The sequence below is a fragment of the Pinus tabuliformis genome, chromosome 2_2 (assembly GCF_031772625.1).
Source record: "Pinus tabuliformis cultivar Carrire ecotype Pingquan chromosome 2_2, CPIR1, whole genome shotgun sequence".
NCBI lineage: Eukaryota > Viridiplantae > Streptophyta > Pinopsida > Pinales > Pinaceae > Pinus > Pinus tabuliformis.
The window spans coordinates 654,326,640-654,614,997 of record NC_142300.1 but is presented as its reverse complement, the minus strand read 5'-3'; the positions used below and the strand labels follow the sequence as shown (position 1 = coordinate 654,614,997).

Sequence of the window (288,358 nt, the reverse complement as noted above, 5' to 3'; positions counted from 1 at the left end):
CTTTGGGTAGCCTGAAAGAGGTAGGCCTCCCTCGGTAAAACAAATGTTTTGGCAGAGGTGAGAAGCAGGGGTAACCTTGAAATCGTACTTTATACTTGGGGGCATGAAAACCTTTTGGAGTGCAAGCAAAGAGCAGTTATTTATCTGTTTTTGGGATTAGCCATTTCCTAACTTGCATAAAGAAAGGATATGGAGCAAAGCTTTAAAGATGAAGCTCCAGTAAAAAATAGAATCTTGAGGAGACATTCTTATCTTATGACTGGTATAAACGAGCAGTTTTAGCACACAGTTCATGCTCGCTAAAAAATAAACGCAAGATCCGAGCAGTTTTAGCGCATAGTTCATGCTCGTTAAAAAATAAACATAAGATCGAGCAAGTGTTTCAATCCGTGTTTAAGCTCGTTAAAAAATGAACCACCCGGTAAATAACCACTGTGATCGTAAATTTATCAGCCGTAAAAGCCTTGGTCGTGTTTGCACCGTCACCTCCACTTTTCATTTGGCCGATCATTCATATCCATTTGATTGTTTACCCATTTTGAGGAACAGCTGCGAAGAGTGATTTCACCTAGCCATCCTTATGACATTTCCGTGATTGGAAAATTCCAACTTGTACCTGGAATCAGCTGCCAACCTTGTTTATCACTCGTTCCTCAAAAGACGAGTCTTCTTTGAGCTCTTTTCAACTGACTCGTAAAATATGAAAAGATTGCCGAGTTTTGGCCTTCTAGCTCGTTAAAGGGACCGGAAGAGCTATCCCTCCTCTAGATTTTAATCTTTTTGGACCTGAGGGATTATTGCACAAAAAGATCGAGCGCTTGTTTAGTTCAACTCGTTAAAACTATCGAAAATTCATCCCTTCTGTATTGTTTTATACTTTTTCGGACTTAAGGGATTAGATGACGAAAAAGGAACTTTGGAGTTAAATTTACGTACCTTTTCAAACTCTCTAAAATTGAAAAGGACCGAGTTATCTTTGTCGCTAGACTTGTTAAATGCATTAAATAGCGACAAACTTGTCTTTAGACGAGAACGAGTTTCACTATCGCTAGGCTCGTTAAAACATAGCGATGGGCTTGCCCGAAGGGCAGGTTATAGAACAAGCATATGTTATCCTCCTCAAGCTTGACAAAAATAAAGAGGTATTGGTCAGCAATGACTGGGGAATAATTGGGAGAAACTCAAAGAAACTTTGATGGTAGCAAGTCTCTCTTGAACATGACACTTTTCCTCCGTACCACAATCGGGTTGGGTTGTTTCATTCACCGGTCACATCACCATGGTCTCGCCATACCATCCATATTTGGGGTAATGCTACCGATCCATCGCATCAGTGTCGCCATATGTTCAAGAGAAGTCGTTCAGAAAAGTCAACCGTGTCCCATCCACTGCCATACATTATCCTTCATCCTTTCATGACTGCCACCCTGAATCATATGTCACAGATCATTTTCACCTCCATCAAAATCATTAGCTCCATTCCGTGTCATTGATGTGGGATTCATCAAGGCCCTCCTTTGACGGATCGCTTCTTGTCGACATCAGCTCATTATCCAAGAAGTTGATCTAGGGACACCCCCTTCAGTACTTTGAAGCTTGCATGCCTCAATGGCAAGTTTCTCACTTCCGGCGACAGGTATACATCAATGACCTTCGACCGAAAGATTTTGCGTGGTGTTCGACGCCGAGTCCTTTATTCACACCACGTGAATTGTACTGCAGTACCTTGAGGGTCATTATCATTATCGGTGATTCCTCTCGCGCTTGTTAACAGTTTACATCATTGACTGGTAATCAAGCGATGTCTTTCCATGTTCGACTTCAGAGAAATTCTCATATGGATCGACTTGTACTTAGAGTGAAGATCGGACGAGATTGAAGACCCCAGATCTAGTTTCATCCATCCGAGCTGCGATATATATTCAGGAAATAAAGACATTGACATGTACATCATTGCAGCAGATAATCATCCTATCCAAAGGATGATAATTTCATCAAAAATTATCAGTCTACCATCAGACGATTGTCTGTTCTATGTACAGGAAAATGAATTTATAAAGCTGAGCATGGGAATGCCCGCCTCAGCTAGATCATGAAAGCAGTATGAAAAATAATGTACTATATTGTATCTTATTACAGGTCTCCTCCCAACATTGGATGAACTTCGGATCCTCCTGATAAAGCATTTCACCCGATAAACGGCCTCATACTTTAGGGGGCAACTGTTATAGACATTTTTGTGCCTTACAGCATTGAGCATGAAATGTCCATAATCTAAGGGATCCAAAGTCCCTAAACATGTTGTTCCTACCCCTAGAGGAACAAGGCTAACAAACCACATCAATTCACAGAAGTTCTCCACCAGAAACTGCTAAAAAACAAGTCAATTCAGGATCATTTCAGTGGCTCCATTAGCTGTCTGCGATGAATGTCAAAGCCAACACTGGCTACCTGCGCTAAATGTCAAAGGCAACACTGGCTACCTGCGCTGAGCGAGAGTGGACATGTGGCAAGTTCATTTCTCAAGGTGTCAGAACCCAGGAAGCTTCCAAAATGACACTTGCCTCAGGGAATTCGACTGGTGATGAGTAAGAGGTACCAAATCTCCAAGTGGAAGCAAGAACCTCCAAGTGGAATCAAGAACTGACAGAGGGAGAGGACACTAGTCAGATCTCAAGCTGACTCATCCTCTCTCCAAACATCTATATATGGATATCTCCCCCATGAGATCTGGAGGCTGGAATTTTGTTATTGCAAAGAATTGTTGTTGGTTTGAGACTAGAGCTATTGGGTGATTTGCTTTGAAGGAGGTGAAGAAGAGATTCTTTTTGCTGGGAAGGTGATGCTGGATTGGGCCTCACTTGGTTGTATCTCTTCCTAAACTTTACTTCTTCATCAATAAAGCCATTTGAGTTTCTTCTATATGCATGTATATCAATGATGTTTTGTTGTATTTGCATATTTAGTTTATTCTAATCCTAAACTAGTTATGAATGTATGCTTTTTGTAGTTTCCCTCTCTTGTGATTTTGCAGGAACTTGGTGTAGCTGGGCCAGTGAAGGAACAAGCAGCGGGAAGCAAGCAGAAGGGAGTGAGATCGGATCTACAAACTAGCGGAAGACATCGGTTAGTTACATCCTTCTCCTCTATTTACATTTCGTAAAGAAGAATACTCAGATAGTTTTTTCTTGTTTGTTGCTGAGGTACTATCACTCCTTAGAGTGGGATAGGGGCATTCCGTATTGGATACTTTTCCCAACAACAACAACCTTCCTTGTTACTGCGTTCCAAAGCTTATAACCATTTAAACCATCCATATACCCAATAAAGATGCACTTTTCATATTTACTATCCAACTTTTTTCTTTTCTCCTTTGGAACATGTACATATGCATCACATCCAAATACCCTCACATGTGAAAGAGAGGGTTTCTTGCTAGTCCATACCTCTTGTGGAGTATTATCCTACAACGATAATGAAGTTGATCTGTTGACCAAGTAACATGATGTCTCCATTGCCTCTACCCAGAATTCCTGTCCTAAACCAGTACCACTAAGCATGCTTCTTGCCCTTTCCATCAACGTCTTATTCATTCTTTCTGCAACTCCATTTTTCTCAGGTGTGTATGGAGTAGTCTTCTATTTTGATATACCACACTTCTTAAAGAATTCTTCAAATTCCTTGCTGCAAAGCTCTCCACCGTTATCTGTCCTCAACACCTTTATCTTCTTCTCTGTCTGGTTTTCCACCAGAGCCTTATATTCTTTAAACCTGTCAAAGACTTCAGATTTCGCATTGAGGAAATATCTCCATGTATTCCTTGAGATGTCATCTATAAATGATACATAGTACATAGACTTACCCAGTGATGGAACCTTCACAGGTCCAAACACATCACTGTGCAAAATCTCTAATATTTGTTTAACCCTCTTACCACCAAAGGGGAAACTCACCCGATTTTGCTTCCCATATACAAAATTTTCATAGAAATCAAAATCTAGAGAGCTATTAGTCATACCTTATATAATACCTTTACCATGAAGTATTTGAAGGCCCTTCTCTCCAATATGTCCAAGCCTTTGATGCCATAGCATGGTCTTTTCTCCAGAGACCATTAGATTTTCTGCTCCACTTTCAGGAACCATAGAGTTGTTGCACCCATCAATAATAGTGCTACCTTGCAGCTTGTACAGAGTTCCAATCAAAACTCCCTACATCAATACCAGTGCTCCCTGAACCATCTTACAGGTAAATTTCTCGAACATTGTTTTTACACCTACATCATCAAGCTTGCTTACAGAAATCAAATTTCTAGCCAATGCAGGAATATGCAAAACACCTGGAAGTGTTCTAACCCTTCTAGCTTGCAACTTCAACTTTACTTTCCCACAACCAACGATTCTATCCTTCCTATCATCCCCTAAGAAGACATCACCACCATCATATTTCTCATACTCATAGGACCACTCTCTATGGGGAGTGAAGTGAAAGGATGTGCCTAGGTCAATCAACCATGCCTCATGATCTACATCTATACTTGAAGAAGCCAAGTATACATCCCCACCTTCATCTGAGGTGGTTTTTGCCTCTACAAAAGGAGCATCATCAGATCCCTTTCCTTTGTCAGGAGATTTAGATTTACAATCCCTTTTGTAGTGCCCTTCCTTTCCGTATTTCCAGCACACCTTTACAGGTTTTCCTGGAGATTTAGATCTCCCACTCGATGACTTATTTTTGTTTCTGTTCTTGGACGACCGTCCTCATACAGACAAGGCATCACCATTCTGGCTCTCCATATTTTTCCATCTCATCTCCTCCGTCAGCAAGGATGAGACTATTTCATCAAAATGCAAGGCATGCCCATTACAACCTATTGCAATGACCAGACTATCCCACGAAATTTTAATATCAACAGATAATAACTGACTTACCACAGTATTAAATGCGTTCAGATGCTCTATCATTGAGTCTCCATCTTTCATTCTTTGGTTATACAACGTTTTCCGTAGGAAACGTCTATTCATCATGTTAACACTCAGGTTGTTCCCTTTGACTCCTAAGGGAATACGGCCGAGGTAACCACTAACCAATCTTTGGGTCACAAGTTCTAGCCTACCTATAACCAGAGAGGGCTCTCTCTTTATGATTTAACTTTGTTTGTATAATCTTTTAGGCTAGCTATGATGCTCAAGGTTTTGTTTTAAATTTGCTGGATGATGATTTCAGTCAGAACAGATATATTTTTGTAGGGTGATCTAGGCCATTGGGCATGGAGTCAATGATGTTTAATTGCTTGATATGTCTGCGTTGAAATGCAACTAAGGATCTTTCAGTAAGCTGATATGGGGAACAATGGGAATATTACTTAGGAGCATTGAAGAATTCCTGTATAACATTCATATTTATATAACTGATACAAACATGAGCAATTAAGAATTCATGTCCATGATTAATTCTGAAGAAAACATTTTCAACGACAGAGATTGAGCACAGGGTGAAATCAAACATTTCCTGTACTATTCTTTTTCTCTATTGTTAGATTGGTGAAACATGCATATGATTCAAAAAAACACAAGAAGATAATACATAGTTTAAGAAAACTTATTGTTCCATTAGACAGCATAGGAATTTTGTAACAGCACACAGAGCATCATTGAGACATCAAGCATTCAGGAGATAATGAGCTTTTCCAGCCTTTTTCATTAGATCATCTGAAAATATACAATATATTGCCTTAGATAGAAAATCACCAACCCCAAATACGTTGCCAGGGGAGGTATATATACAAAATTTAGATCAGAAAATATCTGGCTGATGAATTAATGGCTCATAAATATTGTGCCAACTCCTGGAGAATTGTAGCTTAGAGAATAAATGTTGTAATAAGTGTTCAGTGTATTAGCTGTCCAAAATTGTCAGAGAGTTTTGACTTTGTGACATATTGAGTGAGCTGGAGCCGTATTGCCCAAAATCTGCGCATTTCCTTTGTCTTGGCTTGCTGTCGTAGTCTTCACGCTGAGTCATCTTTTTTGGCCGCCTTGCATGCTGTCCAGATTCTGTTCTTTGACTTTGGCTGAGCTGAAGCTGACTAGGACTGACCAACTGAGATTACTGAGGCAGAATTTGCAGCATTGCCTACCACCAATCTTCTTTGGGCAGTTGGTGTCTTCGTATTTTTACCAAGGTTTCATCTGCCTCTGTATACCTATAAAAATTTGGTGGAACCTCAAATAAGTGATTAATCTCATGTTCAATGTAAAATAGATTTTCAAGCTTGTCATAGAGGCTCTGCCCTGTTGGAGGCCCTGTTTCTTCAGAAGTACTGGCGGATGCTGTGATCTGATTTTCAATAAAATTTGTCATCCTGGTAGCATATTGCTCATGGGGGAGCAGTCTTCCCGTGCTGGTCAGCAGGCTGGGCAATCCCTTCTCTTGCAGTGCTCCCATTTTGAGCTTGTATTCATCCACCTCAGCCTGCATTTCATGACATTTTCTCTCTACAGTTTGTACAAAATTTCTGAGGGTCAGCACCTTTTTAGCTGTGAGGACAGCATCTGTTCTGTTGATGATGTTCAGGGCTGCCAGCTCCTCCTTGGTCTGATTGTTAAGGAAATTTATCATCCTGTTGGCCTGCTCAGGCCTGTTCCCTAGTGCTGTTCTGGCTTTCTGGCTCTCAATTTGTGCTTGGCCAATTAATTCCATTTGTTCATGCACTGTTTTGATTGACTTCCATTGTCTGGTAAGGGAGTGGTCAATCCGAGCCCACAAAATCCTTTTTATTTCTGCCAGAGTATTTTCAAGTTTCAGTTCTTTCTCTAAGGCCTTTATTTTGTCTTTGAGGGCCTTAATTTCTCTGGTCTGCTCTGCTACAGTCATCTTTGATTTGTCATATTTAGCTTCCAGCTCTGCCAATTTTTCCTTGGCTTGCTTGATCTCGGTCGCCTGAAGCTCCAGCTCTTTGATAACTTTTGTCAATTCATCCATGTTTAAGCTGGACTCAGGAGCTGTTGTTGTTGCTGCTGCCGCTTCCGTCGTTGCTGTAGTCGTTGCAGGGGTTACTGCTGCCTCTGTAGTTGTGGCAGTGGTTGAGGTAGTTTGAGGAGGTTGGGAGGTTGATTCTCCCTGTTTGTCTAGCAGTGCCCCTTCTAGCTCTTTCTCCAGATCAATAACTCTTTGATTCAGCTGCATTATTAGGTCCAATTGATCTTCAGACTCCTTTTCCTTTTGCAATTCTGTTGTTTGAGGGTGCTCAGTGGGAAGCAATTTCAGTCTTTTCTTCAATGCAGCAATATCATCTTCTTTCTTTTTCATAAGGGCCCTCACACCCTTAGGATCCTTAGGATCATGTCCTAAGTCCACAATGATGTCCTCCAGTGTTTTGATCCTGTTGTCCTTGGCCGTGGAGGACATTCTCTCCAAATCTAGCTGAGTATTGGTGTTCTTCAGTGATTCTTTCAATTCATGGGCCATTGTGGCCCTGTCTACCAGTGTGGCATAGACCATTTCCCCCGTTTGCTTATGCAGCTCTATCTGATCCATGGGGTGAATGTCCTTTGCCATGACTTCTAGCTTTGTTTTTACAAAATCTGCAGCTGAGTGAGGCTGCGGTACCTTGGGTTTAAAATTGCTGAGGATTATCTTTTCCTCTTGGATATCATGCACTGACATCAGCCTCTCTTGTTTAGTTGGTGTTGCTTTGAGGAATTGTTTGTATACCTCCACTCTCAACAGCTCATTTTGTGCTTTTATCTCTTTGAAGGAAGCCTTGGTGCTGGAAGGCTTCTTGCTCTGCTGAGTGGAGGAGGACACCTCCATGCCAAGCTATACTCCTTGCTCTTGTTGAAAAGAGCTTGTGGTTGTTTGCTGACTGTCTCCTCCTTCTTTCCTTGGGCTCTCAGGGATTTCCTCGCTGATTTCTTCTATGACCGGAGAATCAACCCTTTGTCTTTTGGCTTCGGGTTGCTGGGAGGATCCACTAGCAGGTGTGGACTCTTCTCGGTCCCGTTTCTTGCCCCTTTCCTCATGTGCAGGGGTCTGCAAGGCAGGCACTGTTGGTGCCTCTGTTTGTGGTGGAGGGGTTTGCTCTTGTTGCTGCCCAATTGAGGAGGCAGGCTTTTCTCTCACTACCTCTTCTTCAGCACCCATTATTCCCTTGCCCTTTTCTGTGCCTGATGCTGATGTAGATGGCCCCTGGGTGACTGGTGCAGTTGTAGTAGTGGAGGTACCTTCTCCAATTGGATGCGGCTGCTTGAAAATTACCTGCTGCACAGAATCTAAGTCAAGAGTTTTTTCCAAATCCTTGACATTTCTTTGCATTATTTCTTCTTGAGTTAGTTCCTCAATTAATGTGTCTTGCAACCATTCTTGTTGGTTGGCATACTGCTCAATTTGTGGAATTTTACAGTGCTTATACCCTAGCAGCCTGTACTTGACTCTTCTAGCACTGATGAAGCCTTCAGGGTCATAAGGGACCCACCAGAAGCTTCTTGACAGCTTGTATTTATCTTTGAGAATTTGATCAGCCTCTTGCCAACCCTCTTTCTTATTCATGATAAAGGGGCCCAGGTGGTCTTTGAACTTGAGGTGGGCTTTCTTCTTGGCACTATGAAAGTGGGTGAGGTCAGAGTTAATAAGCTGCCTATAGTACTCCAGGGCAAACAGTCTCATTGGTACATATCTTGGGAGCCTATATGGACAGAGCTCGCAGCCATAGATTCTGATGACTGTATGATTTTGGTATAGGTACCAATCACCTATTTTATAGTTCTTGGACAGCTGTAGAGTTTTCTGGATTTCAAATGACAGTCTGGGAGGAGGGGATCTCATCAATAGGCAAGAGACCGTTAGAAAAATTGGTCAATAAATTCACAGTATGAATATGGTGAATCTTGGAGTTGGTGGAAAACTGATGACCAGAAGATGACAGACCTCCTTTCTCCCTTAGAATCCAACTTCTTGATAGGGCATTGAAAGGCCTCAGACTGATAATACATGAACAAGTGGTAGATATATGATGAATATTTGAACACACCCTCCCTGTCCACTTTCAAGAGTTGGTCATGTATTTTGTTGGCTATAAATTTAGCAAAGTTATATTTGTAGGCGGGAGGTTGGCCTGGGCTGTAAGCAGCTAATAACACTAGCACTGTCTCATCAACATGCTCACTAGTTTTATAGCCCAACACATAGGAAATCATGTCAACCAGAAGTTGGCCTACATCAGTGAAATGGACATGCAAGAAAGGAGGTGGCCCTGTGGGCTGGCGGTCAGCTCTCATAAATGTCTTGGTGACCTTCTCAATGTCAGCAGTGGAAAGTTTGGCACCTGCATCCAGTAGATAGTTCATGGAGAAGGGAAACAGCAGCTGAGTTTGCTTGAAGTTGAGCATTTGGTTGATGGAGTCAGGATTGATGTGGAAGAGTATGCTCCCAGATGGAGACTTGACAGTTCTCTGAGTTGGATCATAATTCTCAGCACATAAGCGGATGATTTCTGGAAAAATGTTAACAGATGGGAGGAAATAGTGAGGCAGATTGGATTCCCATATCCCATATGTGTCATTGTTGCTCAAATAGTTGTCCCTCAATTGCTGGAAGGTCTGTAAATGGTTCCTGTCACCCACAAGGTCTTGGATGAGGTAATCTCTGTCAGCAAGAGGCATGGCCTCAAGCTCCTTGTTAGGTGGATTTATGGGAGCAACACTGAGAGCTGAGGGTGCAGCCATTGTATAGCCTTCAGGTGTTATCTTTAGAATGCAGTTTCTGAGTGTAACAGTGTGAATATAATAGCTTGTAAGGCTTTTAGAAGTCAGGTGGCAGACTGAATGCAGATGAGGCCAGATATATCTTTAAAAAGGAGCAACTAGGATAAGCAGACTTGACTCTGATTTGCTCTGGTGAATTCACAGGAATTCTGGACAGTGAGGACAAATTGCAGAGGGGGGGCAGGATTATAACCTGGTGTAATGAAGTTTTTGAATTATATGCTCGGCAAAAGGGAACAATGCCGGGCAGTTGGAGGGTAAATCAGAAATTAGGCCCGAGAATGACTGTTCAACAGTGAATTTTGAACAAGGGGGCACTGTGGATTATTTTGGGCCAACATTTACTGAACGACAGCATTTAATTTAGGAATTATCAGGTAATTAGTGGAGAAATTTGCAGAGAAATGGCAAGAACACGGGCAAACGGGTAAATTTCGGCAAATACCTGGATAATTAGCGCCGAGAGCTGCCGGGTTGATCGATGGGTGAAGAATGTAGCTGAATTGGTGAGTGGCGGCGTCCCAAGCTTTGAATTCGTAATATGGAGGCAATTTTGGAGTAAACGAGCAAAACGGCTCCCTCTCTTTTCCAGCGAAAATGACAAAAAACGGTCCATTTTCGTGTTTATAACGGCAAATTCGGCGCATATGGCTTTTTGGCGCTTTTCCGCGATGACGTCAGCATGACGTCATCAGCGGGCTCGGGTATGGACGGTGACGTGGATGCTGACACGGATGCCAGTGTGACGGGACACGGTGGAGGGATGCGGAGGTGGCAAGGCGGCGTGGAGGGCGACGTGGCACGGTGGCGGGGGCCTTGGACATGACGTCACCGTGACATAGGGCTGACGCGACAGGGGGCGGCAGATTGCAGTAGGGCGGTTTCCGGTTTCCCCGCACCGCCTTTGGGGAAAGGTGGTATTGGGGAGAGGGGCTCCGAACAACCCCAGTGGCCGCCGCGTGTCCTGCGTACGGGAGCAAAACCACCCGCTCCCCGGACGCTAAACCACGGCAGATCCACAGCTCAGATTGCCCGCCCACCTTTGGATTGGGGGCAGCGGAAGATCAGCGGCTGGCGGGCGCCCCGACCCGGCGTGCAAGTTTGGGTTGGGACCCGCCAGATAATAAAATAATATTTAAATGCAGCGGGTTCAAAACTTTGGTTTTGGAGGGTTTAATGGGTTTAAAATGAATAAGGGTTAATACGACGGGGTTCAACAAACATTTAAACATTAGGTTTGACCGCGAGGGGTGGGTTTTCAAAGGTTTTTCGGGTGAATAGTGGGTAAGGGTTTAGTTGTAGGCTATTAATCTAACCAGGGGTTAGATTAATTCCAAAGTAAGGGTTGACTAGAGTCCCTGATGGACTAATGTCTCCCATGAGAATGCTAGTTAGCTATAATGCTAAAAGGGGGGGGGGATATTTACATATTTTTTGGGTTTTTTGCATAAAATGCTATAATAATAGGGGGAGGGGAGCACTTAGGGAGCTATATAGTAAGTTTAGAAATTAATATGGATTTAGGACGTGAAAGAGGAAATGAGAGCTAAGCTTAATGAGTAAACTTAGATTTAGAAGCAGATGAGAGTGAAGAATGATTTTACACAAGAAATGTGGCTTCTTTTCGGAGAAGGAGGTCACAACTTGACATGAAATTCACAAATGAGAAATGTAAGGAGGACTGTTTAGGCAGATCCTACAGTGCTCAAGGGGATGTTAGTAAGAAACTTTTGAAGGGAATGAGGGAAGTTAGTGATGGTTTGGTAGTTTGCCAAATAGGCCATTGCTCTTGCCTTTCTCCTATTGGTGAGATCAGATATGATTTTCCCTATGTCATGTGCTTAGATCTTGTTTTCTGCAACCTTCAACTGCCTACCCTGCCTAATATGCCTAACATTCTTTCTTCCTTTGGATGGGTGCACTTAGCCTTGCAAACCCTGATAATCCTCTTTTCTTTTTGCTGCCCTCCTATCTAAGTCTACCCTTATGTCTTCCAAGGGCCCAGATTAAGCAGTTGGGCTCCTTCCTTTCTCTATCCAACTAGTCATCTGCCAAGCTTGAACTGTTTGAGCAGGTACTTCCTCTCTAGTCTAAAACATGCAATTTAAAACATGGTATGGCCCAGCTTGAACTGTTGGACCATCCATCAAGATAGCAGTGGCATTTTAGCTTAGCCACTTTCATGGTCTTTATTTGGGGTTCATCTCATTTATTTTTTCTTTTGACCAGTTCATTTTCTTGCCTTTTGATTATTCTTTTAAGGCATACCCTCTTTACATTTTTTAACTGTCTGTTTCTTTCACAAAAATGGAACCTTTGTATCATGGAAGATGAACATTTTTGGCATTTCCACTGTCAATCATGAGAAATGAAAACCTATTGGTATAGGAGGCTAACACATCAGAGACTTAGATTGGTACAAAGTCCCTAACTTGACCCAAAAATCCTTAGTCGTAGCTTCACCTAATACATTTAGAAATACTGAATCTAAGACACACAATCATATTGTTCTCTTTGCCTTTTGGTCCAACTTCTTCCATTCTTCATCGAACACTCCTGTTGGTTTAGTACCCAGATCTACCATGATCCATTGATCTTTATCTGCCAACAAATCCTCAATATTGAGTTTCCATAACTCAAAACTCTGACCATTAAATTCCTCAATCTCTATCTTTCCACTACTCACCATCTTCTTTCACCACCAGAATCGATCCCACAGATCTCCCACTGAACAGGGTCTACCACAGGCCTATTACATGGAATTTGCATCTACGGATAAACACATCTTCCCTAGGTGGGTGACTACACCTAAAACAATGGAATGAAAGTAGTTTAACCTTTTCTTATAGAAGATAGATAAGATGGAGGAACTTACTTGTTTCCTTTCACTTCCTAAATCTCTTTTGAATCACTCTCGTCGCTCCCACTTGAACTAAATCCACTCAAAAGGTACATGCATCAAGAGAAATAGAAACAAGAAATGATCAAAGCATACATGAACTAACAACTATAGAACAATGGAATCGAATACATTAAAAAACATAATCATCAAAAATATGAATAATCATATCCGTGCCACTCCTCCAGCTTTAGTTCAACCTTCACCACATCAAAAGCTCAACACTCTAGCAGCATAACATTGCTTATAAACTCAATCCTCAAACCAATAGAATTTCCTTACAAACTTTAGATTATAGCCCCTTGATCACTATGATGAGTGCTCAATTTATAGGAAATGGAGGTGGTTTTGTCATAAATGAGGGTATTGAATGGCTTTCCAACCTTGGAGTTAGTTTCCATGGAGCAAGGGATGAGAGGATATGAGGTTAATGGATCCTTATCCTATCCAATTTCGAGCTTATAGGAGGGGATAAGAGATGGGAACCTTCTAGAGTCATATAGAATGAAGGAGTATTCCCAAAACACTATGCAAATTTCACTCAATCTCGCCCAACATAGGCTAAAGAGGGCCTAAGTGCACTGCAGTGCAAGCCATAGTGGGCCTACCTACTCTATATCACACTATCTCAAGGCATAGGCTGTGCTAGTATCCCAAGAAGGCTTTTCAGGAGGGCTTCAAGCCATGAAACTTTCATAGAAGGAGGCATTCAATGAGTTGACTTCTCTAGGGCATGTAACAACTGAATTAGGGTTTGATGAGCCCTAAAAGTACTGATATGAATGTTGAGAGTGATGTGCCCAAATGAACCTAACAGTTTCACCCTAAAGCATGAATTCGAAAATGATAATTTCAAGTGATATGCTTTAAAATGTGACGGAGAGGAATTGAAGCAAACGGTGACCTGCATCGATTACAATACATAACATCATGATATTTTAGATTTTTCATGAATTGCTGAGGGAATTCATATTTATACTCAGCATATAAACTTTCATTACATGTACATAGATAGTCGTCTACAGATATAGACCCATGATGGGATGACCATTAGTGTAAAGCCATCGTACTGATGATTTAATACTCTCCTGAAACCGCAACGCAGAAGGATGAAACTAGATCTGGGGTCTTCTATCTCATTCAATCATTTGCTCAAGTACGAGTCTAACCATGTGAATATGTGATCTGAAGTCGAACATGGGAAGACGTCGTCTGATTACCAGCCAATGATGTAAGTCGTTAACAGACGTGAGAGAGATCATCGCTAATGATAATGATTCTCAAGGTACTATAGTACATTCTGTATGGTGTGAATAAATGTTTTGATGTCGAACACCATACAAATTTTTTCGGTTGAAGGCAAATGATGTCAACCTATCGTCGGAAGCGAGAAACTTGCCATTGATGTATGCAAGCCCCAAGGTACTGAAAGGGTGTTTCTAAGTCAATTTCTTGGATAATGTGGTGATGTCGATAAGAAGCAACTCGTCATAGGAGGTCCTTGATGCATCCCACATCAATGATAGGAAACGAGTGTAATGATTTTAGAGATGGAATTGACTGATGACACAAGGTTCAGTAATGGTGATCATGAAAATGAAGGTTTATGAGTATTGCAAAGGATGAGTTTTATTGAATGACTTCTCTTGAACATGTCGACGACACTGAATGAATTGGTAGCATTTACCCAAAACCAAAGTGATGGATGGTGTGATAGACCATAGGTATGATAACCATCAAGTAGATAACCCAACCCAAATGGTCACTGAGATGAAGTGAAAGTGTCATGTTCAAGAGCGACTTGCTACCATAAAGTGATTTATAACTTTTCCCATTTTCCCCAGTCATTGCTGACTAGTACCTCTTTATTTTTTAATAAGCATGGGGAGGATAACATATGCTTGTAGTATAATTCCACCCTTCAGGTGAATCCATCGTTATGTGATGTTTTAACGAGCCTAGTGTAGGTGAAACTTGGTCTTGTCATGATGTACAAGTTTGTCACTATTTGATGTTTTAATTAGTTTAATGACAATGAGAACCCGGTCCTTTTCATGTTTAAAGAGTTTGAAAAGGGACAAAAACAAAACTCCACAAGTTCTTTTTCATAAGTTTGTTTCTCAAGTCCAAAAAAGCGTAAAACAATAGAAGAGAGAACCTATTGACCACGTTCGATCAACATATTCCTTCTTCGTAAATAATCTATGCCAGTCCGAAAAAGTGTTAAACTTATATTGAGTAGATGTCATTCCAATTCGTTAATGAGCTGATAAGGACAAGCACTCGAAAATATTTTCATATTTTGAGTTTAAAAAGAGCTTAAAGAGGACTCCACTTAGAGGAACGAGTGGTGTCTAGGATAGCAACTGATTTTGGTGATGTTGGAACTTCTCAAAACATGTTGATTTACATGAAGAAGCTGGCTAATAAGACTACTCATTGCAATTGTTCCTCAAAAAGGGTAAAACAACCAAGTGAAAGTGTATGATCAACCAAGCAGATAGTGACGATGGAAGGAGAAAAACCAAGGTTCATCTGACGGGAGAGGTTGATAGAATGGTAATCACGAGGGTTAAAATGGAGATGAGTTCATTTTTACACAAGCTTGAACCATAGGAAACTATGCTTGGATTTATTTTCATGTTTACACAAGCTTGAAACGAAAAACTATGCTTGGATTCAGTTTCATTTTTATACAAGCTTGAAATGAAAAACTATGCTTGAGATTCACTAGGTTCATTTTTACACAAGCTTGAACCATGAAAAAACTATGCTTGAGAGTGGTTTACATGCCCCCAGCATGATGACTCGATTCTAGGTGCATGCCCCCCAAGTTTCATTACATTCACCTAAGTAAACTACTCGCGGCTATCAGGTAGATGGAATGAAGGTTCATTTATGAGATCAAGTGAAAGACTCAACTTTTTACGAGATCTAATCAAAGACTCAAATTGGAACTTTGCTCCAAGGGACCTTGTTTCATTTTTTTAATGAGCTTGACACAAGACAAGGAACTTTGCTTATATTCCTTGTTTCATTTTTTAACGAGCTTGACACAAGACAAGGAACTATGCTCTGGGACTTGTTTCATTTTTTTAATGAGGTTGACATAGTAAAAGAAATATCCTCATATTCCTTGTTTCATTTTTAATGAGGTTGACACAAGACTAGGAACTATCCTCATACCATTTGTTTCATTTTTTAATGAGGTTGAAACAAGAACAAGAACTATCTCATACCCTTTGTTTCATTTTTTAACGAGGTTGACACAAGACCAGGAACTCTCCTCATACCCTTTGTTTCATTTCTTAACGAGGTTGACATAAGACCAGGAACTACCCTCATTTTCCTTGTTCACAACCCATTAGAGGTCATGAACTCCAAGAGGTTCTCATCAAATGGGAGAACAATGCTCTGGAAGGGAAATGTAGCAAGGAATCCATTAGAGAGATATGGTTCCAATGCCCCTAGTACATAATGCACAACATCACGAAATTGATCGTGAGTTAATGTAGGCATGGAACGGGTTGCCACATAATTGACCCTTGGTGGGAGAGATACCATTGGGACAAAAGGACCATTTAGGGAAGATGGTTGACTGGAAGCCATATTTGGACCGGGAAATGAACGCTGGTCAATGGTGACAATTATGCCTTCATGCAGGAAACACATCACTCAAAAGAGTGTTGAAACAATAGCTCACATGTCATAAACATAGTTGTGCCCAAGAAGTATATTGTAATCTAAAGGACCTGGGACTACCATCATATTGAGATAAACAATTTTTCCTCCCAAACTAATAGGAAACTGAGGAAGGATCCCTAATGGTTGATTGGTTCCTCTATTAAAATCCAACAGATTCGGGGTAACAAGCACAAGTGGCAGCACACCAAGTGCTTGCCAAGCAGTGGAGGAAAGGATATGCACAAACGCACCTTCATCTATAATAGTTCCAGATACAATCATATTATCAACTTGTACTATGATCTGGAAAGGCACATAAGAAGGAAGACGACATCCTGCTAGTCGATTCCAATAAAATGAAGTGACAAGACTACTTGGAGGGGGTATTGTAAGAAAGGGATAACTACCCCCTTGAGTTACGAGAACAAGAGGATTTTCCTCCTGGCTTGATGGAACAAGAGGGTTTCCTCCAAACTAATTGGAATCTGAAGAAACAAAAACAACATGAGTGGTGTCATACTCACTCTCTATAGGAAAGGTACAATTAACTGAAGGTGAAATCGGGTCAACTATTTCCTTGACCTGTAATTGGTCAGGTATAGACTCATGGGATTCACATTCAGAGAGAGTGGGTTTGACTAGTGGTTGATTTGGGTCCGTCAATTCATCAATCAGTGAAGGATTAAGGGAGAGTCTCCTGTAACCAGATGGAAGTTGCTGCAGAGAAGCAGGATGGTTATCTAACACTTTTTTGGCTTCATCCAGATAGGGACAAAGGTGAATGGGGTGATTCCCTTCACATAACATACAGGGAAACTTAACTTTACCCTTCTTTCCATGAACTTTAATACCCCTAGTTGATGGTGTGTCCCCAGCATGATCTCCAGAAGTTGATGACACAGAATGATGTGAACGAGAAGACCATTCTTCTAAGATTTTAGGAATACTAGAACAATTTCAAAGAAGATGGTCTCTCATAAAAAGTTTGCAAGTATATCGAAGTTTGTGAGGCTTATCGGATGATTTCTCATCAGAAGTTGCATTCAGAGAGATGGTTACTTGGTTGCCCCCTACTGAATTTGCTGCTACCTCTTCTTCTTCTTCTTCCCTTTCTTCTTCTTCTTAGCCACCTGGTTACTAGTGCCAATACTTTCACCAAGCAAAGAGGAAGAAGGGGAGGAAGAAACAACCGATGAAGAAGGCAAAGGGTAAACTTTAGGATCAACTAGAGGTTGATTTTGTCCAGGTGGAGGAGTACTCGATTGTGGAGAAATCATGACATTTTTAATAAAGGAGGTTGAAAACAAACATACAGGCAAGCCAATGGTAAATCCCAGAAGGGATAATGTAGCCATATATGGAGCACCAATATTTCCGAAAGGAGGAAAAGGACTAGGATTCCCATCAAAAGGAATTCCTTGATCGGTGGACTCCAGAGTTGTTGCCATATGTCTCAACCTAATATCAACTAAGGAATGACATGGAGGATGTTATCCACAGTCAATTAATTTTATTTTAATCAAAATAACATAACAAACAAAAAGAGGGATAATCTAGGAAAAAGGATTACCAAGTAACTGTGAACTGTAATATACTGCCTTAGAAAACCAAGGACTTAACATACATGCAGGAAATCTCCATGAATGTTGTGTTCGGTGGATCATAGTGTAGAAGGCAACCGACTCGGTTACCTATGGATGGATAGAAACCTAATGTAGTCCTCCCTTATATACCCAAAAGTACGTGGAGGCCCAAACCATATTAGCATTGTCTAATGTGAAACCGCATAGTGAGAGCATTCCTTTATACTTTTCATACTATAACATCACCCTATATACCCGAAATTACATCGACGAGCTACGATATACTTATGTACGTGGAATGAGGTAACACTCAGAATGTATCGCAGACAATTAACGATAGATGCTATGTTTTACGATGCTGGAACACGTCCCTATCTTAGAACCTCTAAATGTTATTCATTAGGTGACAATGCTCCATTAGGTTAATTGAGATAACTTTAAAGTTGATCTTGATTAATAATTTTCCTTGCACGGTTCAACACGTGATGTCTTTGAAATTCCTAGAATGCAACTATAATGAGAAACATTCTTTTCATTTGATTTTGAACAATGAAAACCTTAACTACAAGGGATAGAGCAATCAGAATGTTTAATCAAAGAGCAAAGAGCACATCTAATGCAATTTCCCTAAACTATTCCTATAAGCACACACAAAACCTCTAATTGCATAATGCAAGTTTTTCTTTTCAATTCCCTTAATGTTGAGATGAACAAAAGGAAACTAATGCACATACAATCAATCAATCTTTTTGCAAGAAACGAAGACTTTATGACAGTTCCTTTTTAAAAGAAATGAAGATTTTATGACACTTTCTTTTCAGAAAAGAGTAATCGACTATGAGCTAACTTTGACAATGAATTGATAATGATAAAGAAATCATTTAAGAAACACTAAAAAATCAAGGCCAAAGTAGGGCTAGGAAGAAAAATACAAGTTGATTTCAGAACCACAAGCATCATTGATCTTTTAGCAAACAACAAGAGAAGCAACTTTGGAAAAATCGGACCAAAGATGGGTTTTTTAGCCTAAGAGGAATCAACGCAGACTATAGAGGGAGACAATGCACTATATTGCACTGTATCTAAGGCAGGGACTACTCTGCAACACACTGTCTCAAGACAAACACTAAGCTAGTGCCAGAGAGTCAATTCAAGGGACATTCAAGCACAATTTTTGACTAAAAACACTTCAAGAAGACTGAAATAAGATCAATAAAGCTAAGAAGAGTCTACTAGGGTGTGAGATGATGAGGGTAATCCACCAAGAATGACAGTCGTTCCCCAGTATGGTGACCAATTTGTTACATGGAATTTGCATCTACAGATAAACAAATCTTCCTTAGGTGGGTGACTACACCTAGAACAATGGAATGAAAGTAGTTTAACCTTTTCTTATAGAAGATAGATGAGATGGAGGAACTTTCTTGTTTCCTTTCACTTCCTAAATCTCTTTTGAATTGCTCCTGTCGCTCCCACTTGAACTAAATCTGCTCAAAAGGTACCTGCATTAAGACAAAAATAAACAAGAAACGATCAAAGCATACATGAACTATCAACTATAGAACAATGGAATCAAATACATTGAAACACATAATGATCACAAATATGAACAATCATATGAGAAAAGGAATAAGCTCTTTATTAATGTAGAAGAAAGAATATCACCCAATACAGTTCGATTCTATGCCATTCCTCTAGCTTTAGTTCAACCCTCACCACATCAAAAGCTCAACACTCTAGCAGCATAACATTGCTTAACATAAACTCAATCCTCAAACCAATAGAATTTCCTTACAAACTTCAGATTCTAGCCCCTTGATCACTATGATGAGTGCTCAATTTATAGGAAATGGAGGTGTTTTGTCATAAATGAGGTTATTGAATGGCTTTCCAATCTTGGAGTTAGTTTCCATGGAGCAAGGGATGAGAGGATAAGAGGTTAATGGATCCTTAGCCTATCCAATTTCAAGCTCATAGGAGGGGATAAGAGATGGGAACCTTCTAGAGTCATCTAGAATGAAGGAATATGTCCATAACCCTATGAAAATTTCACTCAATCTCGCCTAGTACAGGCTAAAGAGGGCCTAAGTGCACTGCAGTGCAGGCCATAGTGGGCCTACCTACTCTGCAGCGTACTGTCTCAAGGCATAGGCTATGCTGGTATCCCAAGGAGGCTTTTCAAGAGGGCTTCAGGCCATGAAACTTTCATAGAAGGAGGCATTCAATGAGTTGACTTATTTAGGGCATGTAACAACTGAATTAGGGTTTGATGAGCCCTAAAAGTAATGATCTTAATTTTGGGAGTGATGTGCCCAAATAGACCTGTAATAAGGCCCGAGCGAAACCCCTCTGCAACAAAGGTGTCCCCTTGAAGCCAAAACAACTTTAATACCAAATGTAGGTTTTAACCCCATACAGAAATTACTTGCATACGAATTCTAAAACACAAAAAATAAAAAATGTGAGAGAATAACACATAAAACACATATACACAAAGATTTTCCCTTGGATCCTAAAATCGGGACTACGAGATTGATTTTTCATTATGTTCCTTTCAATGTTACAATACATATTTATACATGTTGAAGCATCCAATACCATGGAAAGAATATAACACAACTCAACACTATCAACTATGATAATACAAGTAACATGTACTTATAACATCATATAGATTTAGCAGAATTGGTGTAGCATCAAGAATATGTAGCATCAAATGTGGATTATCAAGAATAGGACGTATGAAATGTGGTATCAAAACTAATTGTGACATATAGAGACACAAAGATATAGCCAAAACCTTGTATATACTTACGTTGTACTGCAAAAACATATGTCAGAGATGATAATCAAAATTCAATGTAAACACTAATCATACATACCTTGTTGTAGGAGACTTATCCTTGACTATTGGTGTGTTGTCCTTACTGCAGTGATCCTTGACTGCATGCTTTTTCTTGCATTCTAGGAGATCGATATTGAATCTGTTGTATCTATGTAATTTAGGATCTCTAGGGTCAGAAATTTCGTCCTATTGTAGCCTCCAAGTCCTCTTTCCAACCCCACAGGCTGATCAATATTGGATTCTTTAAGAAATAGTTATGCCTAATCTCCCATGATGACCTAATTATAAACGGTTCAACAGAGAGAACTTATACGAAGTTCCACGTGTCACGATTGCGACCTTAGACCCAAAAAACAATACCCAAAAACTACATTCTATCCTATTTCTATCACTATTTACGAATTTTGAATCCAATGGTCAGAGAGAAAGTTATGAGAATTTTACCAACGTCACTAGTTTGACATGGAATTCGGGGGCCTGCAAAACCCCAACTGCCTCAGATCATATCTCTGAAAATATAGAGAACCAAGATATGAAATTTGGTCATGTGGTTCACCAATATTTCAACTCAAATGGGTTTTAATTTCAGATTCTGAAGCTTCACAAAAAAATAGTTATAGCGAGAATTACACAATGATATGTTTGAAGCCACAAAATCCCTACTAGAGGAGGATATGAGAGTCACTATTTATATGAATGTCTTGAGTTGAGAGTGTCCTCAATAAGCAAACGTTGGAGGGATTTTAGGAGCAAAAAAATATATATTAATTATTGACTATTCAATGACCACAACCAATTATGAGTGTCATGCCACAACCCCATAGGGTTTTAGCCCTGTAACTGGGGTTACTAACTTCAAATAGGAATATCTCTCAAACTATGAAGAATTATGTGGCATGCCATATATCAATGGAAACATATCGACGAGTATAATCGAAGATACTTAAATCATTATAGAGTAATTTTTCAATTCAAAATTCCCATTCAAGATCGGGGTAGCCCCCAGTGATGCTTGGGTTGACATCAATCACAACCACTGATCAACATGTCATATGTGATATACTTTTGGACTATGTGTGAAAGTGTCACACTGTGATATCCTACTGGATATCCATGTTGAGTAAGAACTATGCCAGTAGCATAGTCGAAGGCATATGTCTCAATATCAATTAGTTGTTGTAGGTCTGGTAATGTGAGCACCGGTGCAGAGCAGAGGTGATGCTTCAACTTAGCAAGCACCTTATGTTGGGATTCATACCAACATAACTTTGTTTTTCTCTTCCCTTCGTGATTTGATTCAAAGGCCAAGTGATATGAGAGAAACCCAACATGAACCTGTGGTAGAAATTGGCAAGACCTAGGAAGTTGCGGAGCTCTGTGAGAGTGGTTGGGGCTAGCCAAAATCCTGAATAACTTGTATCTTGGATGGGTCAACATGAACACCCCACTCATCAATGATGTACCCTAAATATTGAACTTGGGTAATGCCAAAAGTGCAGTTTCTCCAAATTGGTACATAACTTATGTTGTCACGGGGTTTGGAGGACATGTCTAATATGGTGTAGGTTCTCTTCCCAACTTTAGCAGAAGATCAGGATGTCATCCAAATACACTACCATGAATGAGTTGGTGAAGGGATTAAAGATGGCATACATCAACCTCATGAAGGTTTCATGGGCATTTGTCAACCGGAAAGGCATGACCAGTTGTTCAAAAAGGTTCTCCTTGGATTTGAAGGCAGTCTTCTACACATCAGAGGGTTTGATTGGTACCTGATGATAACCATACTTCAAGTCAATATTATTGAAATATGTGCCCCCTTTGAGCTGCTCCAGAAGGTCATCAATACGTGGGATTGGATACCTATTTTGGACAGTGGTCTTATTTAGCACCCAATAGTCAATATAGAACCTTTATGTTCTGTCCTTCTTCTCTACCAACACGATTGAGCTCTCACAGGGTGATGAACTCGCCATGATGTGCCCTTTCTGCAACAACTCCTAAATCTGCCTTTTGATTTTGTCATTCTATAGAACAGAGCGATGGTAGATCATTCCATTGGGTAATGGAATTCCCGTGTTCAGATTGATGGAGTGCTTGACCTGATAGTGCAAGGGTACCCTTGTGGGTGAGGTGAAGATGTCCCTATACTCCTCCATGACCTTGTCCATTTGTTGTTGCAGTGCAGAGGAGGCTTTTGTGGAGGTTGTGGATGTGGCCAGAATCTTCTTCTTTCCCTAAGGGTGAATCATAAGGAAGACAAATTTCATGTTCTGGGAAATGATCTTATTGCATTTCTTCGTAGAGATCAAATGGATGGCGGTAGGAGGTGCTACCTCTAGTATCTTGTACAAATTATTTCCCAAAGTAATAATCACAGTGTGAGGCCTAGAATCATACACTACATGACGCTTCCAGAAGTATGGTTGGCCCAATAATACATCGTAAACTTCAAGAGGAGGAACATCACACAATACCTCATTTGTGAAGGGCTTGATGTTGTAAGGAAGGTGACACTGCCAGATGACACAAATATCTCGTCCTTGGTGAAGCCACCCGATGGTATATGGTTGCATGTGTGGTGTGGTCTGTAGGTCCAACCACTTCATGACCTCTGCTGAAATGAGTTTCTTTTGGCTCCCACTATTGAAAATGAACTACAATAGTGAACCCTTCACCCACATCTATGAGTGGAAGAGATGTTCCCCCTCCTCAAGATCTTCGGGCTCAATCTGTTGGAACTTGGTGGTTGCCACAGTGGCATTGGGCTCCACATTAATAATCCACTTCCCTTTGTCATTCCCCTTGTTGGGTTCTGATTCAGAGTCAGAACATGCATTTGACTCTGAATACTTCAACTCGGCGACCAATGACTACTTGGCGTGACACTCACTTGTCTTGTGAATGGGGCTCTTATGGAACCCACACCATTTTCCTTTGTCCTTATTTGTCTTTGTAGTGTTTTTCTTTACATGCATTTTTGGCGGGTTGTCTTGGGTCACCCCGCCTTGGCCTTTTTCTTTGTTCTATGGTGTGGGAGAATATTTCCCTTACTTCAGATTCACATATCCAAAATCTCGCTTATTCTATTTAAATTTTTTCTCAATCTTGGCAGCATATCAATAGGAAATGCCAAGAAATGAGATGCCTTGAAACTCCATCTCACCCTAAATATACTTGTGTAGACAGTCGCGGTACTTGAGTACCAAATGCCACTCATAATCCTTGATAACCAACTTTGTGGGAAGGGTATGAAAAATATTTGTGAACTTCGACATGTCTTGGTCTCTTCCCTACTGCAGTGTGGTCCACTTTATGTATTTATCTTCATAGCTCTCAATAAGGTAATACTTCTCCATGATGGAATCTCGGAAATAATTCCAAGAGGGTGCAACTTAAAATAGTGAGAGTTCCCCCTCATCCTTCTTGTCACAGTGGGTTTCCCACTAATTCTTGACATGGGGGGTAGCTTTGAGGAGTGAAAAAGTAATCTTTTCCCTATTGGAAAAATCATGAACCAAAAAATATCCTTCTAACATATTTAACCGTTTATCTACGGCATCTACATCTATCTAGCCTTCAAATATGGGGATGTCAAAGTCGACTTGTACCTTAAAGGAATTGGAACCTCCAGAGTGGTTGTTTGATGAAGATGTGTTGCCTATGGGTAGCCGCCAAAGGATTTGGGCAAAATTGTCCATCATCATGTTCCTTTGTCTCTCGAGGGCTTCTTTGAGCAATATTTTGAAAGGATCTCCTACTCCCTGATCTTTCTTTTCTTTCGCCATGGGAGGCCATTCGGGTTTGCAAGGATCGTATTGAAATGATTCAACAAGTTAGAGCCCTAGCTCCTTATACCCTGACCTCATTTGGGACATGCAAATAAAAACAAGGGAAGACTGCTCTGATACCACTGATCCAGACTTATGAAAAAATGCAACAAAATACATATATAAACATAAACATAGAGATGCAGCAGAAATAAATTATCATTTCATTAATATCAAAGAACTATAATATGCTTACATACATAATGGAAATAAACTAGCTCGAGTGATGGTAGTTTATCTCTGAGAAGAGATGTGGCAACTACTGATCCATATTACAAACTTGAAGGTTTATGGAAATTTTGCAAGTAAATTTTGATGTCTTTTAGGCAATTGATCAATTTGAAAAAGTACATAAATTTATGTTTTTTAAACTCAGATTGCAGCATAAAAATAGAGACAAATATACCATACATAGCAACATAAGATAGAAAAATGATAAAGGAGTTCAGCCCTCCTCGACTACGTCTCCTAGTCCATCTTCCATTGTTGGGCCTTTTTCATTAAGTGCTCAAATCTGTGATTCATGGATTTCATAATGTAAAAAAAAAATGTCTCCAATGGATTCACAAAACCCAAAAACCCCGACTTGGGTTCTTTCTGGGCTCAATTTGGCCAAAAACTAAGAAAGTTATGCTCTAGAGAAGTTTTGTTGCTAACTCCTTTACAAATTGGAACCTCTCTAATATTCCTATGACCCTTATCATGGAATAATCTAGCCACAAGGGGCCATACGGCTAGGGGTCGGGGTTAACTCCCTGCCCCCGCCAACATAGCCCTTAATCGTCAGGCCACAATTCTGTTGGTTCCATATATCATGGGTTTGGCCCCCGATTTTCTGCACCCATCGCTTTGACACCTTTCTTGGTTCGCCCATGGTTCTTTGCATCAACAAATGACCTAGGGTCAAGCCATACCGAAGACCCGTCTGCATTTGACTCTAGTTCTCGACTATGATAGTCATGTGGCATGTCATGTAACTTTGGGTTGGGTTCTGACCCAGCTCCCAAACTGTTAATGCCTACAACCTCCATCCACCAATCATATGATTGTTGTGTGACCTTGATATATGGCTAAGCCTCGAGCCCTCAGTTGCTCCGTCATGGTTCTATGGGCATGGAATGACTGAGGGCCAGGGGCTTAGCCCTGGCCCCTTCCCCCATTCATGTAATGTAAAAACTTTAAATATAAATTTGCAACAATGGTTAATAAGAACCACATTAGTAGAGATGGTAGACCACAGATTTTGTAGGCCTAATATTGGGGGTTCGATCCTGCCCCAGCCTCTGGCCAACCTTCCAAAAAATTTCTTCACTCTCGAGGTGCCACATGGAACCCTACCATTGGTCCACCAAAGCAAACCATCAACCAATCAAATTTCTCCAACATGCACCAATAAAATAAGGCCACTTGTGAGTCTTTCATTGGCCCAAGGGTGCACAATGAACCTGTTAAGTCATCGTAAGGACTGCCCAGTCAGCATTTATGTACTTCAACCTTCTAAAATTTTAGTTGTTTAGGAAAACGATCAGAACGCGATATCTGGAGCATACGATATCAGTTTTGAGTGATTCAAGTTGTGTTGTATTCAGGATGGAAAGATCTACATTTTGGCACTAGTTTTGAGCACTTTTTAACGCTTTCATTTTTGTACACTTCACTGATCCACTCAATCAACTACATGCCTCTGAACTATGTTACAATGAGACCCAAGGCATTTTTATTATTGAACATCAAAAGGAATCCTTAAACAACTAAAAACCTAACCCTAAGAGATGGAACGCTAATAGTTTGTGGGCCCCATTGGGGTTAGTTGGCAACCAACTTCTCAAGGTCGTAACTTGGTCATATGATCCTTGTTTTCCGCATACAATACCTCATTATAAATATCTCTTTGAATGCTATAATATTTGTGGCAGGCCCCTATTTATTGTATGGACCTATTGTAGATCTCATAAAAACGTCGTTTATGGGGTCAAAACAACTTTGAAAGTTCAGGACTCAAAAAACTACTAAAAATAGTAAATTGTGCTATAAATAAGGAAACTAATGAAACTAACTAGAGTTCCTAGTGGAATAGGTGAGTGGCCACCAATATCCACCTGGATCAAATACCCCTTAATTCAATTTCCTTTCCTTTCAAGAAAAATTCTTGAAAATTATAAGTTATCATCCCCAAAGATTGTAACCATTTGACTCCTAGTACAACATCAACACCACCCATTGGAATGGAAAGCATTGGAATATTCAATACATATTCACCATGGTTAGTGTTGGGTGTGTTCTTTACCCATTTTCTACACATTCTTTCCCCAACTTTGACCTTTCTGTCCTCCAAGCCTATGTCTTTACATGATCAAATTCCCTGTTTTCTTACCTTTTTAATCTATTTTACTGTCATGTTACTTTGTCATATTTTACCGAATAATACGAGGCTTTATTCCTTTTTGTGACTAACTGGGAGAGTATTGAAGAAGTATTTTGGGAAGCTCTTCTTCTCAGGTGATGGATCGTGAGGACAAAGCTATGAAGCAGACAGGCAGCGCGGATTAACTGCAAAAAAGGTTAGAATGGTTTGTTGTTACACCCTGGATGCTGTTACAGGTTGTTGTTACACATTAGATGCTGTTACAGGTTGTTGTTACACATTGGATGTAGTTAAAGGATGTTGTTACACCACGCGTTGATACAAGAATTCATCATCACACATAAAGTGTTGTCGCCAATGATATTGCGACATCCCAAACCGCCATTCACTCAATGTTGTTACGCCAAAGCTGGAAAATGTGGGTACTATTCCACATAACAGTTGTCAGCAGTAGGGATTGTTTATTTTTAAAGCAACAAGACTCAAGCAGTTGTAGTCATAATTGATATATATTTGTATCTAGCAATAGGTTGTAACTACTTTTATTTTTTATCAGCATGAGAATCGTGAGATTCTCATGACTGATCTGTTTCTAATTTCGGGATGTAATAACTATAAAGGAACTCAATTTTTCATGTACGAGGATACGACATATAGAAAAGCAATGTTACTTTACTTCTGTAATTATGAGTCTATTTTTAATATCAATCATCACAATGATGTTGTTACTATTCTTCAACTGATCCGTCAATCACTTTTGTATTATTCGTATGCCCTGCTGAGGAGTAAGGGCCCTCCTCTTTGGCAAGGATTGCAGTGATAGAGGTAGTGTACATTCTAGATTAGTTAATTGATTTATGGTTTCTCTTTGTTGATGCACAAATCATGGGTTACATTTTTTGTTGTTTCCATTTATATTATCTTGTTACACTGAGTTAATCAACCGAATGGTAGTAACCGGCTGGAGAAGATATTAGTTCATGTGTGGCACGCCCTTGTTTTGATAGCTGCGAAGTGTGATTTAATTCTATAGAGTATTTTTATGTCTAAATGCATGGTTTGATTCAATAATTTAGATCAATGACATCCTTTACTATTTTCTGAATTTTTCTTATTCTTGGTTGGAGTATATCAGCATAGATAGTGCGAACTCCATTGAAATAGTAAGACCTACCTAGGGATGACAACTAAATGTTGCAGTCTCAGTCAATTATGATTGATTAAAACAACACTACGTTTTGGTGTCGTTATCAGGGATGAAATTTGACGATACAGTCAGCCAAGTTGCTTGTTTGATATAGAGTGTTCCTAGTCCACAGTTGTTGGGCGGTAAAACGAGATGTAAGAACCTACGCATTGCTCTAACATACATGGGCGGGCTCACCATTGTGATTACTATGACACTTAGGAAATTTTTATGTTTTGATTAGCATGTCTTCAACTCTTTAGTTGTTGGGTGGTAAGATGAAAGGTAAGAACCTGTGCATCACTCTAATAAACCTGGGCAGGCTCACCACTGTCAAAGACTGAGACACTTAGGGTGTGATTTAACACACATAGGGTCCATGTGTGAAGTTGTACGAATTGTAGAGATACTGAAATCATCCCCACTCTAATAAGTCACTTGAACGATGGGTCATAAAAAGGAAAGGAAGGGTGAAGATTTGGTAAGGAAGACATTTATCCAAGAACTAATCTCCAAGGCAGAAAAAGAACAATCCAACTGTCAAAGGAATGCAAGGAAAATAGGGCCACAGAAAGCTGTTACTCCCATAACGAAAGTAGAAACCTTTAATTCCTACATCTTGAGACTGTATCATTCCAAAGCTAGTGCCCATACCCCCAAGACCAAGGATTCAATTCATGAGAAAGAAGGGGAAGCTAGTAGCTATAATTTAAGGACCGAGGGGCAAGGGGAAATTGAGGTGGAACATCGGACACCTGAGACAGAAAAGAATCTGTTGGTTTATCAATATCCAGATATAGGTAGTGTGGTGAAATAGCCAGCCCCAGGGGTATCTGAGGCACTAATCACATCTACAAGGCCATCACAAAAACATTTTGAAGGACATCTGCTATAGCAAGGGTTAGAAGAATTAATCATGGGGGAAAACAATGACAACAATGCTAAAACAGATGCTACTATCACCACCTATGAGTTCCCAATCGGGAATATCAGAGGTGAAGCTTCTATGAAAAATATTCCTCTATCATCCTTACCATCCTTCCAAGGGATGACTATGGAAGATCTAGGCACCTTTCAATTTTAGTTTGATGTCTTATGTAGAATTTATGATTATACAACAAATGCTCAGAAATTAAAACTATTTCCTGCTACTTTAAAAGGGGCAGCCTTGAGATGGTTCATGGGATTGGGCTCCGCTTCTATTCAAACATGGAATTATATGAAGGAGATGTTCTTATCGAAGTACCAGGACTATTGTATGACCAAGGACTTAAGGGAGGAGATATTTAGAATGAAAGGAGGATGAAAGCCTAGAAGACTATGTGGAACTATTCCACTATAATCTGCAGAGGTCTAAACATAGCGATTTAGAATAGGAAATCTTAAAGACTATATTTATCAAAGGAATGAGGGATGAATGCCTAGAAACCCTAAACCTATTAGGAAAAGGGGATATATTGCAAGAGCCATTCATTGAAATTGTAAAGCTCTGCCTAAGATGCTCTCGAGGATCATCCAAAGGGAGGAGTATAATTCAGGATGCCTCTGCCTGCATACAAAAATATGCAAGTGGAGGAGTAACCAGAGCAGAGATCAAGAATTTGTTTGAAAATTTCAAGATCGATATCCTCAGTACCCTCTCTACCCAAATAATGATATCGCAGATCAAGAAGACACAAGTAGAAGCTGACACACCTCTGGCTATGTTCTGTCCGACTTGTTGGAAGAAACATCCTTTCAGGGAATTTGAATTGAATAGAATCAGCCATTCTAAATTCAACGAGCTGGAGCATTCGACAGGGAAATGTCTGAAGCTTCCTAGACTAAAGGTAATACTCAAATAATCAAGTGAGGAGGTGTAGTCCTCTTATTTCATCACACCAAGGAGGTCGTGGCAACCGCGACCTCAAGGTATGTCTCAAGACTTTTCCTCTTTCAATTCGTGGAACAATGAATATAATACCCATCAATATCCATGGCAATATTCTACCCATCATTCAGCACAGTTTCCTTCACCATGGAACCAATGGTCTCCATATCCTCTTGTTCAATATCCTCAATCCCAACCGTATCCTTGGAATTAGAATTGGAGAGGAAATGCACAAGATTCAGATCTTCCTGGACTACCCATGCAACAACAGCTACAGTTACCTCCTTTCCAAGCCCCTGCTCCTCCACCACCTGTGCGACCCCAAATACATGTGTAACCTAACCCAAACCTAAACAATAAAGCAACTTAGGGCATAGAGTCTTTCACTACCTTCTAGACCTACCTTATTACACTCGTGGGACTTAATGAAATACAATTGTGATTGTTCAAGATAGTCACTCCCATATCATTACAGAGGAGGACTGTGAACCATCCAGAGGAGATGTCAGAGGCTCTGAGGCGACTATTGTGCCTAAAATAGCTGATATAGAGGACGATGTTACATCTGTAACTGTTGGGTTGTGTTATATTCTTTCCACGACTAGCCCATGCAGTTAATCGGGGGTTAAAAGGGGGGCAAAGCCCCCCCTTCATTGCGTCGATTGCGTAGTGGGGGGAGTAACAGGGGGTTTGAGGGGTGCAGGTAACCCCACTTTATGGGGTCCGGGGTAGCGCCCCAGAAAATTTTTGTTTTCGAACCTATGTTAGGTTGGGCGGACCCATCTATGGTTTTGTGCATGATTTTCGCACATGTTTTTGGATGCGATGGTTCTCAGTCCATGGTATTGGACGCGATGGTATTCGGTCCATGGTATTGGATGCTTTGGCATGTATAAAAATGTATTATAACATTGAAAGGAACATAATGAAAAATTAATCTGGTAGTCCCAGTTTTGGGATCCAAGGGAAAATCTCTGTGTATATGTGTTTTATGTGTTATACTCTCGCATTGTTTATTTTCTGTGTTTTTAGAATTCGTATGCAGGTAATTCCTATACAGGGTTAAAACCCACATTTGGTATCAAAGTTGTTTTGGCTTCAAGGGGATGCCTTTGTTGCTAAGGGGTTTCACTCGGGCCTGTGGTAGACCCTATTCAGTGGGAGATCTGTGAAATCTATTTTGGTGGTGAAAGAAGATGGCGAGCAATGGAAAGATAGAGATCAAGAAATTTAATGGTCAGAGCTTTGAGTTGTGGAAACTCAAGATGGAGGATCTGTTGGTGGATAAAGATCAGTGGATTGTGGTAGATTTAGGTACTAAACCAATGGGAGTGTTCGATGAATAATGGAAGAAGTTGGATTGGAAGGCAAAAAGCACAATACGATTGTGTGTCTCAGATTCAGTATTGTTGAATGTATCAGGGAAAGCTACGGCGAAGGCTTTGTGGGACAAACTAGGGACTTTGTACCAATCTAAGTCTCTAGTGAATAAAATGCTCCTACGGAAAAAGTTGTATAACCTGAGGATGAAAGATGGAGACTCAGTGACAGAGCATCTGAACGCATTTAATACTGTGGTAAGTCAGTTAGCATCTGTTGATATTAAAATTTCAGATGAAGATAAGTGCATCAGTTTTTTGTGTTCTCTACTAGATTCATGGGATATTCTGGTTATTGCAATAGGTAGTAATGCAACTACCATGCAGTTTGATGAAATAGCCTCATCCTTGATAACGGAGGAGATGAGACGGAAAAATATGGAGAGCCAAAATGGTGATGACTTGTCTGTACGAGGACGGTCCCAGAACAAAAACAAAAATAAGTCATCGAGTGGGAGATCTAAATCTAGAGGGAGATCTAAATCTCCAGGAAAACCTGTAAAGTTGTTGTGCTGGAAATGCAGAAAGGAAGGGCACTATAAAAGGGATTGTAAATATAAAGCTCCTGATAAAGGAAAGGGATTTGATGATGCTCCTTCTGCAAAGGTGAAAACCACCTCAGATAAAGGTGGGGATGTGTACTTGGCTTCTTCAAGTACGCATGTAGATCATGAGGCATGGTTGATTGACTCAGGTGCATCGTTTCACTTCACTCCCCATAGAGAGTGGTTCTGCAAGTATGAGAAATACGATGGCGGTGATGTATTCTTAGGGGGATGATAGGAAGGCTAGAATCATTGATCGCAAAAAAGTAAAGTTGAAGTTTCAAGGTGGAAGGGTTAGAACACTTCCAGGTGTTCTGCATATTCCTGCACTGGCCAGAAATTTGATTTCTATAAGCAAGTTGGATGATGCAGGTGTAAAAACAGTGTTCGAGAAGGATACCTGCAAGATGGTTTGGGGAGCACTGGTATTGATGTGGGGAGTTCAGATTGGAACTCTGTACAAGCTGCAAGGCAGCACGATTGTTGATGGGTGCAATAGTTCTGTGGTTCCTGAAAGTGGAGCAGAAAATCTAGTGGTCTCTGGAGAGAAGACCATGCTATGGCATCAAAGGCTTGGACATATTGGAGAGAAAGGCCTTCAAATACTTCATGGTAAAGGTATGGTAGAAGGTATGAGTAATAGTTCTCTGTATTTTGATTTCTGTCAAAATTGTGTATATGGGAAGCAGAATCAGGTGAGTTTCCCCTCTGGTGGTAAGAGGGCTAAATTTATATTAGAGCTTGTGCATAGTGATGTGTTTAGACCTGTGAAGGTTCCATCACTGGGTAAGTCTATGTACTATGTATAATTTATAGATGACTTCTCAAGGAATACATGGATATATTTCTTTAAGAAGAAATCTGAAATCTTTGACAGGTTTAAAGAATTCAAGGCTTTGGTGGAAAACCAGACAAAGAAGAAGATAAAGGTGCTGAGGACAGATAACGGTGGAGAGTTTTGCAGCAAGGAATTTGAAGAATTCTATAAGAAGTGTGGTATAGCACGGCAAAAGCCTACTCCATATACACCTCATCAAAATGGAGTTGCAGAAAGAATGAACAAGACATTGATGGAAAGGGCAAGAAGCATGCTCAGTGGTGCCGAGTTAGGACAGGAATTCTGGGTAGAGGCGGTGGAGATAGCATGTTACCTGGTCAACAGATCACCTTCATCAGCGTTGGAGGATAAAACTCCAAAAGAGGTATGGACTGGTAAGAAACCCTCTCTTTCACATCTGAGGGTATTTGGATGTGATGCATATGTAAATGTTCCAAAGGATAAATGAACCAAGTTGGATAGTAAATCTAAAAAGTGCATCTTTATTGGGTATAAGGATGGTTTAAAGGGTTATAAACTTTGGAACCTAGTAACAAGGAAAGTTGTTTATAGCCGAGATGTGGTGTTCAGAGAGGTGAAAGATGTTATTAAACATGAAGTCCAACCAAAGGAACCTGAGAAGATAGAGTTTGATCTAAAGGAGGAAGAATCAGACTCTACAGCAAAGGAGGAATTAGAAGATGAAAAGCCACAAACTCCGGGTGTGAGAAGATTAGTTCGAGAAAGAAGGCAGCTTTCTATTCAAATTTTTCTTTATCTATTACTGATGATGATCCCAAAACTGTAAAGGAAGCAGTAGATTTAGAGGATGGAAAACTCTAGAAAAAGGCCATGGTTGATGAAATGGCATCTTTGCACAAAAATGAGGCTTGGGATCTGGTGGAGTTGCCAGTTGGAAGGAAACCCATTGGCAACAAATGGGTGTTCAAGAAGAAGACAAATGCAGAAGGAAAGGTGGAGAAATACAAAGCTCAGTTGGTAGAAAAAGGTTATTCCTAGGTGTTGGGAATTGATTTTGGTGATATTTTTTCTCTTGTTGCCAAGGTAACTTCTATTAGATTACTTTTATCTGTTGCTACTGATTTTGATTTTGAGGCAGAACATATGGATGTGAAGACAAAATTTCTTCATGGGGATCTGGAAGAGGAGATCTACATGAAACAACCTAAAGGCTTTGTGGTGAAGGGTAAGAAAGAACTGGTATGCAAGTTAAAGAAGTCTATGTATGGGTTAAAACAATCACCAAGGATGTGGTATCAGAAATTTGATACATTTATACGGGGACTTGGCTTCACAAGAAGCAAAGAAGATCACTGTGTGTATTTTAAATTAATTGGTGACCATGTTATTTATCTGGTCTTATATGTGGATGATATGTTGTTGGTTGGAAATGACAAAGAAATTATCCAGGATTTGAAGACCCATTTGTCCCCCAAATTCGACATGAAAGATCTTGGTGCTGCAAACTATATCTTGGGCATGAAAATTAAAAGAGAATGAACAAAGAAGAAGCTCTGGTTAAACCAAAGGAAGTATGTCGAGACAATATTGCAGAGGTTTAATATGCAAGATAGTAAACCGGTGAAGGTTCCTATTCCTGTAGGTGTAAAGTTATCTGCTGAACAGTGTCCCAAGACACAAGAAGAGGAAGAGGATATGTCCCGTCTTCCATATGCAAGTGTAGTCAGTAGCCTAATGTATGTGATGGTCTATACTAGACCAGAAATTGCACATGCAGTGGGAGTATTGAGCAGGTTTATGTCAAAACCAGGGAGGAGCACTGGACAGCAGTGAAACGGGTTTTCAAGTATTTTTGTGGCACTAGTGATTATGGTTTGTGCTACCAAGGAAGACCAAGATTGGTCAGAGTGTTGGATATTTGTGGCTTTGTTGATGCAGACTGGGCTAGAGATCTAGATCAGAGAAGATCTACAAGTGGGTATGTGTTTAGCCTATTTGGAGGTGCAGTCAGTTGGATGAGTAAGAAACAATCTGTAGTGGCACTATCAACTACAGAGACAGAATACATGGCAGCCACTCATGCAAGCAAGGAAGCAGTTTGGTTGCAGAAATTGTGTTCAAATATGGGGTTAGTACAGGAAGCTATAAGGATAGACTGTGACAGCTAAAGTGAAATTTTCTTGGCAAAGAACCTTGCATATCATTCAAAGACAAAGCACATTGATGTTCAGTATCACTTTGTGAGGGATATGATAGAAGATAAAAAGGTATTACTGGTAAAGGTGGACACTTTGAAGAATACTGCAGATGCATTGACAAAATCTGTGAGCTCTGAGAAGTTCTCTTGGTGTAGAGAAACAATGGGCATTGTAGGGCTGGATAAATGACTAATCTCTATTATGGCCCCCTGTGGAAAGAAAACAACAAGTGGGAGAATGTTGGGTTGTGTTATCTTCTTTCCACAACTAGCCCATGTAGTTAACAGGGGGTTAGAAGGGGGGCAGAGCCCCCCCTTCGTTGCACCAATTGCATAGCAATGCAGTCACATGAGGTTTAAGGGGTGCAGGTAACCCCACTTTATGGGGTATGGGGTAGCACCCCAAAAAATTTTGGTTTTGGAACCTATGTTAGGTTGGGCGGACTCACCTATGGTTTTGTGCATGATTTTCGCACATGTTTTTTAATGCGATGATTTTCGTTCCATGGTATTGGATGCTTAGGCATGTATAAATATGTATTATAACATTGAAAGGAAAATGATGAAAAATCAAGCTAATAGTCCCAGTTTTGGGATCCATTGAAAAATCTCTATGTATATGTGTTTTATGTGTTATGCTCTTGCATTGTTTATTTTCTGTGTTTCTAGAATTCATATGCAGGTAATTCCTGTACGGGGTTAAAACCTACAGTAAGAGACGACCTACAAAGAACCATTATTGTTGTAGCAGCCAACTTGAGGAAGGCTACTACACCTGTAACAAAAGATTCGACTGTTGTAATGCAAGACCCCCAGTATCCTCATAGGTTGGCCAAACCTAGGATGGCTTCACAGCCCAAATCTAATTTTCTTAGGGAGCTACAAAATTTGCATGTACGAATTCCTTTGTTGCAATCCCTTAAAGAAGTACCTATTTATGCTAAGACAATGAGAGATTTGTGCATCAAGAAACTTGGGAGGAAGCCTAAAGACCCTGCCACCATACATGTGATGGGGAAATTATCTAAATTAATGTATGCTCAGCCTCTCCTAACTAAGTACAATGATCCAGGAAACTCTATAGTCGCTGTCTACATTAATGATTAGCCCATAGCCAACACATTGATCGATCTTAGGGCTGCCATTAATGTAATGAAAAAGGACCTCTTTATCACTCTCAGGCTACATGGACTCGAACATACTCCTACTTTGCTTGAATTATCAAACAGGTCCCATGCTAAACCCAAGGGGATGTTAGAGGATATAGTGATTACAACAGCTCCCTAGAGGTATCTAGTTGATTTTCTTATCTTATAGCCCAAATCTAATTTTGGGGGGCATCCTCTGATCTTAGGGAGACCTTGGTTGGCCACTGCGGATGCATTTATAGGCTACAGGACGGGATCTATGGTGATATCGAATGGCCAGGAAATATAGAACCTTAATATTTATCCCCCAAAACCAAATATGGATGTGTACAACCCTTGGTGGGATGAGTTTGAGCTTAAGTTAGATCTTTCCCTGCCACTCCTCACTCTAGGGAAAGCCCAACATTTCAAAAATGAGACAAAAGATGATGTCATTAACAGTTTTATTAGTAACTCACTTTATCTCGCTTCTGTTAAGAATGCAAATGAGGAAGAAGAGGTGGAAGATATAGATTTTGAACAAATGAGAACCGCTCCGAATATTGATAGCAGTCCAATTGAGATCAAATCTGGAAAGTTTTTGAACGTTAATCCTAACCTAACTGTTGAGAAAAACCAACGACTATTACAGTTGTTACAGAAATATAAAAATGAATTTGCATGGGACTATATGAATATGAAATGGATCCACCCTAACCTATGCACTCACCGTATTTATTTGAAGGATGGCTACAAACTAGTCAGACAGCCATAGCGCCACATGAACCCTGCACTAAAGGAGTAGTGAAAGAAGAACTACAACAGCTCCCGAGTGCTAATTTTATTTATCCAATATCTGATAGTCAGTGGGTGTCACCGCTTGTCATCATTCCTAAAATTAATGGAAAGTGGAGAGTCTATGTTGATTACAGAGAACTCAATAAGGCCACTTAGAAGGACCATTTTCCCTTACCATTTATAGATTAAGTCCTTGATACCCTTTTCGAAAAGAAATTATTTTCATTTTTGGATGAATTTAGTGGCTACAATCAAATACAGATTGCCCTAGAAGACCAGGATAAAATGACCTTTACTTGTCCTTGGGGAACCTACACATACAGAGTACTTCCTTTTGGACTTTGTAATGCACCAACAACCTTTCAAAGGGAAATATTGGGAATTTTTTCTGACTTGTTGAATGACTGCCTAGAAATCTTCATGGACGATTTTACACCTTATGGAGATGCTTTTGAAACAACATTAATCAACCTGGAAAAAGTGTTCGAACGGTGCGTACAGACTAATGTTGCTTTGAGCACAGAGAAATTTCACATGATGATGACTGAAGGGATCGTGCTTGGACACTACATTTATATTGACAAAATTAAGGTAGACCCTGAAAAAATAGAGATAATTCTAAAAATTCGAACCCCCAAAACATAAAAGGAGGTACGTATTTTTTTGGGGCATGCAGGGTATTACAGGATATTTATAGAAAAAAATTCAAAAATTGTGTCGCCATTATTTTCCTTGCTCATGAAGGATGTTGATTTCTTGTGGACAAGGATATGTGAGTAGGCCTTCTTAAAGCTGAAATGTTGTGTATCAGCAGCTCCAGTCTTGCGAGGACCTAATTGGGAACTACCATTTCACGTAGCTATGGATGCATCAGATATTGTTGTAGGTGTTGTTTTGGGCCAACTAGAGGATAAGAAACCTTGTGCTATTTACTACATAAACAAAAATCTAACCTCGACTGAGCTCAACTACATAGTGACCGAGAAGGAGTTCTTAGCATTCGTGCATGCCATCAATAAATTCTGACATTACATCACGGGTATCAAGTATTTGTACACACTGAACATTCTGCCATTCATTTTTTAATGAATAAGGAAATTACCAATGGTAGGATTACACGTTGGTCATTTGTATTACAATAATTTGATATCACTATAGTAGATAAGCCTGGAAAAGATAATGTAGTAGCTGACTTTCTTTCTAGGCTAACTATTGATGACAGTTGCACTCCCACTGAGGATTCTTTCCCTGATGAATATCTTTTTGCTATTTCTACTTACTCACCTTGGTATGCAGATATAGCCAATTATCTTGCTACAGGGAAGTTTCCACAATATTTGTCCTCCAAGGAGAAAAGAAAAATCATACAGCAAAGTGCTACATATACCTGGATAGATGGGAACCTCTATCACACTGGACCAGATTTCTAGATCAGATGTTGTGTTAGAGAAGATGAGGTCTTTGATATCCTTAAAGCCTGTCATGAGGAACCTTGTGGAGGACACTTCGCAGACAAACGGACATGATACAAAGTCCTTTCAACAGGGTATTATTGGCCAACAATATTTCAAGATGCCAAGAAGTTTGTGAAGGGATGTGATAGTTGTCAAAGGATGGGCCAATCACTACAATCGGATGAGATGTCGTTACAACCCCAAATCATCTTAGAACCATTTGAGAAGTGGGCTCTAGATTTTGTGGGACCAATTAATCCTTCATCTAGACAAAGATCCTACATCTTGGTCTGCACTGACTATGTCACAAAATGGGTTGAGGTGAAGGCACTAACCAGAGCCACGAAGCAAGATGTCTCAGAATTTTTTGTTTGAATACATATTTGTCTGTTTTGGCATACCCAGGGAGATAGTCACAGATGAAGGGCCCCAGTTCACATCTCATAAGATCCAGGAGTTGGTCGAGAAATATAAAATCCATCACAAAATCACAACACCTTATCATCCACAAGAAAATGGCCAAGTGGAAAGCACTAACAAAGTCATTGAGGGGATCCTTACTAAGACTGTGGCCAGTCACCAAAGAAATTGGGCTGACAAACTTCCAGAAGTGTTATGGGCATACAGGACTACATGGAGGAACACCACTGGATTCTCACCATATGAAATTGTGTATGGCAAGAACCCTTTAATCCCTTTTGAGTTCGAAATCAAGACACTAAGGATAGCATTGCAGGTTAATTTGGATTTGGCTACAGCACAAAGGCAGAGATTGAACCAGCTCAATGAATTGGAGGAGAAACAGTTAGTTGTTATCCAGCAAACATAAATTATCTAGCAGCAGAGAGCTAAGTGGCATGACAGATTCATAAAGAAGAAGAATTTCCAGAAAGGAGATTGGGCTCTCTTATGTGACTCAAGGTTTAAAAACTTCAAGGGTAAGCTTTGCACCAAATGGCTAGGTCCCTATGAAGTAGATGTAGTCTTTGACAATGGGACTGTAAATTTGGTGACCATTGACAGTGTGAGGACACCATTGCTTGCAAATGGGCATCATCTTCGGTTATATCACAAACCTACTTCAAGGGATTCATTTGTCAACATTGTCACAAATTTGGATCTACAGATTACAGGAATAGTGGAAAGACCCCTGTGCTACAAAAATTTTAATTTTTCCAATAAGTGTAACAGATGAAAATCAACTTCAGTTGCCCGTTGTTACACCTGTAAAAATAATAATAATAATAACAATCTGGATGTGAAAACCTTTCCAGGCACAGGCAAACACTTTTTCTAGCAATTGAAAACCACTTGGTGGCCACTGTTACACACTCTATAACATCATTTATTATTTCAAAGTATATCTTAAGATAAGTGTTGTTACATGACCTTTTCTTTTTTATCCTTTCTAAATCCTCGTAAACCCAAGTAAATTTTCCTTATTATTTTTTTCTGTCCCCCACCACCAATGGGATTTAGATAAATATCAGAGAGTAAACTGAATAATTCCCGATCTGGAATCTCTTTTGGGACAATACCTTCTGGTTGGGACAATATTTGATCTGCTATGCCTATAGAAATTAAAATAATATATATCAGTTGTCTTGGTTGTTACACTTGTAACAGCCGACGACTTTTCAGGAATAAACGAGATATTTTATTGTAATAAGTTGCAGAAAATCACCATGATCCTCGTCATCAGAATTAAGTTCACACATCTCACTGTCGGATCTTGGTTCACGCATCGTGCCGCCCATTACTTCGCCCCATGTCACATATGTATGTCATTAAAAGGTAATATTGAATCCATTTTATTTTGTAATTATGGCAACTTAACATGACTTTTGACGGCTGAGGACGGCTGTCATATTTAAGTCGAGAGTGGGGGGAACGAATCATATAATGACATGGTTGTTGCATGATTTGTGATTATTTGAAAAATCCTACAATTAAGGCATGATGAATTAGTATTTATTGTTACTTAATGTTGATCATACCAAAAAGGGTAAGTGTACCATCGACGAGACCTCCCATGACTCACCATTAAAGAAAAATTCATTGTGCAATACGAACCATGAGTGCCAAATCCTAATCTGAAATCCTCACTTGCGCCACCCTGCCACCCTACCATTTACCCCTGCTGGAAGCACTGAATCCCCATTCAGAGTGCTCAGAGAAGAGGAAGATAACAGTGTAGGCTGAAACAACTAGGTTGTGTGTCGACTACCCCAGAGCACCTAAAGGGAAGGAGAAGCAGGTGGAATAACACTTAGTTTACATAACAATGGGAGGAGCAGAAATATGGCATGATCCAGGGTCCATAGAAGCCTTGGAGGATTTCCCAGAAGCATGCCAAGTTTTCAAGGATGTAGGCTTATTTGAATTATTACGGAGGTTGGAAGGATCAGACAGCGTGTTTCCATGGAATTTGCAAAGAATTTGGAAAGAAACCAGATAGAGGTCAGAGGGTTGAAGTTGGAGGTCACAGAAGAGATGATTTCTAGAGTAATAAGATTTCCAGTGGAAGGGAAGACGTGGTTCAACCAGAAGGTCAATTACCCCTCATTGAAAGGGGATTTCCTCCAAGAAGAAGAGTCATTGGTAAAGAAAGGAAGGGGAATTGATAGACTATCACTCCCCTAGCCATGGACGGATGTTTCCCTCTATCTCATCAAGTACATTACTTGTGAGGGAAGGGCAACAATTGTGTTTAATTATCACTTTCCACTGTTGAACCACCTCCGACATCAGTAGCTGATCAACCTTCCTTATTGTTGGGCAACATTAGGCATATGGTTGTGGCTGTGAAAATAGTTGCGCATCCAGAAACGTGTGTCACCAACCATGGCCTTATCAAACTCATTGTGTTGGATGCTTTGAGCCAATAAGGCAAGAATTGGGAAGAATTCATGAGGAAAAGGCCCAGGACCACCCGCAAAAGGAAAACTAAGACGTCTGAGCAAGCTCCATAGGTGACAAAGGAGCAACCCCAACCCTCAATAGTAAGGGTTAGCAAGAGGCTGCTTGATAAAGCAATTGGTGACAGAAGGCCAAAGCAGTGGATAAGGGTTAGCGAGAACCCAGAGTCCCCGTCCATTTCAAGAAAGAACAAAGAAGTAGTAGAGCAGAAGGATGAGGAGCAGGCTTAGCTAGAAGGACTTTCTTCACCTAGTAAGAGAGAAATCCAATCTTTGCCGTCAAAAATTGAAATTCTAGAGAAAGAAAATAGAGAATTGAGGGAACAGCTAACAGAAGGAAAGGTAGAGCCAAGAGTCCCAAGGCTAGGTACTTTGGAAGAGGCCATGGACAAGGACAGAAGGGGAGATGTCTCGGGCACTCTGTGTGTAGCCTGTGCTGAGAAGTTGGTGGCATCGAGATTTAAAGTCTGTGCAGTAGATACCACCTCGAGGGAGACTTGGACTGAAATCTGGGAAGCTGTTACATAAGAACCTATTGAGGACATTGTTGTTACAAAGGAACCAGCAATCGAGACGGCACAATCCACAGGAAGTGATCGGGTAATGGATACACAGGAGCCCTTGGCTGACATTGTTGTTTCATTAGAATTAGTAGTGGAGAAGGAAGTCAACCACAGAAGCAAGAGGAAGCTAATATCGATGAGCCTATGGCAAACATTGTTGTTACACAAGAACTAGCAGTGAAGACAGAAGTCGATCCGGAGAAAAACAATATGCAGAAGTCTATGGATCACACTGCTGCTACACAAGAACCAGCAGTGAGAATGGACACTGACCAGGAAGATAAAGAAACTGTGACAAAATCCACTAACGAAGCTACTGTTACACAAGAACCAGTAGCTGAGGTGGAACAGTTTCACCCTCAGGAGGCTGCTACACCCTCAATTGATAGTGCATGTGGAAGAACACCGGGTCTTGATGAAGGATGGTGTTCTGAGAAATTGTTGTTGTTTCCAACACTACAAAAGTGGAAGCAGCTGGTGTTGTCTCTATAGGAGGGAGTGATCTCACTCAAAGTACATAAAATAATGATGGATTCCTTGAGAGAAAAATGGTTAAAAGAAGAATGGGAAAGAGAAGAGGAAGCACGGAGGCACAAAAAAGTTATAAAGAAGAAGGATGAACAATTGTATCAGCTGAATCAACAGGTCTTGGACCTAATGGATGATAAGACCAAACTCCGTGACCTTGCTCTAAACCTGCTAGCATGCAGGCAGTTGTCCCCGTCATACCCAGTGTTCCTTTGGGAACGTTATTACTTATTTCAATTAAAGGAAGTTTTTGAAGGTAGGTCCTATATGGGTTCTTCAACCCATACATTTTTGGAAATTTTTCGCTCCTGTGACTTTGATGACCAGAGCTTGTTGTGCAAGCTGTTCTTGCACAATATCATGTGTGAATATGTTAGCACGAAGATGGTGGTGAGTGTCCTATCCTACATGGGGGATTTACAGTTGTGGGCCTTCCTTTCATTCATGAGGAATCAGATTGAGTATAAATTGGCCAAGAAATTAGTAGAATCCAATGAGGAGAGAACAACATTTTGGGTCAAAGTTGAACCAGGGATGGATTATGATTGACGTGAGTTTAAACTATTCCTAAGCACTCTAGAAATTAGAGAGAAATCGACCACCTATAGGAAAAGGATCGTGAGGATCTACCTCAACCTGTATACAAAGATGAAAAGTCGAGCATTAGTAGGATGTCTCAAGTACACTGAGGCCTGTAGTGCTGAAATACAAGAAGGGAATCCTTTTGAGTATAGGAACTTTTTGGCTACTGTTACACGGGTGTCGGAATATGCTCGGATTATATAAACACTAGGGGCATTATGGATTGGCCTCAGATTCAAATTTCCTTTGATATGGTTGCCAGTGGAGGAGTATTAGCCGGATTACCACCTATGTGACTACAAAGAGGAATCTTGGCCACGTTAGTTGATATCCATTCAAGGGTTTAGAGCTCCAAGTGAAGACACTGTTGGTGCCTACAATTTCACAGAATTGCATTAGAGATACAGTAGAAGGAGCTGAGATTATGCATGGGGACATGTAGTTGCTTTAGTCACGGAGAGATGTTGGGTGTGGTTTTTTACCCATTTTTTGCACATTATTTCCCCTTTTTTGACCTTTCTATCCTCTAGGCCTATGACTTTACATGATAAAATTCCCCGTTTTCTTACCTTTTTAACCTATTCTACTGTCATGTTAATTTGTTGTATTTTACCAAATAATACAAGGCTTTATTCCTTTTAGTGGCTAACTGGGAGAGTATTGAAGAATTATTCTGGGAAGCTATTCTTTTCAAGTGATGGCTTGCAAGAAAAAAGCTATGAAGCATACATGCAATGTGGATTAACTGCGAAAAAGGGTAGAATGGTTCACTGTTACACCCTGGATGTTGTTACAGGTTGTTGTTACACATTGGATGTGGTTACAGGTTGTTGTTACACATTGAATGCTATTACACCACGCGCTGATACAAGAATTTGTCGTCACACCAAAAGTGTTGTCGCTAATGATGCTGCAACATCTTGAACCGCCATCCACTCAATGTTGTTACGCCAAAGCTGGCAAATTTTGGTACTATTCCACATAATAGTTGTCGGTAGTAGGGATTGTTTATTATTAAAGCAACAAGACTCAAGAAGTTTCAATCATAATTGATGTATATTTGTATTTAGCAATAGGTTGTAACTACTTTTATTTTTTATCAGCATGAGAATCATGAGATTCTCATGACTGGTCTATTTCTAATTTTGGGATGTAATAACTATAAAGGAACTCAATTTTTCATGTATGAGGATACGGCATATAGAAAAGCATTGTTACTCTGCTTCTGTAATTCTGAGTTTATTTTTAATATCAATCAACACAATGATGTTGTTATTATTCTTCAACTGATCTGTTAATCACTTTTTTGTTATTCTTGCACCCTGTTGAGGAGGAAGGGCCCTCTTCTTTGGCAAGGATTGCAGTGATAGAGGTAGTGTACATTCTAGTTTAGTTAATTGATTTATGGTTTCTCATTGTTGTTGTACAAATCGTGGGTTACATTTGTTGTTGTTTCCATTTATATTATGTTGTTACATTGAGTTAATCAACAAAATGGTAGTAACCAGTTGGAGTATATATTAGTTCCTATGTGGCGCGCCCTTGATTTGATAGCTGCGAAGTGTGATTTAGATATGTAGAGTGTTTTTATGTCTACATGTATGATTTGATTAAGCAATTTAGATCAGCGACATCCTTTACTGTTTTTTGCATTTTTCTCATTCTTGGCTGGAGTGTATCGGCACAGAAAATGCAAACTCCATTAAAACAGCAAGACCTACCCTGGTTTGACAATTAAATGTTGCAGTATCAGTCAATTATGATTGATTAAAACAACACTACAGTTAGCTTGATATTATGGCACTTTCTAGAGCAATTTATAGTTCCTCCACTTGCAAGCATCACTTGACACTCTGGTGCTGGATATAGAAAGCAATTCAATTCCTTTACTATCTTACAATGAATAAATTATGGGTACTATGTGAATCAATCAACACTATTACCTTTTTATTACTGATATATCCTTCTATCTGTGGAGTTTGAGTAGTAATTCCCACCAATGCATTACAAGATATGATTAGATTCATTTCTTCTTTTTCAGAGGTTTGTTCTTGGTGTATATCCTCTTATTTTGATGTTTCTTGTTCCTTTTCTTCCTCCTCTTCACAATCTATGTAAAATAATTTCTTCTCAACACACTTATGACCTTTAGTGTATTTTCTATCACAACTATAACAAAACCCTTTTTATCTTTTTTCCTCCATTTTTTTTGGTATCAACCTTGCAGGTTGTGGGAGGCTAGGAGTAGCACCACTTACATCTTTATAATTGTGAGTGGTATACTTGCTTGTTGCCATAACTTTGCTTTCAAATTTTCTTGCCAACCTGAATCTCGTATCAAATGAATTAGGTTCCCAAAGGCAGACCTCATGTTGGATGTTATCCTTTAAAGTCCCTATGAAGACCATCGTGTGCTCCTATGGAATATCAGTTACCCTGATATTTAATTTTTGGAAGTCCTCAATGAGCTCTGCCATTGATCCCTTTTGTTTTAGATCTATCAATTGGCTAAAGAAGGTGTTTCTCTTTGTATCCTCATAATGTTCTATCATTTCCTCTGTAAAAATTGACCAAGTGGCAAGTGGTTTATGTCAACAAAGTCATTGATACCATACAAATTGATTGGGTTCTAAATATAATGATGCAATGCGTACATTTTGTGATTGTTTCACATCATCTAGATCAAAATATTGCTCCATCTGCAGTATCCATGTTACTGAAACCTTGTCATCAAACTTCCTCATATCGATCTTTGGAATTTGGTTGGTATTCAACCCAAAGTTAGAGTCTATAAAATCATGATCAACATTCCTTTTTTTCTCATCATGATTTTCATGGAATACCTTGTCGCCACTAGGAAGAATTTCTTGTAGCAACTTTGCCAAACCTTCCTTCAAACCTTCCATGACTACTTTTAAACCATTCATGTCACTTTTTATTTTTTCTTTTAAACCATCCATGTAACCTTTTATTTATGTTTTTAAACCATCAATGTCCCATTTTAAGCCATCCATGTCCTCTTTTAGTTCATCTTTGGTTTCTCTTTGTGAGAGAAAAAATTGTTGCACTTGGTCCTGTAATTTTGATATATCATGTTACAATTATTCCTCTTCATGCAACATACTTTCTGAGGACTTAGTGGGTTTAGAATTCTTTTATTTGGAAGGCATTTTAAAACCAAATAATGATATCTATGCTTCAATATGCCCTTGGAATCACTTCAAACTTATTTTTCAAATGGAAGTTTTGCAATTTAAAAAACAAATACACACATTTTTATTTCTTTTAGGAGCTCACGATTGAAATGGTTGTATCTTTGTAATTTCATCTCTCCAAGGTCTAAAATTTCGTCTTGTGGTAGCCCTCTTAGTATTCTTTCCAATGCCATAATTTAGGCCGAGATTGTATTCCTCAAGATAAAGTGATGTTTGATCTCCCATGATGACCTGGTTATGGATTGTTCAGTAGAGAGAACTTATATGGAATTCCACGTGTCATTGTTTCAACCTTCAGCCCTAAAAATAATATATATATAAAAAAAAAAAAACCAATATTTGTTCATTTTCAGTCACTTTTTACAAAATTCAAATCTGATGCTCGTATAGAAAGTTATGATGATTTTCCCTAGGTCAGTTATTTGAGACAGAATTCTGGAGCATGCAAAATCATTAATTATTTGGACCTTATCTCATAAAATATATTGAACCAAGAGCTACAATTTTTACATGAAATTCACCAAGATTTCTTCTCTATGTGATCAAAATTTTAGCTTATGAAGCACCATATAAAAAAAGTTATAACGAAAATTCCAAGATGACTTGTTTGAAGTAGCAAAACCCAAGAATCCAAAGCTCTGATAGAAAATGCTATTCAATCAAATCAAAAAATAGAAAAAAAGATAGATCAACGACTTGAAAATTAGCCTCCTTGAGGGGGAAATCTCCTTTACATCACATAAATGATCAATTCTTGGATGCTACAAATGACAGGACCTCCTTGGTATATATAGGAGTCTAAGGGGTCACAATATAATCAGAACCTACATAACAATAATAATGTAAGGGATTAACGATAATAATGGTGGGCTTCTATGGGGCACAATAATAACAATATGGGGTCTACATGGGCACAACAATAACAATAAGGGGGTTTCACTAATAATAACAATACGGAGGCTACACTAGTATTATAGGGACCTAACATACTCCCTACAAAATTTATCTTTGGGTAGGATTACTCCTAGGTTATCTCCCTGGCTAGTGGAGGCTTTGAGACATAAGGGCTTCAGTTTAGACTTTGCTCCAAAATATATCTCTCCTATTTTAGAGCCAGATCCAAAGAATATAGGATCCAAACCTAAAATTAGTAAGAAAATCATTATGTGCAAAAAATATAGGATAAAAATGATGCTTGGGCTAGATGTTAAGATGGACAGGTTTTAAGGATTAATGAGCCAATCCTTCATTGGAAGGTTTATTAGAAAAAAGGCCGAGGGGGATTCATTGTGATAGTGGTTAGATACGGGGTGGTGTAAAATCAAGTCATATATCCCTTGATTCCACTTGTTGGTTAGCGGTTGGTTTTGCTTTGAATTCAATTGAGTGGAGGATGTTTTCCTAATTCATGATCAAGACTAGTTATAAGGTCCTTCAAGTCAGATGTTAACATGTTAGAATTTAGGACTTGATCCTTATAGAGAACCCATGATTATTAAACACATCTAGACTCTCCTACCAATATTTCCAATTGATTTATGGATTCATGATATGTTAAGAGAAATTGGGAGTCATTTTAGGTGTTTACGATTGTGGTATATGAGAATATTTGGTCCACATTTGATAAGAAAGAGGTTATGGTATTTATTGAAGTGGGTATTAAAGATGATTTTCCAGTTGAATTGAGATTATTAGGGATAATTTAGTACCAACCCAACCTCCATATTGTTAGAAATAAATTTCATTGTTTGAATTTTTACAAGGTCGGTCATTTATGGAAGGATTGTAGTGATCATTTTTGTTACTAGCAACCTAAGAAGAAAGTGTGGAAAAGGAAGGAAGCAATCTCTAGGATTCAAACTCATTTGAATTATGAATTAGTAAAAGAAGGACTAGTGAAGAACTAGATGGGTGGTGAGGTTCTAATTCTATATCCTTAGCAAATAGGATATTTATATAATGATCAACTTGTGAATGAGGATTCTTCCTTAGTGTGTATTTCAGGTGAAATAGGAAAAGGTATGAATTCTCTTAATAATTCCTCAAACCTCTATGTCAAACCTTTAGAAAAGTTTTCTCAATCTAATAGTTTATCTTGGAGGATGGGTTTGAGTTCCCTTGTTCATACTTCCTCTTATCCTTTGGATTTGGGCCAATTACATGTTTTATTTGAAGGGATAGTCGACTCTTGGAAATTGTTAAGGGCATCCATCCATGACTTGGTTGAACATTAAATAGGTGACAAATAGACGGACAAATTATGTGTTTCCCCCTATAAGTGACATTTTGATAAAGTCTAATTTGGAGGATTATTATGGGGGGGTTAAGGGAGGTATAGCGTGAACATATTCAAAACCCTTTCGAGTTAAAAAAAGTTCAATATCTCAAAAGATAAATCAAAGGCATCTATACAACTAAAGGAATAGAAACAATTAACCATCAAAGGGGAACTTAGAGGAGATAACCCATCAAAGATGGTTACATCATGATCATCCTATCCTTTAATGTTATAGAATTAATGGGTTTTCTCAATATATTAGCCCTCAAAAGGATGCCCTTTATCAATAAGTCGAATGTGCTCTAGTTACAAGAAATAGTGTGTCATGGGGAAGAGCCATAGAAATTTTGTTTATGTTAAAGGATTGGAATTTATTTTTCATTGATGCGTAGGGGTTTTCGAGGGGTCTAGATTCTAGTTGGAATAATAGTCTAGATATTAAAAATACAGTGTGCCTCTTTGAAAATGTTTTAATAGAAATAAGGGGGAAATATTTGGATGAGTTGTTCAATCTAGTGAATCTGATTGCCCCTTACAATGATAGGGTTCACTATGGACTTCTCTAAGGGAGTAGTAGGATTTATTAGGGAAAAATATAATATTGGTGGAAGATTTAATTTTGAATAACCCTAGTTAAGTATAGGGTGAAGTGGCAAGGAAAAATCCGCTAGAAAACTTATTTTCCTAGTTCTTCAAAGACAAATTTGGTGGATGTGTAGCCCCACAAAGCGGTTCCAACATGAAAAATTTCACGATGAGGAAAGGTTGGCATCTCAAAAGGACTTGATTGGTTTTTAATTGCTTACAAATTCTTAGAGGATGTGAGTAGATATAAGTGCAAGGTTGAGTTGGAAGGACTCTCTATCATTTGTTTATCCTTTTACAATTAGAGTGCTTTAATCAAATGTCTCTAATTCCCCTTAAATTAATCACAGTTGGTTAGATGAAGAAAGCTTTAGAAAGTTAGGTCTAAATAATTGGGCTCTTATATCCAGAATGACCCCTAAAACGTTTTTCAGCATTCGCATTTTTACCAAGTCATAACCATCCTCACTACCATGAGCCCTTTCTATTCTCAAACCCTATTGTCGATGGTTTGATTCTCCTTGTTGCAATGAATCTGATGATCCTTTTAATATTTCAATTATTAAAATTTGTTTTAAGCCATTTTAATGTACTTAGTATTACTTCACAATTAATTTTTATATACACTTTTTCAATTTGTGTTTAAACCTAAAAACTATTATACACCTTATTAATATATCTTAAACACCTTCATCATACACATTAATATATCTTAAACACCTTAATCGTACACATTATTATGATCTTAATTTAAATACTATTCAACCCCTATTTTAACTTTATACAATTTTCACCTTTATTATAATAATCTTTTTTAATCATCTTAATCATACACATTATTATGATCCTAATTTAAATACTATTCAACCTCTATTTTAACTTTATACAATTTTCACACATATTACCATGATCATTTTTCCCAAATATTACATCCAACCTTAACATCCCATTGCTATTATATAATTTTTAAAAAAAATAGGGGAGGAAATTTAACAATTTGACAAATGAACCGTTTTCTAATATATTCTGCGTTCGTATCAATATATTCTCCTTTCTTATCAGTACCACGAAACTTAAACAAAAATGTTGCTGTGATGCACCTCGTCTGATATTAATATGTTGGGTTAAGTTTGATAATGTCACTCAGTATTTAAACATGGCCCTCACAGATATCATCTTACTAAACCTCTGATAGTTAAGTTATACATATTAAAAATGAAAATCAGTAAGTTTATAAGATTTAAATGTTTGTTTAATCTTGTGAATCTTTTATTCTTATCTTTATCTTTAAAATTTGCAAAAAAATTTAAAATATTAAACTTTAAAGCAGAAACCTTTATTCTTCATCATATCGGAAGTTACAAATTTGGAAAAGGTTATAAAATAAAAACTAAAATTCATTAAAATATTTCTCCGACATACAAGTGATAAAATGGTTGGCTGGATGCATGCCACGTGAACCATGAGAATCACATCGGTTAGCATTAAGATTTATGTTACGAGTGCTTAGTAACCCTAGATAGACACCAATCGTTTATCACAAATCTTCTCAACCGTCTTATATTTCCCAACCCAATATCATCTCTAGCCATCAATCTTCTGTTATATCAACCCTTGGATCTATTTTTCTTCATGTTTGGTATGGAAGCATGGTGAGGAAAACCCTGTATCATCTATATCAAAATAAACTACGAAGTAGTGATTGAAGGGTTCATTACCATCGAGGACTGACAGCAAACCATGGACTGAGATTGCATAAATAGTGTCATAGTAATAGGGTCTATGCCCCTTCTCATTAAATAGTGTCATAGTAATTGTTCAGAGTGTGTTGATCGTTATTACAATTCTGTGCATAAATGGGTACTTCATGTTGTGTCTTGACCATAAATTTATTTCAGTCCCAATAAAGTAGAACCAATGATTGTCACCTGTGGAGGATTATGCCTTGGTTTGAATGATGTGATTCTACAAATAACTCACATTAATGCTACAAATAACTCAGCATGATATCGAGTGGGGATATCGAAATCATATTTTGATATGAAAAATATTGGAATATAATACTGAAATTATTTATCAAGCACAATTCGTAGATCGGTAATACTCCCCGTGAGCTTAGGGCTATGAGCAGAACAATCGCCTACGGAAATGTGTAGAGAGGGAAATCTGGCACATGTTCCATAATCATTATGACTTTTAACACGGTCAGATCTAATGCTAATGTTGTAAAAGATTGTATTAGAGATTATTATTCCATCTATGCTATGATGCTAACATGTCTCTCAAAGCCTTGTGGGAATGTTTGGGATCGATAGATAATTCAGAAACAAGATAAAATCGTATTTAAATCATATTTATAGTGACTGCAACGGAGGAGAAGGCATTAGAGCCGAGCAGAGATACTATTTCTATGATCTCTAACTCAAATTCCTTAGGGTTCAGCCTTCTTTAGCACATGTATGTAAATATTATATAATTTATTACTCTTTCTTATATTTTTTTTTCTGTTTTATTATTTTTAACTTGTTTTATAATTTTTGTACAAATATCTTATATAACAAGGGCCACATATTAGCTAATACCTGCTATGACCTTTAGCTTAATAAAATTTAATTAAATTTAAAAATAAAAACATAAAATTTCATCACTAAATAAAACCACTAATAAAATAGTGTATTGTTAAAACCATTAATAAAAATTAAAAAATATGATTGACATTTGATTTCTTGTTACTAAGTATTTGTTTTCTAGATTTGTTAGATAAACTGATATTCTCAAGAAAACGCGCGCTTTGCTCCCACCGCCTGCAAACATTAGGTCTGAACCGATCTTCGGCCACTCGGGATGGCCCCTATGGAGGCTACGCCGGAGGAGGAAGCTCACCAACACGCCTTCTCTGCCTTGATCAAGTCCTTGCCTCCTCAGTGAGCTCGCCCTTCAGTCTCAAAGTTCGTGAAAAAACTTGATGGGTTACAGGAAGTTTCTCTCCCTCCAACTTTGCCCAAAATGGCTGCTCTTGCCTTGGTAGAAAAAGGACTTATTGGGCAATTTACAAGACTTTGGCCCTCTCCAAAAATAGTCCAGAGATGGGTGGAAAAGAATTGGATAGACAAAATACAAGGGAAAATCTCTATCAGATTTTGTGAAAGGGGTATTTTACATTTCATTTTGAGACAAAGGAAGACAAGGATTTAATCTTCCGTAATGGGCCTTATTTCATGGATTCTAGAGGTTTATATTTAAACAAATGGACTCCAAATTTTGACCCGGAGCTTGATATTCCTAATGCGGTCTCTATTTGGGTCCAGCTTCCCCACCTCCCCTTGCATTGTCGGGGAGACAAATCTGTGTGTGCTATTGGGAACGCTGTTGGAAAATACATTGATCGAAGTGAACCGAAAGATAACATGTAGGCCTGTGCCCGTATCTGTGTAGAAGTTGATTTGGGTAAAGGCCTGCCAGAAGCCATCAAGCTCAAGGTTGATGACTGGACGCACATTCAGCAGCTTGACTATGAACAGATCCCCTTCAAGTGCAAGGTATGTCATAAGTACGATCACTTTGCTAATCATTGCACTAAACTTTCTAATGTAGAAAACAATTCACAAGAAGAGCGATGGGAAACCGTTAAAAAGAAAAAGACAACCCCTAATCCTAAACCATCCCATGAAGCAAGTCCTTCCTCTCGACCTCCCCCAATTTCCCCTCCCTCTTCTCCCCTGCCTTCATTTCCTCCCCCTTCTTCCCCACAACCTCCCCTATCTTCTGATCGCCAGCTGGATCCCCTTACCTCTTCTCCCTCTTCCAATCCCTTTCACATCCTCTCTCTTCCCAAGGAATCCCCTCCTTTGATTCAATCTGATCCTACCTCTTCTCCCCTTTTCCAGGGAATTTCCTCTTCCCTCTCATCTGATCCTCCCCCTCTTAGAATCACCAGAAGCAATTCCAAGGAGCATGGATCCATTTTAGACAATCAAAAGAAGCCCATAAGAAAGTCTGCCAAATAGCACAAGGATGAAAATGCGCAAAAAGACATAGCATTGGGGCTCCAGAACCCCATTGAATATATATTCAAGGACCAATAGACAAAGACATAGCAAACAAAGACAAGGGAGGGAGAGCAACTCCTCACACCTATCACCTAAAATGATTAAAATCCTCTCATGGAACAACAGGGGACTAGGGCACCCCTCCAAATCAAATGCCTTAAAGGATCTTATTAACCAAGAGAAACCAACCATTGTTTTACTCCAAGAAACAAAGCAGAGACAGCCAGAGATGAACAAGATTCCGAAGGAGCCTCAGGAGGAATTGCAGCACAGGGATGAGAACGCGCAAAAGGACATAGCAATGGGAACGCAGACACCCATAGAAACCTATATCCTAGGACAGCATGACAAAGAAGCAATCAACAAGGACCAAGGGGGGCGAGCACCTCCCCGCACACCACATATCCAATGATGAAAATATTATCTTGGAACATCAGGGGACTTGGGCACCCCTCTAAGGTAGCAGCCCTAAGGGATCTTATCATTTCTGAGAAGCCAGGAATTATTATGTTACAAGAAACAAAACAAAACCACAAGGAAATGAGTAAAGTCATTGAGCAACAGAGACAGTATAGACAAAGCATTAGTGAGGCAAGAGGAGCTTCAGGAGGAATAGCAACAATTTGGAATCAAGGTATATGGAACTGTATTTCGGAAACAATAAATCAACACTGGATCAAAACAACTCTGGAAAATAAAGCAGATCAGCAAGCCATTATCATCTACAACATCTATGTGCCGAATCACTACAGAGATAAGGATAGTTGTTGGCATGATCTAAAAGACAGTCTGGACGCAGAAGAGAACACTAACATTATTCTAGGAGGTGACTTTAATTTAATCCTCCACACCAATGAGAAAAGGGGAGGCAGTTTTACACCTGATCCATATAGAATACAGTTGGAAAATATCATTCGGGAGCATGATCTTATGGATGTCCCTCCAAAATACCGTAGATACACCTGGAACAACCGCAGGATGGGTGCTGGTAACATCATGGAGCGGTTGGACAGAATTCTCATCAATATTACACTTCTCTCTGCTTTCTCCATCGAATATGCTAACATTCTAACGTGCTCTGCCTCCGACCACTTCCCAATAACTAACGCTGGAAAATCATAAGCCACTTGGGCCCATCCCATTCAGATACAGTTCTCTCTGGAATGATATACCAGCAGTTGCAGGAATTGTATACAGCGCTTGGATCCAACATGTGGAAGGCTCTCTCAGTTTCATTTGGACAACAAAACTACGAAAAACAAAACAAGCCATCAAAGAATGGGCTAAAACAAAGTATCAAGAACTAGAGAAGGTAAAAAAATAAATTAAGAACAATCTGGAGAGTATCCAAAGAGCAATAGAGGGAAATGACCTTTCCCAAGAGAACAAACAGTAGGAAAATGAACTCTACTTACAGCTATACCAAGTTAACAGAGAAGAGGAAACAAAATGGAGGCTCAAGTCGAGACAATTATGGTTACAAGGGGGTGACAAGAACTCAGCTTTTTTTCACAAGCAAACGACAGCCAAAAATAAAAGGATAGCTCCATCCTAGATGCAGAAGGTGATAGACAAAGCACTCAAGAAGCCATTCGAAGAGCTGCTACAGATCACTATCGGGACCTGCTAACTGAAACAAAGGAAGCATAGAATTATACAGATTTATTGCGACATCTCCCAACAAGGATAAGTAGGGAAATGAATTACATTTTAAGCAAGGAGATAGATGAGGAGGAAATCAGGAGATCAATCTGGACTCTTCAACCTGATAAAGCCCCAGGACCGAATGGATTTCCCATCTGCTTTTATCGAGCATTCTGGGGAATTATTAAAAAGGACTTGACAAAAATGCTCAATTGGATCCAACGAAAAGGCAAAATAGGAGGATATACCAATGCTACTCATTTAGCACTCATCCCCAAAGAAAATAGGCCATCTTCCTTTGCTCATTTCAGGCCCATATCACTCTGTAACTCCTCCTATAAAATCTTGACAAAAATCATTGCTACCCACCTAAAGCCTTTGCTCCCTTCTCTCATTTCCGAAAATCAAGGGGGATTCTTAGCCAACAGACAAATAACTGATTCCATTTTACTTGTGCAAGAAGCCATCCATTCGAGTCAAACCAGAAATGAGAAAGGGTTTATCCTCAAGCTTGATTTGGCCAATGCATTTGACAGAGTGAGACACTCCTTCCTCTTGGCAGCTTTGAAAAAGATTGGATTTGATGACCACTTTCTCAACCTCATTCGAGCCTGCATTTTGGGGCCATGGATCTCCCCTCTTGTAAATGGAAAACCTAGAGAAGCTTTCCAATCCTCCAGAGGCCTCCGACAAGGTTGCCCCCTCTCACCTTATCTCTTCATTCTAATGGTTGAATCCTTTAGCAAAGCGTTGGACTTCAGCCGGAGGGTTGGCTTAATCATAGGAATAAAATTTGGGGACGGGGTCAAGAACATAAATCATTCACAATTTTCTGATGACACCCTGTTGATTGGAGGGGCCTCCACCACAATAGCCAAGCGCTGCAAATCTCTCCTTGAAAATTACATGAGCTACTCTGGCGAAATGGTAAATAATTTGAAAAGCTACATATATGGCTGGAACACAATAGTACAGGTGCTTCACAATATCACCAACATCTTTGGAGTCACATGTAAGTATGATTGGATTCATTTCTCTTACTTGGGCATGCCTGTAAGTGCTGGACCTTTGAGAGCAGAAGTCTGGGACACAGTAGTCGACAAAATGAAAATAAAAGTGTAGCAGTGGGGATCTATTTGGCTCAACCCAACTGGTTGCCTCACTCTTCTTAAGTCAGGTATTTCTTCTTTCCCCCTATATCGTTTTTCTCTTCTTCAAGCTCTCGCCTCCTTCCACAACAAAATGGAAATCGTCCTTCGTCAATTCCTATGGCATGGGGGGAAAAATGATAAAAAGAAATTCAACTTGATTAATTGGAAGCAGGTGATCCAACCCCAAGACCGAGGAGGTCTTGGAATTAGATCTCCTAAATTTCTCAATTTAGCCTTTGGGGGAAAAATTGTCTGGAGAATCATTACTGGACTCCCAGCATGGTGAAAAAAAGTTTTGGAAATTAAATACCTCAATTTTCCTAGACAACAGCTTCTTGATCGAGATATTCCCAAAAGATAATCCTCCAAAATTTGGCGATTATGCAAGAGAGAAATTCCACTAATTGCTCAAAATACTTCAAAAATCCCCAAGGGAGGTGCAAGCATCAATATTGGAGCAAACAAAATCATGGGTCAGCAGCCAATAAACAGACATGGGGGAGTCCACCCTATCCTTTCCTTTTTTGAAAGAACAGGCATTCATTACCTGGACCAGATCTCCCAATGGGATCCTCACACCCTTCTTTGGTCAGGTTGGGCCTTCCCAACCATACCCAATAGTCTTAACGCAAGTCTTTTTGTCCTTCAATCCCATTTGCACAGTATAGCCCCTATCAAAAAGAACAATCTTGATGGGTTTCGTTGGGACCCATCTGGATCCTCTTACACCATCCAAGCTGCTCACCATTATATTTGCAACATCAGCTACCCCATGCCAAGTTGGCACCACTGGAAGGTGGTTTGGAAATCCGAGGCAATTCCAAAAATCAAGTTTTTTCTCTGGACCCTCCTCAAAGGGAAAGTCCTCACCGCCGAAAATTTGCAAAAGACGGGAATTAATGGCCCCTCTCGTTGTTCTAACTGCTTAGCTGCTGAAGAATCAATGCATCATATCTTTATTGAATGCCCTTTTTCCATTAACTGCTGGAGGAACTTGTCTCATAACAATCAAATCCCATGGAAAACCCAAAACACCATAGGAGAAATTCTTTACAAATGGAAAAAAAACTGCCCCTGGAAGCACAGGAAAAATAACACAGTGAAGAGAGTCTGGGACATTCTTCCCCACAATATGCTATGGAATATTTGGCTGGCACGAAATCGGAATGTTTTTAAGGATAAGGACTCGACTGTTAGAAGCCTTTGCACCAAGGCAAGGAGTCTTGCCCTTGAGATCATCTCCGTTAAGAATCCAAGAAGTATAAATTTCAGTGAACTCAACATAGAAGAACGCATTTTCATTGGACACCTATTAGACCAAAACACCAGCAATTCAAAAAGGCAACGTTGCTAGCAACAGAAACAACAATGTTTCCCTTAACTGGAAGATCAGGCTAAAAGAGGAAGAATTTGCAAGTTGGCTTAAAAACAGAAATAGGCATTATCTCTGTTTCAATGGGGCCTCAAAGTTGAATCCTGGGGCAACAGGGGCAAGAGGAGTTATTTTTAATGCTAATGGGGATAACATACTCTCATACGAGTGGGGTCTTGGCCACACTTCCAATAACAGAGCAGAAGCCCTGGCCCTTTACCAAGGTCTTATCCAACTTGGGAAGCTTGGTATAGACACAGTCACGATATTGGGAGACTCGGCGATAGTCGTCAGTGCAATGGTTTAGAACATGGATCTTCCCAATGCTCTCCTTCAGCAGATTATCAAATGGTGCCAAATTTTAGGACACACCATGAAAGATGTGCGCTACTATCATGTTTTTTGATCGATCAATAAAATTGCTGATAGTCAAGCCAACAAAGCTTGTGCCAGATCACTCGACTACCTTATCTGCAATGGTGTGGAATCATTTCAGCATATACCATAATGAAGAGACCTCCTGGATCCGAACAACATCTCAGCTCATCCAATATACCTTTGGTTTTTGTTGTTCCTTTTTCCCAAAGGAACAACAGAAAAGGAATAGCAGAAAAAACGGAACAGCAGAAAAAGAACAACAGAAAAACAAAACAACAAAAAAAACGAAACAGCAGAAAATGAACAACATAAAAGAAAAATGTAGCTCCAACAAGTTCGTCAAGCTTGAAGCAAGTCGGTGCCAATGACAAACCTGAAGAGTCCACTACTCGACACATCAGCCACAGAAATATAGATTGATATGCTTTGTAAATGCTGTTATTTACTACTGCAGTTTGTTAAGATTTACCTTTGGTCTTTGGTTTTTAGAAGCCCAAAAGGCAAGATTAAGGAGGAATTTTGTTTAAGCTGTAACTCCTTCTTCCCTAGCTCTTCTTGGCACCTCAGCATGTATTTTAGGAGCTCAGTCTCCCTCTTTTTTTCAGATTTATAATAACATCCGAATTTGTCAAAAAAAAAAAATATGATTAATTAATATTATTTGTATTAACATATATGCACTTTAATATATGTGTGTGTTTTTTATTCTTTATTAATATATATAATTTTTTATAATTAAAATGATTAAAATACGTTTTTAATATAAAATAAGTCATATTAAATTGAAAACGTAAGAAAAAATTAAAAGTCATGAAAATGGAAAGAAATAAAAATGAGAAAATTAAATAAAAAAGAAATAAAACAAAAAACAAAAAATTAGTAACTAATGGAAATGGAAGTTACTAAAAAACCCATAATAAGACCTCAACCAATCACCTTACAAATAAATAAAATTAAACAATAAAAAATAGTAAAAATTAAATTCTTAATGTTAAACTATGGATAAACTACATAAATTTTTTGTTAAAGACAAACTAATATGAGAAAAACTGAACCACGAAATTCATTTGTTCATTTGTTGACCCACGACAACAAATTAAATAGAGAGACATCATTCAAACCACTAGAAAGAAACAATTAATTTTGACCAAAGGAAACGAAGGTTATTCTATTCGTTTTTTTTAGTTTCCTTGACTATGTGTTTGATTTTTTAAAAGTTTTATAATATAATATTATATATTGACCTATTCAACTTAAAAATAATAATAATATAAAATATTTAAATTATAATATAATAATATATTGGCATACTCTCTAACACAATGTTTAACTTTTAATTAAAATATTTTATTTTCCTATGGCTATCTAACACAATGTTTAACTTTTAATTAAAATATTTTATTTTCCTAATGGCTATCTTTGGAACTCTGTGCTATTTAAATAAGGTGACAAATTATTTTTTTCACCTTTGTCACATTACATGGTTCCAAACTTAGACCAACAACTTATGATGCGATAAATGCGAAAGATATTATCATAATCATTATGGATCACAAAAATCTAAAATTAAGCATTTTAAATATTTTCAAGAACCAAAAGATGTAATTTTCTTAATCTACTACTTATAAGAAAGAAAGATATGAGAAGCATTGTCAATTTATTTTCAACTTCCTCCTTGGCCTTATCTAAGGAGTTCAGCTTCCTCCTTGGCCTTATCTAAGGAGAAAATTATTGACAATGTCGAAATATTCCAAAGTGTTTCCTATCCTGAAATGTGACTATGGTTGACATCATAGTTACCAAGGCCAAAAATTACGAAAATTCGTATCGATAAGAATGTTGTATTATTCCTTGAAATTCGATTTGGTAGGATAAATAGATAATTATTAAATATTATTTAAAATATTGGTACGGACGGATTTTTTATTTAATAGTTAACTAGAACATCATATTATTCCTTGAAATTCGATTTGGTAGGATAAATAGATAATTATTAAATATTATTTAAAATATTGGTACAGACAGATTTTTCATTTAATAGTTAATTAGCAATTGTACCAGATGTTGCAAAGGAAACACCCTAAGGCAATGGCATAGGAACTAGTATTACAGAAGATGCAACGAGAGTACTCTATAGGGAGATGGGAGATAGGGGCACCCTACCTACCTAAGTAAATATCTGAACTAAATGTGAGGTCATCATAATGGTGGCCAATTACAAGAGGGGTGGAATTTACGACGAGGCACTGACTTTTAATTGTGATATGCAAAAAACATGTACCAAACCTAACCATTTCACATTCACCATTGTTCTCTCCACAGGTGCTAATTTAGTAGATCAAGAACATGGCAAAGGAGTCCACCATGACATAATTTCTAGTGGACTAGAGTGTAATGTCATTGTGGGGAGTGCTGTTGTAAATATGTATTCTAAATTTGGTTTCATAGAGAATGCACAAGTATTTCACAAAAGGCCTAAATGAAATGTAGTATCTTGGAATATTACGATATTAGGGTATGTAGAGGATGAGAACGTAGATGAGGCCATGAAACTTTTTCTTCAAATGGTTTCACGGACTGCAATACCTGTTGGATATGTGCATAACAGGTATCTTGATAAGGCTATGGAAATATTTTTGCAGATGCCCCAAAAAAGCCCATAGGAGTGCTTTTGTATATATGTATTCTAAATTTGGTTGCATAGAGAATGCACAAGTATTTCACAAAATGCCTGAACAAAATGTAGTATCTTGGAATGTTACAATATTAGGGTATGTAGAGGATGGGAACATAGATGAGGCCATGAAAAATTTTCTTCAAATGGTTTCACGGACTGCAATACTTGTTGGATATGTGCATAAGGGGTATCTTGATAAGGCTATGGAAATATTTTTGCACATGCCCCAAAAAAGCCCACAGGAGTGTTCTTGTAAATATGTATTCTAAATTTGGTTGCATAGAGAATGCACAAGTATTTCACAAAATGCCTGAACGAAATGTAGTATCTTGGAATGTTACGATATTAGGGTATGTAGAGGATGGGAATGTAGATGAGGCCATGAAACTTTTTCTTCAAATGGTTTCACGGACTGCAATACTTGTTGGATATGTGCATAAGGGGTATCTTGATAAGGCTATGGAAATATTTTTGCAGATGCCCCAAAAAAGCCCACAAGAGTGCTCTTGTAAATATGTATTCTAAATTTGGTTGCATAGAGAATGCACAAGTATTTCACAAAATGCTTGAATGAAATGTAGTATCTTGGAATTTTATGATATTAGGGTATGTAGAGGATGGGAACGTAGATGAGGCCATGAAACTTTTTCTTCAAATGGTTTCACGGACTGCAATACTTGTTGGATATGTGCACAAGGGGTATCTTGATAAGGCTATGGAAATATTTTTGCAGATGCCCCAAAAAAGACCACTTTCATAGAATTCATTGATTGCAAGGTACGCTCAACATAGACATTTTAGAGAAGACCATAAGCTCTTTGATGAAATTCCTGAATGAAAGGTGATATCATGGAATTCAATGATTGCAGAATATACATAGGGGGCATTTTGATGAAGCTCTGAGGCTCTTACCATCTATGCAATTATCAAGAGTGAAGCCAAACTCCATCACCTTCATGAGTATTCTACCAACTTGTTGCCATTTTCCACTTTCACAACATGGTGATAAGGTTGATGCATATATTATTAAGAATGGAATTTAATCTAATATATTTGTAGGAAGCTCCTTGATGAATGATATTATGGAATTCAATGATTGCACAGTATACATAGGGGGCATTTTGATGAAGCTCTAGGCTCTTACCACTTATGCAATTATTAGGAGTAAAACCAAACTCCATCACCTTCATGAGTATTCTACCAACTTGTTGCCATTTTCCACTTTCACAACATGGTGATAAGGTTGATGCATATAATATTAAGAATTTGTAGGAAGCTCTTTGATGAATGATATCAAGGAATTCAATGATTGCACAATATACACAGCGGGCATTTTGATGAAGCTCTGAGGCTCTTACCACCTATGCAATTATCAGGAGGAAAGCCAAACTCCATCAACTTCATGAGTATTCTACCAACGTGTTGCCATTTTCCACTTTCACAACATGGTGATAAGGTTGATGCATATAATATTATGAATGGAATTTAATCTGATATATTTGAGAAAATGCCTAGACAAAACGTGGTATCATGGAGTTTCTTGATTTCAAGGTATGTGCAAAAAGGGTATTTTAATGTGTCTCTCAAACTCTTCAAACAAATGAAATTGGCATGTGTGAAACCAGCCTTTGTCACCTTTGCAAGTGTTCTTGCAGCATTTTCCAACATTGCAGTTCTAAAACGCAGCAAGGAAGTCCATGAAAACATAATACGAAGTGGATTTCAATCAAATATACGAAGTGGATTTCAATCAAACATATTTGTGGAAAATTCACTAGTAAACATGCATGCCAAAATGTGGGACTTTAGAAAATGCACATAAAATGTTCAGTGAAATTCTAAATGGGATGTTTGTCTCTTGGACTTCTATTATTGTAAAATATATTATTCACGGATTTGGCAAAAAATCCCTTCAACTATTTGAACAGATGCAACACTTTGGCATAAAACCCAACAATAAATCTGTCATTTTGTCAAAGATATTCCCAGGGATACTCTGTGACAATCGGTTGTCATTCAACGTGAAGTAGCATAGTTGAGGGCATTTTCTGAGAGTTAGGGGACGTGGCCACTTAAGTGAGTTACACTCAATGTAGAAACTTACCAACTCGACCAGACGACCAACTTTTGCTGGTATGGTGCTGGTTAACCACATGGGCTCCCCTGCATTTTTATGTTGATTACGAATTCCGAAATCTTACGGATAAAGGCAAAATCAATGTTGAATTCTGAAATATTTTGGGAATCCGCAATCTACATAAATTCGGGCTTGGGAATCTGCAATATACATTTATTCGGACTCGAAGAAAATCTCAGTTTTCATTGCCGGATGGAAGAAAGACAATACAGGAGTCACCAACGATTAAGTATGAGAAGACTGAAGTCATGAATGCTCATGTAATGTAGTTTGTGTGTGAGGTGTAAAGTTGCTTTGGAAAATGAGATTCAAACACAGAAATAGCGGCGTGGAGAGGGCACGATAGACATTACAAATGCTTCAAGAAGTCATTAAAGATACCTTCAGTAAAGACGTTGCTTATAAGCAGCAATAGATTTACATTATAAAGACTTACAAAAGTCTTTAAAGATATGAAGTCGTTTGTGTAAACTTTCAAGTTGTTTCCGAGTAAAAGGATGTGAAGTTGTTTGGCCAAAACATAGAAGCCGCATCAGAGAGTAATCGTCGAGGGGTACGCAGGGTAAAAAAATTGTCGTGTTGACCGGGTATATCGCCGTATTGACCAACAATATTACCTTTGTTGGTGTTCTATTTGCATGTGGCCATGCGGGTTTAGCAGACCATCGTTGGAAATACTTCTATTCCATGAATCAATATTACAATATCATCCACGCAGTAGAGCATTATTTTTGTATTGTTGATCGTCGTGTTGGTCACCTTTACGAGGCAAAATTTTTTTTCAGCAACATGCCATTATAACCCGATGCAGTTGTATAGGGTCTTTTCTCAATGCATGCAGAATCCATAACAATATAGAGATTGGTAGACATGCAGCAAACTGGATTTTTGGGTCTAACCCCCAAAAAAATTGCACATTGTATGTTCTTGTCAAACATATATGCAAAGTCTACCCAGTGGGATGAAGTAGAAAAAGTTAAAAAAAAAAAATTATGAAAAACCAGAAGGTGGAAACAATACCAGGGAATAGCTGGATTGAGATGAATAACAAGGTATATTAATTCCAAGTAGGAGACGGAATACACTCACCAACACCAGAGACATGTTATGCGCCCAACCCAAACTTCTTGCTGCATTATGTGGACGAGGAGTAGAAGAAGCATGTTTTAAATTTAAGGCGTATGTGAGTTGGGGGTAATCAAACAACAAACTAAAATCTCAACCCAAGACTGAATTTAAGTGAGACACATCAATAATAAAATCAATGTGAGGGATTAGACAGCCTAACTGTCTAAGGATGGGAAATGGTTGATGGCATCCGAAAAACTTCGCAGCAGTATGGGCAGATCGCGGGGGAAAATCAACGTCTTAGAATGGTTTGCTATGAAATGTCACTTATTTTGAATAATTGTGAATATTTTCTGCAAATTTCAAAATTTCAAGTACCTCATAACATAAAAGTTGAGAGTCTGATACAAATGTCTATATTTCCCTATTCTACAAACATGCTGCTATGAATAAATAAAATCCATATATATATATATATATCCCTATGCTACAAAGATGCTGCTGTGAATAAATAAAATCTATATATATATATTTATATATTTATTGAACATGTTTTTACTTTTTGTCATGTTGTGGAACAATACCTTGAGCTTCTCCATATTAAAGGCTGGCGAAATGATTCGGCGCCGGTAAGACCACTGTTTCCATTAACCATAAACACACTTCTTCCGAGCACAACTGACAACATTTTCTGGTCCAGAGGAGACTTTCCATAGTCATTCACGTGTTTGGAAGATAGAAGCTGTCAGATCAATTCTGCATCGGTCAGAATAATTCTCAGTTCATAACCAAATCAGATCACAAACTTCTCACCTGCAAAAAGTAATTGAATTTCAAATCTATAATTGCAACAAACAAATAAAGAAACAATCCATGAGCAGCATATGCCATAAAAATTACTTGTGACAGTACAATATCTCCTACACCACTCAACCATATAAGGGAAAGCTCTCTTTCTGAAATCGTGATGAACAAAGGCCACGTCTATGCGCGACTCCTTCTGTATCGTGCTCGCAATATCCGATAGATTGCGGATCATAAATCGTGGTCCAGAGCCTTTGAATCACTGTTTTTTCTGCACTCCATGGAGAGCCCGTGGAGAGCCCGTGGCATCCACAAGTATTTGTGGAAGAAATGTAGCAGAAAAGGGGGAGGAAGAAACGTAGCAGAAAAGGGGATATTCCAGCAACAAATAGTGTGGACAACAGACCATTGATACCATCTCCCGTGACATCCAAGAGGAAATGTGAGATTATCTCCACTTGCGTGTTTATCGCCTATGAACACAAGTGTAGGCGATCGTTTGTACTCTAAAAATTAGTTGGAGACCGAATCGAGGAAAGATTTTGATGAATCCACCCTGCAAGCCTCGGAGCAGGGCCCGGACACAGCATAGGCCGAGAAATTATAGCTGCATCAAAGACTGAAACATCATGTCCAGGCACTCATGGCTATATGGCACACACAGACCTTTACCCATACGGCGCAAGACCCTAACACCAAACCCGACGATCCCTCACAGCAATCCCACAAGCATGGAATTTCACTCTAAAACAGTACAACCATTTTTTTGCACACTGAGAGTTTATCGTCTATGGTCTATCCGAGGATGCCCGACGAACAATGGTAACTATCACATAACGAATTGTAACAGATTCATCCCTGTTATTTCAATCAGACGGTAGTCACTATTTCCATCGTCTAAATCAAATGCCGAAAAAGTTACAGGTGGCATGGGAGGGGAGTTTGTTTCATATGGAAGGCATAATTACTTAAATATCAGTAGTTTTTTCATTCAATAAACTGCGAATGCCAATATTTACTCAGTAACGGATAATCATAGAGTCCACTCATAAGGAAGGAAAACAAAAGAGCATAGTGAAATTAGAAAGTTTACTATTTTCTAATTTCATTTTTCTAATTTAGTAACTGAAAACTACAGTAAAAACTATTTTTCGTCAACGTTTCAAGTCTTAACAGGGATATGATGGATCCCTGTTATCTGTCTTAATGATGGATCTTTGTTGGGACTGTAGGATCCTGTTGGGATTTGAAACGTTGAAGAAAAATGGTTTTTACAGTGAGTTCTGGGGTTACTAAATTAGAAGATATAAACCACAGATGTCTAAAATCCACAATAATTTCATTTTTGTTTTTAAAAGTCTAAAAAACCTAGAAAACAAAAAAAGAAAAAAATCCATGAATATTTTAATTTGTAATAAATGTTAATTTAAAAAAAGTCACTAATATGTGATTGTACATGTTTTTTAAACATATTTGTATTTATCAGAAAGATTTGATACTTCTTTTGGAATTAAAAAAATTTGATTCGAACTTTTATCGTATCATATCGAATTCAAATTCGAATTTGAACTTGGTAACCATGATTGGCATACAAATTTGTCAGGATTAAAAGTACAAAATGTTGTGGAACAATAAAACCTTAAAACAATTAAATAATCATAAAACATCACACAGGATTAACATTCAAAAGTTGTAATGTTCTTTAGCACTTGCTATCTATTTCCAGTATCCGTTCAGACAACTTTTCAACACTGATGGTAACAAAAAATATAAATTGGATGTTGAAAGCTTCAAAAGTCTCTACAGGTAATTGGAGGAAAAGGTAGCATGCCAAAGAGAAATAATACCCAACATTACATCCACAATCATAAGGTGTAGGTCGGACATGAAAAGAAAGCATGGGTTAACTAGAATTAATATATGGTTCTTGTTCTTGAGGCCCCATAAGTTGGGTCAAATAGGCATTACTAAATGGCTTGCAAATATTACTTTTGGTTCTAGAAACAAGATAATTTGTATTAACCCACATACCACTTTCTCTCGTTACAATTTGAGCCAAATGAGACAAATACAATGTCTAATGCTAAAATTTTCAGATTTTAGGTTTTATATTGGAGAAATTATCAAGACCATTAGAAATAATCTTCATTCTATAACTATTTTGGAGGAGATACAACAGTCTGATTCGCTTTCAATGGAAGGCATAACTAAATCTACGTAAATATACATCCTTTTGAATCCTAATGGAGATGAAATCAGGCTCTCAAACCTCATTATATGACGTTAGAATTGAAAGCATGGCAACGCCGTTATTTTCATAATCGTTAGAATTGAAAGCATGGCAACGCCATTATAGTCATAACCATTAGAATTGAAAGCGTGGAATTCCTCTCTTCTAATTTATCTAACAAAGTCATGGAGGGATTTGAAGAGGACAAGTACTTGTTCTTAAGCGTGAAAAAGCTAGATTTCAGGGGACAACAATTCATTGGACACTTAGTTACCCCAATGGAAGCCTCCCAAGGGTCATTAACTACATGGAAATCCAGCATTGTCAACCACCAAAGGGAAGTTTGAGGCATAGTATCAAGGGAACATCAAGAGAAGAGTCAAACCCATAATAGTTTTTAGAAAAGAAACAAAAAATCCTAGTTTGACTATTCTTTGATTTGAATATTTTTGCAAAAGAAAAAGAATTGATTTGAGTATTTCCTGCAACAACAAAAAAAGGGTCAATATTTCTATACTTCAAATTTTCTCGGACCTAAGATTACTGATGGGGTTCACTGCTATAAGACTGCTTATAAGTGAAGAGGAAGCCTACTACTCTCAAAGTAAAGAAAATAAAGCTTTCATGTGCAACTTGTACGGATACTACGAAGGAAAAGAACAATAACCATAGGTTGACATGTTTTCCTTTTGCAAAAATGTATAATATGGGCCATTGAAGTTCACAACAAATACACATAAGGAATAGATGATGGATAGAAAAAATTTAGATATATGGGGATGCAAAAGGAATAATTGACTAGGTAAGCGACCATACTAATTTCAATTCCCCCATACTTGCAAACTGGATGTCCTGTATCGGAACCTGATAAGGACTTTTAAACATATCCACTTCCAACACATATACAGAGAGCAGAATTGGACAAGAGACCTCCTATCTAAAAGAGGTATTTTGAAGGAGACAAGTAATTTTTTTCCCAGTCTTAAAGAAGGGTATAATGATAAATGAAGGTAGCATCAACTACTCTTAAGAGACACTTAAATACAAACCTAAAAATGAAGGAGCTTTTATATAAAATAGACATTGAAGCCTTCATTTTTTTAAATGTAATGGCATTAAGCTACAACTAAATTATATAGTCACTTATAGCATAACAAGACATAGGAAAGTATGGGCATAGGAAAAATATAAGAAATATAACAGGATGATATTATGAATTGCAAGTTGAATTATGTACTATCCTTACATTTTTAATACAAAGATAGAGTTCTTCTTTCTGAAGAAGAAAAAATAAATAAATAATAAAAATGAAAATTCTAGTTATTCTGTAGAAAGATCGCAATGAAAAATAGTCATCGCCATTGTGAATGTGACAACCCTCTTATTTCATTCGTGTGCCAGCCTGGGAGCCATGGATGGTTGAGACAATATGATTTTAAACACATAAAATTAAATTTTTGGTGATGGATAACTGAAGGAGTGGACAACTAAGGATCCATTGTGTGAGGGAGAATGACTTGCATGACTCGAGAAGCCACGCACCAACCTGAGTTAAAACTTTGAACCTCTGTCGTAGGCTAATAAACCAATCCCCTGAGAATGTAATGAGATGAGATTAGGCACTATGGGCACAAGATCGTGCGTAGGACTGTGTTTGTGCCCATCACCATCCCCTCACAGATCGAGGATAGATTTTGGCCTCAAAGGAATACACAACAAGATGCTAGGGACTAAAGAGGGAGAGAGACAATGAATTGTGGATGAAGGGGACAACATAAACATTACATAGCAAAAAGGGAAAAAAAGACATAGTGAAGAGGTTCTTGGACTCTCTTTGTTTTTTGTCATTCTATATTTGTTAGCTCTCCTTCGAACATGGAGGGAATCGTTGGATAATAATAATGGAGTGTGTGAAGTTGATGGAGCCATGAAAAAGAAGAGAGAACAATGCTAAAGTTGATTTCCAAGCCTTGTGCATGAATGAGAACTTTGTGATTTTTGGTGATATTCCCTGGGGTTTTGTGCTTGAGGCCACTGGAATGGTAGTCTAAGATTATATGGTTAGCAAGAGGTTCACTATATGATTAAATCACTGAGGTGTTTGTTGTATTACTAATAAACAACCTGGACAAGGTAATCTGAGTCACTGTGGTGCTTGTTAAGGAGCTAATAAACCATCGAGACAATGTTGTGACCTCTATGGTGATTTCTATGAAAAGACAATTGACAAACCACCTGAACAGTGGATTATGACTCCTAAACTAAGAAATACCCCATCTAGGCCTTGGATGAATCATTGTGAATGAATCAAGGAGAATGAATGGGTCACTATGGTGCTTATTATTAGAGGGAAATTGTTAAACCACATAGATAGTGGACTCCATTATCTAAGAGTTTAACCAAGCCTTTGGTGTAATTTCCTTGAGCAAGCATCCCCTCAACTTTGGATCCAGCTTAGGGGTGGTCAACTGCAAGAATGTTTTGGTGTAGTTGGCCTATGGTTGGGTGGAATGTGGAAGTCTTTCCTTCAATTTCCAATCATTCTAACATATTCAAATAAGTTTATTGTAGTTATATAATTAAGTTATGAATTGTGATGTTTCATGAATTGCATATGCATGGTATGAACTCTTGTGCACCTGTGAATGTTATTGAATGCATACTATGGTGAAGCTCATAGTTGTACTCATGATTAACAAGCTATCTATTATGTGTATGGTTGTGTTGAATGTTTGATCGTTGATAAATGCTAAGTTCACGGTAGATGTAATAAACCATGTATTATGTTGTTGATAAATGCTAAGTTCACGGTAGATGTGATAAACCATGTAATATTTTCACTCTCTTACTTGATAGTAATGATTATGAATAATAGCTCATCCTATTTAATTTGTAATGTTTAGAAGATAGATTGTAGTTATCTTTGAGTATTTATGCAAACTAGTGCATTTCATGTTAGTTAATTGGTCAATCGACTACCTCTGAGTATGTTTAACCAGTGTGCAAAAGGTTAGCAGGACTAGATTGCTTAGCATATTTCTCGTTGTACAACATGCAACCTATATGAATTTGGTGTTTGGGGCCACACCCCTCTTATTTATGAACCTGGTGTATTTTTTTTATTGGAACCCCTGCTCATTACCATTCATGACATGGTATTTCGAGGGTCAAGGTTCAAGCCATTGAGCCATAACTCACTAGAAACTAGAATTTTAGAGTTACCCCTCTCGTTATATACACTCACTGAAAATCAAGGTGGAAGACGTGGATGCCTCAGAAAATAACACCCATGGTGCTAGGTGCATGGAAATCACTCCCCTTTTTGTTTTGTGAACGCATCTGAAACTTAGGCATTTTTCTTACTAGTCATCAAGCTAGCAAGCAGTATGGCTAGAGTGCCTTTGTGTGCGGTGGATTTCAATACCAATAGGATGGTACTCATACCCTGGTCTAAACAGTCCGAGCATATGGAATGTTGTATAGTGTTTTTTGTGGAGGCCAATAGTTGAGCCCCTGTCCATCACTTTCCTAGTCCAATGGACCTTGTCTTGTGGACCTAAAACCATAACATAAACCTTGTGAAGGTGGGTTGGAAAATTGCAGGAACATTACCTAGAAAAATGATACCATCAGACCATCGAAATCATTTTGTTAAGCCACAGCGAAAAGGACTAACCCAACATGTCATCAATGAGCGATCCCTTTTGAGCCATCACATTACGGAGGAGTTGCATGGGAGAGGAGCACAACCAATGGAACCTAGCCCAATTGACATGGGTCAAGGTAAGCTAGCTAGGCTTGCAAGCATTTGGGCCACCAGGGTAACAAGAATTTCATGCAGAAAGAGTGGAGTTGAGAGCGTTTGTTCCAATATGACGTGGACGAATGGGCTCCACTTCGAGCAGTGAGTCTCAACCATCAACTAGTCTTGTGCTAGAATTTCAAAGCACTAAGGTGAGCCAACCCATAGTAACATGAGGCCTTATGGAGCCCATGATGATGGTGTGGTAGTGCCACTTGGACCAAGTAGAGGCCACGTGGGTGCCACTCAACACCCTAGTGATGACATAGCCCTTTTCAATAGGCATAACTTTTGATCTGGAACTTGGATTGAGATAAAAAATTATATCACCAGAAATCTCTTAATGAGTTGAACACAATGGTAGTATAAGCTTTAAGTTCTAAAGACTTTGAAAATGAGGTTTTTGTAACCTCATCTTCATGGCAAACCTTGGAGATCGGGTAAAACAAGTAACACTCCCACAACCCAAGACAGTAGGAGGGGGTGGAAAGTGGTTATAGAGTAGTACAGAGCTAAGGTTCAACACCATACCTAAGAGGACTCACATGCATCGAATAGAATTTAAATTAACAAGGATGAGTAAATCTTATTGTTGTATAACTGATTATTTAAACTAATAAATGATATGGATATAAACTTTTATGGAATGCTTAAATGTTTTTTTTCCTAGAATATGTCATTGACATGTGTTGTGATTGTGTGAAAATCTTTAGATTAGCATGCTTGGTGTTGACATGCCAAGGTTGTATTTAATATGTATATACTTGATTTACGTAAAAATTGTGTGTGTGTCACAACACATCAGAAGATGCAATTTACAATAGGAAAAAGAGGAATGAGAAATAGAATGGTACAGTACAACATGGATCGAAACCATTATAATCAGGAAGAAGAGTTAACTGGAAAGAGGTCAGAAGAAAATTCCCCATGTTGGATGGATAACCTCATGAGCTTAAGAGCTAAATTGAGGAGCTATAAGGCAGACTGATCCGGATCTTGGGGGAGGCCCCCAAGATCTAAAAAAATGAAATGGATCTTGGGGGAGAGCCCCCCAAGATCTGAAAAACTAAAATGCCAGAAGAAAAGAGGAGAATACACAATAGAAAAACCACAAAGAATTTTATTTTTTTTATTAAAGCATATAACAATTTTAAATGCTACATTGTGGTGGAAAATCTTTCCTTTTATAAAATGTGACTTGTTACTTATAGCCTTTTTTTGTTACAATACCATAGGTAAATTCCATGGGTGGGTAAATACAATGGGTGAATGAATACCATGGGTTGATGTCACAGACAATACCACGGCAAAATAAATGGGTGAATGAATACCATGGGTGGATGCCACTTACAATACCATGGGTAAATTCCATGAGTGGATGAATACCATGGGTAAATTCTATGGGCAGATGAATGCCACGGGTAGATGCCATTTTCCATTCGGATCATTCCTCATTCCTTAAGAAGAAATGGTCCCTATTGCATGAATTTCCCTCTTGAGAAGTCTGTGTTGAATATGAAGAGCGACTAAAGAGAAGGGTTTTGTGTGGTTAACCCATGACCGTGATAAATGAAGATTCGAGGATAGAGATACCATGTAACTCTTGTGACCAACTGTGATACTGACAGTTTGCAGCCTAGCGAATGGACTTCGATGAAGTATGGTCTTGTGGATGACCCACAACCATGACAAACAAAGAACGAGGATAAAGATACCTTGTAATGCTTGTGACCAACTGTGATACTGACATTGTACTACCTAGAAAATGGAATTCGATGAAGTGTGGATTTGTGGATGAACGATAACCATGACAAACAAAGATCTGAGGATAGAGATACCATGTAATGCTTGTGACCAATTGTGATACTAACAGTGTGTGGCCTAGCAAATAGAATTCGGTGACAAAGATTTTGTGTGGTTGACCCATAACCGTGATGTTGATTGTTGATGAAGTAGCAGGTGCCTACATAGCCTGGGGTGGGAGGGCACATCTCCAAACAACCCAAGGTAGATGTTGCAATGCTAAAACTAATGAATGTGAAGCAGGTACCTACAAATGCGGGGTGGGAGGGCACGTCTCCAAAGGGAACTCACTCTGAATGTTGCTTCAAATTTAAAATGTACATAAATTGGTCAATATAACTCAAAATATTTATTATAACATTTTTTTAGAAACAGAATGACCATTATGCATCTTCCCATGTGTTTTAAATCCCTATTTGGACACTCTGGAATCTCATATTTGCGTTGCAACTATTCTGCTGTCAGAAAAGTTCTGAAAAAATAGTTGATTTTAAATCAACGATATCTCCCTCATCCGAACTTTGATTCGGCCAATTGTTTTTTTGAAATTGGGTGATTTTTCGAGAGGAGCTCAAATATACAATTGTTTTTCTAAAATTTGGTACAAAAACTACAAAAAAAAAGATAGGAGAGTCGTTGTCCATGAATTGTAGTCAGAAAAATTTATGCAACATAGCCGATTTTAAATCAACGATATCTCCCTCATCCGGACTCTGATCCGGTCGTTTTTTTTGGATTTGGGTATTTTTACTCAAAGAATCCAGGTTTTTTATTTTTTTATTTTGTAAATTTTGTACCTAAATTTTTATATCTGATCTGCAAATGCATCGCCCAAAAAACAGCCTACAAAAAAAATGATAAAAAGAAAATTCTTCCCACTTTGCCCAAGAAGGTGCTTTGTGGAGGTCGTAGCACGTGCATGAAGAGTGTTGAATATTTCTTCAAAAAATTGAAACTAAAATATGCATCGAACCATCATTCTTATGGAGTCGTAACCTTAATCTAATACCATTGATACAAATCTTGGGGGGAGACCCAAGATCTAAAAAATTGAAATGGATATTAGGGGGAGAGGACCCCAAGATCTGAAAAATTGAAATGCCAGAAGAAAAGAGGATAATACACAATAAAAAAACCACAAATAATTTTTTATTAAAACAGATAATAATTGTAAAGGCTACATTGTGGTGGACAAATTTTCCTTTTACAAAATGCGACTTGTTACTTATAGCATTTTTTTTTTACAATACCACAAGTAAATTCCATGGGTGGGTAAATACAATGGGTAAATGAATACCATGGGTTAATGTCACATACAATGACATGGGTTAATGAATACCATGGGTGGATGCCACTTACAATACCATGGGTAAATTCCATGGGTGGATGAATACCATGGGTAGATGCCATTTTCCATTCGAATCACAAACAATGGAAATATTTTCAGAGCCCAAGAAAAACAAGTATAGATGAATGCAATGATCTTGCAGATCTTATTAGATATGTAAATACAAAAGAAACATGAGGTTGCTGCTAGTTATCTAGACAAGCATAAATCCAAGCAAAGTCCATCTAAAATCTAGAAGCTTGGGTTGAAAATCAATAGGACATAAGGTAGCAAGACAATGAAGAGGCATAGGAAAGCAAGTGAATACATAGTAAGAGGAAAAACTCCTCTCAGTACTCTAGAAAGAGAGACAAACAATCATGATCAACTATACATTTTCATGACATTTCCACAACTAGGATAAGAAGATACCACCAACAACTAGGAGTGAGAAGAGAAAATTGTTGGAAGAATTCATGAAAGCAAATCCTCCTAACTTTGATGTAGAAATTAAAAAAAGTGAAGAAGAAGAAACTTGGTTTTTGGGATTGAAGATGTACTTCAAAGTCCATGACTATTTTGAGAACATGAAGACTAGGGTGGCTATTTTTAACTTAAAAGGTAAAGTTGATATATGGTGGGAAGATCTGAAAATGCCAAAGGAATTAGAGAAAAAGAGCTAACATAAAGAATAATTGAGAAATATTTCTAGTAAAAGTACTTGTCTGAGGTAATATGACAACAAAATCATATAATTTCACGAGCATATGATGGGACAACTCACCTTGGGCACCTACACCAACAGATTTTTCAAACTGTTGAGGTATGTGCCAGGTATCAAGGATGAAAAGGTGGAGATTCAAAGGTATCTCATTGGGTTACTGTAGGCCTACCAAGATAGAACTGAATTTGATGAACCATGACACTAGAGGGCGCCATTAGAAAGGCCAAGTATTGTTATGATCAATCCAAGCATATGGATAAATTCCAAGAATATTGGAGAAAGAAAGACAAAAATAGCTTCAAGGGGAAAGGACCAAAATCCTCAAGATACAAGAAAATAGGGAAAAATGTCAAGCTTGATACACTTGCTAAAGGTGATTTCCAACAAAAATTCACTACTGCCTGTAGAGACAAAGCTGCCAAATCAGCAAGAGAAGAGACATTTGAACCCAAAAATAGGTCATTATAGTGTGGGGGATGTGTAGAGAACCACATGTTGAAGGATCATCCTTACCAACATCAGTAAAACAAGAAATTACACAATGTACAAGAAGAAACAATGGTGAATAGTGTGGCTTAAAGCATACCTCAAATTTATGTGGCATTAGGCAACTAGAGATCAAATAATCAAGCCTTGGTGATCAAAATGGAAGGTGTGGTTTCCAACTAGCCTATTTCAGTATTATTGATCCACATTAAAATTTTAGTTTTGTTAGCCCCGCAATGGAAAAGAGATGTTATTTTCAAAATAAATTGCATGCCAAATCATGCTTGGTCCAACTAGCCACAAGGCTCAAAAAGAGGGCAACAGTGTAACCTACCTCCTCCCACATTTACCCACTTTCACTAGTTTCCCGAGGTAAACATGAGCTAGGGGTCACTATGATAAGATTCAACCTCCTATATGACCTTAAGGAAATGGAGTTGACAACTTAAGACTTTACTGACCTCCCTCAAGTGCTACAAGACCTACAGGAGTTACCCAACCACTCCAAGTGTCCAACCCCTTAGTTAAATCTCTTTTTCACTAATCTAGAGCCTCAGTCGCTCCCTTGCCAAGGCCTCCATGTGACTGTAGCACTCCGGTCACACTCATAATCTTGCTTCCCAACGACTGTGAAATTTTCTAGTCATTTCTATGTCTACAACCCCGAATTCTAAGCCACTTTTTTCAAGGCTAAAACTCAGGCCCCTGCCCAAAACTCAATGAGACTTCCAAAAATGATGAATAACATAGAAGCAAATATTCCAAACCAAAACTTGAACCAGGACTTGACCAAGCCCTTCCCAACTAAGATTGGAATTCCATCGAATGCATGATGAACATGCAGCCTACAAGTCCTGAATGCATATCCGAACATAAGAATCTGAAACTTATATGAGGTTTAACAAGAAGGGATAATTCCCTCTCATAGTGTTTTTCATAACATCAGTTAGGTCATGCATTCATTATTCGTTCATTTACTAATCAAAACATTATGAGATTCATGGCTAAGATCTATTATAAAAACATGCGTATAACCATCATATAACCAAATAATTAACAATGATATAACAGACATTAAAGCCACATAATAACAAGTATAATTACTCATCAATCTCAATAGAAACTTATCCTTTATTAACCATATGCAAAAGTCAACCAAGTCAAAAACTGCCATGTACCACCCATCCATAGATTGGATTGAACCAAATCTTTCTTTTAGTGAATTGCCCCCATGCCATATTCCAAGCATGAATGTGAGATCTCGTGGGATAAACCAATCCATAAACACCCAAGGGAATCCATAGGTTAAACCACCTCTACCCTCACCATACCTGTCAAGATCACAAAACCAAATCGATCTTGGATGCCTTGGAATTCCTTCACCATCCCTTGACGAATTTGCTTCTCTCCACCCACCTATTGAGGGATTCCCGGAGAAAACCATCTTCACCCCAAACCCTTGGGATTTTCCTAAGACCACCTCATCTGGATCCAAAACCTTTTGGTAATCCAAAGGTCAACCAAGAATGAATCCCATCACACCATGGCTATTCAAAAATTGCAAGGCAAGGCTATAATTCACTATCAAAACTCGACAGAACCCATGCCAATGATAGAAAAAGAACCAAATACCAAAATGCACATACCATGAACGTCAAAACCAGTTAGGAAATCACACATGCAACATGTTACATATAAGTATTCCCATTAAAGCAGCTTCATCCAACCTTTCCTTTCTTGATCCTTTCTTTCCTTCTCCTTCCTTGTCCTTCATTTGCTTTCCTTTCCCTTCCTTTCTCCTCTTGGTGCTCTTCTCCTCTCTGAAATCAATTCCAAAAGTCAACTGAAAAAAGCCATGAATTGATGCTCTAATGTCTTTTTATTATTGATATCTCTTATTTCTTCAATTTTCCTCTATTTTCCTTCAATTTCCTCCTCACATGCAACCTGTGACCTTTCACCTTCATTTTCTCTTATTTCCATTATTTTCATATATAAAATGCCAACTAAAAAACTCTTTTCCTTTTCAATTCCTTTGCTAATTTCCCCTTAGCCATAATACACAACAAGTGATGCCCACTAGGATATTTTGCCCAACATTCAGCTTGGAATACATGTCTTGCTACCTTTTTCTTATTTTGTCTTTATTAACTTTATTATATAAACATTTAACCTGGGCTTGTTACAGACCCCGCCCCATTATGGGAACATCATCCTTGGTGTTCTATGACACCTATAACTAGCAAGATCGTTGAAAAGAAAAACATATTGCTTATGGAGCTTTATAACTTAGCTCGTTACAGTATTTACAATGAACAACATGCTAAAAAGCATAACCATCGTGACAATCATGACAACATAACAACCATATCGCTTATTGGAGCTTTACAACACATCTCATTAAATTATTTACAATAACAACCATACAAAAATATGTACAATACCAAAACTCATTTTCCTCCACCAGAAAATAATCAAGGATACAAAGTCTGCATCTGATCATCCATCTTCCATGTAGCTTCATTGGGCCCAAAGTGCTTCCACTGCACTTTAACATGCTCGATTGCTCAGTTCTAGAGCATGAGTTGTTTCCATAGCAATATGCACTGAGTTTCTGACTGGAAGTATCCTTCTAGTTCCACCTATAATACATACCAATAAAATCACATGATCAACATTCTTTACATATCTTTTAAGCAATGAAACACGGAAAACATTATGAACTTTCACTGTCAGAGGCAGTGCAATTTTGTAGGCCACTGGACCAATCATCTCAAGGATCTTAAAAGGCCTGCAATATCATTGTGCCAACTTGGCACATGATTTGATCCTCAAGGATCTCTTCTTGGCCTTGACACGCAAATACACATGCTCCCTAACCTGAAACTCCTTAAATGCCCTATGTTGATCTACATAACTCTTCTACCTATCTTGTGCTACCTTTAGATTCTTCTTTATAACTTGCATTTCCTATTCCATCTCTTCCAACATGTCTAGTCCAATAAGTACCTTGTTCACTAGATCACTCCAACTGATAGGAGTACTAAAACTTTTCTCATAGAGTGCCTCAAACGGACCCATCCTCAATGAATCTTGATACCCCTTGTTGTCATCAAACTAAACTAGTGGAAGATACTCCTCCCACCTCCTTTGTTGATGCATGACATGCATCCTCAGGATATCCTCTAGAATCTTGTTGACCCTCTTTGTTTTTCCATCTGTTTATGGATGATAATTGGTATTGAAGGCCAACTCTATCCCAAAACCTGCAAACAAGTCCTTCCAAAACTTGGAAGTGAACTTAGCATCCTTGTCCAACACAAAATTCTTTGGAACATTATGTAATCTCATGATCTCCCTTATGAAGACATGTGCCACCTCACTAGCTGAATAAGTATTCTTCACTGGAATGAAGTCAGCTACGTTGCTTAGTCTATCAACCACAACCATGATAGAATCATGTTCCCTTGATTTCCTCGGAAGACCTATAATGAAATCCATGGAAATTACCTCCCATTTCTTTTCTGGAATCAAAATAGGCTAAAGCAACCCACCTGGATGGTTCCACTTTTCTTTCACCTACTGACAGTTGCAAACATCTAGCCACAAACTATGCCACTTCCTTCTTCAGATTCAGTCAATAGTAGAACTTCTTCATTTTTATCAACATCTTTTGATATCCTTGGCGACCTGAATATGGCTTGACATGAAACTCCCTCAAGATAAGATTCTTCAGATCACTGTCATCTAGCATGTAGATCCTATCCCTGAATCTCACCAATCCATATGTTGTGAGATGATAGTCCACATCATGATCAGCTTTACCATGTCGTAACTTATGCCTATGCTCCATGTATCTATCATCCTTTTTTCTTACTTGTAAGATCTAATCCTGTAAATTTTCCCCATATGAACTCATAGCTGCCACATGGTTCATCTGCACTCTCTTGTTGAGAGCATTTGCAACCTTGTACTCCTTTCTCTTAATGTATATGATCTCGAATTCAAACTCACTAAGGGTATCCAACCATCTAACTTGTCTGGAATTCAGATTTAGTTGGCCAAACAGATACCTCAACTCGATGTGATCACTCATCAATACAAACCTCCTTCCAAGAAGATAATGCCTCCACATCTTCAAGTCATGAATAATAGTTTCTAACTCAAGGTCATGAGTCACATAGTTCTGCTCATGCTCATTCAGTTTCCTGGACTCATATCACACCACTTGTCCCTCCTACATCAAGACTCCACCAAGTCCTAGTTTAGAAACATCTCTACACACCACAAACTCTTTTTCTGGATCCGCAATCTTAAGGACTAGAGTGTTTGTCAACAACTTCTCAAAATTGACTGCACATTCCTCTGTCCATTCAAATTTCTTACCTTTTCTTTGCAATGATGTAATACAATATGCAATGCGTGAGAAGTTCTTGATGAACCTCCTATAGTAAACTGTCAACCCAATGAATGATCTAACTTCATCCAAATTTTTAGGAGCTTCCCACTTGTTACAGATCCATTTGGACACATCACTCCCATCATCCAGATCATTGTTTTAGGGCTCATCAAACCCTAATTTCAATTTCTACATGCCCTAAACAAGTCAACCTTTTGAATGCCTCCTTCCCTAACAGTTTCATGGCTTGAAGACATCCTGAAATGACTCCTTGAAGGACCAGCGCAAGTAGGCCCATGTAATAGTGCTTTGCAAAGAACTTAGGCCCATGCAAGGGTGCTTTGCAAAGCACTTAGGCCCACTTTGACCTGCGTTGGGTGAGATTGAACGAAATTTGCATAGGTTTTGGGAATATTCCTTGGTTCTAGATCATTCTAGAAGGCTACCACCTCTTATCCCCTCCTATGAGCTTGAAATTGGATAGGCTAAGGATCCATTAACCTCCTATCCTCTCATCCCTTCCTCCATGGAAACTAACTCTAATTTTGGAAGGCCATTCAATACCCTCATTTATGACAAAACCTCCTCCATCTTCCTATAAATTGACCACTCATCTAAGTGATCAAGGGCTGGAATTTGATGAATTGTAAGGAGATAATGTTAGTTTGAGATTTGAGACTATTGTAAGTGTTGTTATGCTATCAGAATGTCATGCTTATGATGTGATGTGGATGGAACCAAAGCTGGAGGAGTGACTTCGAATCAGAATTGATGGTTGTAATTCCTTCTTCTATTCAATAAAGTATTTGAACCTTTTCCCCATATGTTTTTATTGTTATATGATGCTTATATGTGTGAATGTATCTGATTCCATTTACTTGTATTCAATATATCTTTTGCTTTGATCGGTTCTTTGTCTTATGTTTGTGTTTACAGGTACTTCTCAAACGTGTTAAGTACGGGAAGGAGTGACGAGATCGATACAAAGGAGACAAGAGGAAAGCAGAACTACAAGTAGGTATTCTCATCTTCTTTGTCTTATCTATTGCTTATAGGAAAAGGCTAAAGTGCTTTAAACTGTTGTTCTAGACATGGCTACTTATCTAGGGAATTAGTATTTATCTGTAGATAAAAAATTCTCCAAAACAAATTGGCGACTCCACTGGGGAATGATCACCATTCCAAGTAGCTTCTCCACATCCTGGGACACTCTAGCAGACCTTACTTCCTTTCATTGATTGTATTTTAGCCTTGTTGAAGTGTTATTTGGTCAAAAATTGAGGCTGGATGACTCTTGAGTGGCCTCTCAGGAATCAGTGCAGGCTTGGTTAGGGGACAGTTCTCTGCAAAGCACCCTTGAGTGAGAGACAATGCTCTGCAGTGCAGTTAGGCCCTATTTGACCTGCATTGATCCACCTTAGGGAAAATTTTCACCTTTGGATTGGGTTTTTTCTCCAAATTTCCTTCTGCTTATGCTTGCTGAAAGATCAATGATTGTAGTATGTCCCTGAAATCAACTTGTATTTCCTCTTTCTAGCCCTACTTTGACTTGATTGATTAATGTTTCTTAAATGATTTCTTTGACATTATTGATTCATCGTCAAAATTAGATTATAGTCGATTAATATTTGTTCGAAAGAAAGTGTCGTAAAAGTCTTATTTTCCTTCGAAACTGAACTATCCTAAAGTCTTTGTTCTTATAAAAAGATTTATTGATTGTATGTGCATTAGTTTCCTTTTTGTTCATCATAACATTAAGGGATTCGAAAATAAAAACTTTGATCATTCATATTGTAGTTTGTGAATGCTTGAAAGGAATAGCTAGGGAAATTGCATTAGATGTGCTCTTTGCTCTTTGTCAAAGATTTGATTGCTCTATCCCTACTAGCTAAGGCTTTCATTGTTCAATTGAATGAAAATAATTCTTATCATATTACTTACATTTTAGGAATTGCAAACATACATCACGTGGTGAACCTTGAAAGGAAAATTCTAAAGAAGATCAACTTAAAATTTATCTGAATTTACCTAATGGAGTATTGTCACCTAACGAAAAACATTTAGTGGTTCTAGGCTAGAGATGTGTTCCGACATCGTAAAACAAAGCAATTGTTGCTAACTTATCTGCAATACATCCCAAGTGTGATACCTCATTCCACTTACGTGAGTATATCGTAGCTCGTCCACGTACCTTCGGGTATATAGGGCGGTGTTACAATATGTAAAGTATATGGGGTGCTCTCACTGTGAAGTTTTGCATTAGACAGCGCTTATACGAAGTGGGCCTCCACATACTTTTGGGTATATATGGGAGGAAAACACTAGGTTTCTATCCATCCTTAGGTAACCGAGTCGGCCGCCTTCTACACTATGATACACTGAACACAACATTTGGGGATATTGCCTACCCATACTTCTCGGATCGCCGGGAGGTATTCTGCAATTCAAAGTTGCTTGATAAACCTTTTTCCTAGATTATCCCTTTTTGGTTTTGTTATGTTACTTTGATTAAAATAAAATTAATTGACCGTGAATAACATCCTCCACACTCGCTCCTTAGTTGGTCATAGGTTAAGACATATGGAACAAAATCCAGAGTCCACCAATCAAGGAATTCCATTTGATGGGAATCCTAGTCCTTTTCCTCCTTTTGGAAATATTGGTGTTCCTTATCTGGCTACATTGTCCCTTCCAAGAATTACAATTGGTTTGCCAGTATGGTTGTTTTTAACCTCCTTGGTTCAAAATGCCGTGATTTCTCTGCAATTGAGTACACCTCCAACTGGAAAAAATCAACCTCCAATTGATCCTAAAGTTGACCCTTTGCCTTCTTCCTCCCCTTCTTCCTCTTCACCTGGTGAAAGTATTGGTACTAGTAACCAAGTGGTTAAGAAGAAGAAGAAGAATCAAATTCAGCAGAGGGGCAACCAAGCAACCATTGCTTTGAATGCAACATCTGATGAGAAACCATCTGTCAAGCCTCACAAAGTTCGATATCCATGAAAATTTTGTGCGGGAGACCATCTTCTTCGAAATTGTTTTGGTATTCCTCAAATCTTAGAAAAATGGTCTTCCCGTTCACATCATCCTCTTTCATCAACTTCCAGAGATCATGTTAGTGACACACCATCAACTAGTGGTAGTAAATTTCATGGAAAGAAGGGCAAAGTTAAGTTTCCCTGTAGGTTATGTGAAGGGAATCACCCCATTCATCTTTGTCCCTATCTAGATGAAGCCCAAAAAGTGTTGGATAACCGTCCTGCTTCACTGCAATGACTTCCATCTCGTTACAAGAGACTCTCCCTTAATCCTTCATTAGTTGATGAATTGACTGACCCAAATCAACTATCAATCAAAACCACTCTCTCTTAATGTGAATCCCATGAGTCTATACCTAACCCATCACAGGTCGAGGAAACAGTTGACCCGATTTCACCTTCAGCTAATTGTACCTTTCCCGTAGAGAGTGAATATCATACTACTCAGGTTTTTTTTGTTTCTTAAAATGCCAATGAGCTTGGAGGAAACCCTCCTATTCCATCAAGACAGGATGAAAATCCTCCTATTCTCATAACACAAGGAGATAGCACTCTTGTTTCTACAGTACCCCCTCCAAGTAGTATGGTCACTTCCTTTGATTGGAATCGATTGGTAGGATGTCGTCTTCCTTCTTATGTGCCTTTCTAGATCATAGTACACGTTTGTAATATGATTGTACCGAGCACTATTATAGATGAAGGGGCATCAATGAGTATCCTTTCCTCCACTGCTTGGCAAGTGCTCGGTTCGCCGCCACTTGTGCTTGTTACCCATAATCTGTTGGATTTTAACAGAGGAACCAGTCAAGCATTAAGGATCCTTCCTAAGTTGCTTATTACTTTGGGAGGAAAAATCATTTATCTGAATGTGATGGTAGTCCCAGGCCCTTTACATTACAATTTACTTATCGGGCACGACTATGTTTATGACATGGGTGCTATTGTTTCAACACTCTTTCGAGTAATGTGTTTCCCACATGAAGGCAGAATTGTCACCATTGACCAACTTTCATTTCCCGGTCCAAATATGGCTTCCAGTCAACCATCTTCCCTAAATGGTCCTTTTGTACTAATGGTATCTGTTGGAAATAATACTGAGAGGGGGGGGTGAATCAGTATTATTAGATCAATAAAACTTTTTCAATGCTCAGAAACATATACGCTACTTCAGTTAAGTGAACCAGCGTGTACACGCTACTGTGTCTAAAGCAAACAGCGTATAACCAGAAAACTTATAATTCAGTTAGTTTATCTTCAGTTAAGTGCATCAGGACATTATTCACCATATTAAGAGTAAACAGATGCAGTATAACAGAACAGATCATCACACAAAAGCCACACACATGAACACCATGATATAAGGTGGAAACCCAATGTGGGTGAAAACCACCTGCTGCAAGTCGTCACTATCTTTCTTTAATAAGAACTTCAGTTTACAATCTTTTGTACTGGTGCAGCCTTATACCAGTACGCAAGCTACAACCTGCAGAAGGCTTCAACCTTCTCTCGTTCTCCAAACTTCCTTGGAAGGGAGCTCCAACCCCCTTTGCTCTTGTACTAGCTAAAGATACTAGTACGTAGGTGCTGGCCTACAATCTTCTTTCCTTTAGGTACCACTTTTCATCAATTTTCAGACTGGATATTCCTGAAGCACAACATTACAATCTGAAGACCATGATTCATTCACAAATCATTGAAGCATAAAACAACCAATACTAGCATCATCAATCTATGAATCACTGAACCACTGAAACCCTGTCAACACTTGTCACCAGAACACAGAGCAGACTACAGAACTCTGTAATATCAATCAGATCCAACTGCAAACCCAAAAATCAAGCTTCAAAAGATATACGCTACTTCAATGAGAGCAACCCGCGTATACACGCGGTTTTACCGAAGACAACCTGCGTACAGATCTAAAAATAAATTCTCTCAACTTGCAGCTGTACCAGACATCAGTTAGACCCAGAACAGAACATTGCGTCAGTATGCAGATCTAGAAATACGCGTAAACAACCATAATAGTGCTTTTCAAACCATTTGATCCTGATCTCTCCTTAGATCTTGTTCTTCATCAACCGGTGAGATCTCTCCTTAGCTCAGATCAAGCAATGCATCATCAACCCATAACCTGCATACTGGATCTAATACTTCCTCAGATGTTTCAAGACATTTCAGATGCCTTTGCCTAATGATCTTCTTCTCCTTATATAGCCTTAGGCCTTGTTCAATACCACTGGCCAAAACCATAGAAATCCAGAACCATCAACTTCAAAACTAGGGATCGACACGTTCATCGAGACACCATGGTCCAAAACCATAGGCACAACTTCCAAGGAATAACCGCCACGGACCAAATATAAGTTTTCCACATACACGCTCTTTTACTGAAGCCAACCTGCGTTTACACGCGACTTGGGCTTAATGAACCTGCGTATATGAATTTTCTCTTCTTCTTATAGTCTGATCATCAATTCCTTGCTGTTGACCTTCTGCACTATGATTTGTCATCAGTGTGGTTTGCCATCAAGGAAAACACTTGTCTCATAATGCCAACAATATCCCCCTTTGGACTTGATGGCAACCCCAAGATCCTTAGAATCATTCTCCCCCTTTGTCATCAAGGGCAAAGGGTTGTGCTCCCCCTGAGTACATGCTGATATCTCTGCTCTGCTGTGCTGAACATGCTCCCCCTGACTGTAGGCAAGATCTGCAAAAGATGTTCTTCAAACGAACCAAGACTTATACATCATAAAGGACCTTCCTATCACCAAAAGACTCAATGCATGCATCCATACTCCCAACCAAGAGGGGATACATCAGAAATTTACATATAATAACCAATAACATTACATCATTCATCCCAGGCATAGTGGGGAAATCATAGGCCGTTACATGACCTTGACACCATAAAAGAGATATCACAAGAGAGATACATGACATAGAGACAACAAATCTAGACCAAGACTTATGAAAGACACCAGCAGTATCTGATAAACATCTTTTATATCAGCAGCCAAGATTTCCTTCTGAGCTCCTTCTCCTGAAATTAACAACAGTTGTGAACTAGGACCAAAAGCATCTAAATGCCAACAATGCTTTATGAGACTTTAAGCTGCTCCCCCTGAACCTGTGCCTGTTGTACTCCCTGAAACTGTGCCTGAAGAATTCTGGCATACCCATCTCAGACCTTCTACAACCAGAGTCTGCCCTTACTGTTCAGAACTCCATATACGCGACTTCTCCTGCATAAAACAACGTATGTACGCGGATAGGATTTCTGCAACACGCGTACACCATACACGCGACTTTCCCCGCATAAATCAGCGTATGTACGCGGATATCCCTTACGCAACTCGCGTGTACCAACTTTTCTGTAGAACAGACAAGCTTCAACAGCAGGATGAAGCATTAATTACTCCCAGCTTTTGTCTGAGATACTGAAAAGTTTCCCTGGGCAATGGTTTTGTGAGAATATCAGCAACTTGTTCCTTAGAAGGAACATACTCCAACTTGACCTTCTGCTCAAGCACTTGTTCCCGAAGGAAGTGATACTTGATTGGTATGTGCTTGGTCTTTGAGTGCATGACTGGATTCTTTGAAATGCTGATTGCACTTGTATTATCACATAAGATAGAAACTGGTGGAGTGCAAGTGATTTGGAAATCTTGCAAGGTCTGCATCATCCAAAGAAGTTGAGTGCAACAAGATGCCGCAGCCACATATTCTGCTTCAGCTGTAGATAAGGCAATCGAACTTTGTTTCTTGCTGAACCAAGATACTAATCTGGAACCCATGAAGAAAGCCCCACCACTTGTGCTTTTCCTATCATCCACACTTCCGGCCCAATCTGCATCTGTGTAAGCATGAAGAGTGAGATCTGTATCTCTAGGATACCATAAGCCATAGTTTTGGGTCCCTTGAAGATACTTGAAGATTCTTTTGACTGCCTGAAGATGAGTTTCCTTTGGGTTGGCTTGAAATCTTCCAACAATTCATACTGCATGCATAATATCTGGTCGGGTACCTGTCAAATAAAGCAAACTCCCAATCATGGATCTATAAGTTGGTTGATGAACTGCTGTTGATTCATCATTTGCACTGAGGCTGCATCCTGTAACCATGGGTGTACATACTGGCTTTGAATCTTCCATGCCATACTTCTTCAAGATCTGCTTGAGGTACTTGGTTTGAGACAAGAAAATACCTCCTTCATTTTGTTGAATTTGCAATCCAAGAAAGTATGTCAATTCTCCAAGCAATGACATTTCAAATTCTTTCTGCATAACCAAGGCAAAGTTCTGACTCATAGCCTCTTCATTGCTGCCAAAGATAATATCATCTACATACACAACAATTATTAGTAATTTGTTATTTTCAACTTTCATATAGAGATTGCTATCTGCTGATCCTTTTGAAAAACCTTGTTGGTGAAGATATTTTTCCAACCGATAGTACCAAGCCCTTGGAGCTTGTTTGAGGCCATAGAGAGCCTTTTTCAATCTGCATACAAGGTTTGGATCATTCCCAAGAATGAAACCATCTGGCTGCTCAATATATACTTCTTCTTCTAAGTCTCCATTCAGAAAGGCTGATTTTACGTCCATTTGGAATACCTTGAAGTTTTGAAAGCTTGAGAGAGCAAGGAACATTCGGATGGCCTCAAGTCTTGCAACGGGAGCAAAGGTCTCTTCAAAATCTATTCCTTCTTGCTGCGCATACCCTTTACAAACAAGTCTGGCCTTGTTTCTAATTACTTCTCCATTTTCATTCAATTTATTTTTGAAGACCCATTTAGTCCCTATGACATTTTTATCTTTTGGTCTAGGAACCAATTCCCAAGTATTGTTCTTTTCGATCTGCTCAAGTTCTTCATCCATTTCTTTGACCCAGCATTCATCTTTGCATGCCTCTTTCACATTTTGTGGTTCAGTGGAAGAGAGTAATGCCAAATATCTTGAAGCTTCTACAATTCTTCTTCTTGTTTGTATTCCTGCTTCTTTCTGCCCCACAATCTGAGATTCTGGATGATTCTTTTGAACATATCTGGATGGAGTCTTTTCTTCTATTCTTGTCTGCTCCTCTGGTTCTTCTTCTTCTTGAGTTTCTTCTTCTTCATCATTCTGCCTTTGAGAATAGCCTTCATCTTCTTCAATGTCTTCATGATGAACTTGCCTAGGAATATATCCCTTCTCATCAACCACTACATCAATGCTGTCAACAATTCTGCCAAGTCTTTTATTGTAGCACTTGTATGCTTTGGTATGTGGAGAATAACCAAGAAGAATGCCTTCATCTGCTCTTGGTTCAAGTTTGCCAAGTTGCTCATCAGTATTCTTAATATAACATTTGCTCCCAAAGATTTTGAAGTTGTTCACCGAAGGAGTCTTAACACACCAGAGCTCATGAGGAGTTTGAGTGCTATTTACTCGGACATTTGTTTTGTTGAGAATAATAACCGCAGCATGTGCAGCTTCACCCCAGAAAGTTGCGGGAGTACCTGACTCATCAAGCATAGCACAAGCCATTTGTTGGATTGTTCTGTTCATTCTTTCCACAACTCCATTTTGCTGAGGAGTTCTAGCTGTAGAGAATTCTCTCCTTATCCCATGTTCTTCACAGAAATCGAAAAATTCATTCGAGATAAACTCCCCACCTCTGTCGGATCTGAGGCACTTAATTTTGTGTCCTGATTCATTTTCAGCCAAGGCTTTGAAGGATTTGAATTTTTCGAATGCTTCATCTTTGTGCTTCATGAGTCCTAACCAGACAAACCTGGAGAAATCGTCAATGAATAATATCAAATATTCTTCTCCTCGAGGTGTTCTTTTTCTGAATGGACCACATGTATCTGTATGTACTATCTCAAGAGGCATGCTAGCTGATCCTTCCTTCTCAGGAAAATTAGTTCTGGTTTGCTTTCCAAACTGACAAGATTTGCATATAGTATTGTCTGGAATTTTGATATCTGGAAGACCGCGAACTACCTGATATTTGCATGCTTTTCTTATTTGTGAAAAGCTTAGATGCCCCAACCTCCTATGCCATAGCCAGTGTTCATCATCCTTGCTCAAATAGCATTGTTGTGGTCTTTCTTCAAATATGTATAGATTATTTGGAGTCCTTCTGCCTTTGATCATTGTTTTACCTGTATCAAGATCACGAACACAACATCCATTTGATCTAAATATTACCTCTGTTCCTTGATCGCACATCTGACTGACACTCAGAAGATTATGCTTCAATCCATCAACATACAAAACATTTCCTGCTTTGACCTTCTCTTTTAATGGAGCAACACCTTTTCCTTTTATGGCTGCAGAGATATCGTTTCCAAAAGAAACTTTCTTCCCCTTTTCTAATGCGGTATATGACTCAAGCTTTTCTTTGTCCCCTGTCATATGCTTCGAACATCCGCTGTCAATGTACCATAGACTTTCTTGACCTTCTGCATAAAAGGCTATCCCACATCTTTCTGGTTGTGGTTCCTTTATTCTCCATGTTCTGACATTTGAGGTTTGCTCCTTCTGAATTGTCTTCCGGAACCTGCTCTTGCATTCAGAGTCTTCATGACCAAAGTTATTACAAATAGAGCATTCAACTTCATTTTCAAGAACCGAAAAGTTGTTATAAGTCCTTTTCATGGTTCCAGTCATTCTCCCTTGCTTTTGAGCTTCTCTAGTCATGATTGTCTTGTAGGCAACACATTGAGCTGCTTTGTGACCGAAGTTATGGCAAGAAAAGCATTGGCCATTAAAGAAACTTCTGTGATAATCAGATCTATCATCCAACCGATTGTAGCTTCTATTCATTCTTGGAGCAAATTGGGAAGATTTTACCTGTGGCTGATTGTAGCTTCTGTTTGTCCTTAAAGCAGTTTGTCCCCAAATTTCTTGATGGTCTTTATTTGTTCTTGAGGTAAACTGTCCCTGATTCACCTGATGACTTTTATTTGGCCTTTGCTCGCTTCTCCTTGCTGCATCAAGATAACTTTTAGAGGTAGAGGCTTGAGAAGTTTCTCCATTATAGCCCAGACCTGTCTTGTTTAGTGGAGACCGCTGCACATTGATAATCTCATCCAAAGTTTCAGATCCTTTGACAAACTTAAGATTAATAGCTTTTGTTTTCTCAATCTCTTTTCTAAGACCAAAAATTTCACCTTCTAGTTTTTCAAGATGTTTTTCCTTTTCATCAATTTGAAATTGTAGAGTATCAATGATCATATTATTTTCTTCTATACATCTCTTGAGTCTAGTAATTTCATCATAAAGGTTATCCACATCTATAGCATCCATATAATCATCATCTTCAAATGCCATTAACAACTTATATTCATTACCTCGTTCATCTTCATCACTGTTCGATAGACCATCACTATCTTCATGGGTGTAGTAGCTTTTCTTATTTGCACTCTGTTTCTTGTTCCATCTAGCAGGTTCCTTTCCTTTATCCTTATAAGGACATTTTGCAGCATAATGACCTACTCTTCCACAAGTAAAGCATTTAAAAGGTAACTTACCTTTGAACCTTCCAGAACCCCTTTGAAGATTTCTGACAAAATTTGATTCTTCTTCCTCTTCTTCTGGGACGTGGCTTGCTTCATAATAATCTTCTTTGCCTGATGCCTTGAAAGCAACTTCTCTTCTGTCTGATGGACCTCCCTTTCTCATTTCATAAGCAGTTAGAATTCCATGTAGCTGAGACATAGTAAGAATTCGTAGATTTTCCTTTTCTTCTATTGCAGATACTTTAGATTCAAACTTGGGGGATAATGATCTTAGAACCTTTTCAACCACTATAGCCTCTTTTATTTCTTCACCCAAATTTTTCATACAATTAACAATCTCATCTACCCGAAGAAAATAGTTAGCCACACTTTCATCATTATACATCTTGAGAGTCTCATACTGAATCCTGAGAGTTTGAAGTTTAGCACGCTTTACCTGATCATCTCCTTCATAGCTCGTGACAATTTTGTCCCATATCTCTTTTGCGGATTTGTAGTGCATTACCTTCATGAATTCCGTTTGGGATATACATCCTAATAGGGTACTGACTGCTTTCGCATTTGTTTCATACTTCTTTTTCTCAGCTGCATCTGTAGGAGTAGCTGAAGGAAAAGCGTAGCCTGTTTCTACGATGTCCCAAACTTCTGTACCAAGAGATTGAAGATAGGCAGTAACACTTACCTTCCAATAATTGAAGTTTGTCCCATCAAAAGCCGGTGGCCTGATTGATGCTTCTCTCTCGTAGTTGCTCATGATGAACGATCTACCTTCAAGCGATCAAGCTTCTCTGAAGGACCTGCTCTGATACCAATTGTTGGAAATAATACTGAGAGGGGGGGGTGAATCAGTATTATTAGATCAATAAAACTTTTTCAATGCTCAGAAACATATATGCTACTTCAGTTAAGTGAACCAGCGTGTACACGCTACTGTGTCTAAAGCAAACAGCATATAACCAGAAAACTTATAATTCAGTTAGTTTATCTTCAGTTAAGTGCATCAGGACATTATTCACCATATTAAGAGTAAACAGATGCAGTATAACAGAATAGATCATCACACAAAAGCCACACACATGAACACCATGATATAAGGTGGAAACCCAATGTGGGTGAAAACCACCTGCTGCAAGTCGTCACTATCTTTCTTTAATAAGAACTTCAGTTTACAATATTTTGTACTGGTGCAGCCTTATACCAGTATGCAGGCTACAACCTGCAGAAGGCTTCAACCTTCTCTCGTTCTCCAAACTTCCTTGGAAGGGAGCTCCAATCCCCTTTGCTCTTGTACTAGCTAAGATACTAGTACGTAGGTGCTGGCCTACAATCTTCTTTCCTTTAGGTACCACTTTTCATCAATTTTCAGACTGGATATTCCTGAAACACAACATTACAATCTGAAGACCATGATTCATTCACAAATCATTGAAGCATAAAACAACCAATACTAGCATCATCAATCTATGAATCACTGAACCACTGAAACCCTGTCAACACCTGTCACCAGAACACAGAACAGACTACAGAACTCTGTAATATCAGTCAGATCCAACTGCAAACCCAAAAATCAAGCTTCAAAAGATATACGCTACTTCAATGAGAGCAACCCGCGTATACACGCGGTTTTACCGAAGACAACCTGCGTACATATCTAAAAATAAATTCTCTCAACTTGCAGCTGTACCAGACATCAGTTAGACCCAGAACAGAACATTGCGTTAGTATGCAGATATAGAAATACGCGTAAACAACCATAATAGTGCTTTTCAAACCATTTGATCCCGATCTCTCCTTAGATCTTGTTCTTCATCAACCGGTGAGATCTCTCCTTAGCTCAGATCAAGCAATGCATCATCAACCCATAACCTGCATACTGGATCTAATACTTCCTCAGATGTTTCAAGACATTTCAGATGCCTTTGCCTAATGATCTTCTTCTCCTTATATAGCCTTAGGCCTTGCTCAATACCACGGGCCAAAACCATAGAAATCCAAAACCATCAACTTCAAAACTAGGGATCGACACGTCCGTCGAGACACCATGGTCCAAAACCATAGGCACAACTTCCAAGGAATAACCGCCATGGACCAAATATAAGTTTTCCACATACACGCTCTTTTACTGAAGCCAACCTGCGTGTACACGCGACTTGGGCTTAATGAACCTGCGTATATGAATTTTCTCTTCTTCTTATAGTCTGATCATCAATTCCTTGCTGCTGACCTTCTGCACTATGATTTGTCATCAGTGTGGTTTGCCATCAAGGACAACATTTGTCTCATAATGCCAACTTGTAGGATGTCGTCTTCCTTCTTATGTGCCTTTCTAGATCATAGTACAGGTTCGTAATATGATTGTACCGAGCACTATTATAGATGAAGGGGCATCAATGAGTATCCTTTCCTCCACTGCTTGGCAAGTGCTCGGTTCGCCGCCACTTGTGCTTGTTACCCATAATCTGTTGGATTTTAACAGAGGAACCAGTCAAGCATTAAGGATCCTTCCTAAGTTGCTTATTACTTTGGGAATAAAAATCATTTATCTGAATGTGATGGTAGTCCCAGGCCCTTTACATTACAATTTACTTATCGGGCACGACTATGTTTATGACATGGGTGCTATTGTTTCAACACTCTTTCGAGTAATGTGTTTCCCACATGAAGGCAGAATTGTCACCATTGACCAACTTTCATTTCCCGGTCCAAATATGGCTTCCAGTCAACCATCTTCCCTAAATGGTCCTTTTGTACCAATGGTATCATCCCCGCCACGGGTTAATTATGTGGCAACCCGTTCCATGCCTACATCAACTGACAATCAATTCCATGATGTTGTACATTATGTACTGGGGGCATTGGAACCAGATATCTCCTTCCAAAGCATTTTTCTCCCATTTGATGAGAACCTCTTGGAAGTCATGACCTCTTATAGGTTGTGAAACAAGGAATATGAGGATAGTTTTTTTACTGTGTCAACCTCATTAAAAAATGAAACAACTCCCATGAGGATAGTTCCTTGTCTTGTGTCAACCTCGTTAAAAAATGAAACCAAGGATATGAGGATAGTTCCTTGTCTTGTGTCAACCTCGTTAAAAAAAGAAACCAAGGATATGAGGATAGTTCCTTGTCATGTGTCAACCTCGTTACACTACAACAAAACCAGCGATTTGCGCCAGATTTTAGTGCATTTTTTTTGTAATTGTGATGAGCAACCTGGCGCTAAATCTGGTTCTATTGTACAATTTTTAAAGCGTCCTTTTTTGCACCTGATTTTGCATCCTTTTTCACGCTAGATTTTGCATCATTTTTTACACCAAACTATGCATCATTTTTTGCGTCAAATTTTGAACCAAGATTTGCATCTTATTTTATGACAGGTTTTGCTTCTAGTTTTGTGTCATTTTTTGCATCTATTTTTCATTCTCTTTTGCTTCCTATTTTGTGTCATTCTTTGCTTCCATTTTTGCACCATCATTTGCATCAAGTTTACACTGTATTTTGAATCCAATTTAACGTCTTTTTATGCATACATTTTGTGTCAGTTTTTGCATCTAGTCTTACGCCAGGTTTTGTATCTAGTCTTACACTAGTTTTTGCTTCTATTTTTGCACCAGCTTTGGTGCCTATCTTTGCACCATGTGTTGAATTTGATTTAGCACCAAATTTTGCATCCATTTTTGTGCCCATTTTTGCATCTTTTTTTGGACCATTTTTTACATCCACATTTACGTTTGATTTGTCTCCATTTTTCCCATCTCATTTTGCACCATATTTTGCGTCATTTGTTTCATCCAATTTTGCATCATTTTTAACACCATCTCTTGCATCTAATGTTACATCATTTTGAGCATCCAAATTTGCATTTATATTTGCATCTTATGTTGAGTCATGTGTTGTGTCCACCTTTGCATCTTATTTTGTGTCTAATGGTACATTCAATTTAGAGCCATTTTTTACGTCTACTTTTGTATTTGTTTTTGCACCAAGTTTTGCATCCAATTTTAAGCTATTTTATGCCCCTTTTTGCACCATTTTTTTGTGTCTACTTGTGTCGAATGTTGCACCATTATTTACACCGACTTTTTCATCCAATTTCGCATTTTTTTGGTGTCTAGTTTTACATCGTTTTCACCATCCAAATTTGCATCTTTTTTTGCCTCATTTTGTGTCCACATTTGCATATAATTTTGTGTCTGAGTTCGAGCCTAAATTTGCATGTGATTAGGAATCATTTTTTACATCCAATATGACATCCTTGGTTTCACCTTTTTTCAGCCCCATTTTGCATCTTGTTTTTATGTCTTTTCTTACATCTTTTTTTTTTTCCTTTTTTTCACCCAAGTTTTCATCCCAAATTTACACCATTATTTGCATCATCATTTGGCATATTAATTTGTAACATTTTTTGCTTCTTTTTAACGCTCAACTTTGCATCTTATTTTACATCTAGTTGTTGTCTTTTTTTGCATCTAATTTGGTGCCCATTTATGTGTCCTTGTTTTTGCCCAATTTGATATCCTTTTGTATGCCATGTTTTGTTCCCTTCTTTGTGTCAACTATTGCACAATTTTTCACTTCTAATTTAAAACACTTTGTATGTCAATTGTTTGCATTTTGTATTAATTCCTAGTTTAACATCCAATTTTACTTTCAATTTTGCATCCATGGTTACATCCACATTTGACTTCTTATATAGAGTATATTTTTCTTTACATATATGACCCCCTTTATAGATTCATAGTGAAATATATGATAGTTTCTAAATATCATTAAAGCAGATATCACAATTCAAAATCATTTGTAAAGAAATTTAAGAGAAATTGACAACATCCATCCAAAAAAAAAACAATGTGTCATTAACAATTTTCAAAACATGTATAAAATAGCAACATAATACTAATAAAATCAGTATTATTTTTAATCAAAACAAGTAAAATTCAAATATGATTAACAAATCAAAATATTTCATGAATATCGTTATTCTACGATAAATTAACAACATACATAAATCAAACTCATCGTATGATTACAAAATCAAAATGTCTCATTGATATAGGGTAAATTCACAAAACCCATCTAAACATAGCAATGTCATTCTACACAATAATTTCTTCATAAAAAACAATGCATGTGCATGCCTAGCTACCACCACCAAGATCATCCTCATGATCATCTTGACCATCCTCATTACTCTGATCCACATCATCACCAACACCGCAACTATCATCATCATCTCCTCCTTCACCACCATCATCCTCATCCTCATCCTCATCATCTCCTGATATATGTTGAACATAATTTCGATCATCGTCTTGGCAATCATTACCTATAGCATTCTGACAAAAAAAATCAATATTACATGTTAGTATTAATTACATAACACAACGCATGTTTTTGTTATACAATGTTAACCATAAAATGAGGTAAGATATAATATCTAATAGTACTAAAAAATAAAATGAAAATATGGTTTAAAAGTATATTGGAAATCCAACTAAGATTACATACCATAGAGTCCATCCAAACAACAAATTCAACCCATCTCTTTTGCTACAGCACCTCCTTTTCCAAATGATTTGGAGGTCTTCCATATTTTAGTTCCTATCAATCAGTAAATAGGGAGAAATTAGATAACAATGACTTTCTTCTAGTACAAAATTTATTAAAAAAATATCACATGTTTAATATACTTACAAAGGTTGTTATCAGTGCTTTTAAACCTTTCTGGCCACTACGATGAGTGACTTTTGTCTTGGTTAACCTCACCTTGGATGCCTTGTCCTTAAACATAAACCAATTCAATTTATTTTCACACAAATACATGTCTAAGATACTTATAAGTATTAATACATTCTAAATAATGTTTAATGAAAAATTCAATACCTGAATGCTCTCATTGCCAGCTTTTCTTTGTGCATCCAACTTCTCATATGATTTTACAAGTTCTTTCCATACTTTAAAAGGTATGTCAATAGGTCTTTGTTTCAGTCTTTGATCTTGAGGCATTTTTTTAATTTTTCTTGTTTGGTTAAAAAAACCGAACAAGTAATTCACATCAATGGCATGGGGACTCTATGGATATGTGTAAAAAAATGGCTATAAAGAAAACATCCAAAAAACATATGAGCTCTCCCTTTGATGGTCACTTGGGGCATATGGCTGGAAAGGAACAACTCCATTTTCGAAAATCAAGGACAATCCTTTCTCAAAGTCCTTCCTAATATTTGCTCCAAATGTCTTAAAATGAAAAACAAAATTCAAACGTCATCCTTAAACATCTCCCTTAAATATAACGTTGGACCATAAATTCTTCACTTTTATTGTTATCGGCTCTGGAATGATTTTTCTATATGCAATTATATAATGAAATATGTGTGCACTAATGAAAAAACATTGAGTTTCATTTTTCATAATCACAAACAATGAAAAAAGAATCACACGTAATTAGCATCATTTTGGAAATTTTATATTTATTAAAAATCTTTAACATGTTTTCCTCCCATATCTCATAAAAAGGTGTGAAATTTTTTATATACTCTCCAATAAGCACTACAACAAAACTAGTGATTTGGAGGTTTTACACTAACGTTTTCAACATCGAGCTTACTAGGGCTTGCACCACCGGGGTTATTAGTAAGAATCTCATGAGGTTTGCATAGCCATGATTATTAGAATCAAAATAGTAGGATTTTCAATAAAAAAAACAGTTCATAGAGCTTTCCTGCTGGGGAGAAAATCACAAGTTCAACTTCTGCAGTGCAGAGCACCGACAGCTCGTAAGCTTTCTTCAGCAATCCACCTACGTTTGGAAAACGTAGCCTGCTTGCTGGCGATGTTCTCAATCCTCTTCCTCTGCATCTTTCCCCTCACTATTCTTGTATGTCCTCTTTCGTTTTTCCCTCCAAACAAACCCTCTCAAATTGAGAAAGCAGAACAACTCACTCGATGAGAATCCGAATCCAATTATCGCTTCTAACAATAAACCAATACGATACCAGAAGTGATTACACAAAACCTCATTGACTCTTCATTTGTTTGGAAAAGAGCCAAGCATATACTTCTGACGAGGGTTTCCATCTCAAGTCTGGCTCGCAGGACGTCGCTTAGTCAATTGCGAGAAAAGTTTTCCACCTGCTTGTCACATACGGTTTGTCACACTATATATTAAAATAAGGTTGATCATACTAACAATAAAGTTGTATAGTTTAAAAGGAGGGCTCTCCTGACTGGATTTGGTTGGTTTATAGAAAAGATTGCTGGAATGTGTAATGTGAATGCTCTGCTAACTGTTTTTTAAGCATTTGGAAGTATTAAAACCCCCTAGGATAATTAATGTAAGACCTGTTAATTAATGTGTAAAGATGGCTATTGTCCTTGGGCTACCTTAGTTGTTCGTGTTTAGTGATCTGTGGTATTATGACTCCTCAAGTCACTATTAAACCATGAGAACCATGCCTAGGCAGACTAGTGTGACATTGTGGATGAGAACCAAAACTAGACTCCTATAACCTCCTTTTTCATCCTTTAAATTGCAGAATTAACTGACTGTTCTAGTAATCGTTCTTGAGCACCTGAAGATGTGCACCCTAAATAATAAGAATAATATCCTATAACATATGAATAGTCCATCCTATGCACGTAGGATATGCACATGAGGTCCAATAAAATCACTAACCAGAATACCAGGTGTTATTAAAGCCTCTACAGGTTGATATATATGAATGTTACAGTGTGCAGTAGTATGATTCAATTCCATACGAAAATACAAAACATCTGATAGGATTTCCTTATACCTCATAGGCAAACAACCATTGTCCCTTCTATAGATGAGCAGAATAAGTGCTTCGTTCTCTACGCTAAATAAAGACAAAGTATAGTACTTATTGCTGACAAAATAGGATTTGAATCGCGGTTCAATTGCTTGACATTCAGCTGGTCACAGAATTGTAGAGTGCATAATCATAAGTGATGTTGCGAGCCTCATTGCTCAAAGTCTAAGGGTCTTGCGAGCCATAATCACAGCCATGTATGGCATATCTTGTGATTATGGCATTTTATGAGGTCAATTCTTGTGAAGACATTTCAGTTTATAATAAATTTTGAACCTCAACGGAGTTTTGGCAAGACCTGGCTGAGCTAGGACATCAACAACACAGCTGATATGAATGACATAATCTAGCCTCAAGAGGGAGCCTCTTTTGTTTCATCACTCTAACAATCTATGAAGTGGTGGCAAGCATAACAACTTCCCCTTGAATATGACACCTAAACTGAGTACAAATCCTAAATGATGCAGCCCTTGGTGCATGTCTCTCAAAGTATCGATATTTCAAATGTTGAAAGCTCTTGTGCCCATTTGATATGCATTCAATTGCAGTTCCCCTGAAGAAAGAATCTTATAAAGGTGAGGCCATGGCCAATATGTTAGCCATATCCATTGGAGTTTCCATTGCTTGACAACTTTAGTGTGATCAGTCCCACCATGATTCACATGGGCTTCTACTCAACACTGACTGTTGCTATTGTAAGAGTCTTCAAGCTCGTTGAACCCATAGTATTGATGAGTGTATTCTTTGGGTCTCTAGTTTTCAAATTCTGCCTATGTTTTCCTCTCAGTATCATTATTTCAAATGCTGAAAGCTCTAATTCCCATTGCTGTGTATTTGATTGTGGTTTCCCTGAAGAAAGAAGCTTATAATGGTGAGCCCGAGGCCAATATGTTGGCCATATCCATTGGAGTTACTATTTCAGCTTATGGGGAGGCCAAGATGAATGCACGGGAGGTGATTCTCCAGTTAAGTGCAGTTGCATGTGAGACTACCCAATTGGTTCTCATACAAATTCCACGAACATCAAAAGGGATTAAGTTGAATCCCATCACATCTTTGTTGCTCCTTGTTGCCTTGTTTTTCTCAGCACCCCCTGGGCCTTAGTAGAATACCCATTTCTGATAATCAGGGTCTCTTCCTTTGATTTGGATTACATGACATTTCTGCTTGTGCCTTGGCTCTTAATCTTGCAGTGTTTCTTCTGATAGGAAAGACTTCAGCCTTGACTATGAATGTTGCTGGTCTTGTCAAGGACTGGCTACTCATAACATAATCTTTTTCTGTAATAAATGAAAAGGTTACAGTCATAAACTTGAGTGGGTGTGGACTGGCTTTTCTGGCTATCTGTTACTATAATCATTTGAAACTTCAAGCTCTCAAGTCCAATGACAACCAACCAAAGTACCTCAGCAGTGCAGCTGATGCCAATGATGAAGGAGAAGGTTTGATAATGACGAGTGGGAGATTCTCAATCAGAGATTCAGAACCAGTAGAGAAAAATCAAACTCAAGCTTCAGGATTAGGTATTTAGATCATTAATATTGTCTTCTGCTAGAGATTACTGTTCTTGGATTGGCTCCTCTATGCCTATATCTATTTGCAGGGAACAGGCCAGTCATTCACAGTGAAGAAGATAATGACAAGATTAGTGTATAATGATGGACAGGATGGTGCCATGGTGCCAACCTAAATCTCAAGTAAGGAGACATATGTTCATCAATTTGTCAAGAAGCATGTCCTACAATTCAATTGCTCTAAGCCTATCACTTCTTCCACCTGTCAAATAAAACGTTTCCTGTTTGTTTAGTTGACTATGGTTCTAATAAATATACTATTGATTGATGTAAAAAGACAAAACAAAACAAAAAATATGGAAAGTTGTGATCCCATTTTCTAACTACAAATTGGAATCGGATTACCATAGTGACCACCTCTGCTTATTGGAATCAAAAAGGGGGTGGGTTAACCCAATACGATACCAGAAGTGATTACACAAAACCTCATTGACTCTTCATTTGTTTGGAAAAGAGCCAAGCATATACTTCTGACGAGGGTTTCCATCTCAAGTCTAGCTCGTAGGACGTCGCTTAGTCAATTGCGACAAAAGTTTTCCACCTGCCTGTCACATACGGTTTGTCACACTATATATTAAAATAAGGTTGATCATACTAACAATAAGGTTGTATAGTTTAAAAGGAGGGCTCTCCTGACTGCATTTGGTTGGTTTATAGAAAAGATTGCTGGAATGTGTAATGTGAATGCTCTGCTAACTGTTTTTTAAGCATTTGGAAGTATTAAAACCCCCTAGGATAATTAATGTAAGACCTGTTAATTAATGTGTAAAGATGGCTATTGTCCTTGGGCTACCTTAGTTGTTCGTGTTTAGTGATATGTGGTATTATGACTCCTCAAGTCACTATTAAACCATGAGAACCATGCCCAGGCAGACTAGTGTGACATTGTGGATGAGAACCAAAACTAGACTCCTATAACCTCCTTTTTCATCCTTTAAATTGCAGAATTAACTGACTGTTCTAGTAATCGTTCTTGAGCACCTGAAGATGTGCACCCTAAATAATAAGAATAATACCCTGTAACATATGAATAGTCCATCCTGTGCATGTAGGATATGCACATGACGTCCAATAAAATCACTAACCAAAATACCAGGTGTTATTAAAGCCTCTACAGGTTGGTATATATGAATGTTACAGTGTGCAGGAGTATGATTCAATTCCATACGAAAATATAAAACATCTGATAGGATTTCCTTATACCTCATAGGCAAACAACCATTGTCCCTTCTATAGATGAGCAGAATAAGTGCTTGGTTCTCTACACTAAATAAAGACAAAGTATAGTACTTATTGCTGACAAAATAGGATTTAAATCGCGGTTTAATTGCTTGACATTCAGCTGGTCACAGAATTGTAGAGTGCATAATCATAAGTGATGTTGCGAGCCTCATTGCTCAAAGTCTAAGGGTCTTGCGAGCCATAATCACAGCCATGTATGGCATATCTTGTGATTATGGCATTTTATGAGGTCAATTCTTGTGAAGACATTTCAGTTTATAATAAATTTTGAACCTCAACAGAGTTTTGGCAAGACCTGGCTGAGCTAGGACATCAAGAGCACAGCTGATATGAATGACATAATCTAGCCTCAAGAGGGAGCCTCTTTTGTTTCATCACTCTAACAATTGTTGGCATTATGTTTTCTGGTATGACTGTATGTTACAGATGTTGTACTTGATGGCAACTCCAGTGGTAAGGCTCTCAGTTTGATGAAAATTAAGAAGGACGCAGGCAATCGGTTCAGAAAGTGCGCCCCCGCAGGTATACCATGCAGAAACCGCGTCCAGGGACGCCGGCCGGCCATTCAGGGGGTGCGTCCACCCAGTGCACACATTTCAAGGCAAAGAAAAGCACGTGGGGGTTTCTTGTGTGGTATCTAGCCGACGGTTTTGTGTTTCTATGGTGTCGGCTCGTGGTATTGTTCCATGTTTTGGGGAGAAGCTTGCCTATATAAAGCAAAAGGAGTTCATTTGGATTGAGCAATGGTCTTGGGTTGAATATCTTAATTGGTGAGATCTAGTCCAGATCTAAAAAGGCGAATCTTCTAATGGACTGAGATCTCTATGGCGCATGAACAGATCGATAGATCTGACTGTTTGGGTTTGTTCTGAAGTCTTCATATCATTTATATCTGAAGGGTCGCATGTTCAGTGAAGGGAAAGTGCGCCGGGACGCAGGTACTGTAAAGGGCAAGTGCGCCGAGACGCAGTACAGTAGAGAGAGACCTGCGTGGGGACGCAGGGCGATCAAGGTTCAGGTGCGTCTCTGAAGCAGAAGGACGCGGCGCGATAGTGTTTTCAGGTGCGTCTCTGTAGCGAAAGACGCGGCGCGATAGTATCCTCGGGTGCGTCCCTGAAGCAACAGAACGCAGAGCAGTCAAAGGAACAGTGCGTGGGCACGCAGCGAAGCAGAAGGATATATGCGGGTGGACGCAGAGTAGCAGAAGGTTAACAGCGTCTGGTCGCGGGCCACAGAAAGGAAAACTGCGTCTCTGTTTTAAGATGTTCTGTTGATTGAATTTCTCTATTGATAAGGTGTTATGGGTTAGTTCTGTTGTTGCTGATCTGATATCTGTAATGATCTATATCTGTTATGTACTTGTTGATCATCTGATGCTTTATGAAAAGAAGTAGGGGGTTGTAGCTCCCTTCCAGGAGTAGACTGGAAAACAAGAGAGAGAGAGAGTTGCAGCTCTCTGCAGGTTGCAGCTTGCGTACTGGTAAAGGACTGCACCAGTACAAAATCATTGTAAAAGAAGTTTCTAAATTGAAAGAAGATAGAGACATATTGCAGCAGGTGGTTTTCACCCACATTGGGTTTCCACCTTACATCTTGTGTTCTTTGGTGTGACTATCTGTTTTTTTCATGCTCATTATTTTATGGTACTGACATGCTATAATAATTCAAAGATCAAATAAGGAAGATTTATTAAATTGCTAGATAATACTGATTCACCCCCCCTCTCAGTATTATTTCCAACAATTGGTATCAGAGCAGGTCCTTCAGAGAAGCTTGATCGCTTGAAGGTAGATCGTTCATCATGAGCAACTACGAGAGAGAAGCATCAATCAGGCCACTGATTTTTGATGGGACAAACTTCAATTATTGGAAGGTAAGAGTTACTGCATATCTTCAATCTCTTGGTACAGAAGTTTGGGACATTGTAGAAACAGGCTATGCTTTTCCTTCAGCTACTCCTACAGATCCAACTGAGAAAAAGAAGTATGAAACAAATGCAAAAGCAGTCAGTACTCTATTAGGAAGTATATCCCAAACAGAATTCATGAAGGTCATGCACTTCAAATCAGCAAAAGAGATATGGGACAAAATGATCACTAGCTATGAAGGAGATGAACAGGTAAAACAAGCTAAACTTCAAACTCTCAGGATTCAATATGAGACTCTCAAGATGTATAATGATGAAAGTGTGGCTAATTATTTTCTTCGGGTAGATGAGATTGTTAATTGTATGAAAAATTTGGGTGAAGAAATAAAAGAGACTATAGTAGTTCAAAAGATTCTAAGATCATTATCCCCCAAGTTTGAATCTAAAGTATCTGCAATAGAAGAAAAGGAAAATCTCCGTGTTCTCACTATGTCTCAGCTACATGGAATTCTAACTGCTTATGAAATGAGAAAGGGAGGTCCATCAGACAGAAGGGAAGCTGCTTTTAAGGCATCAGGCAAAGAAGATTACTATGAAGCAAGCCATGTTCCAGAAGAAGAGGAAGAAGAATCAAATTTTGTCAGAAGTCTTCAAAGGGGTTCTGGAAGGTTCAGAGGTAAGCTACCTTTCAAATGCTTTGCTTGTGGAAGAGTAGGTCATTATGCTGCAAAATGTCCTTATAAGGATAAAGGAAAAGAACCTGCTAGATGGAACAAGAAACAAAGTGCAAATAAGAAAAGCTACTACACCCATGAAGATAGTGATGGCTTATCAAACAGTGATGAAGATGAACAAGGTAATAAATATAAGCTGTTAATGGCATTTGAAGATGATGATTATGAGGATGCTGTAGATGTGGATAATCTCTATGATGAAATTACTAGACTCAAGAGATGCATAGAAGAAAAGAATGTGATCATTGATACTTTGCAATTTCAAATTGATGAAAAGGAAAAACATCTTGAAAAACTAGAAGGTGAAATTGTTGGTCTCAGAAAAGAAATAGAGAAAACAAAAGCTATTAATCTTAAGTTTGTCAAAGGATCTGAAACTTTGGATGAGATTATCAATGTGCAGCGGTCTCCTCTAAACAAGACAGGTTTGGGCTATAATGGAGAAACCTCTCAAGCATCCACCTCAAAAAGTTATCTTGATGCAGCAAGAAGAAATGAGCAGAAGAACAATGAAGATAATCAGGTAAAGCAGGGACGAATTACAAACAGAAACTATCAAGGACAATCCATCTTAAGGGTGAACAAAAGCTACAACCAGCCACAGGTAAAATCTTCTCAGTTTGGTTCAAGAATAGATGAAAATAGAAATTACAATCAGTTGGCTGGTAGATTCAATAACCGCAGAAGCTTCTTCAATGGACAATGCTTTTCTTGCCATAACTTTGGTCACAAAGCAGCTCAATGTGTTGCATATAAAACAATCATGACTAGGGAAGCTCAAAAACAAAGAAGTATGACAGGGATTACAAAAAGGACCTATAACAACTTTTCGGTTCTTGAAAATGAAGTTGAATGTTCTATTTGCAATAATTTTGGTCATGAAGACTCTGAATGCAGGAGCAGGTTTCAGGAGAAAAAGGAACAAGCCACAAGCACCAAAACATGGAGAATAAAGGAACCTCAAACAGAAAGATGTGGGATAGCATTTTATGCAGAAGGACAGGAAAATCTATGGTACATTGACAGTGGATGTTCGAAACATATGACAGGTGATAAAGAAAAACTTGAATCTTATTCTACTTTAGAAAAGGGAAAGAAAGTTTCTTTTGGAAATGATACTCCTGCAACTATAAAAGGAAAAGGTATTGCTCCTTTAAAAGAAAAGGTCAAGCTGGAAATGTTTTGTATGTTGATGGATTGAAGCATAATCTACTAAGTGTCAGCCAGATGTGTGATCAAAAAACCGAGGTTATTTTCAGATCGAATGGATGTCTTGTTCGTGATCTTGATACAGGTAAAACAGTACTCAAAGGCAAAAGAACTCCAAATAATCTGTACATATTTGAAGAAGGACAACAACAATGCTATCTTAGCAAGGATGAAGAGCACTGGTTATGGCATCGAAGGTTGGGACATCTAAGCTTCTCACAAATAAGGAAAGCATGCAAATATCAGGCAGTTCGCGATCTTCCAGATATCAAAATTCCTGACAACACCATATGCAGATCATGTCAGTTTGGAAAACAAACCAGGACTAACTTTCCAGAGAAAGAAGGATCAGCTAGCATGCCTCTTGAGCTAGTACATACAGATACATGTGGCCCATTCAGGAAAAGAACACCTAGAGGAGAGGAATACTTGATATTATTTATTGACGATTTCTCCAGGTTTGTCTGGTTAGGACTTATGAAGCACAAAGATGAAGCATTCGAAAAATTCAAGACCTTCAAAGCCTTGGTTGAAAATGAATCAGGTCACAAAATTAAGTGCCTCAGATCCGACAGAGGTGGGGAATTTACTTCAAATGAATTTTTCGATTTCTGTGATGAACATGGGATAAGGAGAGAATTCTCTACAGCTAGAACTCCTCAGCAAAATGGAGTTGTTGAAAGAATGAACAGAACAATCCAACAAATGGCTCGTGCTATGCTTGATGAATCAGGAACTCCCGCAACTTTCTGGGGTGAAGCTGCACATGCTGCGGTTATTATTCTCAACAAGACAAATGTCCGGGTGAACAGCACTCAAACTCCTCATGAGCTCTGGAGTGGTAAAACTCCTTCGGTAAAGCACTTCAAAATCTTTGGGAGCAAATGCTATATCAAGAATACTGATGAGCAGCTTGGAAAACTTGAACCTAGAGCAGATGAAGGCATTCTTCTTGGCTATTCTCCACATAGCAAAGCATACAAATGCTACAATAAAAGACTTGGCAGAATTGTTGACAGCATTGATGTAGTGGTTGATGAGAAGGGATATATTCCTAGGCAAGTACATCATGAAGATATAGAAGAAGATGAAGGCTACCCTCAAAGACAGAATAATGAAGAAGAAGAACCCCAAGGAGAACTTCAAGAAGAACCAGAGGAGCAGACAAGAATAGAAGAGAAAACTCCATCCAGATATGTTCAGAAGAATCATCCAGAATCTCAGATTGTGGGGCAGAAAGAAGCAGGTGTACAAACAAGAAGAACAGTTGCAGAAGCCTCAAGCTATTTGGCATTACTCTCCTCTACTGAACCACAAAATGTGAAAGAAGCATGCAAAGATGAATGTTGGGTGAAAGCAATGGATGAAGAACTTGAGCAAATCGAAAAGAACAACACTTGGGAGCTGGTTCCTAGACCAAAGGATAAGAATGTTATCGGAACAAAATGGGTCTTCAAAAATAAATTGAATGAAAATGGAGAAGTAATTAGAAACAAAGCCAGACTTGTTTGTAAAGGGTATGCGCAGCAAGAAGGAATAGACTTTGAAGAAACTTTTGCTCCTGTTGCAAGACTTGAGGCCATCCGAATGTTCCTTGCTCTCTCAAGTTTTCAAAACTTCAAAGTATTTCAAATGGACGTGAAATCAGCCTTTCTGAATGGAGACTTGGAAGAAGAAGTGTACATTGAACAGCCAGATGGGTTCATTCTTGGAAATGATCCAAATCTTGTATGCCGATTGAAAAAGGCTCTCTATGGTCTCAAACAAGCTCCAAGGGCTTGGTACTACCGGTTGGACAAATATCTTCATCAACAAGGTTTCTCAAAAGGTTCAGCAGATAGCAATCTGTATATAAAAGTTGAAAATGACAAATTGCTAATACTTGTTGTGTATGTAGATGACATTATTTTTGGCAGCAATGAAGAAGCTATGAGTCAAAGCTTTGCCTCGGTCATGCAGAAAGAATTTGAAATGTCCTTGCTAGGAGAACTGACATATTTCCTTGGTTTGCAAATCCAACAAAAGGAAGGAGGAATCTTTTTATCTCAAACCAAGTATCTCAAGCAGATTTTGAAGAAATATGGCATGGAAGATGCAAAACCAGTATGTACACCCATGGTCACAGGATGTAGTCTCAGTGCAAATGATGAATCTGCAGCAGTACATCAACCAACCTACAGATCTATGATTGGAAGTTTACTATATTTGACAGGTACCCGACCAGACATCATGCATGCAGTTGGAATAGTTGGAAGATTTCAGGCAAATTCGAAGGAGACTCATCTTCAGGCAGTAAAGAGAATTTTCAAATATCTTCAAGGAACTCAAAATTATGGCTTATGGTATCCTAGAGATACAGATCTTACTCTTCATGCTTATACAGATGCAGATTGGGCCGGAAGCGTGGATGACAGGAAAAGCACAAGTGGTGGTGCGTTCTTTATGGGTTCCAGACTGGTATCTTGGTTCAGCAAGAAACAGAGTTCGATTGCCTTGTCTACAGCTGAAGCGGAATATGTTGCTGCTGCATCTTGTTGCACTCAACTCCTTTGGATGATGCAGACTTTGCAGGATTTTCAAATCACTTGTACACCACCTATCCCCATCTTATGTGATAACACAAGTGCAATCAGCATCTCAAAGAATCCGGTCATGCATTCAAAAACCAAGCACATACCAATCAAGTACCATTTTCTTCGGGAACAAGTGCTTGAACAGAAAGTCAAGTTGGAGTATGTTCCTTCCAAGGAACAAGTTGCTGATATTCTTACCAAACCATTGCCCAGGGACATGTTTGAATACCTCAGGCAAAAGCTGGGGGTTGTTGATGCATCATCTTGTTGAACCTCTTCTTATTGGTGGTACAGGCTCAGGGGGAGCACATAATGCATTGTTGGCATTATGGAGAAGGAGATCTTGGAAATAGCTGCAATATGTCTCAATCTCTTTCATGGTGGTGCGTTGCTGCAGATCTGGTTCATATTCAGGGGGAGCATGCGCTTAGGGGGAGCATACCCTTTGCTCTTGATGTCAAAGGGGGAGAATGAAGCTAAAGTTTGTGAGGTTGCCATCAAGTCCAAAGGGGGAGATTGTTGGCATTATGTTTTCTGGTATGACTGTATGTTACAGATGTTGTACTTGATGGCAACTCCAGTGGTAAGGCTCTCAGTTTGATGAAAATTAAGAAGGACGCAGGCAATCGGTTCAGAAAGTGCGCCCCCGCAGGTATACCATGCAGAAACCGTGTCCAGGGACGCCGGCCGGCCATTCAGGGGGTGCGTCCACCCAGTGCACACATTTCAAGGCAAAGAAAAGCACGTGGGGGTTTCTTGTGTGGTATCTAGCCGACGGTTTTGTGTTTCTATGGTGTCGGCTCGTGATATTGTTCCATGTTTTGGGGAGAAGCTTGCCTATATAAAGCAAAGGAGTTCATTTGGATTGAGCAATGGTCTTGGGTTGAATATCTTAATTGGTGAGATCTAGTCCAGATCTAAAAAGGCGAATCTTCTAATGGACTGAGATCTCTATGGCGCATGAACAGATCGATAGATCTGACTGTTTGGGTTTGTTCTGAAGTCTTCATATCATTTATATCTGAAGGGTCGCAGGTTCAGTGAAGGGAAAGTGCGTCGGGACGCAGGTACTGTAAAGGGCAAGTGCGCCGAGACGCAGTACAGTAGAGAGAGACCTGCGTGGGGATGCAGGGCGATCAAGGTTCAGGTGCGTCTCTGAAGCAGAAGGACGCGGCGCGATAGTGTTTTCAGGTGCGTCTCTGTAGCGAAAGACGCGGCGCGATAGTATCCTCGGGTGCGTCCCTGAAGCAACAGAACGCAGAGCAGTAAAAGGAACAGTGCGTGGGCACGCAGCGAAGCAGAAGGATATCTGCGGGTGGACGCAGAGTAGCAGAAGGTTAACAGCGTCTGGTCGCAGGCCACAGAAAGGAAAACTGCGTCTCTGTTTTAAGATGTTCTGTTGATTGAATTTCTCTATTGATAAGGTGTTCTGGGTTAGTTCTGTTGTTGCTGATCTGATATCTGTAGTGATCTATATCTGTTATGTACTTGTTGATCATCTGATGCTTTATGAAAAGAAGTAGGGGGTTGTAGCTCCCTTCCAGGAGTAGACTGGAAAACAAGAGAGAGAGAGAGTTGCAGCTCTCTGCAGGTTGCAGCCTGCGTACTGGTAAAGGACTGCACCAGTACAAAATCATTGTAAAAGAAGTTTCTAAATTGAAAGAAGATAGAGACATATTGCAGCAGGTGGTTTTCACCCACATTGGGTTTCCACCTTACATCTTGTGTTCTTTGGTGTGACTATCTGTTTTTTTCATGCTCATTATTTTATGGTACTGACATGCTATAATAATTCAAAGATCAAATAAGGAAGATTTATTAAATTGCTAGATAATACTGATTCACCCTCCCTCTCAGTATTATTTCCAACAACAATCTATGAAGTGGTGGAAAGCATAACAACTTCCCCTTGAATATGACACCTAAACTGAGTACAAATCCTAAATGATGCAGCCCTTGGTGCATGTCTCTCAAAGTATCAATATTTCAAATGTTGAAAGCTCTTGTGCCCATTTGATATGCATTCGATTGCAGTTCCCCTGAAGAAAGAATCTTATAAAGGTGAGGCCATGGCCAATATGTTAGCCATATCCTTTGGAGTTGCCATTGCTTGACAACTTTAGTGTTATCAGTCCCACCATGATTCACATGGGCTTCTACTCAACACTGGCTATTGCTATTGTAAGAGTCTTCAAGCTCGTTGAACCCATAGTATTGATAAGTGTATTCTTTGGGTCTCTGGTTTTCAAATTCTGCCTATGTTTTCCTCTCAGTATCATTATTTCAAATGCTGAAAGCTCTAATTCCCATTGTTGTGTATTTGATTGTGGTTTCCCTGGAGAAAGAAGCTTATAATGGTGAGCCCGAGGCCAATATGTTGGCCATATCCATTGGAGTTACTATTTCAGCTTATGGGGAGGCCAAGATGAATGCATGGGAGGTGATTCTCCAGTTAAGTGTAGTTGCATGTGAGACTACCCAATTGGTTCTCATACAAATTCCACGAACATCAAAAGGGATTAAGTTGAATCCCATCACATCTTTGTTGCTCCTTGTTGCCTTGTTTTTCTCAGCACCCCCTGGGCCTTAGTAGAATACCCATTTCTGATAATCAGGGTCTCTTCCTTTGATTTGGATTACATGACATTTCTGCTTGTGCCTTGGCTCTTAATCTTGCAGTGTTTCTTCTGATAGGAAAGACTTCAGCCTTGACTATGAATGTTGTTGGTCTTGTCAAGGACTGGCTGCTCATAACATAATCTTTGTCTGTAATAAATGAAAAGGTTACAGTCATAAACTTGAGTGGGTGTGGACTGGCTTTTCTGGCTGTCTGTTACTATAATCATTTGAAACTTCAAGCTCTCAAGTCCAATGACAACCAACCAAAGTACCTCAGCAGTGCAGCTGATGCCAATGATGAAGGAGAAGGTTTGATAATGACGAGTGGGAGATTCTCAATCAGAGATTCAGAACCAGTAGAGAAAAATCAAACTCAAGCTTCAAGATTAGGTATTTAGATCATTAATATTGTCTTGTGCTAGAGATTACTGTTCTTGGATTGGCTCCTCTATGCCCAGATCTATTTGCAGGGAATAGGTGTTACACTAAAAAATGTCACCTTGACTAATTAAAAAATGAAACAAGGAGTTTTGAGCATAGTTCCTTGTCTTGTGTCAAGCTCGTTAAAAAATGAAACAAGGAGTGCGAACTTCTGGAGCATAGTTCCTTGTCTTGTGTCAAGCTCGTTAAAAAATGAAACAAGGAGTCTTGAGCATAGTTCCTTGTCTTGTGTCAAGTTCGTTAAAAAATGAAACAAGGGTAGGTTAAGTAGGTAGATTGTAGAGCATAGTTCCTTGTCTTGTGTCAAGCTCGTTAAAAAATGAATCAAGGTTTTTAGAGTAAAGTTTTTTAGATTGTAGAGAGTAGTTATGAGCATAGTTCCTTATCTTGTGTCAAGCTCGTTTAAAAAATGAAACAAGGGTTTTGAGGATAGTTCTTTTCCTGTGTCAACCTCACTAAAAAAATGAAACAGCTCCCACAAGTCTTTCCAAGATCTTGAAAGTAAAGCTTCATTCCATCCACCTCATTGAATGCAATAAAGCTTGGGGGGCATGTACCTTGATTTGCGTCATTATGCTGGGGGCATGCGAACTTATAACAAGCATAGTTTTTCATTTCAAGCTTGCGTAAACATGAAACCGAATCCGAGCATAGTTCCTGTGTCAAGCTCGTTAAGAAATGAAACAAATCCTCCTCTACTTGAGTCGAGAGATTGACTAGATCTCATAGATGTTAGGTTGTATGTTTAGGTTAGTTATTTCATTTTTTCATAATTTTATTACAATTTTAGGTCGAGTCTTTCAAATGATCTCGTAACTCAACCTTCATTTCATCCAAATGAAGCTGGGGGGCATGCGCTCTAGCAGTTACGCTTAGGGGGCATCAAGCACAGTTTTCTCTCTGTTTCAAGCTTGTGAAAAAATGAAACTACTTTGAAGCATAGTTTTTCTCTGTTTCAAGCTTTTGTAAAAATGAAACCTATCTCGAGTCAATTTCAGTTATTTTCAAGACTCGTTAAACTCATGAAAATCCCGAGATTATTTTGCTATTTTTCATTCTCGTAAAACAAATGAAAATGCCGAGTTCTTTCCGTCTTTTCCTGCTCGTAAATTAAATTGAAAGTCGGCCATATGAGTACATTTTTATCCCTTTTTCGAACTCATTAAAATTTACGAAAAAGTGAAAACCATGAGTACATTTTTATCATTTTTTCGAACTCGTTAAAACTTACGAAAAAGTGAAACCTCAGAGTCATCTTTTAAGCCCTTTTCTGACTCCTAAAACATGAAAAGATTGCCGAGCGTTTCTTTTACACTCGTTAAAACGGAATTAAAAGACGGTCCCATTTTAGCTCTTTTCTGGCCGTAAAATCAAGAAAAGATTGCCGGGTTTTTGTCGTTTCAAACTCGATAAGGAAATAAAACGACGTGTCCTTGATCACTTTTTACTTTTCAGATCGACGACACTATCATGAAAGTACTCCTTGGTCGCAAGATCAAGCGGTTCCCCCAGGTATTATTTTATACCTTTTCGGGCTTGAGGGACACAAATTTACGAAAAAGTTCAACGTGGAGTTTCCTTTAGTTTTTTCAGACTCTCTAAAATTGAAAAACGCCGAGTTTCTCCTATACTGGGCTCGTTAAAATTTTACAGTAGAGGACATGTTCAATTACAAACAGGAACGAACCACTCCTTCCTAGGGTTCGAATTTAAACTAGGTAGGACTCGTCCGAAGGATGAGCTTATAATCAAGCATATGTTATCCTCCTCAAGCTTGTTAAAAATAAAGAGGTACTTGCCAGAAATGGTGGGGGAAAAGAGAGAAGAATGAGCCTATTTGTTACCTTTTGTCTCAAAAGAAACTTTATTACCACTCTTGGACACGACACTTTTCATTCACCTGGGTTGGGAAATCTTTTACCTCACAGTCAATCAAACCACTTTTTGAAAGTCTTCAACTGGGTTCCGGGGATTAACTTTGAGTTATTAAGCACCAAACCATCTGTCGTGTCGTTATGTGTTCAAGAGGTCTGCAAACAAAACTTTCATCTGCAAAATACTTGTCATCCATTTGACTATCCCTGAGTCAGTCCTTACAGCAACATTTCTTCAACTTGAACAATGATTTCGTGTTGCAGGCTTGCCTGCAACGAGTCACTTTCTATCGAAATCGACACATTATCTAGAAAGATGACTTAGGAATCGACAGTACCTTGAAGTCTGCATGCATCACTGGCAGGTTTCTCGCCTTTGACGACAGTTTACATCATTGACTTTCGATCAAAGGATTCCGTGAAGTGTTCGACATCAAAACATCTATTCACATTTCACGGGTTGTGCTTGGTACTTTGAGAACCATTGACATTACTGGTGGTCTCTCTCACGCTTGTTAACAGTTCACATCATCGACTGGTAATCAAGTGGTTTCTAACATGTTCGACATCAAATCATTTAATCACATGGTTAGAATCGTACCAATTCGGGAAGTAGAAGTGAAGACCCTGGATCTAGTTTCTACCATCCAGGCTGCGAGGAGTTTTGTATTCATTGTCTATGTAGACTAATCATAAACAGATGGCTGCGTCCATACTGTGTCTACAAAAGTCTATAAAAATGATGTACTGCAAGATCATTCCTGTATCAGAATAGTTAGTCCATTAGTTAAAGTTTTGAATCTGAGTATGGGAATGCCTACCTCAGTGATGATATAATCTTATACATGTATTTTGTGTTGAAAATTGCAGGTTCCAACCAGGTCATCCACAAGACAATCCTTGAAATGATAAAGCGCTTCACCCTTCCTAGAATTACAAAACCCTAATCTATTCCAGGCTTCGCACTTTAGGGGGCAATCTGTTACACTAAAAAATGTCACCTTGACTACTTACAGTTAGTATGGCTCAAATCAATAGTCATGCTACCCCTTTTAGGCAAGTCTCATGCCTCTGTTATCCATCTCAAACTCAAAGAAGAGAGAAAGTCTTGTAAAAACTATGTTTATCTCTGGGGTCGCAGGTTCTCTCTAGCCTTACCTGCGGGGACGCTGACCATGTTCACAAAAGCTGCGTCCATGGACGCTCTGTATGTTAAGGGACATGTGCGTCCTTCTGTAAAAGGCAAAATGCGCGAGTTTCATCTTAAAAAAGTTACTTGTGGTTACTTCTAGAACATTCTAGAGGTCGGTTTGATGAAATGGATGCGCCTCCAGTTGGTTCATGTATCTCTATTAAGAGGGAACTTATCCCATCAATAAGGGAGCTATCCCACCCATAGAGGGGGATGATCCCATTGATAGTGGACCTGAATAACCTCTTTACAGCACTATAAATAAAGACATTGAGCCAGAGGGAGGAGAGGTTGGAGCTATACATTTTCTTTGGGTAAATGTTGCAGGATTTAGGTCTTCCATTAGAGTCTTTGTGAGGAGAGATTGTCTTTACTTGATTCTACTTGGAAGTGGGTGAGCTTTGTCAAAGTAGAGGAAAACCCTTGATGGACCCTGGGAGGAACTTGCACAACACCAAGGCCAGGTTGTAAGAGTTTCTTTGTTTCGTTATTAATACAAACTGGTTTATTTTTCTCAATAGCTTGTGTTAATGAGTTATTTCATGTGTTCCTTGGTCTGCATGTTGGATATATGTTTTATTATATGAAATACAAGTGCTCGGTAATTGTTTGATTGTTTGTGGTTGCAGGAATTGACTTGAAGGAGGAGCTCATCCGGATCGCCAAGAACGGACTTCAACAACAGCGTTTTGGAATAAGGTAAGCCTAAACACTTGTAGTTTTCATGTTGTAAAAGGTGTATTTAGAGAAAGATCACTCCATTTTGTCTTGTTTGTCATTAGAATGTCTTAGACTTCTAGGAAGGTCAGCCGTGTCCGCACCCTTGACTGATTCCGTGTGACAACAGGCCAGTCATTCACAGTGAAGAAGATAATGACAAGATTAGTGTATAATGATGGACAGGATGGTGCCATGGTGCCAACCTAAATCTCAAGTAAGGAGACATATGTTCATCAATTTGTCAAGAAGCATGGCCTACAATTCAATTGCTCTAAGTCTATCACTTCTTCCACCTGTCAAATAAATTGTTTCCTATTTGTTCAGTTGACTATGGTTCTAATAAATATACTCTTGTTTGATGTAAAAAGACAAAACAAAACAAAAAATATGGAAAGTTGTGACCCCATTTTCTAACTACAAATTGAAATCGGATTACCATAGTGACCACCTCTGCTTATTGGAATCAAAAAGGGGGTGGGTTAACCCAATACGATACCAGAAGTGATTACACAAAACCTCATTGACTCTTCATTTGTTTGGAAAAGAGCCAAGCATATACTTCTGACGAGGGTTTCCGTCTCAAGTCTGGCTCGCAGGACGTCGCTCAGTCAATTGCGAGAAAAGTTTTCCACCTGCCTGTCACATACGGTTTGTCACACTATATATTAAAATAAGGTTGATCATACTAACAATAAGGTTGTATAGTTTAAAAGGAGGGTTCTCCTGACTACATTTGGTTGGTTTATAGAAAAGATTGCTGGAATGTGTAATGTGAATGCTCTGCTAACTGTTTTTTAAGAATTTGGAAGTATTAAAACCCCCTAGGATAATTAATGTAAGACCTGTTAATTAATGTGTAAAGATGGCTATTGTCCTTGGGCTACCTTAGATGTTCGTGTTTAGTGATCTGTGGTATTATGACTCCTCAAGTCACTATTAAACCATGAGAACCATGCCCAGGCAGACTAGTGTGACATTGTGGATGAGAACCAAAATTAGACTCCTATAACCTCCTTTTTTATCCTTTAAATTGCAGAATTAACTAATTGTTCTAGTAATCGTTCTTGAGCACCTGAATATGTGCACCCTAAATAATAAGAATAATACCCTGTAACATATGAATATTCCATCCTATGCATGTAGGATATGCACATGAGGTCCAATAAAATCACTAACCAAAATACCAGGTGTTATTAAAGCCTCTACAGGTTGATATCTATGAATGTTACAGTGTGCAGGAGTATGATTCAATTCCATACGAAAATACAAAACATCTGATAGGATTTCCTTATACCTCATAGGCAAACAACCATTGTCCCTTCTATAGATGAGCAGAATAAGTGCTTGGTTCTCTACACTAAATAAAGACAAAGTATAGTACTTATCGCTGACAAAATAGGATTTAAATCGCGGTTCAATTGCTTGACATTCAGCTGGTCACAGAATTGTAGAGTGCATAATCATAAGTGATGTTGCGAGCCTCATTGCTCAAAGTCTAAGGGTCTTGCGAGCCATAATCACAGCCATGTATGGCATATCTTGTGATTATGGCATTTTATGAGGTCAATTCTTGTGAAGACATTTCAGTTTATAATAAATTTTGAACCTCAACAGAGTTTTGGCAAGACCTGGCTAAGCTAGGACATCAACAACACAGCTGATATGAATGACATAATCTAGCCTCAAGAGGGAGCCTCTTTTGTTTCATCACTCTAACAATCTATGAAGTGGTGGAAAGCATAACAAATTCCCCTTGAATATGACACCTAAACTGAGTACAAATCCTAAATGATGCAGCCCTTGGTGCATGTCTCTCAAAGTATCGATATTTCAAATGTTGAAAGCTCTTGTGCCCATTTGATATGCATTCGATTGCAGTTCCCCTGAAGAAAGAATCTTATAAAGGTGAGGCCATGGCCAATATGTTAGCCATATCCATTGGATTTGCCATTGCTTGACAACTTTAGTGTGATCAGTCCCACCATGATTCACATGGGCTTCTACTCAACACTGGCTGTTGCTATTGTAAGAGTCTTCAAGCTCGTTGAACCCATAGTATTGATAAGTGTATTCTTTGGGTCTCTGGTTTTCAAATTCTGCCTATGTTTTCCTCTCAGTATCATTATTTCAAATGCTGAAAGCTCTAATTCCCATTGCTGTTTATTTGATTGTGGTTTCCTTGAAGAAAGAAGCTTATAATGGTGAGCCCGAGGCCAATATGTTGGCCATATCCATTGGAGTTACTATTTCAGCTTATGGGGAGGCCAAGATGAATGCATGGGAGGTGATTCTCCAGTTAAGTGCAGTTGCATGTGATACTACCCAATTGGTTCTCATACAAATTCCACGAACATCAAAAGGGATTAAGTTGAATCCCATCACATCTTTGTTGCTCCTTGTTGCCTTGTTTTTCTCAGCACCCCCTGGGCCTTAGTAGAATACCCATTTCTGATAATCAGGGTCTCTTCCTTTGATTTGGATTACATGACATTTCTGCTTGTGCCTTGGCTCTTAATCTTGCAGTGTTTCTTCTAATAGGAAAGACTTCAGCCTTGACTATGAATGTTGCTGGTCTTGTCAAGGACTGGTTGCTCATAACATAATCTTTGTCTGTAATAAATGAAAAGGTTACAGTCATAAACTTGAGTGGGTGTGGACTGGCTTTTCTGGCTGTCTGTTACTATAATCATTTGAAACTTCAAGCTCTCAAGTCCAATGACAACCAACCAAAGTACCTCAGCAGTGCAGCTGATGCCAATGATGAAGGAGAAGGTTTGATAATGACGAGTGGGAGATTCTCAATCAGAGATTTAGAACCAGTAGAGAAAAATCAAACTCAAGCTTCAGGATTAGGTATTTAGATCATTAATATTGTCGTGTGCTAGAGATTACTGTTCTTGGATTGGCTCCTCTATGCCCAGATCTATTTGCAGGGAACAGGCCAGTCATTCACAGTGAAGAAGATAATGACAAGATTAGTGTATAATGATGGACAGGATGGTGCCATGGTGCCAACCTAAATCTCAAGTAAGGAGACATCTGTTCATCAATTTGTCAAGAAGCATGGCCTACAATTCAATTGCTCTAAGCCTATCACTTCTTCCACCTGTCAAATAAATTGTTCCCTGTTTGTTTAGTTGACTATGGTTCTAATAAATATACTATTGTTTGATGTAAAAAGACAAAACAAAACAAAAAATATGGAAAGTTGTGACCCCATTTTCTAACTACAAATTTAAATCGGATTACCATAGTGACCACCTCTGCTTATTGGAATCAAAAAGGGGGTGGGTTATGCACAATCCTCCGTATCATTTGCTATTATAGAAGATAATTAAAGCCACCCTAAACTCAAGTCTTAACTATGCTAATAGGGTGTTTGGGGAGGGGGATCCCTTACCAACCCACTATAATCTGCACAAAAGCATCCTAAGAACATATGCAAAATCAACCCTTCAATGAAATGATCCAAGAATATAGGTACTCAAACATTGATTTTATCAAAGAAAAATACAAGACAGAAAGAAAAGATCATAACAAGGATTAGAAGAGTCTAAGAACAGTGCTCACTGTCTACAGAGCCAAGACGAATGCAGAAGAGTTCTTCCTTCAGTTCCCCATCTGAGAAATCAGTTGCATGCCAGACCCAAGTTTTATCACTACCTGCGTGCTCCTGAAGTGACATTGGGGAATGAACTGCAAGGCAAAAAAAAAAAAAAAAACAATATAATCCATATAATAAGGATCAACACAAATTCTCGGCACAGAAAGCCTCTTAAAACTTGGACGTAAGATAAGCTATTACAATCTCAGGGGGGAAATTACACAAAAAAAAACAAACAAACAAATTTACATACTTAAATGGTTTGCACATATTTTCAATGTCTTGGATTGCCTCATGACCAGCCGAACCTTTGTAGTATCCTTATGCTTAAGAAACTTTACTGTTCCTACACCACACTCCTTCCATTGATTCCCATCCTTGTCAAACCTGTACAGCTTCGCCTTCCTGCAGGGTCAAACATATAAAAAAGAATGGGAATATTAATAAACAATGAAACTGCATTAGGATCATTTTAAGAGCCCATGGCATCCATTAGAAGTAACGTCCGCAATATCCCACCATATCAAATGCATTCAAAGATAAATTACCAACGACCTATTAAAAACACAGGAGATATTCCTTAACATTACCGAAAAGGATCCCACAAAAAAGCTCAATAATAACATCAAACATGTAAGAATACAAATCATCAACTATTTAATAACAAAAGAATGCTCATCCCATACATCCCCATAAAGTACAGAAATGATCAACAGCCTGTTCAAAACATCATAGAAAGTCAACGAAAACAGTTGACAGAAGACCAAAACAGACATATGCCTGAATCATACCACCTCACAACATAAAAAGACAAATCACCCTAATGCCAATAACCAAAAGACAGATTATCAAATAGGCCCAATTCAGTATTCAATGGCTAATCCAAAAACCAAAAAATACGAAACCCCGTATGCTTAACAATAACAAATGACCATCACACCCCCCACTAAACCAGAATAACAGAGAAACCATCATAGATTCTTCAAAGACATTGAAAAAATGATGGCCTATAGTTCAACAAAATATAAAAAGACTCGTCAAAATACAAAACCCCCAATGATAACAAATAAACCATCAAATGCATCCCCGAAAAAATCTTCATCGGCAGCCTATCAACATAGGAAAACAATTATTATAGACCATAATGAGATCAAAAAATGTTGATCAAAATATCAATGGGACATCAAAACAACAAGAAACTCACAAAATACACAGACAAGCAAAACCCTAATTACCCGATAAAACAAACCATAGCCCGCTAAATGCATCTACCATAGAGTTTCTTCAGCACCCCATTGAAATGACAAATCTGATCATCATCAACAGGCGAACAAAACATCGAGAACCCGATAAAAACAGATCTTACTAAAAAGGAGAAAAATTAGAAGTAAATAACTGCCCAAATGCATCTTCCTTATAGTGAAGGTCCCATTTATGTGCACAGGAAAAGGGCCACCGAAGAGGCCATGAAAACAACTTTCAACTGAGAAAACAAAATCTTGAAATAGCCATGGATTAAGAAATTTACATGTCAAGAAGGACATCCTCCTCTTCTTCGCCCGTGGTGACAGTAACCTCCTCAAGCTTAACAATGGGTGCAACCTGAGCTCCAATGTCCTCTTCCTTTCCGGCATCATCCTCGTTCTCTCTCGAATCGTCATCTACTGCCCATGTAAGAACAGGATCCTCCTGAGTTCCAGCCATCCCAATACCAAATAGTGCACAGAGGGAGGGCTCGAATGAGATCGATGGATCCAAAATATGCCAGAAACTCGCCCAATATCAGACACGAATGCGAAACCCCGAGGATTTTGGACAAAGGATTTAACTGTGCAAAAATGCTTCGAAGGCAAAGGGAAAAGAGGTCGACAGAGAGAAAACTCTCTATATAATGGTTTTTGAGGTCGATGGAGAGAAAACACTTTATATAAGGGTTTTGAAGAGGGAAGGCCGGTAGCTGTTAAAGATTGAGAGTAAAAGTAGCATTGTTAAAGATAATATAATAAATTATTACAGGGATGGTTGGGGGGTTTCAAAGGGAGAGAAGGCCATGGAATAACCCCTAAATCATCTCCAACATGAGAGGCCTACTTCATTCATGTTGTCATGTTGGGACCAGAGGTTGTTGTGCATTTTTTGTTTTCGCAATTTTGAACTCTTTCCTCGGTGATATATTATTGTGTTTATTGTAATAATAATGGGATGGGGTTGAGGGGTTTGTAAATGAGATAAATATGGAAAAGTAATTAGAAATATTGGTTTTAAATTATTATAATAAGTATTGTTGTGGTTGATCCATGATAAGTTGTAGGGTAGTTGGTTTGTATGGGGTTTAGTTGTTACGAGGTCTTAAGTTCAAATGTCATGGGGAGGGGTTGAGAATGGAAGTCATTTTGGGGGCATCAAAACTATTCTAAGGGGCATCTTCCACTGATCTTTACACAATCCTCGATGTTGAGGATGAAAATAATATGAATATGCCAAGCTCACTCTACAGCCTAGTATGGTTACAGCCATGTTTGTCCATCATTCCAAGGGGCATCTTCCACTGAGCTTTACACAATCCTCAATGTTGATGATGAAAATAATATGAATATGCCAAGCTCACTCTACAACCTAGTATGGTTACAGCGATGTTTGTCCATCATCAAAGTTGAAATTTTGCTAGTGTCGGCCAAAATAAATTTTAAAAATTAAAAATTAAAAATAAAAATACAAAACATTTAAATAATGTTTGCTCATAAAAAATAATTGCCAATGAAGAAATTGGATCCCTCTCCGCTCATATTATATCTATATTTAAGATGGGTCTATGCTAGTGGATAACACAAAAATCACAAAGTGAAGAAGAGTTTAATTTCAAGTCAAAGCAAAACTTTGGGACTAGCGCAATTCATCTAACTTCTATTGAAATGCGGTATTTATACGTGTAATGTGATATATATATATATATATATATATATATATATATATATATATATATATATATATATATATATATATATATAGTGTAATTGCTATTATGTTGTTAAATGGTTGTTTAATTAATGTTGGTTATTCGATGGCAAGATGGTTTTGTAACTCTTAATGATGTAATTGTTCATCTTCTTGGTTGTAGTGTGCCATGTTGTTGACATACAAATATTGTAATGGAGCCAAAAAAAAATGACAGTAAAGCATAGTTGGAAGTTATAAGTTTATCCTCCTGGAAAAGCAAAATTGTGGAGTTAAAGAACCACTTCTAGGAAATCAATTTCCATCACATCCATAGGGAGCTAAATACAACTGTAGATTCTCTCTAAAAAAGAATTATTTGTCTGGAGACAGGTTACATATATTATGATGAATTAGTTGGCAACCCAGTTCAAAGTTCTCATTCGATGCCCATATACTAATATGGATCAGCTTTAAGTCAAATTTTCAATTAGTTATCAACTAGCTTACTATAAATTTCAAGTGAGTCTACATTCAGCTTTCAATTAGCCTCAAATACAATGTCTTTCTTTTTCTCTTGACAGGGGCCTCTTCATGGTTGTATAATACACTTTCGGGAATTTTTTGTTACAGGCTAATGTCATTTCTAGTCACTGTCTTCGTTTTTCTCATAGTAGGGCCCTCTTCGTGGTTGTATAATACACTTTCTACAATTTTTGGTTGCATGCTATTGTCATTTCTAGTCAGTCTTATAATTTGCAGAAGAAAAAAAAATTGTAAAACCTTGGTTTTACAACAACTTCTTTTTCTCTTCTTCTGGGTCGTGATGCCTTGTCTTCTGGAAACCCATTGTAATGACAGAAGTTACAATCTTTTTGTCAATGTTTGTGATTTTTTTCTTCCTCGTGAATAACAAAAGGGTCCTTTTTTTCTATAGTAATAAGAAGAAGAAGAATAAGAAGAAAGATATTGTAATGGTTATGTCATGGTTGGCATTCCTAAATATAAGCAGATATAGGATAAGCATGCATGCATATTAGAACTTGGTGCGCATGGATGGAATTCAATGTGCCAAATGATGTAGATGTTTCACAAGCATGGGTTGTGACATTTCAACCCTAGTTATCGATAGTGATGAGAGGCCACCAAGGACAATACCCCTTGGACCCTATGATAAGTGTTGCACATTTTGGTGTTAGGAGTGGAAGGGCAAGCTTGGTTCGAGGAGGTTGGTTATGGGATGTTTTTTGGTGCACATGAGGTTGTGCATCAACTACCATGGCTACACTTGAATTAGTGGGTATTTACAAAAATAAAGTGGGAGAGTTAAGTTTTGTGAACAAAAGTAGCCTATGGGTGATATTTGCATTGATCACTTGTGTTAGGAACCTTTTTAGGCAAGTTAACTAATACTTGGAAGGTGTGAACCATGTAATTGAAATAATTCAATAGTGTCCTCCTTCCTTCAAATGAAGCAACAAAGCCAAGAACGTGACTATCAAATAAATATTAGCCCCCTATTGAGCCCTTGTTGCACATTTACAAATTGCTCAGACATTGATGTCATGGTGTTTCACACTAAGTATATCTAAGATTACATGTGATAGTATATGCCTCATTTTAGTACTAACAACTTCATTAGTTTTGTTCTTATATATTAAATACTTTTTTTATTTGTGGTTGTTATGTATGTGATGTTTATAATAATTACAAAACTAACTATGTGAAAGCATCCCTAACATAAATTTTCATTTGGCACTAATAATATTTTCCTTACAACCCCCTTCCTTCATTGGCGGTGGGAAGGAAGCTGATCCTTCCTTCCCCCCACACCCCCCTTCCTTCCTTTGGAAAGAGAGGTAAGAGCAAGAGTTGGAAAGATGTCGGAAAGAATGCCTACCTTTGGTAGTTGTGTTGTCGTATCGAGAGAAAGAAAGTCAGTTACCTATCGTCCTCCCTTCGGTAGATGAATGCCTACCTTTGGTCGTTACCTTCGGTAGGAGAGAAAGAAAGTCGGTTACCTACGCTTCGCTTCGGTTGCTGTATCGAGAGAAAGAAAGTCAGTTACCTACGCTTTGCTTCGGTTCGGTAGGAGAGAAAGTTGGTATGAGTACTTTGGGTGTTTTTGGTTGTTCTTTTTTTTCGAACAACTGTTACTTGTTTGAAGAAAGAAGTCTATCTTACTCTGAAAGAGGTAAGGGTCGGCACCGCAGGAGAACGGAACGCTCTCCGGAGGAGCCATCAAAGGTACGAGTTCAAGAAAAAAGATAAGCGGTAAGCGATCATAGGGCGAGGATAGGGGAAGGCACGCTTGAGGGCCGTCCAGGCGAGGGTGGGGTACGTGTAGGGAGAGGGGGGAAAGGACAGGGGAATAAGAGAAAGGAGAAAAGAAAAAAGAATAAGAGAGAGGAAATAAGGGAAAGGAGAAAGCAATCGACATTAAATTCAACAACTAAAAAGAGGCTCTTTAAGCCATGGCTAGCTCTCAGAGAATTTCATTCTCTTCGAGCTCTATACATATTATACGCGTCTAGACATATGATACTCGCATCTCTACGTTTCACTTCTTTACTCTCTTCTCTACCGAGATAAAGATCTATATCTAGTATAACTTAGCCATTCCAATAGCCAATAGTCTTTAGTCCTATTTAGTACCCTTCTAATATTCCCCTTGGCATAGTAGGTAGACATTGATTCCTTGTCCATGCATGAAGTTCCATAGCAAGAGATTAGACCCACTTCACCATTGACCTTAGCATATGGAAGGATATGGTTTCCATTAGCAGTGTCTCGCTTTTATGGATCTTTTTATACATTTGCGTAGGATTATCTCATAAAAGCTCACCTTTCTCTCCCATGAGGATTTTCCTCATAGAAGATTGCCTTTCTATCCCGCACAACTTTTATGTTTTTCTCAATGGATATTTATCTCCAATCCATCCAACTTATCTAGAATTAAATCGAGAAGCTTTACCATGAAAGGATTATCCTTTCCCATTCACTAATGTGATTTGGCAAGAATCTCATCTCTTGGTGTCTCACTTTTCCAAGTGATTAATTTATTAATAATGTATTTACTTTTTATATTACACATCATACCTAACTTTTCTCAGCTTAGGTTTGCAAAGTTTGACACACAAGGGAGGGGTGTTACATTTTGGATCCCTCTCTTTCTTTAAGATCCCTCCAACTGCAGCTAGAGTTCTTAGATGACTGTAAGGAGGAAGCCCCTATTGGAAAGGGACAGACAGTTTGAAGGTGTCTATCTTGTTGGTAATTCCTATATCGAAAAGTTGTATTTTCATAGTCCAGGGGTTGGGAATACACAATTCCCATCCACTTGAGCTAAATTTTATCTCGCAAAACTTCATTGGGATCTACCTAAACACATATGCAAACATAGGTGAAAATTCCTTTCAAAAGTCTTTCCCTGTCTACTTTGACGAATCTTCCAATAAAATTGCCCACTTTTTCTAAGAGATCTAGATGGGTAAAGTGAATGGGAAAACTGGGAATCTTACCCATACTAGAGTAGTCATCGACAACATAGTGAGAGGATTAAAGTTGGGAAACCATGGCTTCACTAGAAGACCAACTCATCCCCAAAACCATGGACCTTGTTCAAGGATTTTTTTCTTATCCTCAAGACATTTGAAGATCACCACAAAAAAACATGGGTCTACATCCACCCAAACCAGCGTTCATCCAATCCTATCATAATCGAACAGAAAAACGCTACTTTTTCAATAAAAAATGGGGAATAAAAGTATCACCCAAGGATAATGACCATCGCATCAAGCGCTCAATCATAAGGGAGGAGCAATAATTTGACAATCACACGTCCTTGATTTCTGTTGATTTAACTCTGAACACTCACGTAATATTCTCTTGCTTGGCGAATTAAACACCACTGCATGGAATGGACGAGGATTGAGCCGAACCCTGGATGAAGCCCACTTCATTCTCATCTAAACATAAAACTATATATACGTCAAAGCTATTACAATAGATTCTGACTGTCAACACCTCGAGGTTCTGTTTATATGTGGCTACCTTTTATGGTTACTATTGAATGTGTGATTGGCAATAGTAATGGCAACTTAGGGCTGCCAAATTTCCTTTGATTCCCTCACTACATCCTAACGCAAATAGTTGTTCAATGCCTTGGTTGTCTTTCAAAACTGGTAGGCAGCGTCTTCTTTGATATTTCTCGATGGTTTTAATTCCACTACAATCACAACTTTCATTTACATAAACTTCGTGTTTTCGCACGAGCGACGATTGTTCCAAGGTGAAATGTCACTTGGATGGTTTCAATGTTGTTGACCCATCATAACTAACTAACGGATATGCCCATTACAATTTTATACCACCCCATTATCAATATCAATTATGCATGGGAACCAATTAAAGCAACTTTTCACATTAATTTTATATGAGCATGAGAACATGTGTTAACAAGCAGCCCATAAAGCCTCATTTTGAATACCATAGTCACTTAGAAGGAATTCCTCTTGTAGTAGCAACCTCCCTTCTAAACTTTTCTAGTGCTAACATTAGAACCACCATTACAACAAGATATATTTCTAGTGTTGACAACACCATTATAGTAAGATACCTCAAGAGAGACAGAAAATTTAAAAAGTATGATAGTAATACGTATCTAGAAGATGGTATTGAAACTAGTAATTGTTCACGAATCCATAAGATTGTAAGGTCATTCTCATTATCATAATCATTGTCATCATCATCACCATCATCCTTGTCATTGTTATTGCCATCATTACATTATCATCATAATCACCATTCATGCCATCATCATCATCATTATGGACATTGTTTGCAATTGTTCATAATTGTAGATGTTGTAAGAAATATCATCAACCCAAAAAATGTGATCAGTGCTAGAAAAGGGTTGTTTAGGACACATTGATATACATAAGAGAAATAACAACTCTATTTTTGACAGATGATCGATGATGATCATCATCACCACCATTATCATTGTCATTGTCATTTTTATCATCCCCATCATCATCATTAATGTAATTTCTATCGACATTGTTGTAATCATGCATCATCATCATTCATGCCATTATTGTTTTTGATGATGACCTAGATGAAAATGATGATCATGACACCAAAGATAATGCTTATGATTATGACAATGACAACATCTAAAATTGGGAAGATTCGCCAACGTCATTAGCATCGTCATCATCATAATCATTGCCATCATCATCATTTTCATTGTAACCACTATCGTCTTTATCATCATAATCACAATTCATGTCATCGCCATCATCTTCATTTTCATCATTGTCAATATTATTGACATTGTCATCAATTGTTCATAATTGTCAATGCCATAAGGAATATCATCAATGCAGAAAATATGATGAGTGTTGGAAAAGGGATGCAAAAGCGAACATAGAAATGGGGGCAACAATAGAAATAAAATTGGATGAAAAGTGGATACAACATAAGTAGATGCACAACAACATGAAAAACCTGACACAAAAGTGGATGCAAAAGTAGATGTAGTTGTCAATGCAAACTTGGATGCAAACATGAAGGCAAAAGTGGAAGCAAACATGGGTCCAATGGTAGGTGTAAAACTTGGCACAAATTGTGGTGAAACAAATGTGGATGCAACAACGGAAACAAAAGTATATGCAAAAATGGATGAAACAAAAGTGGATGCAATAGGGGATGCAAACATGGAAGCAAATGTGGTTGCAATGGTAGGCGCAAGATATGGTGCAACAAAAGTGGATGTAACAATAGACAAAAAATATGCAAAATAAGATGCAAAAATGGATGTAAAAGTGGAAGCAAACATTGATGCAACAGGAAAAAAAAAATTGGATGCAAAAAATGGATATAATGTAAGTAGATGCAAAAGTAGATGCAAAACGAGATGCAAAACCCAATGCATAAACCTGACATAAAAGTGGATGCAAAAATAGATGCAATATTTGATGCAAAAGAGGATGTGAACATGGATGCAAAATTGGAAGCAAACGTGGATACAACAGTGAGTGCAAAACATGGTGCAAATTGTGGCATAACAAAAGTGGATGTAATGATAGATGCAAAAAAAGAATCAAAGTATGATGCAAATGAATGTTAGAAAATTATGTATTACGGAGCAATGGAACACATAAAATATTGCAGAAATATAAACACAGAAAACGCACAAAACAAGAGAGACACAGATATACGTGGTTCACCCAGTTTGGGCTACGTCCACCCCGAACAGCCAGTCCTTCCTTTCTATTATCCAGCAAAATAAAGAGATACAACCTACAGCAAAACCGCTGTAATATCCTCTGTTTTCTCTCACAGTCTCACCTCTATGTTTCTCACTCACCGAATACACATCTATCTCACAGCCTCAAATACAATGCCCTCATATAAAGAGAGGGGTTGCCTTCTAGGGAAAAAAACCCTAAACTAAACATAAGTTCTACCGTCAAATCATCCACCTAATGAACTGCCCAGATTGACTAGAAATTACTATACTTTTACAAGGCAATTTTACAGCTGTTTTTAGCTTCGGGGGCGCTGCCCCCGAAACCCCCCGCCAGGGGGGGGCTCCCAAAAGTCGCTGCCGCCCCCCCTGGACCCCCCACGGCAGCGATTATTTTACGGGCGGCGTTGCCGCCCCATTTTGAACTGGGGTCCAATATGCCGGTACTATAGAAGATAATCAGGCTCCACACCCAACAATGAAGATGTAAAAAGGGATGCAAAAAGTGAAATTTAAAATGGGTGCAACAGTGGATGCAAAAATTGTGTGCAAAAGTAGATGCAATAGAAGTCGATGCAAAAATAGATGCAAAACGAGACACAAAACCCGATGCAAATCCCGGTCCAAAATTGGATACAAAAAGGGATGAAAAAATAGATGTAGTAGTTGATGAAAACCTAGACGCAAATGAGGATGCAAACGTGGATGCAAAATTATAATCAAAAGTGGGTGCAAAAGGAGGTGCCAAACTAGGCGCTAATTGTGGCACAAAAATATTAGATGCAATAGTGGGTACAATAATAGATGCAAAAGAGGATGTAAATATGGATGCCAAACAAGAGGGCAAAGTGGATGCAACAAAAGTAGATGCAAAATTTTATGCAAAACTAGACACAAAACACGATGTAAAACTTGGCGCAAAAGGGATGCACAAATGGATGAAAAAATGGATGCAAAAAATGATTTAAAAAAGGATGCAAAAAAGGATGCGAAAGTTGATGCAAGTGTAGGTGCAAAAAGTGGATGTAAATGAGGATGCAAAAGTATGTCAAACAAAATTAGGTGCCAAACTTGATGCAAAACCTGGAACAAAACCTAGTGTAAAGGATGACACAAAACTTGGCATAAAATTTGGTGCAAAACGTGGTGCAAAACCTATTGCAATACCTGGTGCTAAACTTGGTGTAAGATTTGGTGCAAAACTTGATGCAAATTTTGTGTCAAGTTTTGCACTATATTTGATAAATGGATGCAAATAGCACCAAAAATGGGCTCTAGATGCAAAAAAAGAAGTAAAAAGGGACGTTAATCGCTGGTTTTGTTGTAGTATTAAAAAATGAAACCAAGGATATGAGGATAGTTCTTGGTCTTGTGTCAACCTCATTAAAAAATGAAACAAGGAGTATGAGCAAAGTTCCTTGTCTTGTGTCAAGCTCGCTAAAAAATGAAACAAGGAGTCTGAGCATAATTCCTTGCCTTGTGTCAATATCATTAAAAAATGAAACAAGGTCCACTGGAGCAAAGTTCCAAGTCGAGTCTTTGATTAGATCTCGTAAAATCCCAGTCGAGTCTTTCACTTGATCTCGTAAAAGAAACTTCATTCCATCCACCTGATAGCCATGAGTAGTCTACTTAGGTGAATGTAATGAATCTTGGGGAGCATGTACCTAGTGGTAAAGTTAAGTTTCCCTGTAGGTTACGTGAAGGGAATCACCCCATTCACCTTTGTCCCTATCTGGACGAAGCCAGGAAGGTGTTGGATAACCGTCCTACTTCACCGTAGTGACTTCCATCTACTTACAGGAGAACCTCCTTTTCATCATGTTGGGGGCATGTATACCAATTTCAAGCATAATTCTTCATTTCAAGCTTGTGTAAAAATGAAATTGAATCCAAGCATAGTTTTTCGTTTCAAGATTTTGTAAACATGAAACTAAATCCAAGCATAGTTCCCTATGGTTCAAGCTTGTGTAAAAATGAACCCATATCCATTTTAACTCTCATGATTTCCATTCTATCAACCTCTTCCATCAGATGAGCCTTGGTTTTTCCTCCCTCCATCGTCACTATCTGCTTGCTTGATCATACTCTTTCACTTGGTTGTTTTACCCTTTTTGAGGAACAGTTGCAATGAGTGGTCTTATTAGCCAGCCTCTTCACATAAATCGACATGTTTTTAGAAGTTCCAACATCACCGAAACCAGTTGCTACCCTAGACACCACTCGTTCCTCAAAGTGGAGTCCTCTTTAAGCTCTTCTCGGACTCCCGAAATATGAAAAGACTGTCGAGCACTTGTCCTTTTCAGCTCGTTAATAGATTGGAAATGACATCTACTCAGTATAAGTTTAACCCTTTTCCAGACTGAGATAAATTATTTACGAAAAAGGAATATGTTGATAGAACATGATCAATAGGTTCTCTCTCGTATTGTTTTATGCTTTTTCTGGCTTGAGCGACAAATCTACAAAAACAACTTGTGGAGTTTTCTTTTTGTCCCTTTTCAAACTCTCTAAACATGAAAAGGACCGAGTTATCTTTGTTGTTAAACTTGTTAAAACATCAAATAGCGACAAACTTGTCCATCTAGACAAGATCAATTTTCACCTTCGCTAGGCTCGTTAAAACATCACATAGCGATGGATTCACGCGAAGGGTGGAATTATACAACAAGCATATGTTATCCTCCTCAAGCTTGATAAAAAATAAAGAGGTAATGGTCAACAATGACTAAGGAAAATTGGAAAAGGAGAAAATCACTTTATGGTAGCAGGTCGCTCTTGACGGTCACTTGCTTGACGGTTATCATACCTATGGTCTATCACACCATCCATTACTTTGGTTTTGGATCAATGCGGCTAATTCATTCAGTGTCGCCAATATGTTCAAGAGAAGTTATTCAGTTAAAATTCATCCTTTGCAATACCATAAACCTTCATTTTCATGACTGTCATTCCTGAACCTTGTGTCATCAATCAAATTCCATCTCCAAAATCATTACACTTGTTTTGTGTCATTGATGTGGGATACATCAAGGCCCTCCTGCGAAGAGTCGCTTCTTGTCAACATCAACACATTATCCAAGAAGTTGACCTAGAAATACGCTTCCAGTACCTTGAGGCTTGCATACATCAATGGCAGGTTTCTTGCTTCTGACGATAGGTTGAACTCAATGTCCTTCGACAGAAAGACTTTATATGGTGTTTGACATCAAATCATCCATTCACACCATGCAGAATGTATTGCAGTACCCTGAGGATCATTATCATTATCGGTGATTTCTCTTGCGTCTATTAACGGCTCACATCATTGGCTGGTAATCAGACGGTGTCTTTCCATGTTCGACTTCAAATCACATATTCACATGGTTAGACTTGTACTTTAGCAAACTATTAAATGAGATAGAAGACCCCAGATCTAGTTTCATCCATCCAGGTTGCGATTTTAGGAAATGTACCAAATCATCCATTTAACGGCTTTACATTGATAGCCATTTGATCATGGGTCTATATCTGTAGACAAATATCTATGTACTTGTAATGAAAGTTTATATGTTGAGCATGGGGATGCCTTCCCTCAGTGATTCATAAAAAAAAATCAAAATATCATGATATATGCATTGTAATTGATGCAGGTCACCATCCACTTCGGAACATCCTCATCACATCGTAAAGCATATCACTCGACATTATTATTTTCGACTTCATGCTTTAGGGGGCAGCTGTTACAGATCCATTTGGGCACATCACTCCCATCATCCAGATCAGTGTTTTAGGGCTCATCAAACCCTAATTTCAGTTGCTACATGCCCTAAACAAGTCAACTTTTTGAATGCCTCCTTCCCTGATAGTTTCATGGCTTGAAGACATCCTGAAATGACTCCTTGAAGGACCAACATAGGTAGGCCTATGTAAGGGTGCTTTGCAAGAACACTTAGGCCCATGCAAGGGTGCTCTGCAGAGCACTTAGGCCCACTTTGACCTGCGTTGGGCGAGATTGAGTGAAATTTGCATAGGGTTCTAGGAATATTCCTTGGTTCTAGATCATTCTAGAAGGATCCCACCTCTTATCCCCTCCTATGAGCTCAAAATTGGATAGGCTAAGGATCCATTAACCTCCTATCCTCTCATCCATTCCTCCATGGAAACTAACTCTAAGTTTGGAAGGCCATTCAATACCCTCATTTATGACAAAACCTCCTCCATATTCCTATAAATTGACCACTCATCTAAGTGATCAAGGGCTGGAATTTGATGAATTGTAAGGAGATAATGTTAGTTTGAGATTTGAGACTATTGCAAGTGTCTTTATGCTGCCAAAAGGTCATGCTTATGATGTCATGCTTCAAATTAGACTTGATGGTTGTAATTCCTTCTTTTATTCAATAAAGTTAAATTTGAACCTTTTTCCCATATGTTTATATTGTTATATGATTCTTATATGTGTGAATGTATCTGATTCCATTTACTTGTATTCAATATATATTTTGCTTTGATCGGTTCCTTGTCTTAAGTTTGTGTTTGCAGGTACTTCTCAAGCATGTTAAGTACAAGAAGGAGCAACGAGATCGATACAGGAGACAAGAGGAAAGCATAACTACAAGTTGGTCTTCTCATCTTCTTTGTCTTATCTATTGCTCATAGGAAAAGGATAAAGTTCTTTAAATTGTTGTTCTAGATATGGCTACTTATCTAGGGAATTAGTATTTATCCATAGATACCAAATTCTCAAATACACCACTCCATGATATCTTTTATCTTTTCTAGATCCACTGTTATGCCTTCCTTGGAAACAATAAGCTTGTCATACAATTTATGCTCTCTTAGAAATCTTAACACCACTGTTAAGTGTTCGACATGTTCTTCCTCATTCTTAGAATATATCAATATATCATCAATGAACATAATAAAAAACTTGTCCAGATAAGGATGTAACACACTATTCATCAAGAACATAAAAGTAACTAGGACATTAGTCAAACAAAATGGAACTACAACAAACTCATAATTCTCATACTTGGTCCTGAAAGTAGTATTTTATATGTCCTCTTCTTTGATGTGTCCCTAATGATATCCCGATCTCAAGTTAATCTTCGAGAACATTGTTTCTCCCTTCAAGTGGTCAAACAAGTAATCATTCCTTGGCAATGGATACATGTTCTTGATCATCACCTTGTTCAGTTATCTGTAATCAATGCATAGCATGAGAGTACCATCCTTCTTCTTCACGAACAATATTGGTTCACCACAAGGAGATACACTTAGCCTAATATATCCCTTATCAAGCATTTCCTTCCGCTGCAACTTCAAATCTACTAACTTTGGTGTACTCATCCTGTTAGGTGCCTTAGATGAGAGTGCTACCCCTAGTACCAACTCAATAGAAAATTATACTTCCCTGTGAGGAGGAAACTATGGAATCTTTGTTGGAAATACATCCTGAAACTACTGCAAGACTGGATACCTCTTGAATATATCTCCATCCTCAATATCCTTACCCTTGTCACTGGAAATATGAACTGCAAACATCACACACCCTTTTCTGCAACTGCGCTTAGCCTGCATAGTTGTGACCATGCTCACTGATGCAGGCTTCCTTTTTCCCTACAAGATTCTCTTTTCCCCATTATCATCCAAGCACTAAATTGAATTCTCATAAAAATCCACCTTAGTCCTATCAAGATACAACCAAGCCATACCCAAAAGCATACTATATGATCTCAATGGCAGTACATTTTGATGTGTTGTTGTAGGCATACCATTCAGCTCAAATGCGCAAGCTCTTACCCAATGTTGAACTCTCTTCTTAGTACCTATATCCAATTACACCAGCTAAAACTTTCCATGCACTTGTTTTCTCAAGCCACACTTATCGACAGGTCAGTATTAACATAACTATAATTAGATCCTGGATCAATCAAAATAGAAACAACTAGACCACAGAGCTTACCTTCCATCTCAATAATGGACACTTGATGATCTGCATGCTTGTTGTCCACAGCTACATAAATATGAGGAATGCTATGACCAACATCCCCGACTGTCTGTGCCTCCTGAGCATTATAGATCTGAGGCCTTCCACCCTGGTACAATGGACAATCCTTCTTGCAATTATCTTTTCCACATATCCAACACTACAATAGTCCCCTGCCATCACCTCTATTTTGTTTCACTCTAGGCTGTAACCCATGTCCCTTCTTCACTGCATTAAACTTCTTGTAAGGAGCAACATTTTCTTTCTCACCTACATCCTGAGTTATTCCTCACTTCGGTGGCCACTTCCCTTTAAATTTATCATTCCCCTTCAAATCACGCTTAGGCTCAGCATTACGCTTTGATTACTCATAGTAATGCTTCAACTTTTGGATGGCCTCCTTCAATGATCTAAGCTCATCAAACTCAATCTGGTCTCTATATGCTGTTGAAAACCCATTAACGAATCTCTGAATATTAGCCTTCTCATCCTTAAGGTAAGGAACATACCTCAACAACTCCAGGAATTTGCTAGTATACTCATCATCTGTCATAGAACCCATCTAGAGATGATAAAACTCCTTAGCTTTTTCATCACAATATCTCTCAGATAATTACTTCTTCTTAAAGATTCTCTCAAACTCATCCCAAACCAACTCTTCTTCTCAAATTCCCTTAACATTCTTCACATCTTCCAACCAAATATTTTATTTCCCTTTGAGACTGAAGGTGGCTATCTTAGCTTTCATTTTCTTTGAATAGTTATGTAATATGAAGAATTTCTTTATTCCAAGCAACCATGCCTTTGCATCTATTAACTTCTTCATTTCTCCATCGAATGTAGGAGGTTTACCTACTTGAACTCCTCTGGATATTAATTACTCCTTCTATAAGGATGAAAACAGTGATGATTGTGATGATGTCTCCTGGATGAGGAACTAGAATGACGTCCATACATACCATTCCTCCTGTCAGATGTATCCAGTGATCTGCCACCCACTATGTCCCCTCTATCCAACATGTATCTGAATCTAGACATGCTACCATAGGCTCAAGTAGTTTTATCTTCTTGTTCTTGATTGATCCTTAACTATCCTTATCTCTCTAATTATGACAAGCTCTAAAGAATCAATGCATTATCTTCTACCTGCTTTTCCTGAGCCCTTGCAAGTATTTCCTAAGCCTCAACCAACCTATCATTGTCTGCCTTACAACTTCTGATCTCTTCCCTCAATCTCCTCAATGTATTTGTTATACCAGGAGAATATTCACCTCCTTGATGCCCAACTAATTTGTACGGAGAGTCACGGGAACTATAGTCTAGCATTTTTCTCGTCATCTTTGATTCTCTTCATCCTGCAAGTAGGTCAAGTCAAGTAAACCAAATAGATACCAAAATCAAAAGCATACCTTAGTGATATTCAGGGGAGGCTTATCTCATCTGCAAAATCAATCCACATTAGCAGGATACATATATAATCATAATCATATCAATATAATAACATCATGAATGACCATACCAATTGTATAACACGACCCATGCATGACAACCATAACCTTGACAACATAAGATTTTACCCAAAGAGAGTGCAATCCACTCTTATACCACCCTGTAACCAGCCTCCTCCCATATTTACCCACTTTTACCAGTTTTCCTGGGGTAAACATGAGTTGGGGACACTATGATAAGTCTCAACCTCCTATATGACCTTAAGGAAATGGAATCTATAACTTAATACTTTACTGACCTCCTTCTGGTGCTACAGGACCTCCAGGAGATACCCTACCCCTTCAAGTGTCCAACCCCTGAGCTAACTCTCTTTTCCATTGATTTAGAGCCTTAGTCACTCCCTTCCCAAGGCCTCCATATGACTATAGCCCTCCAATCACACTCATAAGCTTTATTCCCAATCAATGTGGACTTTTCCATTCATTTCTATGCCTATAACCCCAAATTCTGAGCCACTTTTTTAGGGTTAGAACTTAGACCCTTGCTTAGAACTCAATGAGACTTCTAGAAATGATGAACAACATAGAAACAAATCTTCCAAACCAAAACTTGAACCAGGACTTGACCGGACCCTTTCCAAATAGGAATGGATTTCTGTCAAACACATGATGAACATGCAACCTACAAGTCATGAATGCATATCTGAACATAGGAATTTGAAACTTGACTGAGGTTTAACAACATGGACTAATGCCCTCTCAGAGTGGTTGACATAACATCAATTAGATCATGCATTCATTATTTATTCATTTACTAATTAAAACATGATGAGAGCCCTGAATAATATATGTCATAAAGCCATGCTTATAACCATCATATAACCAGATAATTAATAATGGTAGAACAACAATTAAAGCCAAATAATAACAAGTATAATTACTCATCAATGACAATAGAAACTTATCCCTTATTAACCATATGCAAAAGCTAACCAAGTCATGGACTTCCACATACCACCCAACCATAGATTGGGTTGAACCAAATTTTTCTTTCAACCAATCACCCTCATGCCATATTCCAAGCATGAATGTCAAATCTTGTGGGATAAACCAATCCATAAACAACCAAGAGACTCCAGAGGTTAAACCACCTATACCCTCACCATAATGTGATCTCACCTAAACCGATGTTGAGATCACAAAACCAAATCGAGCTTGGATTCCTCAAAATTCCTTCACCATCCCTTGAGGAATTTTCCTATCTCCACCCACCTATTGAGGGCTTCCCGGAGAAAACTGTCTCCGCCCAAAACCCTTACCTAGATCCAAAAGCCTTCTGAAAATCCAAATCTCAACTAAGAATGAATCCCATCACACCATGGCTATCCAAAAATGGGAAGGCAAGGCTAAATCCATTTTCATAACCTAGCAAAACCCATGCGAATGACACAAAAATAACCAAATACCAACATGCACATACAATGAATGTCAAAACTAGCTAGGAAATCATACATGCAACATATTATCTACAAGTATTCCCTCTAAAGTCGCTTGATCCAACTATTCCTTGCTTGATCATTTCTTTCCTTGTCCTTCATTTCTCCTCTTCGTGCTCTTCTCCTCTTTGAAACCAATTCCAAACCTCAACTAAAAAAAAGGCCCTAGTTGATGCTTTGATGTGTTTTTATTATTGATGTCTCTAATTTCTTCATTTTTCCTCTATTTTCCTTATATTTCCTCCTCAAATGTAACATGTGACCTTTCACCTTCCTTTTCTGATCCTATTTCCATTATTTTCATAAAAATGCCAAATAACGCATCTTTTCCTTTTCAATGCCTTTGCCATTTCCTTTGCCAATTTCCCCTTATCCATAATACATAACAAGTTATTCACACTAGGATATTATGCCCAACATTCAGCTTGGAATACATGTCCCATGACCTTGGTCTTATTTTTCCTTTATTAACTTTATTACATGAACTTTTAACCGGGGGGTTGTTAGAAATAGATTGGGTAGAATCATGCCACATGGAGCTAGGTGGCATACCCACAATAGCTACCCTCAATGTACTGTTGTTGGGATCATATGATGTTTTTATTGGTATGGAATAGTTGGAAGCCCATGAAAACAAGGTGGACTGCTATAATAATTTTCTAGTGCCTCGATGATGAAGTCAAGGAAAAGATATTGCAATGGGTGATAAAATCAATATTGATTAGACAAATATTTGTGTTACAAGTGAAGAAATGTAGCAGGAAGGGGTTTTCCCTCCATATGATCCATGTGACTAGTGTAATAGAGAACAATGAGCTCAAAATGGAATACCACCCCATTCTTAGGAAATACAACAATTTATTTCTAGAATAACTGTCAATATTGCCACCCAAGAGGGAAATTCACTTCTTCATTAAGTTGATTATCGATTTTGTCCCAATTTCTAAGGCCCCATATCACATGACAATGTCGAAGCTGGTAGAATTAAAGCTACAGCTGAAAGAAATGTCGAGTAATGGATATATTAGACCCAACATGTCGCCCTGGGGAACCCCAACATTTTTTACGAATAAAAAGGATGGCATGTTGTAGTCATGCATTGACTATCAAAAGTTAAATGAATATATGGTGAAAAATAAATCCTCACTGCCCAGTATTGATGACATATTTGATCAATTGAGGGGTGTTGCAGTGTTTTCCAAAATAGATTTAATATTTAGTTGTCATCAAGTCATAATTAAAGACAGACATTCACAAGACAACATTTAGGATGAGATACAAGCCCTATGAGTTTGTGGTGGTGCCATTCAAGTTCACAAATGCCCCAACCACATTTATGTACATGATTATCAACATCCTTAGCCAGTATTTGGACAAATTTGTGCTGCTTTTTATGGATGATATCTTGGTTTACTAAAAAACCAGAGAAGAACATGAAGAGCACATAAAGGTATTGTTGTAGTTGTTGCGATAACACAAATTTCATGTCAAACTTAGCAAATGTGATTACTTCCATTCACAAATACAATATTTGGGACATATCACATAAAAGGAAGGAGTAGTTGTGAATCCTAAAAATATCAAGGCCATAATGGAGTGGCCCACTCCCTGAAATGTCATAGAGGTTAGACCCTTCATGGGATTGGCCAGATATTGTCGATGATTTATTGAATATTTTTCAAATATTGGACATCCAATCATAGCTTTACAAAAGAAAGGGTCAAATTTCAAGGGAAATTAGAGTGCGCAACTAGTTTTGAGCATCTCAATAAATTCTCATACATGCACCTATTCTAAGAATTGCAAACCTAAAGAAAGAATTCCTAGTTTACAGGACTATGTGGAGTCCTATTGAAAGCACATGTAATTTTCTATGAATCAAGAAAATTAATTGAGCAAGAGAAGAACTATGTCACTCGTGACTTGGAGCTAGCAACAATCATCCATGCACTAAATATGTGGAGACACTACTTGTTTGGGAGGAGGTTTTTGTTGATGCCAAATCATGGAGGGTTGAGATACTTGTTTGATTAGCCAAAATTAAATGTTATAAAAGTGTTATGGTTGACTCTAATTAGTGAATTTTATTTTTAGATCAAGCATATTTAGGGAAAGGAAAACTAAGTCGAAAATGCACTTACTAGAAGTTTGCAAGTGGATCACTTGGCATCCATGAGCACTTGTGAAACTGACACCAACTAAAGGATCAAAGAGGCTTCGCAACATGTTGATAATTTCTAGTATGTGAAGGAATGCTTACAATAAAAACTATAGGGGACAATGAGAAAGAATTAAAATATCACTACCAATGGTATGTTGATGTTCAAAGATAGATGGTATGTGCCTTGTGTGACCAACTTGAAGAAGCTCATAATCGTCGAGTTTCATAAAATACCTTATTAAGGTCATCTCGGTTATAAAAAAAAATGATAACAGGCATAAATAAATTGTATTATTGGCCAAGAATGAAGGAAGATATAGTTGAATATATTACCAAGTACCTCAAATTCCAACAAGTCAAAGTATAATACAAGCACCCAATAGGATTGTTACAACCAATCCCAATCCCTGAGGGGAAGTGGGAAGTCATATACATGGACTTCATCACAAGGTTGTCAAAGACACCAAAACAACATGATGTCATTATGGTAGTGGTGGAAAAGTTGAGTAAGGAAACTCACTTTATAGTTGTTAAGTCCACACACAAAACCATTAACATAGCTCATATTTTTATGAAAGAAATATTTAGATTGCATTCCATACCCAAGAAGATCAGTTCAAATCAGGATGCCAAGTTCACATCAAATTTTTGGAAGGCTTTGTTTTTTGGCTTTTGTACTCAGTTAGATTTTAGTACATCATATCATTCTTGGACAGATGGCCAACTAAAAGGGTAAATGGAAATCTAGAGGACATGATGAGGATGTATGTAATACATCATCCAAATGGGTAGGAAGAATTGTTTATCGTTAATTGAATTTGCATGCAATAATGGGTATTAGGAGTAATTGAATATGAGTCCTTTTGAGGCATTGTATGGAAGAAAATGCAGTGCTCCCATTAGTTGGGACGACCTAATGAACATATTAGTTCTTAGACCTGACATTCTGAGGGGAATGGAGGAACAAGTGCTTAATATAAGGTAGAAATTGAAAGAAGACCAGCATTGGAAAAATAGATATGCATACCAAAAGAAAAAGAAAAAATAATTCCATGTGGGAGAGCATGTATATATTTGCATTAGACCAAGGAAGAGCTCACTAAAAGTGGGGTCTTGTGTTAAATTAGCACCCACATTTTGTGGACCATTTCAGATTTGGAAAGAGTGGGACCAGTGGCCCATAGATTACCAATTCCACCTACAGTGAAAAACATGATGTATTTCACATTTATTTTCTTAAAAAGTATTTACGTGACATTAATCACGTGGTTGATTTTTCTATTATACAGGTGGAATTCGAGCGATAATTCCAACCTAAACCACTATGCATCCTAGACTGGCACATACCACACTTTAAAATCGAGTAGTAGAGTAGGTAAAGGTGAAATTGAAGCACTTTGGACTTAATAAAGCAACCTAGGAAGTTGAAAACCAAATAAGGGAATTCTACCCTTTTTTTGTTTAATGTATAGACTGACATAAAGAGTTGTAAATATAATGCTTTATTTTTACTTTTTAAATTTTGTTTATAGAACACTAAGCATGGTGTTCCCTTAAGGGGATGGGTTTGTAACATCCCTTGTATTTCACCCCCATAATTATAAATAAAATTGTATAGTGCTAACATGGGAACCATAATTGGCTGAGATTATAATCTTAAACACACGAAATTAAATTTTTGGTGATAGTTGACTGAAGGAGTGGACAAATATGGATCCATTTTCTAAGGGAGAATGAATTTTGTATCTTGTGAAGTCATACATCATCCTGAATTAAAATTATGAGCCACTATTATAGGCCAATCAACCAACCCCCTTGATAGGATGTAATGAGATAGGATTGGGCAGTGTGGGAAAAGGACCATGCCTATCCCCATCCCCCTCATGGATCAAGGACAGGCCACAACCTCGTATCAATGCACAGAAAGAGGTTGAGGATTAGAGGGGGACATATGGTCAACAGTGGATGATGGGAATAGAAAAAACATTACACAACAAAAAAGGGAAAAAAATACACATAGCAATGGGGTTCTTAGACTCTTTGTTTTCTCTCATTTTGTACTAGTTAGCTCTCTCTAGAACATGGAGAGAATCATTGGTTGATGAAATTGCAGTGTGTCAATTTGATGGACACATGAATAAGAATACCCAATAGTGTTGGAGTTCATTTTTCATCCCTATGCATGAATGTGAAATCTGTAATTTTGGGTGATATTCCCTATGATTTTGTGTTTGAGGCCACTGCATTGGTAATCTAATCCTGTGTGGCCAATGAGAGGTTCAATGGATGAATGTTTGGTGTATATTTGATAAACCACCTAGACATGGAAATTTGATTCCTTGTTGATATGGATTTATCCAAGAATGAAATGAAATATGGACAAACAAAAACATAGAGCTACAATGAAAATAGAAATTTAATTCATTAATAACAAAATACTGGAAATTGTTACATGTGGAATGGAAATAAACTAGTTTGGGCAATGGCTTATCTCTGAAAAGAGATGTGGTGAATACATGCCTTCTGAACAATGTTAAAATGAGGCTCGAAGACCTATTTATTATCTATAACAATGAAAAATCCTAAACATCCAAAAACCCAACCCTAGGAGATGAAGCGCCAAATATTTTTGGGCCCCGTTGGGGTAAATTGGTACATCAACTTACCGGGGTCATAACTTTGGCATATGACCTATGCTTGACATGTACAATACCTCGTTATAAATCTCTATCCAAGCACTACAAATTTCAACTAAAAACTCCTATCATGGGCTATAAGTTTGCCCATTTTCCAAAATAACATCGTTTAGTGCCTCAAAACGGCTACAAAAGTTTAGGAATCGAAAAACTACCAAAAATAGTAAATTGTGCTACAATTAAGGAAACTAAAAGAAACAATGGTGGGGTTCGAAGTGGAATAGGTGGGTGGCCACCAATATCCACCTAGATCATTCCTCCCTCTGAGGAAGCGATGGTCCCCATTGCATGGAGTGCCCCCATGAGATGAGGAAAATTTTGTTGAACATGGTCCCTGGCGAGACACCTGCCTTGGTGCAAGATTTGGCCAGCTTTGACAACCCGATGTAGTTGAATATTTTGTTGGAAAGTGGAATTGATATGTGTGTCCATGATCTAATCAGATATTTCCTATTACATGTAGTCAAGTTTGATCTTTGTTGGTGTCAGTTGTTCGGCAATGTCTGAGTTATCTAGCATTGGTGGAAAGTATGGTTGAAGGCAGTCCACATTAAACATTGCGTGCAGGTGAAGGAATGGGGGAATGTTGAGCTTGAAAGCATTGTCTCCTATAGCCTTGGTGATTTGTAAGGCCCATATTGGAGTGGGTAGAGCTTCTGATGGGATCCGGAAAGAGTTGAGAATAGTAATCAGTGTTGCAACTAGGGGCCGAATGAGCCAATCCGGAACATGATTGGTGTTGCCATTTTTGTTTTAATGTTCAAGTGGAAATGTTCCAGATATGTAGACCACTTCTGATGGTGATCATTCTGCAATTTTCCTTGTGTCTATATAAAATGAGGAGTTTAGTCATCTATGTGTATGATCAACTCCTTCCGCATAATGTAATGTTTCCATTGCTAACAAGTTTGCATGATAGAATACATCTGTTTATCATAGGTGTTGTAATTATGAATTGTATCGAAAAGTGTCTGTTGGGTCCCTATAATACTAGTGATTACCCCATTACTATTGTAGTTATACCCCTTATTTATATTTTTGTGCCCCTATTACCCCCATATTGTTATTTCTGTGCCCCATAGAATCCCTCTATTGTTATTTTTGTGGCTTTATATTATTATTGTTAGGTCGGTTGAATTATATTGTGACTCCTTAGACTCCTATATATAGAAAGGAGGTTTTGTCATTTGAATCATCAAAGAATTGTTCATTTATGTAATGTAAAGGAGGTTGCCCCCTCGAAGAGGCTGAATTCTAAGGCGTTGATCTATCTTTTATATCTTTCCTTGAGCTGGTTCATAACATTTGGTATCAGAGCTTTGGATTCTAGGGTTTTGCTGCTCCAAACAGGTCATCGTGGAATTTTCGCTATAAATTTTTTTCTGTGACGTTTCAGAAGTCGCAAAAAAAACCCATTTGAGAAGAAATTGTGCTGAACATTGGGTCTGAATTTCAGAGCTTTTCACGCGATATTTGTGGAGATATGATCTAAGAAAGTTGGTCTTTTGCAGACTCCTGAATTACATTTAAAACAGGTGACTTGGGGAAAATCGTCATAACTTTCTCTCTGGGGATCAGATTGAAATTTTGTAAGAAGGTACAGAAAGAGTACGGACTGTAGTTTCTTGCATGAATTTTTTATATCCATAGGTTAAAACAGTGACTCGTGGCACGTCGTACAAGTTTGCTCTACTGAACTAGTCTATAATCAAGTCACTGTGGGAGATTTCACATAACTCTTCCTTGGAGAAACCAATTTGGGTCAGACTTGTGGCATTGGAAAGAGGATGCAGAAGGATACTACAGATTGTAATTTCAGAACTGGATGATCCGAAATTTCAGAGATACATCAGATTCAATATCAGGCTTCTACAAAGTGAAACAAGGTGTGTAGTTTTTTTTTTTTTTTTTTTTTTTTTTGCGTAAGCTTGGTTTGAAGAAATTCAAAGGGCATAGTAAGGCATTATTATCGGTAACTGATGCCCCGAGGAAAGAAAATGCAAACACCTAGTAAGGAACCTGAAAGCTTTAGCATGACTCATGAAGAAGAGGAAGAAATTGAGCATATGGTTGCATAAATGCTAGAGGCTGGTATAATTCAACCGAGCCAAAGTTCTTTCTTTGCTCCAGTAGTATTGGTGCACAAGAAGTATGGATCATGGCGCATGTGTCCGATTATAGGGAGCTCAACAAGCTCACTATTAAAGATAAGTTCCCCATTCCTGTCATTGATGAATTACTGGATGAATTGCATGGATCAATTTACTTCACCAAGTTGGATCTTCGTTCGAGATATCATCAAATCATAATGAAGATTGAAGACATTCCGAAAACAACATTTAGAACTCATGAGGGTCATTATGAATTTTTGGTCATGCCTTTTGGCCTTACCAATGCACCTTCAACATTTCAAGGTTTGATGAATTCAATTTTCAAACCATTCCTTAGAAAATTTGTGTTCGTATTTTTTGATGATATACTAATCTATAGCAAGTCTTGGAAGGATCATGTTGAACATGTTGACAGGGTGCTACAACTATTGGAGGAGAAACAATTATATGCAAAAAAATCCAAATGTTTCTTTGGAGTCCAGGAGGTGGAATATTTGGGTCATATTGTATCTCATGAAGGATTTAAGGTAGACCCCAACAAAATTAAAGCCATTAAGGAATGGAAAATCCCCACATCCATAAAGCATCTTCGAGGATTTCTTGGGTTGACAGGGTATTATCGCAAGTTTGTTAAGAATTATGGGAGAATAGCAGCACCTCTAACAACATTATTGAAGAAAGATGCATTTTCATGGACTCCAGAAGCAACAAAGGCCTTTGAACATCTTAAAGAGGCAATGTGCCAAGCACCGGTCTTAGCTACACCGGACTTCACAAAAACCTTTATTGTGGAATGTGATGCTTCAGGAAATGGAATGGGTGCTATTATAATGCAAGATGAAAGACCCATTGCTTTTGAAAGTCGTCCAATCAAGGGAAAGTTTTTAAGCAAAGCTAACTATGAGAAGGAAATGTTGGCAATACTTCATGCACTTAAGAAATGGCGACCCTACCTAATGGGAAGACACTTCAAGGTAAAACCGGATCATGATAGCCTTAAATACCTTTTAGAACAAAGATTATCCTCTGAAGAGAAACAAAAGTGGGTCACAAAGATGTTGGGTTATGACTTTGAAATCATATACAAAAAAGGGAAGCAAAATGTGGTGGCAGATGCACTCTCAAGAAAGGATGAGGATGTGGAAGCATTGTTGTGCGCCATTTCTATTATCCAACCAGATTGGATAAATGAAGCAAGGGAGGAATGGAAGAATGACGAAGAAGTGTGGGCACTTATTCGAAAGCTACAACAAGATTCCAGTACATCTGATACATTTAGCTGGCAAAATGATTCGTTATGGTACAAAGATCGCTTATACCTCTGTAAGAATTCCCAGCTAAAACAAAAGATTCTTATGGAATTTCACACTTCTCCCTTAGGAGGGCACTCAGGATTTTTAAAAACTTACCACAGGGTTAAGAAGGAATTTTTTTGGGATGGCCTTAAATCAGATATTCAAAAGTTTGTGGTGGAATGTTTGGTTTGCCAACAAAATAAAGTTGAAACAATTAAGAAACCGGGTCTATTACAACCTTTATCCATTCCAAGCCAACGTTGGGAGGAGGTTTCAATGGATTTTATCACAGGTTTACCCAAGTCTGAGGGAAATAGTGTCATCATGGTGGTAGTTGACAGACTTACCAAGTATGCACACTTTTGTGCATTATCACATCCATTTAAATCCAGTACAGTTTCTACTGCATTTATGGAAACAATTCAAAAGCTACATGGAAACCCAAAGATTATTGTAAGTGACAGAGATCCCATTTTCATTGGAAATTTTTGGACAAAATTATTTTCTTGTCTTGGTACTCAGTTAGCTCATAGCTCATCTTATCATCCTCAATCTGATGGGCAAACTAAGATAGTAAACAAATGTTTGGAAGGATATCTTCGTTGCTTTGTATCTGATAAACAGACACAATGGGTCAAATGGTTGCCTCTGGCTGAATGGTGGTATAACACTTCCTTCCATACAGCAACAAAAATTACCCCATTTATGGCACTTTATGGGTATCAACCACCATCCATCACATCATATTTAAGAGAAAATTCTAAGGTTCAGGTAGTGGAACATCACATCAAACATCAACAACAAGTCCTCCAACTCTTAAAGGATAACCTCGTGTTGGCACAAAATAGAATGAAACAACAGGAAGATAAACATCGCAGTGAAAGAAGTTTTGATGTAGGGGATTGGGTATTCCTACGGCTACAACCATATAAAAAAATTTCCCTAAAGCAAGCTAAGAATGATAATAAATTATCACCAAAGTATTATGGTCCATACAAGGTGTTGCAAAAGATTGGTACTATGGCATACAAATTGGAGCTTCCTGCAGCTTCTCGATTGCACCCAGTTTTCCATGTTTCATGTTTAAAGAAGGTTATAGGCAACAAGCTCCCAGTTCAAACAATATTGCCAGAACTTGACGAGGAAGGAAAAATTATATTGGAACCGGAAGTAGTCACAGAAACAAGAACTGGACAGCTACGAAATCGATCAATTTCAGAGTATCTTATCAAGTGGAAGAACTTATCCGCTGAAGATTCCACATGGGAGGATGAGAATTTTATTCAGAAGTATCCAGAATTACTCAAGCGTTGAGGACAACACTTTTTTGAAGGAGAGGGGCATGTTGGGTCCTATAATACTAGTGATTACCCCATTACTATTGTATTTATACCCCTTATTTATATTTTTGTGCCCCTATTACCCCCATATTGTTATTTCTGTGCCCCATAGAATCCCTCTATTGTTATTTTTGTGGCTTTATATGATTATTGTTAGGTCGGCTGGATTATATTGTGACTCCTTAGACTCCTATATATAGAAAGGATGTTTTGTCATTTGAATCATCAAAGAATTGTTCATTTATTTAATGTAAAGGAGGTTGCCCCCTCGAAGAGGCTGAATTCTAAGGCGTTGATCTATCTTTCCTATCTTTTCTTGAGCTAGTTTCATAACAGTGTCTCACTATGATAGGCCACTGGATGCCCTTGATGGGTGGGAACTACACCAACAACATCGTCTAAGGCGTTTGTCTCAATTTCAAATGGTTGTTGTAGGTATGGAAATGTGAGTATAGGTGTAGAGAAAAGGTGGTGCTTCAACTCAATGAACACCTTTTGTTGGGAGTTGGAACAGGAAAAAATTTCTTTCGCTTTGCCCTTGGTAACTTGACTCAAAGGCCAAGTGATATAGGAGAATCCCAATGCAAACCTCCAATAAAAATTGGCAAGGCCTAAAAAGTTTTGAATCTTTATAAGAGTTGTTAGTGCTGGACAATCCCGAATGACTTGGATCTTAGCCAGATCCACATGCACTCCTTACTCATATATGATGTAATCTATATATTGGACTTGGCTCATGCCAAAGGTGCATTTCTCTAAGTTGGCACATAGTTTTTGTTGTCACAGGGTTTGAAGGACATGTTGAATGTGTTGCAAGTGCTCTTCCTAACTCTTGTTGAATATGAGGATGTCATCCAGATAAGAAAAAATGAATGAGTTGGTGAAGCGACACAATATGTCATTCAACAACCTCATAAAAGTTGCAGGGGAATTTGTCAACCTGAAAGGCATGACCAACCATTCAAAAAGGCCTTCCTTGGATTTGAAGGTGGTCTTCCATACATTTGTGGGATCTATTGGAACTCGATGATAGTCAGACTTCAAAAGATCTTGCTGAAATACTTGGCCCCCTTGAGTTAGTCCATAAGGTCATAAATCTTTGGGATTGGATACATGTTCTTGACAACAATTTTTTTTAGTGTTTTATGATCAATTCAAAACTTCCAAGTCCCATCCTTATTTTGTAAAAGCACAATCGATCTCCCATAAGGTGAGGAACTTGGTTGAATGTGCCCTTTTTGCAGAAACCCTTGGATCTGCCACTTGATCTCCTCATTTTTTAGAATGGAGGAGTAGTATAGTGGCCTATTTGCTAGAGGTGCTCGGGGAGTTAGATCAATCGAATTCTTGACTTGACAATGCAACGGTACCCCCATGGATGTGGAGAATATGTCCCCATATTCTTCCACGACCTTATCCACCTACTTTGGCTACGTGGAGGAACCCTTCCTAGGGGTCATGGATGTGGCCATGATCTTCCCATTACTTTGGGATTGAATCAAAAAGAAAATAAATTTCCCAATCTAGGAGATGATCTTACTACTTACTTAGCAGAGATCAAAGAGATGGAGGTAGGCAAGGCTACCTCTGGTATCATGTATAATGTATTTCCCACAGTAATAATAAAAGTGTGAGGCCTAGACTCATACACAACATGACGTTTCCACAAGTATGGTTGGGCTAATAATACATCACAAACTTCAAGAGGAGAAATGTCACATAATACCTCGTCTATGAAGGGTTCGATGTTGTAGGGAAGGCAACAGTCTTGGCGAATGTGGAGATCTCATCCTTAGTGGAGCCAGCTGATGGCGTATGGTTGCGGGTGTGGTGTGGTCGGCAGGCCTAGATGCTTAACAAATTTTGCTGAGATGAGGTTATTTTGGATCTTATTGTTGACAATGAACTATAACACCAAACCCTTCACCAACATTTGTGAGTGGAGGAGGTGCTCCCCTTCCTATGGGTCTTCGGGCTTAATCTTCTCGACCTTAGTGGTTGTAATGGTGGCACTAGGCTCTGCATCAATAATCTTCTTCTCTTTTCCATTCCCCTTGTTTGGGTCTAACTTAGAGTTGAAATGTGCATCTGAATCTGAATCCTTTAGCTCGACCACTAGTGACCACTTCGCACAACACTCTCTTGTGTTGTGAGTGGGTCTCTTGCGAAACTCACACCACTTCCCTATGTCCTTCTTTGTCTTCGTGGTGTTATTATTTTCTTGTGACTTCAATGGGATGTCCTTGGTGACACCACCTTAGCATTTTCCTTTGTTCTATGGTTTGGGTTCTCCTTTAACTTGCATTGGATTCATAGATCCAAAGTATTTCTTCTTATGTTTAAATTTATGCTCGATCTTAATAGTGTATCAATATGCGGCACCCAGAGAGGAAATGTTCAGGAACTCCATCTCATCCTGGATGTATTTGTGTAGACAACTGCAGTACTTGAGTACCATATGCCACTCATAATCCTTGATACCCAACTTCATGCGAAGGGTATGAAATATATTTGTGAACTATGGCGTGTCTTGGTCCCTTCCCTGTCAAAGTGTGGTCCATTTTATGTATTTATATTCATATCTCCCAAATGGGTAATATTTTTCCTTGATGTCATCTATGAAGGAATTCCAAGTGGGTGCAACTGAAAATAGTGAGGGTTCCCTCTCATCCTTCTGCTCGTAGTAGGTTTCTCACCAGTCCTTGATGTGGGGGGCGACTTTGAGGAGCGCAAAATTAAACTTTTCTTTGTTAGAGAAAATCATGAACTGAAAATTATCCTTCTAACATATTTAACCATTTATCTACGACATCTACATATATTTGACCTTAGAATATAGGAATGTCAAATTTAACTTGTACCTTGAAGGGGGCGACACCTCCGAAGTGACTTCTAGATGAAGATGCATCACCTGTTTCCATCCACCAAATGATTTGGGCAAAGTTTCCCATCATCTCGTTCCTAATTTTCAGCTTGAGGGATTCTTCAAGCAGTAGTTTAATAAGATCTCCTACTCCCTCGACTTTCTTTTCTTCCCCATGGGTAGTTGTCAGTGTCAGCGGGGACAGTCTTGTAAGAGATCAACCAATTCAAGTCCCAAATCCTTATATCCCAACCTCATTGGGCACATGCACTAAAAAACAGAGAAAGATCAAACTGCTCTGATACCACTGATCTAGATTTATGTAGGAACAAAATAAAATACATACATAAGAAAAAACATAAAGCTACAATGAAAATAGAAATTTAATTCATTAATAACAAAGTATTGAAAATTGTTAGTTGCATAATGCAAATAAACTAGTTTATACGATGATAGTTGATCTCTGAGAAGAAATGTGGTGGCTACATGGCTTTTGAATTATGTTACAATGAGGCTCGGGGGCCTATTTATTATTGAGAACAATGAAAAACCCTAAACATCCGAAAACCTAACCCTAGGAGATGAAGTGTCAAAAGTCTATGGGCCCTATTGGGGTAAATTGGTACATCACTTTCCCAAGGTCGTAAATTTGGCATACAATCTCAGTTTGACACGTACAATACCTCGTTAGAAATGTCTATTTGAGGACTACAACTTTCAGCTATAAACCTATACTAAAAGCTTTGAGTTTGCATGTTTTCCAAAAAAACATCGTTTAGGGCCTCAAAACAGCTCCAAAAGTTCAGGACCCGAAAAATGCCAAAAAATAGTAAATTGTACTACAATTAAGGAAACTAAAAAAAATAGTGGTGGGGATCCAAATGGAATAGGCGTGTGGCTACCAATATCCAATTCTATCAAATGTGGCATTTTATATGTAATTGATAAACCGCCTAGATAATGGACTACACACCCTTGTAGTGCTTACTATGAAAAGACAGCTAACAAACCACCTAAATGGTGGATTCCAACTCCTATATTGAGCAACACCCCATTTGGAAATTGGGTAAATCCATGTGAATAATCTCAAGAGAATGAGTAGTTTGTTTTGGAGCTAACTATTAGAGGCCAATTAATAAACCACCTAGACAGTGGACTCCACCTTTTGAGAGTTTAACCAAGCATCTGGTGTAATTTCCTTGAATAAAATCCCCCTCGAACTTTGGATGCAATTTGAAGTGATTATTTTCAATAATTTTGTGGTGTAGTTGGCCTATGGTTGGATGTATAATAGAAGTCACACCTTCAACTTCTAGGTATTCTAACATATTTGGATAAGTTTATAGTAGTTATATAATTAATTTATGAACTATGATGTTTCATGAATTGCATATTTCTAGTATGAGTTCTTCTATACCTCTTAATGTAATTGAATGTCTGAATGGTGAAGTTCACAGTTGCGCTCATGGTTGAAAAAATATCTTTATATATATGGTTATGTTGAATCTTTGGTATGTCTTGATATATGCTAAGTTTATGGTAGATGTGAGAAACTATGTTTTTTGTTCTCTCTCCTACTTGATAGTAATGGTTATAAATAATAGCTCGACCTATAAAGTGGGTTTTTAATGACTAAAAGATATATTGTAGCTCTCCTTGATAATTTATGTGTTATGAAACCAGCTCACAAAAATATACAAAAGAAAGATCAACGCCTTAGAAATCAACCTCTTCAAGGGATCAACCTCCTTTACATTACACAAATGAACAATTCTTGGATGATACAAATGACCAAAATCTCCTTTCTATATATAGGAGTCTAAGGGGTCACAATATAATCAAATACGACATAACAATAATAATATAAGGGCACAACAATAACAATAGTGGGCTTCTATGGGGCACAATAATAACATTATGGGGACAATAGGGCACAATAATAACAATAGGGGCTACAATGACAATAGTAATGGGGGAATCACTAGTATTATAGGGACCTAACATGCCCCTTCCCTTAAAAAAAGTTTTGTCCTCGACGCTTGAGTAGTTCTAGATGATTTTGTATAAAATTCTCATCCTCCCATGTGGAACCTTCAGCAGGTAAGTTCTTCCACTTGACAAGATACTCCGAAATTGATCGATTTCGTAGCAGTCGAGTTCTTGTTTTTGTGACTGCTTCAGGTTCCAATATGATTTTTCCTTCCTCGTCAATTTCTAAAAATATTGTTTGAATTGGGAGCTTGTCACTAATAACCTTCTTTAAGCATGAAACATGGAAAACTGGGTGCACTCGAGAAGCTTCAGGAAGCTCCAATTTGTATTCCATAGTGCCAATCTTTTGCAACACCTTGTACAATCCATAATACTTTAGTGATAATTTAATATCCTTCTTAGCTTTCTTGAGGGACATTTGTTTATATGATTGTAGCTGTAGAAATACACAGTCACCTATATCAAAACTTCTTTAGCTGCGATGTTGATCTCCCTGTTGTTTCATTCTATTCTATGCCAAAGTTAGGTTATCCTTTAAGAGTTGGAGAACTTGTTGTTGATGCTCAATGTGATCTTCCACTGCTTGAACCTTTGAATTTTCTCTTAAATATGATGTGATGGGCGGTGGGTGATATCCATAAAGTGCCATAAATGGGGTCATTTTTGCTGCAGTATGGAAGGAAGTGTTATACCACCATTCATCCAAAGGAAACCATTTGACCCATTGTGTATGTTTATCAGATACAAAGCAACGAAGATATCCTTCCAAACATGTGTTTACTATCTCAGTTTCCCATCAAATTGAGGACGATAATATGAGCTATGAGCTAACTGAGTACAAAGACAAGAAAATAATTATGTCCAAAAATTTCCTGTGAAAATGGGATCTTTGTCGCTTACAATAATATTTTGGTTTCCATGTAGCTTTTGAATTGTTTGCATAAATGCAGTAGAAACTGTACTAGCTTTAAATGGATGAGATAATGCACAAAAGTGTGCATACTTGGTAAGTCTATCAACTACCACCATGATGACACTATTTCCTTTGGACTTGGGTAAACCTATGATAAAATCCATTGAAACCTCCTCCCAACGTTGACTTGGAATGGATAAAGGTCGTAATAGACCTGGGGTCTTAATTGTTTCAACTTTATTTTGTTGGCAAACCAAAGATTGAACCACAAAATTTTGAATATCAAATTTAAGGCCATCCCAAAAAAATTCCTTCTTAACCCTATGGTAAGTTTTTAAAAATCTCGAGTGCCCTCCTAAGGGAGAGGCATGCAATTCCATAGGAATGTTTTGTTTGAGTTGGGAATTCTGACATAGGTATAAGTGATATTTGTACCATAACAAATCATTTTTCCAGCTAAATGTATCAGATGTACTGGGATCTTGTTGTAGCTTTTGAATGAGTGCCCACACTTCTTTGTCATTCTTCCATTCATCCCTTGCTCCGTTTATCCAATCTCGTTGGATAATAGAAATGGCACAAAGAAATTCATCCACATCCTCATCCTTTCTTGAGAGTGCATCTGCCACAACATTTTGCTTCCCTTTTTTGTATATGATTTCAAAGTCATAACCCAACATCTTTGTGACCAATTTTTGCTACTCTTCTAAAAATATTATTTTTTCTAAAAATTATTTAAGGCTATCATGATCCGTTTTTACCTTGAAGTGTCTTCCCATTAGGCAAGGTCGCCATTTCTTAAGTGCATGTAGTATTGCCAACATTTCCTTCTCATAAATAGCTTTGTGTAAATACTTTCCTTTGATTGGATGACTTTAGAAAGCAATGGGTCTTTCTTCTTCCATTAAAATAGCACCAATTCCATTTCTTGAGGCATCACATTCCACAATAAAGGTTTTTGTGAAGTCTGGCGTAGCTAAGACCGGTGCTTGTCACATTGCCTCTTTAAGATGTTCAAAGGCCTTTGTTTCTTCTGGAGTCCATAAAAATGCATCTTTCTTCAATAATGTTGTTAGAGGTGCTACTATTCTCCCATAATTCTTAACAAACTTGCAATAATACCCTGTCAACCCGAGAAATCCTTGCAGATGCTTTATGGATGTGGGGATTTTCCATTCCTTAATGGTTTTAATTTTTCTAGGGTCTACCTTAACACCTTCATGAGATACAATATGGCCCAGATATTCCACCTCTTGTACTCAAAAGAAACATTTGGAGCTTTTTTCATATAATTGTTTCTCTTCCAATAGTTTGAGCACCCTATCAACATGTTGAACATGATCCTTCCAAGACTTGCTATAGATTAGTATATCATCAAAAAATACTAACACAAATTTTCTAAGGAAGGATTTGAAATGGGATTCATCAAACCTTGAAATGTAGAAGGTGCATGGGTAAGGCAAAAAGGCATGACCAAAAATTCATAATGACCCTCATGAATTCTAAATGTTGTTTTTGGAATGTCTTCAGCCTTCATTCTAATTTGATGATATCCTAAAAGAAGATCCAACTTGGTGAAGTAAATTGATCTATGCAATTAATCCAATAGTTCATCAATGATGGGAATGGGAAATTTATCTTTAATAGTGAGCTTGTTGAGCTCCCTATAATCTGGACACATGCGACATGATCCATCCTTCTTATGCACCAATACTACTGGAGCAGAGGAAGAACTTTGACTAGGTTGAATTATACCATCCTCTAGCATTTCTGTAACCATAAGTTCAATTTCACTCTTTTGGTCATAGGGATATCTGTAAGGCCTGATGTTTGGAGGAACAATTCCTAGAACCAAATGAATTCCTACCAATTCATTACAAGATAGTTTGAGGAGTGGTAATTCCTACCAATGAATTACAAGATATAGTTGGCTTCATTTCTTCTTTCTCTAGGGTTTTTTTCATGGTGTATATCCTCTTCTTTTGACATTTCTTGTTCCTTTTCTTCCTCCTCTTCACAATCTATGTAAAATAATTTCTTCTTAGCACACTTATGACCTTTAGTGTATTTGCTATCACAACTGTAACAAAGCCATTTTGCTCTTTTTTCTTTCAATCGTTGGGGTGTCAACCTTGTAGGTTGTGGAAGGCTAGGGGAAACAACACTTCCATACTTATAGTTGTGAGTGGCAGGCTTCCTTTTTGCCATAATTTTGCTTTCCATTTTCTTGCCAACCTGAACGCCTTCTCCAATGAGTCAGGTTCCCAAAGACAAACCTCATGTTGGATGTTATCCTATAAAGTCCCTATGAACACATCAATCCTATGCTCCTCTGGAATATATTTTACCCTTATATTCAATTTTTGGAAGTCCTCAATGTGCTCCATCATTGAACCCTTTTGTTTGAGGTTTATCAAATGGCTAAAAAAATTGTTTCTTTTTGTATCCTCATAATGTGCTATCATTTCTTCTGTAAAAATTTCCCAAGTGATAATTCTTTTACGAGAGAAAAGCCATTGATACTATACAAACTGATTTGGTTCCAAATATAAAGTTGCAATGCGTACCTTTTGTGTGTTTTGCACATTATGGAGAACGGAAAATTGCTCCATCTCTAGTATCCATGTTGCGGGATCCTTGCCATCAAACTTCCTCATATCGATATTTGGAGCATGGTGGGTCTTCAATCCAATGTTAGAGTCTATGAGATCATGATTAACATTTATTTTGTTCTCATCATGAGTTTCCTTTACTACCCTTTCACCATTAATAAGAATTTCTTGTAGCAATTTAGTCAAATCTATCTTCAAATCTTCCATGTTGCCTTTCAGTTTTTCTTCTATACCATCCATCTTAGTGTCCATGCCATTCATATTAGCTTCCATGCCATCCATCTTAGCTTCCATGCCATCCATCTTAACTTGCATTCCATTCATATTAGCTTCCACGCCATTCATCTTAGCTTCCGCGCCTTTCTTTAAACCATCAATCTTAGCTTTTCTTAGCTTTTGTGAGAGTGAAATTTGTTGCACTTGGTCTCGTAATTTTGATATATCATGTTGCATTTCTTCCTCTTCTTCATGAGTCTTGCTAGAGCTTTCAGGTTTCTTACTAGGTGTTTCCATTTTCTTACTTTGAGGCATCAATTAATGATAATTATGCTTCACTATTCCCTTTGAACTTCAAACTAATTTTTCAACCCAAACTTATGTAAAATTTAAAAAGATTACACACCTTTTTTCACTTTGTAGAAGCTTGATATTTAATCTACTTTATATCTATAATTTTGGATCTCCAAGGCCTAAAATTTCTTCTTGTGGTAGCCCTCTGAATCCTCTTTCCAATGCCACCAGTTTAATCAAAATTGGATTTTCCAAGAAAGAGTTATGCCCAATCTCCTAAGATGGCCTAATTATATAATTTTTTAGTACAGAGAAATTGTACGATGTGCCACGTGTCACTGTTTCGACCTTCAGATCTGAAAAATATACACAAAAAACTAAATTCCGTCCTCTTTCTGTAACTTCTTACGAAATTTTAATTTTATTCTTAGAGAGAACATTATGACGATTTTACCAAGGTCACCTGTTTGGAATGTAATTCAAGAGTCTGCAAAAACCTTGACTTCCTCAGATCATATCTCTGAAAATATAGTGAGACAATATCTAAAATTCAGACTTGAGGTTCAGAACAATTTAGGCTCAAATGGGTTTTGTTTAGCTTCTGAAACGTCACAGAAAAAATTTATAGCGAAAATGCCACGATGAACTGCTTGGAGCAGCGAAACCCTAGAATCCAAAGCTCTTATACCAAATGTTATGAAATCAACTCACAAAAAGATAGAAAAGAAAGATCAACGCCTTCGAAATCAGCCTCTTCGAGGGGGAAGCCTCCTTTACATTACACAAATGAACAATTCTTGGATGATACAAATGACCAAAACCTCCTTTCTATATATAGGAGTCTAAGGGGTCACAATATAATCAAAGCCGACATAACAATAATAATATAAAGGCACAACAATAACAAAAGTGGACTTCTATGGGGCACAATAATAACAATATGGGGACAATAGGGCAGAACAATAACAATAAGGGCTACAATGACAATAGTAATGGGGGAATCACTAATATTATAGGGACCTAACATTATGCAAACAAGTGGCTTTCATGTTAGTTAATTAGTCAATTAACTACCTTTGAATATGTTTCACTAGCATGCAAAAGGTCAACAAAATTTGATTGGTTAGCATATTTCTCCTTATATAACATAGAAACCTATATGAAATTTGACTTTGGGGCATTCCCCTCTCTTATTTTTGAACCTAGTGTATTTTTAGGTCTCCTACTCATTAATATTCATGGCACGATATTTTAAGGGTCAAGGTTAAGGCCCCAGGCCATAGCTCCCAGGAAACTAGCATTTTAGATTCACCCCTCGTTATATACACTCATTGAAAATAAATATGTATGACATGGGTGCCTGAGACCACAACCCCCAAGGATTTGGCCATGGGGAAGTTATGTTAGAAATAATGAAAACCATGACACTACTGAAAGGGGGGCTGAATCAGTAGTGTACAAATCTTGACAACTTATAATTTTCAGCAACACAATTCAATCATGTAAAACACCACATCATAACCATTATCATACACATGTGCAAGATATATATGAGACATCAATCTTCCTTTTATTTGCTTGTTAAATACAAGTTGCAGTTTGATTACATTACTTGTAGGTTTATAAGCTATTACTTAAAGGAAAGGATTTTTTCCCCTACTCGTTTATTAGTTTTCACTGAAAGTGACTATTTCCCCTACTTGTTTATCAACTACTGCTAAAAGGGAATATTACCCTTTTCCATTTATCAGCCACTACTAAAAGGCAATATTAGCCCTACTCGTTTATTAGTTACTACAGAAATGCACTGCTCAGCCTGCTTTTTTATCAGCATCACTAAAAGGGACTGCTAGACATGCTCATTTATCGGCCTCTACTGAAAGGGGCTCTTTTCTTTTGAATGAAAGCTACCACTTGTTAGTCCTATTGATCCATCTTTCATCCATTTTCAAAATAGAACTAATAGAACACTTCTCTTTCAATAAACAAGTAAATTACTCACCTCAACTACTCACTAAAACCACCATACAAAACATCATCAACAATCCTTGATTACTGATAAACACCAACTATAGAAATAGTCATTGATCACTGATCAAATCACCAACCATACATACTAACAGCATCAATCCTTACCATAAAATCACCTTTGATTAAAACACAAATCACTAATTCATTCTCTACCTTCTCAAACACCTTTGAGACACCAAGATTGGTCTTTGATTCACCTTTGATGCATACCCACATTATGCATCTCGTTACACCAAAAACCTTCCTCTCTCTTGTTCACAACCAACACGATTGCACTCTTCCACACACAACTTTCCATCTTACAAGTTCAATTATTTTTATAAATAATTTTGAACTAATATTTTTGGATTGGAACTTTGTTCTCTTACAATTCAATGCTTACATGTATCTTCTATTTTTTTCCTTTGTCATGTTCAACTTTGTCTTATGAATATGTTTTTCAAGTTATCAAACATTGATTTGTTGTTTCTCTAAGAAAAATTGAGTTAATTTGTTGTTTTCCTCAATTTTAGTAAGTTACATGTTTTAGCAAAGGCTCTTCTAAAACTAGCTAAACTCCAAGTTCGGATTAATTGTCAAAACTTCCTCTAATCTAGTTCATGCCACCAATCCATTCTTGGTGTACTTGTGTAAATGCCAATTTTAAATTTGTTGACTCATCCATGCCAAAGACTAAAGGATTTAACTAACAATGTTTCCAAATCATTCACCAAATATGGCATATGCTACCAAATTTATCTTTTTTACTCATCCACGTGAAATATGGTGAATAACACCAAACTAGCTATCGACTCATTCATGAACAAGTCAAAAGGATTTAACCAATAGTGTTGTCGACTCATCCACCATAGGCCCTATTTATGCTATAGCCCCAAGGTCTTGACTTATAATGAAAACTCCTTCATGCTCCTGCTCACCAAAACACAGAATTGCCACAAAAACCATGACCTAGTTGTGTTCTTTGTCACCTAACAGAACATCACTTATCGACAACTTTTTTGTCTCCCAGGCTCATTACCCCAAACATTTTCCTTTGTGTGTCTTTATTTTTCCACAAGGCTTGAGCCTTTTGGTTTTTCTTTTTCTTTTCTTCCATGATTTTTTCTTCCATGCAAGTCCTTTTATACCTTTGCAACTAGCCCCAACTCCCTAGCTACTGGCTCTAACACCTACATGCACTACTCAATTTCTTCTAGTTCCTAGCTCCTGATTCCTCTACCCTTATTATCTCAATCCATTCTAAACTATGTGCATCTATGTTTCTTCTAGTTCTTAGCTTCTAGTTCTTAGCTTCTAGCGCTTAGCTTCCAACTCTTAGCTTCCCAACTCCTCATCCTCTGTGCACCTTTTGTTTCTTCTAGGGATGGACCTTTTGAGGTACTCCCCGCCGAGATTATGTGTTATGTAAGGGCTCCAATGTGAGCTAAACACTTTCTGCCTATGTTTTGTTTGCTCCACATATTCTCATTCCTTTATAAGATCAGCTCTACCAACTTCCTTTTCCTCTTTTAGAAAATTTTCAAACTAAAACATGCTCCAAGGAGCCTTCCAACAACTTTAGCTCTAAATTATTTGACTTTCGGGTCCTCTATTTTGATTGGCTCTAACTTTCAATCTAGGAGGCCATTCTTGATCTTCCAAATACCAGTAGAAGTATCTTTCTAAACTCTTTTCATCTAAGTGGGCCACAACAACATTCGAGATGATTTTTTATACAAGAAATGGCTCCAAAGTATTTTCATTTTAACAAATTAGCTCCACCATTATGGTTCACCATTTTTCTTTTAAACATCTAAGCTTTACAACACCTAGTCTTATATATTTTTTCCATTGCACTACCTTTGATCTAGATACACCACCATTGACACCTCTTATAAATTTTTTTCCTTTGCCATCAATTACAACATCATCAATGCTTTTCCTTTGCAATAAATAACAACATATTTCCAACAATATCCCCCTTTGGCATTAATGGAAACACTATGATCAAACAAAACAAAATCATAATGAAACAAGCAAAGATAAATGTACTCTTTGTCTTTTCCTCCTTTGGATGCTACTCCTTGTTAAAATATGCAACTGCGGTCAAATTCCACTTTGGATAGATCACTTAATGGGGATAATGTCTTCATTGAATTCCTCTTTTCAAGAAGATCAAAATCGACTTAAAGATCACTCAAATCCGATAAGGGAAAGTGTATTTATGAATACAAACCCACATGTGCATATTTGATAAGGTCTGTCCTAAAGCAAAGTGGACCCTCTTGGAAGGCTATAAATACAAGTGACCTCTACCTCATTTGGATACAATCATGAGACACTCTTCTATCATGTTTTTTGGCTCGCACAGGTCTGAGGCTTGTCCATGGAAGAATAGGTTCACTTTGAGGTGAAATTATAGGGTTCGAAGCTCACATTTCAGATCTAGGGTTTTAGACCATAGTCATAGGCACAACACAAGAAATTTTCGACTATAGTCACTCCCTCAGAGGCTCATGAGTGAAACTAGAGACTTCCAGTCACATGTACATCTCATTGTGCATGTAACTGAGGGTTAGGGTTTCAAAATCACAGTCACTCACATGATAGGGTTAAGGGATCGACTTAGCTGCTACACTTGCTCACATAACATCTTGAAGAGTGTGACTAAGGCTCTAAGATATAACTAGGAAAATATGAACATAATTTCTTGCTTACAGTACTTCATAGAGTGGCCAAGAAGCCATAGTCACTCGGATGACTTCTCCTTCGTGTGACGAGGGCTCAAATGATGGAATCTCAGTTGTCAGAAGATTTCGCTCGTGACAACAGGGTTCGATAGTTGACTGTAGAAAGTGACAATTCTTTACAGACTTCAGAATCAGATTTTTAGTAGAAATGTTGTTGGGTTCATTTCATGGATGTTTTCATTGTTTTTGTTGGTTAGTTGCATAGATGAAGATATGGATCATTATACTCTATTTTTTTGAATCATTTGATGACAATCTAAGAAGAAGAAGAAGTTGAAAGGGTTTTCCCCATAGTGGGTTTTTCCCTAGTCTCTGACGAATCCTGGTGTCTTTTTGTGTGAATGATTTCCTCATGTTGTTCCTTTATGTTTCACTGCATGTATGATGATGATATTGTTCTTTCTACATATTTGCATATGTTGTTGAATAATGATGTAAATCTAAATAATATTACGATGTTATGGGGTGAATGTAATTTGTTAATGAAGAAAGGAAATTATCAAAGAAAAGAACAATATATCCCTATGAAAAAATTAACACTCCTTTTGTGTATTGTTTCTTTGATATACTATTGTTGGTGGACTTCTCCTTATTTTGTTTAATCAGCAATACCTCTCCTCTTTTGACATCAATGGAAAAGATAACAACATGCTTCCCCTGCCAACAATCTCCCTCAACCTTTCTAATCCTGTGGACCTTTCAACTTCTTCTTCTTATGTTGAAAACCTCAAGTATCTTTGATATGATCCAAGCCACTTCATTTCTATCATGTGAAAAATATTTAGGAGAGGAGTACTTAATCCCAATCTCTGCCTCAAGTATTCAAAAGGATATATTACTAAAACAACACATGCTTGTACAACTGGGCCATAATAAAATTAAATCTTGTTGGTCTAAGTCTCAACTAGGCTTACATTCATAATAATGCCTCCTCCTGGACACATACACCTATCCTCTAGCAATAATAACAACATATCCTACACATTACTAACACCATCAAATTTCCAATTGATGAATTATAACAAAGTGAAACACTTAGAAGTGCGTATTTGACAAGCATAGAAGGACTTTCACAAATGTATGTCTAGATCAAAAACTTGGCCTCGACTCTTACTTGATAGAATTTTAATGGTAGCAGACTCACCATATAAATTTTACTCAACATGAACATTAACAAAATTCAAATAAGGACTCTTTTACCAACACTTGGACTTACAATCTCATATTGACAACATGAACACCACACTCTAACAAAAATTAATGACAGTTAATACCAATTGATAATACCTTTGATACCAAGTGTTAAATTGATGCCATTGATACCAATTGTTGAGCACTTGATAACTGAGTGTTCTCCTCCTATGATCATGCTCTTTTCACCAATATGCATTCTCTCCAAAAATATGATGCTTGATACCAATTCCTAATTGAAAAAATATGAAAGCATAAATAATCAAACCATATGTCTGCAACTCAAAACTTCAATCACTAAAGTAATATTACAATTCATAAAACACCATTAACTTTTGTCTTCCATTCTTGTCCTTAACCAACAAAAAAATGATACCAATTTTTAATGGAATAAATTGATACTCGAATTTCAACTTGAGTATGCTCCCCTTGTGGTTATGCTTCCTCTTTGACATCAGGAATATGTAACCATTCTTGCACTAGACATGGAAACTTCAACAATAAATCATCATCATTGTTCTTTCATCACTATACATACTTAGCCTGTCAATATGATTTGTTAACAACATTAAATCAACCACAAGAACACAATACCAATCTTATTCCAAAAATTTATAAACTCAAGAAAAGAAAAATGGCATACTTCCCTTATTCTTCAAATTCAATATTATGCATGTTCCTTTCTTCTCCTTTCATTTGACATCTCTGGCTTATTTTGAAGCCAGCCTATTCTTATCAATGGAGAGGAACAATGGATCTACTCCCCTTGATTAAATTATCTCCCTTTTTCTTCCATACCTGGGTATGCTGAGTTTAGTCAACACCATGAGTTGGTTGTTTGTGCTAGTCTGGTATTCTTTCCTAACTGAGTGACTTCCTACCAACCCATTGATTATTCCTCTTAGTAGAACCAATTAAAGCTAATTATAAAAATTACCTCTTACTCTTCTTTCTCATTGTTTGTGCTTGCTTTCTGCAATGAAGAACTAGTAGAGTTGTTACTCCTTTTGTCTGATTGGAGTCTCTCTATTTTGTAGGTTATATGGGAGACATCCACCACAAGAATTTTTGGCTCTGATCTATTAATTATTTGTTGATAATCTTCAAATCCAAAGCCTAGTTCTTGTTTCCTCCATCAACCATTCATTTTTTCTCTCTTCTGAGTGCTGAAATAACTCCTATGCAATCTTCTGTGTTGCCTTTCCACATGATTCTTTCCTTTGTTTGAATTATTCTAGAAATGAGGTGAATTCTTTCCAATTTCACATGCAGGTGCTTTGTGCCCATAATTATTACACCTGTAGCATTCAATGTGATTTAGAAAAGGAGAAAACAAATTATTCTTACCAAATATTCTGTTGATCCAATTTCTGGACTAATACTTGCTCTCTTGGTGCTATTGGACCACTAATAATATTGCCTTTAAGGGGATAAGGCTCTTTTTTCATGGTTGTTCAAATTTTTCTAAGGAACTCATGGTTGTTGCTGAAATAGATCATTCCACATATGTTTTTACACCTTCTTTTCCCTCTCTGGACACTTAGAGGCAAAGTGCCTTGTGTTACCACCAAAAACACATATCAGGGGCAACAGACCTTTGACTTGGTTCTGAGAAGTCCTTTTGTCTCCTTAGTGTTGCGTTGACTTCTCAATGTTGTCATATATTTCTTTAATTGAGCTAGTGGGTCCCTTTAATGTCATTGTTGAGTCTTTGTCTTCTTCAAATATTGTCTTGACCTAAGGGGAGCAATGGCTGGTTTGAATCTCTTCAACACATCAAAATTATAAAACATGGTCAACTTCTCCTTTAATGTTATATTCTCCACTTCCAACTCTATATTGATGGCTATAAGATTCTTGATCTCCTCAAGGGATGATATGAGCTTCCTTTTCAAATAGATATTTTCTTCAAGATATTCCAAATCAATAGAGGAGCCACTAGATTCACCACTAGTGTCTACTTCACTCACATCTTGTTCAAGAGTTTGTTCCCTTTACTCTAGGGATTATTTTGTTGACACATGAGATGTACTGTCTTCTTCTCTACAACTATATGAGAAACTTTCACTTTCATCAGTGCTTGAAATTTAACAACTTGAAGATAAATGGCCTATTGTTCTACAATAACAATAAAACATCAACTTACTTATAGATTGTGTATCCTATAAAACCTCTATGTGTTGATCAGAAACTCGACCTCTTGATATAGGAGAATCATCCTTTGATTCATGATCTTAAATACTCTTCAAATATTTGGCTACTCCATCCCCCGAGGAAAATCTTTTGACATCACATACAACTTGTATGCCTACGAGCCCCAAGAGTTAGATCAATCGGTCAAATCAGTGCCTCGCCAATCGGGAGGTCACAGGGTCAATTCCCGAAAGCTCTTGGGGTCAGGTCAGCATAGGCCGAGGGGTGTGCTCCCCTTCGGGGTATGAGCTACCCAGTTCTTACCGTGGACGTAGCGGCTGCCCATTGACCATGGGTATCCGTGAACCACATGTGAAAAAAAAAAAAAAAAAACTTGTATGCCTACTGCAACTCATTCCATTACTTTTTGGAAATCTCACAATAGATTACTTTCCCAATATCTAACTTAGACAAATCTCTCAATATTTCATCCTTGGATTTTCCATTAGCTTCATCATCTATTACTTCATTCTCTACAAACAAACACACATCCAAAGCAAGATCTTGCAAGTATATTCTCATTCTTACCTTCCAAGTTGTATAATTTGACTCATTCAAAAATGGAATTCCATCTAAGGTAATCCATTCTTGGTTCTCCATGATCCATGATATTTTTTCCAAGTGTTAAATTGATCCTATAGGAACCTATTCACTTTGATACCAATTGTTAGAAAAAATAGAAACCATGACACTACTAAGAGAGGGGGGGGGGGTGAATCCATAATGTGACCAAATTATACAACCCTTGACAATTTATACTTTTCAACCACTTTAGAAACTACTCATGTAATTAGCAACACAATTCAATCATGTAAAATACAACATCATAACCATTGGCATACACATGTAAAACATATATATGAAACATCAACCTTCATTTTATTTCTTTGGCAAATTCAAGCTACAATTTGATTACATAATTTCCCCACAAGATACTAGTTTTAGGCTTATCATCTGCTACTGAAAGGAACTTCTATCCCTACTCATTTATCAGTCTTCACTGAAAGGGGTTGTTTCCCCTACTCGTTTATTAGTTTTCACTGAAAGGGATTGTTTTCCCTACTTGTTTATCAGCTACTACTGAAAGGAATCTTTCCCCTACTCATTTATCAACTACTATTGAAAGGGATTGTTGCCACTTCTCATTTATCAACCATTGTTGAAATGCACCTTTGCCCCTGCTTGTTTATCAACCACTATTGAAAGGGACTATTGGACCTACTCATTTATCATCTTCTGCTAAAAGGGACTCTTGCCCCTAGAATGCAAGCTACCACTTGTTGGTCCTGCTCATCCATTTTCAAACTATAACCAATAGACCACTTCTCTTTTCAAAAAAAAAAAAAACTTGCCTCAACTACTCACCAAAACCACCATAAAAAACACCTTCAGCAATCCTTGATTACTGATAAACATCAAATATACAAAAAATCATTGATCACTAATCAAATCACCAACCATACATACCAGCAACATTAATCCTTACCATAAAATCACCTTTGACCAAAACACCAATCACAAATTCATTCTTTGTCTTCTCAAACACCTTTTAGACACCAAGTTTGGTCTCTGATTCACTTTTGATGCATACCCACACTATGTATCTCGTTGCACCAACAATCTTGCTCTGTCTTGTTCACATCCAACACGGTTGCACTCTTACACACACAACTACCCATCTTATAAATTCAATTATGCTTATATATAATTTTGGGCTGATATTTTTGGATTGGAAATTTATTTCTCTTACACTTGAATACTTGCATGAATCTTCTAATTTTTACTTTTTTCATGTTCGGTTAAGTATTCTAAACCTTCTGTTAAAGTTATCAAACACTTCTATGTTGTTTCTCTAAGAAAAATTGAGCTAATCTGTTATTTTCCTCAATTCTTGTGGGTTACAAGTTTTAACAAAGGTTCTTCTAAAACTGGCTAAACTCCAAGTTTATCTTAACTGCCAAATTTGCCTCTAATCTAGTTCATGTCGCCATTCCACTGATGGTGTATTTAGCATAAATTCCACTTTTTAAATCTACCAACTCATCCATGCCAAAGCGTGAAGGCTTCAACCAATAGTATATCCAACTCGTTCACCAAATATGGCATATACCTCCAAATTTATGATGTCGACTCATCCATAGGAAATATGGCGAATAACACCAAAATTAGTTGTCAACTCATTCATGCACAAGCCCAAAGGTTTTAACCAACATTTTTGTTGACTTATCCATTATGGTCCCTATTTATGCTATAGCCCCAAGGGCTTAACTAATACTGAAAAATCCTCTACACTCTTGGTCACCAAAACACGCAAAAATGTCGCAAAAACCATGACCTAGGTATGATCTCTATCTTTTGACAGAAAGTCACTTATTAGCAATTTTTCCATCTCTCAAGCCCGTTATCCCAAAAAAATTCCTTTGTGTGCCTTTTTTATTGCTCCGGGGTCGATACTGTTGGAAACCTAATCCTCTAAGGGTTAGTGTGAAAGCCGAATAGACAAAGGAAGTCCAAGAGACCTTGGGATGTGGAACACAATGGTCACACCATGTACTATAAATGTATATCATTTGTTAATAAAAAATGTACTCTCATGTTTTATCTTTCATACTCTTTCTGCCATGTGTGTGTTTAACATGGTATCAGAGCCATGTGGTGTGGCCTATGTATTTTTCTTCCTCACAGTTTATACCTTAGGTAGAAAAGGAAAAAAAAAATGCCATGTTGTTATTCCCTGCGCAACTGATCTGAGTTGCTGGTCTGAGCTACCCTTGAATAGCGCTGGCCTGGTCTTCATTACCTGTAACGCTCCATGCATCCCTGATGCTCCTGAGCACTTTGCCTTCCTACGGCCTTCCCATTACCCATTGAAGGAATAGTTACATCCTTTCTGCGTACTGGTGTCAGAGCTTGAGGCGAATACCTCCCTTGATCGAAATATGTGTTTTATGCCTATCAGTTATGCCCTATATGCTTGTCAGAACTGAGCGTTCTATTCCTCATTCTGCGCCTGCCCGTAGGGACCTTAATGCCCCTTCCTACCTACTCAGACATGCATGGACTTGCTACAAATGTGGAAGAGGAGAAACTTCATTGACTGCCTGCGTCGGATGGTGGTATCCGAGGGCAGAATTCAACATCTATTGAAGTACTTGGACTGCTCTCCTCCTTGTGGGTTCTGACAGAGATTCCCAAAATCCATTATCCATTTCACTGCGTTGAACGGTTGAATTGGGTTATTCTATGCACTGCTTCTTCAATTCCATCATATGTTGTTGTTGGGCATTCTCAATCTACTCATAGATCTCTCCAAACTTCAAAATCGTCTGCGCCAATTCTCTCACGGGGCTCTTAGAGGACGATGGTAACATTCCCCCCCCCCCCCCCCCCCCCGACAACAAATTTAAACCCCTGTCAGGTTGCTTAGAAGGCAAGGGAGGCGGCATTCCCTAGAGCAAGACGCCTTTTGTTGTCTATGTAGATCTCTTTGCACTTACAACAAAACCAGATTCGGGGTTTAGAATCGGTATTTGGACATGCGAAGTAGGGTTCCCATATTTCCTACTACTAAAAAAAATCTGGCTGCGCTCTCTTTGAGTGGATTTCAGAAGCACTCTGACTCCAATATCTGATATCTTTGCTGATCCTATAGCGGAAACTGATGCAGGTTTATATGTCTGTATAGCCTCATCAACCAGACCCATGCCAAACCCAACATTGAGAATGTGCCCACTGTCACCTCAGCTACACACCGCCCTCACATGTGCCTCCATTAATGGCTTCTCCCAAGCCATCATAATGCCTTTGTCTTCCTTGTCCAGGAGCTTGTCTTCACTATAAAGAACTCGATGTTCGAGATACTCGAGAAAGTCAGATTCCTTCGCATAAATTTGATTTGATCAAATTACTTGTGATTTTCCAGATTAGATTTATAATCACCCACGATTTTCTCCATAATATTTATCAATAATGTAAAATGCCTCGAGAAATACTAGAAGTGTTCTTTTCCACCCTGCTGAAGTTGTAAAGTTGGGTTACAGAGGACAATAGAAAAGAGCGCGCCCGTCGATACTCTTCCCGAGAAATGGAATCGAATCAGATGTAAACACGAGAACATGATTGTAGCTGTCAGAATACGTATGTGGATGAGGGGATGAAAGGGAAAGGCACAACTGGAATCGAATGATGTGTAAAATATGGGTCGCGGACTGTTTCACATCCCAAGGAGATGATAATGCTCGGGAAATATAGTTGCTCCTCGTATGCTGGCCTTACACCCTGTTTCCATCTTCACACCTTTGTTAACTGCAATTTAAGAGCGCACCCATCGAATCGAACTACACGGAGGCCTTGGGATTCAAGTGCCCCGAACTTGTAGAAGGCGCTTCGCTCGAATGTTCATTTTAAATAAAAGTTTTGCTACAAATTAATCTAATTTATATCCAACAGTTTGCTGGATAGATTCACGCGCCCGTCGAATCAAACTGCACGGAGGCTCTGGGATTCAAGTGCCCCGGACTCGAAGAAGAATAATGATAATAAATGGCACAAGGAAGGATTTTATAATGGAAGAGTTCTAGTCCATATTCATCCTTGCATTTTGGCAGAGATATATTGGTTTGTGTTCTTAATCTATGGGAATGTATGTGTTGTATGTACATTGAACATTGAATGTACATTGAAGCTGACTTGTGACAAAAGAGTTCGTGTGAAGAGAATATATGCCTCCTATATGTTGTATTATATGATTGGATAGCATGAATATATAGTAGTTCATGCACTGGTTATATGGTTCGTGTGTCTCCACTCTTTACATGTTCATTGAAGGTGCTCTTCACATATAGCATTGAAGGCTATACATTGAAATCATGTCTTTTGGATTGGTATAGTATTGTTATTGAATTGTGTTGATGGTTGAGTGCTACGTTGAGCCTTTGAAGCCGATGTTGGTTATACATGCACCTTGGAATGATGGGTCTCTATTGTTTAACATGTTTATGGAGATATATTAGAATTTTGTTGCAAGCATTGTGATTATTTAGGGTACATTTTCACCTCAACTCATACTAAAACAAGTTTCTAGTGGTGCATTTCTAGGCCTTTATTTCTTGTTGAGAAAAATGGCTACAATTACTGAAGTATTAGAGTTCATGAAAACTCTTATACAATCTACTATTGATGACACATTCCAAATCAGCAAAGGCTCTCTCTCAGAAATTCAGACATGTCTACAATATGCACAAGAACAAATTGAATTTTTGCAGCTTGAATCTCAACTACAGCAGGAAGAATTACAGTAGTGGAGTCATCATTCTAAACCTATTTCTGTTCAGAAGATTGAAACAGACTCCCATAAACAACAAGACAATAATGTTACAGTTCATTCAGATTTAGTACCCAATAAAGCAGCAAGGTTACATGCAGATGTAGAAGTTCAGCTTGCACTTCCCAAGCCCATCATTAGACCTTGGGAAGATCTTGTCCACAACAAGCACAGAACTAGTCTTAGATATGACAAGGACGTGTCCTTTCATATTCCATACTACTCCAAACCAATCCAATTTCAAAGTGTTGGATTTCTTCAGGACGGTTTAGCTTCACCTGCTCCTCATGACAGTTCACCTCTAGCTGTTCCAGATTTTTCCCCTCTTCCATAGAAAAAACAACATCAACAACAATAGATTGTGAAATGCCAACACTGTGACTGAGTTGGCCATATGAAAGATTTTTGTTTTCATCGTCATCCATGTAAGCACTGTCATAAAACCAATCATTCTTCAAACAAATGCTTCAAAAACAAACCTCCTGCAAGAACAAAGATTCATCTTGGATGGATCGCTTCTTGGCAATTGGCATCAACAGCCAAGAAGATATTCTAGTCACATGTTAGAACTTGTTCTATAGTATTGAACAGTCTTGCAATTGAGTTTTCTCCATCATCTCACCTTGTATCTGACAGGGGGGGAAATGATGGTCATCTACAAGCTTCAAAGTCACATCAAGCGAGCCTGAGCCACAACCTGCCACACTAGATTCAGAGTTGTAGCCATAGAAAAATATGCCCCTGAGCATGCCTTCAATTGGTAATGCCTCTTCAAAGAATTTGGGACATTTCCTCTAGTAGAAGACTTCATCTTCTTGCAAGTTTTGGAAGAGTTCCAGGAATAGAATTGGGGACACTTCCTCTAGAAGAAGACTTCAACTTCTTGCCAGTTTTGGAAGAGTTCAAGGAATTGCATTAAGCATTCCAGAGTTGTTGGTAATCCTTAAACCATCACAGGTTGAGACTTCCCTTTTCAGGTTGAAGTTCTCCCTTTTATGCGGGGTGAGACCTCCCTTTCATGGTTGAAGGTTTCCCTCTTCAAAACAATAGGAGCACTTCCTCTAGCAAAAGACTTTAGTTTCTTTCCAGTTTTGGAAGAGTTCTAGGAATTGCACTAAGCATTCCAATGTTGGTGGTCATCCTTAAACCACCACTCTTTATACCAACATTTCAGAGAGCACATTCAGCCTAGTGCTGCCATGCATTTTTGTACATTTTGTATTACAGCTCTCTTCTTGGACTCATACATAACCTTTCAGATTAAGGGGGGGAATGTTGGGCACCTAATCCTCTAAGGGTTAGTGTGGAAGCCGAATAGACAAAGGAAGTCCAAGAGACATTGGGATGTGGAACCCAATGGTCACACCATGTATTATAAATGTATATCATTTGTTAATAAAAAATGTACTCTCATGTTTTATCTTTCATACTCTTTCTGCCATGTGTGTGTTTAACATGGCAAAAAGAGTATGAAAGATTTACCTTCCAATTTTTTTATTTTTATTTTCAAGTATTTTCCCTTATGGGAAAATCCTTCTATTTCTCTGCAACTACCCTTGACTTCCTAGCTTCCATATCTAACACCCACATGCACTACACAGTTTCTTCTAGTTCTTATCTCCCAACTCCCCAACTCTTATTATCATGGACCATTCTCAACTGTGTGCATCTTTGTTTCTTCTAGTACCTGGTTTCTGACACCAGGCTTCACAACTCCCCAGCTCCCGACTTTCGGGCTCCTAATCCTCTGTGCACCTTATATTTCTTCCAAGGATGGACCTTTCAAGGTACTCCATACTAGGATTACATGTTATGTAAGGGCTCCTCTTTGAACCAATTGAAACACTTGGAGGCTTTGTACTGTCTACTCCATGTCTACCTAGTCCTTTGGAATAGTGGCTCCACCAACTTACTCCACCTCTTTTGGGAAAATGACAAACTAAAACATGCTCCAAGGAGTCCTCCAACCACTTTAGCTCTGCAATCTTTGACTTTTGGGTCCTCAACTTGTTAGAAAAATATATATTACAGAGCAATGGAACACATATATTGTAGAAATATAAACACATAAAACAAGAGAGACATAGATATATGTGGTTCACCTAATTTGGGCTACGTCCACAGAGAAATAACTAGTCCTTCCTTTTATATTATCCAGCAAACTGAAGAGATACAACCTACAGTAGATCCATTGTAATTCTCTCTTCTCTCTCACTCAATCTCCTCTCTCTTTCGCATTCATAATACAGATATATATAGACACAATACAATTCCCTCATATATAGCGAGGGGTTGCCTTCTAGGGAAAAAACCCTAAATTAAACATAACTTCTACTATCAAATCTCCTCCTAATGAATGGCCTAGATTGACTATGAAATTACAACATTTTACAAGGTAATTTTACATCTATTTTTAGCTTCAAGGGCACTACCCCTGATCCCCGCCGGGGGGGGCCTCCAAAATATCACAGCCACCCCCCTGGACCCCCCTTACAGCGCAAATATTACGGGCAACGTTGCCACCATATTATGAACTGGGGTCGAATGCGGTGATACCTCTGAATAAAGAAGATAATCAGGCTCCACACCCAACACAACTTTTACTAGCTCTAACTTTCAATCCAAGAGGCCATTCTTGACCTTCCACATACCACCGAAAATATATTTTAGAGTTATTTCCATCTAAGTGGGTATGAACTAAATCTAAGATGATCTATTGTACAATAAATGGCTCCAAAGTCTTTGCACCTTTACAAATTATCTCCGCCACTATTGTTCACCATTACGCTTGTAAACATTTGAGCATTGCAACACCTTGTCTATACATGTGTTGGTCTTCCTTCCTCTTGCAGTCTTCTTTGTTTTTTCCATTACAGTATGTTTGATCTAGATACACCACAATTGACACCTATTATCATCTTTAATTCCTTTATCATCAATGCTTTACCTTTTCCATCAATGACAACATCATCAATTCTTTTCCTTTGCCATCAATGAAAACATCATCAATGTTTTTCCTTTTCCATCAATGACAACATGTTTCCAGCAACTCACTCCCTCTTTATTTTTAGAACACGTCCAAAACTTGGCATTTTTCTTACTAGTAATAGGTCAGAAAGTGGTATGGTTAACGTGTCTCCATGTATGGTTGAATCTAATGCCAACGGGTTTGTGCTTAGAACTTGGTCTAACTAGATCAAGCATATCAAATTTTTTAGAGTGGTTTTGGAGTAAGCCAATAGTCAAGACCCGGTCCATCGCATTCCTAATCCAACAAAACTCATCCTAAAGAAATAGAATCATAACATAAATCTAACAAAGGTGTGTTGGCCCACTCGCAGAACTTTTCCTAGTGAAACCATAGCACTGGAGCATCAAAATAATTTGTGTAAGCCACATTTGAAAGGACCAACCCATCGTGACATCAGCAAGTGGTCCCCCATCAATCCTTCTAGCCATCAAAATATAAAGGATTCGCCTAGGACAGGAGTGTAGATGATGGAACCCAACCCAGTATGATGAGGTTCAAGGTAGGCCTACCGGGCTTGTGGTTTTTTGGGCCTCTGGTTAAAGCGAATTTCATGCAAAAAGAGAAAATTTTAAAGAGTTGAGTCATGTATGACATTGACTACTGGACGACACCTAGAGAAACGAGTCTTAATCGTCGACTATTTTTCATGTTAACATTTCAAAGCACATAACAACTTGACCCGTAATAGTGTGGAAAATCATGGACCCCATGATGCTGGCATGGAAATGCCACCTAGGTTATGTGAAGACCATGTGGGTGCCACATAACGTCTTAGTGATGGCATGGCCTTTTTCAATTGCCAAACTTCTAATGGGAATAACTTTTGGTTTGGGACTTGGATTGAGACAAAAATTATATCATCAAAAAGCTCTCGATGATTTGAATGCAATGGTGATATCAGTTTTAAACTCTAATTTCTTTTAAAAATGAAGTTGTTGTAACCCCATCTTCATAACAAAACTTGGAAATTAGATCAACCAAGTAACACTCCCACAACCCAAGATGGCAAGCGGGGGTGGGAGGTGGTTACAGAAAAAGTGGCATGTTACAGATAGTCATGAAAGAACTTCAATTTTAGAATGGATAATTTGTAAATGTGGAGTTGCTTGTGATATGCCACTATCCAAAATTTTAATGACAATACAAATATATTCCAAAACCTTTTCTCAATGTTTTCATAGCTGGAATTGCAGTATGGGAGAGTAATAGAACAATTTAAAATAATGTTTAAATCAATTATTGCCATTTTCTATCTTTAATGAGTATTCATACAATGAATTTTCAATAGTTATTACTCAATTAAGATAAAAAGGAATGTGAAAGAGAAAGAGGAGGGGATTTTTACTATAGTGAAGGAGACTTTAAGCTCGGGGAAACACGGAAGGCTATATTTTTTTTATATAAGCTCATCAATCAGTCAATGAATTCAGCCCTTTCTTTATGGATTCAATGCACTTCTTATGTGATCATAATCCCTTTTATGTAATTCAAAATCTATTCTTTTTCTAACCTATGTAAATTCTTAACAATTTGGTTTTTGTCCATTAATAAATTTTATATAGACTAAGATCTCATGATTTATCTTGTAGTTGTCCAAGATGTCATTTTTAATTAATAATCAATAAAAGATAAAGTATTTTATATGTTTATTATGGTTGATTTGTTAGGCTTTTATTAAACATATATCTTCAAAATATTTTTGTTAGGTATAATATCTATTATTTCCTATCAGTTATGAAGAATATGTTCATAAAAAATAGGGGTGGTAGGAGAAGGGGGGCCTATATTTTTTCCCAGAGGCCTCTAATAACCAATCTAAAGCGTATGGGATTTTCCAAGGATTATCTCTAGCTCAAGCTAACAATGTCACTAAAATTTTCATTTTCGGGGGCTCTCAAGTCATCCTAAGACATATTCGACTGGATCTAAAAATTTGAATTCTATTCATCCAAGAGACTCACTTAAAGGACAAAGATCATAGTCAAAACCCTAGTTCAGTGAAAGGAGTATTCTTGGGATCCACATTCAATCATAACCTCAAAGACTTTTAGTGGAATTTTATTGAAGATTATTCATTGTAGAGAAGTAAGATCGAGGACGTTTTCATCATCTTCAAAATTTATAAATCATTCTCCCTCTAGTAGAAGCAAGGTCCTTACAATTGAATAAATCACCCAGGAAGCATCAAGAAGAAGTCATCATTAATCATCATCTCCTTCTTTGCGGAAGTCAAGCATCACCCTTGAAGAGATCTATATTCATCAAGGAGAAGGTCTCTATCATCTATTCTATCATCAAATTCAAGAAGGCGGGAGATGGAAGAAGCATCTTCACAAGTAAGTATATTTATGTTTGAATTTGTCAAAATGTATTTTTGCAAAGAAAGCAACAAATTGGTTGGGGCTTCAAACTATGTTTTATGGTAGAGGAGGATAGATTTAATATCATTTAAAATTATGTCACGGATCATCTTAAAGGATCTATCACCAAATGAGTGAAATAAGATGCTCAAGCACTTGCAAAATTTATGAAAGGGGAAGTTAGGGCTCAAAGGATTCTAATAGAATCCATCAAGGATCCACTCATTCCATATGTATAAAAAATAGAAACTTCAAAATAAATATTTGACAAAATAGTAGAGTTGTATTATGTAAGCACTACATGAAAATTTATCTCATTAAGGTAAGAACTCTACAAGATGAGGATGTCAAAAGAAGAAGGAATGGCTTCATACTTTATGAGGATATCTGAAATTAGGGATCGAATTTAAGATATGGGAGAAATCATGTATGATAGAGAAACGAATATAGTAGTACTAAATGCACTACTAGAGGAATCAGGGAACTTTACTTAAAGAATTTATGGGAATAAAGAACATACTCCATTCCAGGATCTTTGGTCTCTATGCAAGATTCAATAATCCAAGCTAAAGGGAAAATCTAATGTACGATCAGGTGAGAAAAATCAAATATTTTCCTATTCCAATACCCTATAACTATAAAATTCATCGTGAACTATAACTTTTCAGGATGTTTTCTCCCACATTTACTACCAATATTTCAATTATAGGTTCACCATCGTGATCTTCTAGTCACTGGCTTTCCATTGACTAATCACTTGTCAATTTTTTATTCCTTAGTTAAAAGATATTCCCTCTAGAAGTTTTAACTCACAAGCTCTTTTTCCAACACATGTATATTTTTATGAGATTTTTTCTGCACAAATACTATATGACTCTAGGCTCTGGGTTTTACTAGATATTATCCTCATCAATACCTCTCCATTTCCCATTTATTTGCACCATTATGGCACAAGGGAAAAAAGTTAATCCCTCTAAATTCTACGGTCTATTAGGCCATTTTTCTCCTTCTAGGGTTGATGTAGCTTTCTCTTAGATCTTTCCAGAATTCTTAGCCTCGTATTAAAATTTTGGGTGGATAATTGAAATCTACTCAAAAAAATCCTTTATTTTTACTAGTCATATGTTAAAATCTAATTTACGGGGTGAAAACCATGGCCCTCCAAAGTTCAACTAGTTTTTCAATTTCACCCATGTCAAAAATTTCAAGTCAGTTTTCTTCTGTTTATATCACCTTGGTCTACTTCGCTCGACGACCAACCCTACTGACTCATCCTAGTTTACTTCGCTCAATGAAAAACCCTACTAACTCATCCTAGATGAATTCACTCGACGACCAACCCTGTCAACTCATCCTAGTTGACTTCGCTCAAGGATTGACCCTACCAACTCATCCTGGTTGACTTCTCTCAATGACCAACCTTGTTGAATCATCCTAGTCAACTTCACTCCATAAATGATCTATGGAATCATCCTAGTCGACTTTAATCGACAAATGACCTCTTACGTCATCATGTTCGACTTCACTCGATGATCGACCTGTTGATTCATCTTGGTCAAATCTGCTCGATGACTAACCTACCAAATTATTCTGGCAGACTTTGATCGTCAACCGATCTGTTTACTCTAGTCATCTCGACTTGAGCCTAGTCCCAACATCTTGAATAGATCCTTTTGGTCCATCCCAACCTCACCTTCAAAGGATTTTCCTCTTGGCCAACTGGTCGACCCCCGACCTAGCAGACCCCACAATAACCTTCGATTCGTTTAGAGGTGAATCATTGTGTAATTTGCATAGAGCCCCAACGAACCCACAATGTCACATCTTCGAGCCCCTGTCATCGTATGATGGAGAAATGACAAAAATCGAATGATGAGCATCAGTATTGCAACAAGGTTGCTACAACTCCTGGGCTACCAGCTTTACTTATCAACCTGAGGTTCGTACAAACTTGCAGGTGACAGTGCTATATGCATAAGTAAAAGTGAAAGTCCTACATGTTGTCACTATTCATCCGGTGAGAGACCCCAGGGGTTCCAAGCCAGACTTCTATAGAGTCAAAAGAAGCTTTATTCTTTGATGGAAGAAGAGGAAACTTATTCTAAGAGAGCTACTCTACTACAGTAATGAGGAAAACAACAACATGTAATGCTAAATCACACCATATCCTAATTAACCATTTAAACAGCTATGCTAAGAAGAATTTCTAAATCAACACTAACCTAATGATGCTATCTACGTTATGGAAGTAAATAGCATCGAACCATACTAATGTATGAGTAAGAAAACTAAACTAAATCTGTTTTCACTTTTTTGGTTTTCTTTGGTAAAATCAAGCATGCAATTTAATTTCCCTTATGGATGTGATAGGTGGATGGAAGGTGGTTGAGGATGGCTAGAAGGTTTATGGAGTGGTTTGATGGTGTGGAAGGGTCCTAGGAGGCTTTTTGTGACTTGCTAGAAGTTCCCCATCAATTCGGCCTCAAAATAGTGTTATAGACAATTTTGTGCCTTGCAGCATCAGGCATGAATTGTCAATAATCCAAGGGATCCAAAGTCCCTAAACATGATGTTCCCACCCCTAGAGGAACAAGGTCAGCAAACCAACAGCTCTTAGATCAGTTCTCCACCTGAAAACACTCAAAAACAAGCAATCTTGAAATCAAAGCAGGTGCTTCACTAGGCTTCTGCGCTGAAACTCAACTCCTCCATGGTGTACCTGCGTTGCAAAGTAGGTAGAGCAAAGGCCACCTGCGCTGAGCGAGATGGGACAAGTGGCACACTGAGTCATTGTTCTGGAATCTTCCAAAAATGACACTTGGATCAGGGATTTCGCCTTGTGATGAGTCAGAGGCTCTGTTTCTCCAAGTGGAAGCAAGGTTCTCCAAGTGGACTCAAGAACTGAAGATCAACTGAAGAGAGAGAGGACACAAGGCAGCTACACATCAGTTGCAAGCTGACTCATCCCTTCTCAATTCATCTATATATTGAGCTCTCTCCTATGAGCTCAGGAGGCTGGAATTTTGTGCAAAGTAATGATATGCTGTTGGTTTCACTATAGAGCTATTGGGTGATTGCTTGAAGGAGGTGAAGAGGAGAAATTCTTTCTGCTGGGAGGTGTTGCTGGATTGGGGCCTTCAATGGTTGTAACACTCTCAGAACTTTACTTCTTCTATTAATAAAAGCTATTGAGGTTCTTCTATATGCACTTGTTTCAATGATGAGTTGTGATAATTGTATATTTGATTTATGCTAATCCTTGAATCAGTTATGATTGCATGCTTCTTGTAGTTTCCTTCTTTGTTATTTTGCAGGATCTCATTGTAGCTGGGCCAGCAAAAGAGCAAGGATTTGGGAGCAAGCAAGCAAAGAGAAGAGTTTGGATTCGACATTAAGCGCAAGGCAACAGTTAGTGCATTTCTTCATTCTCTCTTGCTTTCATAAAGAAGTAAACCTTAAGTAGTTTTCTTTACAGTTGTTGCTGAGGTACTATCACCCTTAGAGTGGGATAGGGTCATCCGAGTCGGATACTTTTCCCTACAACAAATTGGCGACTCCGCTGGGGATCGTATCTGTTTGATTGTTTGTAGTATTTTGCTATTCATTTCCTGAACAAAAGAGTACCAAATCGAAAAGCTTTTGACTATATCAAAAGCGAAGTAGAGGGCAGCTACTCTGGCTCATTTCTGAGCATGTTCATGATTTGAAGAGCTGATCTACAAGGATCCTTGTAAGCGCTTAGTGATAGCTTTTCATCTTCCTTGTCATCCCTTAGTGTGTGCTTGACTGATAGCTTCTGATTTGAGCAAAAACTGTGAATTTTTGAGAAAATTGTGACCCGGAAACTGTGAAAACGCAACTTTCGTTTTCCAAAGCAGGTAGTACACAGGCTACCTGCTTTGCAACGCAGGTCCCGAAGGGGCTACCTGCGCTGAGAGCCAGACTGGCTGTGCAGCACCTGCGTTGGCCCAATTTTGCCTTGTGCATTTGGGGTTTCCTCCCTTTCTCTTACCTGTTTTCACTATAGATTTTGTAGCCAGTTACCAGTCTTGCACCTATTCTGAAACCAACCTTACTTGCCATCATTCCGCCTCTGTTATATAACGAAATTGTACTTGTTCTTTTGTATTTCTTCCATCATTTACAATTTCCCATAACGAAAGTGAACTAGTCTTGCTTTGGCCTCTTAGATCTGAACCTGTGTTAGGCATTTTGCTGGTCTAAAGAGTTAGCTTGTTTGCTGTCCATAGCTGATTAGTCTTTTTACTTTCGTCATTATGGTTTGATTTCATGTATTTCCAGTGATTAAACAAGTAAATCTTAAGGTGTCTTTTGATTTTGGACTAGCTTGTTTGTTTTCACTTTAAATCGAAATCAAAGTTATATAACAACTTTCTTTTTGTAACACATCAACATTAAGAAAGGGAAAAGAAAATACATGCATTGTGCATTTTGCATTTGAAAAAGTTTGCATGATGATTTAGGAGAAAGTGCATTAGTTTGTGCTATATGAACTGTGTGAAAAGATATGCCTTTCTTCTCCCTCAGTAGTTAAGATTTTCATCAGTCAAAAAGATTTGAAAAAGCTTGCTTCTCATCTTAGGTTGCATTTAGGAATTTGTCATATACATCTCGTGGTGAACCTTGAAAGGCAAACTTTAAAAAGATCAACTTAAAATATACTGAATGAACCTAACAACGCATTGAAACATAACGCAAACACATAGAGGTCTAAGCTAGAGACGTGTTCCGGCGTCGTTAAACGTAGTGACTGTCGATCTCTAAGAAGGTGGGTGATTCCTCCTGAGAGTCGGTGGCACTAATACGGACTTGTGCTCCCACGTACCGTCGAGTATATATTGGGAGACCCCTACAGGCATATATTTTTTATCCTTAGGAAGCCTTGTCGGCCGCCCTATTGATCGCAATGCAGTGAACACAGCATTCACAAAGATTGACCACACGTACCGTAAAACGTATTCCGTGGTTTTGCGAGAGGTTTGGCACACCCTCTGCCTAGAACTCCAGAGCAGTTTCTTTTGGCCTTTTTCAAACTCTATAACTGAAAAAGTCCATCCGAGCATTTGTCACTTCGGGCTCGTTAAAACATCGAAGGAGACTAGAGTCATCTTTAGCTTTTTCTCGACTCTTAAAACATGAAAAAGCAAAGTTGTGTCTAAAGCGTCGTTAATAAAATTTATTTTAATCGGAACATAATCACCTGTTATTCCCACGTTGATCTTTCAGTTGAAAAGTATGGAGCCCACCAACCAAGGAAATCACCTTGGCGGAAGTCCCAATCCCTTCTCCTCTTGGGGAGATGTTGGTGCGCCTCATATGGCCACATTGTCACTTCCAGGATTGACAATTGGCCTACCTGTATGGCTCTTTTCAACTAATGTAGTTCAAATCACCACTAATCCTGAGCAGTCGAATCAACAGTCAGACCAGTCTAGAGCTACCCACCAGCCTTCCACCTCTTACAATTCTTCCTCTGATCCTTCATCTTCGCAGGGTAGAGCCGGCAAAAGTCAGCCTCCCATGGAGAAGAAGGAAAAGAAGAAGAGAGAAAAGAAGCAGAAGGGGCCTATGGCGAAGGCGACTGGGGGCAAGCAAAAGACATCTGACAAAAATCCACACACTGCACCGACCGGGCCTAAATCGCCATGTGTCATTTGCAAAGGGACCCACTTCCATCGTGATTGTCCTTGTATTCCCCGGATACTAAGGGACTGGTCCCCCAGGTTGCACAATCCGGTAGCATCAACCTCTGGTAGTCATGTTGATTGCAGTCCATCAACTAGCGAGAGTGAAGGACGAAAAGGGAGACCAAGATCACCCTGTATGTTGTGTGAAGGCGATCACGCCATCCACCGATGTCCATTCTTAGATGAGGCAAAGAGAGTTTTGGAAGATCGTCCGGTTTCACCGTTACGACTTCCTCCTGGATACCAAAAACTCGCGCCAAGTCCCTCGATAGTTGAAAATCCAGCTGGCCCGATCAAGTGGTCAGCTGAAGTGTCGGTCATTGAGAATGAACCAACTGAGTCCAGACCAGACGAAAGTCTAAAGGTCGATACGGCAGTTGACCCGGTTCTTCCTTCAGAGGTTTCATCCTCAAATGACTCCGTCGTTGAAGATTCATCTTCAAATGACACCCTCACTGAAGACGATAAGGATGACACCGTCCATATTCTTTTCATCAACACAGACTCTGATGAGCATCAGGGCAATGCGCCCATTCCTTTATCGCAGGAAGGAACATCGTCAGGGTCGTATCCGGCTGTGTACTCGGTCCCACCACCAAGCAACCTAGTTGTATCCTTTGATTGGAATCAACTAGGCAGACCCCGGTTACCAGCCAGTATACCATTCAGAATCATTGTCCAAATCTATAGAATGGTAATGGCTGGAACCATCATTGATGAAGGGGCATCTGTGAGTATCCTTTCCTCTATTGCTTGGAAAGCACTGGGTTCCCCGGCGCTTTTACCTGAGATGAGAAATCTATCAGGTTTTGATAAAGGAACCAGTCGCCCGTTAGGGATTCTCCCCAATGTTCCCATTACATTGAAGGGGAAGACAGTTCATATGAACGTCATGGTCATCCAGGGACCCTTGGTTTATAACTTACTCCTTGGACGAGACTATATATATTGCATGGAGGCGATAGTGTCCTCACTCTTCAGAGTCATGTGTTTTCCGAACGAAGGAAGAATGGTCAAGCTCGTAGACCAACTTTCATTTCCAGGATCACGCATCGCAAATAGTCAAATACCATCCCTTAACGGTTTATTCGCTCAAGGAATGCCTCCACCCCCGGTTCTACTTCCCGATGAATGCGAGTGATTCGGAAAGATGTAACTGGGACCCAGGGGGCATGCACCCTGGCCTGCCTTGGGCAGAGAAAACCTTGGGTATAAAGTTAATTTCCGCAGAAGAATATGACTAGTCCGTACCCCGTCCGAAAGAAGGAAGAGAGGGTTGTTCTAGAATAAGATTCTTTTGTCAAAGTTATGTGAGTGAGATAATCAGCTTCTCGCTCCCCTTGTCTAGATAATCAGGATACCGAGGAAGGGGACCATTTGCGGTAGCAAGTAGTAACCATCTTTGAAGACAAGCCTCACCCATTAAAACATATGTTTTGAAGGATAAGTAGGGGCAGCCTCCAAAGAAAGAGATTCTATTGCTGCAACAAGTGGTCGCCATCTTTAGTAACCTAATGTTAGACATCGCCGGGAAAAAGAGTTTAGTTTGCGGCAGCAAATAAAACCATTTTTCGGATAATAAGTAAGAGTCAAACCTCCCTCCGTAACGCCAATGTTTTATCTGTTGCGATCTTGCAAAAATCAAAAAGTGAACTGATGGGAAGACAAGTACCGTCGGCACCGAAAAATAACGAGAAGACAAGTATCGTTAAAAATATAGCAAGACGACAAGTAGAAAAACAGAGGTGGGACAGAGGAGGGGTAGCCTTGAAATTATACTTTATACCTGGGGGCATGCGAACCTTTTGGAGTGCAAGCACGGGACGACTATTTATTTTTTAAATTTTTAGGTCCTCCCTTTAAACCTGTAGGTCTAACCCGTTAAACTCGTAGGATTAGCCGTTTCCAGCTTGCATAAAGAAAGGATGTGGGGCAAAAGTTAAAACTTGCCAAATTTGGAGCATAGCTTCGTGAGATAAAGCTCCTTAAAAAATAGCTATCTCACCTGAGGCGTTCCTTGTATTATGACTGGTATAATCGAGCAGTTTTAGCACACAGTTCATGCTCGTTAAAAAATAAACGCAAGATCCGAGCAGTTTTAGCACATAGTTCATGCTCGTTAAAAAATAAACATAAGGTTGAGCAGTGTTCAAGCTCGTTAAAAAACGAACCCATCCCGGTAAATAACCTTGGTAAATGTAACCTTTGACAGCCATATTAAAGCCATTGGTCGTGTTCTTGCAGTCTCACCTCCATCCGTTCATTTGGCCAATCGTTCGTCTCCATATGTTTGTTTACCCATTTTGAGGAACAGCTGCGAAGAGTGATTTCACTTAGCCATCCTTGTGACACTGCCGTGATTGGAATATTCCAACCTGTACCTGGAATCTGCTGCTGCCCTGTTCATCACTCGTTCCTCAAAAGACGAGTCTTCTTTGAGCTCTTTTCACTGACTCGTAAAATATGAAAAGTTTGCCGAGTTTTGGCCTTCCAGCTCGTTAAACGACTGGAAGAGCTATCCCTCCTCTAGATTTTAATCTTTTTTGGACCTGAGGGATTATTGCACAAAAAGATCGAGCGCTTGTTTTGTTCGGCTCGTTAAAAGTACCGAAAACTCATCCCTTCTGTATTGTTTTATACTTTTTCGGACTTAAGGGATTAGATGACGAAAAAGGAATTCTGGAGTTGACTTTATGTACCTTTTCAGACTCTCTAAAAATGAAAAGGACAGAGTTATCCTTGTCGTTAGACTCGTTAAATTCATTAAATAGCGAAAAACTTGTCTTTAGACGAGAACGAGTTTCCCTATCGCTAGGCTCGTTAAAACATAGCGATGGGCTTGCTCGAAGGGCAGGTTATAGAACAAGCATATGTTATCCTCCTCAAGCTTGACAAAAATAAAGAGGTACTGGTTAGCAATGACTGGGGAAAAATTGGGAGAACCTCACAGCTTTCATGGTAGCAAGTCGCTCTTGAACATGACACTTTGTCCTCCGTATCACATCAGGTTGGGTTGTTTCATTCACCGGTCTCATCACCATGGTCCTCACCACACCATCCATAGTTGGGGTAATGCTACCGATCCATCACATCAGTGTCGTTATATGTTCAAGAGATGCCGTTCTGCAAAGAGTCAACCGTGTCCCATCCACTGCCATACATTGTCCTTCATCCATTTCATGACCGCCACCCTGAATCATATATCACAGTTTGTTTTCACCTCATCACAATCACTAGCTCCGTTCCGTGTCAATGATGTGGGATTCATTAAGGCCCTCCTTTGACGGATCGCTCCTTGTCGACATCAGCTCATTATCCAAGGAGTTGATCTAGGAACAACCCCTTCAGTACTTTGAAGCTTGCATGCCTCAATGGCAAGTTTCTCACTTCCGGCGATAGGTATACATCAATGACCTTCGACCGGAGGATTTTGCATGGTGGTCGACGCCAAGTCCTTTATTCCCACCATGTGAATTGTACTGCTGTACCTTGAGGGTCATCATCCTTATCGGTGATTCCTCTCGCGCTTGTTAACGGTTTACATCATTGACTGGTAATCAAGCGATGTCTTTCCATGTTCGACTTCAAGAAATTCTCACATGGATCGACTTGTACATCGAGTGAAGATCGGAAGAGATTGAAGACCCCAGATCTAGTTTCATCCATCCAGGCTACGATATATATTCAGGATATAAAGACATTTGATATGTACATCATTGCAGCAGATGATCATCCTTCTCAAAGGATGATAATTTCAGCAGAGAATTATCAGCCTACCATCAGACGATCGTCTGTTCTATGTACCAAAATGAATTTATAAAGCTGAGCATGGGAATGCCCGCCTCAGCTAGATCATGAAAAAGTATGAAAAATAATGTATTGTATTGTATCTTATTACAGGACACTTCTCAGCAGATTGAATGAACTTCGGATCCTCCTAATAAAGCATTTCACCCGATAAACGACCTCATACTTTAGGGGGCATCTGTTATAGACAATTTTGTGCCTTGCAGCATCAGGCATGAATTGTCAATAATCCAAGGGATCCAAAGTCCCTAAACATGATGTTCCCACCCCTAGAGGAACAAGGTCAGCAAACCAACAGCTCTCAGATCAGTTCTCCACCTGAAAACACTCAAAAACAAGCAATCCTGAAATCAAAGCAGGTGCTCCACTAGGCTTCTGCGTTGAAACTCAACTCCTCCATGGTGTACCTGCGTTGCAAAGCAGGTAGAGCAAAGGCCACCTGCGCTGAGCGAGATGGGACAAGTGGCACACTGAGTCATTGTTCTGGAATCTTCCAAAAATGACACTTGGATCAGGGATTTCGCCTTGTGATGAGTCAGAGGCTCTGTTTCTCCAAGTGGAAGCAAGGTTCTCCAAGTGGACTCAAGAACTGAAGATCAACTGAAGAGAGAGAGGACACAAGGCAGCTACACATCAGTTGCAAGCTGACTCATCCCTTCTCAATTCATATATATATTGAGCTCTCTCCTATGAGCTCAGGAGGCTGGAATTTTGTGCAAAGTAATGATATGCTGTTGGTTTCACTATAGAGCTATTGGGTGATTTCTTGAAGGAGGTGAAGAGGAGAAATTCTTTCTGCTGGGAGGTGTTGCTGGATTGGGGCCTTCAATGGTTGTAACACTCTCAGAACTTTACTTCTTCTATTAATAAAAGCTATTGAGGTTCTTCTATATGCACTTGTTTCAATGATGAGTTGTGATAATTGTATATTTGATTTATGCTAATCCTTGAATCAGTTATGATTGCATGCTTCTTGTAGTTTCCTTCTTTGTTATTTTGCAGGATCTCATTGTAGCTGGGCCAGCAAAAGAGCAAGGAGCTGGGAGCAAGCAAGCAAAGAGAAGAGTTTGGATTCGACATTAAGCGCAAGGCAACGGTTAGTGCATTTCTTCATTCTCTCTTGCTTTCATAAAGAAGTAAACCTTAAGTAGTTTTCTTTACAGTTGTTGCTGAGGTACTATCACCCTTAGAGTGGGATAGGGTCATCCGAGTCGGATACTTTTCCCTACAACAAATAGGCCGTTTTAGGAAAACCTACTGGATGTACTAGAAACCTACACGATGGTCCTGTAGGAATCACAGGAAACCTACAAGATACAGCTGAGAGCTAATTGTGAGGTGTTGGAAAGCTTGGAAAGCTTGGAAAGGGTGTGTGGTGAGTGGGATAGGGTGTTAGAAGGTCTAGGAACACTCATGAGTCAATATCCAAGAGAAGAGATGGCTAGATTCACTCAATGTGTCTAGGGGAATTTCAATAAAAAAGGACAAAAAAACTAGTCAGGGTGATGGTGGAACAAGAGATGGTTGAGGTGGATGAGGTGGAAGATGGATGCTAGTGATGAAGTCTAGACCTCCTCCTAAAGTACCTGCAATTCTTAAAACGTGTGTGTCTTCCAAGAATTATGCAACAAGATACATTCTCATAAACTAGAAAAGCACAAATCAATTGCCCATATTATGCATGAATAAAGTGCTTAAGGGAATGAGAACATGAGAGATATCTTATTGCAGAAAGAGAGTGATGGAAAAAGATGACAATGAAATGAACCAAGTACTAAATCAAGATAACAAACTCCAAAGCTCATGCAAGAACCGGAAATTTGTGTTTTTGGGGTTGCTGAAGGGTCTCTTCCTCAAGTCATGGTCCTAGAGGGAGGAGGTGAGGCCGAGACACCTGCTAACAACCTTATGGTGATATTTTCCTCCTTGTTAACCTACTAATTGAAATAAGGCACAAATGGAAGCAAACTAAAATACAACCAATCTACTCTACACTGATGTAATGCAAATGCAACTACTTAAGCAAATGAACAGATAAACCATCAATCTATTCTAGCATACATGTACAATAAAGAGGATCCTTGGCTACTAGGGTTGGGCCCTAACCCAAGAGCTTTATTCCTCTAATTTAGCTCAGTGTTCTCTCAAAAAAAGCTCATTCTTATTATCAAAACCATGGATTACATCAAAAACTATCACAGGTCTTACAACTCGAAAATAGAGTAGAGTTTTACAATAAGAAATCTGAATCCTGCTGAGGTCCTAGGCCTCTCTACTTATACATCTGAAGTCTCCAATGAATTCCTTAAAATTAGGGAGGCTCGACTCCCAAACTTGAGATAAACTGGTGCTTTAACTTTCACTTGCTCGGCTGCCTTCTAGTCCTCATGATTTGGTTGTTTGCACTCCGAGATGATGGAGGAATATTCGAATGGAGGGGTAGTAAATGAGGAGGATTTACCTCCCATAATTCCTCTCCCTTGTGCCCTTCGATTTTTGACCAAGGTCTTTGCCAAAATTCCTTGCTTTTATCCTTTGATCCTGCATTAAATGCACATTAGACCACAAAGCAAAATATCCAACTCTAACTCATCTCATAAACAAAATTAATCAAAAGTATGAAATAAGTTGTGAGAATAGTTGGTTTGACTAAGCAAGGAGGTGAATTAAGGCCCACATAATTACCCAATGATGAGGCTCACCAGTGGACGGTTAGGATGCAATGTGGACCCTGCCCCCTTCCCATTTGATGTCAAAGGAAGAGGGGGGCAGGGGGGAGGTTTGCAATGAATGTTCCAAATTAGGGTTACACCCCTCATATTTGATATAAGTTATGCTGCAAGGTCATTTGACAACGAATATCAAATGTGTACCCTCCACCTACCTTTTTATGTTACAAGGGGGGCAATCCACAATCAGAGTTCCCATTAGGGGAATTTTAAGGTCTAAAATGGGACTCCTAAGGAAAATGTACAATCAAAATTCACTTTATGAGAACCAATTACATTTTAATGGATGACATCATCCCCAATTGTTGATGTGGCATTGCTTGAGTTAAAGGTACTTACTTGTCACAATCTCAGCGGTGGATAAAAACTCATGGTTAACCATGGTAGTGCTCTAAGTACTTTTAAAGCCATAAAGTAAAGTACTCATAATAAAAGTCATTTCACATTTTTTGAATAAAATAGTATTATTGTCATTTCATATTTTTTGAAAGAACCAATGAATATCTCTATACAACCTTCATGTCCTTACACTTTTTTCAATAAATATTATATTTGTATATTTTCATATATTTATATTTAAATTGTATATTCAACTCATTTTATTTAATATTACAATTTCAGATTAATTATAAGTTAATATTTATACATATATATTATATATGTGAAATAAAAATGTGACCTTGTAATTTTAGGATAAATCAAGTCTGTGAATAATATTATTATAATTTTAATAACAATACAAACATATTAAAATTAAAGAAAAAAGGTATATTACTTTTGTATGATTTATGACTCATTTTTTAATAAATTGATCTTGGCAAATTCTGCTTAATTTCAAGTTATTACGTTCTAAACAAAAATTAAAACTTTCATTTTTAAAAAATATTTGATAAACTCTTACACAATTTTATGACAATTGTAACCGGTTTATAAATTAATGCATAAAATAATATATTACATTTATTATATTATATTATTTGACTTTTATATACTATATTAATTAATTACATGTTATTATATTAACTACATGTTAATTACAAGTTTATATTCATTAAATGTTGTTACATAATTTAATTGTATAATTTAAATAATATAAATTTTAATTAATAGTGTATTATACAGAATGGAGGATTGGGTAAGCCTCTGGCATATGATGCTCTTTGAGGATGAGTTAGGGCATCCAAGATAAGAGTAGTTGTAGAGGACCTATATTCTTTGACGATTGGGAATCCAAGATAAGACTAGACTTGGTGTAATATACTCTCATAACCCGGGTGGAGTATGTTTTGAGAGAGACAAGAGAGACAATGATGAGGGTGTCTATACATCATTGGTCTCACCAATATTGTGCTCTGATCTTGTGGAAAGATAGAGATGGTAGTCAAAACCTTGCTATGTGACAATGTTGGTTGATATGATGTTGAACAAATGGGTTACCAATCTAATTCTTCTTATGAGAACTATTTAGATTGAGAATGATCAAGTATCATTATGAATACCTCCCTAATTAAGAGGGAGCGTTGAAAAGTGTAACTAGGTTTGGTCTTCATAATGACATGTTTAATTATGATTTTATGTAATTGATGTAAGAAGAAAAATAAAATTATTTAGTAATGTTTGTCTCATGGGTTTCATGAGCAAGGAATTTTATTTTTAGTAAAGGCTCCCATTATGAGGCTTTAGGATTTGTCATTAATTCATAAAGTCTATTGATTCAATGTGAATGTTTGGAGACCCATTTGGGCATGTTATACATTGTAAAAAAAAAATTATTAACCCTCCAAGACCTAGTCACAAGCTCTCCTTCATGTCGGCCTGAGCATGCTTCTAGAGAGGACATGTTGGCCCAGATCTAAACGAATTTAGCTTGCTTACACTGGAAAACCACTATAAATATGCAATTTGGCCTTCATTTGCAAACAAGCAATTCATTCAAGGTCTAAAGCAAGAAAAGAAGTGTGAAAATATCATAAAAAGTCTCTCTCTCCAAGTAGAGAAGGAAGAACTAGAAGACCACTTGTTTGGGTATGTTTTAGGGATGATATCCATCACATATGTGAGGAAAAGGAGTGACAACTGTGGAAGAAAAGGGTTGAAGTCTTCACTGTTGTACTAGAAGCTGAATCAATAAGAATAAAAGTCAGTTCATCAAGCCGAGTTAAAGGAGAAATCCATCCAATCCAAGTGAAGGAGATCAAGGGGTCAATTCACCATATATATCTCTCATATGCTACAATTAGGGTTTCTAAGGAGGCTGAAAAAGTTGCAGGTTTGATCCAGGAAGTCGAAATCTGAAGCTTAGCCAAAAAGGAGAGAGAATTTAGCATTTTTTACCATCGTTGAATCAAGGAAGAAGGAACTCATTGAGGAAGTTTTGTGACCTAGTCCTTGAGAGGTCAAAGAGGTCAAGGTTCTTGGTCTTGGTATTCGTCAATTGAAGTCTCTATAAGAAGAAGAATTTGTTTGGGTTTTCCTATCAAGTGGGAGAGGTTTTGGCCCTGGATGATTTCTTATATTTTGTGTCTCTTATCTCTTTATTATTTATCCTTTGGAAGTTGTTTGATGAAGAAGAACACTATAATAATCTAACTAAAGAGAAGATCCTAATCTATTGAAGTAAAAAACATTCACAAGCAGTTTTAATTAATAGAGAAATCACCTATTCTTGATGCCCTATATTTCTCAACATTTTTGTGGTGGAGGGCTTCCTCATCCACATTCCTAACATTCACAAGGATATATGGGGCTCCCTCTCCATGCCATGATTATTTGAAAACTTAACTCCACATTACAAAGAAGGTGATGAGAAGTTTAATGTGTTGATAAATGTGTGTGTATGGGAAGGTTGAATCCCTTTGTGCGACCTGATTTTGATGAGTTTAGAAATAATTTGGCATTAAGAGATAGCCTGGATATTACAAGAACCAATGAATCTGGAGTAGGAAGTGACATAGGGAAATTCCCCTACATCTAGTGATCCCAAAAATCTTTTCCTTGTGATGCATTAAAGAATTACATATTAAGCTTACATTTAACCATGAAATTACAAGTGCATAAAAGGAGAGGAACAGAAGAATAGCAAGGCATGCATAGAAGACACAGGATTGATATCGGAGTTCATCCAGGGGGGACTACATCTCTGGGCCCTGCTCGAATAAGTGGGGAGGCCCTGTTTTCATTAGATGGCAAAATAATGAAAGTACATCAAAATCAAAATGACAACCTTATACCTCCAAACTGGAAGAGGCCTGAAAATTGCAGATCTCTGAAGGAGAAATGGATAGCATCGTTGAGTTCGTGGCATCGAGAAATGATGAAACCATATAAAATTTGTCAAAAACTAAAAAAATGAAAATCTGACCCCCTAGAGAAATTGCTTAGATCATGGTTCCACCCCCCGTCTCTGCACTGCTTAAGGTTCCACCTGCATAGAAATTTGTGCCCTCTCCTGCCTCCTCCCTAACACACTGTGAAAAAGGGTTCAAATATGTTTTGGTGGGTGGATCACACAAGAAGCATTATTGGTGCATTGGTAAATTTGGAAAATTGTTGAGGAGGGGTCGGGGGATCACATCTTGCCCCTCCCTTTTTTTTGCATATAAGGGTTATATTTATTTAACTGGAGGCGGGTCTACTGATTCGGTAGCCCGCTCCCCTAACATCCGTCGCCATTATAGATTGTACGAGGGTGAGGCGGAGGGGCGACGAGGTTGACAGCCCGCGCCGCCCCCCCCCCCCCCCCCCCCCACATGTTTATGGTATTATGGTTGCATGGCTCCAAGGGTGACGGGGTCATGGCCACCCACCCCTAATTTTAAATGTTGTTCGGTGGTTGAGGGAGGGACGGTGGGGTTCATGGACCATCGGCCCATAATTAAAATATTTTAATACATGGGATATGGTGGGGTGGCGGGGTTGGTGGACCGCCACCCCAAATTATATTTTTTTTGTTCATTTAAACAAAAATTAGTCATTTTTGAAAATTCGAAAAATGATCGAAGGAGAAAATTTAAATAGGCCACAAATTCACCCAGAATCTAGCCCAGGTTGGCCAAAATTTGGTGGCCGAATTTTGTCCAAATTGATGCCTCTTTAAGCCTACCCAGCCACCCAAGTCAACTGTGAACTTTGACTACTCCTAACTTTTGCATACGAACTCGGTTTGACGAACCGTTCACACCACCGCGATCACGATGATGAGATCTTCAACATGAACCTAGTTCAAGAACAATCCAAACACTTTTATTTTTGACCCTTCCTTAGTCCTCTTGGACGTCTACATGTGTCTGGAGCCACTTGGATCAATCCTCCCCACTGAGGAGCTTTTGGACCCCAAAAGCATTTACACTAAGCACACTATTTTTTTCCTTTTCAACCCACACTTTTGATCACCTGCACGTGAAACTAGTACATTTTTTTCAATCATGCACACCACACATGACTTAATAACCCTTCCTTGCCAAGAGTTTATAGCACACACTCCTTGGCCAAGGATTACATAAAAATTAATCAATACCTCAACTACTCATAAATAAAGGCCAAAATATCATCGTTATGTTTTAAGGTGATAGGAAACACACCACCACTTTTACATTTACTTGCAACGTATGATTTACAATGGTGGCCATAACAAGCTACTACCTTAGAAAAACCAACTTAATAAAGTAGACCACCGTGAATGGGGTGGATTCATTTGTTGAACATGTTCACCTTTCGGCTCCTCCAGTGATGTTTCCAGAGCATGGAGCATCAAACACATGGTTTGTTGGTGTCCCTCTTTGTTGCAATGGCTACAACGATTCTTTTTCCTCCAAACTTTCGGGGCTGCCTTGGGGCGCTTTCCCCTGGTGTTCCTCCGGTAAGTGTTTATGGGGCCCTCACTATCGCTAGACTATGAGGAGGGAATTTCATCGTCTGTCGTTGGCTGGTTACTAGTTGTATTGGAGCTTTCTCCCATTTCCTTTCTGGCGTATTCGAGTCCTGTACAACATGGAAATTCCTCGACTCTATTGGAGTTCATGATGCCTTAGCCTTTGATGCCGAGGCCCTTTCCCTGATACCCCATCTTCTTCAATAGTTTGGATCCAATCCCTGTAGTATGTTTTTCAAAAGCAGTGAATTCATCATCATGAAAATCATATGAAATCGGGGAATCACTTTTTACCTCTGGATAGTGATGCTGCAGCTTTTCCAAGGCCTCATCCTTGGCTTGCAACTGGCATAGTAATATTTGTTTTTCTTCCCTTGCCTCCTATAGAAGCCTCCTTAGCTCAACATTCTCTACTTGGATGCGGTGGTTGATCTCCTCAAGTTCTTAGAGTCGGTTGTGGGGGGTTCCCTTTTCATTATGTCTGTTGAAATCCTTGATTCATGGCTGGAATCAGACCCCAAATCTATGGGTCCTCCTGTCGCGATCCCAAGGGCTGCAAACTTCATTTCATCATCGGAATCGAACCCCAAGTCAATGGGCCTACCTCGTGCAAATCTTGCAGCTGCGACCTTCTCATCTTCCTCTGACTCGGAATCTTGGTTTTGTTGCATGGTGGTGACGACCTTCTGCTTCCCCTTTCTGTCATTCCTTTCAGGTCTCAGCTCAGGGTGAAACTTCCAGTAATTTTCTTCATCATGCCCCTCTTTCTCACAATGTGTATAAGAGGGCTTTGCTCCCCTTCTCTTGGCTGCTGTGGTTCTCTTTGGGTGGTCATCTCGTTCAGGTGTTCCCCTGTTTTCCAGATGAATGGCCTTTACACTAGCCGAGTCAATGGTAGTAGGTTCAAACAATAATAATGAATGTCTAATGTAACTATGTAATGATCCAATATACTTAGTTACTACTTCAGGTGAGTCAAGTGCAATGCCAAAATTATGTGCTTGTTTTTGAAACTCCTCAGTAAAGCTTTGAACATCCTGACCTCTACCTTGCCTTAAGTATTGCCAATCCATTAAGGCTTTTTGCTTATAACCCAAGGGATAAAATTGTTCCTTTAATGCAGAAATGAAACTAGGCCATGAGGAAAGAATATTACCCACACTCTTACTGCTTCACAATTTTCTCTCCCACCAGACGAGAGTGGTGCCACTCAGTCGAAGAGAGGCCAACTGAATCTTTGCCTCATCCTCTTCGATCTACTGAATCCTGCAATAGATCTCAATCTTCCTAATCCAGTTATTAAGCTTTTCTGCATTACTTTCACCATTATACATGGGAAGATCAAATTTGACATCTAATTTAAAGAAAGGTTTCTTAGATGCACCCCTTGAATTTCTACGATGATGGTGATGAGAGGAAGAAGAGATTTCACTTGTGAAAGGAGAAGGAGGGGGTTATTCTCCACCATTTCCATGCACTAAACCTTGTTCTTCTGCATTTTTCCCCTCTACTTTCTCCAGCCTTGAAAGCAACTGACCGACATTTTCTGCCATTGTATAAAATGTTTTACGGAAATTGAGCTCCTCTTTGTAACGAGCCTCTTCATCTACCATGCTCCTCCTTCGATGTGCACACCACGCTTCAAGATCAAAAGACTTTAGTTTCCCTTAATCTCTTCGGAGCCTGTTTCTTGTTAGCATACAAACATGCAATTCACATCTACAAGGACCAGCTCTAATACCACTTGATCCCAAAAATCTTTTCCTTCTGATGCATTAAAGAATTACATATTAAGCTTGCATTTAACCATGAAATTTTAAGTGCATAAAAGGAGAAGAAGAGAATAATAGCAAGTCACGCATAGAAGACATGGGATTGATATCAGAGTTCGTCTAGGAGGGACTACGTCTCCGGGCCCTGCTCGAATTAGTGGGGAGGCCCTGTTTTCATTAGATGGAAAAATAATGAAAGCACATCAAAATCAGAATGACGACCTTATATCTCCAAAATGGAAGAGGCCCGAAAATTGCAGATCTTTGATGGAGAAATGGACAACATCGTTGAGTTCATGGCTTCAAGAAATGCTAAAACCATATAAAATTTGTCGAAAACTGACAAAATGAAAATCTAACCCTCTAGAGAAATTGCTCAGATCATGGTTCTGACCCCCTCTCTGCACTGCTCAGGGTTCCACCTACATAGAAATCTGTGCCCGCTCCTGCCTCCTCCCTGGCGCACATGAAAAAGGGTTCAAATATGTTTTGGTGGGTGGAGTACACAAGAAGCACCGTTGGTGCATTGGTAAATTTGGAAAATCGTTGAGGGGTCAGGGGATCAAATCTCGCCCCTCCCTTTTTTTACATATAACGGTTATATTTATTTAATGGGAGGCGAGTCCGCTGATTTGGTGGCCTACTCCCCTAACCTCCACCACCATTATATATTGTACGAGGGTGAGGTGGAGGGGCGGTGGGGTTGACAGCATGTGCCCCGCACAAGTTTATGGTATTATGGTTGCGTGGCTCTGGGGTGGCGGGGTCATGGCCACCCAACCCTAATTTTAAATGTTCTTTGATGGTTGAGGGAGGGTCAGTGGGGGTCATGGCCCGTCGGCCCATAATTAATATATTTTAATACATGGGATATGGGGGGGTGGCAGGGTTGGTAGCCCGCCACCCCAAATTATATTTTTTTGTTTCATTTAAACAAAAATTAGTCATTTTTTAAAATTCGAAAAATGACCGAAGGAGACAAATTAAATAGGCCACAAATTCTCCCAGAATTTGGCCTAGGTTGGTCGAAATAAGGTGGACGGATTTTGTCCAAATTGTTGTCTCCTTAAGCTTGCCTAGTCACCCAAGTCAACCCTGAACTTTGACTGCTCCTAACTTTCGCATACAGACTCGGTTTGATGAATTGTTCACACCACCGCGATCACAACGATGAGATCTTCAACATGAACCTAGTTTGAGCATAATCCAAACACTTTTATTTTTTACCCTTCCTGATTCATCTTGGACTTCTGCATGTGTCTAGAGCCACCTGGATCATCTAGTATATATTTATCCTTTACCTTGTAATGTCCCCAACCCCTGGCAGAGAAACCTTTTTTAATTTGTGTCGAATTCCACCATTTATTTTATCCACAATCCAGTGTAAAAAAAAAACATGTAACCTTAATGGAATTCTAATTCGCAAGGCCCAACTCCAATTCTAATGGAATTCTCCTAATAATTTTTTTATAATGGTATTAGTCCTAATCACAAAACCATTAACCACAAGCAATTGTAAACAATATACAGTTAAAAATGCATAGATAAAATTATTACATTTATATACAGATCTCCCACTAGGGTTAATAATAAAAATAACACATATTAAGAATCATTATGTAACTAGAACCCAAAATTAGGGTTCATTAACATAGACATAAATTCGTCATGTATTGTAAATTAAACATAGAATGGAAATCAAGCATAGCACATATAAAAATATACACAAACTAAATCATGGCATAGGGAACACTTATTTGGTAATGAAGAGCCAACTAGTTGTGTGATCTCCACATTCCTCCCAGTCATAGATCGTGCGGGTTATAATCTCAACCACAACTCACCCCTGAGTTGAGGCAATAACTCCAGGCAATCATTGTAAAAAAATAGAAAAACCCTTGCCTTACCACCAACCCCAGTAACCTCAATAACCACTTATAATCTCATATATCCCTTATTAATACCCATGTGGAAAAGACAAAGTCCCTCAGTGGTGCCCACCTTCCAGGGTGACTTATGGTTGGCCAAGACAGTCTCTTCCTGCAATTCCAGGAGCCTTGTTTCTATCGAATGTCCAAGTTCCAAAATGATGAACTAATATAAACCCCTTAGTCAATGCTGGAGCCTAAATGATGACTCTCTAACTATATCCCAATTAGGTTCCCCACTAGAGCTCCATGGCCTCCAAGCCATAACCGAAGCCACCAAGTTCCCAAAGACACCAAGGCTCACCCAAACAAGATGCATCTAACTCAGTGTGGTTAACTAAATAATCACACCTTCAAGTTCTCCTATAGAACTATGTGGCCACCAGACCATAACCAAATCCACCAGGGAACAAAGATATAAAACCAAGATGCATCTAACTTGGGTGGTTAACCGAATAAGCACACCATTAGCCAGTTCTAGATTCCAATCCCTAAGACTCCTTAGCCATTAGTAGAAATATTGAATAATAAACGAACAACTCCTTCAATCAATAATCCCTTGAATGAAAAATTATAATAGGAACCTACACTTTCTTATAAATGGATGGCAATCACTGGCCAAGTGGCACTCCCTAAAGCCATGTGAGCCCCAAGATGCACACATCTCACTGAAACCCAATTGTTTTGTTTTATCTCTAGATTTGTGTGCCCCTTACTCTTTCTGTGGAGTGGGCTCTATAGCTAACCTTACTTTATTATTAATAATATTTAATTACAAATCTAGGCTTTAAGGCGTCATGACCCTTACAGATATATAATTACGGGCACACTAACCCCAAAATATATTTAATACTTTACATGGGCACGCAGGCCTAATAATGTAAACTCCAACTCAACAGTCTAATAGTCCAAATCATTTGGCTCACCAGCCTAAATGTTATTGTACATGATTTACATAGGCTATCTAGCTTCATCATGTAATACTTGGCACAACATCTTAACCTTGCAGATACTTCTGGAGACACCCCAACCTCAATATCCACATGCACATATAGAATACAGGGGTCGAGTAGGGGTATTACATTCTACGTAGTCCAGTCGATTGACCTCAACTAAACAAGACTTGTTGAAACAACCCCAACCATTCAACTCATCTCGACTAAACAAGACCAATCGAAATGACCCCAAATAGTCGACTCACCTCGACTAAACAAGACTAGTCAAAATGACCCTGACCAATCGACTCGCCTCAACTAAAAAATACCAGTCAAAGAAACCCAAACTAGTTGACTTACCTCAACTAAACAATACCAATCGAAGTGACCAGACTCGTCCACTTGTACCTTAATCTCTTTCCATTAAATACTCGACAGGGTAACAACCACCCTCTCAACCAAGCGTTGACCTAGCCATCCCATCAACTAGATATCGTTTGATGATATTTGACTAATATACCATCTAGACATCTTTGTCCAACCCCAGAAGGGATGATCATCATCTCCAACATATTTATGACCTCAATATCCACATATACATATACACCACAAGGGTCAAGCAAATGTATTACATTCATCCCCCCTTATTTTATGTATTGTCTTCAATGCATCATATACCCATAATCTAAATTTGTGGATGAAAAATAACTTGAGCTCCCACTTTGTAGCAGGAATCCATGATCTTGTGCATGCCTTCATCTTAGGGCATCCTTCATGTTCACAGTGCCAACCACACATTTGTAAGATCTAGAGGTCCTTGCCCCATGTTGATAATCGTGCAAGCTTAGCAACATCCTCAGAGTACCTAGAGGACAACAAAATTAGACTTAACTCCAGCAATAGCTATTTCCCATTTATATGCTTTCTTCATTTCATAAATAACAACGTCAATCATATGCATGAAAATACTCATCTAAACATGTAAACATGAATTTTCAATTTTCATGTAATTTATAAATGATGCACAAATTCATGTTACACTGGCATAGTTTTTCCTTAACTATGAAGCATTATTCTTGTATTCCTACACTGTATATTATCCATGTATAGAAATTTTGTATTCAACTCATGTATACAATCACCAATCAATCTAACTAATTGTTGTTACTATATATAATTTTGGCATTCTAATATATGTTTTTCTTACTATTTCTACCTTTGTGGTTGTCATTACTCTTGTTGATAGGTTTTTGTTTCAATTAAAAATTAGCTTGTGAAACCAAGACACCTATTTTATATCTTTTCCTTTCACCTTATTTCCAATCCATTTGTAATCTAATAAAATTGGGATTTTGACCTATAAAAAACCTGGGTAAAAGCCCTAAGTTTTATTCCATTTAAGCACCAATCACAAGAAAGAAAAAAATATCTTCCTTGTTCAATCAATTTACCCTAGTGTATGCATACTTTATTCATTTTGTGCATACATGCATTATATAACTCCAATATGCATACCAATGCATGCATATCTTAACCATACTTACTCTCTAGTATTTTTGACAATCAAATACCATAATTCAGTCCTTGCTAGTTTTCATAAACCATATTGCACCCATGTGCATTATACATAGAAAAACAGCGTTATTATACCATTTTTATTATTGTTACCTGAACCTATGCATCCTAACAGTGTAAGAAAACCAATAACCACCCGCCCCTAGATAACCATGGTACTCAATTATTAAACCCGACATGCCTTGGTGCTTATAGTCCCATTATATAGACATCCTGACTCCATTGTAAACATTTTATAATCTACCAAAACATGTTGTACCAACTATTGTAACCTAGTCACATTTCTTTTATACACATGGCATGACCTGTCATAAGTTCTATCAATTATGTCATGAACATGCCACCATACCCAATAATGCCTAGATATAATTTTGTTATGCACCTACCATGACCTATTAAAAGGCTTGTCATAACCTAGAACATACTTATTACCTTCTTGGGATAACACCTATCGTAACCCTATTTAGAACCTATAGTAAACTTGTCACTCATTGGTGGCAAATCTGTCATAACTCAGTAAAGAACCTGTCACCCACCTGTGACCAATCTATTAGGAGTATCATTCTAATCCTAGCTATAACCCTACTACATCCTATGAGAACTTGAGATGACTAGGTGGTACCTATAACATCCTGATGGTACCTGTGATCACATCTTGTAGTAAATTTATTATACCCTTTGTGTCCAAGGTATATCACCTATACTTGGTTATACCACCTGTATCTCTATAGTATAAATTACATGCAAGGTTGTTACAATACCTATCCTAACCTGTAATTAACCTATCATATGTTACCATAATCTCGTGGTTGTTTTGCAGCCAACGTGTTGTTTTTCCAACACTTAGCTTATATTTTTGTGCAAACACATTCATTTCATGTGTGTGCGTGTGTGTGTGTCAAAAATTAGAATACCCAAGTTTCATAACCAATATATCCCAATATACAAGAATCAAGTATTTAACAAAACTAATACTTGTCTTATAAGAGTCAGTGAAATGTTGACGACACTGCTATTTGGGCCATAAACCAAAGCCACTAAGATCCTAGAGTTGCTTAGGAGCTCAGATAAAAATTGGATGCATCTGATTTGGCACGGTTAATTGAATAAACCTACCTTAGTCAGTTACAAATTCCAAGCCTAGGTATCAACAACTAGTTGGTCAGTTATAGAGCCCAATTTTAAGACTCACTTATTATCTCAAATTGAGTTCCCTCTAGAGCACAATAGCTACCATAGTTATGAACTAGAGCCCCATGCTCTTAGAGCCACCTAGGTTCTCAAACTAGGATGCATTGAATCAAGTGTGATTAGCAAAATAATCACACTTTCTCTAGTTTTAAATACTAATTTAGGTATCACTCGCTTATTTAACCATCAAATCATTCACTGGCTCAAGATGATCCAAGGTTATAATTCCTTAACATATTCATAAAATTTTCAACAAACAAACCAGCATTTTATAGTCATGTTTATATAATAAGTATGGTGTCCATAAGAATTATAATTCATAAGTAAAGCACATATATTCATAATCCAAATGAAGATAGCCAAACACTTAATTGTAATATTTTATGAGTTGTATTCATTGGTAGCCACTTTACCATCACCGAATACATATTCGGTACCCTTCATTAGCCATGGTACCAAGCCCAACAACCTGCAAGATGTTATTTATTCACACCTCTAGGTACCCTTTAGGAACTTGAAAAATCCTCTTTGCATTCACACACATTAGATCATCCTCTCTAGTTTCACTCTCCCTTCTAGGCTCAGGCATCCCCTTCACTGATTAATAGTCCCTCGAGTGATCCATCTTGCCAAGGCCTCCGTATGAAAGAAGAATGGACATTAGAGGAAATTTTCACGTACATAATATGTAAACAAATCAAAATCCTTTAAAATTAAAAATAGGTACATGTAAATATTTTGGAGGGAAAATTTAAAAAAATATTTTTTTAAATTGTATTTTTGGCTTATGTCCTTATAGGTTTACTCAAATTTCAAGTGTAAATACTTGTTGGATGTGGACTTAAAGTCCACATCCAACACATACCCATTATGCATACTTCTGAGAAGACCCACATTGATAAAAATTAAATATACATTAAAAAAACATGTTCTCATAGGTATGCGTAATGCGTACTTGTTGGATGTGGAATATAATTTCCCATCCAACGAGTGTCTACACTTGAAATTTGAGTAAACCTATTAGGAGATAAGCCAAAAATACAATTAAAATAAATAGTTTTCTTCTTTTCCCTCCAAAATTTATAACAATTATTTTATTATTTTCCTATATTTTATTATTTTTCCTGAGGCCACTGTTAGGCTAAAATTTCCTCTAATGATCCCATTAGGTCTACTCCCTTGTAAGGCGGTTGTCCTAGAAGCTACATCATCAACAATATAACAACCTTGAGTAATTTCCAATCATTAATTGCAATGACACTACATCATACTATTGTCAAACATCATGCAATCAAAAAACACATGTTCACACATTACATATGTATGTGCATATACTACACATGAACTTATATATCATATTCAATTTCATAAGTCAAATGGAAAGGGGAAGGATTAGAAAAATTCCCCTAGTCAATGACTACCTTGTTCAAATTTTTCAACCACCTGTACCTCATATATCTTCTTCTCTCACAGTTTTACTTGAATCTACTACCCAATTATATTGATAGCCATTTATCAAATATTTTCTTATTCCAATCCTCCTATCACTATACAAGTCATCATGAACTATAACTTTTCAGGATGTTTTCTCCCACATTTCCTACCCATATTTCAATTCTAGGTTCACCGTCATGATCTTCTAGTCACTGGCTTTCCATTGACTACTCACTTGTCAATTTTTTATTCTTGGGCTGAAACATATGCCCTCTAGAAGTTTTAACTAACAAGCTCTTTTTCCAACACCTGTAGATTTTTGTGAGATTTTTTCCTCAAAAATACTATATGATTCTAGACTCTATTTTTTACTAGATATTCTCCTTGTCAATACCTCTCCATTTCCCATTTATTTGCACCATTATGGCACCAAGGAAATGTTGAAAATAATACTGAGAGGGGGGTGAATCAGTATTATCAAGCCAAATATTTCCTTTTTATATTCCAGATGATATACGCTAATTCAGTTAATAAAAATTGCGTATATACGCAACTACAGATAAAGAAACCCGCGTATATAAATCAGACTTATAATTTGAATTATCTTTCAGATGTAAGTTATTAATCTATGATTCAGATGCACATAAACAGTACCAGAAACAGTGAAACAGAGCAGAAGACAGTCACACACAAGAACACAAGATATAAGGAGGAAACCCAATGTGGGTGAAAACCCCCTGCTACAATTCGTCTCTATCTTCCTTTTAATTAGAAACTTCTCTTTACAATGCCTTGTACTGGAGCAGACTTTACCAGTATGCAGGCTGCAACCTGCAGAGAGCTACAACTCTCTCTCATTTTCCAGCTTCTCTGGAAGGGAGCTCCAACCCCCTTAGATCTTGTACTAGCTTGAGATACTAGTACGCAGGCTCCTACCTGCAGAAGGCAGCAACCTTCTCTTTGCTTTCAGGGACCTCATTTCAGACTGGATCCACAAGTAACATCAATCAAACATCAAGAATTTCTGCATAACCCAAACCTCTTTCCACCAATCAATAGCTGAAACAAATAAGCACTTCTCTGACCACTATACCCAGAACATTGTAACTGCGAGTATACGCTTCTGTACCACAATCAACCTGCGTATACGCTTCTTTCATTCACAGAAAACGTGTGTATACGCACCTTCAATTCACTAAACCTGCGTACAGATCTATAAAGGATAATTTATTCTTTTAAGCATTCAGACATTAGTTAGCCTAGATTTATAGATCAAGAGTGCGCCACATATAACAGATCAAAATCATACAGAGATACCCATGTTCAAGCCTTGAGATTTTGATCCATCAATCCTCCTTATCCCTCTTGCGCTCAGGTTCCTCCTTCATTCAGATCTAGATCTGCATCATAACCCAATCACTAGTATTCCAGACCTATCACAATATCAGATATTCAATCATTCAGATGATCCCTTGCCACATGATCTCCTTCTTCTTATAAAATTTTAGGCCTTCCACAATACCACGGTCCAAAACCATAATAAACAATACCAAGGGCCCAAAACTTGGGGCCAACTCTTCTGACGAGATACCATGGTCCACAACCATAGGTTCAAGTTCCAAGGACTAACAACCATGGACCAAAAATAAGTTTTCCGTCATGTACGCGCTTTTATGTGCATAAAAGTGTGTGTATACGCATACGCGACTTTTGAACATATAAGTCGTGTGTATACGCGTCTTCGGCAAGGTGTACCTGCGTATACAAGATTTCCTTCATTTTGAGCACCTGAACTGGGATCTGTCACCAAAGTGAGTTGCCATCAAGGACAACACCTGTACCATAGCGCCACACTTGTGCCAAAATGCCAACAATCTCCCCCTTTGGACTTGATGGCAACCCCAAGATCCTCAAAGTCATTCTCCCCCTTTGTCATCAAGGGCAAAGGGTTGTGCTCCCCCTGAGTACACGCTGATATCTCTGCTCTGCTGTGCTGAACATGCTCCCCCTGACTGTAGGCAAGATCTGCAAAAAGATGTTCTTCAAGAAAAACCATGACTTAAACATCATAAAAGACCTACCTATCATCAAAAGACTCAATACATACAACCATCACCCAACCAAGTTGGGATCATCCACCCAACGAAGTGGGGATACATTAGAAATTTGCATATGACAACCAATCACATCAAGCATCCCAGGCATAGTGGGGAAACCAAAATAGGCCGTTACATGACCTTGATAAAGTAATATACATGACATAGAGACGAAATATCAAGACTTATGCAAATGACCAATAACTACTATCAGCAGCATCTGACAATCACTGTATATATCAGCAACCATGTTCTCCTTCTGTTCTCCTTTCTACAGCTGATCCACCTGAACCAAAAACAGCTTGAGTACTAGAACCAAGAGCTTCTAAAGTAATGCCAACAATGCATTATTAGAAGATTATCTGCTCCCCCTGAACCTGTGCCTGATGGTCTCTGACAAACCCATATCAGACTCTCTTCAACCAGAGTCTGTTCTTGCTGATTTTCTTCAGAACTCCATATACGCGACTGCACCTGCATAAATCGGTGTATGTACGCGGATACCCGTCATCCAACTCGTGTACACCAACTTTTCTTGGAATAGACAAGCTTTAACAGCAGGATGAAGCATAAACGACTCCCAGCTTCTGTCTGAGATATTCAAAAGTTTCCCTGGGCAGTGGTTTGGTGAGTATATCAGCAACTTGTTCCTTAGAAGGAACATACTCCAATTTGACCTTTTGTTCCAACACTTGTTCCCGGAGAAAGTGATACTTGATCGGTATGTGCTTGGTCTTTGAATGCATGACTGGGTTCTTTGAAATGCTTATTTCACTTGTATTATCACATAAGATAGAGACAGGTGGAGTACAAGTGATTTGAAAATCCTGCAAGGTTTGCATCATCCAAAGGAGTTGTGTGCAACAAGATGCAGCAGCCACATATTCCGCTTCTGCTGTAGATAGAGCAATTGAACTCTGTTTCTTGCTGAACCAAGATACTAATCTGGAACCCATAAAGAAAGCACCACCACTTGTGCTCTTCTGGTCATCCACGCTTCCGGCCCAATCTGCATCTGTGTAGGCATGAAGTGTGAGATCTGTATCTCTAGGAAACCATAAGCCATAGTTTTGAGTTCCTTGAAGGTACTTGAAGATTCTCTTCACTGCCTGAAGATGAGTTTCTTTTGGATTTTCCTGAAACCTTCCAACTATTCCCATTGCATGCATAATATCTGGTCGGGTACCTGTCAAATAAAGCAAACTCCCAATCATGGATCTATAGGTTGGTTGATGCACTGTTTTTCATTCATCATTTGCACTAAGGCTGCATCCTGTAACCATGGGGGTACATACTGGTTTCGAATCTTCCATGCCATACTTCTTCAAGATATGCTTGAGGTACTTGGTTTGAGATAAGAAAATACCGCCTCCATTTTGTTGGATTTGCAATCCAAGAAAATATGTCAATTCTCCAAGTAATGACATTTCGAATTCTTTCTGCATCACCAAGGCAAAGCTTTGACTCATAGCTTCTTCATTACTCCCAAAGATAATATCATCTACATACACAACAAGTATTAGCAATTTGTTATTTTCAATTTTTATATATAGATTGTTATCTGCTAATCCTTTTGAAAATCCTTGTTGATGAAGGTATTTGTCCAACTGATAGTACCAAGCCCTTGGAGCTTTTTTAAGCCCATAGAGAGCTTTTTTAAGTCTGCATACAAGATTTGGATCATTTCCAAGGATAAAGCCATCTGGTTGCTCAATGTACACTTCTTCTTTTAAGTCTCCATTCAAAAAGGCTGACTTCACGTCCATTTGAAATACTTTGAATTTTTTGAAGCTAGAGAGGGCAAGGAACATTCTGATGGCCTCAAGTCTAGCAACGGGAGCAAAAGTTTCTTCAAAGTCTATTCCTTCCTGTTGAGCATACCCTTTGCAAACAAGTCTGGCCTTGTTTCTAATAACTTCCCCATTTTCATTCAACTTGTTCTTGAAGATCCATTTTGTTCCTATGACATTCTTGTCTTTTGGTCTAGGAACCAACTCCCAAGTGTTGTTCTTTTCGATCTGCTCAAGCTCTTCATCCATTGCCTTAACCCAACACTCATCTTTGCATGCTTCTTTTACTTTTTGCGGTTCAGTGGAAGAGAGCAATGCCAAATAGCTTGAAGCTTCTGCTATTGTTCTTCTTGTTTGTATACCTGCCTCTTTCTGCCCCAAAATTTGAGATTCTGGATGATTCTTCTGAACATATCTGGATGGAGTCTTCTCTTCTACCATTATCTGTTCCTCTGGTGCCTCTTGGGGTTCTTCTTCATCATCTGCCTGATTTGGAGAGTAGTCTTCATCCTCATCGATATTTTCATGATATACTTGCCTAGGGATGTATCATTTTTCATCAACCACTACATCAATACTATCAACAATTCTTCCAAGTCTTTTATTGTAACACTTATATGCTTTGTTGTAGGGAGAATAACCAAGAAGAATGCCTTCATCTGCTCTAGGTTCAAGTTTGCCAAGCTGCTCATCAGTATTCTTAATATAGCATTTTCTCCCAAAAATTTTGAAATGCTTTACTGAAGGAGTCTCACCATACCAGAGCTCATGAGGAGTTTGAGTGTTGTTCACTCGGACATTTGTTTTGTTGAAAATAACAACCGCAGCATGTGCAGCTTCACCCCAGAAAGTTGCGGGAGTTCCGGATTCATCAAGCATAGCACGAGCCATTTGTTGGAATGTTCTGTTCATCCTTTCTACCACTCCATTTTGCTGAGGAGTTCTAGCTGTGGAGAATTCCCTTCTTATCCCATGTTCTTCACAAAAATCAAAAAATTCATTTGAGGTAAACTCCCCACCTCTGTTGGACCTGAGGCACTTAATTTTGTAACCTGATTCATTTTCAACCAAGGCTTTGAAGGATTTGAATTTTTCGAATGCTTCATCTTTGTGCTTCATAAGTCCTAACCAAACAAACCTGGAGAAATCGTCAATGAATAATATCAAGTATTCTTCTCCTTGAGGTGTCCTTTTCCTAAAGGGACCACATACATCTGTATGGACTAGCTCAAGAGGCATGCTAGCTAATCCTTCCTTCTCCGGAAAGTTAGTTCTGGTTTGTTTTCCAAACTGACATGATTTGCATATGGTGTTGTCTGGAATTTTGATATCTGGAAGACCACGAACTGCCTGATATTTGCATGCCTTCCTTATTTGTGAAAAGCTTAGATGCCCCAGCCTTCGGTGCCATAACCAATGTTCATCATCCTTGCTCAAATAGCATTGTTGTTGTCCTTCTTCAAATATGTATAGATTATTTGGAGTTCTTCTGCCTTTGATCACCGTTTTCCCTGTATCAAGATCACGAACACTACACCCATTTGATCGAAATATTACTTCGGTTCCTTGGTCGCACATCTGACTGACACTTAGAAGATTATGCTTCAAGCCATCAACATACAAAACATTTCCAGCTTTGACCTTTTCTTTCAACTGAGCAGTGCCTTTTCCTTTTATAGCTGCAGGAGTATCATTTCCAAAAGAAACTTTCTTTCCCTTTTCTAAAGCAGAATATGATTCAAGTTTTTCTTTATCACCTGTCATATGCTTCGAACATCCACTGTCAATGTACCATAGATTTTCCTGTCCCTCTGCATAAAAGGCTATCCCACATCTTTCTGTTTGTGGTTCCTTTATTCTCCATGTTCTTGTGCTTGAGGCTTGTTCCTTTGTCTGCTGAAACCTGCTCCTGCATTCAGAATCTTCATGACCGAAGTTATTGCAAATAGAACATTCAATTTCATTTTCAAGAGCCGAAAAGTTGTTATAGGTCCTTTTTGTAATCCCAGTCATACTTCTTCGTTTTTGAGCTTCTCTAGTCATGATTGTTTTATATGCAACACATTGAGCTGCTTTGTGACCAAAGTTATGGCAAGAGAAACATTGTCCATTGAAGAAACTTCTGCGGTTATCAAATCTACCAGCCGAATGATTGTAATTTCTATTGTCATCCATTCTTGAAGAAAATTGAGAAGATTTTACCTGTGGCTGGTTGTAGCTTTTGTTTAAGACAGATTGCCCCTGATTTACCTGATCGTCTTTGTTTGTTCTTGATGTAATTCGTCCCTGCTTCACCTGGTGATCTCCAGTGTGCTTTTGCTCATTCCTTCTTGCTGCATCAAGATAACTCTTTGAGGTGGATTCTTGAGATGTTTCTCCATTATACCCCAGACCTGTCTTGTTTAGCGGAGAACGTTGTACATTGATGATCTCATCCAGAGTTTCAGATCCTTTGACAAACTTAAGATTAATAGCCTTTGTTTTCTCAATTTCTTTTCTAAGGCCAACAATTTCACATTCTAATTTTTCAAGAAATTTTTCTTTTTCATCAATTTGAAATTGTCGAGTATCAATGATCACATTCTTTTCTTCTATACATGTCTTGAGTCTAGAAATCTCTTCATAAAAAATATCCACATCTATAGCATCCATGTAATCATCATCTTCAAAGGCCATTAAAAGTTTATAAGCATTACCTCGTTCATCTTCATCACTATTTGATAGACCATCACTGTCTTCATGAGTGTAGTAGCTTTTCTTATTTGCATTCTATTTCTTGTTCCATCTAATAGGTTCCTTTCCCTTGTCGATCTTATCCTTGTGAGGACATTTGGCAGCATAGTGACCTACTCTTCCACAAGCAAAGCATTTGAAGGGCAACTTACCTCTGAACCGTCCAGCACCCCGTTGAAGATTTCTGACAAAATTTGATTCTTCTTCTTCTTCTGACCCATGTCTTGATTCATAGTACTCTCCTTTGCCTGAAGCCTTGAAGGCAGCTTCTCTCCTGTCATATGGACCTCCTTTCCTCATTTCATAAGCAGTTATAATTCCGTGTAGTTGAGACATAGTAAGAGTTCGTAGATTTTCCTTTTCTTCTATTGCAGACACTTTAGATTCAAACTTGGGGGACAATGATCTTAGAACTTTTTCAACCACAATAGCCTCTTTTATTTCTTCACCCAAGTTTTTCATGCAATTAACAATCTCGTCTACCCGAAGGAAATAGTTAGCCACACTTTCATCATTATACATTATGAGATTCTCATACTGAATCCTGAGGGTTTGAAGTTTAGCACGCTTTACCTGTTCATCTCCTTCGTAGCTCAAGACAATCTTGTCCCATATTTCTTTTACAAATTTATATTGCATAACCTTCACGAATTCTTTTTGAGATAAGCATCCCAAAAGAGTATTGATTGCTTTAGCATTTGTTTCATATTTCTTCTTCTCGGCCGGATCTGTAGGAGTAGCTGAAGGAAAAGTGTAGCCTGTATCTATGATATCCCAAACTTCTATACCAAGAGATTGAAGATAGGCAGTAACTCTTACCTTCCAATAATTGAAGTTTGTCCCATCAAAAATTGGTGGCATGATTGATGCTTCCCTCTCGTAGTTGCTCATGATGAATGATCTTCCTTCAAGTGATCAAGCTTCTCTGAAGGACCCACTCTGATACCAATTGTTGAAAATAATACTGAGAGGGGGGGTGAATCAGTATTATCAAGCCAAATATTTCCTTTTTATATTCGAGATGATATACGCTACTTCAGTTAATAAAAACCGCGTATATACGCAACTACAGATAAAGAAACCCGCGTATATAAATCAAACTTATAATTTGAATTATCTTTCAGATGTCAGTTATTAATCTGTGATTCAGATGCACATAAACAGTACCAGAAACAGTGAAACAGAGCAGAAGACAGTCACACACAAGAACACAAGATATAAGGAGGAAACCCAATGTGGGTGAAAACCCCCTGCTGCAATTCGTCTCTATCTTCCTTTTAATTAGAAACTTCTCTTTACAATGTCTTGTACTGGAGCAGACTTTACCAGTACGCAGGCTGCAACCTGCAGAGAGCTACAACTCTCTCTCGTTTTCCAGCTTCCCTGGAAGGGAGCTCCAACCCCCTTAGTTCTTGTACTAGCTTGAGATACTAGTACGCAGGCTCCTACCTGCAGAAGGCAGCAACCTTCTCTTTGCTTTCAGGGACCTCGTTTCAGACTGGATCCACAAGTAACATCAATCAAACATCAAGAATTTCTGCATAACCCAAACCTCTTTCCACCAATCAATAGCTGAAACAAATAAGCACTTCTCTGACCACTATACCCAGAACATTGTAACTACAAGTATACGCTTCTGTACCACAATCAACCTGCGTATACGCTTCTTTCATTCACAGAAAACGCGTGTATACGCACCTTCAATTCACTGAACCTGCGTACAGATCTATAAAGGATAATTTATTCTTTTAAGCATTCAGACATTAGTTAGCCCAGATTTATAGATCAAGAGTGCGCCACATATAACAGATCAAAATCATACAGAGATACCCATGTTCAAGCCTTGAGATTTTGATCCATCAATAGTCCTTATCCCTCTTGCGCTCAGGTTCCTCCTTCATTCAGATCTAGATCTGCATCATAACCCAATCACTAGTATTCCAGATCTATCACAATATCAGATATTCAATCATTCAGATGATCCCTTGCCACATGATCTCCTTCTTCTTATATAATTTTAGGCCTTCCACAATACCATGATCCAAAACCATAATAAACAATACCAAGGGCCCAAAACTTGGGGCCAACTCTTCTGACGAGATACCATGGTCCACAACCATAGGTTCAAGTTCCAAGGACTAACAACCATGGACCAAAAATAAGTTTTCCATCATGTACGTGCTTTTATGTGCATAAAAGTGCGTGTATATGCATACGCGTCTTCTGAACGTATAAGCCGCGTGTATACGCGTCTTTGGCAAGGTGTACCTGCGTATACAAGATTTCCTTCATTCTGAGCACCTGAACTGGGATCTGTCACCAAAGTGAGTTGCCATCAAGGACAACACCTGTACCATAGCGCCACACTTGTGCCAAAATGCCAACAGGAAAAAGGTTAATCCCTCAATAATTCTACGGTTTATTAGGCCATTTTTCCCTTTTAGAGTTGTTGTAGCTTTCACTTAGATTTTTCCAAAATTCCTAGTCTCATATTAAAATTTTGGACGAATAATTGCAACCTACTAAAAAAAATCCTTTCTTTTGATTCGTCATATGCCAAAATATAATTTACATATTGAAAACTATGGCCCTCCAAAGTTAAACCGGTTTTCCAATTTCACCCATGTCTAAAATTTCAAGTTTAGTTTTCTTTTGTATCTATCACCTTGGTCTACTTCGCTCCATGACCAACCCTACTGACTCCTCCTGGTTGACTTCGCTCAATGACCATCCCTATTAACTCATCTTGGATGAATTCACTCGATAACTAACCTTGTCAATTCATCCTAGTCGGCTTTGCTTAAGGATTGACCCTACCAACTCATCCTAGTTGACTTCTCTCAACAACCGACCATGTCGACTCATCCTAGTCAACTTCACTCCACGACTGACCTATCGAATCATCATGGTCAACTTCACTCAACAATTGACCTCTCAACTCATCATGGTTGACTTCACTATATGACCAACCTATCGATTCATTTTGGTCGACTCTGCTCTATGACTGACCTATCGAATCATTATATTATACTTTACTGGAAAACCGATATGTTGACTTTGGTCATCTCGATCTGGGCCTAATCCCAACTTCTTGAATAGACCCTTTTGGTCGGTCCCAACCTCACCTTCAAATACTTTGCCTTTTGGACAACTAGTCAACCCCCGACCTGCGAGACCCACCATAACCTTTGGTTCGCTTAGATGTGAGTCATTGATTAATTTGCATAGGGCCCCACCAAAACCATAATGCCACATCTTCAATCCCCAATCATATTATGACAGAGAAATGACAAAAATCAAATGGTTAGGATGCAATGTGGACCCCCCTGATTTTAAAGGAGGAGTGGGGTGGGGGAGGAGGCTTGCAATCAATGTTCCAACTTAGGGTTTTTCTCTTCATATTTGATAGAAGTTATGCCACTAGGTCATTTGACAACTAATATCAAATGTGTACCCTCCATCTCCCTCATTGAGGATACAAGGGGGGAGAGCCACAATCAGAGTTCCCATTAGGGGAATTTTGAAGTCTAAAATGGGACTCCTAAGGAAAATGTACAATCAAAATTCACTTTATTAGAACCAATCATAATTTAGGGGTGTTGATTTTTGTAGCTTGGGAGGTACTCCAAGCCCTAGGGTTCAGGATTTGGAGGACAAAGCGCCATAAAGGCAGCTTGTGGGCTTGGAACCCAAGTATGGGGTTTTGGAACCCATTGATATTTGGGACAAAACATTAGTGGATTTACGACATGTGATGGATGAGTATGATAGTGCTTGGAAAGATAATTCTAACGCAACAAAAATCATCTGAATATGATTTGTCGTTAGAGAGATATGAGTTTTTGAAGTTATATGGTGGGTTTGCAATGTGTATGTCAAGGTCGGCCTAAGGAGTTTTAGGCATGTGACAGCTGGAAACCCCTAAAGTGTGATGGTTTGGAGCCCTTCTTTATGGTATATATAGAAGGTGATATGAGGGTGATAAAGGCATCAATTATGCAACACTCACACTTGAGAAAAACTTGTTAGAGAGGAGGATTACTTCTAATTTGGTCGCAGCAAAGAAGGATGGATTGTGAGGGTATTTTAGGTTTGTTTCAGGGGTATTTTTGAAGGCTCAGTTTGCTGGAAGGGAGGCTGAGGTAGTTCCCTAGAGGGATGAGGAAGAGGTATGTATTTTAAGTTTTTTTGTGCACTTTTTTGTGGAAATAATTCTTGCATGGTGTTGGTCGTAAGCTACAGGAGTACAGTGTGCTAGGCTACAAGCCATAGAACCACAGTTAGGGCTTACGTAGGGTGAATGAAAGGTTCAAATATGCCTAGAACAACAGCGTGCTAGGGGAGTTGTCTCATGAAGGTGTGTCGTAGTCTTTGAGGGTTGTTTATGGATTGTTATATGGGTTTGTAGGGTTACTGCAGCATGACCAGATGCCCTAACCAATCACATATAGTGACTCGGAATAGTAGTGTTGAAGTGTGTTGGGTCACAATAAGTGACTAGATTTGGATCAGTTTATCTAGCAGCATGTTGGAGACAATTGGATGACATTCCAGGGAGGGAAGGTGTCTTCCTAGGAGCAGATTCATCAGTGAAGTATTGGGTTTCATAGATTTGGTTGGAGGACAGCGTGTTGATAGCCCAAAGTAGCCCTAAACAAGCTATCTTGAAGCGACGAAGAGGAGTTGAAGGTTGGGTGAAGATTGGTATGAAAGTGCAGTACCTTGATGGACTAAGGTGATTGCTAGCCTAGAAATTTGGAGCTCAGGAATTGACCAACCCAGAGAGAAATTGATGAGCTTGTGTTCATTGTAGAAGATGTGACTTGTAGTAGTGACGGGAGGCATCCCTTTTGGAGTCTCGATGTGTAGATGCCTTGATGGACTAAGGCACTACTAATGAGAAGTACGAAAGCGAAGGACTGGCTGGACACGATACGACATCGAAGTTGCAACGAATTTTGTCAATGTATCTTATATACCATAGACTGTTGTATTATTCAGAATTTGGTTTAATATAACGAAGATCGGGATTGTACATATTGTACATTTTTTTTAAACTGTGTATATTGTACATATGTTATTTACTGATTTATATTTTCGTTGTGCAAAGTAGTTTGTGGTTGAGATTCTTGGTTTTGTAGCAATGATTTTAAGACTCTAACCTAGACCCAAGGTGATGGAAATTTAACATGGTATCAGAGCGTGTATGAGCTACTTTGGAAGAAAGTAAATCAGATTTGTATGCAGCGAAGTACAGTGTGAGAGGGAGTTGGTAACATTGTGAGTGAAGGGTTCACTACAATGTCGAAGTTGCAAGAAGGTATCTGATATATGGACAGGTTGGATGGGTTGTCCAACTATAGTCCATGGAAGGAAAGGATCAATTTGATCTTGCAGGTCAACCGGATCTGGGATTTTTCCGAGAAATAAATCAAGAAGCCAACTAACCCTAAGGAGCTAGAAATATGGGAAGATTTGGATGCAAGGGTGAGATTGATCATCCTTGATGGTGTGAGGGATGCCCTAATACCTCATTTGTTTGGGAAGAACACCGCACATGAGATGTGGATGGCTCTTCAGAATTTATTCCAGAATAAGAACGAGAGTTGGGTATTGGTATTAGAGGACAAGTTGAAGGCCACCAAGATGTTAAAAGGTGAAAGTGTGGCCTCATATCTAACGAGATTTTCTTAGGTCAAAGATGAGCTTGCGGCCATCAGTGTGACTGTCTTAGATGGAGATATGGTAAGGATTGCCTTGAAAGGGTTCACCGAGGAATGGAAGCCCTTCATCAAAGGGATCATTGCCAAGGAGAAGTTGTCAAACTAGGTTAGGCTGTGGGATGACTTCATTCAGGAAGAGTTGTGAGACGAGGATCTTCAGCTGAAGAAGAAAACTTTAGATGATGACATGGCACTTACATCATGAATGAAGGGTAAGTACAAGAAGGACTTGGGTAAATTCAAGTGTTTTAACTGTGGTGAGATGGGTCATTTTTCATCGAGATGTCTGATGAAGAAGAAGGGAAATGATGAAAATAAGAAATAAAATTAGGCCTCCAATGTTGTCGCTTCTGTAGAGATGGACGATCTCTACAGGAGATTGGAAGAGGAGAACTTTGCTATGATTTCTTATTTCTTGCAGAATATTATCACGAAGAATGGATGGTACATGGATAGTGGTGTGACAAAGCATATGATAGGGTTATAGGATGTTTTTGAGACTCTAGATAGATGCTACATGAAGTTGCACATGGTGTTGGATGACAAGTGTCAGTTGGAGATCCAAGGATCGGATGTTGTGACATTCAGTATGGAGATAGGACGTATGATGCAGGTCTAGGATATATTGTTTGTACCAGGACTTAAATTTTGCATGATTTCCTTCTCGATGATTAAGAGGAAAGGGTTTGAGGTCTTGTTCTGGGATGGGAAGGCAAGACTCAAGCTCAAAAGCTCTAAGTCTGATGGGATTGTACTTGGAGTTAGAGAGCATGATCTCTACAGGTTGACAAGTAAGCCTATGGATTGTGGAAAGAAGCAGGTACAGGTACAAACATCAAAGTAGAAGGCTCGAGTTCCTGAAAAGAAGGTACACTTTTCTGAGAAGGTCCAGGTTCCATAGAATTAGAAGGAGTCTAGTTTGAGAGGGAGCTTGCAGATTCAGAGGGAGACTCTGCAACCCAAGAAGAGTGTGTGGTCAGTGGTGAGCAAGGGTGCTCTTACAACTGCCAAAAAGGAATCATGGAAAGAGTGGAAGATGTTACAGGATACGAAGAAGAAGTCGGTTGCTTCCAATAGTGACAGCGAAACTTCTGAGGAGGGTGTAGCTCATTGTACATGGATTGTTGCGATCGCTGGGAAAGTGTTGCGAGCAGTGATGAAGATGATGATATACTTCCTAGTATTGAAAGTACTCTCTAACTTAGAGTGAATGTTGATTTGTGTAGCTTGGGAGGTACTCCAAGCCCTAGGGTTCAAGGTTTAGAGGACAAAGTGCCACAAGGGTAGCTTGTGGGCTTGGAACCCAATTATGGGGTTCTGGTACCATCGATATTTGGGATAAAAAAATTGATTGATTTACGACATATGATGGATGAGGATGATAGTGCTTGGAAATACAATTCCAAAGCAATGAAAATCATTTGAATCCGAGTTGTCGTTAGAGAGATATGGATTTTTGAAGTTATATGGTGGGTTTGCAATGTGTATGTCAAGGTCAATCTAAGGAGTTTTAGGCATGTGACAGTTGGAAGCTCCTAAAATGTGACATTTTGGAGCCCTTCTTTATGGTATATAGAGAAGGTGATATGAGGGGGATAGAGGCATCCAATTATGCAACACTCGCACTTGAGAAAAACTCATTGGAGAGGACGATTACTTATGATTTGGCCACAACAAAGGAGACTGGATAGCGAAGGTATTTGAGGTTTGATTCAAGGGTATTTTTGAAGGTTGAGTTCCTTGGAAGGGAGACCGAGGTAGTTCCCTAGAGAGTCGAGGCATAGGTAAGTATTTTAAGTCTATTTGGGCACTATTTTGTGGACAGAATTCTTGCATGGCGCTAGTCGTAAGCTATAGGAGTACTTTGTCCTAGGGCATAGGCGATAGCACCACAATTAGGGCTTGTGTAGGGTGAATGAAGGGCTCAAATATGCCTAGAACAGCAGCGTGCTAGGGGTGTTGTCTCATGAAGGTGTGACATAGTCTTTGAGGGTTGTTTGTGGACTGTTAGATGGGTTTGTAGGGATATTTCAACATGACTAGATGCCCTAACCAGTAATAGTATAAATAGTATTGAAAGAAAACTTGGAACAATAGTGTTGATGTGTGTTGGATCATAGTGGGTGACTAAATTTGGATTGGTTTATCTAATAGCCTATTGGAGCCAATTGGAAGACATTCTGAGGAGGGACAGTGTCTTCCTAGAAGCAGATTCAGCAGTGAAGTATTGGGTGTCATAAAGTTGGTTGGAGGGCAGTGTGTTGATAGCCCAAAGTAGCCCTAGAAGAGCTACTTTGAAGTGACGAAGAGGAGTTGAGGGTTGGGTAAATATTGGTACCAAAATGCAGTACCTTGATGGACTAAGGTGACTGCTAGCCTGAAAGTTTGGAGCTCGGGAATTGGCCAACCCAGAGAGCAATTGATGAGCCTGTGTTCATTGTAGAAGATGTGACTTACAGTGGTGATATGAGGCAACCCTCTTAGAGTCTCGATGTGTAGACGCCTTGATTGACTAAGGCACTACTAGTGAGCAGTACGAAAGTGAAGAACCGACAAGACAAGATATGACATCGAAGTTGCAACGAAGTTTGTCATTGTATCTTGTATACCATAAACTGTTGTATTATTCATAATTTGGTTTCATATAATGAAGATTGGGATTGTACATATTGTGCAATTTTGTTTAAAACTGTGTATATTGTGCATATGTGATTGACTACTTTATATTTCCTCTATGCAAAGTATTTTATTGTTGAGATTCTTGGTTTGATAGCACCAGTGATTTTAACACTCTAACCTATACCCAAGTTTGTGGAAATTCAACAAGGCGATAACATCATCCTCAATGGTTGAGGTGGCATTGCTTGAGTTAAAGGTACTTACTTGTCGCATTCTCAATGGTGGATAAAAACTTATGGTTAATCATGCTAGTGCTCTAAGTACTTTTAAAATCATAAAGTAAAGTAATCATAATAAAAGTCATTTCGCACTTTTTGAATAAAATATTATTATTGTCATTTCATATTTTGAAAAAAACAATGCATATATCTATATAATTTTCATGCCTTTACATTTTTTTTAATAAAAATTGTATTTGTATATTTTCATATATTTATTTTTAAATTATATATTCATCTCATTTTATTTAATATTACAATTTAAAATTAATTATAAGCTAATATTTATACATATATATTATACGTATGAAATAAAAAAGTGACCTTGTAATTTTAAGATAAATCAAATCTATGAATAATATTATTATAATATTAATAACAATACAAACATATTAAAATTAAAGAAAAATGGATATTAATTTTGTATGATTTATGGTTTTTTTAATAAATTGATCTTACAAATTCTGCTTAATTTCAAGTTATTATGTCCTAAACAAAAATTAAATCTTTATTTTTTACAAATTATTTGATAAACTCTTACACAATTTTATGACAATTGTAACCCGTTTATAAACTAATACACAAAATAATATGTTACATTTATTATATTATATTATTTGACTTTTATATAGTATATTAATTAATTATATGTTAATTGTTGGTTTATATTAATTACATGTTATTATATAATTTAATTATATAACTTAAATAATATAAATTTTAATTAATAGTGTATTATACAATTAAGAATTTATGATTTATATTTATAATATATTTGAAGTTATTTAAGTACAAAGGACAAATGTATTAATTATTCAATGATAATGATTTTTTCTTGAAAAGCTCATTCTTATTTATAGTCACATCAATACAATTTTTTTATTAATTTTATTTTGGTACAACTTTTTAATTGAATTTAACTATGGTTACATGGATCATGGTGCAAAAAGTGAATTACAAAATTGTAAATATTATTTTATTGGTTTAGCTATTATTTTACTATTTCCTTAAGAGGCCCATTTTAGACCTCAAAATTCCCTTAATGAGCTCCCTCCTCGCAGTTTCAGCCCAATGCTTACACCATACTCTATGTAGCATATGGTCCACCTCCATGGCTCCACACCATTCCATGGCCTAATCTTGACCATTAGAAAAATTGTGAGTTCTAAACTTGGCCTCTTAAGGAAAATTATAAAATAACAGTGGAAATAATAGAATAAAATTAGATTACCTCATCAAGTTTTTTAGGGAAAAAAACTATTGTTTCAACTCGTATTTTAAACTTATCTCCCTATGATTTTACTCAATTTTGAGTGGGAGCACGTATTGTAAGTGAAATATAATTTTTCATCCAAGGAGTACCTATGTTGCATATTTTCGATGAACCCTACTACAAGAAAAATGTGATTGCAGTCACGTTTTTTCATATATTTCACAGTTTTCATGCAATAGGGTCCATCGAAAGTATGCAACATGGGTGCTCCTTGGATGAGTAAAATCGTAGCGAGATAAGTTCAAAATACGAATTGAATTTTTTTTTTTTTAATACATTGTTACCCCAAAAATGGTGAATCATCCTCCATGGTTGATATCATCATATTGAATCCTATTGGTTCTTATAAAGTTTATTTTTTTGTACACATTTGTTTTGATGCCTATTTTTGACTTCAAAATTTCTCTAATGATGAACTCGTTACAAGGCTTGGTAACTCTTCCTCATGTCATAGCCTAAGGTCCACTATCATGGCCTCATTTACAATGTGTTAGCTTATATTATGAAGTTTGTGTCCCATGTGTTATGCCCCACAAACCTTAAACCGCTCTATAATAGTTTGTAACATTGCATGCATAATCCCTTTGGTAAGGCTAGCAAGGGGTTCTAACATATAACCATGCCCCAATATAAAAATTATATGCTTAAATATATTTGAAAACACCATAGTAATTTGACCTTGAAACATTTTGATTACGACGAATTTTGTCAAAGAGTTGATAAGAAACTTTTAATTCTTCAAATTGGCCCCGAATTCATCCCAACCAAGCCTAAAAACCATCAAATTATGACCCATCATGCCAGATATCCATCTATAGTTTTATGTTCTTGAATTTGTACAATTTTCTTTTAATTACACCTTTGGCACTTTCGTCAAACACATGGTGGAAAACCTGCAAACCTATAGAAATTTTCCTTAATCTATAATTTTTAGCTGAGCTCATGCCTAGTTTTGTAAACTAGTCTTTGATACCACCTTGTAATGTCCCCAACACCTGGCCAGGAAACACTACATAATCTTTCTTGAATTCCACCATTTATCTTACCCATAATCCATTGAAAATAGATAACCTTGAGTTTTCATTATTTATCCTTGGCTCATATCCAGGGCCCTACTCCAATTCTTATGGAATTCTACCAATGATTTTGTCATAAGGGCATTAGCCCTAATCTTGAATCCATTAACCATAAGCAATTGTAAAACATTATACAGTTAAAAATGCACAACAGAATTATTACATTTATATATAGGTATCAATCCCTTGCTAGGGTTGATAATAAAAATAACACATACTCAACATCATTAAGTAATTAGAACTAGAAATTAAGGTTCATTAACATAGACATAGATTTGTCATGGCTTGTAAATTAAACATAGAATAAAAATTAAACACAACACATGTAAAAATATACAAGAACTATATCATGGCACAGGGAACACTTATCTGGTAATGAAGAGTTAGCTGGTTGTGGGACCTCAACATTCCTCCCAGTCATAGGCCATGTGGGTCACCGTTGAGCTAAGGTGGCAACTCTAGACAACAGTTGTATAACAATAGAAAAACCATGGCCACGACACCAACCCCGGCAGCCTCAATCTCCAATTACAGGCTCATGTCCCGGTGACCGAAACCAGAGTGGCATAGCATGAGTCCCTCGGCAATGCCCAACTTCCAGGGTGACTTACGATTGCAATGGATAGTCTTTGCCTGTAATTCCAAGAGCCTTGTTGTTATCTTGTGTCTAAGTTCCAAATAGTTGAAACCCCTCAGGTAGTGTCAGAGCCCAAACCAAGACTCTTTTACTATCTCCAAACCAATTTCCCCACCATAACTTCATAGCCTCCAAGCCATAACCAAATCCAAAAGGGCTCACCCAAATAAGATGCATCCAATTCAGTGTGGTTAACTGAATAACCACACCTTTAAGTTCTCCACTAGAAAGTCATGGCAACCAAGCCATAACTGGAGCCACCAAGCTCTCAAAGCCACCAAGGCTCACACAATAAGAGAACCAAGCTCTAAAACCAATATGAATCCAAATCAGGTGTTTAAATGAATAATGAATAACCACACCATCAGCTAGTTCCAAAGTCCAACCCCCGAGACTTCTTGGCTATTAGTCTCTAGATTGAATAATAATTGAACAACTCATTCAATCTGTAATCCCTTGATGCCTAATCATAAGAGGAACCTACACTTCCTTTATAAATGCACGGCCTTCACTCGCTAAGTGGCACTCCCTAAAGCCATGTGAGCTCCAAGGTGCACACCTTTCATCAAAACCCAATTGTTTCCTTTCATCTCTAAAGTTGAGCCCCATGTACTCTTTATGTGGAGTGGGCTCTCTAGCTAGCTGTTGGTACCATTTCATTGCCATCCTTTTCTTCTAGAAATCCATCATTTGTCTATCATTTTCTCCCATAAACCCCTCACATTCCATTGAAATTGATTAATCAAAGCATTATAGTTGTTATTTTACATTAAATTTAATTTGTGAATTTTTATGTTAAAAATTAGAAATTTTCAACAAAATTACGGGATGTCATGACTTCCTGTAATTGGTTTATGTTGTGACAAGTGGCATGGCAGGAAAATCAAAACAGATGATAGGGATGTGATATAGGATGTACATATATGGTGAAAGATCTATTCAACAGCGAATCCAAAGCTCCTGGATACATGGTCAATGCTGGTCAAATCCAGCCTTTTTGGTCACAAAAGCAGCAAAAAGCCCAAAGTTACCTAAACTGATTTCGTTTTGTCTTGGAAATCAGTTAGGATTAGGAAAAAAACAAAAAAATCGCCTTTTTGATTTTAAAAGCAGTAACATCTGTGTAATAATGTATGTACATTCGACTATAGACTTTAAGGAATGTTAGGGAATAAAAGATAAGACATCGAGCATACTGAAGACTGCGTATCTTATTTTAATTGTTACCAGAACTCTGTTCTTGCATGTAATTGATTTCCAGACTTTAATCACAGGCAGCATTTCATCATTACAGTGTTTTATGTGTTAACGGTTTCATCATCTGAAGTTTTCTAAGTGTACCATCAACGCATGGACAGGCCCTACGTGGGGACTGGTATAATTTCATTTCATTTTCATAGCATTTAAACTTCAGATCTGAGTAGCATTTGATGCCATTTCTTTGCTTGTGAATTGATTAATTCAATTAGAAGTTCTTGCGATTGCTATTTGATGATTCATGGTGATAGCTTGAAAATTCAATTGCTAGATTATTGAACAAGATCTTGTAAAAGATTTAATCGACCATTGAATTTTAAAAATATTTCTATGACTCTGTTTTCATGCATTTGAATTTCAGCATGCTTAAAAGATTTTTTGGTTTTCATGAATTTGATTTTTAGGATGCTTAGTGTGTTGCCGAGGAAGAGTTTTTGTGCATGATATCCTTGTAAGAGGATTAAGAACTCAGACTAGTAGCACCCTGTTTTTAGAACAGTTAATTAAATTAGATGATCTGAGTGTTTAAAGTGTGAAAGGAAACATGTTCCAATCTCTTGTAAAAGAGTGTTGTAGCCTGTCACAGTAAACACTTAGTTAGGTAGATGAGATCCTTTTAGGTCTATAGACTTTAGACACGTGCCTCTAAGTTTACCTACCTTGGTTGACATTAAATTTAGTCTAATCTAGACCCCTAGATTGGTCACTACACTAGCCTTATTTTATTACTAATAATATTTATTTACAAAATAATGACTAATCTAAGCTCTAAGACTTCATATCCCTTACAAGCATATAAATACGAGAACACTAGCCCAAAAGTTTTCTTAATACTTTACATGGGCACATAGACCTCATAATGTAAACTTTGGCTCAACAGTATAATAGTCCAAAGCATTTGCCTCACCAACCTCAATTTTACTATACATTGTTTACATAGGTGCTTTGGCCTTATCATGTAATACTCAGCCCACTGACCTAACCATGTGGATACTTCCAAAGACACCCCAACCTCAATATCCACATATACATATACAACATAGAGGTTGAGAGGGGGTATTACATTTGACTGAGACTAGTCGAATGACCTCAACTAAACAAGACCAGTCGAAATGACCCTGACAAATTGACTCACCTTGACTAAACAAGGCCAGTCAAAAGAACCCTAACCAATCGACTCACCTCAACTAAAAAAGACCAGTCAAAATGACCCCAACCAATCAACTTGCCTCAATAAAAAAATACCAATCAAAGTGACCCGAACTAGTCAAACACCCTTGACTAAACAAGACCAATCAAAACAACCACGACCAGTTGACTCGCCTTGACCAACAATATTAGTTGAAGTGACCCAGACCAATAGACTTACACCTTATCCTCTTTCCATTAAATGTATGACAAGGTAACAACCACCCTCTTAACAAAGCGTCGACCCAGCCCTCCCATTAACTAGATGTCATTGGACAAAATTCGACTAATATTCCATATGGACATCTTATTTAGTCCCAACACAAAAGGGATGATCACCATCTCCAACATGTTGACGACATCAATATCTACATATACATATACACCATAGGAGTCGAGTAGGGTTATTATAGCCTCAATCATTACTAGCCTTATTGTACCCTAGCTCCTTTTTTTCAAGTGTGCTTATCACCCACCCTTTCCTGCTCATTTTTTAGAGTCTCTCTTTGGTCTAGGTGGATCCTTCTTAACGAATTTGAGGGTTTGAACCTATCTAATTTCATGTATGTTTCTTTGGTAATTATTTGGATGCAAATTTATCCTCATATGTCTTTGGAAAGTTTCATTCATGGGTTGATGACCCCTCCTATTAAAGACTAAGAAAGAACTTTGGTTCATCGTAATAATTTATATGAGGTTATGAAGTTATTTCTACATTTTTGGCCTTGTGTTGCTTGGTTTAATTCTATATTAGGGATCATGGAAAAAAGGGAGCATGTAAATTTGTTTCCTTTGTTTGGGTAGAGGATATGAATCATATACAATAGGGTTTACTCCATCTACATCTCCACTAGAAGTAGACAATATCAACCTTCACAATATAAATGGAATTTCTAATGGATCATAGCATCAAATTGCAAAGAGATGATGAAATCGAATCCCTCTAAAAGTAGATTACTAAGATCCATTCATAGGAAATCAAATTCAACATAGGTGCTCTTCATTTGGCACTCAAATGGATTAGGAAGTTGGAAGCCTACCAAACGTAAATATCTATATAGTCAATATTATTGCTATGGGCAATGAACCCTAATTCCCTCCTTGGAATTAATCTATATGATGTTTAAATGTATCAATTTTTTGGCAGTTGTTCGGTGGATTTATACCTTTAGGCCAATCAACATTGCATCTGATGTCGTTAGAAAATTTTGGTCTTTGTTCTTAAACAAGCCTATCTCATTAGCATATCTCAATAGTGGAAGGTATCATTTTTTAATTTTTTTATGCAATGACTTTTCCCAAGCATATAGTTTTAATAGAAAATTATCACAATTCGAGTTATTAAAAAAAATTGTCCATAAAAATCAAATGTTTCAATCATTTATGTTTGTTTATTATGATTTATTAAGTTACTGTGAATGTGAATTTTGTTTTCATGCATGCAATAAATTCTTATTCATATTGACCTAATGTGCTTCCTTATCAAATTACTAAACATTATTCATGTTATTCTTATTAGCATTTAAATACATTTAGCTTCTTCATGCTATAGAATACCCATGTTATTCCCACTTGGTATTTCTCTCCTATGAATTTACCATCCTATAATTTTGAAGTATAGGCATTATGGGATAAAGGTTCCCATTGGAGATACCTTGGTTTAAAAGTAGTATTTCAATTGTATTATTGTCTCTAGTTTATTTTAATTCTCCATTGTTTATTTAACTCGCATAGATCCATCTTAACTTTGTATCTACCATGCATCTAGAGGAATCAAATTTCTTGAGGTGCAAACCTCTTTTCGATTATTGGTAGATTTAGATTTAAGATGAATCTTCGTTGGATATTTATAATATTGTTTACATTATATGTCAATTTTGCATCTCTACATATAGAAATATTATTAATTTTAATTTTAATAAAAATTTGATAATACATATAGTTACATATATATATATGCTTATCATCTTTCTTTGGCATGTTTTATTAAAAAATTAATTTAATTTTTTAATGTGTATACATAGCATTAATTGTGTTGTGTGTAAATATTCTATTGTAAGTTTTTAATTTTTATATGTTTATTAATTAAATTTAAATATGAGTAATGAAATATTATGGTTATGAATATGGATCATCATTATTTCAATTTATATGGTCAAATGATCTTAATATATATATATATATATATATATATATATATATATATATATATATATATATATATATATATATATATATATATATATATATATATATATATATATACATATACATATACATATACATATACATATACATATACATATACATATATATATATATATATTTCACATCTTTGTATATGAAAATATACTTATTTCTAATCATCTGTTTCTTAATTAAATTTAAAGAAGAAATTCTCAAGTATCACAAAAGTGTATCTTCATTACTGGAATAGAATATTACATAGGATATAGCACTGCACTATTAGTTAGCCTACAGAGAAACCAGACCAGTATTGCAGGTAAAGAACCTTGAGATTATGCATATTCCTCTTCAGTAGCTTAGTATACATGCAAAATACATCATTCTCAATGGTATACATGAACCCAGGAGAAAATTTGAGGAAGCTCCTATGGACAAGAAAATTACAATTTCGTTGGTGCCAAAATGTGTTAGTTATGAAAGATCAAAAAATGAATAGGATTTAACCCAGACCTAGAAGAGTTGTAAAAGCACAGTTGACGAGCATTACGCATGGAAAGCCACATGAAGTAGGAGGGGCCTCTAGAGTGAGGCCAAGGCCACTGAGAGTTACTCCACCTCTACATATAGGCTAGTCCTTTGTCTTTGCCAAACCACACTATATAAGTTGGTCCTAGGATGAAGCTTCCCAGGTCAAATTCACAACAGCAAGAGGGAAATTCTGAAGAGGGGAGTATTCATGAGAGATGAAATTTCATCAACGATAAATTATTTTGATAACATCGTGATGTCATGAATGAATTCCTTGTGTTGATGGCATAGCCCTAAAGGAATTTTTCACATCCCAACAGGGAAAATTAATTAATTGATTTCTCCTCCCTTGATTTCCATTTGAGAAAACCCACAACTATGCATCTATAACATGAAGAAACGACCACTTCTGGACTACAATGTGGATATCTGTTGCATATCCTAAGAGTGTGTTTCATGAAACGGTAACCGCATCACAAGAATAAAATGAAGTAGTCAAGATAATATCCATGTTTCCCATTTGCTCGAAGGAGGGGGGAAAGTGAAAAGGACGATTACTATGTTGATCCACCATCCTCTGGTGGACCAAAACAGTCCAACGAAGGGGGATTTCAAGGAATGTAGGGAGAGAAACAAACATGCAATCGTAATGATATGGCGACATGGACTTAGTAGAGCTAAGAGATATGTTTGCCTGAACACAATCAGAGTGAGTAAATAGCTTGGTGGAAGCAAGTGAGTTTGTTGCAGGGAAGCTCTCAAACCCATCCACCTTAATCCACTATGAATGCTCATAATGGGTTAACATGATTACGTTATGGGTAACAATGAAGAATTCATGTAGGAACCAACCTCGAAAGAGTATGCGTACCACTAAATAATAAACCCTCTCCTGCCAACCAATGTTGGGAATCGAAATAGCCAAATGGTTATTAATGTTATAATGATTTTTCATGATCATACTCGATAGCTTGTATTTTCACACATAATGGGGGAGAAATATCATGGTTATAAATATGAATCACCATTGTTTTAATTTATTTTAATGTGATATGCATATTATGATTTTTTTTCCAAAGAACTTGTTTGTAATCTTATTAATAAAATCAAAATTACAATATAACAAATTGAATTAAATCAACTTATTATTTTTATTATTACTTTTCTTTTTATTACTTTCTTAATTGACCCAACATTACATTTTATTTTTATTATTATTATTATTATTTTATATAATGCTTCACTACATCATCTCGCCAAAATCATCACTAGAGTGTCTCTCCTATATTGCATTGTAGAATGTCTCTTAGCGCAATCATTAATCTTCAATTTGGAAATCTAATGCCTTAATCAAATCACTTTAAGGTAACTTGGAGAGATTATCATTTGTGGCAGTTCAAGGGCTACCCCCTCTAGTACAAGGGCTAGATTAAGACCTAAGGAAGGGAGGTTTTACTAACCTCCATATGGTTCATTGACATTGATTCTTAGCAGGATCAACTTGAGGAAAATGTATGAGACATGCAGTGGTCATTTAGCTATGATTCAATTTTTAAATAATTTGATTTAGGTGAAGAAGTTGGCAGTTGAATGGGCCAAAGAAAGAGATAATTATAATAAAAATAATAAAATGATGTTAGGTAGAGATGCAAGACATATTTGATCAAAATGTTGAAAATGCAAGAAAATCCTAATTTAATTTTGTCCTTGAAATATATTAGGAATTAAATTGTAATTCCACATTTCATGACAACTTGTAATAGTTAACTAAGTTAATTTGACTTATTTGGCTTGATTAATTCGAGTTAAGGGTCTAAATAGAGTCATGTAGAGTGTCCCCTACTTTTGAGGAGCACTGGTTGAGTTTATTTTGAGTTGTAATTATTTAATTCAGTCTAACTGAGTTAAATTCAGTTTAACTAGTTCCAACTGATGGAGGAATTAGTGGGAGATCCAGTAGTGGGGTTTAACATACAATAGTGGCATGTAACCAACAATGATCAACCAGTAAACTAAAGATTCACCCATAATTAACTCATGCATGTCAGATCAGAGAAATACCCAATTGAGATGGGATTTTAGGGACAATGTACTATCAGTTGTATAATCATCTAAATTGCATAGGTGGTGCATGAAATCAGAGTAAGGCCTATGAAGAATGCACAATTCATAATTGAGGAATTTCCCAATTAAATATGGCCTATTTCCTAAGGAAACTGCGCAAGGAAATAGGAGCTTGGTAAGCAACAGAATCGAATAAGTATTGGCTTAAGTTTGTCTGGGAAGCAATGAGATAGATAGAGATAGTGCAGAGCTTGCTCAGGCTTAAGAAAATCATTGTAATCTTCTCATATTTTCTGATTAATTCGATATACAGATAGCAGGGGTTCTTAGTTATGGATTTCCCAGAAAATTATCGTGCTATGAGTGATTGAATTATTTCTCCTTTATTCTTCGTGATTTCATCGATTGTTTATTGTTTCTGCTGATGAGTAGAGTAGATTCAAGTCAATTGTTTTAGCATATTACAATCTGCAGTTTGAATATATAAGGAATTTCTACATGATATCGGATTTGAAATCACTATAGAAGAGGAGAATACAAGTTTGTCTTTTATAGGAGAAATCTAATTTGCAGTATCATACTTCAGAGCCAAGAGGATGTCGTTCTACATATTGAGACTCGAATATGCCCTTGAGGGTAGTTCGAACTATATTTCTTGGAAAGACAAGATGAAGGCAATTTTGGAAGACAACAGGCTTAAGGAATTCATAGAGAAAGATATTCCTAAGCGAGTTGATGCTCAAGATCTAGCAAAGTGGAGAAAATGTGTGGCAAAGGCGAGAAGGATTATCCTATAAGAAGTTTGAGATCATATTGCTTCGAAACTCCATAGTAAGGAAACTCCATTTATAATGTGGAAGGCCTTGATAGACCTATTTCAAAACATAAGTGACCACAAGAATCTGGCACTGAAGGACAAGCTCAGAAAAATCAAGATGGAGAAGGGCGACATGATACGAAGTACGTGACCAAGTTCACCCAATTTCAAGATGAACTTGGAAGTGTCAGTGTTATAGTTTTTGAATATGATCTGGTGAGCGTAGCACTTGTAGGCCTTCCTAATAGTTGGCATAGCTACTAGGACCTAGTTATTAGGAGGGAGAAGCTACCAGAGTGGGAGCGATTGTGGTCCAACTTGATACAAGAAGAGATTCAACGGAACACCAAAGATGGATCCTCATCCAAACATGATGATGAGGAGAATTGTGCCTTAGATGGAAAGGTGAAGAAAGGGAAGGGGAACTCATCCCATTCCAAATTAGATTCCAGTCAATGTGGAAAAAATAATGACATTCTGAAGATTAAATGTTTTCATTGTCATGAGCTAGGACATTATGCCACAAAGTTTCCACACAAGAAGGTCGATAAGAAGCCCTCAGGAGGAGTGGTAGGTGAAGCTCTTGCTTAACAATTCGAACTGGATTTCACCCTCATAGTTTACATGGTGACATCGGTGATGGGTATTATGTGGTACCTGGATAGTGGAGCCTCATTCCATATGACCAGCAACAAAGAGTTCTTCAGTGACTTGGAGGAGAAGGACCTCCATATGCACATCGAGATGGGAGATGATGGGAGGTATACCGTGACCTTCATCGGTATTGTTACCTTTCAGAGGGAGTATGGTTCTCCTCTCACACTAAAACGTGTCATGTATGTTCCGAGTTTGAAGAATAATTTGGTTTCAGTCGCCATGTTGGAGGATCGTGGCTATGATGCGATATTTAGCAAGGTAAAGGCTTCCCTTCGTCACATAGCCTCAAGGCAGGTGAAGCGGATCGGGGCTTAGGTGAAGAACCTCTAAAAATTTGACGTAAAAGAATGTGTTGCTTTGAACTCAAAAGCAGAAAGGGTGCAAAGCCAAGACATCAGTGTATTGTGGCATAGAAGATTGGGTTACTTGCACCATGGAGCTTTGAAGATCATGCAACAAATTTCTACAAGACTTCCCAAGAGTACACTAGAGTAGAGAGACACATGCAAAGGATGTACATTGGTGAAGTATACCAAATATTCTTTTCATGATAAATGCAGTCAAGCTCAAGCGATCCTTGATAGAGTTCACTCAAATGTGTGTGGATTATTCTCGACAGCATCCATAGCCAAGCACATGTATTATGTAATATTTGTTGATGATTTTTTTCATAAGTGTTTGATTTTCTTCATGTGAAAGAAATATCAGACAATCGCTAAATGTTTTGAATTTAAATCACTTGTCGAGAAAGATATTGACTAGAAAGTTAAATATTTTTAGAAGTGATAACAAAGGAGAATATGTGTTGAATGAATTCAAGAAATTTTGTGCATCAGAAGGCATTCGATAGGAGTTAATAGAAACTCATAACCCACAATAGAATGGGGTGGCTAAAAGGAATAAAATAAGTATTGTGGGAGTTGCATGGGTGATATTACATGATCAGAGCATACTGTTGCACTTGTGGTTTGAAGCATGCAACACAGTTGTTTATTTTCATAACAAAAGCCCTCATCAAATTCTCGAGATGAGTACACCAGAAGAAGATATTTTAGGAAAGAAACAAAATGTGGCACATTTCAAGATCTTTGGTTCATCAATATACTATCATGTTACCAAGGATGCATGGAAAAGACTAGAGCCACCAGCTAATTTGGGCATATTTTTGGGGTACACTAATACACCTCACAACTATCGAGTGTACCTGCCATCCAACAAGATGATAATGGTTCGAAGAGATGTGAAGTTCGATGAAGAGAAGGCCATGAGATGTTCCCTTGAGAGGGAGCTTCAGTTACATGTTGATGAGGATCTTTTAGCTCCAAAGGACGAACCTCGGGATGTTGTGGAGAAGCCGGATTCAGAGGAGCAGAGAGTGGAATCACCCACTCATACAGAGACTACCAGAGATGGAAGAAAGCACACCAGAGAGGCTAACATATTGATGCATGATGCTAAATATAATTTGGGAGTACCCACATCACAACATAGGTAGAGGAGGTCACCAAATAGGTACACTGGCTACAGGGCTCTGATGAGCGAGAGTGTAGAGGTTGAACCATCCTCATTCGAGGAAGCAGTGTAGCAACCAGTATGGGTTGATGCCATGGTTGAGGAGTATGACTCCATTATCAGAAAAAATGTTTGGGAAGTGGTCCCAAGACCAACATACAAGTCTATGGTGAGTTTTAGATGGCTTTACAAGGTAAAGCAAGCAACATATGGGAGTGTGGAGAAACACAAGGCCAGATTTATGGCCAAAGGATTCTCTTAGGTGGATGGAATTCATTACGATGAGACCTTTGCTCCAGTAGCAAGGTACTCTTCAATCAAATCTATTCTAGCATTATCAGTGCAGATGGGATGGAAGATACATCATATGGATGTGAAGACAACATTCCTCAATGACATGATTGAGGAATAGGTGTATATTGAGCAGCCGGAAGGATTTGAGCCCTTCAACAAAGAGTCGCATGTGTGCAGACTCAACCAAGCATTGTATGGACTAAAACAAGAACAACTTGCTTGGTACATCAGTATTCACAGTTATTTCACCGAGTTGGGCTTCACCAAAAGTGAAGTAGATACGAACCTTTACCATAATATGGTTGAAGGTAATTTTTTTATCATAGTATTATATGTGGATGATTTGATTCTAACAAGTGATGAGAAGGTGATAAAATCTTGCAAAGAGGATCTTACAAGAGAATTAGAGATGAACAACCTGGGGCTCATGCATTACTTTATTGGTATGGAAGTATGGCAAGGATATGGGGAATTGTTTGTCTCTCAGGGAAAGTATGCCCACGAGATATTGAAGAAGTTCCACATGGAGAGCAGCAAACCCATGGAGACTCCTCTAGCAGGTAATTGGAGGAAATAAGACGCTACTTTAGGTGAAGTAGTGGAGGCTACTATTTATAGAAATCTTGTGGGTTCGCTTATGTATTTGGTGAACACACGGCTAGACATGTGTTTTGCAGTTAACCAGCTTAGTCAACCCATGGTCAAGCCAACCAAACTCTATTAGAAGGCAACTAAACATGTGTTGAGATACCCCAGAGGCACCACTCAGTTTGGTCTTTGGTACATACGGATAGAGGGAGTGAAGATTCAAGGCTTCAAAAATGCAGATTAGGATGGGAGTCCATCCGACAGGAAGAGCACATCAAAGGGAATCTTTAGTATTGGTTCAACAGCGGTTTCTTGGTACAACAAGAAACAGAGATCATTTGCACTCAGTTCAGCAGAAGCATAGTACATGGCTACTATTCAAGAATCTTGTGAGGCTATATGGATGAGGAAGATCCTTGTTGGGTTATTTTGTCAGCAGATGAATCCTACAGTGATTTACTATGACAATCATTATTGTATCAAACTCTGTGAGAAACTATTTTTTCATGATCAGTCCAAGCATATCGACATTCGGCATCACCATCTACGAGATTGTGTGCAGAGGAGAATCATGTTGTTGGAGAACATTCCTATAGAGGAGTGGAATGCCAATATTTTGACAAATGCATTTTCAAGATGCAATTTCGAGTTTCACAGAGGAAGGATCGAGGTAGCAAATAATCCCTTTCTTGTTGAGAGGAAGTGTTGAAAATGCAACAAGAAAATCCTAATTTAATTTTGTCCTTGAATTAAATTAGGAATTAAATTGTAATTCCACATCTCATGACAACTTGTAATAGTTAACTAAGTTAATTTGACTTAGTTGGCTCAGTTAATTCGAGTTGAGGGTCTAACTAGAGTCATGTAGAGTGTCTCCTACTTTTTAGGAGCCCTGGTTGAGTTTATTTTGAGTTGTAATTATTTAATTCAATCTAATTGAGTTAAAATTAGTTAAACTAGTTCCAACTAATGGAGGAATTAGTGGGAGATCCAGTAGTGGGGTGTAACCAGTAGTGATCAACCAGTAAACTGAAGATTCACTCATAATTAACTCATGCATGTCAGATCAGAGAAAGACCCAGTTGAGATTGGAGTTCAGGGACAGTGTACTATCAGTTGTATAATCATCTGAATTGTATAGGTGGTGCATGCAATGAGAGTAAGGCCTGTGAGGGCTACACAATTCATAATTGAGGCATTTCCCAACTAAATATAGGCTAATTCCCAGGGAAACTGTGCAAGGAAATATGAGCTTGACAGGAAGTAGAATTGGCTACGTATTGGCTTGAGCTTCTCTAGGAAGCAATGAGATAGATAGAGATAGTTCAGAGGTTGCTCAGGTTTTAGAAAAGCATTGTAATCTTCTCATATTTTTTTATCAATGCAATATATAAATAGCAAGGGTTTTTAGTTGTGGCTTTCCCCAAAAAATTATTGTGTTATGAGTGATTGAATTCTTTCTCTTTTATGCTTCGTGATTTCATCGATCGTTTATTGTTTCTATTGATGAGTAGATTAGATTCAAGTCAATTGTTTTAGTATATTACAATCTACAGTTTGAATCTACAAGGAATTTCTACACAAAATTCTAATGAGGTTTTCTCTGAAGTATAGGATTTGAGATTGGAGGACTTAGAAGGGAAAAATAAAGTCTTATTAGATTTGTAAGAGGTTGAGTGGAGGCTTAAAAGTTGCAATGTCTAGTTAGAAAAGGGAGACGATAATACAATTTTTTTCATAAATATGTATCACATAGAAAAATATTTAATATTTATCTAGTAGATCAGGATTCAAATGGCATCAATTTAAACACTTTCAATGATATAACTAATGTAAGTAAAAATCATTTCTAAGCATATTTATTGGAAAGGTATTTATCCAATATAGGAGAAAAAATGAAGGTTGTTAGTTTGTTCCTTAGGTTCATTGATGATGAGATGGATTCAATCATGGAATCTCAAGTTACTAAAACTGAATTAAAATAAAATTTATTCCATTAAGAAGGTAAAAAATCATGGCCTTGATGGTTGTACTATGGAATTTTACATTAGATTCTATGAATTTTTGGAGGAATTACGAAGAGTTATTGAGGAAAGTAGAAGAATGGGAGGTTTAAACGCTACTTTCATAGCTCTAATTCCAAAAACGAATGACTCTATTACCTTTAAATATTCTAAGGCAATCTCCCTCTGCAACATTATCTATAAACTGATATCTAAGATAGTAGACAATAGGATGGAACAAGCTTTGTCCAAGTATATCTATGAGGAAAAATTCAATTTCATATTTAATGTGCATATCCATGATGTAATAAGAATTGTGCAAGAGGGTATTCACTCGATAAAATTTGAGAATCATTCAGTGGTGGTCATGAAAATAGATCTTTGGAAGGTGTTGAGCCACTTATACAAAATGTGCAAACCATTGTGCCACCATAAAGATACATCCTCCTAAGAAATACGTAATGCCTATAAAATAAATTAAGATCTTAAATATGTAGGTGGGGTCCCTAGGAGAAATGACTAGTGTCAATATTACATAGTTTATCTTTTGTTTAGACACTTCGTGCTACAAGAGAGTTTTGTACTATCTTGCATATTGATTTTCCTATAGCATACATATTCTAAAGAAGCTAATTATTTTAGTAATATTAATTCATATGTTGTTTCAAAGTTATGATTATCTCATGATTCTGATATATTTACAAGTTTAGATGGTACAACTCTATTACCAACATACAACAAAATGTACCTTCTCTTATGCAATAATCATTGCTCTTGATGATGTGAATACCATGAATACACATTTATTTTCTTGCACTAATGTTTGTTGGAGACTTCTTATGATTATTGGCTACAGTTTCATTATGTTTTGGCCTTCGATGTTGATCTCCCCAGCATTACTTTCAACTAAAACAATAATTTTGACATAAATTTTTCCATTCATATGTTATAAATCTTTATGTCAAACTATTAAATATTGATAGGTTTTTTAACTGGCCAATCATATGCATGGAAGTTTTTGGAGTCTTATTACAGTGAAAAACTCACTTTTGAAATAAAGTTAATATAAAGTTAAAACATAATCAAAGATGAAGCTAACTAATGTTGGTCTTGTCTAGCATTAATTCATAACATTTTATGTAAAATTAATTTGCATAGAAATACATTTTATCCAAAGTTACCTCACTGCCCTGCCATGCAACTATGTCACCGCCTTGCCATGCAACTGTGTCGCTGTTTACTGCTTCCTATCAGCTATTAGTTGCCACCACTTCTCAGAGTTTGGCCACCTGTCACCAAACCAAGTAGTTCGTGTATCATTTCGAGCAGTGCCAAGTTCCACTTAAATCTCCACCCCATTATTGTTTCAGTGGTTTCTCTCAGAAGTACAGTTGTTTCTAGGTGTTTGTATGAAAATGGGAAATCAAAGTCATGCAAGATTGAGGAAAAATGCATACCCCTTTCCCCTAACAACGCTTATGAATCTTTGTGGATGACCAATATTGTTGAGAACTAGGCATATAGACTCTCTTTTTTCCTTTATTGTTTCATGTGTTTTCAGAGTGATAAAAGGTTTGTTGCTCTCTCTGTAAAGGCTCGCATGGCAGAGTTGGGAGTCCAAAAGCAAGCAGGATATCTGAGAACATTCTTTAAGGTTACTAAAATCCCTGCGTGCTCCCACTGAATATGCAATGTCTGGTCGTGTGCATACCATGGCATACATCAAACTGCCAACTGCTGAAGCATAAGGAATCTTACTCATTTCTTCTTTCTCCTTGTCATCACTAGGACATAATTCAGTACTCAGCTTGAAGTGGGCTGCAAGGGGTGTACCAACTAGCTTTGAATCCTTCATATTAAACCTGTCAAGCACCTTCTTGATATATTTTTCTTGTGACAGCCACAACCTTTTATTTTTCCTATCACGCATAATCCACATGCCCAATATCTATTGTGCTGGTCCCAAATCCTTCATTGCAAATTTTCTACCCAAATCTTTCTTCAATCTATTGATCTTATTCTTATCATGCCCAAAAATGAACATGTCATCCACATATAACAATAATATGATTTAATTTCCTTGATCATACCTCTTGATATCGACACAATGGTCAGCTTCCAACCTCTGAAAACCATGTTCCAACATGAATGAATCAAATTTCTAGTACCATTATCGAGGTGCCTATTTCAACCCATAGAGACTCTTCTTCAACCTACAAATAAGGCCTTCTTTGCCTTTTTCTATGAAGCCTTCTGGCTGCTCCATATAAATTTCTTCCTCCAATTCACCATGAAGGAATGCAGTTTTTACATCTAACTATTCACATTCTAAGTCTAAAGCATCAACTAAACCAAGAATGACTCTAATGGATGACATTTTAACAACAGGTGAGAAAATTTCAGTGAAGTCAATACCTTCTTTTTGGGCAAAACCTTTCACCACCAGCCTTGCTTTATACCTCCCCTTCTTTTCGTCACCTTCATGCTTAATCCTATACACCCATTTGTTTTGTAAGAGCCTTTCTACCTTTTGGGAGGTTTACCAACTCCCAAGTTTTATTTTCCTGCAAAGAGTTCATTTCTTCTTCCATTTCTTTCTTCCATTCTTGACTGTGCTCGACTTTACAAGCTTCTTGAAAACAATTAGGTTCACCTTCATTAGTCAACAAAATATAGTTTGAAGGAGGAGACCTTTGTGAAGGCTTATGAGGCCTAGAAGATCTGCGAACTAACTGTGGTGGTGCATTATCAGGTTGAATCTCCTATAAAGGTTCCTGCAGGATTCCTTCTTCTTGTTGTTCATCATTTTCCACTTGTTTTTCTTCATGTTCCTGTATTTGTTGTTCATTTTCTTGTATTGGTGGTATGTTTTCCTGCTGCTCTTCAAACCTGTCAATAACCTTCTTGACCTCCAACTCACCTATAGTCCTCTTGAACATTTCTGACTCATTAAATATAACATCCCTGCTTCTAATAATTTTATGTTTTTCTGGATCCCATGGACGATAAACAAAATCTTCATCCGCATATCCCAAAAAATGCATTTCATGGATTTATCATCTAGCTTAGTTCTATTTTCTTTGGGAATATGTACAAATGCTTCACATCCAAAGATTTTCAAGTGAGAATAATTCAAATTCTTACCAGTAGGGATACCACCATCCAAGGTTGTAGTTGGAGATCTATTTATGAGGTAGCAAGCGGTCCTGACTGCTTCAACCCAAAAATTCCTCTCCAAACCGGAATTGGACAACATACTTCGCACTTTTTCCATATTGGTGTGATTCATCCTTTCTACGACACCATTCTATTGAGGAGTACCAGGCACAGTCTTCTCATGCTTTATGCCAAACCTGTTACAATATTCCTTAAATGCATTTGAGCAATATTCTCCACCATTATCTGTTCTTAAACACTTTAGCAATTTGTTAGTCTCTCTTTCAACAGCAACATGGAATTTTTTAAATATTCCAAAAACTTCACTTTTATTTTTCATAGGATATGCCCAAACCTTCCTAGATGCATCATCTATAAATGTTACAAAATATGATGCTCCTCCTAATGATTTGTTGTTAATAGGCCCAAACACATCTGATTGTACCAATTCTAACACATTCTTCTTTCTATCATGGCCACCTCTAAGGAATGAAACCCTTCTTTGTCTACCATATATACAATGCTCACAAAGATCAAGATTGTAGGATTTCAAACCTAGCAATAAATTTTTACCAACAAGGATTTTTAAGCCCTTCTCGCTCATGTGACCCAAACGCTTACGCCACAGATCTACTGAATTTCCTTCTTTTGTGACAACGACCAAATCTGATTTTCCTATCAGTGTCTTCAATGTGTATAATGTTCTTGTCTTGGGTCCTTTGGCCACGACCAATGCTCCTTTGCTAATTTTCTAGCCTCCTTTTCCAAAGCTTGTGGAATAGCCTTCATCATCCAGTCATCCCGCATTTTTGGTACATGCCTGACCTGTTTCAACAATATATCTTGTCCATCTTTCATCTTGATCTGGACATCTCCCACTCCAACAATACTGCAAAAATGATTATTCCCAAATGCACTCTACCATAATCACCAGGATTATATGAAACAAAACTATCTTTGCATGGGGTTACATGGTGAGATGCCCCATAGTCAAGGATCCAATCAAAGCTATTGCTAGATGTATATACACATGCATCCTCTACTGAAATAGTGAACAACACATCACCATCTGTGGCTACAGCAATAGTCTCATCTTCATTTGTGCTGGATGACATGTGATTTGTACTGGACAGTCTCTGATCCTTTTGTTCTTTCTTCCAGAATTGATATTATTTCTTCATGTAACCGGGTTTGCCACAATGAAAGCAGATGATCTTGCCTCTCCTTGATTTTGATCGGCCTCTCGATCTTGATCGCCTTGTCGGCCTCCATCCATTCTCCTACCACGATCAGCTAGAGCTAGAGCCTCTCCTCCCTGGTTTTCTGTAATTGACTTCCATCGCAGCTCCTCATTCATTAAACTACTGCTGACATCATCAAACTTCAGGGTCCATGTAGTTGTTGAAGTGCTCATAGCTACAATTAAATTTTCCCAGCTATCTGGCATAGAATGCATTAGCAAAATAGCTCTAATTTCATCATCTAAAATGATTTTAACAGAGGCAAGCTGATTAGTAATAATATTAAATGCATTGAAGTGCTCAGCAACTAAAGCACCCTCCTTCATTTTGAGATTATAAAGCTTCTTCATCAAGAACACTTTGTTTGATGCCGTGTTCTTCTCATATAGATCATGGAGCTTCTTCCATAATCCTTCAGCTGTCTTTTCTCCAGACACATTGAAATAAACATTCTTTGCTAAATATCGGTGGATTGTTACAATTGTCTTTCTATCTAGCTTATTCCACTCTTCATTTGTCATCGATGAGGGTTTCTTTGTTGTGCCCTCAATCGGAAAATATTGATCCTTTAAAATCAGTATATCCTCCATCTGTGATTTCCATAGGGAAAAATTAGCCTCGCTTAACTTCTCCATATCTATAACTGTTATCTCCATTTTCAATCAAATTCACGCCCCAAAACACAAAAAAATCGACTTAAAAATAAAACTTTAATTATTACTCTTTAAAATTTAGTAATAATGACCTTCCTCCTTTTAAAATACCCTTTTCAAAATTCCTGCTCCCCTTTAAAATATACTTTTCAAAATTCCAACATATAATTATATATGTTTCATAACAAATATAAAGACATATATAATGTTTTAACATTTTCACATTTCGCACATACATATGTTGGTTTGAGAAAAAACTTACTTTTCAAAATTCCAACATATAATTATATATGTTTCATAACAAATATAAAAACATATATAATGTTTTAACCTTTTCACATTTCGCACATACATATGTTGGTTTGAGAAAAAACTTACTTTTCAAAATTCCAACATATAATTATATATGTTTCATAACAAATATAAAAACATATATAATGTTTTAACCTTTTCACATTTCGCACATACATATGTTGGTTTGAGAAAAAATTTGATGTATACGTGCAACCTTGATGTGAAAAAAAAACTTACGAACACCACATTTCAACTCCAAACTCCACGAATCTCCACGTTTCAACATAGATCCACGACCTTGTTTTTCTTGCGGCAACTGTCTTTTAGTTCCAGCGTTCCTCTGCTATTTCCTGGACACATCCTTCAATAGCTCCAGGGTAACAACCAACGTTTTAACGAACACTGCCAGAGTAAGGCAATGGCACTAAGCAGCTTGCACAGTGGATATTCCACCCTAGCTCTGATACCAGTTGTTAGATCAGAGCATACATAACACGCATCAGATTTATACTCACAGACTTAAACGGAAAAAGCAAATAATAATTCACAGAGACAGACAAATGGAGAAACAACAAGATTACTCAATCAGAAACAGCGGAATAGATAAAACAATTACTAGAGAACAGAAATCACTTTGCATTAGATAACAGGCTTGGGCCTTAGCTTACTTTCCTTGGCCAGAGAAATTACAAATTTATAGAGGCAGAAGAAGGATCTAGAATCCTGTATGTGATTCAAATGGAGATATGGAATGATCTAGAAACTAATGGTGGTGTAGAAAGATACTAATGGTGGTGTAGAAAGATCTAGAATCCTGCATGTGATTCTAGAAACTACTAGCGGTATAGAAGGATCTAGAATCCTGCATGAATTTGGCTTCACACTTAACAAATCAAAGTCGTGCAAGATTGAGGAAAAATGCATACCCCTTTCCCCTAACAACACTTATGAATCTTTGTGCATGACCAATATTGTTGAGAACCAGGCATATAGACTCTTTTTTTCCCTTATTGTTTCATGTTGTTTTCAGAGTGATAAAAAGTTTGCTGCTCTCTGTAAAGGCTCGCATGGCAGAGTTGGGAGTCCAAAAGCAAGCAGGAGATCTGAAAGCATTCTTTAAGGTTACCAAAATCCCTGCGCAAATACAAAGCCCCCTCTGCTCAAAAATAGGTCCTAGAATGCCACTTGTCACCAAACATAAACTCATAGTCCCAACCATTGTGTATGTGTATGTTCTACTTCTTAACCAATTTGCCAAGGTTAATGCGGAGGAGGTTAAGATTTAGCTGTGTTGTCCACTAACAGAGAGAAGGTGGGAAACAACCATACTTCATCATTTGAATCCGAAAAAGTTACTTTGAATTTGTAAGTGTTGCAAGCCCTGGCATACATGAAGGCAAGAAAGCCTCCTTGTTTTACTCGGTAATGTTCTGATTCCTTTTTCCATGCCAGAACATATCCTTCACAATTTTTTGAGTCAGTTTTTTCAATATTAACTTTTTGGAGGTTTATATGGCATATTTATTTTTAAATCTGTGCAAAATTATTATATTTTTTTGGAAGTTTCTATGACATTAATTTTAAACATGTGCAAGATTATTATATTTTAACATGCTTGTTTTATAGCTTCACATTGGATTTTCTATTTTGGTTGTTGTGGGTTCTCCATTGATCTTCAAAAGAAAGTCATTGGAGTAAGTACTTTAATGCTGGTGTATGGTGTATTCAAAATGAAGTGGTTTGGTTGGTCTTCGAACTAGGAAGGAAGCACAACCCAAGCTACTACTATTACCACAGTAAAAGCAGTTATACCTGGACGCTGGAAGTCCATGGAGATACAACTGTTAATTACTCTCTGGATGTAATGACAAAGAAATATATATATAATGTGTTTTACCCTCCACTGTTATATGGATCTTGCAATCCGTCGGAGAATATTATATGGCTTCCAAAACGTTTTTGGAGAATATTATATAGCTTCCAAAATGTTTTAGTGCCCTTCTTATGTTCGGGCTATCAACAAAAAAATAAATTCATGTGTACCTTAAACAGATTCAACAAACTCAACATTCAATAATAGTAATCACTCTAAAGCTTGATCTTCAATAAATCTCATGGTAAGATGGATCCATGGATTATCAGGGGATTGTGATTGAAAATTTATATGACCACGAAATTCTATTATGATTGAAAATTTATATGACCACCAAATTCTATTGTGATCCAATTCGGTCTTGGTACAACTTTATATATCCTCTTACGATCCTCTGCAAAGGATTTCATGTCGAATAGGTCCAAGGAAAACATTGTTGTATTCCGTGTTGAGCTTATTGGCATCACCCTTTCAGTGCATAATAAGATCCTCTCCAAAGAAATTTCATGTCGAATAGGTCCAAGGAAAACATTGTTGTATTCCGTGTTGAGCTTATTGGCATCACCATTTCAGTGCAATTATGCACGCATACTATGAATATCATTAGTGACAATGCTATGAATATCATTAGTGGCAATGGCTTCAAGTTGTTTGATTAAAAGATTGTTGCAGGATTATTTGATTAATTTAGCTTCTTTGAAATAGCCGGCCTTAGTTTGACAAAGCAATTACTCAACCTGCCAGCATAGTTTTATAACAATATCAGTGTTCATGGCTTCTGCATTTTATCTACCCACCCAGAATCGCATCTAATATTGGGTAGGCATTCCACTGCATTGCACTCTTGTTTTTATAACCATTGTTTGTTGTGCAAAAGTTGTGAGTTTAAACTTCACGGATGGTTGCGTTCATATTTACGAAGGCTTAACTAAAATGCAAAACATGTATATACATGGTTACAGAATTTAAAAATTGTGCGAAAGTCCACAGTGATTCACGGATTATGAAATATTAAAGTTATTAGCAACATTCGTCGCATATATATAATATGGCGGGCATACTATTTAGTAAACACTAACGCCATTAACATATCAACGCACATTAAGCTTGGTCACATATGGTATTGCAAGGTTCTGATTGTCTCACAAAACGATCAATGTATGCTCTTGACCACGTGATCTGTGACGTAGGGAAGTTGTTAATTGGTTTGAGAATTCCCCTCGTATATGACATGGTATGACCGAAAGGGTGACAGCAAGGACCATTAAGAATGATGTTTCACAAGTTGAACACCGATGTGCTGATATGGACACGACGTCCAATCAACAAACACAATCATATCAAATTGTTTTTCCACGCACACAAATGAAATTCCATAGAGTTTATTCACCACCTGAGTTTAACTACCATGAGAATTTTGGTGTAATGGCTGGGATAAAAGATCATACAACGTAATGTTGAGAGTTATGAGGTGCGATACGTGAATTATTTCCGACGAATTTCAAGGAGGACGTCAAGGCTGACAATTGAGACCGCCAACAACCGCCATTTGGCCCTTCTGCTCCTGCTAAAAAAAATGAAAGCCACGGCCCATTGGTTCAGAAACCGTCCTCTGGTAACTGACTAGAGGATACCTGAAGCGATTTCTGGAAGGTATGGCAAGGATTTTGTTTTCATTGTAATTGATTTTTATATTTTGCTTGGAAAATATCAGATTGATTGGGTCTCCTTAATGGGCCTTGAAGGATAACCCTCTCTCCACCACCTTTCCGTGTCATATATCCCTTGTTTTTTTTCACTATTTGCATGAGAAGTCGAGTGCCGCACACTTTTTCTTTTTCCTTTTTTTCAGTAGAAAAAACAGAACAGTCTTATATTGATATGATTGTTTTACATGTTCGATTGATTTTTTTACATGGGTGTCAGCTTATTTTACTAATGTCCAAAAGGTCAAAAACAAATTAGATTTTAATACTAGAAAAAATACCTTGCTTCCCAATGAGGTTACATTGCAAAGAGACCTGCGACATAAGAATAAAAATAGAGATACCTTGCTTCCCAATGAGATTACATTGCAAAGAGACCTGCGACATAAGAATAAAAATAGAGATAGAGAAAACAGAAGAGTGGCTTCAGCTAAGAATAAGAATAGAGACAGAGAAAACAGAGGAGTGGCTTCAGCGCAGGCAATGATTCTTTATTAATATCCAAAAATCAAAAACAATGATTCTGTACTAATATCCAAAAAGTCAAAAACAAATTAGATTTTAGTACCAGCAAAAATACCTTGCTTCCCAATGAGGTTACATTGCAAAGAGACCTGCGGCATAAGAATAGAGACAGAAAAAACAGAGGAGTGGTATCAGCGCAGGCAATGATTCTGAATGGCAGAGAGAAATTAGCAAAGGGCACAGTTTATAGTTCAAACAATCTCTGGCAGAGAGAAATTAGCAAAGGGCAGAGTTTATAGTTCAAACAATCTCTGTTCGCAGATCGTCTCACTTTGGACGACCTCGAAGAACATATACCCAGGAAGCATGGGTATCCCACGTCTGGAAAGACTTTGGAAAGAAAATCTGCTTCAGAGTTTTGCTCCCCGTTGGAAAGAAACCTTCATGAAAAAAGACCTCAACTTCAAGATCATCTATGCCCAATTGCAAAATGAGGGAACATCAAGAGAATGTCGACAACATCGAGATTGTCTAAGTCCAGTGCCGCACACTATCACGCAACTATTTTCTGATCGCAGTGTCACCCACATTGCATGGTTTCTGTATTAAAAATAGCTAATTACTCTTGCATACCCAGCAATTTAGATTTAGAGTTTGAGTTGATTTAAATTTTTTATATTTAGAAAAGTTAAATTTAGTGTACATTTGTATGTTAAAATTACTATCAATTGATAACAAGTTAAAAAAGTATAAATACCTCCTATTATATTCATTCATTATAATCACAAATCAAATTTGTGTGTAATAAAAAACCACGACTCCCATTATTTTGTGCGTAAAATTTTGTGTCTTATTTTGTGTGTAAAATTTTGTGTCTTTCTTCCGTCTTTTTATCAAATTGATATAAGAGAAAGGTTTTTACAAGGTCGAAAAAACTAAGAAAAAGGGATCAGCTGTCTGTGAAAAAAAAAAATATATCTTCATTGAAGCTATAACACACCCTACAACTTGTTGACAAAGCATTGTAAAGCAAGAGGTCTCATATGCGACCCGCGTAACTAAGTCAAAGAAAAAGTCTAAGGCGGCCATTCCTTGTCGTGAGCGTTAGCATGCTGACGTTCATTCTTACAACTCGCGTTAACTAACATTATCGGCCGAAAGTCAAACCAAAGGCAAGCTTAAAAGTTTTTTAATATCTGTTTCAAAGGGTTATTTATTTATTTATTTATTTATTGATGATTATATATATCAAGCTTTTATATAGTGTGAGTTGTTTTTAATAACGGGCCTATTAAAGGAGTGCCGTTATAAGTCGTTATAAAGGTTTGCTTTGAGCAAAGTGCCTTATATAAAAAAAATTATAAAAAGAAATATAAAGGGTGCATAAAGGTTCTACAAAGGATTTTTTTTTATTTATTAAAAAAATGTGTTTTAATAAATAAATACGGGTTAATTAAAAGAGAATTTTTAGGTTTTTGGATATATCTTTAATCTATTTTTAGGTTTTTGGATATATCTTTTTGGAGATTAAAGAGAAGAAATATGGCTTTAACAAATTTTTAGTCATAGTTGCCATTATTTATAGGGAAGAATTGTGATATGTGGGCTATCAATATGGAGATGATGTTAAAAATTTATGATGTTTGGGACTACATCAGCATTGGATTTTTGGAACTCGAGGATGAAGAAGCAGAATAAGCCCTCACACATGTACAGAGAGAGCAATTGAGGATACACAAAAAGAAGAATGCACAAGCATTGCAACTCATTCAACATGCAATGGACCAAGTGGTATTCTATAAAAATTATGACCATGTATTCAATAAAGACATCATGAGAGACTTTGGCAAAGAGCTATCAAGGTAAGGCCAAAGTCAATATTGTTAAGTTGCAAAATATTAGGAGAGATTTTGAAAATCTGTAGACAAAGGAAACAAAAGATATCGATTCATTCATGAATTGGATTTTGACTATTGTAAACTAGTTAAAGATTTATGGTGATGGTATTAAAGATCAAAGAGTGGTTGAGAAAGTCCTTATATCTTTGTCTACTAAGTTTGGTGATATAGTAGTAGCTATTGAAGAAGCCAAGGATTTGGCAATGCTAACAGTTGATGAATTGATGGGATCACTTATATTCCATGAGGCAAAGATAGACAAAAATAAGGATTCCTCCTTAGAAGCAACTTTTTAAATCTAGGTTTCTATCTCAAGAGACAGAGATCGAGACATAGATAAATCGAGAGGGAGAGGATGAGGCAGAAGAACTGGTGGTTAGAGAGATGGCAGAGAAGATCAAGAACAAGAAAGTGGAAGCAATAGCAAAATATTCAACAACAATCAAAGAGTCGATAAATCAAAGGTGAGATGTTATTATTGTAATAAATTTGGTCACTATGCACATGATTGTATGAAGGGGATAGTCGATCAAGGAAAGAAAATAGCTAATGTAACTAGATAAAATAGTGATTGCATGTTCCTAGCTTTCCATACCATGCATTAACCTTCTGATAATGTTTGGTTATTAGATAGTGGTTACAGTAACCACATGACTAGAATAAGAATACAGTTGCAAATATGGATCAATTAGTCAAGACAAAGGTAAAACTAGGGACTAAAAAGATTGTGGATGTAGATGGAAAAGGAGTAGTCAATGTTTTGACCAAGCAGGGGGAGCCAAAGACAATTTCAGAGGTATATTATGTTTATGGTCTCAAACGTAATCTGATAAGTGTTGGTCAATTGATGTAGAAAGGATACAAAGTTATTTTTGAGGGACAATATTGTGTTATATATGACAAGCCCCCAAGAAAGCAGTTGACAGAAAAGGTGCAAATGGCGAGGAATAGATTGTTCCCTCTTATCATTAATTACAAAGATCTGATTATTTCTTTTACGGTTGCATGTTTTGATTATTATTGTTTATGGCACTTTCGGTTTAGACATTTGCATTTCTATGGTTTGAGATTGTTGTGGCAAAAATAGATGGTTAGAGGATCACCTATCATCAAAGAACCCTCTAGTACTTATGAGTGTTGTATCTTGGGAAAGAAATACCATGAAATTTTTCTGAAAGAAGTTGCATGCATAACAAAGCTACCACTAAATTTGGTTCATACAGACTTGTGTGGACCTATGCAGACACAGTCAACTGGTAGAAGTTGTTACTTCCTCACATTTACGAATGATTTCAGCAGAAAAACATGGATCTATTTTTTGAAGCAGAAGTATGAAACTTTTGAAATTTTCAACACATTCAAAGCCCTAGTAGAGTACCAGAGTGATTGTCAACTCAAGGTATTAAGATTAGATCATGGTGGAGAATATGATTTGAAGGCATTTCATGCTTACTACAAACAACATGGAATCAAAAGGAAGTTTACAACTAGATACACAACGCAACAGAATGGTGTCGTTGAGAGAAAGAACATAACAATTATGAAAATGGGAAGAAGCATGTTGAAAGGAAGAAATTTGTCAAACGAGTACTGGGAAGAAGTGGTTTGATGCATTGTTTATATGATAAACAAATCTCCTACGAAGAGCGTGATGAAAAAATTTCCACGAGAAGCATGGTCAATTATGCCTTGTAGTGTATCTCATCTTAGAGTGTTTGGGCGCGTAGCATATGTGTATGTAACTAAAGAGTTAAGAGGAAAGTTAGATGATAAAAGTGAAAAGCATATATTTATTGGTTATAGGAAGCTTTAAAAAGCATATAAATTATATAACCCTATCACCAAGAAGACTATAATCAGCAGAGATGTTGTTTTCAAAGAACAAGAGTCATGGAATGGGAATGTAGACAAAAAAATTGATGCAAGATTACCACTCATAGAAAAAGAGGATGTACCGGAAAATGAGCAGCAGGGATCATAGGAGAAGGCAGCAAACATAGTCACACCAGCAAGGACTCAAATATTTTCTGAATAACATGGATCTTCAAGCCGATCGGAATACTCCCAACTATCGTTCAGGTAATGAATCAAGCAATGGTAAGAGAAAAAATAGAAGTTTGCAAGATATTTATGATGATTTGGATGTTAGTTAAAAGTTTGCATTGTTGTCATTTCAACCTTCATCATTTGAAGAAGTTAGCAGAGATGAGAATTGGGTGCAAGATATGGATGAAGAATATCGAAAAGAATGATACTTCGGATTTGATTGAGTTACCAAAAGATAAAAATCTCATTCATGCGAAATTGGTGTATGAGAAAAAATTGAATGAAAAAGGAGAGATTGATAGATTTAAAGCAAAGATATTGACATATTTAAAGCAAGGCTTGGAGCACAAGGGATTTCTAAAAAACCAAAAATAGACTTTGGAGAAATGTTTGTTTTAGTAGCTAGATTGGATACTATAAGAGCAGTCTTGGTAATAACAACTCAGGATAAGAGGAAAGTGTATGAGATGGAAGTAAAATTAGATTTCTTAAATGGCATTATGGAAGAGGAAATATATGTGCAGCAACATCCTAGTTATGAATTTGAAGGTCATGAAGATAAAGTTTACATATTGAAGAAATCACTCTATGGACTCAAACAAGCTCCAAGATCCTGGTGTAGAATAATTGATAGTTATATGATCAAGAATGGGTTTAGTAGAAGCAACATTGAACCAACCTTGTACACAAAGGTAAATGAGCATGGTCGGATTTCGATTACCTTTTTGTATGTGGATAATAAGATTTATACTGATGATCTTGAATTAGATCAGTTTAAAGTAGCAATGAAGAAAGAATTTGAAATGACACATATTGGTCTTATGAAATATTTTATTGGCATAGAATTTGAGATATGAGAGAAAGGGATTTTTATTTGAAAAAATAAATATGTTAAAAAATTGTTGAAAAGATCTGAGATGGAAAATTGTAAACCTGCTCCTACACTAGTAGTGACTGGTACAAAGTTAAGTAAGAATGATGGAGGATCATATATTAATCCAACACTATTCAAAATATTGGTTGGTGCCTTATGATCTCACAGCTACAACTAGATATTATGCAAGTAGTTTATCTTATTTCTAGATTTATGGAGTCTCCAAAAGACTCACATTGTAAAGATAGCAAAAGGATTCTAAGATACATAGCAGGGACTATAAATTGTGCCAATTTTATGCAAGGACAGAAACTAATGATTTGGTTTGATATACTAACATTGATTTTGTAGCGAGTTTGGATGATAAGAAAAGCACTTATGGTTGTGTTTAATATTGGTTTAAGTGTGATATCATGGGTATCTAAGAAGCAGCATAGTGTGACACTTTCATCAATGGAATCAGAATATGTAGCAGTGACATTAGCAGCATGCCAAGCAGTATGGTTATGAAGACTTTTGGATGGACTTCAGTAGAAACAAGAAGGATCAACAACAATATATTGTGAAAACACCTTAGTTATTGCATTATCTAAGCATAGTGTATTTCATCAAAAGAGAAAACATATTGATACAATATAACATTTTATTAGAGAACTTATGAGCAATGAAGAAGTTAATTAAAGCCTCTACTAAAAAAATGAGATCATATTTTCTATTTATGACATGGAGAGACAGTTGGATGTTAAAGGATTTAAATAACTTCTTCATCTCCATGGAATAAGGCTCTCTATTTATAAATAATATGACATGGAGATACAATAGGAATAGGGAGATCATATTTTCTATTTATTTGATGCAGATTTAGAGGAATTTAACCAATTAACTCAGACTAGTCATTTGTACCTTAGAGCTCCCCCTCCTCCTACACCACATTCATCTCAAAGCATTTCTATGCCTCACCCAAGCATAGTAGAACTTCATGAACCCTAAGCTCCATAGAAACAACCACTTATGGATGATGGATGGGAGGTTAACCTCGTCAGACCTACCTCAGCATTTTCTCATTGTCTCACCGTCTATCATCACTCTATGCATCATGCCATTTCACCTCCTTCGATTCCCTATGCTCTATCCCATGCTACATCATTTCACACATAGTAGCCCCTTGACCATTGTGCTCAGTTGGAAATGGGAAAATTACATGCACCTATTATGCATGTACACTCTTCTTATGAGGTCACTTACTCTCGTACTCATTCTAATATACCTACAATTGAAGCAAGGGGAAGGAGGAAAATTTCCTTACATATATGCAAGTAGAGACACAAGGGGAGGGAAAAAAGGAAGAGAAGAGGCCTTCCTATTTAGTTTTTCCAAGCAAAGATTTGGAGCTCACTTTAATCTTTTTTATATAATGGGGTTTAATTTACCTGCAATATTTCAGACTTTGGCATTGGTACATTCTGGAGCAACACTTTATTATGCTCATGGTACATATTTTGATGATGATATCATATGCGAGAGACAAGATGTCTTATATGCTTGATTATAATATGTTTATGATTGGTGGCTCACTTTACGTATTATCACAGTGGTGTTAGCGATAATGCCATATTTTATATGTTTATTATGGAATTATAAGGTTAATATGGATACCTCATGGACATAGTCGAGGACCCCGCCTAATTTATAAAATTAAATTAGTTAAAAATTCAATCCCTCCTAATTGCCTTCTCTCGATTAAAAGAAAAAACATTTATCTTAACATACACTTATTTTTAAAATTGGTATTTTCCTCCAACTACCTAAGTTATAAAACTAAATTGAAGGCAAAGAAGAAGAAAATGGAAAATGTTAGTGAGGAGAGGTATGCATAAATTTTGAAAGTTGTCATTTTTCCTCTTATTCATTATTTCAAAAGTACTAGAGCTTACCTATTTTGGTGGCAGCATAAATCTTATGTCCAACCTCAAAGCCATGTGGATGTCGTTTGTGAATACAATAATATTGCCTATACCAAAGATGAAACCATTAAATATTTCAATCTTCATTTCACTAAGTTATATAATCAAATTCTAGAGATCATTAGGCCACAAAACCAAGCATCCATGATGCACTATTATAGTACCATGCCTCCTGCTTACCATAATAAGTTTGAGGAGAAAAATGTCGACAAACTAGGACCCACCTTGTAGATACGCTTGGAATATGAAAAGCAGTTACATTGCACTGGTCTTCCACTTGAATCTTTAGTAAATCAATTTGATGTTTTGTTCTTCAACTCATGCAAGACCTGAGTAAAAAATTGATTTATTTTGAGAAGAAGGTTTTAGCACAAATGCATATTGAAGCTTCTACTTCAGTAGCCATTAGAAAGCCTCCTTAGGCATATCATCCTAATGCCCTTCTTTCATTTCCATGGTGCAACTTCTATGAATCGTACCATGAGGAAAGGACCTATGAAGTTAAGAAGAGTGTGTAGGAGAGAATATTTGGAAAAATAATAGGTCCCACAGTTTCTACCTTGGATTGGGAAGACAACAATGATGTCATGATGGCTAAAACCAAGAATGCTTTCAAAACTTGTAATGCCATAAATCAATCATCCGGGGAGGCTAATAGCCCAAAATGGTTAGATGTCGCCTCATCACATATGAATGTAAATTATTCCATCTCTTCATCTTCGATTGCTTCTCATTTCAATATCTTAAAACAGATGGCCAACATCAAAGCTAATGCTACATTACTTGATATGTCTGCAATTCACAAGCAACAACACCACTTGAAGAACTTTCTTGAAGATAAAATACATGCTCCTGTTAATTTCCATAAGAATCATCTTGAAGGTGTGTTGAGTCTTGAAAATGGCATTCATTTGCATTACACTTTCACTATTATGTCCATTATATCACCTCCATTTCACCTCCATTTCACTACTATGTCACCACATTCATCCCACTTTCATTATCATTGGGCTACCTTTATGTTTTTCCAATATTTATTATTTCTAAGCCTTTTAAGTGAATTTGTGGTTAAACATTAGAAAATAATGTGCATATGCTTATACCTAACAAATGGGTTGAGTTTGTTGACATGTGTAGGTTGAAAGGAGGCTTCTAGAAGACCCTTATGTGGCACTCTAAGGCCAAATTCGAATTTGGTTGAAAAGAATCATGGGATCATGAGGATATGTGTCACATCTCCTAATTGTATTGTAACTCTAAAAGACATGTGTCTTATCAGTTCCTATTTTGATTAGGACTCTAGAGGTAGAGGGAGATATTCATGGATTATCATTAATGAGATGGCTCTCATCTTTTTGTATAAATAGGAGATCTCTCTCCTTCATTAGTTAGTCTTTTTAGTCTCTTTTAGTCTCTCTTTGGAGAGCTTTGTTGTACTTTGCACTTTTGAAGAAATTGAATAAAGCTTTGATGTTCTCAACATGGAAGGAGATGTGAAGTAGATGTCATGGAGCATATTAGGATGTAAGTAGATTAGATTTCATTTTGTAAATATTGCTTTGTAGAATGTAAGGTAGATTAGATTTTCATTCATGCAATTTTAAGTTTGCTTTGATTTCATAGGTAGAAGGGGGCCCCTGCCTTGTACAGTTTGAATTATTGCATTTTATTTTCTCCCGGGATTTGTTTTTATGTTTATGTATTTGCTTTACAAACTAATGGTATTTGAAGTTGACAGGTTCAAGCTGCTGCCTTTGTTTTTATAGCTGATTTTTAATTTTATTTCTCAAAGAGCTGCTAACACATAAATGATCTTCATCATAAATTGTTATATTTTAAGATCAAAATATCACTAACTTGCAGCTGGCTTTGAGTGCTTTTCAGACTGTTCTTTCACTACTTTCTAACCATACTTTGCATAGTACATATGGCTGAAGTAGAGAGTTAGAAAGAGCAAAATATTATTACTAGTCTTTAAAGTAGATTTTTGGTTTTAAGTGCTTCTTAGACTAATCTTTCACTACTTTCTAATCATACTTTGCATAGTACATATGGCTGAAGTAGAGAATTAGAAAGAGCAAAATATTATCATTAGTCTTTAAAGCAGATTTTTCTCACTTTTCTAATTCAACTTAAGCTACTTTCTATCCGTGCTTTACACAGTACATGTGCTTAGAAGCATCGAGTTAGAGAGAGATAATCTTTATCTTTGGTTTTAAAAGTGACTTTCTTTTCTTTTATTTGCAGCAGCATGAATGGTGTCTAGTGCCATTGGAAGTGGTCATTTACTTTCAAGTCATTTCAAGTTCTTTGCTTTCAGTTTCATTTCAAGTTATTTCTTTCAAGCTCTTTCTTTACAAGTTTAAAAGTTTGATTACTTTCTAGACTTATTTCTAACTACTTCCTAATCGTGCTTTACACAGCACATGTGTTTGAAGCAGAGTTTTAGGAAGAGTTGAACATTATAACTGGTCTTTAAAGTGGTTTTTCTTACTTGTCACCTTAGAGCTTGACTACTTTTTGGACTTATTTCTGACTACTTCTTAATCGTGCTTTACACAGCACATGTGTTTGAAGCAGAGTTTTAAGAAGAGTTTTAAGAAGAGTTGAACATAAACTATAAAACAACGAAGTAAGAGAAAGGTTAACTAAGCACATATAGTGCACCACACTTCATCAGTTTACGATACCCGGATTGATAATTTATGTAGAGCAATTTAAGACATTAAATTGACTAAACAAGGTGATCCTCTATAAGATAAAATATCCATTGTAAATGATTCTCAAAGTTTTGTTAAAATTCTTGCATTTTACGTCTTGATGAAAGTATGTGATGATATCGCTCATTGTCATCTAGTTGACAATGGGTTAGGACCCAATGTCACGCCTAAAGTGATTATGGAGGACTCTGAAAAGAAGCACAAGAAAATTGTGGTTTATAATAATTCTCAACAAACGACCATAGGTGAGATTAAAGATGTTACATTGGTATTATGTGCTCATACCAAAATTTAAATGACATATAAAATCCAAGATATGGATATGCTAAGAAGCAATTATTTGACTATTCTTGTTAGGGATTGGCAAACAATGACAAGTGGATACTTGTCATTGGATGGTACGCACATGACCCTCCCCAAAAATAGCAACAACATCATTGCCTTGTGGGAAGGGAGAATCTCACCTTACATTGAAAAAATTCCGCAGCACCATGTTAATTATATTGAAGAAGATTTGGACATTTTATTTTATTTTTTTAACCAAACAGGAATCTCCACCTCCTTCCTCTGTTAATTAGGATGATCAATTCTAGTATATGCACTTTGACAATGCATCCTCCAATGAAGGAAATGGTGTTGGTGTTGTGTTATGTTTGCCTCTTGGTAAGATACACCAATTTTCCTTTAGACTTGAGTTTGAATGTAATAACAACATCATTGAATTTGAAGCTCTACTTTTAGGCATTAACAACTCCCTCAAACTAGGTTGTAAGCATTTGATCTCTTTTGGTGATTCTCAAACCATTATCAATTTAATCAAAATAGTTTTTTCTCCTTCTAACAAACTAATAAAGAGATACACACAAGCCACCTATAAAAAAATATATGAATTACTTTATTTTAATATCATTCATATTCGTAGAGAAATAAATTCTTTGTCAAACCGCTTAGCTATGTATGCTTCCAGCCCTCAAAGGCAATTTTTATTCATGACACTTGATTGTATTTTACAATCACTATACCAACCTCATCTGCCCGATAATGAAGAAGACTACCAAGTATTCTCATATGATGAGAGAATTTTCTCATTCATTCATGGGTAATCTATTTTCAGATGAATGTTTTGAATGCACATGCAATGATTACAAGTTATACTTTTTTTTAGGAGAAGATTTTTCTAGATTCCTTAATGCACATAAGTGCATCTCTTGAATGAATTTTCCATTTTAATTAATTAAAATTAAGATTTTCTTCTTTAATATATATATATATATATATATATATATATATATATATATATATGGAAAAGATGATAAAAAATTATATATAATGCACTCCCATTGTTGGCCACATCTGCCCCTTATGTGGCTTACTGCCCACATCAACTAGTGTTGTCATGGCCTATACCACCGAGGGTCCACCTTATACTCCTAGCATGAACACAAAATATGTATAATGAAAAAAAAAATATATGTGGAGTCCTCCACACACCCACGCATATATATATATATATCTATATATATATATATATATATATATATATATATATATATATATATATATATATATATATATATATATATATATATATATATATATATATATATATATATATATATATATGTATGTATGCATATATATATATATATATATATATATATACGTGTGAGTGTGTGTGTGTGTGTGTATATAATAACTATTTGGTCGATCGACGGCTCTCAATCGGCGACTAGATCTAATGAAGCGTATTAATAACGAGTAGTCCTGCTATCAATGTTCCACCTCCTAGTCTTGGCCCCTCCCATCGACGTCCAACCTTCAACCGCATGATCTGATGGCTCACATAATACCATGGGGTACCCCCATGACGCCAGCAAAGAATGGGTGGGGTTTGCTATCGAGTTTTTTCCCCTCCCGAAACCCTACCACCTTCACTACTCATTCCAACCATCGACAATGTTCCACCCTCATCCATCAACACTACACCATCTTGTGTTCTGCCACCATATATCGTCTCCTCAATGTTGTGGCCTACTACTATGTACCCTCTCACTAATCACTAGCCTTCATGGCTCATCCCCTCTAGCAACACAACCTTTTTCACACCCTGTCACCATATCTGGTGGTTCCATGATAGGTTCTGCCCAAAATTCACATGGAACTACCCCAACGTAAAGTAGATCCTCAACCCATCAACAATTTTCTCCCTCAACGACCCTGTGGAACTATGCAATCGCACTTGGGAAAGCAAGGAGGGATTCTGTCCTAAAACATTGCTCTAACTATATATATGTATATTTATTTTTTTATTAATTTTTTATTTTAATTTTTTTATAGTAAAATAAATAGAATTTGATACACATGAATGGTGCCTTGTGCACAAATTTTAGTCCTCAAAGATTAAAATTTAGCAATTCCTCTTCATTTTTTCTTCCTTTGCACAAATTTAGCCCCTCTTGGCCATGTGCCCTTTTCTGAGGTAAATTTTAATCAATCCTACCATTGTACTTTCATCAAACAGTTCATGAGAAACTTGAAATTCTCTCATTTTGCCTTCGATCAGCCCAATCAAGCCCAGTGTTGAAAACTTAACTATTATAGCATAACATCCCCATCCCTTTGTTGGGAAATTTTTCCACAACCATAATGTTTATAATGCATAATATAACTACATAAAGCAAATAACCCTAATCGTGTCATGGTGATGCCTGCAATTAGTAGTACCTAAGGAGCATGAATCTGAAACAAAATTCTTATAATGCAATGTTTAGACACATATAAACCATAAATACATATAATTTGCACAATGGAATTAATCAATTAATTAACAAAAATTAAACAGGCAACCCTAAAACTAGGGTTTCTACCATAAAATGCATATATTAGCCAAGCATTAAACATGAACACTTAAATGAATAGAAACTAGTTACAAGATCTCCATGTTCCGCCCCTCCATAAACCATGTGGTTCACAAAACTCAACCATGGGTCATCCCCATGTTGAGGATACAACTCCAAAAGCAATGATGGAAAAATCGAATAATAAATACATAATAATGGACAAGTTACCCATCCAGCATGCACTGCCACATGAACAGGAATTTATCAATCTTGTGACTGAATACTGGAGATCACAACCTCCGCTAAGGGAATAGAGGATGGCGGCGGATTTCTGTGAGAGACTTAAAAATCTCAGGAAAAGGACTAAGGAATGGTCAAAGAGGAAGAAATTGAGAGATGAACAGCATCTCATTGATATTGAATTATAGATCGCACAGCTAACGGATGAACAGGGGCTTGGATTCCTATCGGAGGATACCAAAGCTCGCTCGAACAATCTGGAGAAACAGAAAAGTAAGCTGCTTCTTGACAAAGAAGAACAATGGAGATTGAAAAGCAGGGCCATCTGGCTGCCAGCGGGAGATGCCAATACAAAGTTCTTCCACAATTTCGCTAATGGTAGAAAGGCCGCTAACACTATCTGACAGCTACCTAGTGAACCTGATGGATGGGCCTCTACTCAACAACGATTAGCCAGGTTGGGAAATACACATTTTAAAAGACAATTTACAGCTCCTATAGTGATCAACCTCCCAGATATCATTAACCTGGCAGGTCATTTTCCAAGGTTTGTGGAACCTGATGCAGTCGAGGATTTGATTCAACCGGTCACCATGGAGGAACTGGAAGGAACTCTAAAGTGGTTCAAGAAAGACAAGAGTCCGGGCCCGGATGGTTGGCCAGTGGAGTTCTACTTGGCTTTCCTGGAGCTGTTGGGAAAGGATCTGTTGGTAGTCATTGAAGAAAGTAGAATCACTGGTCACATCCATCCTCCCATGAACTTCACCTTCATTGCCTTGATTCCTAAGACTGATTCTCCTGCCTCTTTCAATGACTTCAGGCCTATATCCCTCTGCAACTGCCTATACAAAATCATTTCTAAAATTATTGCAAATCGCATTAAGCCTATCTTATCTAACCACATTTCCCAGGAGCAATTTGCTTTCCTCCACCATCGACATATTCAGGATGCCATTGGTATGGCCCAGGAAGCCCTACACTCCATCAAACACAAAAACCTCAAGGGCATCTCTCTCAAAATATATCTATCAAAGGACTTTAGTTATAAATTATGATTGACGAATGATTTTAGTTATATTCTTAAGAATAATCATTCAACCCTATAAGTAATTATTTATTTTTGAATAGAAAATTTTGAACTAATATGGATTATTTGACCTTTAAAGGAATTATACTCTTGAACCTTATCCTTAATTTTGGCTGTTACTTAGGATAAGAAACTATGAGTAGTTATAGATTATTCAATAAGCATATATTATAGGTTTAATGACCATTGTATTTAAATAATAAAAAACTAACCTACTAAGGGCCATTAAGAAATTATTACCAATTATCCATTGTAACTAAATTATAAATAGTAGTGCATTATTACATAATTATTAGATAGTAATTGAATAATAATAAATCAATATTATATAATGACCATGTAGATAATTGAAATAATATTAAACTAACAAATGAATTCAATTATATATCTTTTTATTATTAATAATAATAATTATTTAGTAATATAATAGTAATAAAGCAATTAAATAATATATATAATGACCTTATAATTGAAATATTCTCTTAGTAATGTTATTAATATATCGAATTTTAAATTTATTTATTTAAATAATAATTGAATAATATTCAATATATATTATATAATGACCATTAGAATTATAATATTAATATTATCCTTGAATTAACAAATAAACTCCTTCATTTACCTATTTTAACTATTTCTTGAAATATTAATTAGTTATTTGAGTAGTTTGACCAGGTTCATTAGGTCAAACTAGCCGTTATCCTATAGCCGTTGGAGTCTCTGCACACTCTATTTAATCGAGCTAAGCCTGATTTGATCTTCATCTTGTCCTGACGATGAACCACACTGGTTGGTTCGAAACGCGTCGACAAACGATTGATTATGTGATTTTGCCGAAGATTATCTAAATAAATTGGCTTTACCTCAAAATGATACTCACCCATGTGGGTTTTCCCCCTGCCCTCATCTCCTGGATCATGGGTTGTATCTCTTCTATTTCTTTCGCTATTCTCATTAATGGGTTGGCCTCTTCACCCTTCAATATAGATAGAGGGATAAGGCAGGGATGCCCTCTATCTCCAATTCTTTTCTTATTAGTCATGGAAGGTTTGAGTAGACTTATAGCCTCAGAAAAAAGAAGTGGGCGGTTAAGTGGCCTAAAAATCATGGAGCAATTCTACCTGACACATCTACTATTTGTAGATGACATCATGTTATTCTTAAATGGGAGTATCCGGGACACTTCCTCACTGAATGAGGTTCTATATATATTCAGCAGAGCAATGGGAATGGAGATAAACAGAGAAAAATCCACCATATCCCTATCAGATTGTACTCTACAGGAATCTCAGCTTGCCATTCAAAAATTTCCCTTCCAAGAAACCGATCTGATGGGGGGACTCAAATATCTGGGCTTCAGACTTAAACCAGATGGGTACAAGATTGCTAATTGGACCTGGCTCATCACAAAAGTGGAAAAGAGAATCAGCTGCTGGTGTCACAGGTTCCTCTCTAGGGCTGGCAGACTTATCCTCATCAAATCTGTCCTCGAAGCCACCCCGGTGTACTAGATGTCACTTGCCTGGATACCAAGAGGGATCCTTCACAGAATTCAACAAATTTGTTGCAAATTCCTCTGGAATGGCAAGAAGGAGGGCAAGCCTTTTGCCTGGGTAAAATGGACCAAAATTGCTACTCCAAAGAAGTGGGGAGGATGGGGACTAAAATTACTCCCGGCTTTTGCACAAGCCTTGGCAGCCAAACAGGGCTGGCTCCTTCTGAAACAAAATAGCCTTTGGGTGGAGGTTATTCATCATAAGTACATCTGGTTGTCGACCATAACTGACTAGATCAGAAGCCCATCATGGAACAGGAAGGGTATTTCGGTGATTTGGAGGGCCATTCTAAGTTCTATGCCCATCATCAAAGAAGGTTTGTTATGGAGAATTGGAAATGGGGCATCTGTCTGCATTGGTATTGACCCATGGCCGAGCTGTGGAAACTCACACCAATTACCAGACGGATTGATACATCATCTTAATAGAAGAGGTATAAAGTTCCTTGGACAGATTGGGGACCAGTTGAATACTACTTTCCATTCGCAAGCTTGGTTGACAGCACAGCACTAGCATATCCCAAATGAATGGAGTAGAGCTTGGAAATGCTATATACAGGCACTCACAGAAACACACGTCAAACTAAGGAATGCGAGGATGAACTTATATGGGCATTCTCTAAATCTGGTCAATATACACCGAAACAGGGCTATGAAAAAATTATTGCTGATAGGAAACCTGAGTTTTTAAAAAACTGGTGGGATACATTATGGAAATTGCAAGCTCCCCCACGTACTAGATTGTTGATGTGGAACATTTTGGAAAATAAGATACCCACTGGTTCCTATCTAAAAAAGAGGGCTTTCTTGGGACTTACCTGGTGTGTTCTTTGCCTCCAAGATGAAGAATCAACCCAACATCTCTTCCTATCTTGTCCTACTACCAGGTGCATCTGGTCACAGGTCATACATACTCTAAATTTGAATTTGAACTGGCAGGGGATGGATATCAGCTCAGCTTGGGATCTTTGGTGGAGTACCTCAGCAGCGGACAAACCTAGAAACCTCCCACTTCTTGTTTCTTGGCACATTTGGCTCAAGAGTAATTCTATCATCTTTTAGGACTGACTAGTAAACTGGAACCTCCTCCATCCTCTTATCTACGCGGCATATGCGGATCTTCCAAATGACATCAGCAATGTGAGACCTCGGATCATTCGGCAGGAACAGATTAATAGAACAATTCCGTGGGCCTATTTTGATGGGGCTGCCCAACAGCATGGCTGTGGGGGTGGCATTTGTTTCCACCTATCTGAAACTCATTACTTTCATATTAGTTTGGGACTGGGACCGGGTAGAAATAACTATGTTGAATTGATCTCACTTCGCCATCTTTTATACTTTGCCATAAATAAAAAAACTACCGAAATTTACAAATATTTGGAGACTCAAGGAATGTGATTGATTGGTTTAACGACACTGTTGTTTGTTCTGCATACTCATTGAAGAATATTTTGGAAGAAATTGTTTTTTTCAAAACATTCTTTGACCAGGTATCTGTTTCTCACATCTACAGGGAAAGAAATGACATTGTTGACAGGCTATCAAAAGAAGCGATGCATCGTCCTCTAGGAGAGTGGATGATCGTTGAACATACACCCGCAGAGACATACCAATATTTTCACAGGCCATATATTGATGGAGCATTACAGAGAGGCAACAGCCTCTAATTTCACAGTCTTATGATATGAACTTTTGACTTATACTATGTATATAACAGTTTAAAATGCATGTAAATATGGACATCTTCCTTTGTACAGGAGATCCTTTCTGAACACTATTTTGATGGTTGAGTACCAACTTACTGTACACCCTCTGGGGTATTTTTCTGTTACTAGTTTTTTGACAGTGAACGAGAGCCACAGTTACTGCATATGCCTTCGGGCATCTACAGCATGTAATTTCTCCTTTGAAATTATGAATTTTCTTTTTTGGAAAAAAAGCATGCACTGCCACAACCACAATCTCCCACTCTCCCAAACCTACGCTTGTGGCATACCCCTTCTTTGTGCCCCGCTAGTCCCTCAATGATGCCCACCTCTCAAGGCGCCTTATGGCTAGCCAGAAATGGTCTCAGCCTAGGCTTGTAGGAGCTCATGTTTCCCTCTAGGTTCCTCTCTATCCATGAACCAAAATAGCTCCCAGTGGGTCTAGAACCCAAGCATATGGTTCACCAGTCAATTGCACAAAAAAATTAATTCACTAGAATGGGATATAGTGAATAATCATGAATCCATAATGTCACCATCCCTCTCAAGGTAATAGAAAAATTGGTACACATGAATGGTGTCTTGCGCACAAATTTGAGCCCTCAGATGCTAAAATTTAGCAATTCCTCCTCAATTTTTTTCATGTACACAAATTTAGCCCCTTTAAGCCCCTCTTGGCTATTGTGCCCTTTTCGGAGGTAATTTTTAATCAATCCCACCACTGTACTTTCATCAAATAGTTGGTGGGTGTTGAAAGAAATGTAACCAGGTTCGGTCTTTATAAATGTACTTTTGATATTTGTATTTATTCAAGTCCGCTCCAAATCAAAGGCACCATCAAAGAGTCTCCTCCAAGCATGTGCCACCACCAAAGAAGCCATCCAAAGTAAGCATAACAAGTTGGCCTGCAAAATTTCTTCAAGCTAGCCTAAAGGAGGGACAACCCTCTATATATCGAGGTTGTCCACTCCTCCAAAGATAGGAAAAATCATCTCTGAAATCAGCGAAGTGAAGTAGCCAAAAATGAGAAGGGAAATTATAGTCTAAAGGGTCTCCAAGACAAGCAAAGGAAGGAGGAAGAAGGCCGAAGAAAAGAGGACTATTTATAGAGCTAGAAATAGTCACATGTGCGAAGAAGAGGAGGGTAAGTCTGCGACATAACGACAACTAGAGAATGGTCCATGAAATATCATTGTTTTGGTGAGAAATCAAGTCTACAAGGACTCCCAAGCCTAGAGAAGGACCCTATCTCTCTAGCGAAGGAAAATGACCCTAATTCTCTAAGGTTCCTACCTCTAGTGGGAAAAACTAGGGCAGCAAAACAGTATTACAATTACACCTCAAGAAGGATCTTGTGTGGTCAACAAAAGAAGAAGTCTACTTGAGCAAAGGATAGAAAAGGAACATATCATCTAAAAGGCCCACTCAAAGAAGGTCTATCTCTAGACAAGAAATAAAGAAGGAGGATGAAGTGATGGGGAGAAAAGTGTCGGAAGGAGGAAGTCTATGTGCCAGGGAACCAAGTGCAGAAAAGAGAAAGAACTTGACTTGTGCTTGGAGGACATCCTATTCAAGGGTCTAAGGTTTGGCAGTGATCAATAAGAGAAACTTACCAAATTGTTTTCCTCTCTAAGAGAGAGAGGTTTTAGCCCTGGCAGAGAATCAACATCTATGTTCTTGTATTTATGTTTTTTGTAGCAGTTTGATGAAACACACACATTAATAATAATAAGAAGAGCAAGCTAATATAACTGTAAAAGTGCTTCACAAATTGTTATCAATCCAAAGAAGAATCACACTACATAGAATTTCCCTTGGTTCTTCAACATGGTATCATAGCTAAGGTGACACATCAAGGAAATGGAAACTCAAGAACACTCATCAAGGAAGGACATCTACAAGTTTGAAGCATTAAACCTAGAAGTCTCAATCACTTCAAGGAAAAGAAGGTCTCCAATCCATCATTCATCAAGGAATTCTACATAGCAAGAAGAATAGCCTTACATAAAGGCACCTACAAAGAAGAGCAGATTGAAGCAGGACCTATCTCAAGCTACAACTCATCAAGCAAATATCGTCATCAAGCAAGTCCACTTAGAGAAGGAAACTTGAAGAACATCAAGATCCTAGGAATACAAGCCATCAAGTCTTCAAGGAGAAATAAAATCCATTACATCTCAAAAATCTATCAAGTATATGTCCCCTTCTGAATATACGTCAATGTCTTTTTGCAAGGAAAGCAACAAATTAGTAGGTACCAATAACATTCTTGCATGGAAGAAGAGGATTGATCTACTTCTCAAGGAGAATGAACTTCTAGAACATATCAAAGGGAATATCACTATCCCTCTTAAGGAACAAACTCAAGCCTTAGCCAAGCACAATAAGGATGAGACAAGAGCACAAAGTATTCTAATAGAATCAATCAAAGACTCTCTCATTCCTTATGTCTCCAAATTTGAAACATCAAAAGAAATTTATGATAAGCTAGTAGAGTTATTCTCGTTATCCACAACCGGAGAAGTAATATCTATAAGGAATGAAAAGTACAAGATGAAGATAATAAAGGAAGGAATAGCTCCCTACTTCATGAAAATCTCTTAAATGAGAGATCAAATTCAAGATCTTGGGGAAGTCATGTCTGACAGAGAGATGACAATTGTAGTACTCAATGCTCTACCTAAGGATTGGGGCAACTTCACATCAAGAATATATGCCAAAAACGAAGCAACCACACTCATTGAAATGTGGTCTCTATGCAGGACAGAGTAAACTAGACTTAAAGCAAAGGAAGATGTGGGATCAAAGGAGCAAGCATTTGCTACCATGGCCAAGAGAAAGGGAAAATTTGGCAAATTTGGTCCACGAAGAACAAACAACAAAGACATGTCCAAAATCCAATGTTTTGGATGCCAAGAATATGGACACTGCAACAGGAATTGTCCTAAGCTTATGAAGGACAACAACAACAAAAGAAAGAGGGAAGAAGCTCACATGACTCAAGAGGTGAAAGAAGAAGAAAAGAAGAAAAAGAAGGAAGATCCTCCAGATATCTACTATGACTAGGTCAAACTCTTTACTTCAAGTCTTCTTTCAAGGTTTTGAGTAGGATAGTAGCATGTAAGAATAAAATAAAATTGCATGACTAGAAACGTCTTCTAGAATCTGGAAGCATGAAGTACATAGAGTTCTATATACTCATGAAGATGTGGCATTTATAATGAGAATAAAAATGCATGGGTAGAAATATCTTCTAGAATATAGTCGCATGGTAGATATAGCTCAAGATATTCATATAGAAGAAGCATACCTAGTATAGGACCTCATTCATGATAAAAGAATATTGATCATGATTAAGAATCTTAGAAGACCTCCATAATCAAAAGAAAAGAAACATTTGCAAGGCAAGGGTCTTTAAGATCCTATAATGGAATCTTCAAAAGAAGGTTCATGAACCAAAGCAGATGTCTCATCAAGAACCCTATTCATGGGATTCAAGAAAAGGATGATATGTAGGAAAGCTAATATGAAGCAATAAGGGCCACACCATGGACAACCAAATGAAGCTAAGATGATCAAAGGAGAATCAAGACGAGGTATGTATACATAAAAGTTTAGTCATATTATCATTTGTATATTATTAAGTCATGGGAATAGTTCTATAACATGATCAAGTATGAAAGAGTCTCTTTCACCAAGGACATCCTCAAAGTTATGTACTACAATGCAATGAAGCTCAACAAAAGAATATTCTCACATAAGGTGTATAATATTGCTGACCACGAAGCAAGAAGAAATGCTAACTAGTCTAGGAAGCAAGCAATGAATAAATGCTCTCACACGAAGCATAAGATGGTTGACCTATCTATCTAAGAAGAAGAGAATGAAGAAACAGATCAAGCATGTGAAGAACACCATGATCACCGAGAATCAATATCTAACAAGATACTCTGAAGATATCTCCCGAAAGAAGGCAAGAAAACTCTAACAAAGGAAGGAATGACCCTTGACACCTATGAAGGCCTTGGAGATATAAAATATATAGATAACTGATTCTACTTTACAAAGATGTTGTGATGAAGAAGCCATCCAACAAAATTAAAATTAATGTTGAAGCAATATCAAATGAAGTCATGATGAGATACTAGGTCGAATCATGTAAACAAGTAAGTACAATGAAGCATCCATGAGAAATGTATTCCAAAGAATGGACATATGTCAAAGGAGTATCCGAATGAAAAGAAAACATGATATATGGAAAGAAAGCCACTTTCCACAAAGGAAGAAATGACATGAAAAACTAGGAAGGGAAGTGATCGATGGATGGTGCCCTACCTAGAAGAAGTTCGAACAAAGGCTTCATGACATCAAAGAAATGAAGGAGATCGAGCAGCTGAAGGACCCCCGAAGAAGAATTTGTTAATGAATGAAAGATTCCCTAGTTAAGAGGGAACTCTGACAAGTCCCTGACCAAGAGCGAGTTTTGGATCACCCATGATTACAAAGGAGTGACATTTATGTTTTTCCATCTCATGGGCCCTGCACTAGACCAGGACTAACAGTCCTAAGTCTAGATGAAGGCCATGAATGGAATGTAGACACAACATTCTTGTGTTCATTTGGGAAGAAATAATGGGAGGATTGGGTGATCATCTGGCATCTGATACTCTTTGAGGATGTGTAGGGAATCCAAGACAAGAGTAGGGAAGAGGACCGACATTCTTTGAGGGTTGGGAACCCAAGATAAGAATAGTCCTAGAAGGTCAGACTCAGTGAACACCCCGTTGGTACCTTGAGAGACAATGATGAAGGTGTCTATAAATCATTGGTCTCACCAACATTGTAGCTCATGATCTCATGAAGAGATGGAGTTGTTAGTCAAGGCCTTGTACTATGACAATGTTGATTGATATGATGCTATAACAGATGGATTGCTAATCCGGTGTCTCTTATGTGAATTCTTCAAAGATTGATAATAACCAAACACCTTGTAATTTTGTATGAATACCTCCCTAGTTAAGAGGGAGTGTTGAAGGAAATGTAACTAGGTTCAGTCTTCATAAATTTACTTTTGATATTTGTATTTATTCAAGTCTCCTCCAAATCAAAGGCACCACCAAAGAAGTCGTCAACCTGCAAAATGTCTTCAAGTTGGCCTCAAGTCGGCCTAAAGGAGGGACAATCCTCTATATATAGAGGTTGTCCACTCCTCCAAAGATAGTGAAAATCATCTATGAAATCAGCGAAGTGAATTAGCCGAAAAAGAGAAGGGAAAGTCTAGTGTAAATGGTCTCTAAGAGAAGTGAAGGAAGGAGGAAGAAGGCCGAAGAGAAGAGGATTGTTTCTAGAGCTATAAATAGTCACACGTGTGAAGAAGAGGAGGGTAAGTCTACAGCATAATAACAACTAGAGAACAGTCCATGAAATATCATTGTTTAGTGAGAAATCAAGTCTACAAGGACTCCCAAGCCTAGCGAAGGAAAAGGACCCTAATGATCTAGCGTTCCTACCGCACGTGGGAAAAAATAGGGTAGAAAAATAGTATTATAATTATACCTCAAGAAGGATCTTATTTGGTCAACAAAATAATAAGTTTACTTGAGAAAAGGATAGAAGAGGAACATCTCATCTAGAAGGCCCACTCAAGGAAGGTCTATCTCTAGACAAGAAACAAAGAAGGAGGACAAAGTGTCGGGGAGAAAAGTTTCAGAAGAAGGAAGTCTATGTGTCTGGGAACCAAGTGCAAAAAAGAGAAAGGACTTGACTTGTGCTTGGAGGACATCCTAGTGAAGGTTCTAGGTTTTGGCAGTGATCAATAAGAAGCTTTAATAAGAGAAACTTACCAAAGGGTTTTCCTCTTGAAGAAAGACAGGTTTTAGCCGTGGAAAAGAGCCAACATCTGTGTTCTTATCTTTATGTTTTTGGTAGCAAATTGATGAAACACACACACTAATAATAAGAAGAAGATCAAGCTAAGATAATTGTAAAAGTTCTTCACAAAATGTTATCAAGCCAAAGAAGAATCACACTACATAGAATTTCCCTTGATTCTTCAACAGTAGGGAACTCGAAATTTTATCATTTTCCCTATGTCATGCCCAATGTTGAATATTGGGCTCTGATACCATAACATTCCCATCCCTTTGTTGGGAAACGCTACTACAACCATGTTGCTTATAATGCATAATATAACTACGGAAGTGAATAACCCTAACCTTCTCATTTTGTAGTTTTCGATTAGTAGTACGTAGCTAGCATGAATTCTTATAATACAATGTTTAGACACATATAAACCATAAATTCATAATTGTACAATGGAATTAATCAATTAATTAACAAAAATTAAACACATAAACCTGAAATTAGGGTTTCAACCATAATATTCATATATTAGTTAGGCATTAAACAGGAAAATTTATATAAATAAAAAAAGAAACTCGTTACAGGATCTCCATATTCCACCTAGCCATAAACCACATGTTTCATAAATATCAACCAAAGGTCACCCCAATCTATCGCTACAACTCCATAAAAAATTGTGGAAAAATTGGATAATAAATGCATAATAATGGACAAGTTACCCATCCATCATGCATTGCCCCAACAACAAGCTCCCACTCTCCCAAACCTACGCCAGTGGAACACTCCTTCTTTGTGCCTCGCCAGTCCCTTAGTGGTTCCCACCTCTCAAGGCACCTTACATCTAGTTGGAAACGGTCTCGTTCTAGTATTGTAGGATCTCATGCTTCCCTCTAGGTACCTCTCTAGACATGAACCAAAATAACTCCCAGTGGGTCTAGAACCCAAGCACAAGCTTCGCCAGTCTGTTGCACAAAAAAGTGAATTCGCCAAAATGGGATCAATGAATAATCATGTGCCTCCATCCCCCTCTCAGGAAAATATATTCCTTTTAAATTTGCATTCCCTTCCTTTTCCAACTCGATATTTTTTACATTGTGATATATATATATATATATATATATCTATATATATATATATATATATATATATATATATATATATATATATATATATATATATATATATATATATAGATATATATATATATATATATATATATATATATATATATGCATGCTATATTTTATTTTATTTTATTTTAAATAAAATAAATAGAGCTTGATATGCAGGAATGGTGTCTTGTGCACAATTTTGAGCCCTCAAAGGTTAAAATTTAGAAATTCCTCCTCATTTTTTCTTCATTTGCATGGATTTAGCCCCTCTTGGCTCCCATGCCCTTTTCAAAGGTGAATTTTAATCAATCCCACCATTGTACTTTCACCAAACAGTTGGTGGGAAAACCTAAAAAAATTTCATTTTGCCCCTATATCAGGCCCAGTGTTGAAAACTAGGCTCTAATACCATAATGTCTCCATCCATTTCTTTTGAAATGATGCCACAACCACACTTCTTATAATGCATAATATAACTATGGAAGTGAATAACCCTAACCTTTCCATGGAAATACCTGTAATTAGAAGTCCCTGGTTATCATGAATATGAAACAAATAGTTTCTAATGCAATGTTTAGACGCATATAAACCATAAATACATAATTGCATAGTGGAATTAATCATTTAATTAACAACAATTAAACACATAACCCTGAAATTAGGGTTTCAACCATAGAATTCATATATTAGTTTAGAATTAAACATGAAAACTTATATGAATAAATAGAGAAACTGGTTACGGGCTCTCCATGTTCCACCCAGCCATAGACCATGTGGTTCATAAATCGCAAACCACAAGTCACCCCTAAGATGGGGCTAAAACTTCACAAGCAATAGTGGAAAATCCAAATAATAAATACATATTAATGGACAAGTTACCCATCGAGCATGAATTTCCCCAATCACAAGCTCCCACTCTCCCAAACCTACGTTAGTGGCACACCCTTTCTCTGCACCCTGTCAGCCCCTCAACGGTGCCCATATCTTATGGTTCCTTACGGCCAGCCAGAAACGATCTCAACCATGGCTTGTAGGAGCTTGTGCTGCCCTGAAGGAACCTTTCCAACCATGAACCAAAATAGCTCCTAGAGGGTTTAGAACCCAAGCACATGGTTTTCCAGTCGGTTGCACAAAAAATTGAATTCACCAAAATGGCGTACATTGACTGATCATGAATCCATAATGCCTCCATCCCCCTCTCAGGAAAATATACCCCATTTAAATATGTATGGCCTTCCTCCACCATGTGGCACTCCATGAAGTGATGTGGGCCCCAAGTGCCCTTTTCCATAAACTTGATAAAACACCTTGTCTCCTACCACCATGGAGTTGTATTGCCCCCCATACTCTTTACCATGGAGTGGGATTTGTATTCAACCCATTTTATTAATATAATATGTACAATAATTTACATCATATATTTACACTTTTGATCCAAAAAACAAAAATGAAATATATATGTATTGGGGCATATTATCCCTGAAACCTATAAAGATAACCACATATGCATGCAGCGCCCAAAATAGCTTTGGCTCACCAGCCTAAACCGCCACACATATCCAGCTCACCATCCTAAGTATCATTATACATATATTTACATTATCATCGATGAGTAGAGGTATTACATATGGATCCTAGTCTTATTCACTCCATGTGATTGTGGTCTTCATTATGTGCCTCTTCCTAGCTCCTCTTTTGTCATTATTTCTTCTCTAAAACTCAAACCCAAGACCTTTCAACAACTACATAGGATTATATTTGTTATGTTTTTCAATGGAGTGGGCACACATTGGTTGCCCTAACCCACAATTTGTTTGAGAAGTGTAGCTTCGGAGGTACACCCACAACCCTTGTGGTAATAGGTTGTGAGGAGTTGACACACAAAATGTGGTTTTGTGGGAAATGTACCCAAGTGGTGGGATTCTGACAGAAGATGGTGGGATAAAGTCCCAAGAGAAATATTTTTTTAGTCTAATTATTATGTGAGGGAACCTTTGATGAACAAAAGGGGGCACCTAAGACAATGTTAGAAAGGTATAAATACAAGTGACATAAGATAGGCCTAACACATTAACATTTCACATAACCTTAAGAATAATAACAAGCCAAGAATATTTCAGACCCTCAAGGAGGTTGAGAGAGAGTAGATCAAGGGAGGACAAGTGTATTATTTCTTACGTGAAGAGAAGACCATGCTGCGAAGGGTTGGACAAGTTTATTCTATTGTGGTTTTATGCATAAGGGAGAGTTGTGGGGTGTTGTGGATAAAATTGAAAGGGGTTGTTGCTTCGTGAACTTGTGTCAAATTTAGATCACCAGACATAGAAGAATAGAATCAATGGAACAATAAGCCAATTCCAATCTCAAATGCTCAATCGTGCAGCAAACAAGAAGATCTGTGCTATAAAGATAAGAGATCACACCTAGAATCATCGCATGTCGAGGAAGGGTTTCGAATTCGATGCAGATCTTGCGCCCCACTCGAGCGATCCAACACATCTACACCAGATCTCTATCCCTGCACACAGTCACGACTAAACGAAGACAACAAGTGATCTTCCTCAGAAGATCATTAGATCAAAAGCAATAGATACCAACATATAACATACTAAACACAAATTCATGTAAGGAAGGGAACATATATTTCCATTAATTATGAAAGGAAACAATAAAATTATGGCAGAAGTGTCCTCAGACACGTAATTTTATTAATAAAAAAAAAAACAGTTACATATTGATTTTGCAAGAGTTTACACCCGAACCACCAAACACTCTTGTAATGAGCTATTTATAAGCTCAATGTCCTAACTACCTCTAATTATGGATCACTTATGAAATAACAAGTGTCCACTTACAATAAAAGCTATTCAAAGAACTTACTAACAATTCTCCTAAAATAGAGCCTAAGATACGACACATTTGTAGAGTCATATCTTTTACAACAATATACTAATTCTAAATGTCTCGATTAAATAATTAAATGTTCTAGATTAATAATTATTAATTTAATATCTTAAATTAATAATTATTTTATTCTAACTTAATAACCTATGATAATATTTATTTTTGGATCATCTAACATTCCCCCCTATGATCCAAAGATAAATTAAAACAGATACCAAGTTCATCCCTGAACTTAGTAAATTTTATTCTGCTAAGTGATTTCGTGAAAATGTCGGAGATCTGATCTTCTGAAGGACAGTAAATTGGCTTGAGGACATCTTTGGCAATGAGAGATCTGATATGATGATACTTGGTGTCCACATGCTTTGTCTTTGAACAAAAAACTGGGTTCTTGGCAAGTTTAATGGCTGACTAGCTATCAATGAATAATGATGTAGCTCCTGCCTGAGAAATGCCCAAGTCCTGCAAAATTCTGTGCAACCAAACAATTTCACATGTTGCTTCCCATGCTGAAATGTACTCTACTTCTGCTGAAGAAGTGGCCACTGTAGCTTGTTTCTTGCAACTCCAAGACACTGCCTCTAACCCCATATTCATTAAATAACCTGATATTGATGCTCGATCATCAATACTTCCAGCAAATTCAGCATCTAAATATCCACCAAGTACAAATTTTTTAGTCTTTGTGTAAAGAAGACCAAAATATTTTGTTCCTTGGATATATCGAAGAACTCTTTTGGCTGCATTCTAGTGGTTTTCTCATGGTTCCTACATAAAACGTGAAAGAATACTGACTGCATAAGATAGATCAGGATGAGTGTTTGTTAAATAAATCAAGCTACAAATCAACTGTCTCCAAGTAGTGCTGTCCACCTTTCCCCCCCTTCAAATTTTGAAAGTTTCAAGTTTTTATCCATGGGGGTAAGAACAGGCTTGCAATCCTACATTACAAATCGTTGAAGAACCTCTTCTGCATACTTACTCTGAGAAATGAAAATATGAGGTGGATGTTGGAAGACTTCAACTCCAAGATAGTAGTGAAGTAATCCCAAATATATCATCTTAAAACCTTCATGTAATTCATTTTTCATCTGTACAATATGATCATCATTGTTTCTAGTAATGATCAAATCATCTACATACATAACAAGAATCACCAGATATTTTCCCTGTTGTTGCACATACAAAGTATCATCAGATTCACTTCGTTGAAAACCAACTTTCCTAAGGTATTCATCCATTTTTGCATACCAAGCTCGGGGAGCTTGTTTTAACCCATATAAAGCCTTGATCAATTTGCAGACTTTATGTTCTTTCCCTTCAATTTCAAAACCTGGTGGTTGTGTCATATACACTTCTTCCTGTAAATCCCCGTTGAGAAAAGCACTTTTCACATCCATTTGATGAACTTTCCATCCTTTCTGAGCGGCCAATGCAAGTGTTAATCGGATGGTGTTCCATTTAGCTATAGGAGCAAAAGTTTCCTCATAATCAATGCCTTCCTGCTGTGCAAAACCTTTAGTGACAAGTCTTGCTTTATACTTTTCAATTTCACCCTTTGGTTATACTTGATTTTGTAAACCCATTTACATACTATGGATTTAACATTTTGTGGACAATCAACAAGTTTCCAAGTGTTGTTATCAATTACTACTCGATATTCTTCAATCATAGCCTGTTGCCATTCTTTATGTTTTACTGCTTGGTTGTATGTGGAAGGTTTAGTAAAATCATTTGCTATCAAGGCAAAATTTTCTTCACTTATGTATGACTTTCTCGTGCCTATTTTATTCTGCTCATCAAGCTTTACATCTTTCAAAAGTTGAACTGCCCATTTTGGTAGTTGATGCTCCGTTGTTTGAGATTCTGAAAAGTCACCATCATTGTAAAGAGGATTAATATAAACTGATGTTCGTCAATCAGTTGGAGATTCTAGAGGTGGAGAATCACTGTCAGAAGAACTGTTGCTGCTTGGAGATGCGGATGAACTACGAGAAAATCCAGATGGTGTTATTGAAGTGGATGGACTGGATGAATCATCTTCAGATGAAGGAAAATCAAGTTCATACCAATTTGGTGAATTCAGTTGACTTTGTGTATTTCCTTTTCATCAAAAATTACATCACTCCTCACAATAAATTTTCCATTGGTCAAAAGACGATACCCTTTCTTCTCATCAAAATAGCCAATCATTGTGCATTTCAAACTTCTTAAGTCAAGCTTAGTTCATTTTTCTTTCGGAATTAAGGTCTAACATACTGATCCAAAAACTCTAAGATGTTTAACTCGAGGTTTGAAACCAAACCAAGCTTCATAAGGTGTGATTCCATATAAAGAAGCAGTTGGAGACCTATGTCTTAAGTAGACAGCTGTATGAATTGCTTCTTCCCAATATGTTGGACTTAACTTTTTAAAAGTTAACATAGATCTCGCCATTCCTAACAAGGTGCGATTCATTCTTTCTACTACTCCATTTTGCGGTGGAGTGTAAACATTTGTAAGATGTCTTCTTATGCCATTATCACTGCAATAAGTTTTGAATTCACTTGAAGTGAATTCTCCTCCATTATCTGTCCTAAGAGTACCTATATTTTCGTTGACTTCATTTTCAACAAGTTGGCGAAACATTTTAAACTTTTCAAATGCTTATGACTTTTGCTTTAAGAAATAAACCCAAGTCATTCTACTGAAATCATCAATGAATAGTAAGAAATATTTGCAACCACCGAATGAAGTCTGTAGTGGTCCACAAACATCACTGTGAACTAGTTGTAGCCGCCTGTTTGCATGCCATGAACTTGTTGGAAAACTTTCTCGACTTTGTTTTCCATAAATGTAAGCTTCACATTTTTCATTTTCCTTTTTGAAAGTTGGAAGTCCCTTAATCATCCCTTGTTTCTGCAATTGAGAAAGACTCTCAAAATTTAAATGTCCATATCTTACATGCCATAATCTTATAGGTGAAATTCCTATAGTCACTGCCCCTGCAAAATCAGAATGCCTTGGAATAATTGTCCCTTTCATCCTTAACAATTTTCCATATTCATAACCTATCATCACAGTTTTCAAGCTCTGTTTGACTAAATTAATCTTAACTAGGCCATCTTCCATAATTACCTGATGTCCTGCTTGTCGAATCGTGACTAAAGATAGCAAATTTTTCTTAAAGGTTGGTACATACCATACATTTGAAATCATTTTTTCTCCAATGCTAGGGAGAAAAACTTTAACTGCTCCTTTTCCATAAGGAGTATGTTTTGTATCATCTGCAAGAAAAATGGAATTAAGTTGGCAATCTTGAAAATTTCAAAAAAAATCACGTCGACAAGTCATGTGCTGAGTTGCCCCGGAATCCAAGATCCAGGCATCTTCATAATAACTTCTAAGATGGGATGAAAGTTGTAATGCCGCTGAGGAAGTAAAAACATATTTTGAGTTATCATCATCTTGATCATTTGCAAATTGTGTTGAGTGCTGATGAAACTTGGGAATTTTATTAAGAGAAGTTCGACAATCTTCAGCATAATGTCCAACTTTGTTACATCTTCGACACACAATTTGACTTAAGTCTCTTCCTCTTCTTGAATATTTTCCTCTGCCTCTACTTTGACTTCTGTTTTGAGGTTGTCCTCTACCTTGATTATTATTTCCTCTTCCTTGAAAATAACCTCTTCCTTGATTATTTCCTCTGCCTTGAAAATTGCTCCTGCCTGAACTGTTGCCACTGTTAAAGTTGTTTCCTCTGCTTTGGCTTCGACCTCGACTTTGACCATTATGTGTTTCTTGATTCTGATTGAAATTCCCTCTGCTTCTACTTCGAGAACTGTTAATTGATGATTTACTAGTGCTGGCCTCTGTGAAAAAACACCTTCACCAACTTTATTTTTCTTCCCAAAGGTTTTATCATGTTGGGTCAACATTTCATAGAGCTCATCAAACTTTAGTTTCTCTAACTTACCAGTTAATTGTATAGTTTCCAAAAAATGTGTGTAGGAAGAAGGAAGTCCAGCAATTAAAATTGTGACCATAAAGCTATCATCTACAGCCAGAAAACCAGCAATAATGATTTCCTACCTAATATTCTTAAGTCTCAAGATATATTCAAGAACATCACCTCCTTCAGTCAATTTTTGTTGCAATAATTTTAATTGTAGATCAACTTTCTTTGATTTAGGCTGAGTATCGAAGAATTATTTAAAAGTTCTCAAAGCAGACCATGCATCTGTAGCATTTTCTATATGGACATACATTTCATCATTGACAGAAGATTTAATGAGAGCTAATGCTTTGGCATTCTTAACTTCCCATTTTTCTAGTGCAGCTGCATCTGTGGGTTTATTTGGCTTAATATCACCATCACATATACCCTGCCACAATTCATTATAAATGAGAGTGCTTTCAATGAGGCGTTGCCATGTTTTATAATATTTTGTACCTTCAAGTTTGTCAGAATCAGAAAACAAATTAATCAACTTTGACATTATAGTGTTGAAGCTTCGCACCAAGAATCAGGCTCGGAAAAAAATATCAAGATGGGCAACACACTACGCAAAAAACGATCTATCGGGGCTTAGCCTTGACCCTCGTATATTCGTTGAAACAAGAGAAAAATGACTGACCTTTGCACTTGGCTCTAGTCAATTTCTCAAATATTTACAAGGTAACTTTCAAAATTTGACTTTTACAATAATGCTCTTGCAAAACCTGGTAAAAAAAAAAAATTACCCCCCCCCTCAAAGTAAAAAATACTTTGAGTTACAATGCCACACTTATCTATCCACAAAAAAAATTACAAATAGGATCTCCTTATTACTCCAAAATTTACAAAATTTATTGTCCCTAACAATTTCAAATAACAGCCCACGGGGCTTTGGATTGACAGTGAATGGGTGCCTTGTTAAGGCACTCCTTGCGATAGGTCACCGGTTCAAATCCCCCGTGGGTACTTAGATTAGTCTTAACTTAGAAAAAAAAAAAAAACATTTTCAAATAACCCTTACAAATAATAGTAAATTCCTTATATCTCCATATTAAAAATAATATAATTCCTTATTTCGCCTAGTTAAAAAATTTGTTTTCTTACCTCTCCAAAGTACAAAATCCACAACTTAAGAATACATGTTACAAAGCAGATAATGTAGAGCCTGTGCAAAAGCTCGTACAAACACCAGAGAAATCATAGTTCTGAGTTTGGCTTGTTCCCTACAAGAATAAGAGAGATTTCTAACCCACGACTAAAAGCTTGATTGAACATAAGGCGTGTCTGAAACGTTGACACAAAAGGCAACCACGAACACATTGCAACGGGTATGAACACAATCATGTGGATACCAGAATAATGAATGTGGAATCAAGTCAGCAGTGCGATGGTCTTTGTTAAACACACCACCAAAAAAATGGATTTTAACTTATTGGAGCGAACAATCCCAAAAGGAGGATACCGCGCGGGTTTGATTATCCGTTTGGAAATGAAATTGAGATCACAACAATGAAATCTAAAAGCCTTCATGAATGGCCGCAGTGTTTTTCTACCATGTCGCTGGAGATCTGACGGTAGGCAAGCCTGAGCTGAATGGGCTCTCGAATGGCGCGAGCATAGGTGAGGCCATCGTAGCTCTGCACAACTGCACGGAATGTGGAATCACCATCTGGAAGCGACAACCAACACAGGACCATTTTCTTGGCATTCTAAATGGCCACTGGTAAACCGCCATGCCTTCATCATTAAGAGCCCTGGCTTAACAACTTCACCGGGACCAGATTAAAACCATTTCTTCCACTGCCCTAACAATACAAATCGTTTTTATACTCCAGAGTCCAAGAGATCTAAGATCAAGCTTCCAATTGGTGCTGAAGCAAATTTTTCATTTATGCTGAAGCAATTTTTTTACTTTTTAAATCTGTTAAATACAAAAAAAAACATAGATACAAAATATTGACTAACCCAATTAATGGAGTTTTCCATGTGCCTGTAGAGATGGAATCTCCTCCTCACATCCGCTGTAGCATTATCGGTGCTCTGATACCACAATAATGGAAGAAGTGTCCTTAGACACGTAATTTTATTAATCGGAGAAAAAAAAAATTACATATTGATTTTGCAAGATTTTACACCCAAACCACCAAACACTCTTGCAATGAGCTATTTATAAGCTCAATGTCATAACTACCTCTAATTATGGATCACTTATGAAATAACAAGTGTCCACTTACAATAAAAGATATTCAAACAACTTACTAACAATTCTCCTACAATAGAGCCTAAGATACGACACATTTGTAGAGTCATATCTTTTACAACAATATACTAATTCTAAATGTCTCCATTAAATAATTAAATGTTCTAGATTAATAATTATTAATTTAATATCTTAAATTAATAATTATTTTATTCTAACTTAATAACCTATGATAATATTTATTATTGGATCATCTAACATACAATGCTAAAATTTCACCTCCAAGCCTCTTCTCCACAATCCGGCAGAGTTTCCTCACTATATCTAAGAAATGAGCATGAATAGTAGTAGATCAATGGCAAATGACCTCACAAGTTACAACAGCGTAATCTCAAGATCTGAGTCTCAATCCTAGCTCTCCAAAAACTAGTTGACCCTCTCAGATGGTCCAGTATAAGTGGGCAAAAGAGAGGTCCCAGGAGAATGTATTTGGACACTCAAGACAAAGAGAAGACATAGAAAATTCTAAGAGATAAGCCTTGGCTAGATCAAATATATGAGAAATCGAATTAATCTCCTAGGGACTAAGGCACTCTAGAAGACATCCTTGGTCACTGGCACTAAAAGGGGGGAAAATTCCCTAGTCACTCCCATAGAGTGGGCCTAAGAGCAACTATGAGCCCATAGTCACTCCCATAGGCTTCTGTGCGAGTGAATTTAGGTCAAACTATAAGAAATAGAGTCCTGAGTCTGGAAAAAGTTAATCAGGGTCAAGTGTTGAGGGTCACTGACCTAGAGGGGTAAAACAGGTTGATAATAAATGCCCCCTAATGTATGAGGTCATAAGAGAAGTTGATGGCTGAAATACATTATGATAAAACTTAGAGGTCGAAATGGGAGTGATGAAACAAAACCAGGACTGAAAATCATACGAATTTGGAGCTAAAGTCTCATCCGTGCTGATAAAATCACCGAGGCAGGCATGCCCATGCTCAGTCATCAGAAAATACTGAACATGGCCAACATAAAATACACTGTGGATCCCTGAAGTTAAATGTTAGTTTATGGCCATGCAGACATACATAGTGGATCCATGTGACTCAATAGATAGAGCATAGCCACTAACAAATACAATCGTGGATCTATGTCATAGTATACATCAGTAGGACTATGGACACATGACAGACAGAGAAGTGTCTCAAGATATCCCTCAAAGTACATAAATGATACATAACTCCTATGCAGCCTGGGAAGGATGACCTACAAGAGTGAGATGTCCCTAACGCATGGTCTTCGACATAACCCTGATGGTACGAATCTACATCATGCAAATAAATGAGTTGAAGTTGAACATGGTAGAAATTGCTTGATTACCAGCGAATGAGGTAAATTAGTAACAGACATGAGGGTATCCACCAATGATGAAAATGGACCCCAAGGTACCTAGTATAGTTCACTAAATGTGAATAGATGAGCTAATGTCGAACATCAATGAACTTGAACAATTAGGATCCAATGATGTAAACCCACTGTCAATCGCAAGGAAGCCTACCACTGAGGTCTGCAAGCTCCAAGGTACTACCGGTTCCTAGATCAAGCTCCTGGATAATGAGCTGAAGTCGACAGGAGAAGATCTGTCAAAGGAGGGCCTTGATATATCCCCCATCAATCGACACGGAACATACCAGGATGACAAGATGAATGGATGAAGTCATGAAGCGGTGAAGTACAAATAACACAGGGATGGTCGACTCAAAAATGTTAATAGGCTACTGCAGATGGTCGACACAGGCTGAGACTTCCCTTGAACACATAGCGGCATGACACAAGAGTGAAATTGCAGCATGACTAATGAACATCATGTGATATCAGCTATACTCCTCAGTGGAACTCTTAATTTCAACCCCTCCACGTTATGTGTGAACTCTCGTAGCCTCATCCTCCTCTTCCACCTATTTCGGTATTGTTGGTTTTGGGGTAAGTGGTACATGTCTCCACAGCAAATAATATCCCACCAAGTGTATGGCTACCACATCTACATAACACATCATCATTTAGTACCTATGTATCCATTCCAACAACAACAAAAAAACCAAAACTCCAAAAAATTATAAAACATGAAAATTCAAAAAAAAAAAAATTACCTCTTTCATTGAAATCTTCACCAAGGGGAAACACCATGTCTGGGTCTCCCTCAAATTCCACCCCATCATATGTATAGTCATCCACTTGCAAGTTTGTTGCTCTCAACCACTTCTAGTAGGTATCCGGGAACTAGCTTCTTGTGTGCACACCCTCATCTCGTGGCAAGACCGAACACCATCTCGTCATGCGAGGTTCTCTAGGCAGTGGATAGACCACATAGTCCAATGTCATGGGTCTCATTACCGATATCTTCTCAAAGAAGAAGCTCACTAGTAGACTCCCATAGGTACATATTTGAGATTTCCCCCTCTTCAACTTGGTCAGTTGAGCCTTGACATTGGCCAACATCCCTTCACACCAGTTAAACATGGTGGGTTCTAAGCATCTGAGGCACAACTCCAAATGTGGTATTGTCACTACATGGGGTTCTTGTCTCCCTGCTACTCGAGTTACCGTATACGCTAGAGTGCGTAGTGTCAGGTCACCTATGTCATCTATATAGATCTTACTCTTGTCTACACCACCTGGCCTATAATGAACTTGCCTCATACTGGAAATGGTCTCCCCACTCCTACTTTTAACGCCTGACAACACTACTGGAACCCCCCACCATGATAAACCGATAAGGAAGTATATGTCTAAAATATCTATTTGAAAAGTCTCGAGTCCTAATATAAATTGTTGCATGGCTACATCCCACCAACAGATGATAGATACCAACAAGAAATTTTGATTGGTCATGCTAGGGACCCTGAAAATATTTAGCAACCCATAGTCTCTTAGGGCATTGATGGTTGGCCCATGGCATGTGGACTTCATCCATGTGGGCACACATCAGTTGCCCTAACCCACAATTTGTTGAGAAGTGTAGCTTCTTAGGTACTCCCACAACCCTTTTGGTACTAGGTTGTGAGGAGTTGACACACGAAAATGTGGTTTTGTGGGAAATGTACCCAAGTGATGGGATTTCGACACAAGATGGTGGGCTAAAGACTCAAAAAGAAATATTTGTTTAGTCTAATTATTGTTTGAGGTCACCTTTGATGAAAAAAAGGGGGCACCTAAGACAATGTTAGAAAGGTATAAATATAAGTGACATAAGATAGGCCTAACACATCAACATTGTACATAATCTTCAGAAGAATAACAAGCCAAGAATATTTCAGACCCTCAAGGAGGCTGAGCTAGAGTAGATCAAGGGAGGACTAGTGTATTCTTTCTTATGTTAATAGTAGACCGCGTTGTGGAGGTTTGGACGAGTTTATTCTATTGTGGTTTTATGCATAAGGGAGAGTTGTGGGGCATCTCTGCGAGTAGTTGAGCTTGTTTTTATGCCTTTGAAGAGGGTCAAAGCCCATATTCTTGGTGAAAAAGGAGGTTGTGGGACATGTGAAATAGTCGAAAGGAGGTTTGAGCTCCCTAAAGGTCATGTGTAAGGATATAAGGATTGATATTTGAGGTGACTATAGAGAATACAAACCTAAAGCGATTGCAGGAGTAGAGGAATGAATATGAGTTGGTCATAGGAACATATAACAGGATCGAGAGGCCTTAGTGGTTACCTTGTACACGGTCAAGACTCTTCAGGCCTGAAAAGAGCCCAACGAAGGGGTATTTGGGGTTGTATTATATGTAAATTATTGCATAGAATTTATTGTGAAGTATGATCATGCTTATTGGATTGGACAATGATATTTAAGGGCTAATATGCATTGTTTTGGATGGTATAACCCATTGTGAGGGAGATAAAGTTTGAAGGATAGTTCTATAGTGAATAAAAATGGTTATTTCACGTCAGAATCAAACTTGTGTTGTATTTGATTGTGTAATATGTTTGGAGCAACAATCCCTTTGTGAGAAGGTGATACATAAAGGTATTGAAATTGAATTTCTTTGTGAGAAAGGTGGCAAAGGAACTACTAGGTTTCAGGACAAAGTGGACTGAAAGGACTATGTTCAAGAGAATATTCAACAAGTAAGTTAAGATATTTTCTTGTGTTGGGCAAATTTACATTCAAACGTTGTTGACTTCAAGCCATAGTTTTCCTGGTAACAGGGTTTTATAAGGGCCATGATCCCTAGTATGGGAGGCCTATGTTTGTTTTGTTAAAGAAGTAATCAAACAAGTTTTGGGCCTATAAATCCTTGTGTGCTTTGTTCATTCACTGATGTTACATTTACATTGTGCAAAGTGCTTAGAGTTGTGTGTGTTTTAGTGTGTTTATTATTGTGATGAAACTGCCTCCATTGGAGATAACATTCTTGAGCCAAAGATAGTTAGGACTGATTTGAAGGGCTTTATCAAGGAATGGAAGCCATTCATGAAAGGGATTGTCACTCAAGACAAGGTGCCAGATTTGAACAGATTATGGGATGATGTCATCCAATAAGAACTACAAAACAAGGATCTTCGTAAGAAGTATACTGAAGAGAAGATGGATCTTGTACGAAAGATGAGGGGAAAACCAAAAGCGGTTGCAGGAGTAGAGGAATGAATATGAGTTGGTCGTAGGAGCATATAACAGGATCGAGAGGCCTTAGTGGTTACCTTGTACACAGTCGAGACTCTTCAGGCCTGAAAAGAGCCCAACGAAGGGGTATTTGGGGTTGTATTATATGTAAATTATTGCATAGAATTTATTGTGAAGTATGATCATGCTTATTGGATTGGACAATGATATTTAAGGGCTAATATGCATTGTTTTGGATGGTCTAACCCATTGTGAGGGAGATAAAGTTTGAAGGATAGTTCTATAGTGAATAAAAAGGGTTATTTCACGTCAGAATCAAACTTGTGTTGTATTTGATTGTGTAATATATTTGGAGCAACAATTCCTTTGTGATAAGGTGATACATAAAGGTATTGAAATTGAATTTCTTTGTGAGAAAGGTGGCAAAGGAACTACTAGGTTTCAGGACAAAGTGGACTGAAAGGACTATGTTCAAGGGAATATTCAACAAGTAAGTTAAGATATTTTCTTGTCTTGGGCAAATTTACATTCAAACGTTGTTGACTTCAAGCCATAGTTTTCCTGGTAACAGGGCTTTATAAGGGCCATGATCCCTAGTATGGGAGGCCTATGTTTGTTTTGTTAAAGAAGTAATCAAACAAGTTTTGGGCCTATAAATCCTTGTGTGCTTTGTTCATTCACTGATGTTACATTTACATTGTGCAAAGTGCTTAGAGTTGTGTGTGTTTTAGTTTGTTTATTATTGTGATTATACATAGACCTAATTTTGAAGTACTAGGAAAAATCAACATGGTATTAGAGCTACTTTGAAGGGATAGTTGAATCAAAGTGTGCACAGTGAATAACTCAAGAGGGAGTCAGTTTCCTTGTTGTTGAAGGAATAGTAGTATAACCAAGTTGGCTACTATTCTAGAGTATGAGGATAGGTTGGATGGGTTCTCCAATTATAGTCCTTGGAAGGAAGGGATCGGGCTAGTCTTGTTGGTGAACAAGATATGAGATTTTGTTAACAAGGGGATTTAAAAACTAACACACCATGAGGAGTTAAGTATATGAATATTTGGGTGTGAATACTAACCTCATCATCTTAAATGGTGTGGAGGATCACTTGATACCTCATCTAACCGGGAAGAACACTACACGTGATATGCGGAAGGCTATTTAGGACTTATTCTAGAATAAGAACAGGAATTAGTTGTTGGTATTGAGAAAGAAGTTGAAGAACACCAAGATGTTGGATGGAAAAGGTGTGGCTCCATATGTAACAAGGATTTCTCGAGTTCGTGATGAAACTGCCTCCATTGGAGATAACATTCTTGAGTCAAAGATAGTTAGGACTGATTTGAAGGGCTTTATCAAGGAATGGAAGCCATTCATGAAAGGGATTGTCACTCAGGACAAGGTGCCAGATTTGAACAGATTATGGGATGATGTCATCCAATAAGAACTACAAAACAAGGATCTTTGTAAGAAGTATACTGAAGAGAAGATGGATCTTGTAGGAAAGATGAGGGGAAAACCAAATAAGGACTTGAGTAAAGTGAAGTGTTACACATGTGGCAAGCATGTTCATTATGTGAGTAAGTTTCCACGTCAGAAGAAGGGAGACAACGATAAAAAGAAGGAGATAGTTATGGACGCTACATATTTAGTTGAGCTAGATGACTTTTCAAGAAGCTTCAAGGAATCCTTTACTATATTTTCTTATCTATCTGAGGGTACCATTAACAAGGGTGCATGGTTCATTGATAGAAGAGCATCAAATCATATGACTAGTCCACAGGGTGCTTTTGAGAATCTAACTAAATGGGACTCGAAATTGCACATGAAGTTCGGTGATAAGAGTTAGAAGATTATCATAGGGTCAGGTGTTGTTCCATTTAGGATGGAGTCAGGTGGGTTGCTATGAGTTCAAGATGTATTATGGGTACCAAATATCAAGTGCAGTATGTTGTTTTTATCAATGATTGAGGTGAAGGGGTTTGAGGTGATATTCCAAGATGGGAAAGTGATACTCAAGCCCATGGGATCTAACTCTGCTAGAGAATTCATTAGATTTAGGGAGAGTGGTTTATACAGGGTAACTCTGCTAGAGAATTCAAATGATTCAGGAAGATTCAAGTTCAAGAGGGAGTATGCAAGTTCAGAGGGAGAAATTGCAACCTAAGAAGAGTGCATGACTAATGGTGAGTAAGGAAAATTATATAGCTAGAAAGAAGGAACCCTATAATGGGATAAAGTCATATCATGAGAAGAAGAAGTGAGAAGCTTCTAATGGTAGGGACACTACTGAGGATAGTGTTTTTCATTCTATAGGGTATGTTGCAGCGGTGGACGTTAGATATTGGGCTAGTGTTACTAATGATTTACTTCCTAGTAGTGGAAGTACTTCCCTCGATATGAGGAAGTGTTGAAAAGTGTATCTTGGGAGGTACTCCCACAACCCATGAGGTACTAAGTTATTACAAGTTGAACCACGAAAATTTTGTTTTGTGAGCAATGTGCCCAAGTGGTGGGATTTGGACACAAGATGGTGGGCTAAAGACCCAAAAGAAATATTTGTTTAGTCTAATTATTTTGTGAGGGAACCTTTGATGAACAAAAGAGGCCGCCTAAGACAATTTTAGAAAGGTATAAATATATGTGACCTAAGAGAGTTATAACACATAGATATTGCACATCATCTTAAGAAGAAAAACATGCCAAGAAGACCACAAACCCTCAAGGAGGCAGATTTGGATTCGATCAAAGGAGGACTAGTGTGTTCTTTATTATGTTCTGAGCAGACTGATTTTTGGAGGGTTGTTAAGTTTATTCTATTGTGGTTATGTGCATAAGGGGGAGATATGGGCATCTCTGTCAGGGGACAAGCTTGTTTTTGTGTCCTTGAATAGGTTTGAAACCCTTATTCTTGGTGAATAGGGAGGTTATGAGGCCTATGAATTAGTTGGAAAGAGGTGAACATGTAAAATCTAAACCTGAGGTGTTCGTGTGAGTAGAGGAACGAATCTCAAGTGGTGCCACATGTTAGAGTCGGTCTGGTAAGTCCTCCGTCAGAGATCAAACTCTTTATGCATTTCATTTTTAGGAGTCCCGCTCCATTCACTCAGCTGCATTCTGCTAGGGGCATGCTATAATCTGACGGAAAAGGTCATTGCTAGTCATTTCCCCCATGTCTGGCTCCTGTTGGCTTAGGTCTTTTGTCAATGATCACCAAAGTCCATGACAATCAAGGTCTAGTCCTTTAATGGGCAAAAGTCATTTTTTATCATTAGGTCTATGTATTAATCAATTTGGTCTTTAAATATGTCCAGTAAAGCCATGCAGGCCAGAGTGAGGCCCTTATAAAGTAATGATTCGGAGAGTTTCATCGTCATATTGATAAACTTTGACTATTCTTCAAAACTCCGTTTTGAAGAAAAGTCAAACAGTGTCATTGGTGATAAAATTTTCAAAAAAGTCATCAGTTGATTTCTTCAGATGCAGGCATGGTTTCCGTGGCCAAATGCCCTGTCATGCAATCCCTAGAAAGAGTGCAGAAAATTTCATCATTTGAGCTAAAACTTCAAAGGAAAAGTGAAAATCAGTTTTTCTTTAAGTCAGCGAAAAAGTGTCAAGACATAACATTAGAAAAATGGGTTTTTGAAAACACAAAAATTTAACCCATGACTTCCAAGTCTTTATATACAAGTTTCCACCAAAATCAAAGTCATTGTGCAAATCAAGTGCATAGGGAAACATTGCAAAGTGTTTGAGTGTGCATTGTGCGTGTTTGGAGCAAGGTTGGAGGCAGTTTTCAGGGCGCGGTGCACTGGGTTTTGCGCGCGGCGCACACTCACAAAGGGCCAAAACCTTGCCAAATCACCTCAAATTTCTTGTGAAGCCCATCAAATTGAAAGGTAGGCTCTATGACATGACTTGTTCGTCAAAGTTTATAAATGATATGGTAGTTTATGGCTATGTTTGAAATGCAAAAAAACTCATAAAATCAACCACAAGAAAACACCAAAGGCCATTATTGTTAGGGTTGCATATTTTTGGTATTGAGGCCAAGGTTCAATTTTCACCCACCATTTTTCCCTCAACTGCCATTTTTCCCTCTCCTCCCTTTCTCATTTTTCCTATTATCCCTACCCTAAAACACTACCAAAACCTATTCTCTTTCCCCTCCTCTTATTTGTTAACATAAAACCCCAAAAACCCTACCCTATCAAATACCCAAACCCCCTACATATCCCTAAACAAAATTCTCCCCATAACCCCTATTCCCATCACATTACTCCCCTCCTAATACTCCCTTTTGTTTCATTGTTCCCCTTGGTGGCAGATATCACAACAACACCTAGTTTCACCATCATCAAAGGAGAGTCCAAGCACAGTACATAAACAGCATTCATGGCATCTGAGGGTTCATCAGAGTATGAGGTGGAGACACAAAGTGATTCATCCCCGGAAGAACAGGCTCCCAGGAGACATCACAAGAGTGGAAAACATGTTAGGGATGAGCCAAACACCCTCACAGAATTGCAGGCATGCCCTCTTGCTATGTCATGTTTCCAGCATCTATCATGTTTTTAGTTTTTTCAAAGGGTGGCTAATGTTAGAGTTCATCACGAGTTGGCCCATATTTTTGTGCTTCACCTACATGGAGATCACTCTATCTTGGTCGGGGTCACCTTCACACTAACACCCAAAACTGTCTCATTAGCAACCGGCATATCGAATGTTGGAGAACCATGGCACAAGAAACAGAAGATTGATAGGTAGCATTATGAGCCTTACATTAAGACCAATGGCTTGAGACAGCTCACAAGAGTCTTTCCATTCCGATATTTGAGAAATGAGTATGCTCCACTCATGAGGTTGATCATAAAGTACTTCAGTTGTGAGGGGAGGTTCTCTCGTCTATATGCCTATCACATCAGGTTGCTCATGCACTTTACCAGGGTGAGGATGATGGACCTCCCATTTTTCATTTGCAAGAACATAGAGAGGATGAACACTTTCATGCAGCATAAGACCCCTCAGCAACAACTTAACAGTGTTTATCACTTTTCTCTTATCCGGATTTTGGTGGATCATCAGTTGGGATTGCAGGGCATTACTTGGGATGACTTCATCTCCCGTGACCTCTTCAGCACTCCATAGGTATCATCACAGGTTGAACATGAGATAGGTGGTCCTTCTCAGCAGTATGAGTGCCATGAGGCCACTACTATGCCAGTATTCATCACCTATCAGAGAGGCAGTAGGCAGTTGTTTGCAGCGGCAAAGCGAGTGTTATCTCCACCCGGTGTGGAAGGGGCCTCGGTTCCTCCATCAGCATCACAGGAACAGGACAAAGGCAAGGAGCCAATGCATGGTGAGGGGCCTTCAGGTGAGCCATCAGGTGGAGACCGAATTCGTTCTCCTTCATGATGATGAGACAGATACAAAACCGACAAATGCACAGCTTAGAGAGATCATCCAGGAGCAGCAATCAGAGATTGAAGCCTTATCCCTTTTGGAGAGGGCTAAGTGGAACATGAAATATCTGGAGTAGAGAAATAAATAGCTTGAGGATCAGCAAGCGATCATGGAGCTACAAAACATTCGTGAGCACCGTCAAGCTGCTCAAAGGAGAAGAGGTGAGCTCACGTCATTGGAGCAAGAGATTAATGAAGATCGGGAGGCCAATCTCGAGAGAGTTAACATGCACTTGGAGAGGCTATTGAACAAGGCCAACAAGGACCATGGCTTGCTGAGACACATGGCTTTCCACTACATGGCGCGAAACAAAGTGTGCAAGGCCCGAATCAGGAATTTGAAGGCAAAATTGAGGAAGGCAATCAAGAAGCAAAAGAGGCAAAGGGAGCTTGATCGACTTCAGATATTGGCTAAAGCATTTTTGGCCCAGCATAGCACTTCATAGAGAACCTCCTGCCCAAATTTCAAGAAATTTGGGGCAATTTTGGTCACATGGCAAATTTTTTGGTCAAAACACAGGTTTTTTTTCTCCCTGTGGCGCGACGCTTAGGATTGGGAGCTCCAAATGATGAATGGCTTGCATTTTTGGATTCAGCATGAAAAACTACGACTTCTGGTGCTTGAACAAGAAATTTGGGCATGATCTGAGTCTCCAGGAGGTCAAAAACACTCAAAAAATGACCTCTCTGCCCCTATTTTGACACACAAGAAGCAGTCTTGGGAGAATGAAGATTTGGAGGGGAAAATGAGCACAAAATTCAGAAATTCCACTTGGGTTGGAAAGTATACAGAACAGGCTTTCTAACAAGCACACTTGGGCACATTTTTGACTCCTACAAGTGCCTCAAAACAGGCTCCAAAGTGGCGCGGCACATGTAGGGAAAAAGGCCAATTTCACCTCCGTTTCGCGAAATTTCAATTCGCGACTTCTCCAAGTGGGCCTGCTCATCTAAATTTCACTTTTTTGGCACCTAAGGTGGCATTTAAAGTATTTTCACTCCATATTGGATTCTATCCAAGTGGCAAAGGAAGGCAAACAGTCACCCAGGCCATTTGTCATGTTTGTAACGCTGCACCTATAGCTAATGGTTGGCTTTCCACCTCCATTTTGTAATGATTTGAGAAACTCCCCAAATCTTGGTCATTCTATCTCTTCATGGCACATTCTATATATTGTATGCAAACTATTTGCAAAGGGTTGGTTGGCTTGTAACTTCTGGGAGACTGTGGGAAAGAAACTTTGTTTCTTCATTGTATATTTTGGCAGAGGATTAATGAAAGGCAACGGCTCTGTTTCATGAGATTCATGTGGTTGTGAGTGTAGAAAATGTGTCTCTTATGTTTCATATGTATTTCGTTATGTTTCACTATTCATTTCCAGTGAAATTTTCTAAGTTAAATAAGGTAGAATTCATTTATATTGCTCTACCTATGGGAAAATTTCATGCTCAGTGTTCTTCTTCCGTTGAAAATGATTCATGTACTTATGCCCTTTTCACTCTCCTAAGCAATCTCTCCATTCCGCGTTATTTTGAACTAAATTGCTATACTTTCCACCGGTCTTGCCTCACGAAATAATTTGTGCCTTTGTATTAAATTCTCTGTTCATTGTTGTCCGTTGGTCCCATACCATCCCAGAAACTCAGTCATTCATAAAAAATTGTTTCTTGTATCCATATTCACTTACTAGCCTAAGATCAATATTTCATTGTAAGTCATCTCAGACCATTTCGTTTATCTATTCACTGAGCATGACTCGGAGAGAGCCCTCTCCTGTTCTGGTAGGGCTAGCTACCAGACTGAGCATGGTTTGTGGTTACCCTGAATTTTTCCTTCCTTCAGCCTAAGGCAGATTTAGGTGCTAACATAGTGGCGACTCCACTAGGGACGAAATTCTTTGTTTGTTAGTCTTCTCCATTGGATAAATGGCAAGCTTAACCTACGAACACCCCATACTTTTGATAATTTTAAGCTTTCAGATGATAAGTTTAGGATTTGATAGGCTGAGTAAGTTGTTCATGTCCTTCTAATTTTTTCGAAAATAGCACGCTGGCTTCGGGATGATATACCAGAGCCAGTCCAGACCCGGATCCTCCTTATATCTATGAAAACCCCAATTTGATTCCAAGACTCCTTCATCAAGAGAGCTCTATAACTCCCGTGTTCAAATCCCATTCATGTCCTGACATTTTTTAGTATCTTGAAGAGCTTGAGTTTGACGAACGGTTTGAAATATCATTGTTCGAGACCAAATCTAAAAGGGTTGTTGACTATACTATCCCCAATCCATAGTTTCCTGTAGACCTAGAAACCGAAAGAGCTAACCAGTTAATTGATAATTATATTGTGACACAGCCTCAAACTCCAATTGCTAGCCCCTTACAAACTGTGCACACTCCTCCAACACCTCCAAGGCCAAATCCACCAAGAGTGATGGCTGCCCGTTTTGCACCCCTTGTTCTACCTCAAGTTCTAGATGATATGCCCGCAGATTATCAAAGCAAAATCCCATTTTTTGATGGCACTCCTAACAGCATTGTTGTTCAGCAACATGTGGACAAAATGGCAGACTTCTATGAACTTCATGAGATCGATGTGGAGAACGTGGCAATGAGACTCTTTGTACAGAATTTTCAGGTGAAGTGAGGAAATGGTTCAGAGGTTTTCCGGTGGCACGTATCGCTACCTTGGCTGACCTACAAACATAATTTTTAAACCGATGGGAAGTGAAAAAGAATCCTCTTCAAATTCTGGCTGAATATGAGCAAATCAAACGAAACACTGGTGAGTCGGTCCAAGACTATTGTGTTAGATTCAATTCAGTTTATAACGAAATTCCAGATCATCTAAGGCCACCTATGGGACTAGCTATGATGAAATTTCCGGATGGTTTTGATGCTGACATGGCCTACCAACTGAGAGAGAGAGAGCCGGCCACATTGGAAGACATGTACAAAATCGCGGTCAGCGTTGAAGCAAATCTACTATCCAAGAGAGCCAGAGCAAAAGCAGAAAAGAAGGTCACAGTCAAGGAAGAGTCTTCTTCGATGGATCAATTACTCAAGAAGGTAGAGCAGATGCTTGAAAGGGTGAAACTTGACAAACCGAAGCCACAAGTTAGAAATCCTAACTTTCGTGGTCAGCAACAACCACAGTATACAATAAGACAGAGAGATCAGCGAGCCCAAGAGCAGATAGCACAACAGCCAGTACAGACACCTTTGCAACAAAATTTTGTGCATGGACCAGAGTCAGATGAGGACGGGAATATAATAGGTGAAGAAAACCACCTCTTTACTCTGAATGATCTGCCTACTTACATTACTGAAGAGGAGGAGTGTGCTGTGAGTTCAGCTGCACACAAAGACGCAAATTTCATTCTAGCAAGTGACGCTGTTTTAGAAGAAGAATCAGAGGAGTATCAGAGGGGGTATATGAATGCTCTGTCCGCCCAGGAGCAACTATATTCACTTAGAAACAGAGATGTGCCGGTCAAACCAATTCAGAAAAGGAAGGAGGTTGAGGCATCAAAGAATGATTCATCAATTACACAAAGGAAAGGAAAGGAGGTTGTTGGTCCGGAGAGCAGCAAATCACCATCAGCAGAACAATCACATCAGCAAGCTGCATCAAAAGAAAAGGAAAAGAAAGAGATCCCAATCAAAGAGGTAGAAAAGATTCCCGCTTTTAATTTAGAGAAAGAGATTTCTAAATTAAAGGTATCCATCCCCTTGACTGAAATAATGAGGAACAGCAATTATAGAGGGCAAGTATCTAAAATGTTGAATTTGGACCCAATGTCCGACATGGTGAATGTCGAAGACGATCAACCTGAAATGATTTTTGGGCCAGCATCAAATGGTGAGTCTCCTAATAGTGATGTGACACCCTTTTATATCAGTTTAAGATTGCATGATTTTATGTTACATAATGCCATGTTCGATTCCAGAACTTCTCACAATCTCATGCCCAAGGCTATCATGGATAAGCTTGGTCTGGACATCACCCGGCAATTCCATGATATCTATTCGTTTGATTCCAGTAGAGTAAGATGTATAGGACTCATCAAAGACTTGGTTGTGAGTCTGGATCAACTCCCAATGAAGAATGTTTTGATGGATGTGGTTGTAGCAGATATTCCTCCTAGGTTTGGCATGCTTCTTTCCAGGTCTTGGTTAGCGAAATTGAAAGGGACACTACAGCTAGAATTCTCCTATGCAACGATTCTGGTGTTTGGACAAATGAGGAAATTGTATCGGGAATAAAAAATGAAATACATGATCACAAGTAAGGAGAAACCAATAAATCATCCAATTAACTATGTACATACAGATTTAGTCTTTTGTTTTGTATTCAGATAGTTTTAATGATATAGATAGTCAGTTAGTTGAAGCAGATGATATTCTGGAAATAACAGAAAGTTTCAGAGAAATTTTAAAGAAAGAAGGACAAGAACAGCAGAACACTATTGGGCAATCAGCTGAAAGTAATGGACAGCAAGCAGACAAGGCACAACAAACAGATTTCCAACACTTGCAAGAGGAGGAAGAAGGTTTGTTGACCATGGATTTTGATGGAGCAGTGGGAAATGATGGCTCTGGAATTGGAATTTGGGTATGTAGTCCTTTCTCCGCCCCGAACAAAGTGCCTAGTAACATGCGGGTATGCTCTTACAAGTTGGCTTTTGAGTGTTCAAACAATGAAGCTGAGTATGAAGCTCTGATTGCTGGCCTAAAGATTCTAAGAAAGCTGAATGCTAAGAGGATTTTAGTATATGGCGACTCTAAATTGGTAATTAAGCAGGTCAGAGGCGAGTATCAAGCAAAGCATCCTAGGATGCAGGCTTACCGTAATGCAGTTCTAGACATCCTAAAATTATTTTCAGAATACACCTGGACATATGTGCCTCGTATACAAAATAGTATTGTTTATGCTCTTGCCAAGGCAACAAGTAGTTTGAAGATCCCAATGAAATCTAGCAATAAATTCGAAATCCATGTCAAGCATCATCCAACTGTTCCAGACAATCAGAGATATTGGCAAGTGTTCCAAGTTGATGAGGAGATTGATGATCTTCTGCAAAACAAAGACAATTTCAAAGCGACCTCAATTGATGTAGAAAATGACGATGGTAAAGGTAGTGGTACAAATGAGGTGCAGATCAATGAAATGGACGTGTTGCAGCTGAAGAATAACGTTATTCATAAAGACTTGATACCTTTAGAAGAACCTTTTGATCAAAATAATGTAGTCCGCAAGCCAACATTGCAGCCAACAGAGAAGGGTGTAGAAGAGGTCAACATCGGAACAGCTGCTAATCCTAAGTTGGTAAAATTGTCCAAAGCATTGCCGCCAAAGATCAAGGACAAATACATCAGTTTGTTGGCTTCATTTGCAGATGTGTTTGCTTGGGACTATTCTAACTTAAAGACATATGATACCAATATAATTCAGCACATTATACCCATCAAGCCCAATCAAAAACCATTCAGACAAAAGTTGAGGAGGCTAAATCCAAAGTTGCTGCCATCTATTGAAAAGGAGGTAAACAGGTTGTACAAATCAGGGATCATTGTGCCCATCATATTTTCAGATTAGATCTCTAACTTGGTGCCCGTACGAAAGAAGACAGGTGAGATCCTCTTATGCATCGATTCTAGAAATCTCAATAAAGTTTCATTGAAGGACAACTATCCACTGCCCAAAATGGACCATATACTTCAGCGAGTAGTGGGAGCATCTCGTATGTCACTACTTGATGGTTATTCTGGATATAACCAAGTTTATGTCCATGAATATGACCGAGACAAGACAGCATTCACCACTCCATGGGGAACCTTTCATTACACTAAAATGCCTTTCGGTTTGAAGAACGCAAGTGCCACATTTCAGCATGCAATGGACTTGGCTTTTGCAAATGAGAAGGATGTTTTTTTGGTGGTGTACCTGGATGATTTGACAATGTTTTCCAAATCTGATGAAGAGCACATGTGGCATCTAAAAAATGTCTTCCAAAAGTGCAGAAAATATGGTTTGTTGTTGAATCCGAAGAAGAGCTTGTACGCCATGGAGGAAGGCAAACTAATCAGGCACATTATCTCA

At 37.9% G+C, this 288,358-nt stretch overlaps 1 long non-coding RNA gene and 1 pseudogene across 2 annotated transcripts; both read right to left on the bottom strand.

Annotated features, from left to right (window-relative positions):
* Positions 1 to 94,718: 94,718 nt before the first annotated feature.
* Positions 94,719 to 96,029, bottom strand: LOC149194316 (uncharacterized). Its single transcript, XR_016255062.1, has 3 exons — positions 95,288 to 96,029; positions 95,102 to 95,194; positions 94,719 to 94,929 (listed from the first exon to the last, which is right to left on the bottom strand). It is a non-coding gene; the product is annotated as an uncharacterized LOC149194316 (long non-coding RNA).
* Positions 96,030 to 116,853: 20,824 nt separating this feature from the next.
* Positions 116,854 to 118,775, bottom strand: LOC149194315 (ran-binding protein 1 homolog c pseudogene; annotated as a pseudogene). The gene is made up of 3 exons (XR_016255085.1): positions 118,600 to 118,775; positions 117,325 to 117,476; positions 116,854 to 117,163 (listed from the first exon to the last, which is right to left on the bottom strand). The product of XR_016255085.1 is annotated as a ran-binding protein 1 homolog c pseudogene (transcript).
* Between the last annotated feature and the right edge of the window lie 169,583 nt (positions 118,776 to 288,358).